At 47.5% G+C, this 288,358-nt stretch overlaps 1 protein-coding gene across 1 annotated transcript; it reads right to left on the reverse strand.

Annotated features, from left to right (window-relative positions):
- Positions 1-61,912: 61,912 nt before the first annotated feature.
- Positions 61,913-203,075, reverse strand: LOC146808848 (ly6/PLAUR domain-containing protein 5-like). Its single transcript, XM_085615673.1, has 5 exons — positions 202,850-203,075; positions 91,354-91,485; positions 71,723-71,902; positions 63,207-63,344; positions 61,913-62,631 (listed from the first exon to the last, which is right to left on the reverse strand). Exons 1-5 carry the CDS (start codon positions 203,046-203,048, stop codon positions 62,378-62,380), a joined length of 903 nt encoding a protein of 300 aa, XP_085471799.1. The 5' UTR covers positions 203,049-203,075; the 3' UTR covers positions 61,913-62,377.
- Positions 203,076-288,358: the final 85,283 nt, after the last annotated feature.

Below are 288,358 nucleotides of genomic sequence, written 5' to 3' on the forward strand. Positions count from 1 at the left end.
TGGGAGTAGTGGGAGGAGTAATCCCCTGACTCTGAATAGGACTGCGCCCAGCCTGGACAATGCTGGCTTCGCCCCCAGTGGTGCGTCAGATCACCTTACCCCCCACCTGACAAAGGGGAAGAGGAGCTTGGAACAAAGTTCTCCAATTTCCCCCTGAACCAGTTGCATCTGGTTCCCTATGCCCTGTACTGCAGACAAAGAGATGGTGTAATATAAATATAGGGGCTGTGACCCCATGAAAATGTTCTTGTTCTTGCTCTGGGCTGTTCCTGACCTTGCTGGGGCATGCTGCTGCTGGGGCCAGGAGGAATCACCATGAGGGCTTACCTCCCTGGGCCCAGCATTGCCACCTTGATCCCTAAGGACTTGACGGGACATCTTGCGCCCTGTGAGCGCTTTGCATTTTATACTCCAGGAACTTGAGGACTTTGACTGCATCTAGCGCCTCATGTGCGCTATATTTTTATTCCCCCAGGAGAAGACAGGAGCGTGGGCTGTGCAGCGCTGAGCTGCAACCGTCTGGGAGGGAAACCCCATCGAGGGATTCCCCCGTGTTTTTCTTTAATCGCGGGTGCCCACACCGCATTTGGATTCCTTTATGGCCTTTATGGTTGGAGAGCGGGTGCCCACCCCGCTCTCATGTTATTTTTATCGCGGGTGCCCACCTCGCATTGGTTCCCTTAATGGGAGCTCACCCCGCTTTCTTTTTATGGAGAGTCACCGCTGCGGCCCGGGGAAGGCAGTCCAGCCGGCCCAGAAGCCAGGCACACTGCCTGACTGGAGGCGGGGCCGGCCGCGCATTACCCGGAAGCTGCATGTGGAGGCTGAAGTCTGGTGGCCCGAGCGGGGCTCCTGAGCAACAGAGAGAGCCCCGCGTGTGCAGGATCTGAAGTCTGGCTGCAGAGGGAAGGCAGGCCCATGGCGTTCGCGAGAGCACCAGTGAAGTGAGGAAGATCCCCGAGGAGCGCCTGCAGAGTCCCGGTGAGTGGGGGCACCAAGAGAGCCTTTGCGGCACATTCTAAGGCACATTGTTGGTGCCTGAGCGGTCCCGCCATTAGGGGCCACTCCAACATTGGGCATGTTGTTTTAAGAGCCCGAGGGGGCTAGGGGGTCCCCAGGGGCCCGTGCCCCTTTCAGTTTTGGCCATGTTTACATCTGCACCGACGGGGGCCATTTGAGTTGAGAGCCCCAGAGCAGGACCTCATGGTTATTTCCCTCAGTTGCGCCGTAGCGGGCAACTGCAACATTTGGGCCTATTATTTTATAGAGTCCCTGAGTGGGCAAGAGGGCACAGTGGTGCCAGGCCTTCTTTGATTCACAGCTGCACGGCAATTAGCGTCAGCTGCAACGTTTAGGCTATAGTTCTCTGGGGGCATTTTGAGTGAGACAGGAGTGAGATACACTCCTCTGCCCCAGTGCAATTGCGCACTCGTGGATTCTGCTGCATTGACAGCCAGTTCTGACATTTGGGACAAAGGACATTTGAGCCCCTTTGAGAAGGCGAGTTGGCCAGGTGGACTGGTAGGTTGATAGGGCGCCAGGGCCTAATGTGATTTATGTGGTGCGCAGGAAATGTGATTCATGTGCTGTGATTTATGCACCCTGTTTTATGCCTCTAAATGTGGTTTATGTATGAGGTTTATGCTTGTGAGGTTATCCTCTACTGTGAGTTATGCCCCTATTGTGAGTTATGGTTAGGAGATTATGGTCTAATGTGTTTAGGCTTATGAGGTTGGCGCATAATGTATTTTGCGCCTAATGTGATACTGTGCATAAAATGGTTTATGTTGCAGGATAATGTACAGTGTTTGCCAGTAATTACTGGTTGTGTTCTACGCTTATGATATGTTCTACATTTACGAAGTTCACTTTGTGATGGTTCTGACAGTGGTCAAAGTGGCCCTGTCATGTGTATATAATCCCCTGTAAATATTGCGCAGTACCAGGTGGCACAGTGTATATTGTGTGATTACTATTCTAATGAGTTTTATGATAATACAAAGGCGATTTTTGATATAACCTTGTATGGAGTTCCTTTTGTGGTGTGCCTAGTATGTTGTTGCTGTGTGTGTGTTGCGCAAACGCTTTACACATTGCCTCCGGGATAAGCCTGACTGCTCGTGCCAAGCTACCAAGGGGGTGAGCAGGGGTTATCTTTGGCGTGTAACTCCCTTGCCCTGAATAGAGTGGTGGTTTCTGCCTGGCTTTGGCGGAAGCCTTAACCAACCAGAAATCCCATTTCTAACAGTGACAACTTGCTGTTCAGTGGTGACACAGAGAAACGTGATCAGGAACTTGAACAGCAAAGTGGAACTGATAGTGAAATGAATTTGGTTATTGTGAATATCTCCTAACAAAAAAGGGTTGTAGGACCACCAAAGAAATTGGAGGATTATGTTTGAAATAATTTTCCTTTTTTTTTCCTTTCAACATTTAGCACCCTTTCTTTTTAACTTAAAGTATGTACTTTGTCTTTTCATCTTATGCTTTGTATTTTGCTCATTTTTTCTATTCATTTTATTGTTATTCGGTTTTGTTATTCTGTTATGATGTATATGTAGAAAAAAAGGGGCATGTGGTATGGTTTTTAGATAATGGGGTTGTTGTACGATGTCATTCTGAGAATGGGAGCTATGTCATGCATATGTCAGTATTGCAATGGGGGCTATGTCATGCATATGTCAGTATTGCAATGGGGGCTATGTCATGCATAAATCAGTATTGCAATGGGGGCTATGTCATGCATAAATCAGTATTGCAATGGGGGCTATGTCATGCATGTCAGTATGGCAATGGGAGCTATGTCATGCATATGTCAGTATTGCAATGGGGGCTATGTCATGCATAAATCAGTATTGCAAAGGGGGCTATGTCATGCATATGTCAGTATTGCAATGGGGGCTATGTCATGCATATATCAGTATTGCAATGGGGGCTATGTCATGCATATGTCAGTATGGCAATGGGAGCTATGTCATGTTCGATGTCATATGGAAAGCAGACAGTGAAACTGTTGGATCTGGTGACGGCTGGACGTGTTTCTTTCCTCCTAACTAGTGGGCCCTTATATTAGCACATAATAAACGTAGAATATTTGTACTCGTATGACTCTATTGCTTCATTACATTAGATTTTGCTCTGAGCTAAAAGTGCAAGGAAATCCACAATTTACATGTGGAGTAAGAAATACTTCTGCCACCCCAACTGGCCTTTTTGATTCCGGCGGTGGATACAGTAGATCAAATCTTGTGATTGGGATTAAACCAATGAAAGAGCTTTCTGAAGTGTTCGGGGCTGGCATTGTGAAAGGCTTTATGTGGCAAGCAGTTGACCTGTTCGCGAATTGGAAGCCACTGAATGTTGATGATGGCTTGAGAAACAGCTAAATGTTGGGATTTTCATAAGCAGACTGGCAGCCGCATTTTGGAGAGTCTGGAGTTTATTCAACAGACGTTGTTGGATACCAACATAAAGAGAATTGCAATAGTCAATCCTAGAGATGACTAAAACAATAATACCGTTATTTTTTAGCTCTGGGGAGATTAAAGGATTTATTTTTTCAGAATTCTTAACAAAAATAAACAAGATGAAGTGGTCTGATTGATTTAGTCAGAGAAAGAGAATTTCTCATCGAAGAGGACACCTAGGTCCTTGGCTTTTTAGGTCTTGCGCCTAGCGTTGCAGTGCGCAGAACTGCTCGTGCAGCGAGAGACCTCATGTAGGGGGTCTGAAAACAGACGTAGGAATCGCACATGCTCGTGCGTGTGCTTTTCCTTTTGGCCAACGCTATTGGCCTTTGCGTGCGTCTTTTTATTAAAGACAACACGCAATTGGCCATAGGCGGGCGCATTGCTCCGCCCATGGCCTATTGGTGTCTATTACGCGCACCGCTGCCATGTGGTTTTAATTATCGTGCCCAGACACGGGCGCGATAATAGAAACCACATGGCTCGCTGTGGCGCGCGCGCGTGCACCACTCGTTTGTTTCCTGCCTCGGCTTGTTACATTTATGACGAGCTCCTTTAAATGGAAGGGGAAAAAAGGCAAATCAATAAATTATGTTACTGGACAATTCACATTTGCGGAAACTAGATTGTGCTGAACCGGATACTGATGCTGCATATGATATATGCCCAATGAATAAGAATGCGTTTCAAGGAACATTTCCTGGTTCTCCCATTCGAACTTCAGGATCAATTTAGCGTGATACTGTGCACGCAGGCCAGGCTGCTTTCTGATAGCAAGCATTGAACAGCTGCCAGCGCTCTACAAAGTTCTTCATGAGTTGCCAAATACGACAATTTGTCGTGAAGGTTAGCTAGTGCTTGTGCGGTTTGTACAGTTGCGTTCAGGATACCTGCCGTGAATTACGCGCGGATAACTTTATGGACCACTTCCTCCTGCACTGGGGCGCTCAATCCTTGCAGCAGCCATATGGAAGTCATTTCACTCTCGTCTGTGTGTGCTGTGAAGAGTTCTACACATTAAAGGCAAGCTCTGCTTTTCAGCTGGTTCTATAAGGGTCTTTCTGCCAAGATTTATATAGGAAAACATTTGATAGAGCAGGTCGGTAGGGTGAGGTTATTTAAGTATTTATTATTTAACTTCAGGTCCTTGATGTTGAACCCAAACATATCCGTTTGGTTGAAGGAAAGGGACGGGAGTTAATAAGAAGATGGAGAATAGATACGGATGGTCAGTTTTGCAGAGTCGCAGTTAGGCCTGGCCAAGAAGTCTAGAACCGGTGCTTTGCGATATTTTCCTGTATGGAAAATGCTTTTTTTTCCATTAACATGAGAGCTGTAAAAACATTAAATTTGGGCCCATATGTACTAATCTTTGCACAGCATCACATGAAAAACTGCCAGGCCGTGTTGAGTGAGCATGAAAAAGATAGTCGGGCGTCAAATATATAATACGTCATGCGGTAAAGTTGGCGTCGCTCACACAGAAACTAAAACAATAATGCAATGCACTGTTTAAACATGCAAAGTATAAATATCTCTGCACGATTGCAAGTGAAAAGAAAAATGACATACACCCCGTCCACAGTGCACATTGGTACTATAACATTATTTATGAATGATCACATACCATGGCTAATGTGTAGGACACATATTAAAATCAAGTCATGTCAGTGTAAGGTGCACACCAGCAACTCAGCTCTCAGAAGGTGTCCACAGCGTTGTCAAACGTGTGACGGCATGAATAGTAATAACACCAATCGAAATAATCCTAGCCGATCACGTCACAAACAGGTGTGCCATGTAAATTGGCCCCTTTCCTTGCAATATCAATTATTGTCAATACTACAAGTCTTAGAAGGTCCAATAGTCATTGCCACTGATCACTTACAGGTACACCATGCGCGTGTCTGAATCTTTAATACTTGTAGAGGCAGAACAACCCTAGATGTGCTGTGATATCAACATGCTGTCTTCCATCGAGTAACCATAGATCACTTTGTCAAATGTTTCCTTGTCTAGGTGCAGCCGCCTCTGATGAAGATGCCCCCCCCCCCCCAATTACTGTATGTTGACAATACAACTAATAACCCAACTCCTTATTTGAATGGTGGGGGTCATCACGCGCCTGTTGGAGGTTGGGACACGGGCACAAGAACATGAAAACAGAATGGCAGATGTGTTTGTCTCAAGCAGGCACTATTCCACCCTTCGCCTTAAAGGCATGTAAGATGACATTACAGGAAGTGATGCTTCTGCTCAAGAAGCATGATTCGAAGCTCCAGTTCATCAGAGCATCAGATGCCACCAGACACACATACTCAAGGTAGTGGAAGATGGCAACACTATAGATATCAATGAGGACCTTCAGACATTTCCCAGTAGGGCATTCAAGAGATGCTAGGGGGCATCTCTGCATTAGTCCTGGGCATAATTTTAATTACTCAAGAGTAATTGAAGTAATTCGGTAATTCTGCGTTTCTCTTGCGACATGGAATTGCCGATTGTATTGCCAGGATGCCACTGTGCATAACCAATTTTCTCATTAAAGGAAAATCGGTCCGGGAGAAACACTGGAACGATGCCAGAGCGTGAACACTCCCACTTGTCTTTTCTTGAACGCGATCAGACCCTCCAGCGGTCATTTCCAATGCGAGCAGCAGTACTTCAATGTCGGCAGTCACAGGTCAGCAGTTCAAGTAGATTTTTTACTCAGGCTGCTGAAAACCAACTCAAAAAGCATATGTGTGTTCATATTTTATCCAGACGGAAGATTACGATATATTTTAGCACAGAATTCCCTTTTTATTTATTTATTAACTTTTTGAAACATGAAGGAACTGCTATAGAGAGTGTGGGGGGCTGGAGGTGGCTAATGTCCATACAGTAGCAACTTCCTCTTCCTCTCTTTCTGTCCTGAAGACTCCTGCCTCTGCTTTGTCCAGCCCTTGGTCACTTTGGATTTGAAGGAAAAGCATAAGTCTCCATTTGTTTCCTATCTCTGCTGTAGCCACACCATTGGAATCTTAACTTTTTGGGAGAAACCAAGTTCGAAGCAGCACTTTGGAAAACATTTCTTGTTTGAGGGCAGGCATGCAACAGCATTTCATGTTCCTTTTTAGGTCTTGCCTAGGTAGCGCGCATGCGCTGTCTCTCTGAGACATCAAGTAATCTGTATGTTGGGTGAAACTCCGGGTAATTTCTCCTGCCGCTTGCCATTCGTTTAACGTTGCCATTGGTCTTGTTAGCTGGCTTTTTACCCTGCTGTTTATCCGATACTCACTTCCATTTAGTCCGGAAGCAGCAGCGCCTAACTACTGTTTTCGTCCCCTTTTGTGTTTTACGTGTTTTTGAGTGGAACCTTCTTTGTTGTTTTTTGCAGCCCAGCATGTGCGCAGCATCTCCACCCCTCCGCACTTAAGTTTATTTTTTTTAAATAGTTTCTTTCTCGTTGCAGCGCTGCCCTCTACCTCTGTGGAATTTTTTTTTCAAGTAGCCCGTCACCCCGTGCTGCAGTGGCGGCCGCACACACTACTCGCAGGACTCTGCGCATGACCAATGGTGGCCTCTTTTTAATATTGCTAGTTAGTACTGGAGCTTACCCTTTTGCCTGTTTGGTAGTACTTTGTATTTTAGCAGTGAAGGAAATCCAAGGACAGAAATGTTAAATTTGCCAAGAATCAAAGTGTTATAAGTGTAACAAGTGTGTTTATGGCAAGAGATGCGGATTGACGTTGGTTATGGGGTAACTGGTGAGTTGTGGTTGCATATGTGGCAGTTTGCTAACTCATGGTGTCCAAGAGGGCACTGCTCATCCTCGCCAAGTGGGCACTAGGGGATCTCATGCGCCGCAAACATAAGTTCAAGCCTTCTAGTTTATTATCCTGGGTTGAAACGAAGTTGATGTATAAACATGTACACCAGTTGTTTGACTCGGTTGTTTTGTGTTTGCAACAAAGACATCACTGTAGCACAAAATAGGATATTTGTGTGTATAGGGTCATGTGATTTAATCTTTTGCTCACATCCATTCATTTGAATGCTTGTGTGGAACAACTTTGAGCACCGACCACGTCTCGCCTTCCTGCCTTCTATCTCTAATTTACCCTTGTTGGCCTTAAGTTTTGTGTAGCAAGCATTCTGCTATTGGTAAGGTCTAGTAGCGCTAGTGGAGTCTGTACACGGCTCCATCGCAGTCGTGAGAATCTGATTGGTTTTGAAAGTTCTGTCATGAAGTGTGGCAGAGGGTGCCATGTACTGGCCTCTTTGAGTCGTGTTGGCTGAGTGTTAGAAGTTTTGTTGTTTTTTGTATGTGGCTTGTGCAAGAGTCTTGTCGTGCAGTGTATGGTCTGTACATAAACAAGTTTTGTTGACATATTTTATGGTATTAAAGGTTAAATTAATGTATTATGTTATAAAGTGAATCTATTCAAAAGTAAGGAGTCATTCTATACATCAAAAGAGAAGAGTAGCGCTTGATGAAGTCCTTTGCGTGTTGCATTACATTGGCGCTGTTGTTTTTACAGTAATGTTTTTAATGTTGTTAATATTGAATTGTTTACAATTGTTTAGCTTGAAGAAGTCCCCAGTGGATGAAACACGTTGGCCTTTGCTCCAATTGGATTTTAAACATTGATGAGAAGATTGAACAAGCATTTGCAATGCAATAGGTCTTGCATTTACGCAAGTTTGAGCTATTGGCATTGTGAATTACAATACTTTTTATTTTGGTTTTTAAAACATAAATAAAAGGCATTGTCATTTACAATATAAATAGCTTAAACTCCCACAAATGCGAGACCTATTGCATTGCAAATGCTTGTTTACTGGAGAGGGAAGCAGGCCAAGCTTTTGGGGGAGGTAGTCCAAAGGACGTTTCCTTGCCAAATAGAAATGCCTCAATATTATCTAATTTGAGGCATTTATTCCTCATCCATGCAACACTTTGCTCCATGCAGTTATTAAACTGTTTGACCACCTCTTCGACGTCACACCAGACTGAAACTACAATCTGTGTGTTGTCGGCATAGGAGATCACATGAAAACCACAAGACAGGATCAGGTTCAGTACGCATCTGCCAAGAATGAGCTTAAAAGGGAGAGGGCAGAGTCTGTGATGCCAATGAACTCCAACCAGTAGATGAGCAGGGAGTGGTTAACGGTTTTGAACGTGGTTGATACGTCCAAAATAATCAGAGCTGCCTTACTTCCCTTGTCAACGAAGGACCTGATTTCTTTCATAGCAGCCACGAGGGCTGATTCAGTATAACTGTACTGGGAACAATCTAGGAGATGGTGGTCTTCAAGGAAAGACATGAGATCAGTATTTATGGCTTCCTCAAGAATCTTGGCCGGCAAAGGAAGGCGTGAGATGGCTGATAATTTTAAACGTCTAAGGGGTCAAGGGAGGGCTTCTTGAGCAAGCAAAGTACTAATGTCTTCTTCTAAGCTCAAGAAAAGTACCCTGAAATCATAATCTTGTTGAGCAGTTTTAAAAGATGTACTGATGCAGTACGTGAGATGCCGTAAAGGACAATAGGAGGGCATGTGTTCGTAAGGGCACCAGATTTGGTGGCCTCGATAAGTTTGGCAACCTTTTTACCAGTGAGAGGGGTGAAAGCAGTAAAAACATTGGATGTTACACTAGATCAAGCATTCATAGACTCAATGGGGTTGTCGTTTAGATTGGAGGTAAATTCTTTCAAAATTAAACTAACTTTTGATTGGAAGATTTCAACCAACTTATTGCAAATAATTTGATCGGGTTCTATGGAGTTGTTAATGCTGCAGTTGGCCAAAGTTTTCACTGTTTAAAATAACTCTTTAGAACAGTTTTTTTGTGATATTCATTTTATGCCGAAAATATCTGGATTTTTCTGCTGTAGTCAAGAACTTGTAATTGCAGATAAGTTGTTTGTATTTATGTTTTTTAATCCCGGCAATAGTTTATTCTCCATTTTTGTTCTTGACGTCTACACTTGTGTTTTAGTAATTTTGAATCTTGTGAATACCACGGAGCAGATGGCTTCCTTCTGTGGCTTTTAATCATCTTTACAAGACCAGTGCTAGCTGGGAGACTGCAGAGTCAATCCAATCTGTAGCATTTGTAGTAGCTGTGATCCAGCGAAAGGCCAGGATGAACATTTCACAATCAACAAGTTTGTCAATCTGGGCCCACATACACATTCAAGTTTCCTGACTGTTTCGCTGGGGGTCAAGTTTTATTTTCACCTTGATCTGGATTAGCCAATGCCTAGCTAACCTACACAGATCAACACTCTTCCTTTGGTCAATGGACCATTAGTCAAGTAGTTGATGGTGATACTAACAAATTCATTAACTTATCTTAATAATTTTTAATAAAATAAACACAGACTCCGGGTAAGATTCAATGAATTTTATCTAATAACGCAGTCAAAACAATAATGCAAAGTGCTACTTGTTCAGTCTGGTCATTGTGCATTTTATGTCTATATGAACTATACCTTACCATGACGGTACCTAGACTTACTAAACCTGAAGGAAGAGGTGTGGTGCCGTGGCAAGGGCGACTGACTCGGGGATCACGGTTCAATCCCCAGCGCTGGCGGCAGATTAGCCCAGCACCATGTGACTCTGGGCAAGAGCTTGCTTAATCTTCTCGACGGCCCCAGCGCCTAGAGACCCTTACGGGTGATTGTTCGCTCTTTACAAATGTGGATATTATTATTACACGAGGAGTAACAGAACACCGCACAAACTCATGCATGAGTAGGTATTGGTGATATCCTCCCTGTCATGCAAAATATGAACACAGGTCATGTGATCTTTGGAAGGAAAAATGTAGTTCCTCATTTTCTGGTGACAAGTAATGGACGGCTCGATCAGTGCATCTCTACTCATGTTTCTACTGCACTTGCCACAGATGTGTCCTGTGTTTGGGAGAGAAAACTCAAAAAAGTTTAAAGTCACAAACAATGTGATACAAGTATAATTGATATCACAGAGGTGACATCCCCAACAACAGATAATCCCATCCATGACACATACATTAGACAGGTTTAAATTCTGGGTACTCCATCCAATCATCTAACAAATAAAAGCCCTCACTCCCCACCCGACACCCCTACCATCAGTTAGAAGTGAAGTGCTGTAGAGAGGTTGGTCGGCTCTGGTTGTGTGTGCCCGGGAAGGGTACAATACAGGGATAGAGCAGTGCTGTGCAGTGTGTGCATGGTGAGTGTATGTGCTGGGCGTATGTGTACCCATGAAGGGTGCAGTACAGGAAGGATGTGTTGCTGTGCAGTGCATGCATGGTGATTGCATGCACTGGGTGTATGTGTCTATCTGCCAGGAGTACAGCAGTGGAAGGATGTAGTGCTGTGCAGTGAGTCCATGGTGATTGCATGCACTGGGTGTATGTGTGCCTATGAGGAGTACAGTACTGGAAGGATGTAGTGCTGTGCAGTGAGTGCATAGCTATTGCATGCACTGGATGTATGTGTACCTGCAAGGAGTACAGCACTGGAAGGATGTAGTGCTGTGCAATGAGTGCATAGTGATTGCATGCATTGGGTATGTCTGTACCTGCGAGGAGTACAGTACTGTAAGGATGTAGTGGTGTGCAGTGAGTCTATAGTGATTGCACTCACTGGTGATGTGTGTACCTGTGAGGAGTACAGTACTGGAAGGATGTGGTGCTGTGCAGTGAGTGCACAGTGATTGCATGCACTGGGCGTATGTGTACCTGCGAGGAGTACAGTACATGAAAGATGTATTGGCCTGCAGCATGCGCATGGTGAGCATGTGGCACAATACAGAAAGGCTACAGAGCTGTGCAGCGCACGCAAAGGGAATGTGTGTGCTGAGTGTATGTAGTATATGGAGGTTACAGTTTGTTTGCTGTGTACATGTACTGAGTGCAAGCGTGCCTATAATGGTGCTTTGCATGGAGGGCCGCGGGCTCCATCTTGGGAGACCCAGGCCTGTACGGTAAAGAAGACTCAATCAGACAGATTTGTTTATTGCTGCATTCCTGTGAGCTGGGTGGGACACACTGGGGCTGGGAAAGCAAAGCTCCACCTGCACACTTCAAGGATGCTCTTTCATTCAGTGAGAGACCACCCAATGAAGGGGCCTGGACACATCTGAGGAAGGAGATAGGAGTAATAGGGGAAAAATAAAGAGTAGAGCTGGGAGCCCGGGATTGACCTTTTGATGTCTATATCACTGTGGCCAACATCCTAGCGTGATTTCTAGTCACTCCCATGGCCTGTGTTGTGGGACTATCAGCTTCGGAGTCTCTCCTGCTGTGACAGACTGCCTTTCAAGAGTAAGAAGAAGTGGAGGAGTATGTACTTCACATTTGGTTTCCGGAAATGGACTATAAGAAGTGGCCTTTGGGACCCTGACAATTCTCATCTCCCAAGCAGTCAGATGGTCAGATGGGCTGTATGAGAAGCTCTACAATACTCCTACCTGTGACCATGACTGGGGGGCAAGGCCGCTAGTCTCCCTGCTGGGTGATGTCCTCTCACACTGAGAAACCAAGACCACCTGCTCTGGAGCCTGGAGCACCAGCACCTGCCTGCTTGCCAAGACCAGTCTGCTCTGTGAGCAGTGATGGTCGGAATGTTTAGGAGGGAGGGGTGGACGGGACACATGCGCACACATACACACACACTCACACCCATGCATTCACACACATGCACACCCACACATCCATTTACAACACTCACTACCAAATATTCATACATATACGCACATAGTAAACAATACTAATTAAAAAAATCACACTTACCTGCAGCTCTGCCTCGGAGGTCCCAGGAGGGCTGGGACTGCTGCCTTCTTTCACCTAAGGTCAGCCAATCAGGGGAGACAGCAGTCTCTTCTTCGTCACAGAGTGGGATGGGATCAGTGAGAATTGCTGACCACATCCCACTCTGTGATGAGGTGTCACTGATTGACACTTGGACCAGGGCCTTTCAGGGCTTAATTCTGAAGTGTCCAGTTCCAAGGCAATCGGTGTGAGTCCCCCTCGTCATGAAGGGGAGGGCTTCAAGGACCTTTGCTGAGCTGAGGAGGTCACGTCCACAGGAGCTGTGACATCCTCAGCCCACCACATTTCAGCCCAAGCAGCCAGAAGCCTGCACATTTAGCACATATCAAGATCCTTACTGAACTGACCTGTGTACAAATAGGTTGGTTCGGAAGATTCATTTTTGGGGTGGGTTGCAATTAGACCTACCTCTTTAATATTCATGATGTAGGTCACAAATTCTGACTGACTACGATAGAAGGCCATCAGAGGAATGATAGCCTGCTGGGGTAGCAGACTACCATGTCTGTGGTTGACTTTCAATAAAGTAAACTTTCTACTTTTTTTTTTAATGGAGCCCGTTTTCCTTAAATGAAATGGGTCTGTGTTTTGAAAGAAAAGTTGATTTTTTTTAGTTTAAGTGTTGGCTGTCATCTAGGTGGTCCACCGCCTAATTCCCCCAAAACGTTTTTTTAAATTCACAAAGGGGAAGGAGTCCCAAAGAGAAATGGGATACCACTCCAACATGGGGGTCTGTAAAATTTCAATGTTCTGTGACTGGATGTCGGTTACAAAACATTGATGCACAGTATACCGATTCTGTATTTGGAAGGGACGCCTACAACACGCCCTTTCCGGATACAGAATCGGTATCCACTCACGATTCCATTTTAGGAGCTGGAAAAACTTTTCTGACTCCTAAAATTGGAATAGTACATCTGAAAAAAGCCTTTTTATGGGTACAAATGGCAAATCGTTGCAACTGTAAAAATGCTTAGTACACCTGACCTTTAACTCCGTGTTCCATTCCAACCAGGTCTGCCAAGAGATGTTGGTCAACATTATAAGGTGTGTGGAACAAACGCTGCATAAACTGCTGAAACATGCAAAAAAATGTGCGCACACCAAAAAATACACCAGACAGAATCATATGCAGTGTCAATGCAGAGCAACATAGTGAGCTGCCTCAAATAATGCCTTGTGAGTGATGAGAAGTCAACAGTGGGCAATGTCCACTCCCCGCAGCACAGCATTGTGCTTTTGTCCGCAAAGCAGCACAGGAGCTTTATTGTGGTCTGAAACCTCTAGACAGCACCCTTACACACACTCTAAGCACCTTTTAAGCCCAGTTCAACAACTGTTGTGAGCCTGGAAAGCTTTCGAAAAACCTCAGCTGGTTTCCCAAACATGGGTCAGGATGGGAGGCACGGTACGTGACGCTCCCCCCCCCCCCCCCAGCACAATCTCATCAGTTCCTAATAAATTCCATGAAAGCCAGAGGTGCCTATGCCATCTGAATGTTTAATGGGGAGAGAAACCTGAGTCCTGTGTCACAATAAGAAAATTGAGAGATGTACCTGAGGACGACCGGTAAGGCTAGGGTGGAATCAATGGCTTTAGCCAAAATGTCAGCCGGGTACGTCTCAGAGGGTGTTAGGGAATGATGTAGGGTCACTTCTCATAGTACTGAACCTCTGAAACAACTCAACTGTGACAAACGTCAAAAAAACGACGGTGACTGAAAACCAACCCGAAGGAAGAGAAAAATAGCTGTCCAACTGCCAGAAAGACAAAGGCAGAGGAGAGATGGGTAATATAGTGTTACTAAGCACTTTAAGCGTGCTCTATGATTTCATAATGTGAGCTTCTCTGGAGTTCTGGAAATGGCAGATAAAGTTATTGTTGGAGAGAAGAGTACAGCTGCCCCAGGGTCTATCATCAATACATTTGTTCAACAAGTGTTGAACGCTTCCTACAAATTGGCGATGTGCGTCGAACGCCCCACGTTGTACCACGTCATCTTGCCACATCGTCCATCACAGACTGTGAGATGGGTCCAATATTGTTCTGCTGATTCTGCTCTTCAAGGCAACCAGCAAGTAAAGGACTGTCAGCAAATCTTGAGGAACTGTGCTGATGGTAAGGTAATTAGATGTTATTGCACTCAACTGTGAATCCACAAAATTGATTTGAAGTCGTACCCTCCAGAGATGCCGAATGCGCACAGCACTGAGAACTTGTGGCACTGTTGCCATGCTTGTGCGCTTCATGAGTCCGCTCTCTATGCTCATCACTAAGGACTCATGCTGCTGCCGTTCCCGCCATTGTGACACAACCGCATCAGCGTCACTAGCTCATGCAACATGCTGCCATATGTTTGAAGGCGAACTACTCTTTTGGATCACAATTCTATTGATACAACAAAATGCATACAACTGTGCAACAAATACATTTTAAACTACTACACCCAAACATTAACAGGTGTTATGCTATGAACCATCTTGGATTGGACATGCAATGCCATCGAGTTATATTCAATGAAGACAACCATACGTGCTGCTTTCCTCCACATGCTTTACATTTTTCAGTATATAATATTACTGTAGCACACGTGCATTGTATTTATATTATAGCTTCAACCTAAACAAAAGTATCTGTTCAAGTGGTTGTTCAGTATTTAACAGCTGTACTGAATACATTCAGGATTTTTTTCGTGTATATTAAATATTGAATCATGACTCAAAATGTGTGTTTCTCAACCATGTTCCCTGACTCCGGCGTGATAATTTCTACCGGCATCAGGAGACCTGGGCATGAAATGGCAAGAGTGGAGAGATGAAAAACAAGAAGAGTTTACTTCTATAAGGAAAAGTAATATTACTACACACTTTAGGAGCTGAAGGCTTATGGCTCTAAAATAAAATGGAAAAGAAGGACTGGAGAGTCTGATGGGCACAACATGTTCTGCAAGACTTGGATATATATTTCTCTCCTATGATGATTTGTGTAGCTATCAATAGATGCAATTTGTTTTCCAGAGGAAACACAACAGATGTGAATCAGTGGAGGATTATGTGTCATATGGAGGAAACTGGCCATTTCATGCAAATGTGTGACTCTCCATGATGAACTAATTAGAGCCCGAATCTTAATGTGCTTGCACAAATCTCGCATATAGGAAAGTCTTTGGATTTTGTTGATTCACCACTGAAGGATATAATTTAAGATATCAAGAAGCGAGAACTTTCAAGAAGTTGTGCGAAAGCAGCCAGTGAAAACAGTGAAGACATGGAGAATATTTGTGGTGTAAGTGTTAGAAGAACAATTTTCTTTCATTAAAAAGGAGGAAAGGAATGTTAACAATGAAGTAATAATATATAATGAGGAAAACCTCCAAAATCCCAAATCTAAGTTCAACACCAGCAAATCTTACTACTTTGACAGCAAAGAACATTTTGTGACATAATTGGTTATAAGCCAAAGTATGTAGGAAAAATAAATTTTCAGCCAAGGTGAAATGAATCCAAGAAAATTCAGGATCCAAGTCTTTTACAGAATACAACAAGAATATTCATGGTTGTGTTTTGAGTGTTGGAACTAATGTGTTAGAAAGGAATCCTCGATCCAGGAGCAAACCTGTATGTGAAATGAACTTTGGGGGATTATTAACATCGTTGCTGATTCTGGTTCACCGTATACTATTGTCAAAAAACAGGTTTGGGAAGAAAGATTTGCTATTACTTTAGGCAAAGCGCTACTTCCCACAGACATCCACCGTAAACGTTTTACAGATAAATCTACTCCAATTGTTGGTTACAGACTTTTGTGATTTGAATTTAATAGGAGGAAAGCCTTTGGTAAACTTTACATAGCTGAAAGTAGCCCATCTGTCTTAGGATGAAAGTAGTCCATAGGTTTTAGGGTGGATTGATCAAAGGGATCTCAGTATAACATTTGATCCGAATAGTTCAGAGCTGGTTTTAGTGGTTGATCAAAAAGACCAATTCATTTCTTAAGGTTTCTGATGTTAATGTGGGTGGAATCAAAGGTTTTTCAGATAAAATTATGCCTAACAACACTCAGAACCAGTATAGCACAAAGCTAAGAATATTCCCATAACAGTAAAAAAACAGAAGTGGAATCTAAATGGAATAAATTAGAGAAAGCTAAAATAATAGAAGCTAAGAAGCTATGGAAGCTCCTTAGTGGATGGCACCCTTGGTTTTAGCCAGGTGTCTAGATTGAACAATCAGACTTTGAAATAATTTACGAGATTTACTCAATAATTGATACATCTCAATTGCCCAGAATTTGTGAGCTACTCACTATAATCATAGCTGTTAAGTGGTTCAGGTTTAGACCTAACATACACTTAGCATTAGGTATTGCTTCGTCATGAAAGTAAAGGCCTCTATAACACTGTACGGATGTTACCAGTTTTGCCACATATCATGTGGCTTAGCCTCTGCAGCATCTTATGTATAATATCTTCAGAGGCATGAAGGGCTGAGTCTTCCAAGACGGGAAACAAAAAAAGTCCCTAAACCTATTATCCGGATCATGTGTTAAGCCCCAACAATTGCATGAATTTATAATTAAACAAATTCAAATATGTACACACACAATATAAATGAACAAATGACAAAGAAGATATAATCAATAAAAATCCAGTTTCTAATTTATTGCAATAGATAAAAAATGTGATTTAGTTTCATTATTTTGCAAAGGACTGAAGGGACCGGAGCAACTATACCTGCAAAATGCGATGCAGCGCGCGCTACGAAATTCGTTTTAATTATTTATTTGTTTACTTACCTGTAATTATCCATATTCCGGATTTTAGAACCCCCCACCCCTACTCCGCCACGCCTTACCGCCCCACGGAACTCCCTCCACGGGCCGCGACTGCTCTCAGCATGTCAATCTACAATGTGTCCAGGACCCCCTTCTCCACCATCACAGGCGCACACAACCTCATCATCAACTCGTATGCCATTGACAGCCAGGTGCTCCTCACCCTCACCAAGGACGCAGACATTGCCAGTTCCAATATTCTAGATTGCATGAGATCCATTGATGAATAGCAGAACAGCAGCCACCTGAGGCTGGACTTGTACAGGACTGAGGTCAACATCTGAGGATTGTCCCCTTACAGCTGGGTCAACTGCTTGTGTCGCACCCGCAGAAGCACCGCACAAGCACCCAGTGTCCATGCACACAAGATGGTGTGCATCATGGATTGCTTGCTCACATTTGCCATGGTAATCACCAGCATCTGTGCCTCAGACTGCAACACCCTCTGCATTATGCACATGATCTCCAGATAGATTCACTCCAAGGAAAGACGGACCATCCCCCAGGTCCACGACAACATCCGTGTCAAATACTGCCCTGCCCTCTACGGGGCAGCCACATCCAAACTCCCAGGACACTTGTCCACATCCAGGCTGCATCTGCACACCTCAGCTGCAACATCCCGCACCCCAGCCACATCACCGTCCAGCAGAGATAGCTGCAATGGATCACTGTGTGCTGCAGGATGACCTTCAGACTCCCCACCCACACTCAGGAGGCAGGCAATAACCCCGACCCAACACCAACCTTGTACCACTGTCATCCGAGAACCTGTAGTGCCATCTCCGTGCATCCAACCTTGACCTGGCCACCATTCTTCAGATCCACCGTACTCCAGCATGCAGGACATAGTTCTCCCACCTGGGAACACATACCTGGGACTCCCTCCCCGGGAACCTCCAAATGAGGCATGACCTCTATGCCTTAATGATACTCTTCCAAATAGATCTGTCCGCACAGTATTGCAAGCAACCCCTCAGCAGCTTGAGGCCATCACAGGTGAGTATTGTGCTCCATGTCTGCATTGACTGATAAATTGTGACCCATGTGTGTCCTGTACCAGACTCAGATCCCAGGGTATGGATGGCTGGAGTTAGTTCAACACTCAGGCATAGTTTGATATCTACACACACATATGTTGTGGACTAATGCCAAATGACAGCAACATCTCATGAAAATTTGTATTTTTTATTTTTGGTGGGGTAAGTCTTTTGGTAGATGTACTAAGGTGATCTACCGGGTACATAGAATCCAAAGTTCACAGGGGGAAATGGCATCCTTGTCAGTTGGAGTCATCAGAGTCCAGACCACAGTGTTGGTCATCATTGGTCAGACTGTGACCAGCAAGTCCATGTGGCAGAGAATGTCATTGGATGAGGTGCTGCTGTTGCGCCAGAGGGTCAGGTGCCAGGCCAGGTGACCTGGGAGATGTGGATGGTCCGCTGACTCTCATGGTCTTTTCTGTGGACGACCCACCTTCCTGGGGGGACCCTCAGATGCAGGCCTTGACAATGCTTGTGATGCTCCGTCGGACGAATCCTCCTCCTCCTCCCTCCCTGTGGCTGGTGGTGGTCTTCGCCTGGTGGCACAGGAAGGGTTGCCCATGTTGTCGGCGATCCGACGGAGTGAACGGCTCATGTCCGTTTGCACCGCCAGGAGCTCAGCCAGTCTTGCCTCCATCCGTCCTTGGTGTTGTTGTTGACTGGCATGTTGCTCGGCCTGCAGGTTCTTCATCTCGTCGAGGGTCCCCTTCATCTCTGTGAGGCTCGACACTACCTGGCTGATGCCCCTGGTGTCACGCCGGTATGTGTCCAGGATGTGGCGTATGTGTGACATACCGGTTCCCTCATCTGGCTGGTCAGGTTCGCGCCTCCGCCTGCCTCCACTCCCACCACCCCTGCCCACACAAGCCTGGCCTGCCGTTGTGGGCACATCGGGTCTACGGGACCCCTGAGGGATGGCATTTGCGGGGTTGTCTGCCTTCTCCTGGGTGCCCGGAGAACCTTGTCCCTCCTGGTCAGACTGGCTCTGTTGTTCAGTGCAAGCAGGGCTCCTGGGTGTCTCCTGGGATGTAGCAGGAATGGGGTTGGGGGTTGGCACAGATGTACCTGACGCAGGTGCTGCAGGGGCTTGGGCAGCAGAGGGGCCAGGTTGGTCGGGGTCATCCACGGAGTGGTGAGAGTCGTCGCTGCCGATGGGATCATCTTCACGCTGAGCCTGGGACTGTGATTGTTCCCCCCCATTGTTGGGGGGAGGTCGATAACGTTGCCCTGTGAGTGAGAGAGTGACAATGTTAATGCTGTTTCATGCCACATCCATGTTTCATACATATTCAAGTTGTCACAGATCCTCCAGGTAGTTGGATGTGCCTAGCATTCCTCTCAATGTCCACTTGGGGATGGGTATGTTGCGGGGGACAGATTGGTATGTTCTCCTGAGTGTTTGACCAGTAGAATTTTGGATCGGATGCTTATTTGGCGATGGATTGGTCTTGTTGTGTCACATGTCCATTGTGAGAGTGGGTAAATCCGTTGCCTGCCCCGGGGGTGTGTGCTTGTGTGAGGGGGGGGTGTGTGACCGGGCCTGCTGTTGGGTGTAGTGTGATTTGTCATTGGGTCTCCCAGGTGATGTGTCTGTCTCCTCATGGTGCATGCTGGCATGACAGTGAGTATGAGTGCCTGTGCTAGATATCTGAGCTTGTGTAGTTGGTGTTTGAGTGTACAGTGGTCACAGGAGGGCCTTGTGCTGCATACAGCAGGGCCAAGTGTCAGCTACCTTGTCAGTACTTTGCCAGTCCCTGTGCATTGGGCATGGTGCATGGGTATGTACCTAGGCCATATGGGCTGAGGGCATTGGTGTCTGCTTCGGAGTTGCACAATGTGTTGTGTGAGCCCCACCCTCCCAGCATCCCGGACATCCAGTCTTGGGTTTGTGGTTGGTGTGGCCTGGGACATGGCAATGCCTTTATTTGTGAATGGGGCATGGAGACGTTAGTGGCATGAGCATGGTTTTTGAGTGTGGTTGTGTGCGGTGAGGGCTTGGGGGAAGTTGCATGCATTTTGTGTATTTGTGGTGTGGATGGCATTCCCCCCATGTTACGTGAGTTGTTTGTGTACTCACCAGGCTCTGCGACTCCTTCGACTCCGTGTACTCCCACCGGCGGAAGCATGGCCATTACCTTCTCTTCCCAGGGATGGTAATGTACGGGTCAGCAGGGCAGCCCGCCTCCAGTGATGTTACTCTGGGCGTATTCCTCATTCATTTTCCTCTTGACTGCCCTGCGCAGATCGTACCACCTGGCTTGGCATTCATGCCTGGTCCTTCGGATGGGCGCAACAGCATTCACCTTATCGACAATCCTCTGCCACAGGCTTGTTTTTTGGGCTATGCTGGTCTGTCTGACCAATGTTCCAAACAGCTGTGGCTCGACTCTGATGACTTCGTTGACGAGGAGGTCCAGCTCCGCCCTTGTGAACTTTGGATTCTTGTCTGTGGGCATGGTGTGGGGTGTGGGTGTGGATGGTTGTGGGTGTGTGGGTGTGAATGTGACGGTGTGTGTGTGAATGTGAAGAGGGGGTGTTTGTGAATGAGGTTGTGTGAAGGTGTGTAAGTTAAGGTGTAGTTAAGGTGTAAGTAAGGTGCAGTTGTTTGTCTGTGGGGTCTGTCAGCAGTGGGTCTGTTGCAAAGGCTCATGGGTTGTGTGTGTGGGCCCTTTTTATTGGTCCATTTGTGGGTGTGGCTGGGTTTGAATTTGTGGTAGGTGTGTTATAAGAGGTGGTTGTGATTTAGGGCCTCTGTTTGCCTGTTTGGATGTGCCAGGTCAGTCATAGAGATGTATTTTGTCATGTTGACGTGTTTTGTGGTGTTGTGCGAGTCGAATTGACCCTCCTTGTGCTGTTTTACAGTGTCCTGGTTCTGTACGAGTATTTTTCGTGTAGGTAAGGTCCGTACATACGCGATGCTGGGTGAGGGTGCTGGGGTACGGTGTTGGGGTACGGTGCGTACAGGTACGGGGCTGGGGTACGAGCCTGGGGTGCGTCGCGTACAGGTGGGGGGGCTGTGCTACGGTGTTGGGTTACGGTGCGTACAGGTGCGGGGCTGTGCTACGGTGTTGGGGTACGGTGCGTACAGGTGCGGGGCTGTGCTACGGTGTTGGGGTACGGTGCGTACTGGTGCGGGGATGTGCTATGGTGTTGGGGTATGGTGCGTACCGGTGCGGGGATGTGCTAGGGTGTTGGGGTACGGTGTGTACAGGTGCGGGGCTGTGCTATGGTGTTGGGGTATGGTGCGTACAGGTGCGGGGCTGTGCTACGGTGTTGGGGTATGGTGCGTACAGGTACGGGGCTGGGCTAAAGTGTTGGGGTACGGTGCGTACAGGTACGGGGCTGGGCTACGGTGTTGGGGTACAGTGCGTACAGGTACGGGGCTGGGAGACGGGCCTGGGGTGCGGCGCGTACAGGTGGGGGGTTGGGGTGCGGTCCTGGGGTACGGGGCATACAGGTGCAGGACTGGGAGACGGGCCTGGGGTGCAGCGCGTACAGGTGTGGGGCTGTGCTACGGTGTTGGCGTACGGTGCGGAGGGGGGGTACGGTGCTGACATACGGGGGTACGGTGCTGACATGTGCGGGGTGAGGGGGGCTGTATGACTCATATCCGGGCACAAGTTTACCCGTGTACATGTGTGCTTCAGCGTTCGCTCCTTACGGGCCTTTTACATGCGGTTGTGTATTCGGACGGGCGGTACGGATCGTACTTGCGCTCTCGGACTTCTGTTTTACGATTTGCACGTAAAAATGTCCGGCTCCCTATCGGACACTTTTCCCGACACTATTCGGACGTAAACATTTATGGCTCCCTCTCGGACCATTTTCCCGACGCAATTCGTATGTATTTTTCACGTACGAATCGTACTTCGCAGTTTGTACGGTACTTGTACGATTCGTACGTGAAAATATACGGATACGAGTCGTACGCAATTTTTTTTACCCGGATCGGAATCGGCACCATAGCTGTATTTTTTCTAACATATTGTTAACATTATTTCAGAATTTAATCAAGTTTCACCGAAACACTGCGTCGACTTTTTAAATTGTAGTTTTCTTTATGTTTTCTTTATGCTTTGTATAATTGATGTATGGTGTATTTTATATTGATTCCCAGTCCTTTTCAAAATAATGAAACTAAATCAAATTTTTTATCTATTGTAATAAATTAGAAACTGGATTTTTATTGATTATATCTTCTTTATCATTTGTTAATCTATATTGTGTGTGTACATATTTGAATTTGTTTAATTATAAATTTGTGCAATTGTTGGGGCTTAACACATGATCCGGATAATGGATCACTGATGAAATATCAAGAAGGAGAATATCGAATTGCCAAAATATCGAGGTAAAAATATAGAATGCCAAAATATCGAAGCCCTATCTCCAAACAGGTAAGTACAAAAATATAGAATCCAAAATATCGTTGTAAAAAATATAGTTAGTCAAAATATCGAATTTTTTAAATGTCTTAAAAGTAATGTAAAATTTATGAAATAATACATATAATTAACTGAAACATACTTAAAAATACTTAAATAACTTTAAAATTAATAAATAATTAATGTAAGTAAAAAAAAGAAAAATTATACATATATATATTAATGTAATATTCATTAAAAATATTCAATATTTTTTGCGTAGGATAGCGGGCGGGTAAAATTTACTATTACCACTCCAGTAAGTGCAATAGTAGGGAAAGCGTTGGATAGCGGGAGGGTAAAAATTACTATTCCCACCCCAGAGAGTGCAACAGTAGGGAAAGCGTTGGATAGCGGGAGGGTAAAAATTAGTATTCCCACTCCAGACAGTGCAATAATAGGGAAAGCAGTGGATAGCGTAGGGGTAAAAACTACTATTCCCACTCCAGAGAGTGCAACAGTAGGGAAAGCGTTGGATAGCGGGAGGGTAACATTTACTATTCCCACTCCAGTGAGTGCAACAGTAGGGAAAGCGTTGGATAGCGTAGGGGTAAAAATTACTATTCCCACTCCAAAGAGTGCAACAGTAGGGAAATCATTGGATAGAGTAGGGCTAAAAATTACAATTCCCACTCCAGAGAGTGCAACAGTAGGGAAAGCGTTGGATAGCGTAGGGGTAAAAATTACTATTCCCACTCCAGAGAGTGCAACAGTAGGGAAAGCATTGGATAGCGGAAGGGCAAAATTTACTATTCCCACTCCAGTTAGTGCAACAGTAGGGAAAACGTCAGATGGCGTAGGGGTAAAAATTATTATTCCCACTCCAGTGAGTGCAATAGTAGGGAAAGCGTTGGATAGCGTAGGGGTAAAAATTACTATTCCCACTCCAGTGAGTGCAATAGTAGGGAAAATAATAATTTAATATTTTATTAAAAATAAATAAATTATTAATACCAAAAAGAAAAGTATTAAAATTAATTACCAATCACACAATATTTAATAATTAATTAATCATAAATACCCTTTTTTTATTAATTACATAATAATAATTAATTAACAACCAATTAATTTTCAATACTAAAAATGTATAAATAAAATTAATACCAAGTAATAATTAATTAATAATAAATTAATTTGCAATATACAAAAATTATTTCAATAATTAATTATTTACAATTAAATTAATTCCCACTATATTCCCCTATAAACCCACAACCCGCTACAAATAATAAATTAATTCAATTAACATAATTATCAATTAAACAATTAATACAAATTAATTACCAATTAATACAAATTATTTACCAATTAATAATTAATCAACAACCTATTAATTTTCAATACCAATTAATAATGACCTAATAACAATTAAATTACTTCCCACCCTATTTCCCTATAAACCCACAACCCGCTACAGAAGTAAAACGCAAAATTAAATGAAAAATAATTAATAATTCCTAAAAATTAATATTTAATGTACTATAATTAAATTACTTCCCACCCTAGTCCCCTATAAACCCACAACCCGCTACGGAATTAAATTACACAAAAATTAAATAACATAAAATTCATTACTTTAAAAATATTCAAACATACAATCCAAAATTAATACATACTTTTAACACATATACTAACACTTAAAACACTATAAAAAAATTGATATTTGTAACAACTATATTATGACTGTCGATATTACTTACTTCTATATTATTTAAATTGATATTTCTTACCTGATTTACGATATTCTTCACCACTATATTTTGGCAATTCGATATTCTGTCCATTCTATATTAAAAACTCGATATTCTGTCCTGTCGATATTTTTTATTCGATATTATGTCTGTTTACCCCGGAGGATAGGTTTAGGGACTTTTTTTGTTTCCCGTTAGAACCCCCGTCCCGAATATCACACAAATAGGGTTTCTCACTTTCTTCTACCTTGAGTCTTCCAAGTCGACATCCTAGTCGTGGACTATAAGAGGGGCAAACCACGCATGAGATTGAACAATGTTTTGAGAGTACTAGAAAGGAACAGGTTAAAAGCAGAGTTCTACAAATGCAGGTTTGCTGTGAAGCCTGTTACCTAATTAGGACACCTTGTGTGGGACAAAGGAATTTTGCCAAAACCTGAATTGGTAGGAGCTATTATTAACTTTCCAAAACCTTCCAAAAAGGGAAAAAGTAGATCATGTTTTGGTCTAGGAGAAGATTTATTCTCTGGTAGTTTGTATAACTTTGAGATTTATTAGCATAATAGTCCTATTCAGCCTTCATTGGATAACAGTGAAAAATGTATGTTCAGAAGAAGGGGTGGTGTTATGAGCAATTTTGTGAATGGTGAGGATAAACTGAGGTCTAGGTGTGTGTCAAGGAATGCTTGTACTGCTGTTCTCTGAAGCAAGTTTGAAGATTTTTGAATTGAGTAAATTATTCTGTTTTTCTTAATAATATACCAAATTATTTGTTCAGAGTTATAGTATTGTTTGACTTTTTCTGTCAATGTTCTGTGTGCAAGATAGCATAGTTTTTATAATTTAAAGGTTGAAGATAGCTAGTGTTGTCAAGCACTTTAAGAGTATTCTAAGTTCAGAAAATATGAGTGTCTCTGGAGTTCCGAAGACAAAAGTTAAACTTACTGTTGAACTGGAAGAGTGTAGCTCCTCCACGGATGACAAATCTCCCTCTGCTGAAAAAACATGTAGGGTAGACTGTGTGAATTGTGAAGTGCTCGCATGTCCTTGGGCAAGGTTTGAGATATGTAAAAATACTAAAAATAAAATGTGGATTCTGCCTGTCACCCATGCTCTAATCCCATTCTTCTAACAATTAAGGACAAAGCATTACCTTTTGTTGTCAGCAAGAAATCCCCCATCTAGTGGTCGAATTGCACAGTATGAAACTTGAAAATCTGGGATAATTCCAGCTTCCCTGCTTGTCTAAAGTGTGTGGTCCTAGGCAAACATTTTATTTCACAGAGCCTCTCTTTTGTTCGTCATCACATATGAGAGCACCTATAAATATGTGCGTTTATGATGTTCATATATAGAAACCTCTCCTTAGTTTATTTAATCCCATTTAATGTTATTTCACCTATATACATATATATATGTGCACATACTGGGTGCACATATATGACATGCTCCTTATTTCACTATTACCATTGTCATCACGGAGGGGGCAGAAATATGTTGGACTAGTGCTTCTCTGCAGGGTCACCCCCAAACCTTTTTTCTTCAACCCCTCCTGTTTTTCTTCTTTCATTTTTGCTGGCCTTAAGACTTTGTGCACTTTACCACTGCTAACCAGTGTTAAAGTGCTTGTGCTTACTCCCTAAAATAAGGTCAAATTGACATATACCTGAATGGCATACTTAATTTACTTATAAATCCCTTGTACTACATGTGCCCAGGGCCTGTAAATTAAATGCTACTAGAGTGAGAGGGAGGCCAGGGAGACACAGACAGATCACAGAATAAGGTGGGGGGAGAGGGCTCTGATGCTCCCTATTGGACTTGGCCCTTTTGGCAGGTTCACCCCATAACATTTGCCTGTCCTGTGACCTGGTATTGGTGGTCCAGTGTAAAGTGTGTGCACTCTCTGAGTGCGTGTGGTGACATTGGCCTGCCCTCCCATAGGAATGCATGGGGGATATGTGTGTCCATGGTAATTCCTGGTGTGAGAGGAGTGCAGGGTCGAGTTTAGTATGTATGAGTTTGTGAGAATAAATGCTGCACAACGGTGTGCACAGATTTATGGTACTGGTGGAGAAGTGCCACTTTTAGAAGTTGGCCTTTCTGTGTGCTATGTGTCAGCCTGCCTGGTGTGGAGTGCATGCCTGGCTTGTGAGTGACAGGAGCTGAGGGGTGTGGGTGGCTCCAGGAGACAGGGTGAGTCAGCCCAGTGGTGAATAGAAAGATCTGCATGCAGATGGGAGGGAGGAGTTGCACCAGGGACCTGAATAGGGTTGTGCCTTCCCTCCACAAGGCTGGCTCCGCCCCCTGTGGTGCCTCTGATCCCTGAGCCCCCACCTGACAAAGGAGAGAGGAGCTGAGCAAAACAAAGTTCTCCAAAGCTCCCCCAAACCAGTTGTATCTGGTTTCCCAAGCCCTGTGCTGTGACACAAAGGAAAAGGGTGTATAAAAGAAGGGGCTGTGACCCCATGAAATTGTTCTCTGCTCTACTGGTCCTGACTCTGGGCGTTGCTGCTGCTGGGCTCCAGGAGGAACTGCCACAAGGGACTGCCTTCCTGCTGGAAGGCCCTACGTGCTGGCTTGCTTGTGCCCCCTGAACTTTGCATTTTATTTGGAAGAGCGCTTTCCTCTTTATTGCTGGGAAGAGCGCTCCATTTTTGACCCTGGACTTTGATTCTAGCACCTTGGGAGCGCTTTATTTTTAATTTATGATGAGTGCTTTGCTGTCCTGAGGAGCGCGTGGGCTTTTGTGGCCCTCTTCTCCTCATTGTGCTCACGTTCCCATTAATCCTTTTGCCATTGGATCAGGTTTTCCCAAAGTTTTGACGGGGTGTCTGACCCACTCACTGCCATGTCTCTCTCCTCACAGAACTCCACCAACTCCCACATACTGTATCTAAACAGACCACAAAAATTAAAAGCAGACTCCATTTTGGCAGGACGTTTAGGGACACATGCAATACAGGAGACCTATGTGTCTGAGCTGAAGCAAGAGTACACAATCTACAAATGACACTTTTTAGGAGAAGAATTAAAATGAAACTCAGAAACAATAATCCCCAAACACGTGATTATCTAAATGCAGATGTGTAGTGCAACCAGTTGTCGCTGTGGTACTGCGCAAACGCAAGTCCTAACCCCACCGCTGCCACCAATGTTAGAAATAGGATCTCTGGTTGGCTAAGGCTTGCGCCAAATCCAGGCAGAGACCACCACTCTAGTCAGGGCAAGGGAGTTACACGCCGACGATAACCCCTGCTCACCTCCTTGGTAGCTTGGCATGAGCAGTCAGGCTTATCCCGGAGGCAATGTGTAAAGCGTTTGCGCAACACACACACAGCAGCAACACACTAGGCACACCACAAAGGAACTCCACACAAGGTTATATCAAAAATAGCCTTTGTATTATCATAATACACATTAGATGGTAATCACACAATATACACTGTGCCAACTGGCATTGGGCAATATTTACAGGGGATTATATACACATGACAGGGCCATATGGACCACTGTCAGAATCCTCACTTAGTAGAGATAGTAAAAGTAAGATTTATCATAAACGTGGACCACAACCAGTAATTGTAGCACAAATAGTAAGTGTAGCACAACCAGTAAATACTGGCAAAATTAGGAACGTAGCATCAGATCCTGCAACATAAACCATAGAATGCACAAATCATATTACGCAGGAATCTCCTCAGGCATAAAAACTCATTAGGCGCCAACCTCATAAACATAAATCACCTGAGGTATCAAATCACAAGATGCAATGGGCATCGCAAACCTAACCACCTTAGGCAATAATTAGCATGAACACAGAGTGCCCCAAACGGGGACACAACACTGAAACTGGCCCTAGAACAACTGGCCTCTCTCACAGGGCTCAAATGCCCAACGTCCAGAATGTCCAAGCTGGCTGCAAAAGCAGCAATGTAAAAATGTGCAAAAGCCCAGCCTAAACATGGCAGCTGCCCACTAATTGCTGGGCAGCTGTGCAAATGAGCATGGGCACCACTGTGCACCCTGAGCCCCTCTCTGGGACTCTAAATGAAAATGCCCCCAATGAAATATGGGGCTGGCACTGCGGTGCCTCCGGGGTCCCCACTGGGACTTCTCAAGCAGTCATGCCCAATGTTGCAGCTGCCCACAACAGCGGTGCAGCTGTGGCGAAATTAGTCCGGGCACCCTGAGCTAACTGCCCTCCAAAAGAAATGCCCCCAAAAGAAATCAGTGCGGGCACCACTCTGCCTGGGGGAGCCCCACTCGGGGGACTCCTAGAAACAAATGCCCCCAACGTTGGAGCCACACGGGCTCTAAAAACAAATAAGCCACCGTTGGAGCAGCCCACTGTCAGGTGCGGGATCGCTCAGACAGCAAGAAGAGAAGCCCTTACTCACCGGGCTCCTTTGGTCTCCGTGTGCAGCAGTCGTGTACTTAAGGCGGAGGGGGCCCGAGGCACATTGCCAGTGCCTGCCCCTGCCGCGGTTGAAAGAGATGCGCTACACATGGAGACCAAAGGAGCCCGGGGAGTAGGGGCTTCTCTTCTTGCTGTCTGAGCGGTCCTGCATCTGACAGAGGGCCGCTCCAACGATGGCATATTTGTTTATAGAGCCTGTGTGGCTCGAACGTTGGGGGCATGTGTTTCTAGGAGTCCCCCGAGTGGGGCTCCCCCAGGCACAGTGGTGCCCGTGCTGATTTCTTTTGGGGGCATTTCTTTTGGAGGGCAGTTAGCCCAGGGTGCCCGTACTAATTTCGCCACAGCTGCACCGCTGTTGCGGGCAGCTGCAACACTGGGCATTACTGCTTGAGAAGTCCCAGTGGGGACCTCGAAGGCACCGCAGTGCCAGCCCCATATTTGCCCGTGCTCATTTGCACAGCTGCCCAGCAATTAGTGGGAAGCTGCCATGTTTAGGCTGGGCTTTTGCGCACTTTTACTTTGCTGCTTTAGCAGCCAGCCCGGACATTCTGGACGTTGGGCATTTGAGCCCTGTGAGAGAGGCCAGTTGGTCTAGGACCAGTTTCAGTGCTGTGCCCCCGTTTGAGGCACACTGTGTTCATGCTAATTATTGCCTAAGGTGGTTAGGTTTGCGATGCCCATTGCATCTTGTGATTTGATACCTCAGGTGATTTCTGTTTATGAGGTTGGCGCCTAATGAGTTTTTATGCCTGAGGAGATTCCTGCGTAATATGATTTGTGCATTCTATGGTTTATGTTGCAGGATCTGATACTACGTTCCTAATTTTGCCAGTAGTTACTGGTTGTGCTACACTTACTATTTGTGCTACAATTACTGGTTGTGGCCCACGTTTATGATCAATCTTACTTTTACTATTTCTACTAAGTGATGTTTCTGACAGTGGTCCATGTGGCCCTGTCATGTGTATATAATCCCCTGTAAATATTTCCCACTGCCAGTTGGCACAGTGTATATTGTGTGATTACAATCTAATGTGTTTTATGATAATACAAAGGCTATTTTGTATATACCCTTGTGTGGAGTTCCTTTTGTGGTGTGCCTAATGTGTTGCTGCTGTGTGTGTGTTGCGCAAACGCTTTACACATTGCCTCCGGGATAAGCCTGACTGCTCTTGCCAAGCTACCAAGGGGGTGAGCAGGGGTTAGCGTCGGCGTGTAACTCCCTTGCCCTGACTAGAGTGGTGGTCTCTGCCTGGCTTTGGTGCAAGCCTTGGCCAACCTGAGATCCCATTTCTAACACTCCCTTTGAAAGACAAGGGGGAGGTTCTGGTGGGCGGGACCCAGGGTGCCCCATTTACAGCCCCATTGCTTTGAGTGTTCCCAGTTAGGACAAGAGCAGGGGGACTCTGACCTAAGAAACCACCGATAGATGGCATCTCTACAAGGGTGGAAAATTTGGCATTAGGGAAAAGTAGTCCCTTAGTAGTGAGATACACTCAGAAGGTGAGCTTGTGATACCTGAGGGTGGCAGTCCTCACTTACATCAGATCACAGTGATAGAGATCTCTGTTAGTGATCATAAAGATACCAATGCCGGCCAGAGGAAGTAGTGGAAAGGTTGGTTTCTCCAGATCAGTACACCGGAAGCGTGTGTAGGTTAACTCAGGCCCATGGGCAGGACTTCTTACGCCTTATGGCACTGGTGTACCTGGATGGGCTGAGGAGGAGGGTCATAGTCAATCCCCATTCGCCCATTATCTACAACCTGGGAAATGAGTTGTCACTGGAATTGAAAGAGCTCGAAGGGGCGGATGCCCTGGGTGTCCTGAAAGCTGGAGTGCCTCTTCCAAACGGTGAGTACCGGGCCGAGATGGAGGGACTGGGGGTGGAAAGGCTCACGCTTGACTTCGGTTCAGCCTCAGGGTAAAGACCCTTGACTTGAGAACCAGTCTCAGGCTGACAACCCTGAACTTGCTGCAGGGAGAGAGGAATTAGGAACACCCAAGGCAGTTGCCCACACCCTGGGAAGCCCAGAGCTCAGAGATCCCTCAGGTGCAAGTAGGGAGCCCCTTGCCAGCCCCAAGGGTGGAAGTGGGGTGTCCCCAAGGCTCCGGCTTGGAGCCTCCACCTGACAGTGGATGGCCCTAGGTATTGGAACTTGATACTGACAGCTGTCAGTGGCCTCTGTTGGCTGCTGTCCTTATGGGCAGAGTTTCCCTTGAGATCTGGACAGAAGCATGATCATGGGGCAGAAGGGGCCACATCACTTTGTTGACTATAGTGGTACTGTCAGCCTACTGGGATGCAAGTGTGAGCAAGTTAAGGTTAAGTGATTCACAGCTGGGGTTCAAAAGTGAGAAGAATCGTTCCCCATGGATCAGTCCAGTGGCTCAGGGGAGTGTTGACAGAGGGATCCAACTGAGTTCAGTGGGGCATCAACCTTACTGACAAGTGACATTGAAGAAGAGGTCCATCATCCATGATCTATCACCTACGTAGGGAAGCCTTTCAAGGTATTGAATAGTCTTCCCTAGCGTTTGACTGGAGGGGGGTCATGTTGGACTTGACCCTCTCTACAAGGTTAAGACCAAACTTTTTGCCTTCATCCATCCTGTTTTTTTTATTTGTTTTTGTTGGCACTAGGACTCTGTGCACTTTACCACTGCTAACCGTTGCTAAAGAGCTTGTGCTCTCGCCCTAAACATGGTAAAAGCGACCTAAACTGTTGTTCCTAGGAGTCCCCCAGGACCTGCATGTTTTGGATGACCTAAACTGAGGGCCTGGTGTGCAGACAGACTCTGGACACCCCCACAGGTTTTGTCAGCCTGTTGTGTTTCGATTTAGATACCCGTATATAGGTTTCCATAAATCATGTCCTTATATAGGCACAACTCGCATTGCCCTTATTTAGGCATAGAATCCCAGCCCTTATTTAGGCATTAGCCATGCTAACCAAATATATGCATGGTCACCTACATCCGTCCATCCCACGTCACAACGAGTTCTTAGAAACCAGACCATTAAGCCCGACCGGACTTTTCCTAGCTAGGATTATTGATTTCTCCAAGAACTCATCTATTATGCATGAACTACTATTCCTTAGGGGTTCGTCCATGACGTCTTCCTCTGCCCGACTTTGCGTCAATGCTAGCATTCCTAAATACCTTCCAGGTATAAATATACCTTCCTTTACCATGGCAAACCACGGCATGGCATGGCGGTTACACTGCATGAGCTGACTGCACGGTTCGCCACGACAAGTTCGGAAGAGACCAGATCCCGGCCTGACACACTGACCAGACGCTGTCATCCCTGCTCGCAGAGTATCCAGCTTCCAGTGTTCTGACTTCCTTCGCGGGGTGTTAGAGTTTGAGACCCAGACAGAGATTCCTACTTCGCTCATTCTAAAGGTATGGCGCCGACTAGAACCTAGAGGGTCTCTTTGGCATACTGAACTCATACCAAACTATAGCATAGCATACTATAGAAAGCAGCACCTACATTTACCTCGCACCACACTTAGGTTAGGTACACCGGGGTTGGACTATTTAGAAGCATCAGACAAGTATTCATATTTTAGTCTGTGTTATTTATGTATGTATATGTAAATATGTGTAATAGCTAAAAGACAATGCTATTGCAATATTATTTCTTCTTACTGCTTACGCTGTGCGTATTATATATTGGTTTCTGTCTAATAATCGTAACAGCTCATAGCTGTTACATCAGAAACAAGACTGTTCAATAAACCTTTTTTATTGAAACACCCGTCTTTCTATTTTCTGTGTAACTCTGGAGAAACGAAGCATGCACGATTGACTGAGTGAAACTGTTATCTATTGTTTCCACGATTCTGAGACGCGTTCCGATTCTAAGGGACAAAGTTGTCATGTTTATGCGGTTGTCAGAAACGAATCCTTCTTGTTCATTCGAGAAGTTTCTAGTGACCTCTGAGTTAGCTGCCACACACAAGCAATTAAGTTTAATGTACTCGATAGGAGCAGACTGACCTTAGTCCTATGCAAAAACTATATTGTATATTATTCCAATGCGCTGAGCCTATAAGGGAAATAGGAACTACACTACATGCCGTTAGACCAGCTATCTCTACAGTGCCAATAACACCCCCCTGTATCTTACAGTGGTGTGGGTAGTTTCAGGCAACCACTGAACATGACAACCCTGATTCCTCAGGGATCGTGGAAAACAGTACAGTCCATTTCGCTCAGACACTCAAGCTTGCTTACTCTCAGAAAATACACAGGATGGCGATTAGGACGTTTCAATAAATATTTATTGGTCCAGTGACAGCCTGGTATAAAACATGTGTGTTGCGACAATTAGGAGACAGAAGCATACAAAAGAGATTGCTAGTACCAATATAGTAAATAGTAGATACATTTCTACCATAGTGCTAATAAGATAAACATAAGCAGCTCAGATAAAAACAGTAGCACTTGCATAATCTAAAATGCACGCCCTAAGTAATTTGCCTAAAATGTACCAGCCTAACCTGGATGTGCAGGTGTGTGTGTATCCGTAGCCAAGAAACCCTAAGGGATGAACCAGCCCCTCACCTGATGGTTTAGAATGAAGGACCCAGTCTCTGCTTCGAGGATGACAGCCCGCAAGGGATGTCAGACCACTGCTTGTCGAAGATTCAGCATGCAGGACCCCTGGCTCAGCTTGGAAGGAATTCTCCTCTGATTTGTAGGGGGGAGTGAGGGTCTTTTATACTAAAGTGGTCACTCCAGGGTTTTTTCTAGAGTCAATATGTTTTTAAAACACTCATGGGTGTTTTGAAAACTATCATAAATGTTTTGAAAACAATCACCGATGCTTTTCCAAACAAGTGCGATCATGCATAGCCGGCTGTTGGCTAAGGGCGAAAAAAAGTGGTGACCCTTATACAGAATAATTCTGCGGTGCCTGGGGACATGTTTATGTACGTCAGGTGCAGGGATTGTGATTGAGTACCAAGAGCCTGGTGTCCATGAGACAGGAGCATGCTACTAGGTAAAAGGTCACCTGTTTAGAATTGTTATTGTCGTGTGGATGGTACAAATGAATGTAATAGGGGTATACATGACAGGACTAGCCTAAAAGACATGACAATACCTGATTGGCCCATTTAATTTCTTTATACGTCCATGGTATATGGTACGGCATGCACTCAGTGAAGTACTGGGTTTTTCGGAACCCAGCGGTGCCAGGGACACACCCGAAGACTTCGAGTTCTTCCTGTTTCAGACTACAGAAACACAGAGTCTTCTTGGTGAAGTCAAAGATCGTATTTATTGGCTGCAGCCTGTAACAGGTATCCGAGAAGTACAACACGGTGTATATTCTCAGGAGACTGCTCGCTAACAAAAACCAGTCTTCTCCTTATATACAAAATATTATGCTTTAGGCAAACATTCCTTAATTTACAGCTTGATCATTCACATATTTCTACTACAAAGAAAAAGGCAGAGTCATGACGGTAAGCACATATTTCAGTTCGTTCAACCCTTAATAAATTACCCGGCCAAGCTTAGTATTTCCATCAGATATCTACGGACCCTCAATAAAAACGGGCACCTCCTCCTCATAAAGCGAGTCATAAAGTAGGAAACAGGGACAGGTGTGTAGATGATTAGGCATGGTGTGCGTGTGATGAAAAGGTTTCGTGAGCGTTGAGCCTTGATACCAATCTCATTCGGCCGCAAAAGAACGTACCGGCCGAACAGGTTTGACCCCAGGCAATGCGGTCAGTTCGCCCAGGTCACAGAGGAGTCAGCGAAAGAGTACGTGTCCTTCAGACCCGTGTATGGCCTTAATGCTTAGCCCATGTGAGGGCAATCACTAAAATGGCTGTCGCTCCAAAATGGAACCCGAGGGTTCAAGACGGAGACTCTGGTTTCAGGCGAGTTCGTTACTTGAATATGCCGTAAATGCTTGTGCATTGCATTCTAATCTTTTACGGTCTGCTGATATCAAATTCGTTATGATAGAACCATCCAAAACTACGTGGTTCTAAAATTTCCAGTACCACATCAGGGCCTATAAATTGAATGCTATTAGTGGGCCTGCAGCACTCATTGTGCCACCCACTGCAGTAACCCTTTACAACATGTCCTAGGCCTGCCATTGCAGCCTGTAGTGCAGTTTTAAACGGCCAATTCGACCAGGCAAAATTAACCCTTTGGCAGGCCTGACCTTCCTTTTTATGGTCTGGCGCAGCTGTCGCCAGACAATTATGTGAGCAACACTAGAGAGGGGCCTTGGCTCCGGCCACATGTTGGGAGCCTGTAGTACATGTTTTGAATAGGCATAAGTTATGTGCTTCTCTCCAAGCAGCTGTGATCATTAGTTTATTTATCCAACTGCCTAAGCTTGAACTTTCAGGGGCAAACACATGACATTAGAATGCTATTAAAGTGCCTTAGATAACTTGATAATATATATTGTTTTTGTCTGACAGCAGCACAGGTGGGAGGAGGGCAGTCATTAACCTACATGGATGTTTAGGTCTGGCTTGACAGAGCAACTCCCACCTGGCCTTTTAACCCACACCAACAATATTCTACAGCTCTTTGCTTTCACACAAATACATATCTATTTGTGTGCTATGTATCTTCAATGCTTTACATTACCATGCAACAGACCTATTGGCATTGCCAGTGCTTGTTAATGCACTTTAAAGCCAGACCCATTGGCATTGACAATGCTTATTAATACATTTAAGTAACCTTTAAAGTAGGCTCTAAACAGTCTATAGGGCAGGGTGAATTATATTTAAAAAGTAGGACAAGTAGTTTTAAGTGTTATACTCCTAAATTTGTTTTTCACTACTATAAGTGTATCTCTCCTATAGGCAAACATTGGATTCCCCTATTATATGTAATAAGGACTCTAATGATTTCTAAATTAAAATCCTCTTTAACTTTAAAGTTCTATTTTAAATTGTTGGTATTTTCCTTCCCAAAAGTTTCTAAGACCCTCTAGATGTTTATACCTACCTGGGCCTCTTAATGGTTCCCCCATAGGAATGCATATCGGGCCCTGACACTGAACAATAGTGGACTAGGTTTAGGCAAGATGGGCCATCCTGCCAGGAAGGTGGGGTGAAGCTGTTCCCTGCCCTATTTACATTTTAAAGGGCCTGCCTCCAGCACGCACAAAGGAACTCGAGACTAATCTTTTGCCACCTCAGACTTCTTGGATTGTTGGCAGAAGGGAAGATCTTTCCAGAACCAGATGTGGGGGTAGCCTAGAAAATTCCTCATTGTAAAAGATGGCACCAGGCGGTGGCGGCTGGTCTTAATGGGCAAAAGGGGCGTTGCCCTACTAGCATCCAGGAGAAGAGAGAGAATGTGCACACCATCTGGAGCAGCTTTAAATTAGCCCCTTGCCTGCTCATGACAGAACCACTCCGTCATGAGCCACGGGCGCCGTGTGCTCATGACGGAGTGGTTCTGTCATGCTGCGGCCGCTCCGCCCACGCGGCACTGATTCCCCGCCTGTGCGGGCGAATAATGCGAGTGGGTGGAGTCGTGAAGGGACCACTCCGTCATGAGCACAGCGTGCCCGTGGCTCATGACGGAGTGGTTCCGTCACGAGCATGGCGGCGCCGCGCTCACCCCGAACCCCCACAGCGCCGCGGCGGAATTTGTGCCGCGGCGAAGGAGTTAAGCACTCACTGCTTCGTTCTAATTCCAAAACAAATTCTATTTTTTTTGTTTAAAGGAAGGGGTGAGGTCAGAGACAAGTCCTCCTGCGCATGTGCTGGCCGGGGGCGAGGGCTATTGCTCGCCCTCGAGGCACACACGAGGAGAGTGATGTCAGCATGATGGGAGTGGCCGGAGGAACGGCAATAATTAGCTTTTAAATAGGGCGCTTATGCTGTAGCCCAGGCATTTTCAGCAGAGCGCCATTGAACTAAATGGTAAGGGGCAGGCAGGGGCGGCCTTAGGCATGTGCAAGCTGTGCACCTGCACAGGGCCGCCAAACCCCAGGGGCCGCCACGAGGAATCGGATACAATACATATTCGTGGCGGCCCCTGGCAGGGATTTGGCAGCCTTCCTGAGCTCCGCCCCGCCCGGACCCCCTCTGCCGGGGCCCTCTATGAACGCTCCCTGCACAGGGCCACCATGAGCCTAGAGCCGCCCCTGGGGCAGGGCTGGCCTACATCACAAAGTGAAGTGGGTGGCTACAACTGAAGCACTCACTTCATGTGTGCACTACTGTTTAAGCCTCCTGATTGGACAATGGAAGCTGGGGAAGTGGGCTGTTGAAGAGTTTGTCTACGCAGCTCCGATTTCATGTGCGTGGTAATCAGCCCGCAGCAGGCTGTTTGTCCGTCAGGAGGGAAACTAGCACTGGCGCGCAAAGGATTTACTGCAGTAGTCTCACAGTGAAAGGCTCGGGTAAGAGACCAGAACACTTCCGTTTTATTATACATACAACTACGCGGTGCACCTGTGCCATCTTCGTCAGCTTCTCACAAGTGTTTCGTAGTTCACATTACGTCATCCTGGCTTGCAGAGGGCCACGTGAGTTTAGCAAACCAATTACTAAATCTGATACTGATGATCTGGTGATATCTGTCGTTTTCTTAGTGTCATAGCCTGAGGCTGTTGCGCAGGAATCGCCAGCACCCCCCTATTGGAACTACCGGCCGCCGCCAGGCGGCAAACTCAATGACCGCCACGGGCGGCACAATGTCTAGCTACGTACGCCACTCAGGATAGTGCGGAGAAAAGCTGCAAGCACCACGAGAAAAGCTGCATAATACCAGTAAAGAAGGGTGTGACGTCATGCACTTTCAGAAATATATGCGACTGCTGTGAAGTCTTGTACATCTTTCCATAGTTTTCTCCTCCCCTGTGTTCCTCTTTTGAAAGCCTCCGCTGATCTCTTACAGCGCCTAGAAGCAGCGGCTTTTGCTATGCTTTTAAGAAGTGGTACCTCTGCGCGCCATAAAATCCTGAGCAAAACAAACAGAAATTAAGTGCTGTGGCTTGCGGCGCTGTGTGAGAGCCACGAGCTAAATGAATATCAGCCAATCTGGGTGGTAAAGGGGTGAACTGGGGTTGCAAGTCCTCCTCTCTGGCCAGGACATCCACTCCTCGCCTTCAAACGTTACTGTAACTTCCCCCTCCAACTTCTCTTGTGCCTCATCGATCCCACACTGGCGAATAACTATCCCTCTTCTTGCTTCCTTTCGCTGCAGCGTCTCTTTGACCTATCCTCCCCTCTGTCTCTCCTTCCTCTGCACACTGCCTGCTGTCGGTGGGCCCCTCTCATTCTGCAGCGTCATCCCTTTCTTCCTCCAACGCCCTTTTTGCTTCTTTTGACTTCCCGTGGGTTGGATGGCTCAGCGAACTAATGCGGGTAGTCATTGCAGGGATCTGTTTGACCCCAAGGTCAATGGCTCGAATCTGTGTGGCCCACCATCAGCCTCCCAATGTCGATAAAATCCTCTGTAATTCATGAACTGCACTCGGCTGCGCTGCACAGCTGGACGCAGTAATGTGGTTTCCAGTGACATGTGATCTTTGTGTTGGTTGGATGCACTTGACGCTTAGGGGCAAAGGATATAGGAGAGGGGCTTAGAGTAAAACGCTTTCACTGTAACTGCCCAAAGGCACCGCCCATTGTATCCTACTATGCGCTGCAATAAGGATCGCTCAGTGTGTCATGGTGTATGCACCGTAAAGCTGTGTTTTACATGTCATATCCTCCAAAAAAATCTTCTTTCCAGGATCGAAGACACTTTTATAGGAAAACCAGTGCTGCTCTGAAAGAGTAGACATAAAACAGGAACTGAATTGTTATAAAATGAGCATCCAGGAGACAGGCTGAGTTGAGTTTCCAGGCATGTAAATTCAGTTTCAGTGCAGGATGGCTCCAGAGGTGATCGCAGTACAGGGTTCCATCCCTTTATTGATTTTATACCTACACTTTCAGAATTGCTTTATTCATTTTCTTGATTCCTCAAAACTGCTTAAAAATGCTCCATTTGCCCACTTTTACGCCTTACCGCTTTCAGATGTCATGAGCCGCCACTGGCACCAGCTATAAATATTGGACCTCCTGGGCCACTCTTAACTATACTCCTGGACCAGCAGACTTTACAGAAGACGGACTGTCTTGTTCCCCAGAGTATTGCCCTGATGCTTGAGGCCTGCCTTGTTTCCCAGAGGACTGTCCTGCTGCTTGTGGCTTGCCTTGTTTCCCCAGAGGGCTTCCCTGTTGCTTGAGGCTTGCCTTGTTCCCCAAGAGGACTGCCTGCTGCTAGAGACCTGCCTTGTTCTCCCAGAGGACTGCCCTGCTGCTTTAGGCCTGCCTTGTTCCCCAGAGGATTGCCCTGCTGCTTGTGTCTTGCCTTGTTTCCCCAGATGGCTGCCCTGCTTCTTGAGGTCTGCCTTGTTTCCCAGAGGACTGCCCTGCTGCTTGAGGCCTGTCCTTCTCTGTGAGAAGGAAGACAGGACCTTCGAGAAGGTAACTTTTTCAACTGCACTAAACTTGTCCCTGTGACGGGCCCGAGCTTCATTGCGGTCAGCCTGAACTTGTGCCTTCCCTCGGTCTAGCACAACCAGATGACCTGGTGTTGGGGGTCCCCTACACAACAGGGCCCATTGGGGCCTATGTCACACCCCTTCTATATTCTGCAAATCTGTCAAATTATCATCCAGTCTCTTAACTATCATTTTTGGCAAATCTTCTAGAGAGAGCAGTTCTCCTCAAGAGAATGTGTACCGGCGACCCTGTTGGACCTATCAGAGGCCTTCGATAGAGTAAAGCATCCCATCCTCTAAGACCTAGGACTGGACACGTGATTGTCTATCAAACAGCTGCTTTGTGGAAACCATAAGAGCATGCTGATAATCAAACCAGCAAATACATTCAGGAGTTCTTCGGCAGTCAATATTATCCCCTCTGGTGGGGTAGATTCGATCCCATGGGTTTGATTGGGACGCGTATGCAGATTATGCACAAATAGTATTTCAAGGGACCTCAAGGACACAGCCCTTCAGTTGTTCAATTGTCTATCTCAAGTGGAACAGTGGATGCATTCCCATGATTTGAAACTAAACAGTGACAAATTGAGATCCTATGCCCATAAAATCTCCGCGCTTGATGCATAAATGTTTGTGCTCCTCAAAGCTTCTGCTAGGGTCTCCCGATCCCACCATGTACTTTGGGTAGTCTAGATTATTCAATTTAGATTTCCAAAAAGATGGAACCTTCTACCTGAATATCTTAAGAAATATGTCACTCTTCTAAGGTTCAGGAAAAGTTTGAAGACCTAGCCCTTCCCCAAAATTAGATAGACATGATCTGCTAACCTAAAAAATGCGCACATTTCAATAATTTTAGCTCTTACAGTTGAACTCTTAAAATAGCTCAAACACACCTGATTAAGCACAGGTCCCCAAAAACTTGTGAAAATTGACAGAGATGTTTCTAAAGTCATTATTGGATGTTTAGAAGATATTGCTCTGTGGGTTCAGATCCCCACAGTGCAATAAAGTCCCACGGCATGAATGTCACGCCTGCGTCTGCCCACGGTTTGCCTTTCGGGCCTTGGACGTCTCTGTGAGGAGACCGTGTTGTGTGTGTGTAGGGCTTTTGGTGGTGGCAGGGACGGGTGCACTACCCTGCTCTACATACTTCAACATTCCTGGAACCTGGGCGCATTCCTCCCCGTTGGTCCTTGGTGCCTCAGGGTGCCTGCAGCGATTCTTCGTGGGGGTGCCGCGCTCCAGCATGATGCTCCTTCCAGGTGGTGGTGAGAGGTACAGGAGTTCTTCTACCTCTCTATAGTCCGAGAGGGCCAAGTCTGCCTCGGTGTAATACAACTATTACGTTCTCCTTCTTTCTCTCAGTAGTATGAGGGTGAGTGGATCCTCAGATCCCGTAGTCAGGTGTTGTTGCCTTTCTGATGGTCTTCCTTCTGCAGGACCAGTGAGTCAAAAACCAATTGTCTCCAGACAGAACTCTAATTCTGTGGACATTTCACACCTACTCCCAGGCTCAAATTAACAACAATAAAAAACACTGATGGAATAAGCTTCAATTTGCTTTTCTGTGAGGAGGAGAGGATGGTGGTGGAGAGATGCCCGTGAACCCGCACTGGGAATTATTTGCACTGTATCCTGGGAATAAAAAGGAAACAGCCTCATCCACTATGCATTACTGAGTACCAGAAGAAGGCTGGTGAGCCTGGGCTTGGGGGATGGACTCACAGACCCTGGAGCGCCCGCCTTAAAACCTGTTGTGTTGTGTAATAGAAGGTGAAGGAGCATAGCTGGTGACTCTTTATAGAAATCAGGGGCAGGTTTACTATGAGTTTGCGTAAAATCATTTTTGATTTTTACTAAGCCATACATAGCTACATTGCATGGCTGTGCGTGGTTTAGTGAATACAAGTAACGGAATGCAGCGCATAGGGCTGCGTTGCATTACTTTGAGTTGGGAAGGCGTTCCATGAGTTCAGCATGGGTGTTTTCATGCCTCCACCTATGGATTTTGGGGCAATCCCAATTTTAGTAAAACTTGTAAATCTGGGGATGTGTCAAAAAGCTTTGCCTCTCTGATGCTGGCTTAATGAGGAGAAATATCTTAGGGGCATATCAACAAGCAGGCGATAAAAAATTATTGCCGCTTTTGCGGCCGTTTTCGGCCGAAAAGCGGCGATAATTCTATCGCCTAATCAGCAAGGTCACGCTAACGTGTGAAACCTTGCTTTAGCGTCAGGATTTCTAACACCCAGCTTTGCATCTCTAATAAGATGCAAAGTGGGCGTTCCTGACCTGACAGGAGAAATATCGCTAAGTGACATTTCTCCTATCATCAAGCCACACGCTATAAAGCATAGCGTCAGGAAAAGTAGCGATAAAACCTGTTATCGCTACTTTCCTAACGCCTGCTTCAGGACTGACTTAGCCATGATATCCTATGGAAGGTGGATATCATGGCTAAGTTTGTGAGTCCCTATCAACAAGCTAACGTGAGATTATCGCCGGGTTTCCAGCGATAATCCCACGTTAGCCAGTTAGCGCCAGGATTTTTATCGCTGATGAGATAAGCGTTGCTAATGGCACGCTATCTCAGCGATAAAAATCGGCGCTAGCCGGCGATAATTATCCTGGCGCTAAGTGCGCTAAGCGATAATTATCGCCGGTTGTTGTTGATATGCCCCTTAGTTTCTCCTTGTTACTTCTTCTTTCTCCGCATGTACTTTCTGAAGCATTGCATAGAAAGAGGAAAATGCCTCCAAGGATTGTTTTGTGCAGGAATGTATTTCTTCCTGCCTGGAGCACAAACACCATTGCCCTCTGGAGCAAGGGTGCCTGCGTTGGCGCTAGGCAGCACACAGTGCACCAGCATTAATATACAGCAGAAGTGCCCCGTATCTTAGTAGATGTGGTGCATTTCCACTAGCTCCCTTGCAACTTTGCTTGCTGCCTTGCGTCGCGTGAAATGTAAGTGAATATGCCCCTTAACATCTGCCTCCGACGCGATGTAAGATAAGGAAACGGGAGCATGCACAGCGTTTAACCAAAGTGCACGCTCACCCCATCCTCTCTCAAAAACTGGGGCATGTTTTTATTTTAGTGAGTGCATCGGTATGCGAGGACCGTCCTCAAATACCAGGAGCATCCTGGGTAACCGGGACTGCCTGGTCACCTGGTAGTGAAAGTGACCTGATGACAGCACAAGGTTGGACCCTTGTTCTGCTCTTAGCCAACCTTTGAGTGCAAACTGCAGAAAGAATACAGGCCTCATAGTTTGTCTTCATGCTGCAAAGATCATAAATATTTTGACTTGTGGGCTGCAAGGGCAGGGATGCGAAGGAGTAGCCACCGCAAGCAACCCTTCATTGACGTCCACGGTGGATGATTCAGGGCTGAGCCTGTGGATTTTGGAGGTCACAGGAAGAATGGCATGTGTGTGGGAAACAACAATGAAGCGCTCGTTCTTTTTTAACTAGAAATGTAGCTTGTTGTCTGCCGCCATCTGCTGGACAATGATAGATAAGCAACGACAAAATACTGAAGCTCCAAATCCCCCCATTTTAAAGTTAGAGAAAAGACAATCTAATATGGCCAAGGGCACCTAGATTCCAGTTGTTAATCAGTGGGCTCTGCAGAATTCAAAAGGTTAAGAACCACTTCACTAGGTGTTTCAAAAACAAGTACCTATTGTAATTCCTGGCAAAGTGGTAAAGTGGTTTGAACTTGGCTCAGTGGCTTACTCCCTGCAATAGATGCAGTAGAGATATAAGACATGAGGACACATTAAATAAAGTTGGAGTTGCTTAACCGGTCTTTGTAGGGGGCTGGGTTTCTGTTGTAGTAACCCCTCCACTTGATCTGCCCTGTGTCCCTGCCAATCAGGTTCCCAAGGCCTGTGCTCTTTCGCCAAAACAGTACCTTGTACCCCCAATTGGCACCTCTCTGACCACGTCAGTCCCTTGTAGAAGGTACCATGGGTACCAAGGGCACTCTGGCCAGGGAAGGCCTCTAAGGGCTGCAGCACTTATTGTGCCACACTTAGAGGCCCTGTATCTTTACACACACACACACACACACACACACACACACACACACACACACACGCACGTTGACACACTGCCATTGCAAACTGCGTGTTTTGGTGCAGAACAAAGTGAAGAGTCGACATGGTCACACCTCCCCCAGACCAGGAAGAGACATCTGTGGCAGGGGAGCTTCAAAGGCTTGGCAGCCTTTGTAATGCGACCCCTAGCCTCTCCTGCTATCAGGAGCAGGCCCCCTTCCTGTTGTGTGTAGATTTAGATGCCATATACAAGTTTCCCGATTTATGCCCTTATATAGGTACAATTCATATTGCCCTTATTTAGGCTTGGAAAATCCAGCCCTTATTTAGGCATTATCCATGCTGACCAAATACAGGCATGGTCACTTACATCCATCCATCCACGTCACAACGAGTTCTTGGAAAACCAGACTCTTAAGCCTTTAGGAATTTCCCTTGCTTGGATATTGATTTCTCCAAGAACTCATTTAGTATGCATGAACATCTATTCCTTAGGGGTTCATTCATGACGTTGCGATGCCTGACTTTTACGTCAATGCAGGCATTCCTAAACACCTGCAAGGTATAAATATACCTGCACTTGCCCTGGCAAACCATGGTTCCGGTACGGTCCAACTAGACTGCCTATTTGCGGTTTGCCACGGCAAGTTCGGAAGGAGCTCAAGTCCCAGCCTGATGCACTGACCAGATGCAGTCATCCTCCTCACAGAGAATCCAGCTCAGTGTTTCTGACTCCCCTTGCGGGGTGTTAGATAACGAGTCCCGCAAAAGAGATTCCAACCTCGCACATTCTAAGGTATGGAGCAGACTAGAACTTAGAGAAACCTTTGACAACTCTTGGCAAATCTATAGCTAGCTATACTTTAGAAAACAGCACCTACTTCTTACCTCGTACTACACTTAGGTTAGGTACACTGGGGTAGAACTATTTAGAAGCATCAGATGAGTATTCACATTTTAGCCTGTGTTATTTATGTATGTATTTTATGAATATATATCATAGCTACAAACAATGCTATTGCAGTATTATTCTATCTTACTGCTAACTCTGTGCATATTGTACTTCGCAGCCTGTCTTACGATTGTAGCAGTTCATATCTCTTGCTTGAGAAATAAGACTGTTCAATAAACCCTTTTTATTGAAATGCCCATCTCTCTATTTCTGTGCAACTCGGTAGAAACAAAGCATGCACGATTGACTGAGTGAAACTGTTATCTATTGTTTCCACGGATCTGAGATTGTTCCGACTCTAAGGGAAACAAAGTTGTCATGTTTATGCGGTTGTCAGAAACAAATCCCTTCTTGTATATTCGAGAAGTTTCTAGTGACCTCTGAGTTAGCTGGCACACAGAAGTAATTAAGTTTAATGTTCTCGATAGAAACATACTGACCTCAGTCCTATGTCAAATCTATAGTGTATATTATTCCAATGCGCAGAGCCTATCAGGGATATAGGAACTACACTACATGGCACCCAACGTTTGGTAAGGCACTAAGTTAACGCTAGATGCTGGAATAACTCAGTCGTGCTTTTCTCAGAGACCCCTACTCATAATACTCCATAAGACGTCTGGAGTGGGTAGGGATAATATCTCCCATAGCTGAGTAGGACAAAAATCCTATGTATTAGCTGTTTGGTTTTGTTCAACGTTGAAGGATACAGTGTTCCAAAATATTGTGCACCTTATCTTTGTTCCCTTGAAACTTGCTCTGAAACTTTCATTAAACAAGCACCGAGAACGGCACAAACACCGATACTGGTGGAGCTGCGGCTGACCAAGTCACAGCAGCTTTTAATCGTACAGGTTGTCAAGAAATTGACGAGAATACTATAATCATCCATCAAAATTTAAGGAAAGTCATCACTCTAAAACTTATAAAACATGGCCTAACACCAAGAGGTGGTAGAGCAGTTTTTGTGATAGAGGTATTCTATTCATGGATAGTATTCCCAGAATCAAATTCAGTAACACACTTATTTCACTACTACAAAGAAGATGATCCACCTGAGGAATATATTCCTTTCGAGGATATTGAAATTCCACTCACATACCAGGAGCATGAGCTCTGGATTAAAGGCACCCTAAAACATTACAATCACATTACCAGGCTCGGTCCACTAGGTAGACCAGGAGCAACATGGCCGATTTTAGCCAGCTACACACCTCATCCTGATATTGAAGAAATGACAGGTGTAGAATTACTAGCTCAACTCAAGGAGCTAATCAAAATTTGTAGCCAATTGGTTCAATAAGTCATGCGGACTGTCACGGTCCACAGAAGCGAAGGACTAGGGTATGAGGTAGGTAGGCTTTTATTGGCCCTATACAAGGAAGTAACACCAGGATGATTGTCCTCCTGTGGGTCAGAGTCGCTCCTTGTTGCCGTCGGTTTCTCCTCTGGGTCCTTGGGACTTCTAGCGTCTGCTCGGGTCTCTTCGCGGGGCTGGTTTCGCCGGACGTCCCCTCGGAAATAGAAAAGGACAGGTGGTTAGTTAACCCGCGTCAATGGGCTATGCTGGCCCTACACTGCCTGGCTTTACACAGGGATTCCTCTCCCTAGGTTGCGCTGCATTCATGTGATCCCCAGGGGCCCACTCCCCTTTTTCACATCCCTGGGCCCTTTCTTCAGGGAACTCCCAATGGGGTTTTAAGTGGTATATCCCCCCTCTTTTGCTCTGCGGTTTTCTCTCTGGTCTGGACGGGTATTGGATGTGGGTGTGGGGACTCTGGTCCCTCTTTTACCCATCCTGGCTGCCGTAGCCCACCTCCATTAAACACCTGAGAAACCCGCCTCCCTCTGCCACCACCCGAACAAGGACCGCCCTGTATTCCCCACCACTCGCTTGAAACCGGAGCCCGCTGACAGGGACCCGGTCGCCTCGTCCAGAGCGTCCCCCTCGGGGTTCGCCTGGGTCCTCGCTTCCGCCTCTTCATTGCTTCCACGAGCTGCCGCCCAGCAAGGACTCCTCCGTGCTCGTTCCTGTCGCCTTGCTTCTGCTTCCTTTGTCTCCTTCGCGTCCCTCCAACTCCTCGCCTCCTTCGCGTCTCTCCAACTCCTCGCCTCCTTCGCGTCTCTCTTCCATGGCGTCTGCCTCCGGGTTTACGTCCGCTTCTCGGCTCCGCCCCCCTCCTGTCGTCTGCACCAGTCGAGCCGTCGGAGTGCCCCCGGGGCACTCTTGTTGTGTATCCTCCGCTGGGCCGTCACACAGACTTTCACAGTCCAACCACCATTCACCATTCAAAATCCAGCCCCTCGTAAGGGGAATACACTAAAAATCACTCCACAGACTTTACACGCAGTCATGGGAAAAATGCCCACAAAACGTGAACAAATTCCATTCTGGATAGCTCAAAAAATTACTCAAATCGAAGCAGCATTTCCTAATACTAGCCCTTATGAGAAACAGCGAGTTCTAACAATCTGTTTACCGATGGGGATCACACCACATCTGAAGACTGCACCATTTGGGGCACAGTCTTTGCTGCCATCTACACTAAAACACATGGTGTTCCGTCCATGGCAGTAATACCTGATGTCCTGAAACAAATTCAAAACGAATATGGGGCAGAACCTGCTCTGAATTGAGGTATGAAGTTACTTAAAAATTTTGACCAGGTCTCAACAATAATATTATCTAATATTAAAGGAGAAGCAGCATCAGTGGCAATCCGCCAGAAATTAACAGAATTTGATGTAACAGAACAACCACAAGAACAAGGCAGAATAATTGAAAAATCCTATGAAGAATTAGGCCGAGACAGTTTGGGAGGGAAACCAGTTAAACCACAACTGTCTGAAAGTCCTGAAAAGGCCTTTACTCAAAACAATCCTACCTCTTCTGAAAAGAAGTGGGAAAATAACAAACAACATTTAAAAGAGAAAGATTCTCAATCCAGAGGTAGGTCTCCTCAAAAGGAGCCCTCTGAAAGGAGGTATAACCTCAGGAATAGGGATAATTTGAGAAAACCTGACAGATATCAAGATACTGATACACGTTCCTCTCGTACCTTTCAGATATCGTCACAGACATCCAAAAGAATAGGACGGTCAGATCAAAAAGATGAACGCGTGAAGTCCAAAGACGATCAACACCTTCAGAAAAACAAACCAAAACCTCAATTCTCCCAAAAGAAGGTAGCAGGTCTGAAGATCAGACATGCCGAGGATTCTGAGAACACAACTCAAGAACAGAGAATGGGCTCAGACAATGTTGGACAGCGCAGCAGAAGTTACAGTAGCTCGCCAGAACCTGAAGGAGCTTCTGGAGACAGTGGACTTGAATGAGGACATTCAAGTTGAAACTGCAGACACCAGGGTTAGTTTTCCGCATAGGTTATATGAAATAACACTCCGGATGGAGGGAGACATACCAAGAAAAGTGAAAGGACTCTTTTGGGAGCCTCTTTCAAGGGGTTATGATATACTTCTAGCAGAACGAGACTGGCCACCAGAATTTGTCAGGGAGTGCCCACATGGCGAAGACATCATTATGCCAGCCTTCTTCAACAATGTTCCAATACATTTTAAATATACTTATGCCAGGAAATGGGCAGTGGCCCAAGCCCCAGCATTATACAAGAATCATGTAGAATGGGATGAGGAATCACCTCACCACAAAATCCAGTTAAAAATCAACCAACTGCACAAAGGCAGAACCCAGTTAAGCAAGAAGCTAAAAAACAAGTCAGGGAGATATTAGGTCAACTTGAATACCAGGGGGTGATTGAAACATGCACCTCATCAAAGAACAATCCTTTGTTTCCTGTTTCCAAACCAGACAATACATATTGTCTAGTTTTGGATTACAGACACCTAAACTCATGTTGTAAAACATTTGCAGGGCAAAATGCACACAGTACAGCATTAATGAATAACATTGTGCGTAAAAAGTACAGAACCACATTAGATATTTCAAATGGCTTCTTTTGGCAAAATATTGCATCTGAAAGTAGATATTTGACCGCTTTCTCAATAATGGCCACCCAGCGTCAATTTTGTCGACTCCCACAGGGGTTCAAGAACAGCCTGGGGTTATTCACAGCAAGAGTAACAGAGTTACTACAAATTTAGGATGACGAGGCATTGTCATATGTCGATGATATATATCTGACAAACGATGACCTGGACAGACACTTGAACAGGGTGAACACCATTATATTGGGCTTCGCCTCTGAGGGTTAAAAATTCAACTTTAAAAAGTACAGAATTGCCCATCACAATGTCCTTTTTCTGTGATATGAACTATCAAGTGAAGGCAAAAGCCTGGCAGCCAACTTTTTAGAAAAGTGTGCGCAGCTCCAACCTCCAAAAACGCTGAAGAGCTTACAGTCGATTCTAGGTTTCCTGAATTTTGGAAGAACATACATTCTAAACTACGCAGAGAGGGTTAAACCTCTCTACGAATTAATCAAATCTGGTTTCAAAACCACAACATGGACACAAGGACACACAGAAATTCTGCGTTCACTTCAAACAGACATGTTAGCAACAAAACACTTGCAAACACGCGTAAACGTATGCAACTTAGTGATCCGAATCATTCCGGGTCAATGCGGATTCACCTACTTAACTTTTAACGAAGGTGAAAAAGTACCAATTGCATTCAAATCACATTTGTATACGCAAGCAGAAATGAAATTCACTTCTACAGAAAGGATTCTGACAGCAGTTCAAACCGCTGTAGCAAAAGAAAGAGCCCTGGCACAGGGGAAACGCATAATGGTTGTGACTCCTGTATCAGTTTTAGAGGCAGTTACTAAAGCTAGCATTCCGAATGCCAGAGCTTTACATCCGAGATGGATACAATGGGTTAATTCTCTTGCTGCAACTGATGTTGAATATGTTTTTGATCCTAATTTGAAAACACAAGCATTCCTGCAATACGAACACAAATGTCCTCTGCCTACTGAAATTCTCCCTCTTGATCAGATACGAATTTATAATTTATACTGACAGATCTGCACAACCCGCTATGGGGAGTGAGCAAGCTTACAGTGCAGCATGCGCGATCGTTAAAGGTCGTATGCGCAATGGCAAATTCAGACCAATGGTCACAAAAACGCAATCTCTAGGAGATTGGGCAGCTCAGCGAGCTGAACTACAAGCATTCAAGATGGCACTCGAAAACACGGATCACGAATTCCCCACACTCATAGTGTGCGATTCTTTTTACTGTTTCCAATCTTATAATGAATATTTACAGAATTGGCTTCAAAATGGTCTCAAGGATGCAAAAGGTGGCACAATCAAGCATAAAACGCTTTGGGAACAAGTAATTCAGTTGCGAAACAGACTACAAAACACTCACGTGATACACACGCTGAGTCATCAAACTGATGGCGTTCATGTTGAAGGGAATTCATTGGCTGATGAAGCCACGAAGGGGGCTGTGCAAACGGCTTCCGTAGCTGCAATCACTTGTTCAAAAACGAGAATAGACAGTGAAATAATGCTGGCTGTCAATGCTTCAAGCAAAGGCAGTGGTGCAGCGTTACCTAAAAAGTTTCCACTCATATATTATTGATGCGAACAATGTTCCGTTTGCTCGAATCCCTAGAGTGGGGGATAGGGTAATACCAAACATGGCACACAGATTAGGACTAATCCTAGCAGCACATGAAGGGATAGCCTCTGCTCATGCAGGTGTTTCCGCCACAGTATCGTTATTAAAACAGAGATACTGGTGGCCAGGCATTAGGAAACAGACCAGGAATTATGTTTTGGACTGAGAAATATGCCAGAAGATGAAAGTCTCTACTGAGAAACATCCTGCGCAGACGCCCCTGTTAATTTCAGATCAACCATTAGCATGTGTTTACCTGGACCCCTGCAGTCCCTTACAAAGGGATGGTAACTATAAATATATCATGGTCGCAGTGGATTAGTGTTCTAGGTTCCTATGAATGTGGCCTCAGCGCTCGGCTGATGCTCGGACTGTTATAAAGATTTGTGAGTCTTTATCGACACATACGCAATTGGCACACTACATTCTGACCAGGGTCCTGCGTTTAGCTCTCAAGCTTAGAAAGAAGCCATGGCCAGTTTGGGAGTAGCATTGTGGTATTCTTCTCCATTCCATCCTGAGGGAAATTCTGTTGTGGAAAGAAAAAAACCGGGACATAAAGCAGTCTATAACAGCTAGGGTATTCTGTTCGGGTGATGGGTGGGTCAAACATCTTTATGGGGTTCAACGCGCACTTAATAACTTGCCAAGAAGTTCTCTAGGGTGTGTCACTACATACGAAGTTCTATTTGGAACTAGAATGTTGGTACCGGACCTTGATATGCAAGGCACAGTGATGGAAAATAAGAAATTTGATATCAAAGATCGTTTGGCTGTTTTACAGGACTTAAATGAACTAAGAACGAAACAAAGCAACGTGATCCTGAAGCCAACCATCACTGAGGAAAAAACGGCCGTCCCAGCAAGGCCTGTCTGGATCCCAAAGCTTGGTGATCTAGTCAGAGAAAAGATCGCGGACAAGAAGGAATTTGAGCCTTCTTACAGACAACCAGTACCTGTCCGAGCAATCCACGGATCAAGAACAGTACTTTTGCCACCCCTTGCTGGTAAAAAGGAGACAAGATTTGTGTCCATCGACCTGACTATGTGGCCGATACTAAGCAGTATGCCAAGTGGACTCTGCCAATGTAGCAGATACACTCCTCTAGCTACAATCCAAGAGGTTCAAACTGAAAGACTCATCACCTTTGAAGATTCTACAGTGAGAAATAAAGGACTAAGCAACACAGCTATGGAACTTGTCCCTCTTGAAAGCCAAATAACAGTTTGTCCTGATACACCTGTCTACAACGAAGTAACAAGTGATCACCTGGTTCCAGCGAATTCAACAAATCCTGATGCAATTCCAACCATTGACGGAACTGCCTCTGGCTATTTCATGAACTTTGATACGTTTTCTGAGGATCTCAGTGAACCTGAAACGATGCCAGCCAAAAAAAACTTTCAAAGCACAAGCAACAGACTTTTTTCATTTCCTGAGAAAGACTTATCTGGTTTCACCATGGATTGAACTATGGATTGTTTTGGGAATATTCTTCTTTCTACTTTGGCTAGCTCTGGTATTAACTCTGGGTATGCTGATTAATGGAATATATATTCAAATGGACACAGCAAGTAAAAGAGTGAACTTACTTCTCCAGCCACACAAATCATCCCATCGTGAGGCAAGAGACTTGTCAGCAGTGAACATCACAGCCTTTCCTATACATGATGGTATAGTTTGGGACTAAACTGAATAAGACATTATTGGCCCGTCAGAGCTTTTTAAGATTTCACATTTATTTAAGGTATCATTAAGTGACTTAATTATCTCTAATACCTTTTCTGATGATTGGGACTTCGAGACTGTTAATAACATGATGTTTGATCTAGAGATGTCTACTGTATTCACAAATCATGAATATTTAGAGGGTTCATCAGACTATGAACAAATGTATTGTTATAACCACTATGGTCATCATTTCCTGCATAAATCTGCAACACCTAGAAATGTATTTATGTATGACCAATGGGAACATTGTCCTACACCTCCAAAGGGTAGTTCGAAAACGTTTACAATTAAATTTCCATATTTTTCAGGCTACAGTTTGTCTAATCCAGAAATGTTTTACTTTAAAAATGTGAACAAGACAGGAACGAAAAATATGTTAACCAATACGAAACAGATTTATTCTGCAGCCTTTATTGCCCAACTGTCTAGACAGGGTTTCGACTTTTGGAAAGACAACGTTGAGACAAAAACTGTCTGGGGCACAAAAAATTGGCAAGTACAGGGGGTAGAAGCTTTGTTTAGAGCCTGTATCCTGCCTGAGCAAATTATGTTTTTGAATGACACTGTCCAGCAAACGTCCTGCCTTGGATTAGCCAGGATCAAAGACATGAACACACCCACCATACCTATACCTGCAAGTAATAGCACTACACAGGGGGGAGGTCGACGTACATAATAATTTGCATCACAACAGATCAGATCCAGAATGGAATAAATGGTTGCTCTGGCCCACAGACACAAACAACTGTCAAGATCGATTCCTGAACAAAACACTGGGATTTACCTTACACACATAGATGTTGGAGTGGGGAACATGAAGAGTTTCTTAGCGGTGAAAACTGTGAACACACACTAAGCGTGTTCTCTCCTTTGTCAGGGTATTAACTTACACAGGGCCTGTGATGGTTCCACTACAAACTTATCCTGTCACCTGCAAGGTTCACTGGCTGCAGTGATTAATCCAATTTTTGGCCAACTTTCTAATGGGAGTTACATTATGTTGAATGATCACAGCTGCTGTGGCATGTGGCCAGGTATTCCATTTCTAGTTACGGTTACATCCAGGGTCACTTGCTGTATGCAAGTCTTGTTTCCGCAAATAGACACAGTCAGGGATTCGCCTTTATGACCTTCACTGAACATCTCTTATATACAAATTGATACTCTAAGCAGAATGAAAGCCATTCTTTTACAAAAAACAGTGCCACTGACCTCGACCAAAGAAACCTATGATCTCCAAGTCGCAAGGACTTCTGCGGAGATACATACCCTTTTGTATACAAACTGCCCTGTACATTTCTCAGAAATGTTAGGTCGTATCTTAAACATGTCTGATACGAGCGCTATTATACATGTATTTAAGAACATATGTGCAGGACTGTTAGCACCTTTTCAAGCAGTCCTCTGAATTTTTCCAAACTTCGTGCACTCTGTGTTTGGTGGACTGCTGCTCCTTTTAGCACTCGTTGCAGGGATCCTATTTTTGCTTCTACTGCTACGATATGACTAGCCTCATCACCAGTCTCACTCCAGGCACCATAGAGAGAGCTCTGTTGGAGATGAAGTGTCGTGAGCGCATCGTCCAAATTTTGGGTTTACCTCATCTACGATAATTAAACACCACATGGTTTCTGTCATTCAGACCAATCTGGCAAGATTGCATCTTACCTGTTCTACGCTGCCTGCTCTGCGGTGAAGAATGTGTGCTAGACATCTGTCTAACACTCCCATCAGTCATGCCTACGGATATCGATACTCTTCTGGACCCGGTAACGGCCCATGCTCCGTGTTGTCCCCAGCGGCTACCAATCCTGATGACGGCATTCATTGAGATCTCACAGACGCAAATTGCTACTGCTGAGGTATGAGAGGACACAACAGGCACGCAGGTAACATCCGATTCGAACATTGCTGATGGAACCAATGCTGAAGGCGATAGTTCACATCTATTTGCAGTTAATCTTCTAAATGAGGTATTCCAACTTTCTCCTACAACGGTAGACGACTTTTTGTCTACAGGATTAAAAGATTTCATATTTTCTCCAGGCCCACACACTGACTTTTGATTCAGGCAGACAGTGTTCCGATGAGACTCGAATTTTGGCCTTCGTTCTTTTTAGACAAGGGACTAACTTTGGAACTTTTTCCTATGATTAAATTTTTTTCTCCAAATTTGTATTTTTTCATTTTTGGCACAAGTAATCTGCTTATAGTAGAACTATTCATAGAGAACAGAATTCTTTGAAAATCTTCCAGGGACATTTTGCCACCTTGTCACATCAACAATTGATTTGTGTTAACCTGATATGAAATGGTTTCGGCCCTTTTTCTTCTGTACTAACGAGCCATTTCATCATATGTATATATTTATGGTTCATTCTTGTTGGCATTTTCAATGCACGCATATACTTAGAATGAAACATTGCTTTTAATATGTACAGCACCTTATGCATAACAATGGTTTTTGTAATGCATTTTTAGGACATATGGTTTTAGATATGTTTTAGCATGTTTTAGTTCATCATGCGATACTCTTTTTTAGACATGTTTAGTATGTTTAGGATTTAGTAATTTAATTCATACGAAACTGGAGTGGGTGTTGTGTGTAGATTTAGATTCCGTATATAGGTTTCCCGATTTATGACCTTATATAGGTACAATTCATATTGCCCTTATTTAGGCATAGAAAATCCAGCCCTTATTTAGGCATTGTCCATGCTAACCAAATACAGGCATGGTCTCCTACATCCGTCCATCAACGTCGCAATGAGTACTTGGAAAACCAGACTCTTAAGCCTTTAGGAATTTCCCTTGCTTGGATATTGATTTCTCCAAGAACTCATTTAGTATGCATGAACAACTATTCCTTAGGGGTTCATTCATGACGTTCCGATGCCCGACTTTTACATCAATACAGGCATTCCTAAACACCTTCAAGGTAGAAATATACCTGCACTTGCCCTGGCAAACCACGGTTCCGGTACGGTCCAGCTCGACTGCCTACTTGCTGTTTGCCACTGCACCGCAAGTCCCCGTCCCGTGGCAGGGTGCCTGTGCCGGCCGCTGTGCATCCGGGGCCACTAACTCTGTGCAGCTCACGTCAGGGACCCTGTCTGATTGAATATTGGATGACCTCTGTGACGGTGGTCCTGGGGTCATCGATGCCATGTGCATTTGGCCCTGCACTGTCCGCTGACTCCGGCCTCAACTGCGGACCACCAGGGCTCACACATCAAATCGAGTCCTGAGTGGCCCGGACATCGCATCACCGCAGGAGGCACACAACTCCTCTGCCAGGACAACAGCCATCTGCCAGAGTCGAAACCGTGGTCCTGACAAACCTACGGAGTTGGAAAACACCTGTTGTGGATGCCATTATCTGACTGATACCCGGCTCAGCACTCCAGGTGCCACTGACTCAGTGCCCCGCAAGCCATCGTCCGTTACTGATTGTGTTTTGTGCTGTGGAGAGGCTGCACAGCAATCTCATCTCAAGCAGTGTGGGACTCCTGGGACATTGTTGAGGAAGCTGATGCAGGTCTCACACACTGCACTGCATCTGTATCAGGAATACCTCAAAGGGACTCAATCCGAGACTTTTTCTTCACATGAGCACGCTCATCTCTAGTGCCCCAACCACAGTGCACTGCAACTCATGGACACTTCTGTTTGCATGTTGTGTGTCGTCTGGACTTACTCCATCTCCCTCCATGTTGCTCAGCAGTTTACTCCGTTATGCAGGTGTTATCATTTCCCGTTGCACTGGTGTCCACTGTTCAAGTGGTTGCCAGCACCAAGCACTCCGTGCAGGCTGTCATACACTCACCCCACACACATCCAGCACAGGCGTCACTGTACATGTGGCCCTGCCGATAAAGTGACCAGGCGCACTTGCCCGTAGCCAGTTCAACATGATATCTACATGTGTCCCTGTGGTCTTGTTGTATGCATGAGGGCCCTGGGCCCTATGACATTACATTGTGCTGTGTACAGTGGATGCAGAAATGTCACCGCAGGCAGTGGGTTGGAGCTTGGCCATGTAGTTTTGTCATCACCCACTCAATTAGTAAGGAGATTGGGCTGGGCTGTCGTAGGCAGAGCCAACGTGGGTGTGTGACTGCTATTTGCGTGCCCCTGGGTGTGGTTCTGTACTGTGAATGTGCACCTGCATGTGTCTCTATGGCTGTGTGGGTCTCCTTTGTGGGGTGTGGGTGGTCCCTGAAGTGTGATGGACACCAACGTATGTGATCTAGTTCGCCTTCCATGGGTTCAGACCCCGACCGCGCCTGTTTGGCCACCTCCTTTTGGCATGCTGACACATGGCAACGGGGTGCCATGTGTAGGTGGGTGAAGTGTCATGAGCCAGCTGTGCTTGCGGGTGCTTCCTGCTGTGTTGTTTGTTGTAGGCTCTGTGTCCTTCTCTGAGTAGCTTGTCTGCCCGGGTCCTGGTGGTGGGTTGCGTGAGATGTCCATGGGCTGTCGGTGTCAAAGGTGTGGTGGTCCTCCTCGGCATCACAGATGTGTTGTCTTGTGTGCTCTGCTGGAGGTGTTGTGTGCCCCTCTGCAATGTGTAGGGGAGATGCTTGTTGACATTGTGTTGACATGTATGTTTGTGCATTGTTCTGGTCTTCATGCAACTGTATGACAATGTACATTGTGACTGTTCGTGAGGTGCTGAATCCTGCTGCGGGACAGTGTACATTTGGACTACATGACGGAGGTGAGTTTGTACGCGAACATTTCCATTGCACAGTTTCCTGCTCTGTCAGATGTAGGAGGCATGTTTCTGTGCATGTGCGGAGCCAGTTGTGTCCTCTGTTCTGCAGGGTCCCCAAGAACCCGAGGAACCCAAAGCCAATAACTGAGCAGCATCTTGCAATGTTTTTTTATTGTGTACCGGGTGTATAGCAACTCATTTGTGAAAATATAATCAAGGAAAAATCGGTATGAAAGTCACCTAAATATTCATGAAATGGGAACAAAATATAGAGTTTAGAAACAGTAGCTATGTGCACATCTCTGAAATTGTGGGTACCCATATCAGCCTGTGAATTATAGGTCATTTTTCAAAGAGACTTCTTTTTTACACATTGTCTTAAATTTGGAGGCTGAAATGCATTGAAAGTCAATAGGTAAAAACAGTTTGTCTACAATTTTGTATTTCCCTAAGTCTCCCGATAAAAATGGTACCTTACTTGTGTGGGTAGAAGTAGTGCCTGCGACAGGAAATGGCCCAAAACACAACGTGGACACACCACATTTTCACAGTGATTCTTTTTTTGTAAAGTGCCTAGCTGTAGATTTTGAACCCTAGCTCTGCCGGCACCTTGGGAAACCTAGGAAACCTATACTTTTTTGAAAACTAGACACACAGGGAAATCCAGGATGGGGTGAATTGTCTAGCTCTCACCAGGTTCGGTTACCCAGAATCCCTTGCAAACCTCAAAATTTGTCCAAAAAAACACATTTTCCTCACATTTCTGAGGTGGAAAGTTCTGGAATCTGCGTGGATCCATAAAATTCCACCCACCCGGCATTTCCCAAAGTCTTTAGAGAAAAATGGTACCTCATTTGTGTGGGTAGGCCTAGTGCTCGTGACAGGAAACAGCCCAAAACGCAACATGGACTCACCTCATTTTCACAGTGAAAACGGACCCTTTTTTTGCAAAGTGCCTAGCTGTAGATTTTGAACCCAGGCCTAGCCGGCCCCTAGGGAAACCTAGCAAACCTATACTAGACGCAGGGAGTGAGCAGAGTCAACAACCCGAGAGTGAGTGCTCAATGTAATGCTGCTGCTTCAGGGAGTGAGCACAGTCAACAAGCTGGAAGTGAGTGTGCAATGCCATGCTGCTGCTACAAGGAGTGAGTACAGCCAACAAGCTGGGGGTGAATACACAGTGTAATTCTGCTTTAGGGAGTGGTCATAGTCAACAAGCTGAGAGTGAGTGCACAATGCCATGCTGCTATATCAGGGGGTGAGCACAGTCAAAAAGCTTAGAGTGAGTGCTCAATGTCATGCTGTTGCTTCAGGGAGGGAGCACAGTCAACAAGCTGGGAGTGAGTGCACAATGTCATTCTGCTTCAGGGAGTGGTCATGGTCAACAAGCTGGGAGTGAGTGCTCAATGCCATGCTGCTGCTTCAGGGAGTGAGCACAGTCAACAAGCCGGGAGTGAGTGCACAATTCCATGCTGCTGCTTCAGGTACTGAGCACAGTCAACAAGCCGGGAGTCAGTGCACAATGTAATGCTGCTGCTCCAGGGAGTGAGCACAGTCTACAAGCTGCAAGTGAGTGTGCAATGTAATTCTGCTTCGGGGAGTGAGCACAGTCAACAAGCTGAGAGTGAGTGCACAATGTCGTTCTGCTTCAGGGAGTGGTCATGGTCAACAAGCTGGGAGTGAGTGCTCAATGCCATGCTGCTATATCAGGGGGTGAGCACAGTCATAAAGCTTAGAGTGAGTGCTCAATAGCATGCTGTTGCTTCAGGGAGTGAGCACAGTCAACAAGCTGGGAGTGAGTGCACAATGTCATTCTGCTTCAGGGAGTGGTCATGGTCAACAAGCTGGGAGTGAGTGCTCAATGCCATGCTGCTGCTTCAGGGAGTGAGCACAGTCAACAAGCTGGAAGTGAGTGCTCAATGCCATGCTGCTGCTTCAGGGCGTGAACAGGTAGGTAGGTGCCTTCAAGGGATTTGTTTAGCAATTAGTTTGTGTAATTCCAACAATTAATGAAATGTAGGTTGATTAAATTCCTACAGTTATTATTTCTTAGCATGTTTTATATTCTTTAATAGGTTCAATGTAACTGGAAAAGAGTTTCAGATAATGCGAATGTATCACCACATATCAACCTAAGTACAATGAATGAATAAAAAGGAGGAGAAAGAAAAAAATGAAGTCAGGTGTATACGTAAAAATTGAATTTATATTCAAAATACAAAAAAGGGTACTTCAAATAGCAACAAGTATTCATACAAAGGAAGGAAATTAATCAATTCTTCATGCCTTCACTTTCACATTTATCAAACACTTTTTCACCAAAATAAAATAATTTTTCGATGGAAAACAGTGTGAGAGTCGACGTTTCGGTCTCTAAATTTTCTTTAACAAGACCATCCTCAGGACAAAATTATTTAAAAGGTTGACCCCTTTATATCTTGACTCTAAGCCAAATCGCTCAGATGAGCCGATGGCTTCAATAATCCACAAATGTTGTGATGTCAGTCTTAAAGGGCTGTGTTGAGTCTTTAAGCAGTAGGTATTACTTCATTAGATCGTAGTTAAAGAGTCAGGAGTTTAAGCGGTTGTATAGACACTCACGAACAAATCTGTGGTCTATTATCCGGGATTATGCTTCACCTGTGGACAGATTTGTTCGTGGGTGTCTATACAACCGCTTAAACTCCTGACTCCTTAACTACGATCTAATGAAGTAATACCTACTGCTTAAAGACTCGACACAGCCCTTTAAGACTGACATCACAACATTTGTGGATTATTGAAGCCATCGGCTCATCTGAGCGATTTGGCTTAGAGTCAAGATATAAAGGGGTCAACCTTTTAAATAATTTTGTCCTGAGGATGGTCTTGTTAAAGAAAATTTAGAGACCGAAACGTCGACTCTCACACTGTTTTCCATCGAAAAATTCTTTTATTTTGGTGAAAAAGTGTTTGATAAATGTGAAAGTGAAGGCATGAAGAATTGATTAATTTCCTTCCTTTGTATGAATACTTGTTGCTATTTGAAGTACCCTTTTTTGTATTTTGAATATAAATTCAATTTTTACGTATACATGTGACCATCTTTTTCTTTCTCCTTTTTATTCATTCATTGTACTTAGGTTGATATGTGGTGATACATTCGCATTACCTGTAACTCTTTTCCAGTTACATTGAACCTCTTAAAGAATATAAAACGTGCTAAGAAATAATAACTGTAGGAATTTAATCAACCTACATTTCATTCATTGTTGGAATTACACAAACTAATTGCTAAACAAATCCCTTGAAGGCACCTACCTACCTGTTTATTCATATTTGCCCGAGCCCTCAAGGGTATATTGGGTTGTCCACCGTGTTTACTCTGCTTCAGGGAGTGAGCACAGTCAACAAGCTGCAAGTGAGTGTGCAATGCCATGCTGCTGCTACAGGGAGTGAGCACCGGCAACAAGCTGGGAGTGAATGCACAATGTCATGCTGCTGCACTAGGGAGTGAGCTTAAACACCGTGATAGCAGTGAGTGCACAATGTCATTCTTCTGCCTCAGGGAGTGAGCTTAGTCAACAAGCTAGCAGTGAGTGCACAATGTAATTCTGCTTTGGGGAGTGAGCACAGTCAACAAGCTGGCAGTGAGTGCACAATGTCATGCTGCTGCTTCAGGGAGTGAGCACGGTCAACAAGCTGGCAGCGAGTGCTCAGTGTCATACTGCTGCTTCAGTCAGTGAGCACAGTCAACAAGCTGGGAGTGAGTGTGCAATGCCATGCTGCAGCTACAGGGAGTGAGTACATCCAACAAGCTGGGAGTGAATGCACAATGTCATTCTGCTTCAGGGAGTGGTCATAGTCAACAAGCTTGGAGTGTTTGCACAATGCCATGCTGCTATAGCAGGGAGTGAGCACAGTCAACAAGCTAGCAGTGAGTGCTCAATGTCATGCTGCTGCTTCAGGGAGTAAGCAGAGTCAACAACCCGAGAGTGAGTGCACAAAGCCATGCTGCTGCTTCAGGGAGTGAGTACAGCCAACAAGCTGCAAGTGAGTGTGCAATGCCATGCTGCTGCTACAGGGAGGGAGCACGGTCAACAAGCGGGGAGTGAATGCACAATGTCATGCTGCTGCACTAGGGAGTGAGCTTAAACACCGTGATAGCAGTGAGTGCACAATGTCATTCTTCTGCCTCAGGGAGTGAGCTTAGTCAACAAGCTAGCAGTGAGTGCACAATGTAATTCTGCTGTAGGGAGCGAGTATGGTCAACAAGCTGGAACTGAGTGCACGATGTCATGCTGCTGCTTCAGGGAGTGAGCACGGTCAACAAGCTGGGGATGAGTGCACAATACCATTGTACTTCAGGGAGTGAGCATGGTCAGCAAGCTGGCAATGATTTCAACAGGTTGCCAGTGAATGCACAATGCCATGCTGCTGTTTCAGGGAGTGGTCATAGTCAACAAGATGGCAGTGTGTGCACAATGTTGTGCTGCTGCAGCTTTGTGTGATTGGCCATCCGCCGTGCTTATGTAAGAGTGGACATTTGTTTTTAGGGTTCAGTTGGTTACCACCTCTTGGCTTCGGTACCAATAATTGTGGGATTCTGCGTAAATCTCTGTATCTCACCGTCCTTATGTACAACACAAACAAATGAATCTTATGGAAAAAAATGAACTGCTGTTTAGCACTTCCACACTTGTTTGTGCCCCTTGCTGGCCCATCCTGTTTTTGCTTATTTTGTAGTCTGGTTTCAACCAGTTTCTTGTGTCCACACCTCTCTGTGTACAACACCTCCTGTTTGAAGTGTCACTACTCCAATTTAAATATTCTCTGTAATGGGCCACAATGCTCAATGTGATAGGATCATGCTACATAAAATGCCTAAAATAAATTCTCTCTCCAAATGTATTTGAAATACTAAACATAAAGTGAGAAATACATTTGCATTTGAATGAAAACCTAAAACAACAGATATGAACAAAATATCTGAAATAAAGAAGAAATAGCAGGAACAGAGATGTATCTAAATAACCTATAGTGAGTTTTACTGCTTCTGGTGAGCCGGACGCTTCTTTTTCCCTGGCATATGTATTGGAATACCTAGGATACAGGATATGCATCCGTAGCTCTTGTCAGACAGCGGAAGTCTCATCACACTTTGGGGCAGATTTACAAGTCCCTTGCGTCATTTATGCGCCGCTGTTGCGTCAGTTTTCACAACGTGACGCGTCTAGCGAGATGTGTCTCTTGATGTAAAGCCCTGCGTCACATTATACCTGCGTCATGTATAATGTATGCAGGGTGGGCGTTACCACGCAAAAAAGCCTCGTATAAGAGACGCACTGAAATCTACAAGGTTTTACTGTGCCACTTCTAGGACACCACTGCATCAAAACCTTACGCTTGCTTGGAGCAGGCATAATGAATGACGTAGCACAATGAGGATAGGGCTCATCATGCTTGCGACACGATTCCAGCAATGCGTGACTTTTGCGCAAACAGATGAGTCAGAATTTTTTATGCATCTGTCAATCCTTGCACCCTGGTGCACCGCAAGGGTTTCTCAGGGTGGCACAGGGAAAGTGACGCATCTCTGCAGATAAATCAGCCCCCTAGTTTTCAAGTTTTTTTTTTCATTTCTTGACAACTTCATGAAGTTGATGTTTTTTATTCAAACTTTATAAAAAAATCATGCATTGAATTTGTCAGATAAAAAGCTGAAAATTCTATGTTTTGCGGCATAATTCTGGAACAAATGTTGGAAAAGTGTATATACATGCAAACTAGTTGGCAATCCAAAATTTTGTGAAGTTTAAAGAGGTCACCTGGGGAATGATGCAACAATACTTAAAACCCTTGTAGACGTCATCAAAAAAACTTCACGCTTTGGATACTTATTGAACAATGCAGGAGTGAAAAACAACGTTCAGAGTCATTCATAGCTGTCATCAAACCTCCCATTTTCCTAGAGGCTTTCTAACTCCAGATATGTAAATATTAGCTTTTTCAAATTATTAATAATTCGCAATAGCTCCTCGAATAGAAGCAAAGAAAGTAAGGTATTTCTGTGTCCACTTTCCAAAGTCTGACTGCAGTTTGTTCATTGGCTGTAAGCTTCTCACACCAAGATGGCCGCCAGCAGCAGTCCCAGCAGCAGGGGCGTGTTGGCGAAGTCCATAGGGCCACCACTAATTGGAGGACGTGTGATTGTGGGTGCTGTAGTGGGCGGGGGAACCCTGTTGCACAACTCCCCAGAACAGATGACGCGTTTGAGGTTGTACCGCACTCCCACGCGGCCAACAATTACCAGCGTCTCGAAGGGGCCCCAGCGGCCGCAATCTTTGAAGAAAAGGGTCAGGAACTCTTCGTCACCTTGGGTCAAAACAGAAACAGCCATAAGGGATTCTGGACATGAAAGGTTGGCAGTGTACTGGCACCTCCTGGAGGCGGAGAAATCATAGGGCACTGATTCTGCCTTACAGAACTGTTGCATAGCTTTTCGATACATTAAAGTGAACAGTGAGGCGAAACGCCTCACTAGCACCCTGCAAAGAGAGACACCAGTTTATCTTGAAACAATGTGTTCAGTGAAGTTGGGATTAAAAATATAAAAGTCTACACTGTTGTTGTTACTTCCTCACTTGCCCACAATCTCTGGGTTACACAATACATGTCTTGGGAGTCTGGCGTATGAATGGGTGTTCCCAATACCCACAAATATTTTAGAGATACAGGCCTGTTGGAAAAAACTCTACTTGTGCTTTGACAGGAGAACGACATGTGTTACTCACACAGTTCTAGAGAAGCCACTGATGTGTAAATATGTGATGGAATGCGAAGGGGAGTTTTAGTGGAGCGTGGAATGTGAAGGGAAGCTAGAGCTAGAATACACATTTGTCAGTCGATGGAGTTACATTCAGAAGCAAATATCGCACAGTGGTACTCACGCATCTGTATGACCAGGTATCCCTCAGCACACTGGTCCCCGGAGCAGTTCATTAGGGGCGCGCGGTGGTTGGCGCACTGGTCGGCTGTGATGCCAAGACAGCTGTAGCACTGCACAGAGGTGTTCAGCGGGGAGGAATCTGTAACACACACACATACTCCCGTTAGACCCTATCGCAGGGAGAGTCCTGGTTGAGTAGAGCTTGAAATTAAAGTTTTGGCTCTGTAACTTGGTGCACAATGTTCTCCCCCCCTTTATGGTACCTGTCCAGGTAAATTCTCTTCATTCATATATTCTCTTGCACTGACTCTTTACACCAAATTTCCTAATTGTGAAGTTGAGTAATAAAAGACGTGTAACCTACCTTGTTTATAATAAACGTTAAATAAACCAGTAATCAGTCAGTCTTTTGGCAGTGCTAAGCATTTAGAATAAAAATAACGTTCACAATCACAATAGACAACCAGAATTTTCTTCAGAAAGAGACCAATTGCTGATTCTCAGGAAAAAACAATGAGTTGAAATGAAATAAAGGACGCGAGAAACTGGATTTGCACAGCTTGGTCAGCATAACCACAGGAGTTTCACGAATACAAAGTGACGCCTCTTCATTTCGCTTCCTGTGAGTTGCCAGGCAGTGTGCCACCGTAGCAGCCTGAGGGAATCAAGACACTGTACCCACAGCATGTTTAATTTTGCAGGAAACAGTTCATTACCTACACGTCCCCCGTCCCAGGCATTACTAAGGGGATGATTTATACTTTGACAGATTAAATTTACTCTGTCAGGGTGATTAAGTAAATTACTGCATCGCCCTCACGGAGTAACCGCCCGGCAAATTTAGAAATGTCCCTCAGTGATTACTGAAGCATGGGCAGGAACCGCCATCACAGCATTTCCTGTCAATGTTTTTTTTCAAGTTTGATGCACAGCCCCAACAACATGACAGAGCAGATGATCAAACATATGTGTTTTTATTTTCAAAAAGAAAACCCATAAAAAATACAATAAAAATGCCCTCCGGCCCCATTTTTAGCTTTTTACTGTTCCTTACCACCACAGTTTTCCTGGTGGTGATAGGCAGTAAAAAATGGATATATGTCTGCCCATCTATATTGGGCCGGCAGACATATAGGCAATTCTATATCGGTGATATCCATTGGACATATTTTTCTCACTAAATTGGCAAAGGAATGCTGCCTTTTGAGCACCGTGCAAGTGTGAGAGAGTGTATATGTATTTAAGGTTCTCTAGACATGAGTGTAACTTCCCTTTCTCATAGGCTTTTAGTGGGTGCATAAGCAGTGTAAAGAATTCTACGTCAGGAAGACATTCCTTTTAGTATGAAGGCTTGGTGGCATGCGCGGTAGTAGGAAACCTTGCGGCTGATCATATTTTAATTTTTGGAAATTTCTCTGGCTTGTTTGGCTCTCTTCTCTATGTTAAGGTGGTTGTTTCTTGTTCTGAATGACTTGGTGTGTGCCTCATGGTGGACGCAGTGAGTCCTAACATTGGCAAACATTCCAGTAAGAGGAGTCACCGGTATCGTTTACCGTTTTCCCCTTCAAGACGTCCCCCACCCCTTTGAAAAGATTAAGAGAGCCCAAAGGGGAGGAAGAAAAATAAAGCATTAGAAGAATTGTTGTGGAGACTGTTGCTGCTTGAAAATAGAAGAAAGGAGATTCAGCTAACAACGAGTGTGTAGACCAGAGTAATTTATATTCTGACTTGTCTAGGTCAGAGAATAGTGAGGACTCCTTATTTCCCTGTGGATCAGAAGGGGGAATATGTTTCAAGGGATCTACTGCCCAATCTTCTGGCTCATGTGAAGGAAAGCTTGGGTTTCCCTTTAGAAGAGGCTCCTGGTTCATCTCAAGAGACTTAGGTAAGGCAACTCAATAAATCACTCAATTTTGATGTGCCTATTCACCCATATGATTTGGATGTTATTTTAATTGAAAGGAACTATCCAGATAGGATAAATCTTCCAAGATTGATGACAAGACTTTATCTTTTAGATGTAATGGAGAACAAGGTTCGCTTTGTGTGGACTCTCCAGTGCAAGCTAGGTAGGAAGATTGCCCATAGCAGAAGACAATATTTTAAAGAACCAGCAGAAAAGAAGGTAGATTTCACCTTTAATAATAATTATTCTGGCTTCCATCTGTACCTTCAAGCAGGAATTGTTAGAAGCTTACACACTCAGTTTTTGTTAACTGATTTTAAGGCATTTGTCAGAGGTGTTCAGGATGGTCAGAAGTGTTTTGAATTATTGGAGGGTGTTGGACTTGGCCCTCTCTGTAGGGTCATTCCCAAACTTTTTTCCTTTAACCTCCCTTGTTTGCCGATCTAGTTTTTATTGGCATTAGGACTCTGTGCTTATTTGTGAACTTAACCACTGCTGACCGGTGCTAATGTGCTTGCACTCTCTCATTTAAACTATGCCTGGGCAGAGTTGGTAGAGTTCTGCTATGAGGAACTCCATGAAGTGACAAAAAACCCCGCTTGGCTCCACTGTGTTCCGCAAGTGTTGTAGTGAGGTAAGTTGCACTGCTAGGGCTGATTTTTAGCGCTGGGCGTTTGTCCCGCTGTAAAAAGCACATAAAGCACTGCGCACAGCGCAAGAGGATGCAGGTTCTTTCTGTCGCTCGAGTAGATGTTCTACTCGAGTGGAAGCTTCCACAACGCGAGGGGCAAGTTTTTCAAAGCGAGCGGTAGCGACCGCTTTGTAAAAACTCACCAGGAGGTGCTCTAGCATGGGAATATCCTCGCTCACAAACTTAACATAGGCAAGCTGTGACAGAGGAAAAACTCGGCTCTGCGTTGCTGCACAGAGCTTTTCAGAACCCTACTTTGCTGCACTGTCCAGCACCAAAACCTCTGAAATGAGGCCGCAGGTGCTTGCACCAATTTTAAGACCAGCTATTTTCTGGTCTTAAAAAAAGGGCCTCTAACTGAACTTAGAGGCAGTTTTTTGGGTTTTGCACCATACAAGGAATTCCTTGTAAATATCGTAAAGTGGGGGCAGTGGCAGTTGTTTCACAGGAACGCCCACGTTGGATCTCATTTTCGTTAACTCTTGCTAACAAGAGTGGCCATCTTTAAAATTCATGTTTTCGCTGGTAATGTGCGCTAACTTAAGTTAGCCGCAACTTGTAAATAAGGCAATAGAAAAATAGCTGCCATCACGTAAAAAAATTGACGCTACGACGGCGTTTAGTCCTTGTACATATGCCCCAGAGTTTGTGTCTCCTCCTGTGGAGTTAGGAATGATATCTGTGCCTTCTCTGAATTGCAAGATAAAGAAGGTTGGCCTGGAAAAAGGTCCTCAGGACTTAGCGACCAAAAGAGCGATTGTCCCGGTGCCAGAGAAGGAAAGAGGTCACAGGCTGTATTTAATTGTTTTTTTCTGGTCCCCAAGATGAAGGGAGATTTTTGTATTTTATAGTAGACTTGAAGAAGCTGAACATTTTTTTATGAACATTCATTTAAAAAAGAGGCTATCCAGAGGGTTATCCAGTTAGTTCTGAAAGACTAATTTATGGCAACAATAGATTAATGGATGTATGTTGTAAACATTCCAAAGAGAAAAGAGCACCCAAAGTTCCTGAAGTTTGGCATTCAAGATCACCACTGGAAGTTCAGGCTCCTCTCCTTGAGACTGGGGCTGGTGCCACGCGGATTCACGAAGGCATTTGCCCCTCGAGTAGCTCATCTTCAATTGCAAGGGCTGTCCGTCTTCACTTACCTCGAGGACATACTGATTCATGCATTGATGCAACCCATTAGGTTAACGTTGAATCATCATGGATTTCTGTTGAGTCATCTAAAATGTCAACTAACTCCATAATAGAACATGTCGTTCATTGGTGCTAGATTCAGAACAGTTCTGAGCAACTCTGGGCATTTCTGCCACAATAAAGAGACAGCATCTACTGACTGCGCTGTTTATTCTTCAAGAAGGGGCTCTGCACAGACTGAAGGAGCTGCAGGGGCATATGGCAGAAACTGTCCCTACTGTTCAGTGGGTGAGACTGCAACGGCGTCCTTTACTTTGGTACCTTCAAGGGCAACCGAACCCATGGGGGCGTTAACACTGGTGAAAGAGGAGACCCCGTCAGACTTGCAAGGGGTCTTGTTGAGTCCATGGAGCCTGTGCAAAGGAAGCTTGATGCATCCAGGTCCGCCAAAGGTTTTGACCACAGACACCGTGGCTAAGGTTGTGGTGCTCTTTCAGTCCAAGCAAGATGGTCCCCATCAGAGACTTACGGATGCTTGAACTGGAAGGAGCTGACAGCAGTTTATCGCACTCTCTTTTACTTCCATCGACAAGTTCAACATGTTAGTGAGATCACACAACACGGAGACAACGGCATCCAAAAAGTATCACTCATTGGAGACCCTTGAGCAAGGCGGGGTTTGGCTGGGATTATGGGTAGAGAAGCACATGGTGATTTCAGCAAACCATCTCAAAGGCCTGGACAACTCAAGAGAGGATCCGCTCCACTGTGCAGAGGGTTTACAGTGTCTCCGCCCATATCCCTGTCCAAGGCGACCTTTCATAAGGTGTGCTGAACGTCTGGCACCCACTACACGGATCTGTTGCTTCCAGGAACAGCTCCCTTCGTCCAAGATGATGCTCCTGTTCCCCGGAACAGAGACGTGGATGCACTGCCATGGAAGTGGCCACTGGCATCTAAAGATACAGGAGGTGGACGTGCAGGTGGCAGCGAGTTCTCAGTTGACCACGTAACTCATGGTTCTCACTTCTCAATTCCATGGTTGTTCTTTCTTCACTGAATCCTCTTCTTTATTAGTTTGCTCTAAATTTTTTCAATCTTTCTCTTACGCTTTCGATATCGGGTTGAAAGTTGAAAGGTTAAATTTGCCGGAAAAGCATCCTCCTACCCATGTGGCTGAAGCAATTCAGCATTCTAGAAGGCTTTCGACTCTAACATCACATTCCACACATTTAGGATGTATTTTAGAAGTGTGTCCTTCACGTGCTGCGCCTCCTATTTCTTGTACGCTGTCATGTACACTGCAATGTCTATGGTGTGAGTTTCACATGAATGTATCTCTCTCCACCCTTAAAGCACAGTGGTTTGTAGCTCTTTTCAGGAAGCAGATGTACAGACGGGAAGATTGATTTTATGGTTTTCAGTTTTCAATTTTGAGACCGATCTCTTTCTTGTCCTTCTGCTCCATTTTGGGGTCTTCCTTTAGTCTTGAAGTCGCTTCAATCTATTCCATTTGAGCCTTTACCTACAGCAGATTTGAAGTTTCTATCTTACAGCAGGGAGGATTGGAGAATGAGCTGGTCTTTTGTGTAGGTCTACTTTTCTAAAATTCTTGGAGGATGAGGGATTCTTAAAACCTGATCTTCACTTTCTACCTGATGCCAACTTTTCTTTCCATTCTTCTGAAGAAATCCTTCTTCCGCCTTCCTTTCTCCTTCTTCTGACGGGAAAGGTTAGTGCATTGTCTGGATGTTAAACGTGCATTGTCAATTTATCTTGATAAATCTATAGGTTACAGAAATCAGACAGCTTGTTTGTAACATTTGGTCTGGCTGGAAAAGTTAATCAGGCATCTAAATTGACATTAAGCTGATGTATTACAAAGGCTACTTTGTTTGCCAATTTGGGGCAGAATTTTTTTTAAGGAAGGTCAACAAGCGGATTTTAAACTTGAACTAAGGGGCATCATGGCCTCTTCATGAGATCTGTGAAGCTGGACCCTGGTCCTCTGAGAACACCTTCATTCGATACCATCGGCGGCAGAATATTCTCAGTATTTTCAATTTTTCATTTTCAAAATACTTTATTCGGTATATAAAAATACCATAAAGGTGCAAATAAAATAGATCATAATAAAATCAGGCCACATGAGTCCATCTCAGTATACGAGAGAACTCTGGTTCAGGGGTGTTGCACTCTGCAAGAGTATAATACGTTTTATTCTTAGTGCCAATTACCCATCTGCCAGTGATTTCCAGGCCTTTGCATATGCTTGCGAATAAAGGGAAAAAAAGGAATAAAGGAAGGGGTTGGACATGCTACTCCCATCATGAGCCCATCTGCAGTTGAGCGGGGTTTACTATTCAAGTAGCCCTCTTTTGTTTCCTGTCTCTGGAGGTGGGGTTCACCTCATGTTGGGCATCATGTACTAAAATGATATCTGTAAAAGCGGTCACAATTTGCGGACCAACTTTGTATATGTCTTTTGCGATCCAACCTATGTACTTATAGGACAGTTCAGAAAATAGCGAATCGTAGTGGGTCGCAATTCGACCTACCTCATAAATAATAATTGGTTAAGTCACAGATTGAGACCCACTATGATTGGGTAAAATCACAGACATGGTGGCCTGCTGGGGTCATCACCGTGTCTGCGATTGCTTTTGAGTGTTTAAGTGAAGCAATGTTGTTTTTAATGCACATGAGGCCATAAATAAAGACAGGGACGAGGATGAGTTGGATTAAGAGTAATGAAGATTTCCTGCAAGTAGTCGGACCATTAGGTACCGCTCATAAGCACACACGTCTTTCAGGAGAGCCGGCAGTGCTGTCCTCCTTTTAGCAGTGACTGAGCTGACACCAGGGAAGAATAAAACTTGATTTCCCTGGAGTTCACCGCTTATTTCTCCAGATGCACAGTGAGTTCCCTGTGACTCTCATCTTGCGGTGTTTCGAGCTGTGTATCCATGTTGTGCTTTTCCTTCTCGAGGACAGGGATTCAGCTCTTTTACTATTACATTGTACTGTAATTGCATTTATATAGCGCTTACTACCACTGACAAGACTCTGAAGTGCTTCATTGCAGGTGACACACTACTCATTAAATCAAAGTCGTTGGCTAACCCAGTGGTCATTGATTATTGTGGTAAAAATGTTGGTTATTGAGTGAGTCTTGTGCTCTGTGAAAGCTGAAACATTTCCTCTAGTTTCTGGCAGTGGATTAAGTCACTTGAAGTTAGATGTAATATTATGGGGTTCATGCAAGAAAATAAAATAAAAAGCATTTGGGGCATGCACACTCTTCTGAGCCATCCCTTCCCTTAAAGTGGACAATGTACACAAACCAGTCTTTCTTACCATCAGAGTGATGCCAGCCTATCATCCTCAGGAGAAGAGTTCTCTTACTGTTGTCCAACCTTTGCATCCTACCTTCCAAGAAGCAGTGAAGGCAGAGGGTTATACCTGCTGCTCAGCCAGTGTGACTGGGTGTGGAATGTTGGTGTGTGAGGTGGCTGTGGAATGTTGGTGAGTGAGAGAGTCAGTTGGAGGATGGTCTGAGCAGCAGGAAGGTTGCTCCTGGTGGGGCTCTTCATAATATGTTACCTAATAAACCTACTTATCTATTTGTCACGAGGCCGCTTGGACCCTGGGGTATTTGAGAACAGAGGGGGTCTGGTGGTGTGTGACCTCTACCAATAGCCCTCTTATCTCCCCACAGCAGGACGAATGGATCATGCCCTCGAGTAAGCCATTGGACGCAGTCACTGGAAATGAGTGTGCCTCCTTTAATTAGAACGTGTCCCTGGAGGACCCGCCCCCTAGTAGCGATGCTCCTTCCCCTTGGCCAATAAGAGAAAGCCGACCCAGGAAGCCCACTTGAGCCTTCACCCTTAGGACCAACAGATGGCTCCATGTCACCATTGACACAATACTCCAACGCCTGGCCTTCTCCTATACCAACAAAGGGGTGATGTGTAGAATGCTCGCAGAATCTTTCCTTAGACACACCTTGCATTCTGGTCCATTTATCCAACGGGCTCAATTCTAGTGACCCAAATCTACACCGGCCAGAAAACATGAGGCTGTTGAATGGAAGCCAAGACCTGGAAACATGGCCTCCACATGAACCCCACCTCTATCCTCTCGTTGGCAGTATTTCTGAATCACTTTTTTAATTGAAGCATCTGTTGTTTGGTTCTGATGTGTTTGATTTGCATGTTGTGAACTGGAGCTATCTTAGCCCACGAGCCTTCCTGGACACCACTCTCTTGGTGATCTTCCTACAGGCCAGAGAGTGAAAGCTTCAGTCCTTTGGCCAGAACCCCAATCACTAGCTTTTGCATCTGATTTTGGCAGTCCACGCAAACATTCAAGTCCACGCTCTTCCTGCATAACCCTCAGGTCTCGTCAGCAAGTCCTAGAGTGGATTGTTTTTTCTGTAACAGATACAGAATCTCGCTTTGAAACCTCTTATTCTCAAAGAGCACAATTTATGATAGAGTTTCCTGAGGAGGTCAGTTCTTATCCAGTCCAGCCAGCCCTTTCCCAGAAGTCCTCATGGGTGAGACTAAAGGGGTTTGAGGTAAAGTAAAGGTGTTCAAACAAAAAATAAAATTCCTGGATATCCCACACTATGGATTTAATTGGGGCCATTGAGTCAAGCTAAGAGTGGGACTGTGCAGCAAGGTGTGAGAATGGACCCAATAACCCCTAGATTTGGTGCCTGACACCCGCTTCACGCCTCCTCCCACCATCACCGCCGCGATAGGATACTTACCAAAACTAATGTTTGCCAGTGGGAACGGCGTGTTCTCGAACTGGCGGCTGTTGCAGAGGTTGGTGTCGCAAGCCTCGATATCCGTCACCGTCGTGAGTGCCTGGCGCGTTGTCTCAAGGGGGGACGCGCTGGTGGAATTGAAGCCACACCCCTTGGTGAGGAATCTCAAGGATGTGAAACCTGAAAAAAACACAAAGGAGACCCAAATCACCAGAGCGCCATCATCAGCATTCGTTTTTGTCTGGGCGCCGACTGGACTGAAAGCCGAAAGGCCTGATTTAGATCGTGGTGGAAGGGTTACTCCATCACAATGAGAGAGATGTCTGCCAAAATATAAATCCCATAGGATGTAATGGGATTTATATTTCGGCAGACGGGATATCCGCGGCAGACGGGATATCCGTCACCGCAGAGATGGAGCAACCCATCCTAAGTGACTGACTTCGATCTCGGCAGATGGGTTACTCCATCACAACGGTGACATATATCTGTCCACCGAAGTATAAATCCCTTAGGATATAATGGGGTTTATATTTCAGTGGACGGGATTTCCATCATCGTCGTGACCAGGCGCGCAACACCCATTGGACTCACAGGGCTTCAGCCCCCCCCCCCTCTCGCGTGTGGCAGCCCGGGATCAGACAGCTTCCCGGCGCGCACACAGCCGCACCTGAGCACTTCACAGGTCTTTAAAAGACCATTTGCATGTGAATGAGGCCTCCCTGTTGTTTCGCCCCTGCAGCTCCACTCTGCCTATGGCTTAAAAGACTCAGCCCCCCCCCCCCCGAAATTTTTTCTTAGCCCCCCCCGAAATTTGGCTCTAGTTGCGCCTCTGGTTGTCACGTAGTAACCCGTCCGCCGAGATCTCAATCATCCCTAAATCTTCACAGAGCGCTACAACCACCTCCCTACTCAAGTGGCTCGTGTGTGTTTTCCTTTAAAGGGACAAAGGCTTTTGCTCAAAAGGAAAATAATGTTTTTATTAATCGTTATGTATTTATTAGGTGTTCCCCAATCTTAGACTATTTCTGTCTAAATTAATTTCATTTAAATAGTAACAGTAGGCCAAGACGGTGGCTGCAGAATGGTTACCAGGAAAGCCAAAATGAAAAGCAACATTCAGTAAAGACCATGCTGCAATGCAGCTGCAAACTGTGTGATGGGCAGCACAGAGCTGTGATGAGCCGGGCAGCACAGAGCTGTGATGAGCCGGGCAGTACAGAGCTGTGATGAGCCGGGCAGTACAGAGCTGTGATGAGCCGGGCAGTACAGAGCTGTGCTGAGCCGGGCAGTACAGAGCTGTGATGAGCCGGGCAGTACAGAGCTGTGATGAGCCGGGCAGTACAGAGCTGTGATGAGCCGGGCAGTACAGAGCAGTGATGGACAGGGCAGTACAGATCTGAGATGGGCCGGGCAGTACAGATCTGTGATGGGCAGGGCAGTACAGATCTGTGATGGACAAGGCAGTACAGATGTGTGATAGACAGGGCAGTACAGATCTGTGATGGGCCAGGCAGTGTAGATCTGTGATGGGCCGGGCAGTGTAGATCTGTGATGGGCCGGGCACTGTAGATCTGTGATGGGCCGGGCAGTACAGAGCTGTGATGAGCAGGACAGCAGACATCTATGATGGACAGGGCAGTACAGATGTGTGATGGACAGGGCAGTACAGATCTGTGATGGGCCGGGCAATACAAAGCTGTGATGAGCAGGACAGCAGACATCTATGATGGACAGGGCAGTACAGATTAGTGATGGGCCAGGCAGTACAGATCTGTGATGAGCAGGACAGCACAGATCTGTGATGAGCAGGGCAGTACAGATCTGTGATGGGCCGGGCAGTGTAGATCTGTGATGGGCCGGGCAGTACAGATCTGAGATGGACAGGGCAGTACAGGTGTATCCGCCGACGCTGACCTTCAGGGACCATTTTCATTGGGGGAACACGCCTGGTAGGTGTAGCAGTGTGTGACCAATCTGGTTTAACTTTATATTCAGGCTCCCTTGAGCCGGTGGAGTCGATGGACTCATGGTTACGCACCTGCGCGCTACGAGAGGTACTAGACCTGATAACGATTTTAGCAGCTTACACAGCAACCCCACACATTTTCCTACTCCCTGCTGACGAGAGGCAACTACCTCGAAACACGTGTCCAGGGATGGCACACGCCACGCATACTTGCATTCACACTCGACCATAGGTGTATCCGCCGACGCTGACCTTCAGGGACCATTTTCATTGGAGGAACACGCCTGGTAGGTGTAGCAGTGTGCGACCAATCTGGTTTAACTTTATATTCAGGCTCCCTTGAGCCGGTGGAGTCGACGGACTCATGGTTACGCACCTGCGCGCTACGAGAGGTACTAGACCTGATAACGATTTTAGCAGCTTACACAGCAACCCCACACATTTTCCTACTCCCTGCTGACGAGAGGCAACTACCTCGAAACACGTGTCCAGGGATGGCACACGCCACGCATACTTGCATTCACACTCGAGCATAGTTGTATCCGCCGACGCTGACCTTCAGGGACCATTTTCATTGGGGGAACACGCCTGGTAGGTGTAGCAGTGTGCGACCAATCTGGTTTAACTTTATATTCAGGCTCCCTTGAGCCGGTGGAGTCGACGGACTCATGGTTACGCACCTGCGCGCTACGAGAGGTACTAGACCTGATAACGATTTTAGCAGCTTACACAGCAACCCCACACATTTTCCTACTCCCTGCTGACGAGAGGCAACTACCTCGAAACACGTGTCCAGGGATGGCACACGCCACGCATACTTGCATTCACACTCGAGCATAGGTGTATCCGCCGACGCTGACCTTCAGGGACCATTTTCATTGGGGGAACACGCCTGGTAGGTGTAGCAGTGTGCGACCAATCTGGTTTAACTTTATATTCAGGCTCCCTTGAGCCGGTGGAGTCGACGGACTCATGGTTACGCACCTGCGCGCTACGAGAGGTACTAGACCTGATAACGATTTTAGCAGCTTACACAGCAACCCCACACATTTTCCTACTCCCTGCTGACGAGAGGCAACTACCTCGAAACACGTGTCCAGGGATGGCACACGCCACGCATACTTGCATTCACACTCGAGCATAGGTGTATCCGCCGACGCTGACCTTCAGGGACCATTTTCATTGGGGGAACACGCCTGGTAGGTGTAGCAGTGTGCGACCAATCTGGTTTAACTTTATATTCAGGCTCCCTTGAGCCGGTGGAGTCGACGGACTCATGGTTACGCACCTGCGCGCTACGAGAGGTACTAGACCTGATAACGATTTTAGCAGCTTACACAGCAACCCCACACATTTTCCTACTCCCTGCTGACGAGAGGCAACTACCTCGAAACACGTGTCCAGGGATGGCACACGCCACGCATACTTGCATTCACACTCGAGCATAGGTGTATCCGCCGACGCTGACCTTCAGGGACCATTTTCATTGGGGGAACACGCCTGGTAGGTGTAGCAGTGTGCGACCAATCTGGTTTAACTTTATATTCAGGCTCATTGAGCCGGTGGAGTCGACGGACTCATGGTTACGCACCTGTGCGCTACGAGAGGTACTAGACCTGATAACGATTTTAGCAGCTTACACAGCAACCCCACACATTTTCCTACTCCCTGCTGACGAGAGGCAACTACCTCGAAACACGTGTCCAGGGATGGCACACGCCACGCATACTTGCATTCACACTCGAGCATAGGTGTATCCGCCGACGCTGACCTTCAGGGACCATTTTCATTGGGGGAACACGCCTGGTAGGTGTAGCAGTGTGCGACCAATCTGGTTTAACTTTATATTCAGGCTCCCTTGAGCCGGTGGAGTCGACGGACTCATGGTTACGCACCTGCGCGCTACGAGAGGTACTAGACCTGATAACGATTTTAGCAGCTTACACAGCAACCCAACACACATTTTCCTACACCCTGCTGACGAGAGGCAACTACCTCGAAACACGTGTCCAGGGATGGCACACGCCACGCATACTTGCATTCACACTCGAGCATAGGTGTATCCGCCGACGCTGACCTTCAGGGACCATTTTCATTGGGGGAACACGCCTGGTAGGTGTAGCAGTGTGCGACCAATCTGGTTTAACTTTATATTCAGGCTCCCTTGAGCCGGTGAAGTCGACGGACTCATGGTTACGCACCTGCGCGCTACGAGAGGTACTAGACCTGATAACGATTTTAGCAGCTTACACAGCAACCCCACACATTTTCCTACTCCCTGCTGACGAGAGGCAACTACCTCGAAACACGTGTCCAGGGATGGCACACGCCACGCATACTTGCATTCACACTCGAGCATAGGTGTATCCGCCGACGCTGACCTTCAGGGACCATTTTCATTGGGGGAACACGCCTGGTAGGTGTAGCAGTGTGCGAACAATCTGGTTTAACTTTATATTCAGGCTCCCTTGAGCCGGTGGAGTCGACGGACTCATGGTTACGCACCTGCGCGCTACGTGAGGTACTAGACCTGATAACGATTTTAGCAGCTTACACAGCAACCCCACACATTTTCCTACTCCCTGCTGACGAGAGGCAACTACCTCGAAACACGTGTCCAGGGATGGCACACGCCACGCATACTTGCATTCACACTCAAGCATAGGTGTATCCGCCGACGCTGACCTTCAGGGACCATTTTCATTGGGGGAACACGCCTGGTAGGTGTAGCAGTGTGCGACCAATCTGGTTTAACTTTATATTCAGGCTCCCTTGAGCCGGTGGAGTCGACGGACTCATGGTTACGCACCTGCGCGCTACGAGAGGTACTAGACCTGATAACGATTTTAGCAGCTTACACAGCAACCCCACACATTTTCCTACTCCCTGCTGACGGGAGGCAACTACCTCGAAACACGTGTCCAGGGATGGCACACGCCACGCATACTTGCATTCACACTCGAGCATAGGTGTATCCGCCGACGCTGACCTTCAGGGACCATTTTCATTGGGGGAACACGCCTGGTAGGTGTAGCAGTGTGCGACCAATCTGGTTTAACTTTATATTCAGGCTCCCTTGAGCTGGTGGAGTCGACGGACTCATGGTTACGCACCTGCGCGCTACGAGAGGTACTAGACCTGATAACGATTTTAGCAGCTTACACAGCAACCCCACATATTTTCCTACTCCCTGCTGACGAGAGGCAACTACCTCGAAACACGTGTCCAGGGATGGCACACGCCACGCATACTTGCATTCACACTCGAGCATAGGTGTATCCGCTGACGCTGACCTTCAGGGACCATTTTCATTGGGGGAACACGCCTGGTAGGTGTAGCAGTGTGCGACCAATCTGGTTTAACTTTATATTCAGGCTCCCTTGAGCCGGTGGAGTCGACGGACTCATGGTTACGCACCTGCGCGCTACGAGAGGTACTAGACCTGATAACGATTTTAGCAGCTTACACAGCAACCCCACACATTTTCCTACTCCCTGCTGACGAGAGGCAACTACCTCAAAACACGTGTCCAGGGATGGCACACGCCACGCATACTTGCATTCACACTCGAGCATCGGTGTATCCGCCGACGCTGACCTTCAGGGACCATTTTCATTGGGGGAACACGCCTGGTAGGTGTAGCAGTGTGCGACCAATCTGGTTTAACTTTATATTCAGGCTCCCTTGAGCCGGTGGAGTCGACGGACTCATGGTTACGCACCTGCGCGCTATGAGAGGTACTAGACCTGATAACGATTTTAGCAGCTTACACAGCAACCCCACACATTTTCCTACTCCCTGCTGACGAGAGGCAACTACCTCGAAACACGTGTCCAGGGATGGCACACGCCACGCATACTTGCATTCACACTCGAGCATAGGTGTATCCGCCGACGCTGACCTTCAGGGACCATTTTCATTGGGGGAACACGCCTGGTAGGTGTAGCAGTGTGCGACCAATCTGGTTTAACTTTATATTCAGGCTCCCTTGAGCCGGTGGAGTCGACGGACTCATGGTTACGCACCTGCGCGCTACGAGAGGTACTAGACCTGATAACGATTTTAGCAGCTTACACAGCAACCCCACACATTTTCCTACTCCCTGCTGACGAGAGGCAACTACCTCGAAACACGTGTCCAGGGATGGCACACGCCACGCATACTTGCATTCACACTCGAGCATAGGTGTATCCGCCGACGCTGACCTTCAGGGACCATTTTCATTGGGGGAACACGCCTGGTAGGTGTAGCAGTGTGCGACCAATCTGGTTTAACTTTATATTCAGGCTCCCTTGAGCCGGTGGAGTCGACGGACTCATGGTTACGCACCTGCGCGCTACGAGAGGTACTAGACCTGATAACGATTTTAGCAGCATACACAGCAACCCCACACATTTTCCTACTCCCTGCTGACGAGAGGCAACTACCTCGAAACACGTGTCCAGGGATGGCACACGCCACGCATACTTGCATTCACACTCGAGCATAGGTGTATCCGCCGACGCTGACCTTCAGGGACCATTTTCATTGGGGGAACACGCCTGGTAGGTGTAGCAGTGTGCGACCAATCTGGTTTAACTTTATATTCAGGCTCCCTTGAGCCGGTGGAGTCGACGGACTCATGGTTACGCACCTGCGCGCTACGAGAGGTACTAGACCTGATAACGATTTTAGCAGCTTACACAGCAACCCCACACATTTTCCTACTCCCTGCTGACGAGAGGCAACTACCTCGAAACACGTGTCCAGGGATGGCACACGCCACGCATACTTGCATTCACACTCGAGCATAGGTGTATCCGCCGACGCTGACCTTCAGGGACCATTTTCATTGGGGGAACACGCCTGGTAGGTGTAGCAGTGTGCGACCAATCTGGTTTAACTTTATATTCAGGCTCCCTTGAGCCGGTGGAGTCGACGGACTCATGGTTACGCACCTGCGCGCTACGAGAGGTACTAGACCTGATAACGATTTTAGCAGCTTACACAGCAACCCCACACATTTTCCTACTCCCTGCTGACGAGAGGCAACTACCTCGAAACACGTGTGCAGGGATGGCACACGCCACGCATACTTGCATTCACACTCGAGCATAGGTGTATCCGCCGACGCTGACCTTCAGGGACCATTTTCATTGGGGGAACACGCCTGGTAGGTGTAGCAGTGTGCGACCAATCTGGTTTAACTTTATATTCAGGCTCCCTTGAGCCGGTGGAGTCGACGGACTCATGGTTACGCACCTGCGCGCTACGAGAGGTACTAGACCTGATAACGATTTTAGCAGCTTACACAGCAACCCCACACATTTTCCTACTCCCTGCTGACGAGAGGCAACTCCTTCGAAACACGTGTCCAGGGATGGCACACGCCACGCATACTTGCATTCACACTCGAGCATAGGTGTATCCGCCGACGCTGACCTTCAGGGACCATTTTCATTGGGGGAACACGCCTGGTAGGTGTAGCAGTGTGCGACCAATTTGGTTTAACTTTATATTCAGGCTCCCTTGAGCCGGTGGAGTCGACGGACTCATGGTTACGCACCTGCGCGCTACGAGAGGTACTAGACCTGATAACGATTTTAGCAGCTTACACAGCAACCCCACACATTTTCCTACTCCCTGCTGACGAGAGGCAACTACCTCGAAACACGTGTCCAGGGATGGCACACGCCACGCATACTTGCATTCACACTCGAGCATAGGTGTATCCGCCGACGCTGACCTTCAGGGACCATTTTCATTGGGGGAACACGCCTGGTAGGTGTAGCAGTGTGCGACCAATCTGGTTTAACTTTATATTCAGGCTCCCTTGAGCCGGTGGAGTCGACGGACTCATGGTTACGCACCTGCGCGCTACGAGAGGTACTAGACCTGATAACTATTTTAGCAGCTTACACAGCAACCCCACACATTTTCCTACTCCCTGCTGACGAGAGGCAACTACCTCGAAACACGTGTCCAGGGATGGCACACGCCACGCATACTTGCATTCACACTCGAGCATAGGTGTATCCGCCGACGCTGACCTTCAGGGACCATTTTCATTGGGGGAACACGCCTGGTAGGTGTAGCAGTGTGCGACCAATCTGGTTTAACTTTATATTCAGGCTCCCTTGAGCCGGTGGAGTCGACGGACTCATGGTTACGCACCTGCGCGCTACGAGAGGTACTAGACCTGATAACGATTTTAGCAGCTTACACAGCAACCCCACACATTTTCCTACTCCCTGCTGACGAGAGGCAACTACCTCGAAACACGTGTGCAGGGATGGCACACGCCACGCATACTTGCATTCACACTCGAGCATAGGTGTATCCGCCGACGCTGACCTTCAGGGACCATTTTCATTGGGGGAACACGCCTGGTAGGTGTAGCAGTGTGCGACCAATCTGGTTTAACTTTATATTCAGGCTCCCTTGAGCCGGTGGAGTCGACGGACTCATGGTTACGCACCTGCGCGCTACGAGAGGTACTAGACCTGATAACGATTTTAGCAGCTTACACAGCAACCCCACACATTTTCCTACTCCCTGCTGACGAGAGGCAACTACCTCGAAACACGTGTCCAGGGATGGCACACGCCACGCATACTTGCATTCACACTCGAGCATAGGTGTATCCGCCGACGCTGACCTTCAGGGACCATTTTCATTGGGGGAACACGCCTGGTAGGTGTAGCAGTGTGCGACCAATCTGGTTTAACTTTATATTCAGGCTCCCTTGAGCCGGTGGAGTCGACGGACTCATGGTTACGCACCTGCGCGCTACGAGAGGTACTAGACCTGATAACGATTTTAGCAGCTTACACAGCAACCCCACACATTTTCCTACTCCCTGCTGACGAGAGGCAACTACCTCGAAACACGTGTCCAGGGATGGCACACGCCACGCATACTTGCATTCACACTCGAGCATAGGTGTATCCGCCGACGCTGACCTTCAGGGACCATTTTCATTGGGGGAACACGCCTGGTAGGTGTAGCAGTGTGCGACCAATCTGGTTTAACTTTATATTCAGGCTCCCTTGAGCCGGTGGAGTCGACGGACTCATGGTTACGCACCTGCGCGCTACGAGAGGTACTAGACCTGATAACGATTTTAGCAGCTTACACAGCAACCCCACACATTTTCCTACTCCCTGCTGACGAGAGGCAACTACCTCGAAACACGTGTCCAGGGATGGCACACGCCACGCATACTTGCATTCACACTCAAGCATAGGTGTATCCGCCGACGCTGACCTTCAGGGACCATTTTCATTGGGGGAACACGCCTGGTAGGTGTAGCAGTGTGCGACCAATCTGGTTTAACTTTATATTCAGGCTCCCTTGAGCCGGTGGAGTCGACGGACTCATGGTTACGCACCTGCGCGCTACGAGAGGTACTAGACCTGATAACGATTTTAGCAGCTTACACAGCAACCCCACACATTTTCCTACTCCCTGCTGACGAGAGGCAACTACCTCGAAACACGTGTCCAGGGATGGCACACGCCACGCATACTTGCATTCACACTCAAGCATAGGTGTATCCGCCGACGCTGACCTTCAGGGACCATTTTCATTGGGGGAACACGCCTGGTAGGTGTAGCAGTGTGCGACCAATCTGGTTTAACTTTATATTCAGGCTCCCTTGAGCCGGTGGAGTCGACGGACTCATGGTTACGCACCTGCGCGCTACGAGAGGTACTAGACCTGATAACGATTTTAGCAGCTTACACAGCAACCCCACACATTTTCCTACTCCCTGCTGACGGGAGGCAACTACCTCGAAACACGTGTCCAGGGATGGCACACGCCACGCATACTTGCATTCACACTCGAGCATAGGTGTATCCGCCGACGCTGACCTTCAGGGACCATTTTCATTGGGGGAACACGCCTGGTAGGTGTAGCAGTGTGCGACCAATCTGGTTTAACTTTATATTCAGGCTCCCTTGAGCTGGTGGAGTCGACGGACTCATGGTTACGCACCTGCGCGCTACGAGAGGTACTAGACCTGATAACGATTTTAGCAGCTTACACAGCAACCCCACACATTTTCCTACTCCCTGCTGACGAGAGGCCACTACCTCGAAACACGTGTCCAGGGATGGCACACGCCACGCATACTTGCATTCACACTCGAGCATAGGTGTATCCGCCGACGCTAACCTTCAGGGACCATTTTCATTGGGGGAACACGCCTGGTAGGTGTAGCAGTGTGCGACCAATCTGGTTTAACTTTATATTCAGGCTCCCTTGAGCCGGTGGAGTCGACGGACTCATGGTTACGCACCTGCGCGCTACGAGAGGTACGAGACCTGATAACGATTTTAGCAGCTTACACAGCAACCCCACACATTTTCCTACTCCCTGCTGACGAGAGGCAACTACCTCGAAACACGTGTCCAGGGATGGCACACGCCACGCATACTTGCATTCACACTCGAGCATAGGTGTATCCGCCGACGCTGACCTTCAGGGACCATTTTCATTGGGGGAACACGCCTGGTAGGTGTAGCAGTGTGCGACCAATCTGGTTTAACTTTATATTCAGGCTCCCTTGAGCCGGTGGAGTCGACGGACTCATGGTTACGCACCTGCGCGCTATGAGAGGTACTAGACCTGATAACGATTTTAGCAGCTTACACAGCAACCCCACACATTTTCCTACTCCCTGCTGACGAGAGGCAATTACCTCGAAACACGTGTCCAGGGATGGCACACGCCACGCATACTTGCATTCACACTCGAGCATAGGTGTATCCGCCGACGCTGACCTTCAGGGACCATTTTCATTGGGGGAACACGCCTGGTAGGTGTAGCAGTGTGCGACCAATCTGCTTTAACTTTATATTCAGGCTCCCTTGAGCCGGTGGAGTCGACGGACTCATGGTTACGCACCTGTGCGCTACGAGAGGTACTAGACCTGATAAGGATTTTAGCAGCTTACACAGCAACCCCACACATTTTCCTACTCCCTGCTGACGAGAGGCAACTACCTCGAAACACGTGTCCAGGGATGGCAAACGCCACGCATACTTGCATTCACACTCGAGCATAGGTGTATCCGCCGACGCTGACCTTCAGGGACCATTTTCATTGGGGGAACACGCCTGGTAGGTGTAGCAGTGTGCGACCAATCTGGTTTAACTTTATATTCAGGCTCCCTTGAGCCGGTGGAGTCGACGGACTCATGGTTACGCACCTAGCGCTACGAGAGGTACTAGACCTGATAACGATTTTAGCAGCTTACACAGCAACCCCACACATTTTCCTACTCCCTGCTGACGAGAGGCAACTACCTCGAAACACGTGTCCAGGGATGGCACACGCCACGCATACTTGCATTCACACTCGAGCATAGGTGTATCCGCCGACGCTGACCTTCAGGGACCATTTTCATTGGGGGAACACGCCTGGTAGGTGTAGCAGTGTGCGACCAATCTGGTTTAACTTTATATTCAGGCTCCCTTGAGCCGGTGGAGTCGACGGACTCATGGTTACGCACCTGCGCGCTACGAGAGGTACTAGACCTGATAACGATTTTAGCAGCTAACACAGCAACCCCACACATTTTCCTACTCCCTGCTGACGAGAGGCAACTACCTCGAAACACGTGTCCAGGGATGGCACACGCCACGCATACTTGCATTCACACTCGAGCATAGGTGTATCCGCCGACGCTGACCTTCAGGGACCATTTTCATTGGGGGAACACGCCTGGTAGGTGTAGCAGTGTGCGACCAATCTGGTTTAGCAGTACAGACCTGTGATGGGCCGGGCAGTACAGAGATGTGATGAGCAGGACAGCAGACATCTATGATGGACAGGGCAGTATAGATTAGTGATGGGCCACGCAGTGTAGAGATGTGATGGACAGGGAAGTACACATCTGTGATAGACAGGGCAGTACAGATCTGTGATGGGCCGGCAGTACAGATCTGAGATGGACAGGGCAGTACAGATCTGTGAAGGGCTGGGCAGTACAGATCTGTGATGAGCACAAGAGTATATGGTGCATTTTGCACCACTGTAGATTGTAGGTAGGTTGGATCTTGTACGGTGCAACGTGCTGCCGTGCAAGTAATTTAGAGTAGTTTTCAACAGCGTCGAAACGCATGCTTTGAAAGATAGTGCTTTTTGATCCTACAGTGCCATCTAGCGGTGAACATCTAAACATACAGACTCGCTGAATGTTGCAGATAGCTTGTAAGTAAATAAGGAATGGTCGGCGGACGGCAGCTGAGGAAAGGAAAGAGAGGAAGGGAGGAGCTAGAAAAATAAAACTAGCCACACTTTAACCCATGTCCCAAGTATCTCTGAGCGAGCGGAGGAAGCAAGTGAGCCCAGCAGTCGTTCGGATCCCACTGGAGAATTGTTGAATTTTCTTCCTTCCTTCTCACCATTCCTTCCTTCAGTCTTTTGTCATTCTCTATTTTTCTTTTTGTCTTTTCCCATCATGCTTTTCTTCCTCCAGTCCTTGCTGCCCTTTAATTAATCCATCCGTTCATCTTTTTTATCCATTCTTCCTTCTCACATCCTTCCCTTTTTCCTTCCTTTTCATCCATCATTCCTACCACATCCATCCTTCCTTTCTTCCTTCCATCCGTTCTCCTCCCTTTCCACTCATCACTCTTATCTTTTCTCTCCATCCATCCTTCTCTCCTTTCACCCTTTTTCCAATCCAGCAATCATCCATCCATCTATCCATCCATCCATCTCTACATCCGTTCACCCATTTATCGATCCTCCCTCCAACCTTCTCCCCCCTATCCCTGCGTTCATCCATCCATCCATCCATGCATCCATCCAACCATCTTTACATTACTTCATCCATTTATTTATCCTCCCTCCATCCTCCTCCCCCTCCATCCCTGCATCCATCCATCCAACTCTCATCCATCCATCCGTCACTACACCAATTCATCCATTCTCTCTTCATCCTTCTCTCATCCATCCATTCATCCGTATTTACATCAATTCATCCATTTATCTTTCCTCCCTCCAAACTCCTCTCCCTCCATCCCTACATTCATCTAACCATCCTTCTCTCATCCATCCATCCATCTCTACATCAATTCATCCATTTGTCTATCCTCCCTCCGTCCTTCTCTTCATCCTCCTCCCTGTCCATCCCGCCACTTATACACCCATCATTCCCTCATCCATCCATGCATGCATTGATCCATCCATTCCGACATCAATTCATCCATTAATATTTCCTCCCTTCATCATCCTCCCCCTCCATCTCGGCATTCATCCATCCATTCTTCTCTCATCCATCTCTTCATCAATTCTCTCTTCATGCTCCTCTCCTTCCTCCTCTCCATCCATCGCTGCATTCATCCATCTGTCTCTACATCAATGCATCCATTTTTCTATCCTCCTCCTTCTTCCTCCCCCTCCATCCCTGCATTCATTCATCCATCCATCCATCCATCTTTACATCAATTCATCCATTCTCTTCATCCTTCGCTCCATCCAGCTCCTCATTCATCCCTGCATCCATCCATCCACCCTTCACTTTATCCTCCCTTCTCCCCAGCCCTTCTCCCTCCCTTTCTTCCACTGCAAGAATATATTTATGACCTTAAGTCATAGAAGCCTTTTGCAGCTTAAATGTTTCACGTTACACAGAACTGAGTGCCCAGTGATGATGCCCCTATCCCAACCCCTGCGCCCCCAAACTGCTAAAGTGGTGGGTGATTGACGCTCCTGTTACAGAAGGAACCGTGGGGCTTCGACAACGATACGAGCGCCCAAGGAGGGGGGGAGAGGGGGGGAAGGAGTAGCGGACATAGGGATGGGGCAGTGGAAATGCTGCTGTCCGCGGCCGGCGCCTTAGTGCCCCCGGGGCACCGGTCACCCCTCCCCACCCCCTCCCACAGGGGGGGGGGCGGGGACGCCGGCCGGAGCCCCCCTCCTCGGGCTGGCCGGAAGTGATGCGCAATGCGTGTCACTTCCTGGCCCTGGTGTGAGGGGGAGGCTATTTAGCCTTCCCCCACCCTCCTGGCGACCTCTTTGTCGCCCACCTCGCCATTTGATCGGTCGTCCTATCCAGCAGCATCGGTCGTTGTCCTCTCCTCGTTGCTGCGATCCCGGCCCCACCGTCATCTTACTGAATCACAGGAACAACGGTGAGTCTTGCTGCACCCACCCCGCCCCGGCCCTGTCCCTGGGCGGTACCAGTTCGACGGGGCCCTGTGGCTCGGATGGCCACGGGTGGGGAGGGGCGCAAGATGGGCCATGGCGGCTGGATAGGACGATGCTGCGGTCCGTCGTAATGAGCGTTAGTAGCGGTGTAGCAGGGGCGTAGCGTCATTAGGGGGCCCTGGGGGTACGCGGAAAATGGCGCGATAGAGTTGCGGGATTTAAATGGTCTAGACCTGCCCATGCGTCGGGCACAGCGAGATAAAGGTTGGCGGTCGCATCGAACTAGGGTTCGGGGGGTTTCGCGGGCAAGGTCTGAACCTTCCCCTGCCCAAGCGTCGCTGCAGCGAGATTCAGTGTAGGGTAAAGCGCTCTATTACACACTGTATCGATCGGGTGTCCGTCGGCCTTCCGCCCGCGGGGCATACTTCTCAATGGCGGCGGCTCTCGCGAGCAAAGTAAATGAATGGGGGTGCGGCCGGACAAGAAGCCGCATACCCTGTGCCGGGGGAGCCGTTATGAGATTAGCGTGAGTTCACGGCCTCAATACACCAGCACTGCAAGGCTGGGAGCTGCCTGGGTCCCCGCTGATCGCGGGCGGTGCAACCCCCGTGGCGCTCCCTGGATAAGGTTATCGCCCCCCCTCCCGTCGGCCACGCTGCCGTTGAGGGCAGGGGAGGGGGCATGCAGTGGTCTGCGTGCGGTAGGCGTTGTGACCTGCAGAGGTGGAGTAGTCCGACGACTGCAAGTTGGACGCTGTTTAGGGAACTCAGGTTCCGCCCCTTAAGGTCGCGTCCGCATTATGCGATTACGGGCATTACTAAACCCTGCACCTCAATGGATAATCTGGTGCAGTGCTCGCGTGATCTGGTACCGTGTAGTATGGTACGAATCTTTTAAGCTCCCCGTGCTTGAATGTGTAATGTAAATAAGTTGCTCATGTGAAGCGCTCCAATACCTTCGGGTCGAGTTTGCGCTATATAATTATGCAACATGTATTGCTGGCTTCCTATAAGGCAGATACATGATACAAGTGCATGCATTGTTCACAAGAATTTGCTCGTGCCCACATTTGCGCGCATTATGTGATTCTGGGCATTACGGCACCCCTTGCACCTGAATGGGTTATTTGGTCGGTGCTCGTGTCCGGCGCTCTAATACTTTCGCGCGCATTACGGTTTAAAGGAATTTCGACATTCCACGCGCATGAATGTGTGACACGTTGCTCGTGTCCGGCGCTCCAAGGCACGCGCGCTCTTTACGTGATCCCGGGCATGACTACATCTCCCGCACCTGAACTGATTAATGTGGTACGGTGTTCGTGTCCGGTGCTCAGTTACTCTGGCGCACAGTTGTGCTATGGACAGATGCTTCTTCCCCCCTCAACCGGTGTCTCAAGAAGGCATCGCCGGTGTGTGCACACGGGTTCCCGAGGGTCGCGGACCTGGCGGCTCATGATCTCACTCCCGTGCCCGAATATGTGTGTAAATATGGTGCTCATGCACAGCGCTGCTATACCTTCGGGTCGAGTTCGCGCGATATAGAAGTGCTATTCACAGCAATGGTCGCGCTGTCCGATCCTGACCACACGTGACACTTTGTAACCTGCATCCCGATCCTCCCCCCACCGCAGGAACTGCACGCGGTGAGTGTGTGCATGTATAGTTTCTGCCTTTTCAGCTCATGCAACATACAACCATTGACAATCCAATAGTGCTAATTGACGTAGGTCCGACGTTACGTTGTTCATATGGCTGGATGCAATGTCAGAAACAGCATTATGCAAGGCGGCCGGCCCCCTATCGTTGGGCCTAATGGGGTAGTGGGAAAAGCGCGTAGGCATGTTACTGGTTCTATCCGGAGGTCGGAAGGAACAGCGACATACAGGTCAGGAGGCCCACCACTCTAAACTAAGTAAGCAAGCACACGTGTTAAGCCTCGTCCTTATTTATTTTGCCCTCGCCCCCCCCTCGGTCACTCGACTCGAGGCCCGGGGCGGCGCACCTGCTTGTCTCCACGTGTGGCATGTCCAGGCAGAGCCCGAGGATGCTTGGCGGCCGGGAGATAATTGTGTGGGAGTAATTGAACTGGTGCTTATGCGGAATATCCCGGCCGATTGTGCGCCAAGAAAATAACAAATATATATTCATTATATATTCACGCCACCGCCACATCTTTGCCTAGCAAGCGCGGCTTTGGTGCTGGTAACCAGGGTAGAGCCTCGGGGTTGCGTCCGGTGATTTTGAGAAAATCGCTTAACCTCCCCGTGTCTGGATAGGAAATGAAATTACTGACCATGTGCAGTCGCCGACTTTAGTGCAGGAAACCAGGGTTAGGGCCCCGAGGTCGCGTCCTGTGATCCTGGGGAAATCTCTTATCTTCCCGTGCCTGCATATGTATTATAAATACGGTACTCATGTGCAGCCATCTACTCTGGCGCAGGAAACCAGGGTTCAAGCCTCGAGGTCGAGTCCTGTGAATTTGGGCAAATCACTTAATCCCCCCTGTGCCTGAGTATGCAATGTAAAGGCAGTTCTCATGTACAGCTCTCGAAATACCTTTGGGTCGAGTCCGCATGCTTTGCGGACTGAATGTCGAATCTAGAAGGTGTCGCTCCTAGTACACATGACAGACACTAGTTTCAGGATTGCCCATGTTGCAAATGGTACGCCACCGGTTGGCACTGTGGCGATGCTGTACCAGCACTAAGCCCGAAATTAGTGGTATAGGGAGGAGATAGGATGGAATTAATTTTCGTTGCCACGTGCGGCACGGTTGACTAACATTAATGCATAGATGAGCATGTCTAGTTAACAACAGTCCCACAAGATTGTTTTCAGCACATTTTACTGCATGTGTTGAGCAGCCACGACAGGATTCAGGCTTCGCAGATGCCCCCACAAATGCCAAGGGGAGGTGCGTCCCAATTAGGGAGTTAACTGTTGGAGCCATCGAGAGAATTCGAACTATACTGACAGATTGCATCACGTGTCCCTCGTCCCCAACCTTTTGCTGAAAGGGGGCTTGTGTCATTTGTCATTGTTGTTGTTGTCTTGACACCCACCCCCATTGCTTACGGCCTCGCGCTCCCAAGTGCATCAGTCCTTGGGCAGGGCAGAACAGAGTGGGGATAGTCCTAACGTAGAACGGTCATTGCCATGTAAGTAACGGTTAAACACAGGTCGCTGCCGACAGTCTAAAAGAGGTATGCTTATGCCCGCAAGTCTGCCCCGCCAACATGCTTATGTAGGCCGCCTTCACCTGTCACTCATAGTGGCACAGATATGGGGGAAATCACACATATCTAACTGTAACCTAGCCACCCAGGTGGGTGCCTAGTCGGGAAGGGCAACGCAACCGAGATAGAATGGTAGTTATCATCACTGAGGGATCTGTAGGGGCATAATTCCCATAAGGGATGCTGGGCAGGGGCAAGAGTCGCCCCTTGCCCTTGGTCACGCGCAGGCAGCTAGGAGCGCTCCAGGTTTAGCGATCAGAGGGGACTGGCCAAAGGTTAAGTAAAACCCTTCTCGCCTTGATAGCCAAAGAGGGCAGGCCCAGAATTGTGAAGAGGTGTAACCTTCCCGCAGGGGGGCGAATAGTTCTTGGCACAGCTTCGCAGTCCCAACGGGTCCTTTATTTCAGCAGACCCTATCCGATTAGGATGGCGTCTCGGGCTTTGGGGACATAGATGGGGCCATCCACAACACCAGGAGCTATAGCTCACTGGTAAGTCTTGGGCCTGTGGATATAAGGGATCTCACAGGGTTTGAGTCCCGCTAGCGCTGTCACACTGTCATGAGGTGGCAGAATTTCTAACTCTTCTTTCTGCTAGGATGGTTCCCTTCCAGCTAGTTGCAGGAAGCCCTAGTTAGGAGAGGTTGCAGGTAAGACTATAGCGGGTTGGTGGGGGGCCCTGGCTGCGACGGTGAGCCGCCTCCAGGGCTGTGGCGGAGTTACAGGGCGATCTGAAAGCAGGCCGGTACAAAGGGTACCTCTGCGCGGCACCATAGGGGGTGCCTGAGCCAAAACTGAGGAGCCTCAGGGGAGGGTCCCGGAAGCCGTGTCGGCGCCCCGCTAGTCCTGCGGGCGGTTGTGGGCCTGAACATCCGGGGGCTTGCTAAGCCGACCGGAGCCCCCCTCCTCGGGCTGGCCGGAAGTGACGCGCAATGCGTGTCACTTCCTGGCCCTGGTGTGAGGGGGAGGCTATTTAGCCTTCCCCCACCCTCCTGGCGACCTCTTTGTTGCCCACCTCGCCATTTCCCTCCCTTACCCGGCGTAGGCGTTGGGTGGGGGGGTTTCTGAGCGTTGTAATGTTTTCTTTTTTCGTTGCAGGCGGAGTTACAGGGCGATCTGGAAGCAGGCCGGTACAAAGGGTACCTCTGTGCAGCACCATAGGGGGTGCCTGAGCCAAAACCGAGGAGCCTCAGGGGAGGGTCCCGGAAGCCGTGTCGGCGCCCCGCTAGTCCTGCGGGCGGTTGTGGGCCTGAACAACCGGGGGCTTGCTAAGCGACGCTCCGCCCCGAGAGGGGGGGGCGTGAGTAGAAGTTACCAACGGCACGTGATCGTAGAAAGAATCACCTGGATGGCAGCAACGGCGGGCATCTCCCGCACTGCCTGGCTCATCAGGCGGGCAGGCGACCCAGTTGGTTGCCTGCCCTTGGATGGCCCGTAAGATAACCCACCCATTACATATTCTGGAATTATGTAATAAACCTGCAGCATTGTTACCCAACACCAACTGTCTTGTGTGTGTCATTTGGGTAACCTACTATGGGGGAGGGGGGACAGCGGGGTGCCCCTGGGGGTATTAAGAGGGACAGGCAGCTGAGAAGGCGGGGGAAGGATGAAGGGCCTAGGGATCAGGCAGTGTGAGAGGAGAGGGGAAGTGAAAGCAAAGGAGGACAAGGCAATGTGGACAGGTAAAGTGAAAACAAGGGGGTGGCAGAGATGACAAGAAAGTGGTAAAGAAGCAAACACAAATAAGTGGGAAGCGAGAGAGATGGGAGTGAGAGGGGACAACTTCTGGAACGCAGAGGAGCAATAACGGGGCAGTGCAACCATCCACGAAATGACATGGTCTTGATGGGCAGCCCGCCCAACCAATAGCAGATGATGGAAAACTCATGAAAGCCAGTAGCTGAAGGGGCTGACCCCAAACCCACTTTTCACATGCTTCTGCTTGAACTTTTTAAAGTATTCACGGCAAGAGGTACCCAACAGGCAAGGCTGCCAGTAGCAAGCGCTAAACATAGATCCTGAAATAGTGGGAAAAGGAGGAAGGTCTCCAGTTGTTCTCGCCCATCTCTGCAGTTGTCCCCTCCCATCTCCCCATTTGTCCCCGCCCATCTCCCCAGTTGTCCCCGCCCATCTCCCCAGTTGTCCCTGCCCATCTCTCCAGTTGTCCCCGCCCAACCCCCAGTTGTCCCCGCCCATCTCTCCAGTTGTCCCCGCCCAACCCCCAGTTGTCCCCGCCCATCTCTCCAGTTGTCCCAGCCCCTCTCCTCCCAGTAGAGTGGCTTACTTATGTTAAAGGTGGTGAGGGTTTGAAGACACACATCGTTGGTGTAGGGGCATGTGATGACTTCAGCCCTGCCTGGGTTGCAGCCCCCGTCCCCAGTGTCTTTGCAGCGGAAGCACTGCAGGCCGTGAGTACCTGGAAAGGGATAACAAGAGCAAGCGTCAGCACACGTCAGTGAACATTCTTGCAATGTAACCAGGGCACAAGTCCTAAAACAAGCATTTGCAATGCAATCGGTCTCGCATTTGTGAGTTTGAGCTGTTGGCATTGTATATGGCAATGCCTTTTACTAATGTGTTTTGAAAGCCTGCAAGCAGCGCGTAAACACGCACTTTGTACTTATAGTTGTTGCTTACCGGTACCAAAGCTGGCAGTAACTGCGCCTCTTCTACTTCTCGTAAGCAATGACTACAAGCACAAAGTACGTGTTTAGGTACCGCTTGCAGGTTTTCAAAACACATTAAGAAAAGGTATTGTCATTGGAAAAAGCTAAACCAAACAAAACCCCTATGTTTCAACTACAAAGCAGGCTAGAGAGGAGCCAGCGGAGGAGGCAAGGAGGGAGCAACACAGTCGTAGTTGGCGTCCCGGTTGGCAGGGGGTGGTGATAAGCGATAAGAAAGCATTGTCAGGATAAGGGGAGCCCATCCGGGAAGATGGGGGCAACCAAAATGGTGTTGAAAGAGGAGCCCCAAGGGCTCCGAGACTGCCTAGGTATGGAAAGTGGAGCTGCACAGACACCGTAGGGTGATAAAAAGGAACTCAGGAGACAGGGAGGAGCCACAGCAGAAATCAGTGCTCCTGTGAATTGTTGTAGGGGAGCGACAAATATTTGAGTACCTCTCTGAATTATCGGTTACCTCATCCAGACATATCACACAATAAAAATAAAATAAGCCAGACAAATTGGTGTTGCAAATGCTTGCTAGCAGTGATGCAAGATCTAAAAATAAAAAAAATGATCTTGTTGTGAATAAACAGAATAGAAAATGTTCCAATTATTAGAATTTGAGTTAAGTTTGGAAGACATGTTGGTCTTCAGATTGCCTCAAAAAATCCGCTTAAAGCACCCATTAACCTGTTATCTATAACTCTGACACTTGTCTCCCAACATCTCTCAGAAATCATCTTTATGCAGATCTTACACATGTTATTGCTCTTTAACACTGTCTTTTTACTCTCCCCTTTTGCATGCATCACATTGCTCGCATCAACCACGTCACTGTTCTCTCTCTCTTTCTCCCTCCAGCCCTCTAAATATGCAATGATGTGCTGTTAGTACTACGACAACTTGTATACTGTAATTACAACTGCACATGTGTGACAACTTATCTATGCACATTGCCCTGAGGCTACAGTTTGAATGAACATGTGGTGAAATAATTTTATGACCCAGCGATAGGCAATGTGCGAAACTCTTACTGACTTCAGTGAAAGTAAAGTAAACTACTTAGCTCGGCCCAAGCACGATTTTCTTGGCAATGAGACACCGCGCCTTACCAAAGACCATACGCCAGGCTTTTAAGAACTGCGTGGGGCTATACATCAAGTGCTGGCTACTGGTTTGCATAACCCCACAGAGACACAGCACACAGTTGCACATAGAGGAGCTATTATTATGTTAGCATTTCGGTGTTGTTATGCAGACAGCAGCACTAAAATGCATTCATTACTCGAACCCCTGATACTTTGTAGGGCAATAGTTCTTGTTACAGAGGGATGAAAATGGGTCCAAAGTGAGTTGGGGGTCAGATCTACATTTTCTGAATAGCCTACTCTGTTCTTTTAGTTATATGCTTGGTCTAGCTTGCCCCCTCTTAGATGTCCTACAAATCTTTCACCTTCGTCTGCCACATACTATGATAACTCAAGACACCATTGTGCAGTCAGTCATCCACATTCATTCACCCATTCATTCTTCATCCACAAGTCTAAGTACAACTCATTCACACTCAAGTATCCATTCATCCATGCACTCGCACACATGCATACCTCATCTACTTTGGCAGTCACTCAACTATCCATTACACCATCCATCCATGAACTCTCTCCTCTATTCATCTATGCGCACCCATTAATACATTCACAGAAACGTTCGCACGCCACCCCCAAAGATGCTCACATGTAAAACTTGTGAATCAATAAAAAAAAAAAACTTAGATTTAAACGGCAGGCTAATATGGTGTTTGTTAATACTTCCATTATTTTAATTGTTAATTTGAATATCACCACCATCAATCACCCTTTGGGCTTGTATTGAAGTGCAGCTGTGCTTTTTGTTTAGTCAAAGACCTGTTGTCGGCATCTAGCATGTCCTATTTTGGAAAGCGGCGACTAAGCAGAATACGCACCACTTGGTCACGGCCATAATTTTTGCCAAAGTTTTCACAGGATTTACACGGAATGGAGAGCAGGGGTAGGAGACAAAGCCTAAAACCGACCGACCCTTCTCTCGGAGAGGGGCATTCTGAGCACAAAGAAAGCTTTTCAGGAAAGGAGCTCAAAGTACTATTGCATCCTATCTGTGAACGGCTTCTTTTTAATCAATCCGGGTGCCTAAGCAGCCCCTCAATGTACAAGATGGAATACAGATTTTAGTGAGAGCGTTTTAGACACTTAACTGTTTTTATACGAGTGCTCCAGTTGCTTCAAGCCGAGTATACGCTAAATATGAAACAGGAGAAGAAATGGACGAACACTGTGCATGCATCAGGATGGTAACCCGAGGACAGCCAATTAAAGGCACCACCCCCAGCAAGCTCCACACTGTCTGCCAGGTTCAGAATTGATCGCGTGGTATACTTGGCTTGATAGCAATCATTCCTGACCGTGCGGCACCTACAGAGTTTGTTGCAGTGTGAAGTCTTACTAAACAAGCATTTGCCACCCGCTCCCGGACTCGTATCTACACAGCGCGGCTGGAAGCTTTTACCTGGGGGCTGCTCTAGCGGCTGACGCCTCCCTCGAGGCGGAACTCCGATGGGAGCTCTCCTCCTGCAGCGCGGCTTCGGCAGAGATGGGACTTGCTTCCTCCGCTCTGCGTCTCAATGACGTGGCTACGGGAGTCCCAGTTGCTAGGCAACCCTCTGGCTTTGTTCTCACTGCAACGCGGCTCCTCTCCGATCACGGACCCGGCCTCGGGCAGGCAGCACAAGTAGCGGCGGTGATTTAAAAGTGAACACGCAGCAGTCCTGGAGATCGGGGGCCGGTGGTGATAAAATACCGGCCCTCAGTACTTCACTTCGGTCACGGGCCGGCGGCGGTGATGCACGCAGTGCTCTCGGTGCTCCTGGAGAGTTGATAGGCATGTAAGCCAGGCAGGTTGCACGACAGCACCAGCGACGTCCTGGGGGGCACATAATTACCCCCAGAGACAGCAGCGGAGCATGGAGGCATGAGGGGGGCAGCGAGATTCATCAGACTGTGGGAGGAGGGTTAGGGAGGGATGGGAAGAAAGTAGTCTGCAGTGAAGGGGCCAGTAGCCATGGAAGGATACAAATGACTGACATGGCTGTCATGGGGCGGGACTAACATTAAAGTGAATCGGAAGGCAGCATTTGTAACCTAAGCCAATAGAGAAGATGGGCTGGAAAGTGAGCGGAGCTTCCAGGAAGCTTCCACACTATAGTGTATACTGCATGCCTCGCAAAGCGATGGCAGCACATTCGTGCTGCAACGCTAGGCGAGACCTAAAAAGAAGTGGGGGGACTGAGCTAGTTTGGCAGTATGCAAGTGACATCAGTGCACGTGACATCACGGCACATGACATCACACATGGCATCACAGGAATTGACATCATAGAAAGTGGCATCACAAGCCACGACTTTATAGGAAGTGGCATCACAAAAGTGACATCAGATCGAAAACCCTCACATATATGTTTAGCAGGTCTATCATGTGTACGTTTGTGTGCATTGCGAGGACAATAGCACAATGAGATGATATGTGACTTGTACACTTTGCAATCCACCAGTTTTATGTAACACATCCTGTACATTCATTTACAAACATATAATTTGGTGTACATATAATATGCACGTGTTGATGTAAAGCCCTCTGACACCCTGCATTGGAATGAGTACGGCTATACAAGAAAAACTCGTAGTACTAAAATTATTTCAATGCCTCCTCAGGGGAAGTAAGCTCTAAATAAAAACAATTTGCTCTGTGTGAATACTGGGAAAGACTAACACATCTGATATTCTTACCAGGCGCGCAACACCCATTGGGCTCACCGGGCTTCAGCCCCCCCCGTCATCTGTGTCAGCCCAGCTGAGACAGCCTCGCGGGCTGGCGTCCGTCTAATTGCAGCCGCACCCGAGTACTTCACAGGTCTTTAAAAGACCATTTACTCGTTAATGAGGCTTTTGTTGTGTTTTCACCCCTTCTTACAGCCACTCTGCCTATGGCTGGAAGACTTAGCCCCCCCCAAAATCTTTTTCAGCCCCCCCCCCGAAATTTGGCTCTAGTTGCCCGCCTGATTCTTACAGTGCATGCATATCTCCTAAACAGGGACTGAACAATGTGAAAAGCTGCCTCTCTTAAGTATGTGTGAAGTGCTAACAAGGTGTGAGCCTTTGTTTACCCGCCGCTCATTTGCATCAGGTGTGAAGCTCTTGACTGCTCCCAGCCAGGAGACTGAACAAAAGGAGGCCTGATGACCCTTCAAATTTGGCCTTTGTTATGGGCCCAGCAGGAGTCTTAAATAGGAAAGCCCCGTCCCCGCCTGCACATTGTTGGTTGTTGCAGCTGGAAAGCAGACAACGTGCAGGCGCTGCTGAAAGTGTTCCAGTGTTTGCAAATTACACCGGGACGAGTTCAGCATATTATTCAGTGGGGCACAAATTCTTGGCAGGGTGAACAGCGTTCACCCTGTGAAAAAAGTGGGTGGACACCGTCCACCCGCGTTTACCCACGACTCGTGCCCTGAATGGAGCGTTAGAAGGTAAAAGAATTTTTAAGTGCTTTACAACATGTTTCCAAAATGGGGCATGCTGGTCCAGAGAAATCTGTAAATATCCATCTCCATATCTACTGCCCAACAAGGCTACTCTGCAAAAACAACACAGCACGCCAACTCACTCTCAGAAACCATCTCCACCATCTGCACACGCAGACCCATCAAAATGCCTTCTTAACCTGCTGGATGAGGAACACGATACAGAAAAGCTACACAATTTCTATCCTCTTACGGCTAATACCAGCACTAAGGACATGATGGAGCAGGGTTTTTACTTTAAAACCGAATACCTGTTTCATTTTCGCATGTTATAATTAAAAGCACTACTGATTAATTATTAATTATTAAAAGTTTGTCAAAGTCTTGTCTAACCAACCTTATTAACAAAAGAATTACACGTGGGAATGCTATTGCATGGCTAAAATAATAAGTGAACTAAGTTGGTGAGCAAACTGACAGAAATAGATGTTGCTTATGTAATGTTATTGTGTTTTGCGCTTATAATTAATATGCATTAATGGCTTCTGATGTCGCAAATGGCTAGATAAATACACACACATAAGGGTATTAGCAGGGGAATAACACTGTATAATCATTACCGTGCAGTAATTCTGTTTTATGTCTATTTTCACTTAAGTTGACTAATGTGGCCTACCAGAAAATGGCTACCACCCGCAGCCTGCATTCGAGTAGATGGAAATTTTGCAAAGAGGCTTCGCGCTGCCTGTGACCTTGTCCACTCGACAAAACTGAAAAGCCATGATCATGATGACAAATCCAGGAAGTCTGCCAAGTGCCCCTGGAAATGGAGTTTGTTACAATCTCGAAATACTCAATTTATGAACTTGTAATGATCTCAGAATTGGATACAAATTTATCCAGTAGAGACATCCGTAAAAGTAACGAATTAGCTATGGACTAATAATTTCTATTCAGAATTTGAAGTTTACAATACATGAGAAAATGTCTTAATGTAACAAGACGACATCTTTTCCTGCTAAACGGATGAGGATTGTAACATTTCGTGATGTAATGTTGGTATAAATATTAGTAGACTAGAGAGGTCTAGCGCCACTTCTTCCCGAACTGATGATCCGAGGTCCCTATGCTGACGGAGAGGACGGTGACTCTACATGATGGCAGGAAACTCTAATTGTTCTACAGAGGACCGGTTCTGACTTAGGATCTGACATTTAGACAGAATAGGTAAATATGAGAGAAATGAATTTGCATTTAATTGGCTTTTCCTACAATTTTAGATAAATGAACATTCTGTTTAAATCTCTGTGTCGGGTGGTTATTTCTTGTCATGATTATTGAATTTATTTGCATATTGTGTGAAATGTTTTGCTAGATTATAAGCAACTAGTAGATGCCATTGACCTCAAAGTACATGCAGATTGGATAGGTATCAGAAAGTGTTTCTCCTTATACATGGCACGGATAAGAGTGGTAGGATGAATGTTGGTGTAATGGGCCCCACCAGCGTGTGATGTGTGTGTGCGTGTGTGACTGTGAGATCACTCCGTCCGTGGAAGTAGAGGGGATTTGGAAGCTCCGATCTGCACCAGTTTCTTGGTAGCAGAATGATGGTTTACTATTGTCTTGGTCTGGCAAAATTGCGTGTATATAGGCTTGTTGATTATGGATTGATATTTGTACTAACACTATATGTTGGAGTCGTGTTGAGTTTTATGTATTGTGAACGGCTTCTGGGACGTAGGAAGTCGGTGACAGTTCCGTAGTAGAGCAGAGGGAGTGTTGCTCTCGGAAAAAGGCGGGATTGTTGGCCCTGTATGCAGACAGGGGAAAACGTATGACAATTGAAGTTGCGCATCGCATTGTCTGGGTTCGATGAGGTAGCATCGCCGTGTGTTGCCATTAAAAACGTATTTTCGGTGTGGGAGAGGTGTGTATGATAGCGAAGGTTATCTGTGAAGCTCTGGTCTTAGGTCTCAGGGATCCGTATGGCATTCCGTTAAAGCTTACCACTAGAGAGGTAATAGGTATTCTCGGAGCTTGTTAGAAGGACAGGGCAGAGGTAAGCGCTGCTTTGTTAACGTGTGATATAATTCTGTAGTAGGACAGACTGTTCACTGTTCTCGGGAAAGACAGAATTCTGTGTGAATGAACTACATTTTCTGGTATGAAAGTGCGTGAATGAGAAGGCATTCTGGTTAATTGTGAAACTCTTAGGAGCATTCCGGAGAAGACAGTTAATTGGTGCTTGTTAGAAGGGTAAAGTAGAGGGATGTGCTACTTTATCAACGGAAGTAACGATTCTGTAGTAGGGCAGAGGTAAGCGCTGCTCTCGGGAAAGGCAGAATTCTCGTGGGAAAGGTCTTTTGCTGTTCTGTGGCTAGTGAAGCAGACAATGGAGATGTTTGTATGTTGTAACTAACAGACTCGTAGAAGTTGAAACAAAGTCTACCAAGTAGTCTTGTAAAGGAGGGGTAGACGCGAGAGACAGGAGACAGGAGCAGAAGCTGCTGCAGTGATTGCTGACGTCAGGGAGACCGCGCTGTGATTGGACAGTGGGTTGGAACGGTGGAAAGTACGGTGATTGGTGCGTTAGTGTACGCCGCGCTAGGATTGGGAGACATACAGGGCGACGTAGATGCTCCAGGATTGGTGCGTTGGTGTGAGTCGTGCTGGGATTTGTGGACTGAGACAGTGACGTAGACGCTCCAGGATTGGTGCGTTAGTGTGAGTCGCGCTGCAATTGGACAGAAGACCGTACAGTTGTAGAAAGGATAAACAGCTTGTGGAGAATAAGAGAATGTATTACCACGCTGAAGAAAAAGAAAAAGAAATCCTTGTTCAGTAAGGTTAAAACCTGGTTTGACAAGGATAAGGACATTGTAACTAGGGAAGGACAGTTATTGCCCCCGATAAGAACCCCGGCATCCTTCATGGTTGCGAAGTATGGGTATCATACCTGTATTTGGCTAGATAACTGGGTGAAGTATACCAAGGAAGATGGAGTTTTAGCTTTCCCGGAACATGGCTCATTTAATCTGGCCATACTGAGGAACTTACGGGAACAGATGATGAATCTAGAGCCTCGGCCTAGGCCGACGCAGTTTGAGGCATTGACTGAATGGGAAGATGAAATGCATGAACGAGAAAAGCAGAGGTACATGTTTGGGCGAAAGTATGATCGCGAAACCCATCATGACCGGATGAGAAGGTGGCGTGATGCCAGTATGACCGAGGGATTATATCCTGTAAGAATGGCAGAGGAATCAGGAGGGAGAAAGTGTACAGAGAAAGAACATAATATAGAACCCAGGAGATATGGGACAAACGAGTCTGATGATGATGTCTTGGAGGACATGCTCTATAAAAGACCACCTCCGTATAGACGAGAACCGGAGGTAGGAACAGCAGTGACCCCGATGAGAGACGCCCTGCGGATTATTAAGACAGAGGGTACCACCCCTGGGTTGAAAAGCAGTTGTTCTCTGGCGGAAAGAGAAAGAGAGAGAGATAGAGAAAGAGATAGAGAGAGAGAAAGAGAGAGAGAGAGAGAGGGAGAGAGAGAGAGAGAGAGAGAGAGAGAGAGAGAAAGAGAGAGAGATAGAGAGAGAAAGAGAGATAGAAAAGGAGAATGAACTTGAGGATGAAAAGACCAGAGAACTAGCAAGAACTACCTTTGAACTGACAGAGAAAATCAGAGAACTGACTAAAAATCTTGAGGCAGTTACAGTGCCTGTGACAATAGGCCCGGTTATGCCAATTTTTGACAAGCAGAGGACGGGTGAGAATGGTTTGACAGTACCATATGTGGGCAATAGATTGATTGTTCCTCCGGAGCAGGCAGAAATGAGAGCAGGAGAAACACAGTGGAAAACAGGAGAAAATCAGTGGAGACATACCATATGTGGAGGAGAATTGAGTGTGCAGACTAACTCAAGTTTGAATTCTGGATGTGTGGAAGGGAACAGAGGATCAATTTTAGAACCGCAAAGAGTAACAGAACCAGGGGGTGCAGAAAAATCCGTGATAACTGCTGAAGATTTGAATGATTGGCTGAAAACTTTACAAAGAAAAGAAAAGGAATCACAGGGAATTGATGTAGCTAGGCTACGTATGGAAATGGAAGAGATGATAGTAGGAACAATCCCTACAGAAACACTGAAAAATTATCAGGAAGGGGAGATCCTCTTCCTGTGCAAAAGTATTACATGGAGAGCAAAGAATATACATGACAGATTGAAAGGAATAGCCAGTGAATTGGGAATTGACATGGACAAGGTAAAAGCTTTACAAAAGCCTTACCGAGTGGATTTTACAGATAAGGACATTGAGAATCTGAACAATGCAGGCCGAACAGGACAGATTAAGGAAATTATTGCTTTGCTGAAGAAATGGGGAGATGTAGAAAGATGGAAAGACAGATGGTACCGAAAGCGAGAGGATGGGGCAGATATAACTTACTCGGCATTCCCCCTGAAAGAAAAAGAGAAGGCAGTGACAGCTTACCCCATGAGAGAGATTCCAGGAGGTGGGTACGTACATGTCCCATGGACCAGACAGGATATTTTATCATTTACAAATGATTTCCCTCGACCAAGGGAAAAGCCCGTTGAGTGGTACAGAGAGGTCGACAGATTTGTAAAGCTGTCAAAAGTGCTGTGGATTGACCTGAATAGTCTGTTTGATATTATTGTACCAGCAGACCTGTGGGCAGAATGTAAAATAGTCATAGACTGGCCCACTAAGGAATACCCGAGAGATCCAAAGACAGGAGCTCCAGACCCGGAGGTAATGAAGAAGTATGAGCAGGTTATGGCCTTCTTGAAAAATAAGGTACCTCCCAAGGAAACCGATTGGGTTAAAATAGATTGAACACATCAAGAATTGAAGGAATCGGTCCATGCATATTATGAAAGATTAATATTAGCTTTCAAACAGTTCAGTGGAGATGAACATCTGGGTGACAAGGACCTGAGCCATTTTGTATATAGATTTGTGTACGGTTTGCGGCCGGAAATCAGTGAAATGATAAGGCAGCATACCGTAGACTGGCAGAGCAAGAAGATTGATGAGATTCTGAGACATGCAAAATACTTCAGTGATGAGATTGAGGCAAAGCAGAGGAAGCTAAAAGAAAAGTTAATGAGGGCGCAGGTGAAAGTTGCAGAAAGACAGGAAGCTCAGTTGGTTGAACAGGCAAATAACCCAGGAAATAAACCCAGGTTTGGTCCAGGAAAAGGAAAAGGGAACATCGAGGAAGCCAAGAAAAAGGTCCCATGCCACAACTGTGGAAAATTGGGGCACTGGAAATCCGAGTGTAAGAATCCACCGTCTACCAATGATGATAATCCATCATTGAATTCACAGGTGCAGAGTGAGGGGTGTGGTCAGCATCGGCAACAGCAGAAGGCTGATAAGCAGCAGAATCAGGTGCCAAAACCACCCTTGACACAGAGAAGAGGATCTCAGAAGTACAGCCAAGAGTCGGGATTCTACGATGAAGAGCAGGTAATCAAACCAAAACGCGCAAGCGCAGTTTCTCAGTACTGGCTGAAAAATGAGGGAAGCGACTCCGAGGGAGACTTCTGACGTTGCCGAAGAGAGGAAGAGGAGTGCGTACTTGGCGTAACTCTAGAAATAGACCAGGCAGGGCCTTTTGTAGATGGGAAAATTAATGGTGAAAGTGTCACTTTTCTAGTTGACACAGGGGCCACGAGATCAACTGTCAGGTCAGCTGATATAAAGAATCTTCCTCTCTCGGACGAAGCAATCCAAGTGGTTGGTGTGTCCAACACACAGATTAAAACTCTACTTACTGAACCAGTAAGGGTTAGAATAGGGAAATTTTCAGACATGCACCGATTTGTGGTGTGTGACACAAGTCCTGTGAACTTGCTAGGCAGGGATCTGCTATGCAAGATGAATTGCACTATTTTCTGTACTCCAGATGGAATAACCTTTGAAACACCAGATGAGGATGTCCTATACAGAATGACCATGGATAACAGGGAATGTGAGGCTTTGGGAACATATGCAATATTTAATCCAGATGAATTACCCCCAGAATTGAAACAGACAGTGAAAGCAGCAGTTTGGGATTTTACTGGAGAAGATGTGGGTCTGATGAGAAATGTAGATCCAGTAAAGATTACTGTAAAAGAGGGAGTGGCTTACCCAAACATACCGCAGTACAAACTGACACCTGAAATAATTGAAGGAATAACACCCATAATTGAAAAGATGATTCAGCAGGGGGTGTTAAGAGAAATATTCAGCAGCCCATGTAATTCACCAATAAGGGGACTGAAGAAACCTAATGGAAAGTTCAGAATAGTACAGGATTTGAGAAAAATTAACAAGATTGTTGTGTCATGTTGTCCTATTGTGCCAAATCCATCAGTGATTTTGTATCAGATTCCCCATGATGCAGAATGGTATACTGTAATTGATTTGTGTCATGCTTTCTTTTCAATCCCATTGCATCATGACAGCCAGCCAATATTTTCGTTTAGATTTGGAGAGCGGATTTTGGCATGGTGCCGAATTCCACAGGGTTATACAGAGAGCCCTTCAATATTTAATCAATTGCTGAAGAAATCTCTGGAAAGTTTAACAATGCCTGAAAATTCAGTCTTGGTCCAGTATATCGATGACCTGCTTGTGGCATCAAAAACCCGTGAAGCCTGTGAAGTAGACACCATAGCTTCACTAAATCACTTGGCAGATGGAGGATTAAAAGTATCTCCAGCCAAATTGCAATTCTGCAAGAAAGAAGTCCAGTACTTGGGACATAACATTGAAAAAGGCCTGAGAAAAGTGACCATTGACAGGATCAAAATCATTAGAGGAATGAGAGCCCCAGTGACACAAAGAGAGGTGAGAATGTTCCTGGGAATGGTGGGTTACTGTCGTCAGTGGATAAGTAACTTTTCCCTGATTGCGAAACCATTGATTAAATTGACCAAAAGTGAGGTAAAAGACCCATTGGAACTAAAACCAGAAGAAATGGCTGCATTCAGAGAGTTAAAAGACAGACTATGTGAAGCTCCTGCCCTCGGAATGCCTGATTATGAAAAGGAATTTGAGCTGTATTGTAGTGAGAGAAATGGATGTGCACTTTCAGTGTTAATCCAGAAACATGGATGTCTGAGGAGGCCAATTGCCTATTTTTCAGCAACTCTTGACCCAGTAGCTGTGGGTTTACCAGGTTGCCTGAAAGCAGTAGCTGCTACTTGTAAAAGTTTGGAACAAAGTGAGGGAATCATAATGGGATATCCTGTAAGGGTATTTGTACCTCATGATGTGGCAATCCTTTTAACAAGGAGCCGGACACAGTTCATGTCTCATAGTCGGCTGACTAAATATGAGAAAGTCATCCTTGGTGCAACCAATGTAAGCCTGGAGAGATGTGTGAATGTAAATCCAGCGACACTGTTGCCTGATGCTGAATGTGTGGGAGTGAGAAATGACGTTGATCATGACTGCCTGGATGTACTTGATTACTGTACAAAGCCAAGGCCAGACATAAGAGATCTGCCACTGCCTGAAAGTGATCATGTGTTGTTTGTGGATGGATCTTGTCTGAGAACAGATGAAGGAGTGTTGAGTGCTGCATATGCTTTGTGTAAAGTCTCGGAAGTTGTGGAAGCATCACCCTTGAAAGGAGTTAAATCTGCTCAGGTGGCAGAATTGGTGGCACTGACAAAAGCATGCAAGATTGGCAGAAGTGTGAGAGTGACTGTGATGACTGACAGCCAGTATGGCTTCGGAGTTGTCCATGATTTTGGCCAGCTATGGCTATAAAGAGGTTTCCTGACCTCAAGTGGAACTCCCATAAAGAATGCTGAAGTGGTTGTAAAACTGCTAGAGGCGATACAGCTGCCTAAAGAACTAGCAGTTGTAAAATGTGCTGCTCATGGTCATGGTGATGATTTTGTTACTGTGGGAAATAAATTTGCTAATGACATAGCACAATACTGTGCAAGAAACAATCATTCCATTAACCGGAGTAAAGAGAGAGAAATATCTTCTTGTTCCTTAATGTTTACTAATGAGGTGGGAACATGGGAGGAAGTAAAACAGCTACAGGATGAGGCAGGAGATGAAGAAATGAGAGATTGGGTGAAAGCAGGTTGTGCACCTAGAGAGAAAGATCATGTGTGGGTCTATAGGGATGGAAGACCAGTCATGCCAAACAGCATGCTATCAACAATGGCAAGGATGTATCATGGCCAAGGACACCTGGGGAGGGATGCTATGATAAGAGCCTTTAAGCAAACCTGGTACAGTCCAAAGTTCAGACTGATAGCAGAAAGTCTCTGCCAGAGATGTCTGATATGTCAGCAATTAAATCCTGGAAAGAAAACAGTGGTGAGCCTAGGAACAATAGGCAGGGAGGGAGGACCCTTCACAAGAATGCAGATAGACTTCATTGAAATGCCCCCAGTCAACAGATTGAGGTATGTCCTGGTGGTGGTCTGTTTGTTCTCCAGGTGGGTGGAGGCATATCCAACAAGAAGAAATGATGGGATAACAGTGGCCAAATTACTGTTAAGAGAGTTCATCCCAAGGTACGGGTTCTCAGTAACCATTGAATTAGACAGAGGAGGACATTTTTATAATTAAATCATGGGTCTAATTTGTGAAGCATTGAGTGTACAGCAGAAGCTACATTGTGCTTACCGACCAGAGGCTTCTGGTGTGGTTGAACAAATGAATGGTACCATCAAAAACAGAATTGGCAAAATGTACTTAGCCACAGGAATGAAATGGCCCGATGTCTTGCCTCTAGTCCTGATGACCATTAGGTCTACTCCAGACAGAACGACAGGTTTGAGTCCACATGAAATTATCATGGGACGTGCAATGAGACATGCATTTGTACCAGTCAACAAGTTGATGACAATAACTGATGACATGATTTTGGATTACTGTAAAGGCCTGGCTGACGCAGTTCCTTCTGTGTTTCACCAGGTTGGAGAAGACGCCACCACACTTGAAAAGAAACCAGCCCATGATCTGAGCCCAGGGGACTGGGTAAGGATAAAAGTCCACAGAAGAAGTAATTGCCCGGTTCCAAGGTGGGGAAGGCCAAGACAAGTCATCTTGACCACAACGACTGCTGTGAAGTGTGCTGGAGTGAAAAATTGGATACATGCAAGTCACACACTGAGAGTTCCAAATCCAAGAGATGGCACTGGAAAAGAATACTTTGAAGAAACAGATTCCAGTGATGATGCAGACAGTGAGACAGTAAGAAGGAAAAAGAATCCTGAAAGTGGGGAAAGTGAGTCAAGGGAAATTTTCATCCCACCAGAAGAGGTTCTGAAGAGAACAGTGCAAACTGCAGAAGCAAGTTCAGACTCAGAAGAATTACCTGAGGTTCCAATTGACAGTGACCAACACAAAAAGAAAGAAAGAAAAGAAAAGAACATTCCAACAGAAGAGACACCTGAATCACATGGGGAAATTGGACAAGTTCCACCTGAGATAAATATTGAAGAAAAAGGGACAGACAAAGACAGTGAGGGACAGATTGCGGAAAAACCCCGAGGAGGTGTAGGGAACATCAACAACAAGATAGGTGAAGGGAAAAGTAGACAGCAAGAAATTGCGTATCGGAGACCCGAGGAGGGACAGAAGTAGGGAAATCTCAATTGGTGGAAAAAGAGACTGTTGGAGAAAAGGAAGTTGTTGGGGAAAAGAAAATTGTTAATGAACAAGAGGCAACTGAGACAGAGTCTGATGAAAGTGACAATGAGATACATGGAGGACGAGTTCTGAGAAAGAGAACTTGGCTTGGAGAAAGAAACAATACAGAGGGAAAACAGAAGAGAAATGCTAAAGGTGATCTCTGGCCAAATAAGATAAAGAGACTGAGGTACAGACTGACACGAGTTAACTCTTCGAAAGCTGAACAAGTGAACGAAGTGTCAAGTCAAAATCCAACTAAAGAAGAAGAAACAAAGATACCTGAGAGAACTAAAAGAATAAGGAAACCAAACCAGAGGTACAAGTCACCGGAATGGACGTATGTGGCACTGCCTGAACAAGGAGAAGAGGCGGACAGCCAAGGAAGTCCAGAGGAGGCTTTACTGAAGGAGGTTGCTGAAGAAGAAGCTGTGGGAATCCTGAGAGTTATCTTGTCCGACATTGGAGAAGAGACGGATGTTCAGGACCTGATACAGTTTGATGATGATGAAGAGACAGTGAAAAGTTATGAAAATCCAAATTGAGTAAATCCAAGGAAAAATCGCTTGGAGGGCAGAAGAAAAGAAGTAATATTAAAACTAATAGATTGTAAAAATCTGTTGGGTACTTGCTGCCCTTAAAAGTTCGGTAGAGGAGTAGAAGAGGCTAAGTCAAAAGACACGGTCAAATTAAAAAAATGGCTAACACTTAGAATAATAAAAGTAGATGTACCTTTCTGAAAAGATGGTGCAAAATGTGCTGCTGCTGTACAGGTTTATTAATGCTGCTTTGGAGCGTGCTTGCTCTACTGATTTCGTTTAGAGTCACTATAGACACTTTAGAAGGTCATACTGAGAACAAAACTAATATAGGGAAAAGTTTACAGAAAATAGTACCAACTAGAACTAGTAATATACATATACATAAGGATAGGTCAATTAATGATTTTTCTAGCAATGTTTTTTCTAAATTGTTGAGTACATAAAGACAATGGAAGTAAGGGATTGCTACGTTTGCATGCAATTACCTGCCTCTGTTTCGGAAGGAGTGACTTATCATCATCTTCCGGCTAAGTATGGAATTTCTTGTAGTGTGTTGATTAGTATATTTTACCAGTTAGGGAAATTAGATTATAATATGTCTAATGTAGATAATATTCTTGGGCAACTGCCTATGAATAAAGCACTGAATCCTGCAAAAGAAGCTAACACTTTAGGAGAGATTTTTTTAGAAACCAAAGAATTAACCGTAGAATATGTTTTTAGAAATAATTTAACTTGCAGTTTGAAGGGAGAAGAGAAGAATTTTCTAGACATGGTTGAGAGAAGAAGATTTAACATGCACAAGAAAGCAGAAGGGCATAAAATGAGTGACACAATATGGGATATTGAGAAAGAAAAGGAGTTGAAAAATGGAGCCAGTCCAACTATGGCTATAGATGCCCCACAGAAAGGCAAACTGTGCATTACCAGGAAGAGATCCCAGTATGATTATTATTTCATAGGGACTAGTGAGTGCCATGATACATACTTTATTACAACCGGATGGGGATTTAGAGGAGGAGAAGATCCAGTTTTCCCGGGAGTGTATTATATTTGTGGGAACAAGGCTTATTACCGTTTGCCTGACCATTGGTTTGGTATATGTTATGTTGGCCTGGTCTTTCCAAAGATTTTTCACATGGACAGAGTAGATGATGCTGAACAAACTAATCTATTAACACGCTATAGAAGAGAAACATGGACAGAAATTGTAGGAGATATTTTTGGAGCTTTAATTCCAGCAGTGGGAATTTCTTTAAATGCATTTGGCATTCGGAAGCTGTCAACTGTGGTGGATCGCTTGTCAACAAGCACCGCTGGAGGCTTTCTTTTGGTTAATACAGAAATGGTTGCTTTGCGTGCTATGGCGATGCAAAATCGACTTGCCCTTGACATTCTTTTGGCAAAAGAGGGTGGAGTCTGTGGAATGCTGAAAGTTCAACATTGTTGCACTTACATTCCTGACGAAAGTAAAGATCTAAAGGTTTATATCAAAAATATTACTGATTTGCATGAAGAATTAGTACCACTGGAAGCTGAAAGTATCTGGACTAGAATGGCTAATAAGATGATTGCTATTAAGAATTTTATAGCTAAAATAGGTAGTACCATTTTTGGTAAGATATTATTTCCATTAACCTGTGTAATTGTTGCATTATTGATCCTTAGATTAGGGTGTATGTGTTGTAGATATAGAAGAAATAAAAAGAACATCACAAAAGAAAATGTTAAAAGGAGACAAAAGAAACCAGAAAGAGATCCACAAGAAATAGAATTAGAAGAGCTAAGAGAAAGCATGTATATAGAAACTAAAAAGGAAGATGAGATGGAAACAAGGGTTTAAAAAATGAACAAGAAGATATTTTGAATAGTTCCAAAAGGGGAAACTAAATTGATTTTGGGGTTTTGATTTTTGTGGTGATTAGATATCACCAAAGGGGGGATTGATGGAGCAGGGTTTTTACTTTAAAACCGAATACCTGTTTCATTTTCGCATGTTATAATTAAAAGTACTACTGATTAATTATTAATTATTAAAAGTTTGTCAAAGTCTTGTCTAACCAACCTTATTAACAAAAGAATTATACGTGGGAATGCTATTGTATGGCTAAAATAATAAGTGAACTAAGTTGGTGAGCAAACTGACAGAAATAGATGTTGCTTATGTAATGTTATTGTGTTTTGCGCTTATAATTAATATGCATTAATGGCTTCTGATGTCGCAAATGGCTAGATAAATACACACACATAAGGGTATTAGCAGGGGAATAACACTGTATAATCATTACCGTGCAGTAATTCTGTTTTATGTCTATTTTCACTTAAGTTGACTAATGTGGCCTACCAGAAAATGGCTACCACCCGCAGCCTGCATTCGAGTAGATGGAAATTTTGCAAAGAGGCTTCGCGCTGCCTGTGACCTTGCACTTCTGATGAACTGAAAAGCCATGATCATAATGACAAGTCCAGGAAGTCTGCCAAGTGCCCCTGGAAATGGAGTTTGTTACAATCTCGAAATACTCAATTTATGAACTTGTAATGATCCTACAATTGGATACAAATTTATCCAGTAGAGACATCCGTAAAAGTAACGAATTAGCTATGGACTAATAATTTCTATTCAGAATTTGAAGTTTACAATACATGAGAAAATTTCTTAATGTAACAAGACGACATCTTTTCCTACTAAACGGATGAGGATTGTAACATTTTGTGATGTAATATTGGTATAAATATTAGTAGACTAGAGAGGTCTAGCGCCACTTCTTCCTGAACTGATGATCCGAGGTCCCTATGCTGACGGAGAAGACGGTGACTCTACATGACGGCAGGAAACTCTAATTCTTCTACAGAGGACCGGTTCTGACTTAGGATCTGACATTTAGACAGAATAGGTAAATATGAGAGAAATGAATTTGCATTTAATTGGCTTTTCCTACAATTTTAGATAAATGAACATTCTGTTTAAATCTCTGTGTCGGGTGGTTATTTCTTGTCATGATTATTGAATTTATTTGCACATTATGTGAAATGTTTTGCTAGATTATAAGCAACTAGTAGATGCCATTGACCTCAAAGTACATGCAGATTGGATAGGTATCAGAAAGTGTTTCTCCTTATACATGGCACGGATAAGAGTGGTAGGATGAATGTTGGTGTAATGGGCCCCACCAGCGTGTGATGTGTGTGTGCGTGTGTGACTGTGAGATCACTCCGTCGGTGGAAGTAGAGGGGATTTGGAAGCTCCGATCTGCACCAGACACACCTTCTACAAATCCACAAAATACTGCTCTCTCTTCTACAAAATAAAGTCCCACATTTACCAAAGCACTTTCTCTAAACTGCCTATGAATAAATGCTCAATCACTCTCTAAAACCAAGCATCACATTTAGGACCGTCTCACTGACACACGACTTGACATAATCTTCATAACTGAATCCTGCTTGGGAGATGAAACGGCTCCAGTCCTGCATGAAGCCATTCCTATAAGCTATTAAACTATGACACAAAATCGTAAAGGCAAAAGAGGTGGTCGCCTAGCTGTTGTATACAAGCAAACATTAAATATCACTAAAACTGTAGACATCTCCATACTAGGTTGTGAGGCTCTCTTCACCAGATGCAACCCTACAACAGCTTCCTTCTATAACTTCCTACTTCTTTACAGACCTCCACCTAGCAATGCAACATTCCCAGACACACTTCTAGACACAGTTTTAAACCTGATAACACTACACTCCAACCTGTGCATTCTTGGTGACCCAAACCTTTGGTTTGACAAATGCAATATAATCCATCTGAAGAAAACCATCACTGGCCTAGATGCACTAAACCAATATAAGATCGTCCACAAACCCATACACATTGCTGGACACATCCTAGATGCAATTTTTGGAATGACGACTCCAGTCACATGGTCAGACCACCATGTGCTTGCTTTCCAACATACAATAACACAAAGCAACACACCTAAAACCACCTTACATGCATCCACCTACCGACGATGGAACAACCTCAATTGTGAACACTTAGAAACACAACTAACATACAATAAAGATCTCGGCACAATAAATGCTGTTCAACAACTACATGAGTGGTTACAGGAAGCTTTTTATATACTGATACCACTAAGGAAATCAAAAACGGACAAAGGAAAACAGGCACCGTGGAGAAATACCGAGCTAAAAGAGATAAAACAGTAAATTAGAAAGCTGCAACGCACCTGGCTCAAAACAAACACCAATCAAGACAAACTTCACCCACAGGAATTTAACAGATTATACAAGTCAGAAATCAAAAAAGCTAAAACAAAATACTATTCAGACAGAATTCAAATTGCTAAATGTGTAAATAAAGAATTCTATAAAATTCTCAACTAATTTAAAAAAAACAAATTGCTTAGAAGGAACTCATCCCATTACACAAGATTTTGCAGACAAACTGGCAAATCATTACACAACTAAGGCAGAAATGATGGACTCCTATTTAAAACAAAGTGAAACCACCAGCACTGACCCTTTTCCAAAAAAACCCTCCAAGAGTAGGCTAACCCACCCTTTGCATTCCTTCCAACAAATATCACACAATAAATTCATAGATCTGGTCAAAGCAAGCAGGCCTGCCGGCAGCCCTTCCACACCATTTCCACCACAAACCTTCAAAAATTCTTGTAACTACCTCTGCTGCCACACCAGTAAGAAGAAGAATCAACAATTCCTTAACAATGGGAATATTTCCCGAAGACCTAAAAAAGTCATATCTACGCCCATTACTAAAGAAAACAAACCTTGACCTGCTTAACCCTGACAACTACAGAACAATTACAAATGGACCTTGCCCGGGCAAACTGATAGAAAGAGCAGCATTCTCCCAGATTTCACAATTCATTGAAGATAATTCCATACGTTCAGACTTCCAAACAAGATTACGTCCAGGTTAAGGCACAGAATCTGCCCTCGTTGCTATCTGGGATGACCTTAAGAACACAGTTGACCGGAACGGGGTTGCTGCGCTACTTCTCTTGGACCTCTCTGCTGCTTTTGGCAAGGTTCACCATGACACTCTAACACAAGGACTACGAAGCCGGAATAGAGGGGACTGCCCTAGGCTGGATCCCATCCTACCTTCAAAACAGAACAGGTGTCATCCATACCCCCTTTCTCATCCAAAGCATACTTCACAAAAGCAGGGGTCCCTCAAGGCTCTATCATCTCGCCCATGCTTCTCAACATCTACATGAAGTCATTGCTGGCAATAATCAATGAATTTCACCTCACGTGCTATAACTATGCAAATGACACAAATACTCACAAATTTTCAGTTGCCTCAAAGCCGTGGATCAGTGGATGACATGGAGTCATCTCAGATTGAATGCCTCCATAATGGAAAAACTCACATGTGATGATTGGAAAAATTATGACCCACTCGCTGCGTAGCTTGACGATCTGGGAACACATCCTAAAGTATCTAAGGAAGTAAGAAACCTCGGAATGACCATGGATTCCAAGCTATCAATGAATGCCCAAGTGGACAAACTAGCAAGATCAAGCTTCATTACTATGAAAACTCTGTGACGCATCTTCCCTCACCTGGGGTTTCCACACATGCTTCAAGCTACTATCTCTCTTGTTCTGTCTAAACTCGATTACGCCAATACCCTCTACCACAGATCATCTTTAAGAACTATGAAAAAACTACAACGGATTCAGAACTCTGCTGCCAGACTACTCCTACATGTAAAGCCACAAGCCCACATATCCCCTGCCTTGAAGGCCCTACATTGTTCACCGGTGGCCAGAAGATCCACATTCACCCTGCTTTGTATCACCCACAAAGCAATACATGGAACAAGCCTGCTCTTCATCAGGAGTAAAACCACCAAATACATTCAACAAAGGAACCTCCGCTCTAAATTGGTACCTCGCTTCAAAATCGCAACATACAGGAAAAAAAGATAGGTGGCACATCCTTCTATGTTCAAGCAGCCAAACTATGGAACTCTCTACCCCTAAACATCCACAGATAACTATCTTATCTTCAGAAGAATACTCAAGAGTTCGCTTTTCTCTACGTAACCACCATACTCAGATAAATATAAAGCACATCCATGTGTATATAAGCATGTATTTGGATTATATGTATGTATCTAGATATGTCTATACCTTTGTATAAATGTGTATAATAATTATGTTTATAAATATATAGATATTTATTGGGTCTGCTTAACACATGTACATATTTATGGTTATATTATTCTATGTATAACATGTATATAGGTCACTTCATATATAAGTACATTTTTATCATAACTATTTATCTACAATTGCTTCACTACTGAATTATTAAAACAAACAAAATGGAACAAAAATGCAAAAGCAAATTAATGATCTTAAAGCACAGCAACACCTAAAAGTCTGAGTATATTAAATACAACTTAACCCCTTCGCCGTGGCACGAATTTTGCCGCGGCGCTGGGGGGGGTTCAGGGTGAGCGTGGCGCTGCCATGCTCTTGACGGAACCACTCCGTCATGAGCCACGGGCGCGCTGTGCTCATGACGGAGTGGTTCCGTCACGACTCCGCCCACTTGCATTGTTCGCCCGCACAGGCGGGGAATCAGTGCCGCGTGGGCGGAGCGGCCGCAACGGCCGCAGCATGACGGAGCCACTCCGTCATGAGCACACGGCGCCCGTGGCTCATGACGGAGTGGTTCCGTCATGAGCAGGCAAGGGGTTAAATCTAGATATATTACATTCCTTATACATAAATACCTTCCATGTACTTATGTATCTTTATACTTATTACTTTACTCCTAATTTAGCATCTCCAATGCACTACCTTATATCTCACCCTATACCTCTCTGGATATATCCTCTACCTCCACTCTCTGACTCATCCCAAATCCCATATTATTACTATGATCCCTAAAATTACCCTTTCTAGACTACTCCCTCCTCTACCTCTCCTTGCATCATCTCAAGCCTTTTACCATTCAGATGTCCCAAAACAAGCCTTTCTAAACCCTTCCCTCATGTATCATGATTCATCCAATACCTCATCTCGCTCCCTAATCCACTTCTAGAGACTCTTTCCTCCTCCAGCGCTCCTTTACTCATCCCAAACCTCCTCCTACTGCTATGATCTCCAGATAAACACTTTCTCGACCCTTTCCTCTTCTTTCCCTCCACTATCCTTCTCAGTCCAACCAACAGACACATATCCTCCATTCAAATTAATTTCATATTTCCCTATACTATTTCCCCACTAATACTTTTTGGGTTGCAGAGTGGCGTGCTACTAACCGAAAAGCGCTTTGACGCCTCTTTGGGGGTTGTAAGCACTATATAAATTCAATTACAATTGCAATTATAATTACAACTCATGTGGTTCTGCAGAGTGTGCCTGCTGCTGTACCTCATGCAATAGTGCACATTGGTGTAAGTTTGGCACACTGACCCTTTTTATACAGATCAATGCTAGGCCCTTCTTCCTAGCAGGAGGAATAGAAGCACACATTCCAGCCCAGTCCATTTTCCATCTCTTTACTACTTCTGTTCTTGTTTTCAACCTAAAATGAATAATTTGTCTACTTTGTCCACTGTTACGTGTGAGATGTCAGTGTTGTGCGATCTGATATAAAGATGTTGTGACTGGTTCCCAAATCTATCTGCCTACTCCGGCTGGTGCCATGTAGGGCCATTGTGACAGAGCTTCTCTGGTGGCTGCCATCTTTCCTCTTGGTCATAGTGTCTCACTTGCTTCCCTGGACAGTTCAGCCCTGGTGTCTCCCTTCAGCTAGCGCGTTGCCTATGCTGCACTGGAAGCTCTTCTGGCTTCTCACCCTCCCTGCAGCAGTTATGGCCCCTTCATTCTGCTGCAGGGGGTGACTTTGGCAACCTCCAGGTTTCAGACTCGTCTGGAGGATAGCATAGATCATAGGTACTTACAAACATTTGCCATGGGGCCACAAAGTATGGTCTGTGGTGAGTCTGTGTGGGTGAGGGATTGTGTAAGGAGTTCTAAAAAAATGTTAAATAAACTAGCAATCATTTATTTGCAGGTGAATAAATGCTGGCCGGTTTAGCTTAAAAAAAAATCTGAATGTTAGAGCTCAGCAACTAAACAGCAGCTCTTGCTGCTGTTCACTGCTGTGGGGGGGTTATAGTGAGGGCGTAGGTCAAGGTCAAGAGGGCCGCCAGCGACCCCAGGGCCGTACTTCGAGTATCACTGGCTTAGATGGTTCCCTTTACACCTGATTAATGTCCATGTTCATCATCTTGAGAGTTACCAATTGCCATTCTGTTTAACCAAACTGAAGATCCTGCTTCATTCAGGGTTGGAATGACCTAATTGGTCACCTGCTCAGTCTGTCGTCTGCATCAGGACCACCAGCACCGCCCTCTGCCCCGATGAATAAAGGCCGCTTCAATGGAATTTCCACAAGAAGTGATAAAGTGTCACAGTACTGATTCACCAACATGACCTTAGGAAAAACACAGCTCTACGTGTATATGTGTGTGGGTTTGTATGTGTGCGCATGAACTTTTGTGTGTATAGTTGCACTGCTGCTGTCCATGCTGTCCCTCTTCTATGTTTGTGAGGGGTAGATATAGAGAAAGATTTGAGAGCCCGATTTGAAAAATATAATGAATAATCCTGCCACCCCACAAGATCAATTCCACAATTTGTGATAAGCTACAACTTTGTAGCACAACAAGAACAAATGTTGGCCACCACAATTCTCAGTCTGTGGCTGGTTGAAACAGTGGCCTCGGCTGCAAACCTCAAGAGCTACTAACATCTTTACTGTGGTGCAGTCCATTGTGGATGAGGATGGGCCCATTACTTGAATGCAAACTATCTTCTAGGCACTTTATGTGAATCTTGAGAAACAATTTACTATACAAAGGGAAAATATACTGGACTAGTCTATACGGGACTATTGAAAAAAATGTTTTACAATACAAATGGAAAAAGTCTGGATTTTTCTACTGTTGCGCGCATCTGAGGCAGCCATGTTTGAAAAGGATTTTGAAAAATATAATATAATACTTTCAAAATGGCTCCAATTGATGTGAGGGCATCCCTTGTGGCTATATTTGAATGGGATTTGTAAAAGTAAAATCTAATCCTATCAAAGATGGCTACTGTGAATGCACGCACTTCTGTGGTAGCCATCTTTGAATGCAGCTTATTTTATTTCTAAAAATCATGTTTGAAGATTGCCACTGTGTAAGCATGCATGTTCTTGGAAGCCATAAACCTTAAAACAAAAAGCATTAGCAAATTCAGTACATTTCATAGACCAGACCTATGCCTTTGCCTTTGCCAATATTTAGGTTTTCGAAGTTGGGCTAAGTTATCAGCATACACATTTTGAAGCCTGAACTATTGATGGAGCAGGGTTTTTTCTCTAAAACCAAATATCTGTTTCATTTTCGCATGTTATAACTAAAAGTACTACTGACTAATTATTAATGATTTAAAAGTTTGTCGAATGTTGACTAATCAACCTTATTAACAAGAGAATTACACGTGGGAATGCTATTGCATGGCTAAATAATAAGTGAACTAAGTTGGTGAGCAGACTGACAGAAAACGATGTTGCTTATGTGATGTTATAGTGTTTTGCGCTTATAATTAAAATGCATTAGTAGTTTCTGATGTCGCAAATGGCTAGATAAATACATACACATAAGGGTATTAGCTGGGAATTAACACTGTATAATCATTTCTATGCAGTAATTATGTTTTGTGTTTCTTTACTCTTAAGTTGACAATTGTGGCCTACTGAAAGATGGCCACCTCCTGCAGCCTGCAGTCGAGTAAATGACATAATGGAAAATTTTGCAAGAAGGCTTCACGTTGCCTGTAACCTTGCACCTCTGATGAAATAAAAGGCCATGACCATGACGACAAATCTGGGAGAACTGCCAGAAAAGCCCCTGATTGAAAAAACGTTTCAAAGAAAAGAATATTGAACTCTTGAACTGTCAATCCCACAACTGGGATACATTTAGTCTGGGAAAACATCCGTGAAAGTATCGAATAAATGATGGACATTATATTTTCTATTCATCGTTTAAGACAGACAATAGCTGAGAACTTTTGCTCATGTTGCAAGACAACATTATTTCCGCAATTCATCCGTTCTGAATAAAGAAATGATACTTTTAGAATGTAATTTTTAGTATAAAAGTAAGTGGACTAGAGAGGTCTAGCGCCACTTCTTCCCGAGCTAATGATGCGAGGTCCCTATGCTGACGGAGAGGACGATGACATGACGACAGAAGAATCTAAATCTTCCACAGAGGACCGGTTCTGACTTAGGATCTGACATTTAGACAGAATAGGTAATTATGAGAGAAATGAATTTTGCATTTAATTGGCTTTTCATGAAAAATTTAGATAAATGAACAATCTGTTTGAATTCCTGTCTCGGGTGATTATTTCTGGTCATGTTTATTGATTTTACTGTATATTCTTTGATATGTATTTTGCTAGATCCACAGCAATCAGCTGGTCGCATTGACCCCAAAGTATAGGCAGATTAGACAGAGCATATGCGAAAGGTGTTTCTCCTTTACAGGGCACGGATAGTGTGATTTAGGGTGAATGTTGGTGTAATGGGCCCCACCAGCGTGTGATGTGTGTATGCATGTGTGACTGTGAAATCATTCCGTCCGTGGAAGTAGAGGGGATTCGGAGGCTCTGATCTGCACCAGTTTCTTGGTAGCAGAATGATGGTTAGCTATTGTCTTGATCTGGCGAAATTGCGTGTATATAGGCTTGTTGATTATTGATTGATATTTGTACTAACACTATATGTTGAAGTCGTGTTGAGTTCTATGTATTGTGAACGGCTTCTGGGATGTAGGAAGTCGGTGACAGTTCCGTAGTAGAGCAGAGGGAGTGTTGCTCTCGGAAAAAGGCGGGATTGTTGGCCCTGTATGCAGACAGGGGAAAACGTGTGACAATTGAAGTTGCGGGTCGCATTGTCTGGGTTCGATAAGGTAGCATCGCCGTGTGTTGCCATTAGAAACGTTTTCTGTGTGAGAGAAGTGTATATGATAGCAAAGGTTATCTGTGAAACTCTGGTCTTAAGTCCCAGGGATCCGTAAGGTATTCCGTTAAAGCTTACCGCTGGAGAAGTAATAGGTATTCTCGGAGCTTGTTAGAAGGACAGGGCAGAGGTAAGCGCTGCTTTGTTAACGTGTGATATAATTCTGTAGTAGGACAGACTGTTCGCTGTTCTCGGGAAAGACAGAATTCTGTGTGAATGTACTACATTTTCTGGTGTGTAAGTGCGTGAATGAGAAGGCATTCTGGTTAATTGTGAAACTCTTAGGAGCATTCCGGAGGGAAATAGTTAATTGATGCTTGTTAGAAGGGTAGAGTAGAGGGATGTGCTACTTTATCAACGGAAGTAACGATTGTGTAGTAGAGCAGAGGTAAGCGCTGCTCTCGGGAAAGGCAGAATTCTCGTGGGAAAGGTCTTTTTGCTGTTCTGTGGTTAGCGAAGCAGACAATGGAGATGTTTGTACGTTGTAACTAACAGACTCGTAGAAATTGAAACAAAGTCTACCGAGTAGTTTTGTAAAGGAGGGTAGACGGAAGAGACAGGAGACAGGAGCAGAAGCTGCTGCAGCGACTGCTGACGTCAGGAAGACCGCGCTGTGATTGGACAGTGGGTTAGAACAGTGGAAGCACGGTGATTGGCGTGCTAGTGAACGCTGCGCTAGGATTGGGAGACATACAGGGTGACGTAGACGCTCCAGGATTGGTACGTTGGTATGAGTCGCGCTAGGATTCACGGACTGAGTCAGTGACGTAGACGCCCCAGGATTGGTGCGTTGGTGTGAGTCGCGCTGCAATTGGACAAAAGATCGTACAGCTGTAGTAAGTGTAAACAGCTTGGAAAAAATAAGAAAATGTATTACCATGCTGAGGAAAAGAAAAAGAAGTCCTTGTTCAGTAAGGTTAAGACCTGGTTCGACAAGGATAAGGATATCATAACTAGGGAAGGAGAGTTACTTCCTCCGACCAGAACCCCGGCATCCTTCATGGTTGCGATGTATGGGTACCATACCTGTATTTGGTTAGACAACTGGGTGAAATACACTAAAAATGATGGAATATTAGCATTCCCAGAACATGGTTCATTTAATCTGGCCATACTGAGGAACTTACGAGAGCAGATGATGAATTTAGAGCCTAGGCCGACACAATTTGAGGCATTAGTGGAATGGGAAGACGAAGTACATGAACGAGAAAAGCAGAGGAGTGGAAGTAACTACTGATATATGTTCGGTAGAAAATATGATCGCGAGACCCATCATGACAGAATGAGAAGGTGGTGAGATACCAGTATGACCGATGGGTTATATCCTGTAAGAACAGCAGAGGAAACAGAAGGGAGAAAATGTACAGAGAAAACACATAATGTAGAGACCAGAAGGTATGGGGCAAATGAGTCTGATGATGATATATTAGAGGACATGCTCTACAAAAGACAACCCCCGTATAGAAGAGAACCAGAGTTAGGGACAGCAGTTACCCCAATGAGAAACACCCTGCGGATTATAAAGACAGAGGCTACAGCCCCTGAGCTGAAAAGCAGTTGTTCTCTGGCGGAGAAGGAAAGAGAGAGAGAGAGAAAAAGAGAAAGAGAGAGATAGGAAAAGAGAAAGAGAGAGAGCGAGAGAGAGAGAGAGAGAGAGAGAGAGAGAGAGAAAGAGAGTTAGAGAGAGAGAGAGAGAGAGAGAGAAAGAGAGATAGAGAGAGAGAATGAACTTGAAAATGAAAAGACCAGAGAATTAGCAAGAACTACATCTGAACTAACAGAGAAAATCAGGGAGCTGACTAAGAATCTTGAGGCTGTTACAGTGCCTGTGACAATAGGCCCGGTTATGCCGATTTTTGACAAGCAGAGGACGGGTGAAAATGGTTTGACGGTGCCATATGTGGGCAATAGGTTGATTATACCTCCGGAGCAGGCAGAAATGAGAGCGGGAGAAAATCAGTGGAGACATACTGTATGTGGAGGGGAAATGAGTGTGCAGACTAACTCAAGTTTGAATTCTGGATGTATGGAAGGGAACAGAGGATCAATGCTGGAACCGCAGAGGGTGGCAGAATCAGGGGGTGCGGAAAAATCTGTGATAACTGCTGAAGATTTGAATGACTGGCTGAAAACATTACAGAAAAAGGAGAAAGAGTCATAGGGGATGGATGTAGCTAGGCTACGTATGGAAATAGAAGAATTGATAGTAGGAACCATACCTACAGAAACACTGAAGAATTATGAGGAAGGGGAGATTCTCTTTTTATGTAAGAGTATCACATGGAGAGCAAAGAACATACATGACAGGTTGAAAGGGATAGCCAGTGGAGTGGGAATTGACATGGATAAGATGAAAGCTTTACAGAAAACCAAGTGGATTTTTCAGATAAGGATATTGAGAATCTAAACAATGCAGGCCGAACAGGACAGATTAAGGAAATGATTGCCTTATTAAGGAAATGGGGAGATGTAGAAAGATGGAAAGACAGATGGTATCGAAAGCGAGAGGATGGAGTGGATAGAACCTACTCAGCATTTCCCCTGACAGAAAAAGAGAAGGCAGTGACAGCTTACCCCATGAGAGAAATTCCAGGAGGTGGGTATGTACATGTCCAATGGACCAGACAGGATATTTTATCATTTACGAATGATTTCCCTCGATTAAGGGAAAAACCAGTGGAGTGGTACAGACAAGTCGACAGATTTGTAAAGCTGTCAAAAGTACTGTGGATTGACCTGAATAGTCTGTTTGATATAATTGTACCAGCAGACCTGTGGGCAGAATGTAAAATAGTCATAGACTGGCCCACTAAGGAATACCCAAGAGATCAAAAAATAGGAGCTCCAGACCCGGAGGTCATGAAAAAGTATGAGCAGGTTATGGCCTTCTTGAAAAATAAAGTACCCCCCAAAGAGACAGACTGGGTTAAAATAGACCGAACACATCAGGAATTGAAAGAATCAGTCCATGCTTACTATGAAAGACTGATACTAGCTTTTAAGCAGTTCAGTGGAGATGAACACCTGGGGGACAAGGATCTGAGTCATTTTGTGTACAGATTTGTGTACGGTTTGCGGCCTGAGATCAGTGAAATGATACGGCAGCATACCGTGGACTGGCAGAGTAAGAAGATTGACGAGATTTTGAGACATGCAAAATACTTCAGTGATGAGATTGAGGCAAAGCAGAGAAAACTAAAAGAAAAGGCAATGTGGGCACAGGTGAAAGTTGCAGAAAGACAGGAAGCTCAGTTGGTTGAACAGGCAAATAACCCAGGAAATAAACCTAGGTTTGGGCCAGGAAAAGGAAAAGGGAATATAGAGGAAGCAAAGAAAAAGTTCCACTGCCACAACTGTGGAAAATTGGGGCACTGGAAATCCGAGTGTAAGAATCCACCGTCCACTAACGATGATAATTCATCATTGAATTCGCAGGTGCAGAGCGAGGGGTGGTCAGCATCGGCAACAGCAGAAGGCTGATAAGCAGCAGAATCAGGTGCCAAAGCCACCCTTGCCACAGAGAAAAGGATCCCAGAAGTACAGCCAAGAATCGGGGTTCTACGATGAAGAGCAGGTATTCAAACCAAAACGCGCAAGCGCTGTACCACAGTACTGGATGAAAAATGAGGGAAGTGACTCTGAGGGAGACTTCTCACGGTGCCGAAGAGAGGAGGAGGAGTGCGTACTTGGCGCAACTCTAGAAATAGACCAGGCAGGGCCTTTTGTAGATGGGAAAATTAATGGTGAAACTATCACTTTCCTAGTGGACACTGGGGCCACGAGATCAACTGTCTGGTCAGCTGATATAAAGAATCTTCCTCTCTCGGACGAAGCAATCCAAGTGGTTGGTATGTCCAACACACAGATTAAGACTCTACTTACTGAACCAGTAAAGGTTAGAATAGGGAAATTTTCAGATATGCACCGATTCGTGGTGTGTGACACAAGTCCTGTGAATTTGCTAGGCAGGGATCTGCTGTGCAAAATGAATTGCACTATTTTCTGTACTCCAGATGGAATAACCTTTGAGACACCTGATGAGGATGTGCTATACAGAATGACCATGGATAACAGAGAATGTGAGGCTTTGGGGACATATGCAATATTTAATCCTGATGCATTACCCCCAGAATTGAAACAGACAGTGAAAGCAGCAGTCTGGGATTTTACTGGAGAAGATGTGGGCCTGAAGAGAAATGTAGATCCAGTTAAGATTACTGTAAAAGAGGGAGTGGTTTACCCAAATATACCGCAATACAGATTGACACCTGAAATAATTGAAGGAATAACACCCTTAATTGAAAAGATGATCCAGCAAGGGGTGTTAAGAGAAATATTGAGCAGCCCATGTAACTCACCGATAATGGGACTGAAGAAACCTAATGGAAAGTTCAGAATAGTACAAGATTTGAGAAAAATTAACAAGATTGTTGTGCCATGTTGTCCTATTGTGCCAAATCCATCAGTAATTTTGTATCAGATTCCCCATGATGCAGAGTGGTACACGGTAATTGATTTGTGTCATGCTTTCTTTTCAATCCCATTGCATCATGACAGACAGCCGATATTTTCATTTAGATTTGGAGAACGGATTTTGGCATGGTGCCGAATCCCACAGGGGTATACAGAGAGCCCCTCAATATTTAATCAATTGCTAAAGAAATCTCTGGAAAGTCTGACAATGCCTGAAAATTCAGTCTTGGTCCAATATATTGATGACCTACTTGTGGCATCAAAACACGTGAAGCTTGTGAAGTAGACACCATTGCATTACTGAATCACTTGGCAGATGGAGGATTGAAGGTATCCCCAGCCAAATTGCAGTTCTGTAAGAAAGAAGTCCAGTATCTGGGACACAATATTGAGAAAGGCCTTAGAAAAGTGACCATTGACAGAATCAAAATCATTAGAGGAATGAGAGCCCCAATGACACAAAGAGAGGTGAGAATGTTCCTGGGAATGGTAGGTTACTGTCGTCAGTGGATAAGTAATTTATCCCTGATTGCCAAACCATTGATTAAATTGACCAAAAGTGAGGTGAAAGACTCATTAGAACTAAACCCAGAAGAAATGGCTGCAGTCAGAGAGCTGAAAGACAGACTTTGTGAAGCTCCTGCCCTAGGGATGCCTGATTATGAAAAAGAATTTGAGCTGTACTGTAGTGAGAGAAATGGATGTGCACTTTCAGTGTTAATCCAGAAACACGGACGTCTGAGAAGGCCAATTGCCTATTTCTCAGCAACTCTTGACCCAGTAGCTGTGGGTTTGCCAGGTTGCCTAAAAGCAGTAGCTGCTACCTGTAGAAGTCTGGAACAAAGTGAGGGAATCATAATGGGGTATCCTGTACGGGTATTCGTACCTCATGATGTGGCAATCCTTTTAACAAGGAGCCGGACACAGTTCATGTCTCATAGTCGGCTGACTAAATATGAGAAAGTCATTCTTGGTGCAACCAATGTGAGCCTTGAGAGATGTGTGAATGTGAATCCAGCGACACTGTTGCCTGATGCTGAATGTGTGGGAGTGAGAAATGATGTTGATCATGATTGCCTGGATGTACTTGATTACTGTACAAAACCAAGGCCAGACATAAGAGATCTGCCATTGCCTGAGAATGATCATGTGTTGTTTGTTGATGGATCTTGTCTGAGAACAGATGAAGGAGTGTTGAGTGCTGCATATGCTGTGTGCAAAGTCTCGGAAGTTGTGGAGGCATCACCCTTGAAAGGAGTTAAATCCGCTCAGGTGGCAGAACTGGTGGCACTGACAAAGGCATGCAAGATTGGGAGAAGTGTGAGACTGACTGTGATGACTGACAGCCAGTATGGCTTCGGAGTTGTCCATGATTTTGGCCAGCTATGGCTACAAAGAGGTTTCCTGACCTCAAGTGGAACTCCCATAAAGAATGCTGAAGTGGTTGGAAAACTGCTAGAGGCGATACAGCTGCCTAAAGAACTAGCAGTTGTAAAATGTGCTGCTCATGGTCATGGTGACGATTTTGTAACAGTTGGTAATAAGTTTGCCAATGACATAGCACAATATTGTGCAAGGAACAATCACTCAATTAACAGGAGTAAAGAACGGGAAATGTCTTCTTGTTCATTAATGTTTACTAATGAAGTGGGGACATGGGAGGAAGTAAAACAGCTGCAGGATAAGGCAGAAGATGATGAAATGAGAGATTGGGTGAAGGCAGGTTGTGCACCTAGAGAAAAGGATCATGTGTGGGTCTACAGGGATGGAAGACCAGTCATGCCAAACAGCATGCTATCAACAATGGCAAGAATGTATCATGGCCAGGGACACCTGGGGAGGGATGCTATGATAAGAGCATTTAAGCAAACCTGGTACAGTCCAAAGTTCAGACTGATAGCAGAAAGTCTCTGCCAGAGATGTCTAATATGTCAGCAATTCAATCCTGGAAAGAAAACAGTGGTGAGCCTAGGAACAATAGGCAGCGAGGGAGGACCCTTCACAAGAATGCAGATAGATTTCATTGAAATGCCCCCAGTCAACAGGTTGAGGTATGTCCTGGTGGTGGTCTGTTTGTTTTCAAGGTGGGTGGAGGCGTACCCAACAAGAAGAAATGATGGGATAACAGTGGCCAAATTACTGTTAAGAGAGTTCATCCCAAGGTATGGGTTCCCAGTAACCATTGAATCAGACAGAGGAGGATATTTTTATAATGAAATCATGGGTCTAATTTGTGAAGCATTGAGTGTACAGCAGAAGTTGCATTGTGCCTACCGACCAGAGGCTTCTGGGGTTGTTGAGCAGATGAATGGTACTATCAAAAACCGAATTGGAAAAATGTGCTTAGCCACAGGAATGAAATGGCCCGATGTCTTGCCTCTAGTCCTGATGACCATTAGGTCTACTCCAGACAGAACAACAGGTTTGAGTCCACATGAAATTATCATGGGACGTGCTATGAGGCATGCATATGTACCAGTTAACAAGCTGATGACTATAACTGATGACATGATTTTGGATTACTGCAAAGGCCTGGCTGACGCAGTTCATTCTGTGTTTCACCAGGTTGGAGAAGACGCCACCACACTTGAAAAGAAACCAGCCCATGATCTGAGCCCAGGGGACTGGGTAAGGATAAAAGTCCGCAGAAGAAGGAATTGCCTGGTTCCAAGGTGGGGAAGGCCAAGACAAGTCCTCTTGACCACAACGACTGCTGTGAAGTGCGCTGGTGTGAAAAATTGGATACATGCAAGTCACACACAGAGTTCCAAACCCAAGAGATGGTACTGGAAAAGAATACTTTGAAGAATCAGATTCCAGTGATGATGCAGACAGTGAGGCAGTAAGAAGGAAAAAGAATCCTGAAAGTGGGGAAAGTGAGTCAAGAGAAGCTTTCATCCCACCAGAAGAGGTTCTGAAGGGAACAGTGCAAACTGCAGAGGCGAGTTCAGACTCCGAAGAATTGCCTGAGGTTCCAATTGACAGTGAACAACACAAAAAGAAAGAAAGAAAAGAAAAGAACATTCCAACAGAAGAGACACCTGGATCCCATGAAGGAATTGGACAAGTTCCACCTGAGATAAATACTATAGAAAAAGGGACAGACAAAGACAGAGAGGGACAGATTGCAGAAAAACCCCGAGGAGGTGTAGGGAACATCCACAACAAGCTAGGTGAAGGGACAAGCAGACAGCAAGAAGATTGCGTGTCGGAGACCTGAGGAGGGACAGAAGTAGGAAAATCTCAAGTGGTGGAAAAAGAGACTGTTGGAGAAAAGGAAGTTGTTGGAGAAAAGAAAGCTGTTAACGAACCAGAAGCAACTGAAACAGAGTCTGATGAAAGTGACAATGAGATTCTTGGAGGGCGAGTTCTGAGAAAGAGAACTTGGCTTGGAATAAGAAACAATAAAGAAGGAAAGCAAAAGAGAAATGCTAATGGAGATCTTTGGCCTAATAAGATAAAGAGACTGAGGTACAGACTGACACGAGTTAACTCTTCGAGAGCTGAGCAAGTGAACGAAGTGTCAAGTCAAAACCCAACGAAAGAAGAAGAAACAAAGATACCTGAAAGAGCAAAGAGAATAAGAAAACCAAACCAGAGGTACAAGTCACCGGAATGGACGTATGTGGCACTGCCTGAAGAAGGAGAAGAGGCGGACAGCCAAGAAAGTCCAGAGGAGGCTTTACTGAAGGAGGTTGCTGAAGAAGAAGCTGTGGGAATCCTGAGAGTTATCTTGTCCGACATTGGAGAAGAGACGGATGTTCAGGACCTGATACAGTTTGATGATGATGAAGAGACAGTGAAAAGTGATGAAAATCCAAATTGAGTAAATCGAAGGAAAATCACTTGGAGAAGAGAAGAAGAAGTAAAGCTAAAATTAGTAGATTTCAATAATCTGGTGGGTACTTGCTGCCCTTAAAAGTTCGGTAGAGGAGTAGAAGAGGCTAAGTCAAAAGACACGGTCAAATTAACAAAATGGCTAACACTGAGAATAAAAGTAGATGTACCTTTCTGAAAAGATGGTGCAAAATGTGCTGCTGCTGTACAGGTTTATTAATGCTGCTTTGGAGCGTGCTAGCTCTACAGATTTCATTTAGAGTCACTATAGACACTTTAGAAGGTCATACTGAGAACAAGACTAATATAGGGAAAAGTTCATTAAAAGTAGTTCCAACTAGAACTAGTAATGTACATATACATAAAGATAGGTCAATTAATGATTTTTCTAGCAATGTTTTTTCTAAATTGTTGTATGAGTACGTAAAGACAATGGAAGTAAGGGATTGCTACGTTTGCATGCAGTTACCTGCCTCTGTTTCGGAAGGAGTGACTTATCTTCATCTTCCGGCTACGTATGGAATTACCTGTAGTGTATTGATTAGTATATTTTATCAGTTAGGGAAATTAGATTATAATATGTCTAATGTAGATAATATTCTTGGGCAGTTGCCTATGAATAAAGAATTGAATCCTGCAAAGGAAGCTAACACTTTAGGTGAGATTTTTTTGAAACCAAAGAACTAACCTTAGACTATGTTTTTAGAAACAATTTAACTTGCAAATTGAAAGGAGAAGAGAAGAATTTTCTAGACATGGTTGAGAGAAGAAGGTTGAACATGCACAAGAAAGCAGAAGGGCATAAAATGAGTGATACAATGTGGGATATTGAAAAGGAAAAGGAGTTGAAAGATGGAGCCAGTCCAACTATGGCTATAGATGCCCCACAGAAAAGGAAACTGTGCATTACCAGGAAGAAATCCCAGTATGATTATTATTTCATAGGGACTAGTGAGTGCCATGATACATACTTTATTGCAACCGGATGGGGATTTAGAGGAGGAGAAGATCCAGTTTTCCCGGGAGTGTATTATATTTGTGGGAACAAGGCTTATCACCGTTTGCCTGACCATTGGTTTGGTACATGTTATGTTGGCCTGGTCTTTCCAAAGATTTTTCACATGGATAGAGTAGATGATGCTGAACATTCTAACACATTAACACGCTATAGAAGAGAAACATGGACAGAAATTGTAGGTGATATTTTTGGAGCTTTAATTCCAGCAGTGGGAATTTCTTTGAATGCATTTGGCATTTGGAAGCTGTCAACAGTGGTAGATCGCTTGTCAACAAGCACCGCTGGAGGCTTTCTTTTGGTTAATACAGAAATGGTTGCTTTGCGTGCTATGGCGATGCAAAATCAACTTGCCCTTGACATTCTTTTGGCAAAAGAGGGTGGAGTCTGTGGAATGCTGAAAGTTCAACATTGTTGCACTTACATTCCTGACGAAAGTAAAGATCTAAAAGTTTACATCAAAAATATTACTGATTTGCATGAAGAATTAGTACCACTGGAAGCTGAAAGTATCTGGACTAAAATGGCTAACAAGATGATTGCTATTAAGAATTTTGTAGCTAAGATAGGTAGTACCATATTTGGTAAGATATTATTTCCAGTAACTTGTGTAATAGTTACATTATTGATCCTTAGATTAGGATGTATGTGTTGTAGATATAGAAGAAATAAAAAGAAAATCATAAAAGATAATGTTAAAAAGAGACAAAAGAAATCAGAAAGAGGTCCACAAGAAATAGAACTAGAAGAACTGAGAGAAAGCATGTATATAGAAACTAAAAAGGAAGATGAGATGGAAACTAGGGTCTAAATGAAAGAACAAGAAGACATTTCAAATTCTTCTAAAAGGGGAAACTTAATTGATTTTTGGGGTTTTGATTTTTGTGGTGATTATATATCACCAAAGGGGGGATTGATGGAGCAGGGTTTTTTCTCTAAAACCAAATATCTGTTTCATTTTCGCATGTTATAACTAAAAGTACTACTGACTAATTATTAATGATTTAAAAGTTTGTCGAATGTTGACTAATCAACCTTATTAACAAGAGAATTACACGTGGGAATGCTATTGCATGGCTAAATAACAAGTGAACTAAGTTGGTGAGCAGACTGACAGAAAACGATGTTGCTTATGTGATGTTATGGTGTTTTGCGCTTATAATTAAAATGCATTAATAGATTCTGATGTCGCAAATGGCTAGATAAATACATACACATAAGGGTATTAGCTGGGAATTAACACTGTATAATCATTTCTATGCAGTAATTATGTTTTGTGTTTCTTTACTCTTAAGTTGACAATTGTGGCCTACTGAAAGATGGCCACCTCCTGCAGCCTGCAGTCGAGTAAATGACATAATGGAAAATTTTGCAAGAAGGCTTCGCGTTGCCTGTAACCTTGCACCTCTGATGAAATGAAAAGCCATGACCATGACGACAAATCTGGGAGAACTGCCAGAAAAGCCCCTGATTGAGAAAATGTTTCAAAGAAAAGAATATTGAACTCTTGAACTGTCAATCCCACAACTGGGATACATTTAATCTGGGAAAACATCCGTGAAAGTATCGAATAAATTATGGACATTATATTTTCTATTCATCGTTTAAGACAGACAATAGCTGTGAACTTTTGCTCATGTTGCAAGACGACATTATTTCCGCCATTCATACGTTCTGAATAAAGAAATGATACTTTTAGAATGTAATTTTTAGTATAAAAGTAAGTGGACTAGAGAGGTCTAGCGCCACTTCTTCCCGAGCTAATGATGCGAGGTCCCTATGCTGACGGAGAGGACGATGACATGACGACAGAAGAATCTAAATCTTCCACAGAGGACCGGTTCTGACTTAGGATCTGACATTTAGACAGAATAGGTAATTATGAGAGAAATGAATTTTGCATTTAATTGGCTTTTCATGAAAAATTTAGATAAATGAACAATCTGTTTGAATTCCTGTCTCGGGTGATTATTTCTGGTCATGTTTATTGATTTTACTGTATATTCTTTGATATGTATTTTGCTAGATCCACAGCAATCAGCTGGTCGCATTGACCCCAAAGTATAGGCAGATTAGACAGAGCATATGCGAAAGGTGTTTCTCCTTTACAGGGCACGGACAGTGTGATTTAGGGTGAATGTTGGTGTAATGGGCCCCACCAGCGTGTGATGTGTGTATGCGTGTGTGACTGTGAAATCATTCCGTCCGTGGAAGTAGAGGGGATTCGGAGGCTCTGATCTGCACCACTATCACCATAGAGTATTAACCATTTTAGCTGAATCAAAAACATTTTTTAATAGCGCCATTTCATGTCCATGCTGGTCCTGAAGAATGCCTCACACATCCTTAAAAGGTAACAATTAGGTAGAAACATGTTGATCCCTGACCGATTGGTTTGTACGTTCTCCACCTCTTTTTCTTTCACTACCATCCCTAGGAGACAGAATAAAGTTATTTTCTCCACCAAGCGGTAGTTTTACTTATAGCTGCTTCACACCTGCACTCCACACCACCCACACACACCCGCAGCTCACATAAGGACCCCTAGGATGACACTTTGAAGTGCTGCTTTGTCCAAGGGGAAGTTGCAGCCCACAGCACGATCGTCTCCATGTGGTGTGAGGAGGAAACCTATGGTGAAGCATGCCACCCTCGAGTCGGTGGGGTTTTTTGTCCTTAACCCAGGAATGTGCCCAAAGGAACAGAGACAGAAACACAGACAATCCATAGGGCGAGATTGGCCATCGTACTCATAGTTCACGTGCTCCTTTGTGAGTTGTGATGTTTAATCTTTAGCATATTGTACATGAGGCTTTATTTTACTGTCTGTCTGTGCCCCGAGATCTCAATGAACAGCTTCTGCTCTTCCCTTCTGCACCTTTTCCTCTCTAACTGAAAAGAGCACTCTGCCCACATGGGGCGGGGGAAGGGGGCTGACAGCTGCAACCAGACCTAGTGAAGGTCTTTCATTCTACCCATTCTCTCTCTCTCTCACTCTCGCTCCTTTTCTCTCTCTCGTTATTTCTCTCTCTGGGCCTCATTTAGGAAAAATGACGCATACCTGCATGAAAACAGCGATGCGTCACTTTTCATTGCGCCCTCCTTGCGACATGCTGGATGCGTCATATTTACAGTATGACGCATCATGTCACAAGGAGTTACAGATACGTCAGTATTTCTGACGTATCTGTAGGCGCAAAAATGACGCATTACTGGAGTGTGTCACGAAAGTGACGCAACTCCATCAATGAGTCATTTCACTTGGCAAGTCCCATTTCAAATGTTCCTGCATCAGTCTTACGCCTGCTGTGAGGCAGGCATAAGATACTGACGCATTTGCGTCCTAGGAGTGACGCAGTGAAATCTTATAGATTTCACTGCGTCACTTCTACGAGGCTTACTTGCGTCAGAACGCCCCCCCCCCTGCATACATGATACCGGACGCAGGTATAATGTGGCGCAGGGGCTTACAAAATGAAGCATCCACCAAGATGCGTCACTTTGTAAATATGACGCAACATGGCACACTTTTTTACGCTGCTGGTGCGTCACAAAAAGTGACGCAACAGCGGCGCAAAAGTGACGAAATCGCTCATAAATAAGCCCCTCTGTCGCTTGCTCTTTCTCTCCATCTCTCTCTCTCTCCCCCCCCCAGGTTGGTCTGTCCACACAGGATTGACAGCTGCAACCAAATCTAATGAAGGTATTTCATTCTACCCATTCTCTCTCTTCCTCTCTCCCGCTCTCTCTCTCCCTTTCTCTCCCCCTCTCTCTCTTTCTCACTCTCTCTACCTTTCTCTCCCTCTTTCTGTCTCTCTTGCTCTCTCTCTTTCTCTCTCCCTCACTCTCTCTCTTTCTCTATCTCTCCCTTTCTCTCCCTCTCTCTTGCTCTCTCTCTCTTTCTCTCTATGTCTATTCCTCTCTTTCTCTATGTCACTCTTTCTCCCTCCCTCTGTCTCTCTCTGACTGCACAGGTCACTGCCCACTTAGGGCTGACAGCTGCAACCTAACCAAGTGAAGGTCTGTCATTCTACCCATATTCTCGCTTTCTCTGGTGTCAGCGGGCACACTGATGCTGGGTCTGGGAGTTGCCCCCTTGCCAAGAGCAGGCAGGTATAGGCTGTGCGTCCCCTCAACACGATGGCTCAGCGTGTTAACCTGCAGCTTTCTCTTCCAACCCTACCAACAGGTGCAGCTCACAACAGCCCCTGTGGGATGCCACCCAGTCCCACAAAAACCTCCAGTCAGATAACACTGACGTCAGAACCAGGCACAAGATGATTCTGAGAGATGTGTGGGTAAGGAACTCGACTGGCATCCAACAGGTACTGGATCGAGGTTAAAGTCCTGATAGGTACACGGCCCGTTGTGCCACCCTAACTTGAGCTCTGTGCCCAGTCAGAAGTAATTCAGGAAACTTCGAGAAAAAGGGGGGAATATTTACCAGAATGGTGGCACAGGGCAGCGCAGTGCCACCCTTCTGCGCTGCGCTGCATCACAGGGAAAGGGTAGGAGTGCACCACATCCATCCAATACAGCGCATTCCTGTCTGTTACCCCTGCACTGGCACCGCTTCAGCAGCCTAGCGTCAACGCAGGCGGCGCTTGCATTGCAGGCAGGATTGATTTTTGTGCAGGAATAAGCACCTTCCTGCGCCAAAGCAATCCATCGAGGCATGTTCCTCTTTCTGCAGCTCACATGGGAAGAGGAAAATCAAGGAGAAATAAACATATTTCTCCGCCTTACGCTTCACCTGGGGAGGCATAAGATCTGATGCAGTCCTTGTAAATCTGGGAATGCGTCAAAAACCAAGAGAATTGCGTTGGAACACCCACCACAACACCCACGGAACACTGCACTTGCGCAGAGTAAGGCAACGGAGCGATTTTCACTGCGTTGCCTCACTCCATAAATGTGCAGCCATTCAAAACCACCTAAAGTGGCCTTGCGTGGCTTCATAAATATAACTTGTGGTTTTGCGTGACACATTCACCACGTTGCGTGGTGCAAGCATGACGCAAGGCCCTCGCAAGTATGCTCCGGAGTTTTTCAGGATGGGTGCAGAACAAAGACCCCGATTGACGCACATTACTCCCCTCTCCAGCTGGACACGAACCTGCCCCGCTCCCTTAATAGCATCAGCGTGAGCGCCCCAAAGACATCCAAAAAGCAATGCTGTACAAGGACAAGTCAAACATCATTTCCTTCTGTTATCCGCCGCTTCCGCCCCACCCGACCACCCGTGCTGCACAGCGCGCTCTGTCAGCACGTGGCGGCGCTGCGCGCTGATCAGTTACAGATCTCTCATTCTATCACTGGCGCTCAGTCTTAAGTGCACTCGTGTTCCGTGCTCTGATGTCTCAGAGCCGCGCCCTCCCCGGCACCCCCCCCCCCTCCCCCTCGCCCCTGGGACCGCAGTTGGCAACAGCAAGTCAGATCATAGGGGTTTTACAGGATGGGGGCGGTTCTGATGTCAAAGAGGACATATTTAAGTGGGGCGTGCTACTTTCAACCCCACAAGAAAAGCAAACAAAGCGTGTATTGTGGTGACACACAGACAGACTCAGGGCGCACACAACAGGGGTGAGATCACGCAGGCTTTAGTTGTAGATCGCAAAGCTGTCCCTCGGGTTACACAAACCGTAGTAAACACATTTTTCCTTCTGGGGCCAGAATTATAAGATCCTCGACCAATACAACTGTTCCTCAGTTAACTCAGAACAGAGCTGCCCCTCCTTCCGGTAACAGAAATGTCTAACTATCGGGGAACGCGGACCCTACGGGCGCTTCCTGTTTACATCGGGTCTGTGGTTCTGGTCCCACGAACCCTACAGGTGTTTACTTAGAACAGACGCCTGGTCTGCAGTTCTGGGCCCACGGACCCTACAGGTGTTTACTTAGAACAGACGCCTGTTCTGTAGTTCTGGTCCCAGGGACCCTACCGGTTCAGGATGTGGGCCTGGACGGCAGGGTTCTCGCTCCTTGCGGATTATTTAAAGCCCCAGAGAGCAGCGCCTGCTCACAGGCTCGGCCTGAGTCGGCGGATCAGAGTCTAGAACCTATAGGTGCACAGATTTGAAAATATGAGGCCCTGGCATCATTTGGCTCATGATTTTGAACTCAAATAGATCTATCTCCAAGATTACACCTGTGCTAAACTGAGGCTTTGGACAGCAGACCTATCCCGCGAGGTACACTGCTCTTATCATGGGAGCCATTAAACACAACACAGACTAACCAAGAGAGTCGCCCAGGATCACACGGAGAGTCAGCCAGGAGCCCAGGCCTTGCACTGGAGGCTCAGCCCCTGCGATACACCTCATTGACTCCACCCAGGATCAAGGAGAGTCAGCCAGGAGCCCAGGCCTTAGTTCTGGAGGCTCAACCCCTGCGACACACCTCATTGACTCCACCCAGGATCACACGGAGAGTCAGCCAGGAGCCCAGGCCTTGCACTGGAGGCTCAGCCCCTGCGATACACCTCATTGACTCCACCCAGGATCAAGGAGAGTCAGCCAGGAGCCCAGGCCTTAGTTCTGGAGGCTCAACCCCTGCGACACACCTCATTGACTCCACCCAGGATCACACGGAGAGTCAGCCAGGAGCCCAGGCCTTGCACTGGAGGCTCAGCCCCTGCGATACACCTCATTGACTCCACCCAGGATCAAGGAGAGTCAGCCAGGAGCCCAGGCCTTAGTTCTGGAGGCTCAACCCCTGCGACACACCTCATTGACTCCACCCAGGATCACACGGAGAGTCAGCCAGGAGCCCAGGCCTTGCACTGGAGGCTCAGCCCCTGCGATACACCTCATTGACTCCACCCAGGATCAAGGAGAGTCAGCCAGGAGCCCAGGCCTTAGTTCTGGAGGCTCAACCCCTGCGACACACCTCATTGACTCCACCCAGGATCACACGGAGAGTCAGCCAGGAGCCCAGGCCTTGCACTGGAGGCTCAGCCCCTGCGATACACCTCATTGACTCCACCCAGGATCAAGGAGAGTCAGCCAGGAGCCCAGGCCTTAGTTATGGAGGCTCAACCCCTGCGACACACCTCATTGACTGCACCCAGGATCACACGGAGAGTCAGCCAGGAGCCCAGGCCTTGCACTGGAGGCTCAGCCCCTGCGATACACGTCATTGACTCCGCCCAGGATCACAAGGAGAGTCAGCCAGGAGCCCGGGCCTTAGTTCTGGAGGCTCAGCCCCTGCGATACACCTCATTGACTCCACCCAGGATCACACGGAGAGTCAGCCAGGAGCCCAGGCCTTGCACTGGAGGCTCAGCCCCTGCGATACACGTCATTGACTCCGCCCAGGATCACAAGGAGAGTCAGCCAGGAGCCCGGGCCTTGCACTGGAGGCTCAGCCCCTGCGATACACCTCATTGACTCCGCCCAGGATCACACGAAGAGTCAGCCAGGAGCCCAGGCCGTGCACTGGAGGATCAGCCCCAGCGATACACCTCATTGACTCTGCCCAGGATCACACGGAGAGTCAGCCAGGAGCCCAGGCCTTGCACTGGAGGCTCAGCCCCTGCGATACACGTCATTGACTCTGCCCAGGATCACACGGAGAGTCAGCCAGGAGCCCAGGCCTTGCACTGGAGGCTCAGCCCCTGCGATACACGTCATTGATTCCACCCAGGATCAAGGAGAGTCAGCCAGGAGCCCAGGCCGTGCACTGGAGGCTCAGCCCCTGCGATACACGTCATTGACTCCGCCCAGGATCACACGGAGAGTCAGCCAGGAGCCCAGGCCTTGCACTGGAGGCTCAGCCCCTGCGATACACGTCATTGATTCCGCCCAGGATCACACGGAGAGTCAGCCAGGAGCCCAGGCCTTGCACTGGAGGCTCAGCCCCTGCGATACACCTCATTGACTCCGCCCAGGATCACACGGAGAGTCAGCCAGGAGCCCAGGCCGTGCACTGGAGGATCAGCCCCTGCGATACACCTCATTGACTCTGCCCAGGATCACACGGAGAGTCAGCCAGGAGCCCAGGCCTTGCACTGGAGGCTCAGCCCCTGCGATACACGTCATTGACTCTGCCCAGGATCACACGGAGAGTCAGCCAGGAGCCCAGGCCTTAGTTCTGGAGGCTCAACCCCTGCGACACACCTCATTGATTCCACCCAGGATCACACGGAGAGTCAGCCAGGAGCCCAGGCCTTAGTTCTGGAGGCTCAGCCCCTGCGATACACCTCATTGACTCCACCCAGGATCACACGGAGAGTCAGCCAGGAGCCCAGGCCTTGCACTGGAGGCTCAGCCCCTGCGATACACCTCATTGACTCCGCCCAGGATCACACGGAGAGTCAGCCAGGAGCCCAGGCCTTGCACTGGAGGCTCAGCCCCTGCGATACACCTCATTGACTCCGCCCAGGATCACACGGAGAGTCAGCCAGGAGCCCAGGCCTTGCACTGGAGGCTCAGCCCCTGCGATACACCTCATTGACTCCGCCCAGGATCACACGGAGAGTCAGCCAGGAGCCCAGGTCTTGCACTGGAAGCTCAGCCCCTGCAGTGGCGTAGCTAGTGGGGGGGGGGGGGGCGGTGGGGGCGGTCCGCCCCAGGCAGCACTATTTTGGGGGCGGATAAAGACATTTCAGATAAGGCTCGGCTTGCTTTCGTGGACGTTCGGGGACAGGCAGAGAAGGAATAGGACTCGGGCAATGTCCTCTTCTTGTTTGTGCTGGCAGCTGCCCCCCCCTATCTTCCTATTATTCTCTCTCTTTCTGTCTTGCTCCTCACTTACTGAAAACCGTTACTTGAAGAAACGGTTCACAACCTCTTTCCTTCTTTCATTTAGTTGCTTCCCTGTGAAATGGATCCAAAAAAGAAAAATACTCTTGCGAGAAATGCCCCTTTTCTGGCATTTTTCTATTCCAAAGTGCAACGGGTTGGAGAGAAATAGAAGGTTTTAAATATGAAAAATAAATACATAACTAAAGCAAGACAGAGTGGTTGCAAAGTGGCCAAATTGGTTTTATTTACATCCAAACACATCAGCCTCACCTTACAGACTTTGCAGTGAAGCGCTACTTTTGTTTTCTAGTCTTTCTTTGAACAGTATTGTTGTCCCCAAGTGGGAAAGTGCACCATTCCTGGAGGTACTGCAGTACCTGGTTGATGGGAGGATCGGAAAACAAAATGTGTACCATGGCTCTGTGTTTATGGATGTGGTCTTTTTAAACCATACTGCTCACGTTTATTAAGGATATAAGCAATGGACATTGAAACGGTTCCCTTCAGGTCCCTGTAGTCATGTCCTTAACTTTTCAGGTAAAACCACTTGCTGATTTCTGAATAGTGAGTGAGAGATCGTTAAGGTAACCATATTGTTTCAGATTACATTTCACATGCTTTACTTAATCTTGCATTCCCTATGAGTGTTTGCTTTTACTTTTTTTTTCTTAGGCAGCATATTACTCTTATCAAGTGCATAATATAAATTGAGCCACATACAAGTGTTTATAGCGGGCAGAATTATGTTGTAGCTGAAGGCAGTGCGAGTTTCTCTCAGTGGGGCAGAATGGTGTTCAGTGGGGGAGAGGATATGGCACCATAGCTGTCGAATTTGGAACTGGGGAACTGGGTTCAGCCTTCATGACCAGTCCACCGGACCACTCTACTGAGGGAGCATATTCCCATGCTAGACCTTACAAGGCCCCACTAGACCTTAGAAGGCTTGATGTCTTAGCACAAGCAGGTGTACCCTAGTGATGTCAATAGTGAGTTAACCTTGAAGGCCTGTCCACCACAATCCATACTGAAGTTCATCTCCAGTCTTGCGGGCAGGCCTACTAAGCAGCACACCCTAGAGCAACAGTGATCCAGTCACTGTGACTCTGTCACTGAGGTCACATGAACCTTGAGCAGGTTAGGGCGGTGCGAACGGTGTGACCGCACTGGGTACCTATTTTGGGTGGGTGCGTAGTGTTTGCAAGTATATTATGGTTTTAAAAAACTTGCTGCCTCCTTCCTGGCCTCCAGCAATGTTCAGAAACAATAAAAATGTCATGATAACTTCGGTGATTAATGTTCTTCCTAGAGAGAGATCGAGTTCTGTCTAGTGGAAGGGTTGACTCCTGGAAAGGTAGCACAGAGGGTTAATGTGCCTGCTGCAAAGAACATGTACCATGCAGATCACAAAGTGCACTGCTTTATTGGGGGGACCATGATGAATGGTCATTTAATGTCAGCTGTAGATGATGGATCCCTGAACAGTGTCATGTATGTGCATGTTTGCATTGTGCTGAGGGGATTACCAGGTAATTGTTCATGCAGCTCTCTGATGGATGTCACATGTGGTTTTTCTGAGTCCCCAGATAGATCATGCAGTCTGTGTGTTCTCTTTTGTACTGCCAGTCACTGCCAGTCACCGGTGTATTCAACTGTGTAGCCTTGGACCGTGTCATGTATGTGCATGTAACTTGCATGATCGAGGTAACTATTAGCGGCGATTCTACGTGTCTCTCGGTCCTCTTTCAAGTGCTTGTCGTCCTTTTTCCCCAGCAACCCCCTCCCCTCCCCAGGGGCAGCAATCTGAGGGATAGCCCCGGGCGCCACAAGCTCTAGCTACGCCTCTGAGCCCCTGCGATACACCTCATTGACTCCGCCCAGGATCACACGGAGAGTCAGCAAGGAGCCTAGGCCTTGCACTGGAGGCTCAGCCCCTGCGATACACGTCATTGACTCCGCCCAGGATCACAAGGAGAGTCAGCCAGGAGCCCGGGCCTTGCACTGGAGGCTCAGCCCCTGCGATACACCTCATTGACTCCGCCCAGGATCACACGGAGAGTCAGCCAGGAGCCCAGGCCGTGCACTGGAGGATCAGCCCCTGCGATACATCTCATTGACTCCGCCCAGGATCACACGGAGAGTCAGCCAGGAGCCCAGGCCTTGCACTGGAGGCTCAACCCCTGCGACACACCTCATTGACTCCACCCAGGATCACACGGAGAGTCAGCCAGGAGCCCAGGCCTTGCACTGGAGGCTCAGCCCCTGCGATACACCTCATTGACTCCACCCAGGATCAAGGAGAGTCAGCCAGGAGCCCAGGCCTTAGTTCTGGAGGCTCAACCCCTGCGACACACCTCATTGACTCCACCCAGGATCACACGGAGAGTCAGCCAGGAGCCCAGGCCTTGCACTGGAGGCTCAGCCCCTGCGATACACCTCATTGACTCCACCCAGGATCAAGGAGAGTCAGCCAGGAGCCCAGGCCTTAGTTATGGAGGCTCAACCCCTGCGACACACCTCATTGACTGCACCCAGGATCACACGGAGAGTCAGCCAGGAGCCCAGGCCTTGCACTGGAGGCTCAGCCCCTGCGACACACGTCATTGACTCCGCCCAGGATCACAAGGAGAGTCAGCCAGGAGCCCGGGCCTTAGTTCTGGAGGCTCAGCCCCTGCGATACACCTCATTGACTCCACCCAGGATCACACGGAGAGTCAGCCAGGAGCCCAGGCCTTGCACTGGAGGCTCAGCCCCTGCGATACACGTCATTGACTCCGCCCAGGATCACAAGGAGAGTCAGCCAGGAGCCCGGGCCTTGCACTGGAGGCTCAGCCCCTGCGATACACCTCATTGACTCCGCCCAGGATCACACGGAGAGTCAGCCAGGAGCCCAGGCCGTGCACTGGAGGATCAGCCCCAGCGATACACCTCATTGACTCTGCCCAGGATCACACGGAGAGTCAGCCAGGAGCCCAGGCCTTGCACTGGAGGCTCAGCCCCTGCGATACACGTCATTGACTCTGCCCAGGATCACACGGAGAGTCAGCCAGGAGCCCAGGCCTTGCACTGGAGGCTCAGCCCCTGCGATACACGTCATTGATTCCACCCAGGATCAAGGAGAGTCAGCCAGGAGCCCAGGCCGTGCACTGGAGGCTCAGCCCCTGCGATACACGTCATTGACTCCGCCCAGGATCACACGGAGAGTCAGCCAGGAGCCCAGGCCTTGCACTGGAGGCTCAGCCCCTGCGATACACGTCATTGATTCCGCCCAGGATCACACGGAGAGTCAGCCAGGAGCCCAGGCCTTGCACTGGAGGCTCAGCCCCTGCGATACACCTCATTGACTCCGCCCAGGATCACACGGAGAGTCGGCCAGGAGCCCAGGCCGTGCACTGGAGGATCAGCCCCTGCGATACACCTCATTGACTCTGCCCAGGATCACACGGAGAGTCAGCCAGGAGCCCAGGCCTTGCACTGGAGGCTCAGCCCCTGCGATACACGTCATTGACTCTGCCCAGGATCACACGGAGAGTCAGCCAGGAGCCCAGGCCTTAGTTCTGGAGGCTCAACCCCTGCGACACACCTCATTGATTCCACCCAGGATCACACGGAGAGTCAGCCAGGAGCCCAGGCCTTAGTTCTGGAGGCTCAGCCCCTGCGATACACCTCATTGACTCCACCCAGGATCACACGGAGAGTCAGCCAGGAGCCCAGGCCTTGCACTGGAGGCTCAGCCCCTGCGATACACCTCATTGACTCCGCCCAGGATCACACGGAGAGTCAGCCAGGAGCCCAGGCCTTGCACTGGAGGCTCAGCCCCTGCGATACACCTCATTGACTCCGCCCAGGATCACACGGAGAGTCAGCCAGGAGCCCAGGCCTTGCACTGGAGGCTCAGCCCCTGCGATACACCTCATTGACTCCGCCCAGGATCACACGGAGAGTCAGCCAGGAGCCCAGGTCTTGCACTGGAAGCTCAGCCCCTGCAGTGGCGTAGCTAGTGGGGGGGGGGGGGCGGTGGGGGCGGTCCGCCCCAGGCAGCACTATTTTGGGGGCGGACAAAGACATTTCAGATAAGGCTCGGCTTGCTTTCGTGGACGTTCGGGGACAGGCAGAGAAGGAATAGGACTCGGGCAATGTCCTCTTCTTGTTTGTGCTGGCAGCTGCCCCCCCCTATCTTCCTATTATTCTCTCTCTTTCTGTCTTGCTCCTCACTTACTGAAAACCGTTACTTGAAGAAACGGTTCACAACCTCTTTCCTTCTTTCATTTAGTTGCTTCCCTGTGAAATGGATCCAAAAAAGAAAAATACTCTTGCGAGAAATGCCCCTTTTCTGGCATTTTTCTATTCCAAAGTGCAACGGGTTGGAGAGAAATAGAAGGTTTTAAATATGAAAAATAAATACATAACTAAAGCAAGACAGAGTGGTTGCAAAGTGGCCAAATTGGTTTTATTTACATCCAAACACATCAGCCTCACCTTACAGACTTTGCAGTGAAGCGCTACTTTTGTTTTCTAGTCTTTCTTTGAACAGTATTGTTGTCCCCAAGTGGGAAAGTGCACCATTCCTGGAGGTACTGCAGTACCTGGTTGATGGGAGGATCGGAAAACAAAATGTGTACCATGGCTCTGTGTTTATGGATGTGGTCTTTTTAAACCATACTGCTCACGTTTATTAAGGATATAAGCAATGGACATTGAAACGGTTCCCTTCAGGTCCCTGTAGTCATGTCCTTAACTTTTCAGGTAAAACCACTTGCTGATTTCTGAATAGTGAGTGAGAGATCGTTAAGGTAACCATATTGTTTCAGATTACATTTCACATGCTTTACTTAATCTTGCATTCCCTATGAGTGTTTGCTTTTACTTTTTTTTTCTTAGGCAGCATATTACTCTTATCAAGTGCATAATATAAATTGAGCCACATACAAGTGTTTATAGCGGGCAGAATTATGTTGTAGCTGAAGGCAGTGCGAGTTTCTCTCAGTGGGGCAGAATGGTGTTCAGTGGGGGAGAGGATATGGCACCATAGCTGTCGAATTTGGAACTGGGGAACTGGGTTCAGCCTTCATGACCAGTCCACCGGACCACTCTACTGAGGGAGCATATTCCCATGCTAGACCTTACAAGGCCCCACTAGACCTTAGAAGGCTTGATGTCTTAGCACAAGCAGGTGTACCCTAGTGATGTCAATAGTGAGTTAACCTTGAAGGCCTGTCCACCACAATCCATACTGAAGTTCATCTCCAGTCTTGCGGGCAGGCCTACTAAGCAGCACACCCTAGAGCAACAGTGATCCAGTCACTGTGACTCTGTCACTGAGGTCACATGAACCTTGAGCAGGTTAGGGCGGTGCGAACGGTGTGACCGCACTGGGTACCTATTTTGGGTGGGTGCGTAGTGTTTGCAAGTATATTATGGTTTAAAAAAACTTGCTGCCTCCTTCCTGGCCTCCAGCAATGTTCAGAAACAATAAAAATGTCATGATAACTTCGGTGATTAATGTTCTTCCTAGAGAGAGATCGAGTTCTGTCTAGTGGAAGGGTTGACTCCTGGAAAGGTAGCACAGAGGGTTAATGTGCCTGCTGCAAAGAACATGTACCATGCAGATCACAAAGTGCACTGCTTTATTGGGGGGACCATGATGAATGGTCATTTAATGTCAGCTGTAGATGATGGATCCCTGAACAGTGTCATGTATGTGCATGTTTGCATTGTGCTGAGGGGATTACCAGGTAATTGTTCATGCAGCTCTCTGATGGATGTCACATGTGGTTTTTCTGAGTCCCCAGATAGATCATGCAGTCTGTGTGTTCTCTTTTGTACTGCCAGTCACTGCCAGTCACCGGTGTATTCAACTGTGTAGCCTTGGACCGTGTCATGTATGTGCATGTAACTTGCATGATCGAGGTAACTATTAGCGGCGATTCTACGTGTCTCTCGGTCCTCTTTCAAGTGCTTGTCGTCCTTTTTCCCTAGCAACCCCCTCCCCTCCCCAGGGGCAGCAATCTGAGGGATAGCCCCGGGCGCCACAAGCTCTAGCTACGCCTCTGAGCCCCTGCGATACACCTCATTGACTCCGCCCAGGATCACACGGAGAGTCAGCAAGGAGCCTAGGCCTTGCACTGGAGGCTCAGCCCCTGCGATACACGTCATTGACTCCGCCCAGGATCACAAGGAGAGTCAGCCAGGAGCCCGGGCCTTGCACTGGAGGCTCAGCCCCTGCGATACACCTCATTGACTCCGCCCAGGATCACACGGAGAGTCAGCCAGGAGCCCAGGCCGTGCACTGGAGGATCAGCCCCTGCGATACATCTCATTGACTCCGCCCAGGATCACACGGAGAGTCAGCCAGGAGCCCAGGCCTTGCACTGGAGGCTCAGCCCCTGCGATACACCTCATTGACTCTGCCCAGGATCACACGGAGAGTCAGCCAGGAGCCCAGGCCTTGCACTGGAGGCTCAGCCCCTGCGATACACCTCATTGACTCCGCCCAGGATCACACGGAGAGTCAGCCAGGAGCCCAGGCCTTGCACTGGAGGCTCAGCCCCTGCGATACACCTCATTGACTCCGCCCAGGATCACACGGAGAGTCAGCCAGGAGCCCAGGCCTTGCACTGGAGGCTCAGCCCCTGCGATACACGTCATTGACTCCGCCCAGGATCACACGGAGAGTCAGCCAGGAGCCCAGGTCTTGCACTGGAAGCTCAGCCCCTGCAGTGGCGTAGCTAGTGGGGGGGGGGCGGTGGGGGCGGTCCGCCCCAGGCAGCACTATTTTGGGGGCGGACAAAGACATTTCAGATAAGGCTCGGCTTGCTTTCGTGGACGTTCGGGGACAGGCAGAGAAGGAATAGGACTCGGGCAATGTCCTCTTCTTGTTTGTGCTGGCAGCTGCCCCCCCCTATCTTCCTATTATTCTCTCTCTTTCTGTCTTGCTCCTCACTTACTGAAAACCGTTACTTGAAGAAACGGTTCACAACCTCTTTCCTTCTTTCATTTACTTGCTTCCCTGTGAAATGGATCCAAAAAAGAAAAATACTCTTGCGAGAAATGCCCCTTTTCTGGCATTTTTCTATTCCAAAGTGCAACGGGTTGGAGAGAAATAGAAGGTTTTAAATATGAAAAATAAATACATAACTAAAGCAAGACAGAGTGGTTGCAAAGTGGCCAAATTGGTTTTATTTACATCCAAACACATCAGCCTCACTTTACAGACTTTGCAGTGAAGCGCTACTTTTGTTTTCTAGTCTTTCTTTGAACAGCATTGTCGTCCCCAAGTGGGAAAGTGCACCATTCCTGGAGGTACTGCAGTACCTGGTTGATGGGAGGATCGGAAAACAAAATGTGTACCATGGCTCTGTGTTTATGGATGTGGTCTTTTTAAACCATACTGCTTACGTTTATTAAGGATATAAGCAATGGACATTGAAACGGTTCCCTTCAGGGCCCTGTAGTCATGTCCTTAACTTTTCAGGTAAAACCACTTGCTGATTTCTGAATAGTGAGTGAGAGATCGTTAAGGTAACCATATTGTTTCAGATTACATTTCACATGCTTTAATTAATCTTGCATTCCCTATGAGTGTTTGCTTTTACTTTTTTTTTCTTAGGCAGCATATTACTCTTATCAAGTGCATAATATAAATTGAGCCACATACAAGTGTTTATAGCAAGGCACAATTAGGTTGTAGCTGAAGGCAGTGCGAGTTTCTCTCAGTGGGGCAGAATGGTGTTCAGTGGGGGAGAGGATATGGCACCATAGCTGTCGAATTTGGAACTGGGGAACTGGGTTCAGCCTTCATGACCAGTCCACCGGACCACTCTACTGAGGGAGCATATTCCCATGCTAGACCTTACAAGGCTCCACTAGACCTTAGAAGGCTTGATGTCTTAGCACAAGCAGGTGTACCCTAGTGATGTCAATAGTGAGTTAACCTTGAAGGCCTGTCCACCACAATCCATACTGAAGTTCATCTCCAGTCTTGCGGGCAGGCCTACGAAGCAGCACACCCTAGAGCAACAGTGATCCAGTCACTGTGACTCTGTCACTGAGGTCACATGAACCTTGAGCAGGTTAGGGCGGTGCGAACGGTGTGACCGCACTGGGTACCTATTTTGGGTGGGTGCGTAGTGGTTGCAAGTATATTATGGTTTAAAAAAAACTTGCTGCCTCCTTCCTGGCCTCCAGCAATGTTCAGAAACAATAAAAATGTCATGATAACTTCGGGGATTAATGTTCTTCCTAGAGAGAGATCGAGTTCTGTCTAGTGGAAGGGTTGACTCCTGGAAAGGTAGCACAGAGGGTTAATGTGCCTGCTGCAAAGAACATGTACCATGCAGATCACAAAGTGCACTGCTTTATTGGGGGGACCATGATGAATGGTCATTTAATGTCAGCTGTAGATGATGGATCCCTGAACAGTGTCATGTATGTGCATGTTTGCATTGTGCTGAGGGGATTTACAGGTAATTGTTCACGCAGCTCTCTGATGGATGTCACATGTGGTTTTTCTGAGTCCCCAGATAGATCATGCAGTCTGTGTGTTCTCTTTTGTACTGCCAGTCACTGCCAGTCACCGGTGTATTCAACTGTGTAGCCTTGGACCGTGTCATGTATGTGCATGTAACTTGCATGATCGAGGTAACTATTAGCGGCGATGCTACGTGTCTCTCGGTCCTCTTTCAAGTGCTTGTCGTCCTTTTTCCCCAGCAACCCCCTCCCCTCCCCAGGGGCAGCAATCTGAGGGATAGCCCCGGGCGCCACAAGCTCTAGCTACGCCTCTGAGCCCCTGCGATACACCTCATTGACTCCGCCCAGGATCACACGGAGAGTCAGCAAGGAGCCCAGGCCTTGCACTGGAGGCTCAGCCCCTGCGATACACGTCATTGACTCCGCCCAGGATCACAAGGAGAGTCAGCCAGGAGCCCGGGCCTTGCACTGGAGGCTCAGCCCCTGCGATACACCTCATTGACTCCGCCCAGGATCACACGGAGAGTCAGCCAGGAGCCCAGGCCGTGCACTGGAGGATCAGCCCCTGCGATACACCTCATTGACTCCGCCCAGGATCACACGGAGAGTCAGCCAGGAGCCCAGGCCTTGCACTGGAGGCTCAGCCCCTGCGATACACCTCATTGACTCTGCCCAGGATCACACGGAGAGTCAGCCAGGAGCCCAGGCCTTGCACTGGAGGCTCAGCCCCTGCGATACACGTCATTGACTCTGCCCAGGATCACACGGAGAGTCAGCCAGGAGCCCAGGCCTTGCACTGGAGGCTCAGCCCCTGCGATACACGTCATTGATTCCGCCCAGGATCACACGGAGAGTCAGCCAGGAGCCCAGGCCTTGCACTGGAGGCTCAGCCCCTGCGATACACCTCATTGATTCCACCCAGGATCACACCGAGAGTCAGCCAGGAGCCCAGGTCTTAGCACTGGAGGCTCAGCCCCTGCGATACACGTCATTGACTTCGCCCAGGATCACACAGAGAGTCAGCCAGGAGCCCAGGCCTTAGCACTGGAGGCTTAGCCCCTGCGATACACGTCATTGACTCTGCCCAGGATCACACGGAGAGTCAGCCAGGAGCCCAGGCCTTGCACTGGAGGCTCAGTCTCTGCGATACACCTCATTGACTCCGCCCAGGATCACATGGAGAGTCAGCCAGGAGCCCAGGCCTTAGCACTGGAGGCTCAGCCCCTGCGATACACGTCATTGACTCCGCCCAGGATCACACGGAGAGTCAGCCAGGAGCCCAGGCCTTGCACTGGAGGCTCAGCCCCTGCGATACACCTCATTGACTCCGCCCAGGATCACACGGAGAGTCAGCCAGGAGCCCAGGCCTTGCACTGGAGGCTCAGCCCCTGCGATACACTTCATTGACTCCGCCCAGGATCACACGGAGAGTCAGCCAGGAGCCCAGGCCTTGCACTGGAGGCTCAGCCCCTGCGATACACGTCATTGACTCCGCCCAGGATCACACAGAGAGTCAGCCAGGAGCCCAGGCCTTGCACTGGAGGCTCAGCCCCTGCGATACACGTCATTGATTCCGCCCAGGATCACACGGAGAGTCAGCCAGGAGCCCAGGCCTTGCACTGGAGGCTGAGACCCTGCGATACACCTCATTGACTCCGCCTGTAGTGAAGATCGTTATCTACCTATGTACAACGCTAAATTAGCATATCCGCGTTAAATGTTAGAATGCCATCTTGCCGCTTTTGTTGCTTTGCACACGACACTGTAGTCACATGTTATTAAATTGAGAAATGCTTACTCGACTTTGCTTCACATGAGAACTGCCTGTTGTTAACATCCTAAACAGTGAACAGCGACCTTGGTCTGTACACAGTGTAACAGAAACAGTCTGGGTCGCTAGATGGTGCATGTTGTTGAGTTCAGGTTGATCGGCCCACTAGTTTAGCCATAACACGCACGCAGCTGCAAATACCTGAAAGTCAAATGCTTTTAATATTGCAGTGTTACATGTTTTCAACACATTCGGAAGAAGAGCGTTCCTAGGAGCAGAGCATAGCTGATCCTGTGATGTGAACTCTCTGAGCTAATCTATACGGTATGGGGTTCCCCATTCAAGCCTAGAGACCTTTTATTAGTCTAATAATACTATTAGTGTGTTAGAGAAAGGAAGGTGGCCTAGAGCCACTGTCATTTTAGTATGAATACTCCTTTCATTGTCTATGGTATTGTAACTATGCTGATGGTTTTGATTTTAATCGTTTGTCTGCTAATGTTAGCCAAACTGCTGCATATTAGGACATGAGGTTTATAAAATAAACTCTTTAAACTTTTCCCGTGTCTCTGTTTATTCTGTTGTGGACTGGTACGAGAATAATTACGAAAAGGTGTTTCTGATTCCCACCATTCCTGAGAAATATACTAAGTCGCTTGTTCTGGGTTGTCTATACATTGGGACCGCCGAGCGAAACCTCGGATAACGAATGGGACACTGATGCTGGCCGGATAGGGGGTTCTGGGTTCTGAGGTGAGTTTTTGGTACACCGCAATTCACTGAGGGCCTGGGTTCCTGCGCATAGTTCTGCGCATAAGCAGAATCCCTGCAACATGGCGCCCCTAACGTTTGGTCTATTGATTTGAGACGCCTTAGTAGTGCTTGTATTAGTCCACAACACCCTCACTCTGGTTTCCGGATAACGGGAGTGACGGTTAAACCTACCTATTGTAGGAGAGTAGGGTCTGCTATCCTATGGTCACCCCAAATTTTTGCTTTTTGCTTCACTGGTTTTTGACATATTGAGGCTGTGGGCCTGCCGATCAGACCCCCAGCCTGCTGTTCTCTCTACTAAATTTACACTATGCACCCTAGGTGCATAACCAATTGGAAGTGGATCACCCTGTGAGCCCCTGTACCAGTGTACACTAGGTACCCAGGGCATTGGTGTATCTAAGGCCTACCAGGGGCTGAAGCATGTATTGTGCCACCCCTGGCCTGGCCTAACAAATTTGACACAACTGGCTGATCACTCAGCTGGGGTAAGTTGGTGTAACCACCTCTTACTTAGGTGTAGTATACCTATACCTAACCTTAAATGGGACACATGTTAACCTATAAGTCACTCCTATGGCAGGCCTTAACAATCCTGAAGGCAGAGTGCTTGGTTCCATGTGAGATGGTGCTCTGGCATGAGCTGAGCCTGTCTGCAGTGGTCGGAACAACTTCCTTCTACTGTTTCCAGGTATCGTCATACCATATACTCTTAAGTGCATTATGAACCTCGCGGTTAAATGCTATCTTTGGTTTGGCTTTATCAAAACATGTCGAGTAAGGTGTCATACGAATTGGAATACTAACCCCTCGCCAATTCTGGCGACAGGGTTAGCATTCCACCCTTCTAGAGGGACACGGCATGTACAGTACCTGAAACCCGGGTAAAATCAGACATAGCCTCAGCTCCACAAAATGGATGCTGCCACCACAGACACAAGTCTGCCCTCCTGCTGCTGGGAGTCCTTCCAGCTTGGGAGGTGTGGACAAAGAGTTTCCTGCCATGGGAAGGTGCATGCACCACCCCAGACAGGATTTTGTGTATTGGTCAGGTAGGGCTTGAAAGAAACCAGACATGCCTGAGGCTCACAAGGAGCCTCGGTGCATATGCCAGTTCAAACCGGTCCTGGGACACACCAGTCCCGGGCCTGGGGCGAGCTGGACAAAGGATTGGGGTGTAACCACCCCCCTTCCTGGTCCCACCCTTAGGGAGGGACCTAGCAGGTAGTCCGGCCCCTAGAATCCGCTTAAAGGTAGGAGCTGTGTCCTAAGACTTCAGACATCCTGGAATCAACTTGAAACTAAGAAGAAGACGGGAACTTCGACATTCTGCTGCACAGAAGACTGAAGGAAATCTCCCCTGTGGTCAGGGAGTGACCACCTTGCTAACGCAAGCACCATCCAGCGAATCAACGTCTGCTTTGCCGCCGCCTCCCGCCGGAGCCCGAGCCCAGAGACTGACAAGACCTGGACCTCCAGACCTCTCACCGCCCGATCCACAGTCCCTGAAAGGAGGAGACCCGTGGAGGCAACGAGACACGTGGAGCCAGCCATCTTGAAACGACCACGACAAGCTGCAAGTGCAACAACCGAGGCTCCCTCCAAGTTGTGCTTTGGGATCTGAGAAGCCCAATCCTCGAGCAGCATCTGCACCAAAGGTGAGCCCTCCAGCATCTCCACGATCTGCGTGGGGCCCTTCTGCATTTTGCCACTCGACGCGCCTAACCGGTTGCTGGCCCGTTGGCTAGTGGCCATCTTGGCGACGAACTTCAAGAGCTACACCACTGGTCTGGTTGCTCCAGACTGGCCCTTGCTCCCCTCCAAAGGAGCAGTCCCTCTGACCTTGCTGGTCAGAACCATCAGCTTATTTTGTTTTCCACAACAATTGCTTTTGCCAAGGCTTGTTTGCTTCGATCAAGTCGCCAACACCGCCGACAGCGAGAGCCTGCGTGGGACAGCTCATGAACCGACTCCTGGACGTCGTCGACCTTCAGGGACCACGTGGCTGCAGAGACAAGCTACACCTTTCTTCCTGTTTGCACCCGACATCGCCTGGTACCCACCTGGTGCCACGCTGGTCACTGGCTAGTGACTGTGAACACTGTCCCCTCTGCTTACAGGTCTTCTACAACTCCGATCCACTCTTGGATCCACCGCATCTCTTCCGGACCGACCGCCTGCAGCATCTTTGTCCACAGGCTCCACTGAACAGATAGAAGAAACCCGACGCACTTCGAGGCCTATGCACCCGCTTCCTGTGGGTGAGGTAAAGCTGGCACTCCGGTGCCCAAGTGTAGAGAATCCTCTCTAGTGTCTGTGTTTCCAATCTTGAGTTCATAGTCCATCCGGAAGAGCCTTTTTGCAGTAACTTTGTACTTTTTACGCACCCATTGAAAACCTATGGGAGCACGCGTGTGACTATTTGCTCTGCACACGCACCCCGTGGACCTCCTGGTCACTAACTGAAGTTAGCTCCTTGTAGGCCCAGCGACTCTAGAGGCCCTAGGCCTTTTCCCTTTTCTGTTCGTGGTACTTATACCACTATTTTAGTATATGGTTTGAGCGGGCACCAGGGCCTATCCATATAAAGTGCAACTTCTGTGTATTCTACTGTAATCTTGTTTGACGATTTGTGCTCCTGTGCTCATAAAGAGACTAGGGGTTACTTTGAGAAATAAATACATATATATTTTGAATATATATCTGTGTGGTGTCCTTTCATTGGTATAAAAGGGGGTTGCATTTGGTAAAACAGCTGGCTTAACACGCTTCACGAGTTTAGCCTCAAAGACTGCTTAGCCTACGCTACCACTAGGGCAGCTAGTCCGAAAAGGTTGACTTACAACCACACCATAAGGGTTGCTTGGCATGGTACAAGGTGGTCACTTTAACTAGTGAACATCATATACCAGGCCAACTTCTCACATTGGTGAGCAGCGGTTGGATTTGAGCTTGCTGTGTTTTACCATTGTAATCTCTTGGTTACCAATTGAAAGATCACATAGGTACCTATAGGTACATATAAAACAAGATTAGATATACATAAGTTCTACTGAACTTAGTTGTTGTAGAGCAAAGGGAGTAGCACACCCTGACAACAACTACTAGATAGGTTTAGTAGGTAAACCCAAGTGTAGGTAGATTGCAACACATCCACCCACACTTAAGAGCAATGGCTTGGGCAGAGGGGTCTACTGTACCCATCTCTGTTGAGAGTGACCCCCAGAGGGCACCATCCATCTTTGCTACCCTTAATCAAAATGAGCTCAGGCAGTTGGCAAATATCAGGGGCCTTAAACAGCCCAAGAATCCTACTTCTGCTGAACTCAGGGAGCTTTTACAGGCTGATGAAGATCTGAAAGCTCTCAGGAAAGCCTCCCAGTTAGGCCCCTTAGGGACAGGAACAGGAGGTCCCCCTTCTGAAGATGCTACTGAAGTACCCCTTTCCAATAGCCAACCCTTAGATGAGAATCATACTACAGAGGAGGAAAGTGGGGAGGATACAGAAAGTAGTGAGGATGAAGGGAGAACTAGCCCAGTGCCAAGTGTTATACTTGGCCCAGCTAAACTAAGGCTATTGCGGACTGACAATGGGATCATCCCATTGGATCTCCCCAGTGGACTTAACCAGGGGTCTGGGAGGCAAATTAATCACTCAGGTGAATCTAATGCTTCCCATGCCTCTAGAGGCTCTCAAGGTCACTCCAGGAGAAGGATGACCACCCCTCAGAGGAGGGAACATGAGGCCAGAATGCAGGAAGCCCAGCTGAGGATCAGGAAGCAGGAGCTAGAGGTTGTCCTGATGGAAGAGAAACTGAACAAGGCTAGGCAACCTAGAGAGAGTGGGTCTATTCCCACTGGTGGCAGCATTGTCCCTAAGGACAAAGATAGGGTCTTTGATAATAGGAACCTGTCTAAGGTTGTGACCCCTACAAAAGTGGGGATGACATCCACAAATGGATGACTGCTCTTGAGAGAGCCTGCAAAGTGCAGCAGGTTCCTGAAGACCAGTGGGCAGCAGTCCTCTGGCTCTCCTTTGAAGGAAGAGGCAGAGACAGACTCCTCACTGTTAGGGAGGAGGATGTCAGAAATTACAGAGCCCTGAAGAGTGTCCTAGTTGATGGGTTAGGCTTAACCACTGAACAGTACAGGTTAATGTTCAGAGACACCCAGAAGACACAGACTCAGTACTGGTCTGAATACATTGAATGTGCCACTAAGGCGTTGGAGGGTTGGTTGCTGGGAAGTAAGGTATCTGATTATACAGGATTGTACAATTTGATGATGAGAGAACAGATTTTAAATAACTGTCAAAACCAGCAACTGCATCAACACTTGGTTGACTCTGATCTGACCTCTCCCCAAGAATTGAGAAAGAAGGCAGACAAATGGGTCAGAACCAGGGTTAAGCAAAAGAACCAGAACCAGGGCCAGGGGGGTGATCAGAAGAAAACAGACCAAAAGGGTGGAGATCAGAAATCTAAAGACCAGAAGTCTTCAACAGGGCCCCAAACTAATGCTAAAGAGGGTGGGTCCCAGCCTAAAGGGAAGAAGAAAGAAGGTCAAAAGAAACCCTGGTGCAACTCTTGCAAGAATACAACTCACTGGACTAGTGATTGTAAAAAGGGTGGAGCCCCCAACACTGTTGCCCCTAAGGCACCTGCTCCCAGTACTACTGTTAACAGTGTTGGTCCCCAGACAAAGGGTGTAGTGGGAATCACTATGGGAACTGAAGGAGATTCTGACTTAGACAGAACCCTGACACAGGCAGTCTTGATCTGTGATGGGGACATTGGTTTGTCCCTGACTGTGAGCCCCAGTAACCTGGGCAAGTACAGACAGACTCCTTTAATTAATGAAAAAGTGGCTCAAGCCTACAGGGACACATGTGCCAGTGTCACTATGGTGACACCAGGCTTTGTGGACCCTGGACAGTACATACCAGGTGAGAATTACCTGGTGACCAATGCCAGCAATGCCACTACTTCACATAGTGTGGCAGTTGTTAACTTCTCATGGGGAGGGGTAACTGGCCTCAAAAGGGTTGTGGTTAGTGTAGACCTCCCAGTAGAATGTTTGTTGGGCAATGACCTAGAGAGTTCTCTATGGTCAGAAGTGGAGTACAGGACTCATGCAGAGATGTTAGGTATATCATCAATTGTCCTTGCTGTGACCAGGTCACAGGCCAAAAAGTGCCTCACTGAACCTCAGGTCTTGGATTCTGGAACAATGGACCAAGCACCTACCAAGAAGAAGAACAGGAGGGTCAAGGCTGTGCCTTCCCCCCTGCCTCAGAGTGATGATCAACCTTCCCAGGAAGCTGATCTAGAGGACCCTGAAGGAACTGTCCCTGAAGAGCTTGAACCTGATCAGGTTGAGTTTCTGGGGACAGGGGGACCTTCAAGGGCTGACTTGAGGCAGGCTCAGTTATCCTGTCCCTCTCTTGAACCCCTCAGACAGCTGGCTGCTGCTGAGGCTGCTGGGAATGCTCAAGGTACCCATAAAGTGTATTGGGATGAAGGGCTCCTTTATTCAGAGGCTAGAGACCCCAAGCCTGGTGCTACCAGGAGGTTGGTTATATCTCTGCAATTTAGGGGCTTCCTTCTTACCTTGGCCCATGATATTCCTTTAGCAGGACACTTAGGCCAGAACAAGACTTGGGACAGGCTTGTCCCTCACTTTCACTGGCCTCACATGAATGAAGATACAAAGGAGTTTTGTCGCTCCTGTGTGACCTGCCAAGCCAGTGGCAAATCAGGTGGCACAACAAACGCCCCCCTAATACCACTACCTGTGGTGGGGGTCCCCTTTGAAAGAGTGGGAATAGACATAGTGGGTCCCATGGATCCTCCCACTGCATCTGGGCACAGATTTATACTGGTGGTAGTGGATCATGCCACCAGTTATCCAGAGGCAATTCCCCTTAGGACCACTACAGCTCCTGTTGTGGCCAGGGCCCTGCTGGGAGTATTCTCCAGAGTGGGGTTTCCTAAGGAGGTAGTTTCTGACAGAGGTACCAACTTCATGTCAGGATACTTGACAGCTATGTGGAAGGAATGTGGTGTCAACTACAAGTTCACCACCCCTTATCACCCACAATGCAATGGGCTTGTTGAGAGATTCAACAAGACCCTAAAGGGTATGATCAAAGGATTACCTGAAAAGCTCAGGCGAAGATGGGACATCCTTCTACCCTGCCTTCTGTTTGCTTACAGAGAGGTCCCAAAAAAAGGAGTTGGTTACAGCCCCTTTGAATTGTTGTTTGGGCACCCTGTAAGAGGCCCACTGTGTTTGGTGAAGGAAGGATGGGAGTTACCTCTCAAAAAGCCTAAGCAAGACATAGTGGACTATGTACTTGGTCTCCGCTCCAGGATGGCTGAGTATATGGAGAAGGCATCCAAAAACCTTGAGGCAAGCCAGGCCTTACAGAAAGCTTGGCATGACCAAAAGGCTGTCTTGGTTGAGTTTCAGCCAGGACAGAAGGTATGGGTGTTGGAGCCAGTGGCCCCAGCAGCACTTCAAGACAAATGGTCTGGACCCCATACAATCCTGGAAAAGAAGGGAAAGGTCACCTACTTGGTGGACCTAGGAACTCCCAGGAGTCCCCACAGGGTACTCCATGTTAACAGGTTAAAAGCATATGTTGACAGGGCAGACATGGGCTTGCTCATGGCTACAGATGAGGGACAGGAGGAAGAGAGTGACCCTCTCCCAGACCTGTTGTCTCAGAACCCTGAAGATGGCTCAGTTGAAGGAGTGACCCTTGGAGGCAACCTCACTGCCCATCAGCAGACTGAATGTAGACAAGTTCTACAATCATTTCAACATCTGTTTTCCCTAATACCTAGCCAAACTGACTGGTGTACCCATGTGGTGGACACTGGTGACAGTCTGCCTGTAAAGAACAAGCTTTACAGACAACCTGACCACGTCAGGGACTGTATAAAGGCTGAGGTACATAAAATGCTGGAATTAGGTGTCATTGAACCCTCAGAGAGCCCCTGGGCTAGCCCAGTGGTTCTGGTCCCCAAACCTCACACCAAAGATGGCAAGAGAGAGATGAGGTTCTGTGTGGACTACAGGGGTCTCAATGCTGTCACCAGGACAGATGCACACCCTATTCCAAGGGCAGATGAGCTCATAGACAAATTTGCTTCTGCTAAGTTTTTGAGCACATTTGACTTGACAGCTGGCTATTGGCAAATCAGATTAGCTGAGGAGTCTAAGGCCAAAAGAGCATTCTCAACCCCAGGTGGGCACTACCAATTTGTGGTGATGCCCTTTGGTCTGAAGAATGCACCTGCCACCTTCCAAAGGTTGGTGAATCAAGTCCTTACTGGGTTGGATGACTTTTGCGCAGCATATCTTGATGACATTGCTGTCTTTAGCTCCACCTGGGAGGATCACCTGATCCACCGGAAGAAGGCTCTTGAGGCTCTGCAAAGGGCAGGCCTCACTATCAAGGCCACTAAGTGCCAGATAGGGCAGAGTAAGGTTGTGTATTTGGGCCACCTTGTAGGTGGAGGCCAAGTTCAACCACTGGAGAGTAAGATACAATCCATCAAGGACTGGTCTCCTCCAACCACCCAGACTCAAGTTCGAGCTTTCTTGGGCTTGACTGGGTACTACAGGAAGTTTGTTAAGAACTATGGGTCCATTGTGACTCCTCTTAATGATCTGACATCCAAGAAGATGCCCAAAAAGGTTCAGTGGACAGTAAGCTGTCAAAAGGCATTTGATGACCTGAAGGAGGCCATGTGCTCTGCACCTATCCTGAAAAGTCCTGACTACTCCAAAGAGTTTATTGTCCAAACAGATGCTTCTGAGTTGGGTGTGGGAGCTGTGCTGTCACAACTTAATGTAGATGGTCAAGACCAACCCATTGCTTTTATTAGCAGAAGGTTGACCCCCAGAGAGAAGAATTGGTCAGCTATTGAGAGGGAGGCCTTTGCTGTGGTGTGGGCCCTGAAGAAGCTGAGGCCATACTTGTTTGGCACTCACTTCAAGATTCAGACCGACCATAAGCCCCTCTTGTGGCTAAATCAGATGAAGGGTGAAAACCCCAAACTGCTTAGGTGGTCCATTTCCCTACAGGGGATGGACTTTACAGTGGAGCACCGGCCAGGTACTGACCATGGGAATGCAGATGGTCTCTCCAGGTACTTCCACTTAGGACATGAAGACGAGACTGGTCAAGGCTAGTTTAATGTCCCTGCGTTTGGGGGGGGGGGGTTGTGTAGGAGAGTAGGGTCTGCTATCCTATGGTCACCCCAAATTTTTGCTTTTTGCTTCACTGGTTTTTGACATATTGAGGCTGTGGGCCTGCCAATCAGACCCCCAGCCTGCTGTTCTCTCTACTAAATTTACACTATGCACCCTAGGTGCATAACCAATTGGAAGTGGATCACCCTGTGAGCCCCTGTACCAGTGTACACTAGGTACCCAGGGCATTGGTGTATCTAAGGCCTACCAGGGGCTGAAGCATGTATTGTGCCACCCCTGGCCTGGCCTAACAAATTTGACACAACTGGCTGATCACTCAGCTGGGGTAAGTTGGTGTAACCACCTCTTACTTAGGTGTAGTATACCTATACCTAACCTTAAATGGGACACATGTTAACCTATAAGTCACTCCTATGGCAGGCCTTAACAATCCTGAAGGCAGAGTGCTTGGTTCCATGTGAGATGGTGCTCTGGCATGAGCTGAGCCTGTCTGCAGTGGTCGGAACAACTTCCTTCTACTGTTTCCAGGTATCGGGTATAAAAGGGGGTTGCATTTGGTAAAACAGCTGGCTTAACACGCTTCACGAGTTTAGCCTCAAAGACTGCTTAGCCTACGCTACCACTAGGGCAGCTAGTCCGAAAAGGTTGACTTACAACCACACCATAAGGGTTGCTTGGCATGGTACAAGGTGGTCACTTTAACTAGTGAACATCATATACCAGGCCAACTTCTCACACCTATGTTTCGACTAAATAGGTTCATTCAAGCTTGATCATTAAAAAGGTTATTTAATCTGAACCCTAGTGGTACTGATTTATTGTAGATTTACTGTTAGTGTCCTAATGGCGGTCGATATTCCGGCTCATAGTCGTGCACCTCTGAAACGTCATCTGGCGCAGTATGGGGTGTCAGACGATGGTATGGCTGTGATTTTTGTAGTAAGTGCCGATGCGTTGTTCCCGTTTGAGTTGTTCTACTCTTGGGTTACTTTGCCGGCGGTGAGTGATGACGATGATACATTCCACACTTATACTGCCACGGCGCTACCAGCCAACTATACGCCATATGGGACTCAAGAAATTCCTATTTATGCCTGGCAGCATAACATTTCGTTTAATGGCGCCCTTCCCCATGCCGTTATACCGGCGAGAATGGGCCCTTTGTCAATCGCAGGGGCCACATGGCTGGTGTTAGCCGGATATACGCCTCATCCCCGCTACCTGCAGGTGACGGTGGCTGAGTTGCGTGTACTGCACACTGCCCTTATTACAGTACATAGGGCTCTGGTGCAGTACGTGTCGCGCAATGTGCAGGTGGTCACTACTGCTGTTGCGGGACAACCGACGGACCACCACGTGGTGGTTATTAGTCCTGTTATGGTCAACTCGGTAGTGGGCAAGCGACCCCAAAATAGGGATGATTTCCCTTATTGGCTTGCTGAGAAATTTGATCAAATAGAAGCGGTTTATCTGCGTACATCTCCTGTGGAGAAGCACAGGATCCTTACCATTGCTTTGCCTAAAGACTTAGTCCCAGATATGGCAGATTGTGAAAACTGGGGTAAGGTCTTTGCAGCAACATACTCGAAGTGCTATGGCACTCCGTCTCTGTCGGTACTGCCCTCCGTGATTAAACGTGTTCAAGAGAATCATGGTGCAGAGGCTGCTATTGAATTGGGAATGCGGCTTGTCGGTGTGTTCGATGTGGTTGCTACCATGATCATGGGCAACCTCAAAGGAGATGCTATGCAATTCCAAGTGCTTAATAAATTAGAGACAGTGAACGAAGACGACAAGCCGAGGGAATTCACGAAAATTATCGCGAACGCCTTTAGACAAGTTGGTCGTAGCGCCTTAGGTGTTAAACCAACTGTGAAGAATTCTGATTTGATTCAGCAGACGAAGGCAAACTCGTCTGGTAAGGACGAACGCCCTCATTTTCCAAAACAAAGTTGGAGGGCGAAAAAACAGGAGAAGCAGCAACAGAAACAGGGGTCACGTCCTGCCTCTCCAGTTCAGTCAAGTAGTGAGCGCACTTATGATCTGCGTGACCATGCTACTATTAAGTCACCTGATCGATTTCAGGTTTCTGACCAACGTTCTCCTCGTTCTTCACAGGAAACATCGGCTTCACAGTCCGGTGGCGGAGGCGGTGGCAAAAGTCGGGGTGCACCAAAACCACGTGAGCAATCCCGACAGACTGACGGCAAAGGCAAGCAAGAAGACTCTGCACGTCAAAGACCCCCGTTTCAGAAGAAGAAGGTTGCTGCACTGACAGCGAGGTATGCCTCAGATGGTACGGACACAGCTTCAGAACCTGACATGGGCGCTAACGCTGCTAGACAGCGCGGCGGAAGTTACAGTAGTGCGACAAGCACTGCGTCCATATCTGGTGGCGACAGCAACTGATATATTTGTGAATATTGAAACTGCTGACACTCGGGTGTCTTCCCCTTATAGACTGTATAATATAGTCATTCACATTGAAGGTGACATACAACGTACAATTCAAGGTTTTTTGGGGGATAATCTAACCACTACCTATGATACTCTGTTGGCGGAGGCAGATTGGCCCCCGGTTTTCGTTTTAGCTGCTCCTAGAGGAGAGGAAGTAATCCTCCCGTCCTTTGCGCACACAGTGCCCAAGGTCCTAGCTGATAAGTATGCCGGGGAATGGGCTCAGGTGCAAGCACCTGCGTTATATCGAACTCAAGTTGGCTGGGATAAATTGTCCCCCGGCCATGAGATTCCGTTGCGGACAACGCCCCAACCACAACCCCAATACCCCATGCGTCGTGAAGCTAGATCTCACGTAGCATCGATCCTTGAACAATTGGAATATCAGAGAGTAATCGAAACATGTGTGTCACCTATGAATAATCCCTTATTTACTGTGACGAAGCCTGACGGGTCGTACCGCTTAGTTTTGGATTACCGGCACCTTAACTCACACTGCCGGACCTGTGCAGTACAGAACACCCACAGTTCGGCTCTCGTCGATAGTCTCGTGAGAAAAAGGTTTAAAACCACACTTGACATTTCCAATGGCTTTTACAGCCATAACCTGTCCTCTCTTAGTAATGAGTGGACGGCGTTCACCTCTGGTGGCAAGCAAAAACAATTCAAAAGATTACCAATGGGCTATAAGAACAGCCCGGGAGTCTTTGCCGCTCGCATGGTCTCCCTCTTAGAGGGGATAGACCCAGATGCGTACTCGTACGTGGATGACATTTATCTCACGGATGACGAGTTAGACCCGCATCTTTGGCGCGTTGATCGCATTATTGTTTTGTTTGCAGACTTCGGTTACAAATTCAATTTTGCGAAGTCACACATAGCGGAATATACAGTGTTGTTCTTGGGGTACGAACTCAACAATGAAGGTCGAGGATTGGCTCCGCACTTTCTGGAAAAGTGCGCATGCCTCTGTGCTCCTACTTCACTGAAGAAATTACAATCCCTGCTGGGTTTTCTGAATTGCGGTTGAACTTACATCCCGGATTATGCCCAGCGTATCAAGCCGCTTTACGCCTTGGTACAACCTACTTTTTCAAAATCCTGTTGGCTGCCTGAGCATTCGGCTATATTGCAGTTATTGCAAGCTGATCGTCTTGCTTCTAAGTACTTACTGACACGTGATAACCACACTAACCTGGTCATAAGAATAGTGCGCGGCGCAGTTGGTTTCACATACTTAACGTTCAATGAGGGCGACACCGTCCCCATTGCTTACAAATCTCACTTGTACACTTCAGCTGAACTGCGTTTTTCCGCTGTCGAGAAAGTTCTGACAGCAGTGCAGATGGCGATTCTGAAAGAACGAGCGCTGTCGCAAGGGAAACGCATGTTGGTGGTGACACCCTATCCTGCCCTAGAGGCAGTGACGAAAGCGAGTGTACCGAATTCTAAAGCTTTGCATCCAAGGTGGATACAATGGGCCACTTCCTTGACCTCGCCGGACGTCACTTTTATCTTTGACGCGGCACTTCAAACTCAGGAGTTTTTGCAGTATGAATTCGTTCATCCGGCTCCTCTGTCCCTGCGCCCGCTTGAGGATTACCATTGTGTCATATACACTGACGGGTCTGAAAAACCCGCAACTGGATCTAAGCACGCCTATTCAGCGGCTTGCGCAATTGTAGTCGGTACTTTCGTAAATGGTGAATTCCAATCCGATGTCGTGCATACGCAGTCATTGGGTGATTGTACCGCTCAGTTGGCGGAGCTTCGTGCTCTGGTGCTTGCACTGGAGTTTGCTGATCCCAGAGTCACTACACTTATAGTGAGTGACTCCTTTTATTGTGATCAATCTTACAACGACAATCTACATTTTTGGTCTCAGAATGACTACCATGATTCCAAAGGTAGCACTATTAAGCATAAACTGCTTTGGGTTTGAGTGGCAGATCTTAAAGACCGTCTGCCTCTCGTGAATGTAATTCACACTCTTGGTCACCAACGCATTGGTGTCCATGCTGTCGGCAACAGCTTAGCTGACGAGGCAGCGAAAACAGCAGTGGCAACATACTTAGTAGCAGCAGTTACAAGCTCCAAAAGTAAGATCGATGATGACATCTTGGCAGCTATTGCTGCTACAGAGCAGGGCACGAAGCCACCAAAAGGTTTCCCTGCTCGTTACCATTATCGCTTAAGTCCTGATAAAGTCCCATTAGTGAGGATTAATGACGTTGGTGACAGATTGATTCCCAACGCGGACTGCAGACCTTCTTTGATATTAGCAGCCCACGAGGGCATGGCGTCCGTGCATGCCGGCGTTGCGGCTACTGTATCTTTGCTACAACAACGTTACTGGTGGTGCGGTTTGTACAAACAGGCCAGAGCTTATGTCCTTAATTGTGACATTTGCCAGCAGATTAAACCTTCAACTGCGGCGCGCCCACCACAAACTCAGTTGTACATATCTAGTAAACCATTGAGTTGTGTTTATTTAGATCACTGCGGTCCTTTTACCTCTGATACTGCATACAAATACATCTTGGTTGCAGTGGATTCGTGCACACATTTTCTGTGGGTGTGGCCACAAAGGAGTGCTGATTCTCGCTCTGTCATAAAAGATTTGCGTGTCTTTGTTGGAAGTTTTGCTTGTGGTACCTTTCATTCTGATCAGGGCCCGGCGTTCGCCTCTAAGGCGTACAAAGAGGCCATGAGAAATTTGGGGGTCCAAGTCAAATTTTCGTCTCCATACCGGCCTGAGGGCAATAGTGTAGTGGAGCGAATGAACGGTGACTTAAAGCAATCTTTGACAGCCAGAGTTTCGGGTACTGGCCGGAACTGGCTTGCCCACTTGTATGACGTGCAACGTGCACTTAATAATCTCCCTAGAAGGTCTCTGGGTGGGCAGACCCCATACATGATGCTCTTTGGTGTTCGAATGTTTGTTCCAGACCTTGATGGTCTAGACATGGCGGCGTCAGCCGCACCCTTTGACGTAGATGAACACTGTGCTGTATTGCAGACTCTTCAAGAAGCCAGAAACAGTCTAGCGAAGGAACATGTACCCTCCTCAACCCGGCTACCCCGGGTTGGTGATCTGGTCCGTGAGAAGGTGGAGAACAAGAAGGAGTTCGGCCCCTCTTATCGTGCACCGGTTCCAGTGCTTGGAGTGCAGGGTACTAGAACAGTCATTTTACCTCCACTTCCTGGTCGAAAGGATAACAGGTACATTTCGATTGACAATGTCAAACTACAACGAGTGGCCGATTCTTCTTAGTATGGCTCCTGCGGTTTCCTGCCCTTCGATGCTGAGAAATTCTGTTGTGGCCCGAGCTTCTGACACAGTGCCTGATGTTGCCGTCGAGATGCATGCCGTTACTGGTCCCTTGTTGCCACGAACACCTAGTGGTGTGCTTGAAGAAGTTGAGTATGCTTATCCTGCGGATGTTACCGTGCCTGTTTTACAATCCACCAGAGTTGCCCTCTCACAAGACTCTTCTGATTCTCATTCAGTGACTTCCATTGCCCCGTCCAAGGTTTCAATTTTTGTGGCTTGGTTCAAAAGACATTTTTTAATTCCCCCTTGGACTTACATTTGGCTGGTGCTCATATGTGTTTTTTTGTTTATGTCCATTGGCTTTGTGGTAGTGTTTTTTAGACTTATCAATGGACACTACCTGAATGAACGGTCTACAATTCGACTAATTAATGGAACTTTGACCCCCCACTCCTCATCACACATTATGAAGAGGGGCCAGACTTTTGTGACCATTACTGCCTGGCCTGTGCGTGATGGGATCGCTTGGGATGCCGTTAAATTTCAAATTCATGGCCCCACTGAAGTGATTAATGTGCCAAATGTATTTCGTGTTTCTATGGGTGATGTCGTTAAGCAGAACATTCACTCAGATGATTGGGATGTTCAAGCCATAGAAGCACTGTTTTCTGATTTGAAATTTTATGTTGCAGTTGATGCTGAGGATTTGTATTTAGATACTGCTAATTATGATGAACAGTTTTGTTATCAACATTATGGCACGCATTTCCTACACAAAGCAAATACGTTTAGAAATTTTGTAAATTTTACACAATGGGAACACTGCCCCGCCCCTAGCATGGGCAGCTCTGCCAAGTTGGTGGAAAAATTCCCTTATTTTTCTGATTTTAGTGTAGCCCATCCGGCCTCCTTTTATTTTAAGGTTGCGCCTGAGGCTGCTTCTAAAGTTAGACTGACACACACCAAATTGTTGTATTCCAAGTCCTTTATGGACGAGTTGGCAATTGGCGGGTATGATCTGTGGAAAGCTACAGTCGATCTTAAATCGGCTTGGGGCTCCAAACGATGGCAAGTACAGGGAACATAAGCTTTGCATCCTGCCTGTCTTATCCCAAATCATATGTTATTTTTGAATTCCTCGATTTTTCAGACATCCTGTTTTGGATTGGCTACGTCTAAAAAATTTAATTCTCCCTCCATGCCGGATCTGGGTGCTTATCCCAATTGGGGTAATCATACGGATCTATCCCTTGATATGTTGCAGACACAGGTTTCCAACACGTCCTTCAATATTTCTGAATTGAATCCGGAAGGGTGGTTGGTGTGGCAAACGAGTTTGGATTCCTGTCAATATAGGTTTCTGTATTTAAAGCAGGGGTATACACAAGTTCCTGTGGACCCCCGTTTTGAATCTTCTCACACTGTAACTACCTAATCAGTAGGAAAGTTATGCCAGTCTTGGCTGCAACATTCCACTTTAGCGTCTGTTAAACTCCATTTAGCACGATTAAATGACAAAATAGATTTGAATGATTTTGTTAAGGGTCCTGCAGTCGGCAGGCCCAAACGATGGGTGTATGCTGTTTATAACGAAGTTTGGAAGTTGTCACAAATTGAGGCTGCATCCAGATTACGTGCTATTGATCAAGCCAATATGGAAAAGGTATTGGCTGTAATAGATAATAGCATTAACACCCTGTCTTCCAGAATCTATACCTTAGATAATATTGTTTCATCTGTGGTAGACATTGTGCAGGATGATTTGTCTGTTTTGTATCATGGTCAAAATCAATTGCGTTCTATTATGCAGGTTGTATGGACGTTGCAAACGTTAAAGGCAGGGAAGTCCCTTGGGATTCCATGAATACTTCATCTTTATTCCTTCCCTTTAATTTGACTGCGAAACAGCAATTCATGTCCATGAAAGATGCTACATATTCATTGCTACACATTGGAAAGTTGGAACCTTTGCCTTTCTCTGTTGCCGAATTGAATTCTGCCGTGTGGCTAGTACATGGGTTGATCACGTTACCGTTTCCCCTGATTAAGTTTAGTTCGTACATGAAACATTATGCTCTAGGCAGATACGAACAATTGGGTACTGCCTTCCTGCATGAAGTCTGGTCGCTCCCTTTCACATACAGATGTGTGAGGGACGGCAAGGAGGTTTACTTGAAAGGTGAAGAGTGCACTTCCACTCCGGATCACTCTGTTGTGTGTAGGCACATTCAATTGCATGGTGCATGTAATGTGCATGCCCCCAATTTAGCTTGCGTCCTGAAAGGGATTCCTGTGCCGGTTATTACTCCATCTTTTACGCTGCTTGCCAACGGTAGTTATTTGCTGTTACAAAATGAAGCTTGCTGTGGGATGTTAGTGGGAATTCCCTACATAGTGACTGTATCACAGAGGGTAGTTTGCTGTAATAACGTCCTTTTCCCACCCCCGCATGGCCGGCTGGATGTATCCATCTGGCCTTCAATTCCAACCTTGAAAGCAGAGTTCAACAAGATGAGCAGAATAAGAGCTCTATTGTCTCAGAAAGAAGTCGCTTTAACTTCGTCCCGGGAAACATTTGTCCTTCACGTAGCAAACACGCGCAGGCGCTTTTAAATACTGATTTACCGCTTCATTTTGGGACCTTGATACAGACTATCTTTAATGCCTCATCCACAAGTGGCATAGCTCATTTTTTTTAAATCGTGGGCTCCGGCCTCGTGACCTCTTTTCAAACTATTTTTTGAGTGATCCCGGCCTTTTTTCATTCCATTTTTTCCAGTGTCTTCGGAGGTCTCCCTTTACTTCTCGCCCTCGTAGCTGGAATACTGTTGTTGCTCTGTGCCTTGCGCTATGGATGCACAACTTGCGTCGCACGACAACATGTCCCGGCTGCTCCATCTTCGTAACCAGATGCTTGAATTCTATGGCGCTTTACCACTGGCGACTCTGAGCGTAGCCTATGGATTGTCCTTCCGGTTTGCCTACTTTACTTGTGTGCAGCCAGTCTTTCATTGCCTAGATTGTCCGTTCCAATGGGCTCTGGATTTGTGTCTGTCAAACTCGGTGTCTCCTGATCCGGATTATGATCGGCTTATGAGCCCCTTAGTGGCTCACAAGTTGGACTGTTCTGGTGTCGGGATTATGGCCTGTGCTGCAGCGCATGGAGTTCTTGGAAATTGGGACATCGGAAAGGCGGCGATTGACTTCCTAGCGAACAGTTATCTTGAGGTACACGCCGGTTGTCCTCGCCAGGTGCTGGAAGCTCCGGTGGTTGAGGAGCATGTATGTTCCTTCCCCGTTCTGAACTGGATGGCAGATAGTTTTGCGGAACGTTCCAATGATTTCCTCTTGGAAGCTGTTGCAACCTATTGTGCCTATACATTGATGGATTGACTTTTTACTTTCATTTCGTCCTACGTCTGTCGATGATGTTTTTTTATCCAGATCTACTTGGTTTTTTTACTCCGTTTTAATTTTTTCTTTTTTTCCCTCTTCAAACTTTTTCACTTCCCTCATATGGACTTATAGTTCATGCCCTTGATTCCGTTCTATCAAACTTGAACTCTGCGTTCTTGCAAGTGCGCCCCTACTGGTTAGTGGTCCGATCATGGGGGGGGTGTAGTGAAGATCGTTATCTACCTATGTACAACGCTAAGTTAGCATAACTGCGTTAAATGTTAGAATGCCATCTTGCCGCTTTTGCTGCTTTTGCACCCGACACTGTAGTCACATGTTATTAAATTGAGAAATGCTTACTCGACTTTGCTTCACATGAGAACTGCCTGTTGTTAACATCCCAAACAGTGAACAGCGACCTTGGTCTGTACACAGTGTAACAGAAACAGCCTGGGTCGCTAGACGGTGCATGTTGTTGAGTTCAGGTTGATCGTCCCACTAGTTTAGCCATAACACGCACGCAGCTGCAAATACCTGAAAGTCGAGTGCTTTTAATATTGCAGTGTTACATGTTTTCAACACATTCGGAAGAAGAGCGTTCCTAGGAGCAGAGCATAGCTGATCCTGTGATGTGAACTCTCTGAGCTGATCTATACGGTATGGGGTTCCCCATTCAAGCCTAGAGATCTTTTATTAGTCTAATAATACTATTAGTGTGTTAGAGAAAGGAAGGTGGCCTAGAGCCACTGTCATTTTAGTATGATTACTCCTTTCATTTTCTATGGTATTGTAACTATGCTGATGGTTTTGATTTTAATCATTTGTCTGCTAATGTTAGCCAAACTGCTGCATATTAGGACACGAGGTTTATAAAATAAACTCTTTAAACTTTTCCAGTGTCTCTGTTTATTCTGTTGTGGACTGGTACGAGAATAATTACGAAAAGGTGTTTCTGATTCCCACCATTCCTGAGAAATATACTAAGTCGCTTGTTCTGGGTTGTCTATACATTGGGACCGCCGAGCTAAACCTCGGATAACGAATGGGACACTGATGCTGGCCGGATAGGGGGTTCTGGGTTCTGAGGTGAGTTTTTGGTACACCGCAATTCACTGAGGGCCTGGGTTCCTGCGCATAGTTCTGCGCATAAGCAGAATCCCTGCAACACACCCAGGATCACACGGAGAGTCAGCCAGGAGCCCAGGCCTTAGCACTGGAGACTCAGCCCCTGCGATACACCTCATTGACTCCACCCAGGATCACACGGAGAGTCAGCCAGGAGCCGAGGCCTTGCACTGGAGGCTCAGCCCCTGCGATACACGTCATTGATTCCACCCAGGATCACACGGAGTGTCAGCCAGGAGCCCAGGCCTTGCACTGGAGGATCTGCCCCTGCGATGCCGCCTGTTCTACACCCCATTGCCTTTGTGCCCGTTGCTGCAGCGCGTGACATCAGTGTTCAGGGTCACCGGGTGTTATTTAAATCCACTTCGCTTCAGTGGTCGAAATGGGCGGGATCGGCAGGGCACAGCGTGCCCCTACTTCTTTAATTCTATAGATTCCATTCCCCTACTTTTTAGGTCTCGCTCAGCCCAGCGCCTGCGCTGGCTTGGAGAGACATTTTGTATGTGAGTTTTCAAAGTGCTGCTGGCTGGCCTAGCGCTTGCGTTCACACGATCGTGCACGCGCAAACTGACAGCCTTCAGCAGCACTTTGAAAACTGTGCTTTAGAGCGTCATCGCGATCGCGATCACTTTCGCTTTCAGAGCAATCGCGATGACTTTCGCTTTTATGGCCGCGCGGCGTTACTTTTACTGCCGTGCAGCCAATGCTTGTTTTATTTAGGAGTTTTGCATACCACAAGGATATGTCGCCTAACGGATAGCGGTATTGAAGGAAAGCTAACGATGTTTCTTCTGCATCACAGTTCTCCATGTCTCTATATTTCCTTGAAGGGTATGTTCCAAAAATGATCCTTTTAGATGTCTGTATGTTGTGAAAATAAGGGTGCCCAAAGTTGGGCTTCACTAATTTAGTGAAGAATTATTTTAATCTGTTCCAATACTAAAAATTGTAATAATAGGTTATTTTTATACAGCTATCCATAACGTGCGTTTGCGTTTCTAGCACTGCAATCAGCAGAAGTTAAAAACCGCGAATAGTGGATATTTTTTTTTTCTATGGTGTTCGTGAAAGAGTCTAAAAAATGGAGTTTGTGGAAGAAAAACACTGCAAACACTCAAGCTTTTCAAATAAAATATTTTTGCAGGACATTTGATCCACAGGCAAACGTATGCGAAGGCTAAAATATAATTTTGTATGCAGCTAATTGACAGCTGAAACTGCTGCTCATTAAAGTTCCCCCGGATGTACAGATGAGACTCAAAGAGGTTTGGGTTCACTCAGAGGTGTAGCTAGAGCTTGTGGCGCCCGGGGCTATCCCTCAGATTGCCGCCCCTGGGGGAGAGGTTGCTGGGGAAAAAGGACGGCAAGCACTTGAAAGAGGACCGAGAGACACGTAGTATCGCCGCTAATAGTTACCTCGATCATGCAAGTTACATGCACATACATGACACGGTCCAAGGCTACACAGCTGAATACACCGTTGACTGGCAGTACAAAAGAGAACACACCGACTGCATGATCTATCTGGGACGTCAGAAAAAACGCATGTGACATCCATCAGAGAGCTGCGTGAACAATTACCTGGTAATCCCCCTCGGAACAATGCAAACATGCACATACATGACACTGTTCAGTGATCCATCATCTACAGCTGACATTAAATGACCATTCATCATGGTCCCTCCATTAAAGCAGTGCACGTTGTGATCTGCATGGTACCATAATATACTTGCAAACACTACGCACCCACCCGAAATGGGTACCCAGTGCGGTCACACTGTTTGCACCGCCCTAACCTGCTCAAGGTTCATGTGACCTCAGTGACAGAGTCACAGTGACTGGATCACTGTTGCTCTAGGGTGTGCTGCTTCGTAGGCCTGCCCGCAAGACTGGAGATGAACTTCAGTATGGATTGTGGTGGACAGGCCTTCAAGGTTAACTCACTATTGACACCACTAGGGTACACCTGCTTGTGCTAAGACATCAAGCCTTCTAAGGTCTAGTGGGGCCTTGTAAGGTCTAGCAGGGGAATATGCTCCCTCAGTAGAGTGGTCTGGTGGACTGGTCATGAAGGCTGAACCCAGTTCCCCAGTTCCAAATTCGAAATCTCTGGCCATAGTGCCACATCCTCTCCCCCACTGAACACCATACTGCCCCTCTGAGAGAAACCCGCACTGCCTTCAGCTACAACCTAATTGTGCCTGCTATAAACACTTGGATGTGGCTGAATTCAAATTATGCACTTGATAAGTGTAATATGCTGCCTAAGAAAAAAAAAAAGTAAAAGCAAACACTCATAGGGAATGCAAGATTAAGTAAGGAATGTGAAATGTGAGCAGAAACAACATGGTTACCTTAACGATCTCTCACTCACTATTTAGAAATCAGCGAGTGGTTTTACCTGAAAAGTTAAGGACATGACTACAGGGCCCTGAAGGGAACCGTTTCAATGTCCATTGCTTATATCTTTACAAAACGTAAGCAGTATGGTATAAAAAGACCACATCCATAAATAGAGCCATGGTACACATTTTGTTTTCCAATCCACCCATCAACCAGGTATTACAGTCCCTCCAGGAATGGTGCACTTTCCCACTTGGAGACAACAATGCTGTTTAAAGAAAGACGAGAAAACAAGAGTGGCGCTTCACTGGCAAACTCTGTAAAGTGATGCTGATGTATCTGGATGTGAATAAAACCAATCTGGCCACTTTGCACCCACTCTGTCTTGCTTTATTTAGTTATGTATTTATTTTTCATATTTAAAACCTTCTATTTATCTCCATCCCGCTGCACTTTGGAATAGAAAAATGTCAGACCGCCCTCCCCCCCCTAGCTACGCCACTGGGTTCACTCTGATGTAGCGTTTAAAAGTTTGAGAATTGTAGGGGTGCGTTATATTCACTGTTAGTCGGCACCCGTATATAACCAAATGTGTACTCAGGGATTTCGTGTGCAATGTATTACAACTGTATAACCTATATCGATTTTTAGTAGAAGTGCTAGCTATGTACAAGCACATGGTAAACGTATTAGAGAAATGTATAGTGTTTAGCTACGGGAAATGCAATGTGGTGTTAGAAATGTGTACCCCAGACTTCGTGTCTGTAGGTTGTTTAGGTTGACCACACATGAAAGAAAGACGTAAATGTCAATACTGTGATTGAAACCTGCTTGTGTAACCGAAGTAGTGGCCAGAATTCGCATATATCGTTGAGGCGAAAGGCCTGGTATTTTCTTATGTTAGCCAAGGGCAATAGGCCAAAAGGGATTTATTCCAGTAGAGGTTTTAGGCTGTAGTAAATTGCAACTTAAAAGATGTGAAGAATGTCTGCTTTGCATGATCTCACCCCAGGTGCAAGGACAGTTGCTCGTTAGTAGAGAAGCTCTTTGTTCGTAATTTGAATTATGTAGAGAAAGCCAGACATGGGAGTGTATTGGAATGTGCCAATCGTAACTCCTAGTGCGGATGGCGTCTGGGACTCAAGGCCAAGCGATGGACGATGGAACTGGACAGCGCTCTGTGGAAAAGTACTGAAAGACGACCCCGGAAGGAGAGGAGGCGCAAAGGGCGTGTTCGGAGACTTGGGGTACTGTATTAGGGACAGCGCCCCGAGGGTGGAGGCAGAGCAGAGCGGGGCAGCCCAAAGCAGAGGACGGCTAGGCGAAGGGTAGAGGGGGCAACTTAGACCAAGCTCTCTAAGTGAGGACTTCTTAGGAAGTTTCGATCTGACACCTTTTATTTTGATGAGGGTCTCAAGGGATTGCTATGTAGGGATGTCACCTAGTACAGAGTAGGGACAGAGATGGTATGGTTCAGTGTCCCTAGTATCGACATTTGCTTGGTAGTGTTCTACCTCATGCTTTTAGAGATTGTACTTTTAGTTATTTTTAGCCGTATGCGGATTCTTCGTAGAGTAGCATTTGTTTTAGTGCCTATGTACTTGTTGTGCCTCGTGTTGAGGACTTTGTATCTCCAAATCTTTATGTTGATAATAAAAACCAGAGAGCCAAGAGATTAAGTTTCGAGTCCTTGATTATGGCAAATTGCAGACTGTAATTGTGATAACGGTAATTTTCCCTCCATGCTATCAGGCAAGTAAAAAGTTCCATCTGACCAGAGTGGGTTCCAGTAGATAATTGCGAGATACTAAAATAGGCCGGAGCAGTTGGTAGCAAACGAGGATGGTTCCTTACTGATAGCGAGGGAAGATTAGATAAGGATAAGTGACCCTTGAGGCCCAAGAGACGATAAGTGATGCTGAATCATCAGATGGCGAGCAGCAGACGGCGGCAGATGAGCATCGACGGCGAGTAGCAGCGCGGCAGAAAGCAGCAGTTCCAGGAGTGAGTATGAACATAATGAGTGGTTGTAGATTGCGGTGTTGATTTGTTGTGTGATGTCTTGCGGAGTTGTTGTGTATGTCGTGTGATTGTGAGATCAGGCTGTGAGCGCGCGCAGCCCGGGAATTGTGGTGTAGAAGACACCTGAGATAGATTTTGTTGACCACCCAAAGGAGATCGTGAGGTACCATCGATCACCTGGACCGAGATAGGGGGAGCGAATGCGTGTGTGTATGGCAACTTAACGCTGGTCGTGGGTTGTGGTGAGCAGATCGGAGTGTTAGTAACCTATCAGAGGCGTTTTTTGTCTGGCCGGACGGGGGCAGACGGGCGCCAATCGAGGTCAACAAGGTCGAGAGACTGTGGACGGACAGTCAGAGGCTGTGGACGGACAGCCAGAGAAATAACTTAATTGGTTATTTCAGTGTATGAATGGGACGTGAGTAAGCGTGAAACGAGTTTGGAGAAGGGAACTGCTGCGAACGAAGGAAGGTGACGTCAGAGGGTGTCGCGCTGTGATAGGCCGGTTGGTGTGAGTCGCGCTGTTATTGGAGGATTTGAGAACAAGAAGTAAATAGAGCGCGAGATCGAATTTGCTCATTATGAAGTGCCTTAGGGCTTTGCGAGAGTTGTGTAGAGGTGATAGGCATGTGGTTGTCCGCGGGGGAGAAGAAGCTCCTCCCGAGGATACACCGGCACATTACATGGCACAGAATGTGGGGTTACATACTATCGTTTGGATCGAGAATTGGCACAAGGTTACACAAGGTGAAGGGGAATTAGCTTTCCCGAGGTACGGCTCATTTAGATTAGCGGTGCTGTACCAACTGAAGACGGTGATGGGGTCCTTAAAACCCTTGCCAAGACCAGCACAGTTTGAAGCATTACATGCGTGGATCCGAGCAGCGCATGATAAGGAAAAGGGAAGAAGTCAGGAGAGGATGAGGAAGTCGATTAGGGCGTTTCAGGATGCCAAATGGGACGCAGCGGAGAAAAGATGGAGAGTGCAGACAATCGAGGAAGCGAAACTGTATCCCGCGATAATGGAGGAGACGGGGATAAGGAATGGGAAAGCACAGAAAGAGGATAGTGATTCTGATGATGATGTATTGCAAAGATTGCTAGACGAGAGACCACCCCCTTATAACCCGGATGAGGCAGATGATAGGTGGAGCGAGAGAGAGGAAACTAGAAGGGTAACGATCCAGCCCGAGACCCGAGTGGAAGGGTTGGTCTCGTTTGAAACAGCGAGTTCACAGGGTCAGTCGGGGACCAGCCGAAGGATGGAAGGAGAGATGAGGTTACCGGATGCATTGAGGGTACCGGTCACCATTGGACCGATTGTGTCTATATACAGCCCGGAATCAGAGGCGAGAGAGAGGTCCGAACGAGAGGCAGAGAGAACTAGGCGAGAAAGTGGGGAAAGTGAGTTGGAAGGGGCAACGGCCCGACCTCCAAGCCCTGTACAATGGAGTACACCATTAGCAGCGGTGTCGGACACATCTAGGGGCGAAGAGGACGAGAGACCGGTGAGGCCGAGGACTCTGATGGAGTCGAGACCAGATTTAGGATCATGGGTACCGCCAAAGAAGCAAATGAGCTGGAATATGGGCCGAGCGGGGACAACCCCAGTTGCCTTTACGAGCCACTCTGCTCCCATAGAACTACCAGAGGAAAGGAGAGAGCAGGAATCGGAATGCGAGTATGATGAGGGACGTGGAGCAAGTTGTCAGGTGTTGAAAGGAGCCTTGAAGGCAGGAATGATAGATGTAGTAAGACTTAAAGCAGAGGCGGATGAAATAATATATGGGAATCTACCTCTGGAGAGAGTATTGACCTATACTCCCGATGAATTGCTTTTTGTGGCAAAGGATGTGACTCGTAAAGCACGAGTGGCACATGAGAAACTGGCGGGTTTGGCTAGAGAATATGGGGTGGATCTATCCAAGACTAGAGCATTGCAAGGGAGCCATAGGATGCATTGTACCGAGCGGGAATTGGAAGAGAAAAGGGTTGTTGGTCTAAGGTCACATACCAAGGAATTGATTGTAGCTATGAGAATATGGCTGATGCTCGACAAATGGCAAGAGAAATGGGCTAGGAAAAGGAATTCTAGGGGAGCGAAAGGAGGGAGCTCTGAAGGAGATTTGCAGGAGGTAAAGATCCTTCCTTTGAGAGAGGTGGCGAATGGAGGATATGTGCATGTACCATGGAGCAGGGGGGATTTGGCATCATTTACGAATGATTTTCCCAGGCTCAGGGAGAAGCCTGCAGAGTGGTACAAGCAAGTTGAGCGTTTCGTTAAGATTTCGAAGGTGTTGTGGATAGATCTGAACACCTTATTCGATATCGTAGTTCCGGGAGATCTGTGGAACGCATGTAAAATTGCTGTTGATTGGCCGGACTATGAGCCTGATAGGAACATAGTTACAAATGGTCCGTCGCCCGTGGTAATGAGGCTGTACGATAAGGTAATTACGTGGTTGAAATCGAAGGTTTCACCCCAGGACATCGATTGGGTGAAGATAGACAGGACGGTGCAGGAGCCAAAGGAGACAGTACATGAATTTTATGAGAGACTTTTGAAGGCTTTTAAGCAGTACAGTGGTTTAGATGAGCTGGAAACGAAGGACATGGGACAGTTTGTGTCTAAGTTTGTGCTGGGTTTGAAACCCGAAGTCAGTCTCATGATACAGCAGCATTTGATCTGTTGGCAGAATAAGCCTGTAGATGAGATCTTGCGGTATGCTAGATACTGCACGGATGAGATTGAGTCCAAGCACAAGAAGATGAAGGATAACTTATTGCTCATTCAGATGCAAGCTGCTCAGGGACCGCCGAATGGGGGTCCAGTGGGGCGAAGACAGGGAAATTATCAGACAGGGAATCAGAATATGCAGGGTCAGGGAAGGCCGAGACCCGTAGACCCTAGGACAGGAATAGATGTAGCGATCTTGAAGAAGACGACTGCTTGTCACCAGTGTCACCAGGTGGGACACTGGAGGCGCGAGTGTCCCTTGAACCCCTATAATCAGCCGCAGATGGAGGGAGGAATGGGTCAGGTCCCTGGGGCGGAACAGGTACAGACGGTGACTGTACCGAGAACGATGCAAGGGGGGACAGGCGTCTCGCAGGTGCAGGTTCCCCAGCCACCCAGGATGCAGAACATACAGCAGGGAGCTCGGACTTATTTGCAGATGCCCATGTTCGAAGTGGAAGAGGAGAGGGATGCAGATTTGCTGGCGCAGTTAAGTTTGGGTCAGGACGATGATTGCCTGCTCAGGGCCATACTAGAGGTAGATCAGAAGGGACCCTTTGTGGAAGCCGAACTCGATGGACGCCCTACTACCTTTTTGGTAGATACGGGGGCTACCAGGTCAACCATAAGATCAGCAGTAGTTCCGGGGGTAGCCCTCTCGGGAGAAAGTATACAAGTGGTTGGAGTGGCGAACAAGAGACTAGTTAGCCCCTTGACGGAACCGATTCCCGTCAGGATAGGAAACTTTAGGGATCGACATCAGTTTGTGGTGTGCGATTCTAGTCCTGTTTGTCTGTTGGGAAGAGATTTATTGTGTAAGCTCAATTGCACAATTTACTGTACCCCGAGGGGAGTAGAGGTACAGACCAGAGATGACGACGCGACCTTTAAGGTTGCAAATCAGCAGGGGTGCGTGGAAGTGTACCCGGCTCTGACAGTGGAGGAGCTTCCACAGGACTTGAGGGAGTCAGTTGCGACCGATGTGTGGGATCTAAGCGGAGAGGAGATCGGCTTAGTCAGGGGAGTGGAACCAGTGAAGATACAGGTTAAGCCAAACGCGGAATTCCCGAGAACCCCTCAGTATAAACTGTCGCCTGAGACGATTGCTGGGATCAAACCTGTGATTGAGTCTATGATTAGGCAGGGAATACTGGTGGAGATCATGGGTAGTCCATGTAATTCACCCATTATGGGACTGCAGAAACCGAGTGGGAAGTTCAGGATAGTGCAAGACCTGCGGAAAATAAACGACATAGTTGTTCCATGTTGTCCAGTGGTACCGAATCCATCTGTGATACTGTTCCAGATCCCATGCGAAGCTGGATGGTTCACAGTGATTGACTTGTGTCAGGCATTCTTTTCGATTCCCCTACATGAAGAGAGTAGATTTCTTTTTGCCTTTAGGCTAGAAAATCGTATATTAACGTGGTGCCGTATCCCACAGGGGTATACGGAGAGCCCATCGATTTTCAATCAGCTGTTAAAGAAGAATCTGGAAGGTCTTGTGTTGCCGAAAAACTCTGTTCTGGTGCAGTACATTGACGACCTGCTTGTCGCGTCAGAGACAGAAGACGCTTGCAGGATCGATACCATTGCGTTGTTGAATTTCCTGGGAGAGAACGGTCACAAGGTGTCTCCAAACAAGCTGCAATACTGTTTACCTGAGGTACAGTATTTGGGGCACAGAATTGAAAAGGGTAAAAGGAAGGTGTCTCCAGATCGCATTGATGCGATTTTGAGAATGCCAGTTCCCTCGACGCAGAGGGAAGTTAGAATGTTTTTGGGAATGGTGGGCTATTGCCGCCAGTGGATCCCAAACTTTTCCTTTGAAGCGAAGCCTTTGCAGCGGCTGACGCGAAAGGATGTAAGTGATCCGGTACCATGGGACGACGACTGTTTGAAATCATTTCTGAGGCTGAGAGAAGCCTTATGTAGCGCTCCTGCGTTGGGAATGCCGGATTATAACAAGGCATTTGCATTGTTCTGCTGCGAAAGAGAAGGTTGCGCATTAGCAGTGTTAACCCAGAATCATGGAGGTGTCCGTAGACCAGTTGCTTATTTCTCAGCTACTCTAGATCCAGTAGCTTCTGCGTTGCCCGGATGTCTCAGATCCGTTGCGGCAACAGGTGTCAGCATTGAGAGATGTGAGAGCATTGTGATGGGTCATCCACTTACTGTACATGTGCCACATTCTGTTGAATTGTTGATGACTAGGACTAAAACGCAGCACCTCACGAATAATAGGCTGACTCGTTATGAGCAAGTTATTCTTGCAGCCGATAATGTGACATTGAAGAGGTGTGCTGTTTTAAATCCTGCTACACTGTTACCTGTTCTAAAAATAGATGATAATGAAGATTGTGAGGACCATGATTGTCTCGATGTGACTGAACTATGCACCAAACCGAGACCCGACATTGTCGACGAACCGCTCCCGGTGTCAGATGAGATTTTCTTCGTGGACGGTTCATGTTTAAGAGACAGTGTCGGTCGATTGAGAGCAGCGTTTGCTGTATGCACCATTACGGGTGTGGTTGAAGCCGCTTGTTTAGAAGGAGTACACTCCGCGCAGGTGGCTGAGCTCATTGCCCTGACTCGTGCCTGTTTGGCAGCCGACAAGATCCGTGTAACTATTTACACGGACAGCCAGTACGGGTTTGGTGTGGTTCATGACTTCGGACAGCTATGGTCCCAGAGAGGGTTTATGACGTCTTCAGGTTCTCCTATAAGAAATGGTGATTATGTGCGGAAATTGTTAAAAGCATTGCAAGGTCCTGATGAAATTGCTGTTGTTAAATGTGCAGCCCACACGAAGGGAAGCGACTTTGTCTCGTTGGGAAATAACTATGCAGACGAAGTAGCTCGATTTTGTGCAGAGCAGGGATGCAACTTTACTGAGATCCACATTGAGGAAACCGGGGAAGAGGTGGTGTATGGTCAGATGTTAGCAGTGGCTGACACATGGGAGGAACTGAAGCAGCTTCAGGAAGGGGTCTCAGATCAAGAACGGGACAGCTGGATACGAGCTGGATGTGAGAAGGGAGATGTGGATATATGGGTTTCGAATGATGGACGAGCAGTGTTGCCAGAAGGTTTGTTGAATCCCATGGCGAGGTTGATACATGGTGCTGTACATCTGGGTAGGGATGCCATGATGAGAGTGTTTCGTCAGACTTGGTACAATCCGAAGTTTCGTGCCGTGGCTGAAACTGTGTGCCAGAGATGTGTCACTTGCCAACAGATGAATGTAGGGAAAAGAACTGCTGTGACATTGAGCCACATAGGGAGGTCAGGGGGACCTTTCAATAGGATGCAGTTGGATTTTGTCGAAATGCCGAAGTGTAATGGGTTGAGGTACATATTAGTGATAGTATGTGTCTTTTCCAGGTGGGTGGAGGCGTACCCTACACGCAGATGTGACACACTCACAGTAGCGAAACTCTTATTGAGAGAACTCATTCCAAGGTACGGGTTCCCGACGTCCTTTGAATCGGACAGAGGAACTCATTTTCACAGCGAAGTTATGAAATTGCTTTGTGCTGCTTTGAATATAGATCAGAAGTTACACTGTAGCTATAGACCAGAGGCTTCAGGGATAGTGGAACAGGTGAATGGAACTCTGAAGGCTCGGATGGCGAAAGTGTGTTCGTCTACGTCTCTGAAATGGCCTGACGCATTACCTTTGGTCCTTATGAGCCTTCGAAGTGTGCCTGATAGAAGAACTGGGTTGTCACCCCATGAAATCCTCATGGGAAGAGCGATGCGTTTGCCTGCAATACCTGCCACTGCTCTGATAAATATCACTGATGATATGATCCTGGACTATTGTAAAGGCCTTGCTGACGTGGTCCGTTCTGTGTCTCAGCAGGTGCAGACAGCAACGGTTCCAGCTGCGAGTGACAGGTGCCACGACTTGGACCCAGGCGATTGGGTCCTAGTCCGAAAGCACGTGAGGAAGAGTTGTTTGGATGCTAGGTGGCGTGGCCCTTTCCAAGTAATCCTTGTTACGAACACTGCTGTCAAGTGCGGAGGGTTACCGAACTGGGTGCATGCTTCTCATACCCGCAGAGTTCCAGCACCCTTGGAAGATACAGCCCCTCTCGAGAACCAAGATCCCAGTGAGCCGACAGAATCGCCAGAGAGGGCCAGTCAAGCTGTAAGGGTTGCTGAAGCGGCTGATGGTGCACTGAATCGAGTTGGGGGAGGACGTGAAGAAAGTACTGACCCAGAAACCGGCGAAGGAGCGAGAGGTGCAGTGGGTAGTACAGAATTGAGTTCTGCCGAAGAAGAGGAAGTCAGTGCACAGGGTATCGGAGAGAAGACGGGGGGAGCCACCGAAGCGGAAAGGGTTTGGCCCGCAAAGCAGAACCGGGTAAACCTGAGGTTGGCCCCAGACACCGACCTTGCACCAGTTTCGGAAGAACCAGAAGAAGAATCGGGAGACGAGGAAAATCCTCAAGGTGGTGTGAGAAGGTCCAAGAGAACTCGAGTGCCAAGTCGGAAGTACGCTTCCCCGGAGTGGGCATACCAAGTGACTGATGCCAGGGTTACCGAGCACGGGAAGATTGAGGTCGATGACATTGGTCAACAGTGTCCCGCTCCAGAGGGTGGAAGTGTTGCTGAAAGTTCCGGGATTGGAGATCGAAGGGATTCTGACGATTCATATCCCAAGTCCGCCATTCCTGAGTACCATTCGAGGTATGATCTTGGACAATTTAGAGTTCCCGACGTTCACAACTGTGCCAGACCCACAAGAACTGATCATTCTTAAGCTCGAAATATTGCAGGGAGTCTTGGAGCTGTTGGGACCAGCGCTTATGTTAGATTGATTTGAGAAGGTTGCAAGCAGAGAAGAAGATAACCTAGAGCCGAGCGGAAGAAGAACAAAATTAGGGATTTTTCCGTTGTAGAACGAAGAAAGTTAGGGAGGGTTGCCTAAGTTCACGAAAGAGACATTAATGAGAAAGAGACTTATCCTTTCAGAGACTGCATTGGACATTGAGCATATTCCGAAGATGGCAGATCCTGTAAACCCACATCGTAGGGCTAAACTGATAATAGGCACATTGATAGGAGTTGTAGTAGTCACCATATTTGCGGTAGTGATCAGTTCCTACATGGTGGCTCACAGGCAAGAGGGGAAGGTTCAGGGAGCACCCACACCTATTACCCCAGGACAGAGTGGTGTTAGTATTAGCGAACAGGAATCATCGGAGTTGAGAGATGTTCGCAGACTTCACATGGATTTGTCAAAGGGTGATTTTAAGCTTAACGCGTATGCAAGGTTGCTGTATGAGTATGTTGATGCGATGGATGTGAAGGATTGTTATGTGTGCATGCAGTTGCCTGCTTCAGTGGATGAGGGTATCAAGTATCATCATCTCCCATTGACTTATGGGATTTCTTGTAGCATATGGCTCAGTTTATTTTATGACAGGAGACAGTTCGAGTATTTCTTCTCAAATTTTGACACGGTACTTCCCGAGGTGCCAGCAATCAAGCATTTGAATAGATATGATCTGGATAAGAAAGAGGACAGGCTCCTGAAATATTTTAGACCGACTGTGAAACTGGATACGGCGCATGCTCACAGGAATAACCTGACATGTGCGTTATCAGAGATAGAGAAGAAATTCATAGACCAAGTAGAGGACAGGTATAGAAAGTTGACCGAGACACGACACACCGGAGATAGCCCAGTAGATTGGACGGACGAGGAGAGAGCTCACAGATCTAAGGGAAGTTATGGACCAATAGCATTGGATGAGGCACAGAGAGGGAATTTGTGTATTGCACGGCCTCAATCCAAGACGGAGAAGGTCGCAGTAGGACATAGCATTTGTTCTCAGACTTTTACAATGGAAGCTTATGCTAAGAATTTTATGCAAGGTCCAGTAGAGGTAATCCCGACAGTGTATTATGTTTGTGGGACGAATGCTTATGTCAGACTACCCGACAATTGGTATGGAGTATGCTATTTGGCTATCATATTCCCGAAGATTTATCACACAAGGGACTTGGAGTTGTTAGAGACGAAGCGACCGCCCAGGAAACGTAGGGCTACAAATGCCGGTGCAGTGATTGGGGACATATACGGAGCAATGATACCTAGTATGGGTGTGGTGTTGAATGATGTGAAGATCCGAAGGTTGGCGACTGTAGTTGATGAGTTGTCTATGAACACGGCGAGATCTTTGATATTGGTGGCTGGAGAGATGTTGTCGATCCGGAATATGGTTTTGCAGAATCGCCTTGCTTTAGATGTGTTGTTAGCAAAAGAAGGCGGAGTCTGCAAATTATTGAAAGTTCAGGAATGTTGCACGTATATTCCAGACAACTCGAAGGAGATAGGGAAGTACATAGACAACATAACGACTATTCACAAGGAGATTACGGATCTGACGGAGGTGAATGTGTGGGAGAAGATTGGATTAGGATTTGGAAGAGTGGGAACTTGGTTTGCGAATCTGGGAAGGGGATTTCTAGGTTCAGTGTTGAAACCAATTATTATTGCCGTGGTTTGTGTGATCTGTTTGTGGGGATGTGTGAAGGCATGGAAGTGGTATCAAGGAGGCAAGGTTGAACGAGCTCTAAAGGCAAACGAGAGGAGGTTGGCAAAGCTCCAGGAGCAGCAATATGAGAGTCTTAAGAAACTGGAGGGAGTCCGACATGGAAATGTTATGACTAGCACGGTTTAAATCAGTTCTGAAGAAGGAAATGTAATGGTGTGATGACGGATGTCATCAAAGGGGGGAACTGATGTAGCGTTTAAAAGTTTGAGAATTGTAGGGGTGCGTTATATTCACTGTTAGTCGGCACCCGTATATAACCAAATGTGTACTCAGGGATTTCGTGTGCAATGTATTACAACTGTATAACCTATATCGATTTTTAGTAGAAGTGCTAGCTATGTACAAGCACATGGTAAACGTATTAGAGAAATGTATAGTGTTTAGCTACGGGAAATGCAATGTGGTGTTAGAAATGTGTACCCCAGACTTCGTGTCTGTAGGTTGTTTAGGTTGACCACACATGAAAGAAAGACGTAAATGTCAATACTGTGATTGAAACCTGCTTGTGTAACCGAAGTAGTGGCCAGAATTCGCATATATCGTTGAGGCGAAAGGCCTGGTATTTTCTTATGTTAGCCAAGGGCAATAGGCCAAAAGGGATTTATTCCAGTAGAGGTTTTAGGCTGTAGTAAATTGCAACTTAAAAGATGTGAAGAATGTCTGCTTTGCATGATCTCACCCCAGGTGCAAGGACAGTTGCTCGTTAGTAGAGAAGCTCTTTGTTCGTAATTTGAATTATGTAGAGAAAGCCAGACATGGGAGTGTATTGGAATGTGCCAATCGTAACTCCTAGTGCGGATGGCGTCTGGGACTCAAGGCCAAGCGATGGACGATGGAACTGGACAGCGCTCTGTGGAAAAGTACTGAAAGACGACCCCGGAAGGAGAGGAGGCGCAAAGGGCGTGTTCGGAGACTTGGGGTACTGTATTAGGGACAGCGCCCCGAGGGTGGAGGCAGAGCAGAGCGGGGCAGCCCAAAGCAGAGGACGGCTAGGCGAAGGGTAGAGGGGGCAACTTAGACCAAGCTCTCTAAGTGAGGACTTCTTAGGAAGTTTCGATCTGACACCTTTTATTCTGATGAGGGTCTCAAGGGATTGCTATGTAGGGATGTCACCTAGTACAGAGTAGGGACAGAGATGGTATGGTTCAGTGTCCCTAGTATCGACATTTGCTTGGTAGTGTTCTACCTCATGCTTTTAGAGATTGTACTTTTAGTTATTTTTAGCCGTATGCGGATTCTTCGTAGAGTAGCATTTGTTTTAGTGCCTATGTACTTGTTGTGCCTCGTGTTGAGGACTTTGTATCTCCAAATCTTTATGTTGATAATAAAAACCAGAGAGCCAAGAGATTAAGTTTCGAGTCCTTGATTATGGCAAATTGCAGACTGTAATTGTGATAACGGTAATTTTCCCTCCATGCTATCAGGCAAGTAAAAAGTTCCATCTGACCAGAGTGGGTTCCAGTAGATAATTGCGAGATACTAAAATAGGCCGGAGCAACTCCTTCCATCTCTTTTTAATTGCAAGACTGGCAGTGGTACTTTTCAGATGATGTCATCTGTTGTTTAAAGTAGTGCAGGCTGGAGCTGCGCGCAATCCGAGGTCTGTAAAGAGATGTGACTGAATATAAACCTGCTGCAGCGGCTGGGATGTGCCCGCCTCCGCTGACGTGGTGACGTGGGGCCGTCGCATGGGTTTCTGCTTTACTTTGGTGAAGACCCATAAATGGCGTTCTTCCAAATACCACTTTGACGAACTCGGCTTTACAGTTTTCTCACATCTTGTGCTCTGAGCGTTCACTCTAGATAGTTAACAACACAAAGGCAGCCATGATGAAGGCGGCAGATCTTACTTCCTTTCACCTGGGCCTTCGCCTCCAGGCTTCTGCACCCTCAGGCAGTGTTAAAAGCCAGTATATCTGCTCATGTGTTAAACATAATATTCCACAGTCTACCAGCGCCTAGAAACGCTGTCGTCATTACGGGGCTCTGGCTGATCGGATATTGTTTAAGTCTTATGTTTTTTCTTCCCCTTTGCGCGCCTATTTCCGCTTTATTACCCAGTAAATGCCTATTGTCTGATCCTCGCGCAGGTTCGCCCCTGTATGAATGCCTACCACTAACATCCCATACTCTGCTCTCATTCCCTGCTCTCCGGTGCTTGCAGTTTCCATCCTCTGCAAAGTTCATTAAAATTGCTTAGCGCTAGTTTTGCCGGATGTTCCATTCCGCCTGATGCTGTGGGGCAGATTTATGTTCCCTGGAGCATCCCTGCAAATCAGCATGGATGCGCCAGGGAAGATGCATCACGCAAGTTTACCCATGCGCCACAATAGATGCGCCGCATTTACAATGCTGCGCATCGTGGCGCAAGGATAAACAGATGCGTGACGCATCTGATGGCGGAAGGTTGGCGCATTGCTGGAGTTGCGTCGCAAGCGCGACGCAGCTCCAGCAAGGCTTGGGGGTGCCCTATCGTTATAATGCTGTGTCAATTCTTTCGCCTGCTTCAAGCAGGCGCAGGGTTTTGACGCAGCATGGCCGGAAAAGTGACTGAGTGAAATCTTGTAGATTTCACTCAGCCACTTTTCGGAGGCGTTCCTGCGCCGGAACGCCCCCCCCTGTGCAGGTACGCCCACATGTGGCGCAAGCTTTACAACGTGACGCATCTCCCTAGATGCGTCACGTTGTAAATGGAGCGCAACATGGTGCAGCGTTTACGCCGCCGCTGCGTCACAAAAGTGACGCAACGGCAGCGTAAAAGTGGCGCAAGTCCGTTATAAATCTGCCCCCATGTTTTTTTATTTTCTTGTGATGCTATAATTGTAATCGCAGACATATTCACTGATAGCCCCCCTGAGCTACAGCGGTTATTGTGTTATAGAAATGTTCGCACTGACTTTCAGTCAGTGAGTGAGGGCCCTGTCGGTGCAGCATTCACCCAGCGCCATCTCGGCGCTAGAACAGGGAACCCCAAGGAAGAGAAAGGATCACGAACAGAAGTATGAATGACTCGACCTGTAATTTTATCTTAATATCACAAACTAGATATCAAGGTTTCACCCATTTGAACTGATATGTTTCCACTGTCAGCTGTTCCCAAACAAATTTTAGGGAGCTGTTTGAATGATCATGAAAGCATACTTGGAAAAGTGATTTGCATTTTCAATCAATCAATCAATCAGGGATTTGTAAAGCGCGGCTACTCAACCATGAGCTACAGTGCATGTGCGCGGGAGCGTGCGCCGCGCTAGATCGCGATTACTTTCACTTTCGTGGCCGCACCCGCTTTGATGTTCTCCGTGAGCCATTCTGTTTATTACTTCTATGTAGTAATGGGGGCGCCCGTGCTTTAGCTTAAACATCTTAGGCTAAAGTGGATGCTGAGATTGCTTCAAAAGTAAAGAAATAGACAATTCTTTACTTTTGAAGCAATCTCGGCACCCGACTTTAGCTTAAGATGTTTAAGCTAAAGCACGGGTGCCACCAGTACTACAGAGCAGTAATCAACAGAAACAAGTATTGGCATAGCCAATAGGTCTCGCTTTTGGGGCCTTATAAGTATTTAGTTATGAAACTGTTGCATGGATAAACACTGATAACGTCCCAAAGGCTAGACCTATTGGCTATCCAAATGCTTGTTTATTTTGAACATGTGTCCCTGGACGTAAGACATATCCAAGGCCTGCAGAGAGTGTTCGGCATTAGTGGCTGTTCGGGGACGGGCGGGGAGCAGGGAAGCAAAAGGTCTCCGTCTCCTGCTTCCTGCCCAGACAAGACAAGGAAGGTGTCCGCTTCTGCTCTGCCGCTGGCAGCTACCCCCCTTCCCCCCCCCTTTCTTACTCCTATTCCCTCTCTGTCTCTAACTCCTCCTCACTTACCGAAAACCGTGACTCAAGAAATGGTTCTCACCCTCTTTCTTCCTGTCGTTCATTTGTTCCCCTGTGAAATGGATACAGAAAAGAAAACCACTTTTGCTGGACATGCCGTTTTGACATTTTTCTATTCCAAAGTGCAGCCTCGGAAATAAAAGGTTCAAAATATGAAAAATCAATAACTAAATAAAGCAAGACGGAATGTTCCTAAAGTGGTCAGATTGGTTTTATTCAAACCCCAAAAACATTAGCGTCACTTTACCGAGTTTGCCAGTGAAGCCCTGTTTCCCCGGTGGTGGGGAGTGCGCCAAACCTGAAGGTACAGCAATACCTGATTGATGGATTGATTGGAAAACAAAGTGTGTACGGGGGCTTTGTGTGCACGAATGTGGTCTTTTTAAACCATACTGCTTACGTTTTGTAAGAACATAAGCAGTGGACATTGAAATGGGTCCTTTCTGGGCCCTGTAGTTTTCAGGCAGAAGCGCTCACTGATTTCTGAATAGTGAGTGTAAAAGCGTTACGTTCACCATGTTGTTCCTGCTTACATTTCGCAAGCTTTATTTAATCTTTCATTTCCTATGAGTGTTTGCTTTTTCCAGGATGTTGTTACTTTTTCCTTTAGGGAGCATATTGCTCTTGCCAGTGCTTAATTTGAATTGAGTGGCATCCAGTTGTTTATAGCAGGTCGAATTGGATTGTAGTTGAAGGCAGTGTGAATTTCTCTCAGTGGGGCAGTATGGTGTTCAGTGAAGGAGCGGATGTAGCACTGGGGGCAGAGCTGCCGAATTTAGAACTGAGGAACCAGGTTCAGCCTTCATGAGCAGTCCCCCAGACCACTCTCCTGAGGGAGCACATACCCACCTTAGAAGGCCCCGCAAGTCTGGAAAAGCCCTGGTGTCTTAGCACCAGCAAGTGGACCCTAGCAGTGGCAAGTGTGGGTTCACCATGAAGGCCTGTCCACCGCAATCCATACTGAAGTTCACCTCCAGTCTTGCGGGCAGGCCTACTAAGTGGCAGACCCTAGATCAACAATGACTGTCACTGAGGTCACAGGACCCCTGAGAAGAGCTGGCACTAGGGTGATGCGACCGGTGTGACCGCAACGGGTGCTGACTTTGAGTGGGGGCGTTGTATATTATGGTTTTAAAAGCACTTGCTGCCTCCTTCCTGGCCTACAGCAATTTTCGGCAATAATAAAAATGTCATGATAACTCCGGAGAATAAACGTCTTCCTAGAGCGAGATCGGAGTTTTGTCTAGTGGAAGTTTTGACTCATGGAAAGATAGCGCAGAGGGTTAATGTGCCTGCTGCAAAGACAATGTACCATGCCCATCACAAAGTGCACATAATTAAAATAGGTCAGTGGGTTACTGTGTGGAAATTTAGCTTGCAAACTGAACATTATCTGCGCCATCTTGCCACTCCCCAGCGCCACGCACAGCGAATGCACGGCCGCCATTTTAAGCACCCCACTCTCTCCCCGCTCATTCTCGATCGCCAGCGCTTTCCCCTGGCGCTGCGAGCATCCCCCGCGCGCCGGCCGCCCCCGCTCTCTCATACACGGGCCATAAACCCTCTCATTCAGCACGACCCTGCCATGGAACCATATCCCACACCTGACCGACATCCCATACATGGTCATGCCTCTCTTTGATAAACCCCCCCTTCCTCTGCGCCCCATTGTCCGAACCGATCCCAGGCCATCACCTAGCCCTGCGGATGCAGTTTATTGCTCCTACTGTAAGGGAAACACCCCACATCAAAGGGATTACGGTGGATCAAAAGCCCCTACCCCCTGAGACCCGGCCGGTTGCACACACCCCCGGGAATTGGCGGAATATCCAGCTGCGTGATAGCCATCTCCTACTGTGGGTGGGGTGGGGACTTCTACTGTAGATATGTGTGGGAACGAGCTTGAAGTGGGGGTTCCAAGGAATGTCTTCCCGTACATCAAAGCCTCAACAACAATGTACCATATGTAATAAAGCAATAAACCTGTGTATAAGAGACCAGGTCTCAGAGATGCAGTTAGAGCACCTCGTGACGATACCTTGCTGTCTGATCTGATGTGTTCTGCTCCGACGGAATAAAACTTTGTTTCCTGCCTTCCAGTCTCCGGCGCCTGCCTCTTTCATTGGTAAATTATCGAGTGGTATGAGAGGCGATTACCGCCGGGCAAATACTTGAAAGGTTATCGATTGAAACTGCCCCTACCATTTAACAATTGGCGTCCCAAACGTGGGGCCCATCAGCGACACGTGGATCCAGTGGGAGAGGTCCCGACGACAGAGTGAACGACTGCAACGATCGGGAGAGCTCCTGCCCAATAGACCCTCGTCTGGCAGCCGATCATCCGAACTTCACTGGTTCCGAGCAGACCTCTCTCGAGTGATCTACGGTCCTGACTGGGAACCATCAGGAGTGCCGTGGCAAATACGGAGAGTAGAGGACGATCGGGCGCTGGAGGCGGAAGACGAGAAACTGTCCACGCGGTCCGGGTAAGGTCGTGATACACGACAAATTGCGAAATAATTGATTGATTGTTTGAAGTTTTGGAAATACTAGTATTGCTCATTGATTGTTCTCTTTGAGATATTCGCTGTCTACAAACGGGGAGGAGTAGAAATACTCTCTCTCTCTCTCCCTTTGCAGATAGTGAAGGGTAGGTAACGCAGACTTTTGTCCCCGTTGTAACCCGTCGTGCCTATCTTTATCTCCCCACTGATTGATTGTCCGAACATTGATTGTTTTGAAGAATAGTGCTCTTTGAGATATTCTCTGTTTGCAAATAACGTAGAATAGAAATATTCTGTCTAGTCTTTGCAAATAGTGAAGGGTAGGTAACACAGACTTTTGTCCCCGTTGAAACCCGTCGTGCCTATCTTTATCTCCCCATTGATTGATTGATTGATTGTCCGAACACTAGTTGTTCGATATTGGTTCTTTGGAGGTATTCTCTGCTTACAAATAACGAGGAATAGAGATATTCTGTCTAGTCTTTGCAAGCAGTGAAAAGATAGGTAGTGCTGACTTTTGTCCCCGTTGAAACCCGTCATGCCTATCTTCTCCCCACTGATTGGTAGTTGGTTCTGCCCGGACCGCTTATTAGAGGTGAACCATCCGGCTCCACTGGAGGGCACCCCTAATAAGGACATGTTCACTAAATATGGACTAGTCGCCGTAGCTTATAGCAAGCTGTGGCATAAATATACCAAGAAGGACCCCGAGAGTCAGTGGCCACTGATGGGATCCTTCGACGACCATAAGATAGAAGTGCTAGAAATAGCTCTGCGTAGCAATAAGACGACGCCTACTATGCTTGACAGTATCGGCATGTGGCGCAAAGAAGCAACACAACGGAAAAAGAGGGAAGAAGTAAAAGCAGAAAAGGAATTACGAAAAGCAGCTCACCTTGCCGCTAGAAAGTTAGAAGAAGAAATAAAGGAGAGAAGGGAAACTAAACTAAGACAGGAGCCCGAAACATCAGGCCAGTACGCAGTTAGGACCCCTTCTTTGCTCTACCCTGAGTTATCCTCTAAACAGCGAACGAATGATGAATTACTATTAGGTCCCCCGATCATTTACATGCCCCCTCCATACGCACCCTCCCAATCAATAGTGCAACACCCACAACCCCCAAACACGAACAAAAGCAGTACAGGGGCCTCGGTCCTCACGGCCTCCGCGCCGGCCGAGCCTCCTGTACTGAACACAACGTCGGCAATAACGTTGGATGACCCTGAGATGAGAAAGAAAGATTCCACCAGAATGAATCGACTAACAAAGGATGAACGAACAGGAATCGACAAAATAGTAAAGGCACTGGTGGGATCCTTTTTGACCTTACAAAAACTAAAGTAACGCTAGGAGTTAGCCCTTTGTGGGACATATGAAACCAAGGGAAGGAGCCAAGCTCACGGTCGAGACGGCCACGAGGTAGCCCGACTCCATTACTCTCGCTACCTAAACATGTCTGCCCTACTGCCCACCCCGCCCAATAAGCATGACAAAATCCTGCACAAACGGAAGCCTGCTGACACCCACCATCGACGTCACCAAACTAGGGCTAGATCGCGCACAATTGGGCTATGTTATTTTTCCGATTGCACAGTAACCTCCTTGTGCTCGTCATCAGATTACAAATATGTACAAACACTCCAACGAAGTAGTATAGTTATAACATTTTAATAACTTATAAGATATAACAAACACACCAACAGGGTAAACAGGTTAAAACACGTTTTAAAACAACTATTTACATGACAGTCTGCTGCAACCTCCATCCCAAAGCCTTAACGTCCACGTGACACCGTCCTCGCCTCTCCTTCCTCGAAATTGCAACATTGGCCTGTTTTGGGCGGTTCTTTTAGTCGGCTTTGGGCTATAAAAGCCATGCAAAAATCCATTGACATCAGTGGCGGACGACTGTGCGAATAAGCCGGAGGCTACACGAAGTGCCAAAACTCTGACAGCGCCAAGGCGGAGTCTGCCACGCTAGGCGGATCTTCCTATTCTCTTCTTCTTTCTTCAATAACGGCTAGGGTGCCCTGGCAGGGGGGAGGCGACGCGGACGGGCCTCCCCCGCCTCCCCAGGTGGAGGCTCACCAGCAGATGAGGACGCCCCAGCCGTCTTTTTCATCGGTCTGCTGAGTCGCACCCTGCCACGTCGTGTGGATCCTCCCATTCTCTTCTTCCTTCAATAACGGCTAGGGTGCCCTGACAGGGGGGAGGCGACGCGGACGGGCCTCCCCCGCCTCCCCAGGTGGAGGCTCGCCAGCAGATGAGGGCACCCCAACCGTCTTTGACTCGCCGGCCAGCTAAGCTGCACCCCAACCGTCTTTGACTCACCGGCCAGCTGAGCTGCACCCTGCCGCTGCACGCGACCACCGGACGACCGCCCAAGCACGGGTTCACCAGGATCGCCACTAGCGCCCGACGCGAGGAGTGGGCCCCCGCAGCCAAGTAATCGGGGACCCACCCCGGTGGGGATACCATCCAAACTGCTGTCGTCGCTGCTACTGGAATCACCCCGGTGGCAGTACCATCCGAACTGCCGTTGTTACTGCTGTTGGCTCCCCTCCGGTGGCTGTACCGAAGAGCTGCTGCTACTGCTGCCCTTGAACTCCGGCGGTCGGCTCCTCCGGATCCAGGCCTAAAGCCCACCGTGAGACAATTCTGGACTCGAAAGCTTGTCTGCTTGGGCGTGGGCCCCACCCTTGACAAAATGCTCCCCTCAGCCTTGCAGAATCGGCTGGAGTCATTTGACACTCGACTCCCGTGGACTTCCGGTAAGGACAAAACCGCCGCCATTGCTCTTTGCCCCGGGCGGCAGCCACCTTGCCTCCGCTTGGTGCAGTGAGAAAGACTGGTTCAAAGCGTCGGCGGAAGAACCCGCCTGCTGCCCCGCCCCAAGAACGAACCATGGCATTGCTACGAGGTCGCAGTGACGCCATGCTGACGCAAAGTTGACGCTAACGAAAGTTCTCGAACTACTGAAAGGAATTCTGGTCCAACAGCTAATTCATGGAAAGACTTAGACTGTACTCTGGCCCGACCTCGCCCCAAGATGGCGCCGATGTAGGAGAGGCCTACAAACCCTTGTGGCGTCCCAGTCACGTGACATTTGTGTTAAAAAGAGATATATATATATATATATGCGATGCTTCCACACATGATGGTCGGGGAGGGGCGGGAAGGGAACCGATTTTATGCCGTAGTAGCGTTGCTCATGACACTTGACGCCTCCCACCCCGTGGCCGGCCTGAACGGTTGTAGGCCCGTATCTTGTATACTGACATTGTTTTAAATAAAGGGCCTCTTGAAAGAATTACGGAATCAGTGTCATGACTAATCACATAGGTTGATAAAGATTTCTTCTTTTTGAATAAATGATTGTTACTCCCAAGCAATAGAAAACAGATAATGCAGTCCCCATTCGCCTGAATCTTTTTTGATTAACGGAATTTGTACCCATCACACCTATCTTTTTCCAAGAGTTGTTAAACAATGGTCAACCGTAGCTCAGGGTATATGCCGCACGCAAGGTATGGTATCTTGCACCTTAATACACGACCGATTGGGAAATGCATGTATGACAAGGGAACCCGAATTTAGGAAATGAAATAAATTAGAGCATCTTTGTCTCGGACAAAAAGAATAATAGGTCTGTGGTATTACCCACTCCTGCGGCTAGCCTGGTACATGGTAGGTAGAACTTTTTCGTGTCTGCGCGCGCTAGGGTATTTTGAATACTGCACCTCCCCTCTTTTTCCCCTCTATAGGTCACGACGAAGCTCCGACTGAAGAATGAAGTGGACATGGACCGCACCGAGTTCAATATCAGGGAAAATTTAGACAAACGTTGTGAGATAGTGCGTGAAGTGCAGACCACCATTGAGAACATGAGAAACTGTATGGCATGATTGTGCGTGTGTGCTATGATTACACGGTATGAATGTGTGTGCATCTCATGCTTAGGTCACTTGAAGAGAGCGTCACTGTATGATTGAAGTGCTCGCCCATCGATCTAAGGGAGGAGAATAAAGGGTCCGACACCCCCTAGGATAAACTACAAAATACTGAAAGTACGCAGCATGCATAGGAAAGGAGGACAGGAAAGGAGAGGTCCCGATACTCAACGTAGCCCTGAGTCTCCGTCTTAAGTTTCTGCGCTTGATGCATGTACTGTCACACCCTATCCGGCATTTGTGTGTACGTGATCACCGAATTTATGTCTTTTCCCCGCTTGTGTTTTCTTACATGGAACAGACCCATGCTACTCCATGTTGTGTGTGCACCAAGTGGCCTATTATCTTACCCATGTCTCTCTCGTTTTGTGTCGTATGTATGCCAAATAGCCTACTTGATGCACACCTCTCTCTCTCTCTCTCTCTCTCTCTCTCTCTCTCTCTCTCTCCCTCCCTCTCTCTCTCTCTTTTTCTCTCTCTCTCTCTCTCTCTCTCTCTCTCTCTCTCTCACCCCCTCCCTCACTAAAAAGCCTTCTTACCCTCTTTTCTTTTTGAATAAATTAACGACACATACCTCCTCGGTAAGTGTATAATTGGCCTGGAGCACTGTGGTGTTCGAACAAATTGACTGAAACAAAACGACCGTACTCTGCCACGTTACTACCTCTCCTTTCTACAAATATTGAGCTTAATTGGCTGAGAAAAGAAAGGACAGGTAAGACGACTGATGTCTCCCAATTTGGCCCTCATCACGGGGACTATATGTCAGTGGTTTCCGTTTTTCAGAGCTTTAACAACACCATCTCCACCGCCCAGAATTACCCCCCGCCCAATTACCCCGAAATAGAATGTCTAAAGCACCCCGTTCTCCCAAGATAACCCCAGCCCTATACTAGCCGCCTCAGAGTATTTCGAACGAAACAGCTGATGACCTTATTCACTAATAATACCTCGCCTAAACTGATAAAGGGTTACCTATTGTCGCCAGCAAAAATAATGCTTAGCTTATGTTCCTCCCCGAAATGGATACTCGTGAACCCGTGACAGTAGCACCTCGCACTTTCTTTTCATAAACTTAGCAGTTCTCGGAAGGAAATATGTATTAACAAAACTTGTGTTGAGACGAACGAGCCTCTGCCGGAGAAGCCGGTTCGAATTTTTAATAGACTAGAAGGTTGACAGATGTCAGGCTTCCTGCAACCAGTATCGGGCGCAGGAATCGGCACCTAGAGGGCCAGACGATGGGCAGGGACACCCACAGAAACTTGCACCACAGCAATGATTAATAGATTAGTAACGCACACACTAACATCAGAGTTAATAGACACCAATCATACAGCAACCGATAAAAGCATGTCCGCAACCACTCGGTGGTTGGGAGAGAGGATGAAGTATGTAAATGTCTTCCCTGCCAACTCTCTAAGATTTTTGTTTCTTGTACCCATTTAAAGATAACGTGCTGCCATCGGAAGGGAGGGGTCGGACGTGACGCACAGCCTGGCTGCAGACCATGGAACATCTATGACATCGACCAAGGGGGAAGCTACGAAGCAAAAAGGGCGTGAGACGAGACACCATTTTCAGGATGATAAGCGCGAAGGGCTACATCGAGGCCCCCCTGCTCACTGACCAGCGTGCCTGAAGTCTCAACCCGTCGGGCCCGATTGATGGGCCCAGTGCTGGAAGATTCTGCTCCCCTTGGTCCACGTTTTTTTGATCCGATCCCACTCCACCCCCTCTTCCCTCGGCATCCCGAAGCACGTCACACCCTTCTCTCTCTCACCCTCTTTTATATGGATTATGAATCTGACTTACCTATAGAAGAACAAAAAGCAGGTACCCTGTCTCAAAGTACCTATGGTGAACTGTGTTAAGGAACGGGGCTGTGATCGGAGAACAGTGAATGGTCACACCCTGCAACGTGAGAAATTGGATTTGAGCTGGACCTTAGCTCCAACGCCGGTGCTCAACAGTGCCAACGAAAGAAGAACAACAATAAGAGCATACCAGTGATGGCTCTTTATAAAAAAAAAAAGGACACTGGAAAGAAGAACCCATGTCAAAGTTGAAAATCCTCTCCCAACCACCTTTTTATATTAACTATCTTCCTATCAAGTTTTCATGATGTTGCATCAATCACTTCCGACTGTACACTGAGAAGTTAAGAAAATGTAACTTTGTATAGTGACATTCATACAACACCAGCCATGTACACGACTATACTGACTATTTTCGATCCACACAAAGTCTAGGCCTTAAGTAATGTATGAAATATCCCTTGTTTTGCCAGAAACATCCTGTTTGCTTTACAGTATCCTATTTGTGCTCAAACAAACTCCCCTCCTCCTGTCCCTGGGCCTGACATGCGGCACAGCTGATGTAACTCTGTATGTACTACCTCCTCGCCTACTTTATCACCTGTATGTAACTATAAGCAAATGTGTCAGATTACTCCTGCCTGCCCTAAAAACTCTGTATCTTTAAGGAATGTACGAAAGACATTAACGATATTATAGCTGAAGGTTAACGAAGATAAATGACGGCCAGGCAAGCTGGCGAGATATGTTAAAAGGGAGGACTGTGGAAATTTAGCTTGCAAACTGAACATTTTCTGCGCCATCTTGCCACTCCCCAGCGCCACGCACAGCGAATGCACTGCCGCCATTTTAAGCACCCCACTCTCTCCCCGCTCATTCTCGATCGCCAGCGCTTTCCCCTGGCGCTGCGAGCATCCCCCGCGCGCCGGCCGCCCCCGCTCTCTCATACACGGGCCATAAACCCTCTCATTCAGCACGACCCTGCCATGGAACCACATCCCACACCTGACCGACATCCCATACATGGTCATGCCTCTCTTTGATAAACCCCCCCTTCCTCTGCGCCCCATTGTCCGAACCGATCCCAGGCCATCACCTAGCCCTGCGGATGCAGTTTATTGCTCCTACTGTTAGGGAAACACCCCACATCAAAGGGATTACGGTGGATCAAAAGCCCCTACCCCCTGAGACCCGGCCGGTTGCACACACCCCCGGGAATTGGCGGAATATCCAGCTGCGTGATAGCCATCTCCTACTGTGGGTGGGGTGGGGACTTCTACTGTAGATATGTGTGGGAACGAGCTTGAAGTGGGGGTTCCAAGAAATGTCTTCCCGTACATCAAAGCCTCAACAAGAATGTACCATATGTAATAAAGCAATAAACCTGTGTATAAGAGACCAGGTCTCAGAGATGCAGTTAGAGCACCTCGTGACGATACCTTGCTGTCTGATCTGATGTGTTCTGCTCCGACGGAATAAAACTTTGTTTCCTGCCTTCCAGTCTCCGGCGCCTGCCTCTTTCATTGGTAAATTATCGAGTGGTATGAGAGGCGATTACCGCCGGGCAAATACTTGAAAGGTTATCGATTGAAACTGCCCCTACCATTTAACAACTGCTTTTGTCAGTAAGATCCTTTTGTTACTTGCCGTTAATAAGTTAAAATCCTAACAAAGAACAGTAAGATATTATCTTTCATCTAATAGCTGCATACAAACTGCAAGGTATAAACTAGAGCTTTATGTGTTTTCCCCCTAAGCCTTTGATTATCCTAATGTTGCAATAGCTTGCTTAATCTTCCCGACGGCCCCCAGCGCCTAGAGACCCTTACGGCGCTTTACAAATGTGGATTATTATTTGCGGAACTGGGGCAGGTGTGAGGGCTGGGTGCATAGAAACAAGATCATACGAGTGGTATGCATGAACCTGCAGAGAGAAAAGCGAATCGTGGGTAAAAACTGCATTTATATAGCGCTTAAAACCTCTGGCAGACTGTGCAGCGCTGGACATGTGGACAATGCGAAAGGACAGCTCCGAGATAGGGAGTCATTGGGAAGTCTGCACCCACAGGTCCCCCAGTGACACCCCACCGGGGGGAGGGGGGGTTGGGGAGAGAAGGCTTTTCATTCATACCTTTACCTCACTGAACCGTCTGCACACACTGTCCCCTATGTGACACCCCTTACGCACTGGGGTGTGGGGGGCTGTTCATCTATCAGTCTACCTCACCGGGCAGTCTGCGCAGGCAGGCAGGTCCCTATGTAGCACCCTTCTCGGGGTGGCTGGGTGAGGAGGGCGCGCTGTTCATTTTCCACTTCACCCCACGGGCCAGTCTCCGCAAACACAGTCCTCAAGTGACTCACTGCCCGGAGGGAGCTGTTTCTTTACCACTTCACCTCACGGGGCAGTCTGCGCACACACTGTCCCTAAGTGACTCACTACCCGGAGGGAGCTGCTTCTTTACCGCATCAACACCTCACCGGGCAGTCTCCGCACACACTGTCCCTAAGTGACTCACTGCCCGGAGGGAGCTGTTTCTTTACCACTTCACCTCACGGGGCAGTCTGCGCACACACTGTCCCTAAGTGACTCACTGCCCGGAGGGAGCTGTTTCTTTACCACTTCACCTCACGGGGCAGTCTGCGCAGGCAGGCAGGTCCCTATGTAGCACCCTTCTCGGGGTGGCTGGGTGAGGAGGGCGCGCTGTTCATTTTCCACTTCACCCCACGGGGCAGTCTCCGCAAACACAGTCCTCAGGTGACTCTGCCCGGAGGGAGCTGCTTCTTTACCACATCAACACCTCACCGGGCAGTCTCCGCACACACTGTCCCTAAGTGACTCACTGTCCGGAGGGAGCTGTTTCTTTACCACTTCACCTCACGGGGCAGTCTCCGCACACACTGTCCCTAAGTGACTCACTGCCCGGAGGGAGCTGTTTCTTTACCACTTCACCTCACGGGGCAGTCTGCGCACACACTGTCCCTAAGTGACTCACTGCCCGGAGGGAGCTGTTTCTTTACCACTTCACCTCACGGGGCAGTCTGCGCACACACTGTCCCTAAGTGACTCACTGCCCGGAGGGAGCTGTTTCTTTACCACTTCACCTCACGGGGCAGTCTGCGCACACACTGTCCCTAAGTGACTCACTGTCCGGAGGGAGCTGTTTCTACCACTTCTGCTCTCGGACCGCTCTCCACAGACCCCATTGATACCAGGAGCACATATCCGCCCATCTTTCACCACAGACCACCGTGGCCAGAAGACGTCATCTGAACTTTACCACTAACCAGATGTAAACTTAAACTCTAGACCAAAGTTCAGCCTAGCCACGGTACTGCGTCTAATGGAAGGCACTACACCGCATCGGATCTTAGCACTACACCGCATCGGACCTTAGCTACTACACCGCATCGGATCGTAGGCACACTTCACCGCATCGGATTTTAGCCACTACACCGCATCGGATCTTAGCTACTACACCGCATCGGATTTTAGCTACTACACCGCATCGGATCTTAGCACTACACCGCATCGGACCTTAGCTACTACACCGCATCGGATCGTAGGCACACTTCACCGCATCGGATTTTAGCCACTACACCGCATCGGATCTTAGCTACTACACCGCATCGGATTTTAGCTACTACACCGCATCGGATCTTAGCTACTACACCGCATCGGATCTTAGCTACTTCACCGCATCGGATTTTAGCCATTACACCGCATCGGATCTTAGCTACTACACCGCATCGGATCTTAGCCACTACACCGCATAGGATCTTCATAGCTACTACGCCACATCTGATCTGACCTGCTACAACGCAACAGACCTTAGCTACTCCACTGCATTGGATTGTATCCACCATACAACATCTAATGTCAACCACTACACCGCATCTAATCCCAGCCATTACACCGCATCTAATACCAGCCACTACACTGCATCTAATCCCAGCCACTACACTGCATCTAATCCCAGCCACTACACCGCATCTAATACCAGCCACTACACTGCATCTAATCCCAGCCACTACACCGCATCTAATACCAGCCACTACACTGCATCTAATCCCAGCCACTACACCGCATCTAATACCAGCCACTACACCGCATCTAATACCAGCCACTACACCACACACAATATTGGCCTCTACACCTCATATAATCGTAACCACTACATCACTTCTCACTATATCTATTCGACCACACCTACATTTAACAACTGCACAGCTTCCCAGTTTAGCCACAGGACTTCATTCATTTCATAAGGCTTTATTCGGAGCTTAAAACCCAAGTCCATAAAAGCAAAAACAAATACACAACAAGTACAATAAACATTTCATAATAAAAATGTAGACAGGTTACATGATTTAAGATATTTAAATAATTAAAAAAGCATACCAGGCCTTACTTTGATAGCTGATAGGAGGAAGGTTGCAGTAAAAAAGCACACATCCGGGTAAGGTTTAAAAAGCAGCTTCATGGCATCTTGTCTATTCCTAACTCCATATTTTAAGAGGATAGGTTTAAGATAGGCTTGACGGTAATTATCGTAAAGGTTACATGACAAAAGAAAGTGCATGGTGCTTTGAGCTGATACATTATCACATGGGCAAGGGCCTACCGGGTGTTTTTTAATACACGGGTAGGCCACCAAATGATGAACTATCCCAAACCTTAATCTAGTAATAACATACCTATGGGAGGGTCGAGTAACTAAACTCAAATATGGCTGAAAACCCTCGTTTTCACAAAATCTGCTGTAAAACATACATGTACTTAAATTACTACTAGTCCTATCCCTTTGCTCTAACTTAAAATTCATAAAGGCCGATTTCATCACTTCTTTAGACAGACTGGAGGAGGCGTTACAATCATTTTTAAGGCTAATACCATAAATCTCGAAGTAACAGTTTATAACATATTTAATCCAAGGAATTTTTAGGTGGCCGTCAATGGAGAGACAATCTCCAATAATTGCTCTGCTTAGGGAGGTCTCTTCTTTTAACCATACAGAACGCCACAACATTAGAGGCCTTAGTGCCAATAGATCGGAGAGGTGGGAGATACCTAGTTCTCTGTGGGCCAAATCATTGGTAGCAGATTTAGGCAAACTCGGCAACCTTTTTAGGAAGAGATTTTCCTCAACTTGCAGGTTCCCTGTCTTGGTATGCCCCCACACTCCGGCTCCATAAAGGGCCACAGATAAACATCTCATTTGAAAGATCGTCAGCATATCTTTAATCCGTTTATCACCAATGTTTGTAGCGAATTTAAACACCCCATGCGAGCTTTTTGCCATCCGTGCCTGGACATTATTAATCTCGCTAGTCCAGCTGCCTGATTTAGAGAAGGTAATGCCAAGGTAATTAAAAGATTCCACTGTTGATACCTTGTGGCCTTCTAAAAAGTAGGCATGAGGTTTTTTACATACCACACCGCATTCCATGATAAAGGTTTTAGTCTTGTTAATTAACAGCTTTCTGTCATTAATAAACAGCAGGAACCTATCCATCAGGCGCTGTAGGCCAATTGGGGTCCTAGACAAGATTACAGCGTCATCCGCGTAGAGAAGTACGGGCACGCTGAAATCATTAATTTTTGGTGCGTCAGCCACAATCTCTTTTAAAACTGTATCCACTTTGTTAATAAAAAGAATAAAAAGTAGAGGGGCAAGCACACACCCTTGTCTAATTCCCCGTCTAACACTGAACTTAGGGGTACACTCCCCGGCCTGACCATAGCGAACACTAGAGTTTAATTTGGCATATAGTCTCGCTAAAAAGTAAACAATAGCCTCTGGTGCCCCCATTTCCAACAGCGTGGTCCATAAAATGCTGTGATCCACCATATCAAAGGCGCTACTCAAATCTGCAAAGCAGAGATAGAGAGATCCCTTTTTGGCCTTGGTATATTTACCTATGATTAAATCAAGGTTGAGGCATTGTTCTAATGTTCCTCTGCCCCGCCTGAAGCCGTATTGGGAGTCAGCCAGGATATTATTGGACTCAGCCCATTCTTCTAACCTTACCATAAGTACCCGGCTCATGACTTTCACCGAGGAGTCCAGGAGGGAAATTGGGCGGTAATTCTTTGCATCCCCCTGTCTCCTTTCTTGTAGATCGGAACGATGATGGATTCTTCCCAAGAGTGTGGAACCCCGGCGCGTACGGCAGTATTAAAAACCTTTGTAAGCAGTGGGCCCCATACTTCTGGTGCAGTTTTGTATACATCGATAGGGACCCCGTCAGGTCCCTGGGCTTTCCCACCCTTGCTGGATTTAATACTATCCCACACTTCGGTGGTGGTAATATCGAAGGGTATAACAGGCCACCTGTCGTCATAGAATTCTCCAATTCTGGTCGAATCAAAAATCTGGGAGAAATGGGTGACCCAACTCTCCAAACTGACATTTGCTGTTAGTTCTGGGATCTTATCGTCCTTCAAAAAGGGACTGTTGCCCAAAATAAAGAAGAATCCGCTGTAGAGGCTGCTTGATCCAATTTATCCCAAGCCTCTTGTCTTAATTCATTTTTCCTTGACTTAATAGCGGCCTGGTAAATCCCTCGTAACTGCCTGATGGTTCCAATATCTCTCTTCTCAGCTGACAGTGCTATTTTGAGCCTTTTAAGTGCATTAGTGCAGGTATGGTCAAACCATCCCTTAAGCTGGTGTTTCCTACCCTTATGAGGTATAGTGAAGTTGCTGTCTATAATTAAGTTAAGATTAGTAAAAGTATGCATAATTCCAGCGTTTCCCTCCTCACCTTCTAATATTGCAACTATTTCTGTAAGACATTTTGACACAATGGCATTAGACTGAATGTCCGCTTTGTTGCCTTTCCATCTAATACGAATACCGTTAGGGCGATAGGGCTCGATATTGGTAATAATGCATGGAGTAAACACAGGTCGTTCCTTCCATAAGGTTATCTCAGCAGTGATACAATTATGATCGCTAATTATGTTGTCCACAACCACGGGGGTAGAACACCTTGGGCCAATACTAGATGATATACAGATAAAATCAATCACTGTATTGGCGTTCCTTCCCGTGTAGGTGGGGACAACTTCACCTGAGTTATTAGTCTGATTAACCAATATTTCCATGTCGTATGTTGTTAAAACTTTGTTCAGTGAGTTACCATAAGGGTTGTGAGGGAAGTGAAAGGCACCATCCCCCCAACAATCAATAAAGCCACATACCCTTTGGGTGGCAAGAGGACACACCACTGTATTAAAGTCTCCCACCCAGATGATATCAAAAACAATATCAAATTTAGTTACAATATCCTCCATAGCGGATTCCAATGCAAGTACGACCTGGTACCTTAAGTTGTCAAAGACATTGTTATAAAAATTAATTAAAAGGATATTCCTGTCCTGCTCCTGTTGAAGCCATAAGATCTGGGAATGTGTACCAACCAGAACATGTTTTTTGACTTTGATAGGTATATCTACCGCAATCAAAACCAATAACCCACCCTTAGCTCTATCCGATGATGAGCTCACGGCTGGTAGGTTATAAGAAACAAAACCATTGTAATTGATTGGGTCAACACACCAGGTTTCCTGAAAACATAAAATGTTAAAAGTTTAAATAAATTCTACCCATCCCGGACAGTTGATCTTAGAGGAATGTCCAGCAATATTCCAGCTAGCAATTGAACAAACCCTTTGCCTCCGGGGTCTAGGACAGGGAAAGGGGCTAGTAAAATCAGAAGATATGGGACTGCGCGGCTGGTCACCAGACAAGGGGACACAATTCTCTCCTACACAGTAGCCACTCTTACCACTGGTAGTAACAATCCCATTGGCATCCACTGTGTCAGGTAGCCTTGCTGCAACGATCCCTCCCTTACTTCCCACAATATTAACCACAGTAGTTGACTTTGACAAATCTGACCCCAGTCAATCATTCCCATCTAGTCCGCTCAATGCTTCAAAACGGTTAGCCGTAGTGAAGATAGGACCAGGGGAAACATGCTTAACTCTTTCTCTTGCCCCAGTATATACAATGTTTGGGCGGGTATTATGATGCCTATAGAAATACCCTAGAGGTCGGAGGGATATCCCTTGGTCCAATGAGGAGGAGGATTGTGCTCTTAACAAAGCTGTGGAAGCGAGGTGGGGGTTACGAAAATTAACTATAATACAGTCACCCCCACAAGTCTTACGCGAGCTCCCGATCCAATTGACTCTTCTAGTACTTATGATATCCTTTGCCAAAACTACTGGAAAGCCGCATTCCCGGTGCAACCAATCCACGGTTTTATTTTTCAAAGAAACATGGGTTTCGCTATGGTTACGGCCAGTTTCTTTAACTTGTGAAACATTGGTAAGAACCGCCACAAACGGAGCACAAGCAGGGGGCAGGTCGGGTCTAGGGGTACCAGTATTTATTACACCTGGGCCAGATTGATTCTCGACAGTAGGGGTATATGGCAATCTTTGTTGATCTAAGGTCTGCATGGAGTCAATAGCATTTCTACTCTCATTGCCTTGTGCGCCATATGTTGTCTTAAGGGGGATGGCCATTGGTTTAACTAACTCAGAAGCCTGTTGGAGAGCATGGCTATTTGCTGTGGTTTCAACACTCGCTTTGGTACCAGTGCTCGTATTAAGATGGGATTCTAACAGACCTCCTAATCTGGCCACCTCGGAAATTGCCATATCTAATTTATTCATTAAAGGTTTGATTAATAAATCAAACTTGGCATCAATTATACTAATTAGGAAATCCAACTGACCACTTTCGATAGTGACCGGGTTACTATCCTGTGCTGCTGTAGGGGTTTGGGCAGAACTCAAGATTAAAGGATCAGTTCTTTTAGGTAATGCTCGCCCCCCCCCCCCTTTTAGAATGCACAATCTTATTATGTGTCTTATTATATGTCCAGCTGGAGCGTAATATTCTTTGCGATGTGGTAGCCGCTGGAACAGCAGTCGGAGGGTCTGTAGTACATATTAAATCCTCAGAAGGGGGGACATCTAAGTTATTATCATCTACGGGGGCAACCACAATAAGGTCAACCGTATCATGAATCCGATCATTAATCTCATGATTAACAACAACATTATCTTTAGCAGGTGAATGGGTAGGGGGGTTGATGTTTAAGGAAATAGGATCGATAACCTCCATCCGCCCCAATGATTTTCTCCGCTCTTGATTTATTTTATCAACCATCTTCACCAGATAATTGTCCATGGTTGATTTAGCCGAGGAAGGTTTAACTTTAGACATGGGGCGCTCTAATACCACACTACTACAGTTCAAAGATAAATGAAAAACAGTTATCTACCCTTACAATCCTCTCGTGTTATCCTCAGACCACGATATCCAGATCCCAGTTAGTGCCACGGTAAGTCTGTGCACAGCTTGCAACAAAATACCAAAGTCCCACCGCTTGCAATAGTCACAATACCTTCAAACGGTGTCCGTGTCGCAGCACTTAAGGGGGGTGGCCCAGCCCAGCCTCTGTCTGCCCCTGACGGCCACAGACGGCCCGCCCTCTGCCCGGGCTCAGCCCGGCGACGCCCGCGCGCGTCCCGCGACGCGGGGGGAGCCTCGGCTGAAGTAGCGCCTCCGGGCGTGCTTTCCGCCGGATGTGGGCGGGTCTCAGAGTGGCTGCTGGGGGCTGTAGTCCTCCACCGCGACAGCCTTGGAACTGCGGGAGGCGGCGAGGGAGGGAAACTGCCGGTGTCTCTGCTCCCAAGCCCCGGAACCAGGTAAGGGCTGCTGCGTGGCGCTATGCTCCTTGTAGCGCGAAGAACGGTTCCCACAGGACTTAATTTCAATAAAACCACTGTCGTTCACCCGGAGGCAACCACTGGAGCACAGGTACACACCTTGGCAACCCCCCCCACCCCCCCAATGCTGCCACTAGTCCACGCTGCCACTCAGCCACTGAACATCTCTCATCTGGGCCACTAAAGAACATCTGTACACCTCAACATAACCACTGCAGCACCTCCCGGTCAGACCACACGTTATCCTGGGCACCGGGCCACATCACACTTTAACCACTGGAGCGCATTTCAACCTAACACTGGCACACATCTCATCCTAGACAATGGGCATCATCACTGGCACACATCTCAACCTAGACCCTGGGCATCATCACTGGCACACATCTCAACCTAGACCCTGGGCATCATCCCTGCAACGCACACATCTCAAATTAACCACTGGAGCGCATTTCAACCTAACACTGGCACACATCTCAACCTAGACCCTGGGCATCATCCCTGCAACGCACCGCATCTCAAATGAACTACTGGAGCGCATTTCAACCTTACACTGGCACACATCTCAACCTAGACCCTGGGCATCATCCCTGCAACACACACATCTCAAATTAACTACTGGAGCGCATTTCAACCTTACACTGGCACACATCTAAACCTAGACCCTGGGCATCATCCCTGCAACGCACCGCATCTCAAATTAACTACTGGAGCGCATTTCAAGCTAACACTGGCACACATCTAAACCTGGACCCTGGGCATCATCCCTGCAACGCACCGCATCTCAAATTAACTACTGGAGCGCATTTCAACCTAACACTGACACACATCTCAACCTGGACCCTGGGCATCATCCCTGCAACGCACACATCTCAAATTAACTACTGGAGCGCATTTCAACCTAACACTGGCACACATCTCAACCTGGTCCCTGGGCATCATCCCTGCAACGCACCGCATCTCAAATTAACTACTGGAGCGCATTTCAAGCTAACACTGGCACACATCTCAACCTGGACCCTGGGCATCATCCCTGCAACGCACCGCATCTCAAATTAACTACTGGAGCGCATTTCAACCTAACACTGGCACACATCTCAACCTGGACCCTGGGCATCATCCCTGCAACGCACCGCATCTCAAATTAACTACTGGAGCGCATTTCACCTAACACTGACACACATCTCAACCTAGACCCTGGGCATCATCCCTGCAACGCACCACATCTCAAATTAACTACTGGAGCGCATTTCAACCTAACACGGACACACATCTCATCCTAGGCCCTGGGCATCATCCCTGCAACGCACCGCATCTCAAATTAACTACTGGAGCGCATTTCAACCTAACACTGACACACATCTCAACCTGGACCCTGGGCATCATCCCTGCAACGCACCACATCTCAAATTAACTACTGGAGCGCATTTCAACCTTACACTGGCACACATCTCAACCTAGACCCTGGGCATCATCCCTGCAACGCACCGCATCTCAAATTAACTACTGGAGCGCATTTCAACCTAACACTGGCACACATCTCAACCTGGACCCTGGGCATCATCCCTGCAACGCACCGCATCTCAAATTAACTACTGGAGCGCATTTCAACCTAACACTGGCACACATCTCAACCTGGACCCTGGGCATCATCCCTGCAACGCACCGCATCTCAAATTAACTACTGGAGCGCATTTCAACCTAACACTGGCACATATCTCAACCTGGACCCTGGGCATCATCCCTGCAACGCACCGCATCTCAAATTAACTACTGGAGCGCATTTCACCTAACACTGACACACATCTCAACCTAGACCCTGGGCATCATCCCTGCAACGCACCGCATCTCAAATTAACTACTGGAGCGCATTTCAACCTTACATGCACACTTGCACTGCACTACTCATTTTACCATCCTCAGAAGGATGAAAGGCTGAGGGGTCCGAAACGGCAACTAAACTGTAAAAATAATGTCAAATACAGATCCGTGCACTGGATGCCCAGGTCCACTGAACGCCCAGCCTAGCCAGGCGTTCCTTTAGCTGGATCTGAACGTAGCCACTGGAGGGCATATCTGCTTTCCTGGGCACTGGTCAACGCCCTTATTTCACCGATAGAAGTAAACCTCTTACCTTGGATGGCAAAGGCGCAGGTGGCGAGTAGCAGGGCCAGCTGGCGAGGCGTGGCACCGGCGGTGAGCATGACTAGCTGTGCACAAGATGGCGTCCCTGGTGACTGCGCGTGCACTCTGGATAAAAAATGCTTCCTGCACATATATATACACTCTCCACGTTTACGTAACTGCCGACGCGGAGCTGTGGAACTGGACATGCTTGCCTCATAAAATATTACAAAGTTGTTTACAACACAACACGGTCTCTTGCCGGTTATTGCAGAATATGCGCAAGACCCCTCCCTTCCCGGTGTCAGAGACCTTTAAATTGCCATCAGATTGCAAACTGCAGCGGGCCATCCGGATTAATTCACCCCATGGCATGCTAGGGCAAGTGCATGCACCATACTCGAATAGGAACGGTTAGCATCTAGGCAGGGCCACTGGAATTGTGGGATTATGAGACTGCGGCGATTTATGCATAATCTGAACATTTTACCCCCCCCCCCTCTCCCCCCAGTTTTTATATTCTAGCTCAAACGGTTCAAAAGTTGCTAACAATGCAGCGACAAGTGCTGCCACGCGCTGGAAGGCACTTCACAAAACTGGACTATTCACCTTTCTATTGTTTGTTGCCATATTTGGGTGTTAAAATGGTACTAATGAGGTGCAGCCAATTCCCAAACATGCTTAAATAATGAAGTGATTGTTTTAAAAAATGTGCCGCATTATGCCGCATAATTGGTCTTTTTGTAACCACATAATTTATTCAAACCGGCCGCATAGTTTGGCCTTCTCTTGTCGCATAATTCCAGGTGATAAGCAATATTAAGTCATGCCGAGGTAGGGAAAGTAATGTTGGGTCGGGTCATCTCATTATACGTCATGCAGAGTAGTGTACTTTTATAACATGTGACATTTTATGAAGCGTTCAATTGGCAATATTAATGTCGCCCTAAACGGACTGCACACTGTAAATCTGTTGAGGAATTGGCGTCCCTCTCTACTCAACCTGACATTGTCTGACCCGCCCTCGTAATGGCAATTCCATCCTTTATCGGATTGAGCACCTTAGTCCCATGAGGGATAGCTCTGCTGTCCCGGCTGCCCCCAGCTGGGTGCTCTGCCGTCTGCTATCACGCGTGCCACACTCTTCCTGGCGCTGGAGGCGGAAGTCAGGCGAGGGTGAGATCTGGAGATTACCAGACAGGCTGGACCCTGAGGCCTTGTGGGCGCGACCCCTCCTGGGCAGGCTCACAGGTGCCTGACCCTTCCACCTAGGAGTACTCAGGCAGTGAGGTGGGCCTTGGAGGATTGTGTACACAAACTCAAGGGGAACTTAAGGCTAAGCAGAGGGGGCAGAGACCCTCCCAACCAGCAGTGCCCTGTGTACACCCACCGTGTGAATTTGAGACCCTCGGGCAACCGTATGACTCAGAGACCAAGGGGCCACCGTGCAGTAGCGGTCTGTGGAGGGAGTTCGGTGGGGCGGGGGAGGGGCAGGGTGGGGAAATGTAAACACCGGAATATGGATGAACGGAGGTAAGTACACATTTAAATAAATAAAACGAATTTCGTTGCACGCGCTGCATCGCGTTTAGCGATACAGCGCGCACAAAGGAATTCGTTTTATTTATTTAAATGTGTACTTACCTCCGTTCATCCATATTCCGGTGTTTACATTTCCCCACCCTGCCCCGCCTCACCGGCCCACCGAACTCCCTCCATGGACCGCTACTGCCACCGTGTGAGTCTTAGACGTCACTATGTTTAGCTAGTAGAGTGCTTTAATCATCTATTCTTTAATACCCCTCACCGACTGTGCGAGAATATATCCAGGTCACATCCAATCTGGTGACCCATAGGGTTCCGAATTTTGATCCTTTGTCCCACATCTGAGGCCACAGATTTCTGAACTCTGAGGGTTGAGCCCTCACTCATCAGAGTAGGATAGTCTCCATCGGTGAGCAGGCTATGGGCATGCTTTGCCAGGTCGTTACCGGATCTGTCACCATCCAGGTGCTCGCCAGGGTAGAGCATGCCTAGGGCTGTGCAAAGGTCTGGTCCAACTCAGCAGAGCGGTTACACACTGGTTCTGGAGCCATGCTACTGGGCTTCTGTTGTATCTTTCTTCCCTGCCCGGTCAGCTTTAATCTCAGAACAACACAGGACCTCGAGAATGAGAATTCGAGGGGGATCTTATATTATTTGCAGTAATATTAGTAAGTGGCTGCCGAGTTCCTGTGGTGGGATTGTTGAAAGTAGGTTACTCTCCCATGAGTGAGATTGGATTTAACATCATAGTTAACGCTACCAGGGTACGTTAACCCCTTCAGTGCCACGCCCTTTCCCCGCCCTGTGCCGGCCGTTACATTAGCGGGCGGAGTTTATGACGAGCTGGACTGGTCATGGGCACAGCGCAACCGCGGCCCATGACGAGTCCAGCTTGTCATGGGCACTGAAGAGGTTAATAAACGGTATTGACGACTAATCATGAATTGGCGTACTAGGGAGGTTTAGGTTCAGAGAAAGATATGGCCAGGGATGATCAGAAAGGGCAGGGTATTCAGGACCGGTTTCAACTGGACACAAATAGAGTACTGGCAGGACTATCTTGTCGGGGGTATCTGCAAGAGGGAACTGCTAAAACAGCTTGGGCCTCATATGTTATACGATGCATGTGCCTGTGCGCACCCAGAAGTTTTCCAGCTGTGGGACGCACCACACCTTTCCTGGTTATTGGAACAGTTAGGACCGGGGCAACTAAGTTCAAGTTAAATAAGGGGTTTTAACTCTGTAGTAACTTGCCACGCTTGTTGCGCTTCGAAGACAGAGGCTGAATGTCTCCTGACAAGTTCTGCTTGCATTTGAGTCGTTTGGCAATGGGACGGGGGCTTACAATCTTCTTTCTTTTTGCAGTCAGAGAGAGAAATGGTAAAGAAAGAGCAGTGCACGAACTGGGCACACTTAGCAGTACAGCCAGCAATAATGAAGCACATAGATCGTATTCCACTAGTGGGATGCAGAGGTTTCAGTTCAGGGCCAGGTGGAAGCAGATTTTGGGGTCTGCTTGGTTTACCTCCAAGGGGCTGTTTTTTCAGATCTGATGGTGCTTTTAACCTCGAGGTCTGCTTGTGGCATCAGAAGTCTCTGGCTTTTGCCTGTCTGGGGTCGTCCAATGGCTTCACATCAGAGACATTAGGTATGTCTATGGTTCATTGCGGGGCTCATTATGTTTTCATGACTTAAGACCTCCATAGCTCTTTGCCACTTGCTCCGTATTGCAGCAGAAGTGGGGCAGGCACGTAGGATAGTGTGGACAGTCACCAACTTATTTATGGTGTTTTGGTTTCAAGAGACACATACGCACCCTGTATGCCCCCTGCAGTCATTCTCTCTGACTAGGATGATGCGGGGGACAGGTTGCAAGCACCCGATGAGGGCTGGGTGCTTTGACTTCATCCATATGTGAACATGGGTAACTTGAGGCCAAGGAGCGACTGCATGACCCCCGGGTGCCGGGGAGGGTTTTTCTGGGTGGCAACCTTCCCGAATATTGCACAGGTTGTTGTTTCCACAGAGTGGGGGCAGGTTAGCAGGCTTCCTCTTGTCAGGGCATGAATGTAAATGTAAATGTTGTATACTTGTAAAGCGCACAGCTGCCCCAGCAACGGGGCGTCCCGGCGCTGTATACCGCTGGGGAACCCATCCTGGCTTTCCCTGTGAGATGGTCCCTACTGGGCATCTCAAAGGTGAAGACCAAGCATCCCCGGCGCTGATGGGGCCGTAAGTGGAGATTAAGCAAGCTGTTGCCCAGAGTTGCTGAGTGGGATCCATGGTTAGAGTAGGCACCGAGGCGAGAATTGTCGAGTCCGCTGACCTTGGCCCGAGACCCTGCCGCGTCGGGAATCGAACCCTGGTCCCGGGCCGACCTCTGCTTCCGGGTCTGCCGCCTCTAACCAGTGAGCCACACCACTCCACAGGCATGAGGTGTCGGTCGGGTCTTTTAGACCGGGTACGAATAGGCTCTATCCTGTCAGCTGAGGCATGAGGGGCCATTCCCAATAGGGTGCTGGTACCCTAATATTGTTGGGATAGAGGGTTAGGTTCACAAGGTAGGACTACTATCAGAGCTCATTTTGCTTTTATAGTAAAGAGGGTATAGGTACTGACCATAGGTTTACTCCATGTCCTCCAATCCACAGCGGCATGATACAGGTTGCTTCAGTTAAGCAATAATTCCTTGGGAGTAGTCAGCCACCAAGGGGACTAATGTCCCAATTTTGGCTTAGGAAGACGGGCGGGTGTGGTGCTCCCTTACAAGGAGTAGGGAGAAGGGCACTTTCAGACCAGGTTTGGCTGAAGGGTATTCTGTTACACCCAGCTGGAAGATAGATGTATGGCCCAGTGGGTTGGGTCGCCACTTACCTGGCCCTTTGGGAGAGGGGTACTCTCTGATTCATACGGACAGCATGCCCCTACCAGTTTCAGGCTGAACGGGTAATACATGCATGATTATTATGGCAGGCAATGCGGGTCCTGACAGGTGCTTTGCAGTCATTCCTTTTGCAGGGGCAGCAAACACAGCTTTCTGGGCGGGCTTGGCAGCGGAGCGCACCATGCAGGTGGGAGGATGGGAATCCCAAGGTTTTATAGGTACAACTGTCTGTAGCCACCCAAGGGAGTGGCCGGATTGAGAGGTTAAGTGTATCATGTACAGGCAAACTTTGAGTTGTCCAAAGGCACCCTGTGAGGGACCTGAGGTGAGGGGGTGCAGTGTTTTTGTGCAGCTAGGTGCAAGCTGGAGTAGTTGTACATTATGGTGTGCAGTGCTCATTAACAACAGAGCATTTCTTTATTTTGCCAGGATCTAAGGTCTGGGCTAGGGACGTCCAGGCGTCCAGTGTGTGGCGTGACGGGCGGAATCCAATAAATGAAGGCACAGGGTTTCCACCACTGCCTTAACGTGGTTGGGGGGCCCAGGCATGTGTGAGCACAGCTTGGGGTAGAAGCAGCGGCACACTACTGGAATAATTTGGTTGGGTCTCAGGCATGCGCTAGAACAGCCTGCTGTAGAAGCTGCAACTGTTTTGGAGGGGGTTGTTCTCCCCTCCCATCATTTTGGTCATCACTGGGGAGTTATAGGGGTCAGGGATAACCCCTCGTTGAGTGTGGCGAGGAGCCCGGTCAGGGGAGGCCAGGAATCCTCGCGCAGGAAGGTTAACAGTGCCATGCGTAAAATTCACTGAACGGAGGTGGTTTAGCTTCATCAGGCATGGGTTTTAGCATGCCAAGTACACAGGGTGTTTTGATTAAGAGGGGGTTCACCTATCAAGAGTGAACAGGTACCTTGTACCTGGGAGAGGCCTGGGATTCAGCAGGATGTAGGTAAAGATGCCTACCTTGGTGAGGGGCCCTGGGGTGATGGTGGCCACACCCAGTGCTGTGGCGGAGTTACAGGGCAATCCAGAGGATGTAAGGTACAGAAGGGTACCCTCTGCAGGAGCACAATAAGGGTGCTAATGCCAAATATCCCCACGGCGGTCCTCGCGTTGGACCCTGGAGGAGCGACGGCGCCCCGTTAGTCCTACGGGCGGTTGTGGACCTGAGCAACCGGGGGTTGCCTGCAACGCTCCGCCCCCCTTAGCTGGGGGAGTGTGAGTAAGTGGGTAGACTGGCGGTCCACTGGTGGGAGGGGCTAACCCCTCCCCCAAATTTACGAAACACCGGTTGGCTAGCGCCACAGTGTAATCTGGGTCATCAGGCGGGCAGGCGGCGAGGGGCTGCCTGCCCTAGGATCGCCGGTAAGATAACCCACCATGTTGGCATATTTGTTATGCAAATAAACCTGCAGCAATTTTCTCCACTAAGAATGTGTCTTGTCTGATTATTTCTCCATATTGTTGCTGTGGGAGGGTTGGGGATTGTTGCCGATATTGGCACAATGCAGGGCTACGCCGGGCCCACGAAGGGGGCCCTCCTAAGAGGGCGGCCCCCCTTACTGCCACAGGATAGCACACAAGTCAGCCTCCCAGTGCTGGGGACCCTCGAGGGTCCCCCATGCCCGTGTCACTTCCGGGCAGGAGGGGGCGGGGGGAGGTACTTATACCTCTCCTGCCCACTGCCCACCCTCTTTTCCAGGCTGCCTGATGCCGTTTCCCTCCCCACCGCTTACCCGGCGTACAGGAAGGGGGGGGGGATTGATCTAACTTATTATTTTGTGTTGCAGGCGGAGTTACAGGGCGGTCCAGAGGTTGTAAGGTACAGAAGGGTACCCTATGCAGGAGCACAGTAAGGGTGCTAAAGCCAAATATCCCCAGGGAGGTCCTCGTGTTAGACCCTGGAGGAGCAACGGCGCCCCGTTAGTCCTACGGGCGGTTGTGGACCTGAGCAACCAGGGGTTGCCTGCAACGCTCCGCCCCCCTTAGCTCGGGGGGGCTCGAGTAAGTGGGTGGACTGGCGATCCACCTGTGGGAGGGGCTTACCCCTCCCCCAAATTTACCAAACACCGGTTGGCTAGGGCCACGGTGTAATCTGGCTCATCAGGCGGGCAGGCGGCGAGGGGCTGCCTGCCCTAGGATCACCCGTAAGATAACCCACCATGTTGGCATATTTGTTATGCAAATAAACCTGCAGCAATTTTCTCCACTAAGAATGTGTCTTGTCTGATTATTTCTCCATATTGTTGCTGTGGGAGGGTTGGGGAGTGTTGCCGATATTGGCACTATGCGCTTGTCCCTGCGGACCCTGCAGGAGCTTTCCTGGTTCTGCGGGTGAGTGCTGTGGTGTGCCCCACTCCTAGTTCGTGCTGCTGACATGGGTGGGTGTCAAGGTACCCTTTACTGCCACCCCTCCCATATCTTTCTCTGGAGACGTGCATGTGTCTTTCTTGGTCCCTTCAAAAACATATCCAGTGACTTGTGATGAAAATTAACCATGAAACTATCAAATGTGAATCAGCCCTCGGCACAGCTTGAAAAGCGCGTGAGCAGAGACTCTCTAACCGCATCTTGGCAGAGAGGGGCATCTTACGAGACATATGTTTTTCACATTGTGGCTTTCCCTGATGGTGCGCTGTGGGGTGATCCAAATGTCTGACTGAATACAGATGTCGTGTGTGCACGGGGTGGGAGCGCCTGGCCTGATGGGCAGGCGCTAAAAGCACTATCAGGCAGGACTGATGATGGAAACAGCACCTCCAGTCCCAGAAGTTCTTTCAGCAACGTAAACAGGCAGCAATGGCGGGAGAAGGTGGCTCCAAAAATGTAAAGCAGGCAGGGAAGCAGGCATCGCAATCACCAGCAATGCAATGCAGTCAGAGAAGCAGGCAGTTCCAGCAATGTAAAGCTGGCAGAGAAGTAGGCAGCTATAGCAATAGAAAACAGGCAGTGAAGCAGGCATCTCCAGAAACAAAACAGGCAGGAAAGCAGGCATTGCCATCCCCAGCAGTGTAAACCAGGCAGGGAAGCAGGCAGATCAAGCAAAGTAAATAGGGACGGGGGAAGCAGGCAGCTCCAGCAATGTAAAGTAGGCAGTGAAGCAGGCAGCTCCGGCAACATACACAGGGATGGGAGGAAACAGGCATCTCCAGCAATGGAAACAGGGTTGGGGGAAGCAGGCAGCTCCAGGAAGAATACACAGTGACGGGTGTAGTAGGCAGCTCCAGCGACTTAAACAGGGACGGGCGAAGCATGCAGCTCCAGCAACGTAAACAGGGACGGGGGAAGCAAGCAGCTCTAGCAATGCAAAAAGGAACGGGGGAAGCAGGCACTTCCAGCAATGGAAACAGGGATGGGGGAAGCAGGCAGCTCTAGAAACAATACACAGTGATGGGGGAAGCAGGCAGCTCCAGCAATGGAAACAGGGATGGGGGAAGCAGGCAGCTCCAGGAAGAATACACAGTGTTGGGTGAAGCAGGCAGCTCTAGCAACGTAAACAGGGATGGGGGGAGCAGGCAGCTCTAGAAACAATACACAGTGACAGGGGAAGCAGGCAGCTCCAGTAACATAAACAGGAATGGGGAAGCAGACAGATCCAGTAACATAAACAGGGGCGGGGGATGTAGGCCGCTCCAGCTCTGTAAACAGGGATGGGGAAGCAGGCAGCTTCAGCCAGGTAAACAGGGACGGGGGAAGCAAGCAGTTCCAGCAATCAGTGGAAAGAAGGAGGCAGCTCCAGCACTGTAAACAGGGATGGGGGAAGCAGGCAGCTCCAGCAATGTAAACAGTGGCAGAGAGGAGGCAGCTCTGACAGTGTAAACAGTGGCGGGGAGGAGGCAGCTCCAGTAGTGTAAAGAGTGGCAGGGAGGAGGCAGCTGCGGCAGTGTAAGGAGTGGCGGGGAGGAGGCAGCTCCGGTAGTGTAAACAGTGGTGGGGAAGACAGGGCCGGTTCTAAGATTTTTGGGGCCCTGAGCAGAAGAGGAATGTGTGAGGCCCTTTTAATTTGCACAGATGTGACACATTCAGGGCTGTCTGCATCTCAATAGATGCCCCTGCTCCTGAAGCTGCAGCCCCTCCCTCTCAGCCACCTTCAAGCACCTCTTAACAGCTCATCAAGGGCTGAAGGTGTGAGGTTTGCTTATCCCCAGAGAGGGTCAAGACTGTGGGCTGACCGACGACGTCCCCACAGGGGACCCTCATAAGAGGGCGGCCCCTTTAGTGCCACAGGATGGCACACTGGACAGCCTAGTGTCCGGAGACCCCTTCGGGATCCAGTTCGTCACTTCCAGCCGAGGTGGGGGAAGGGGAGAGGTATAAGGTCCTACCCCACCTACCTGGCGGCTTCTTTGTCCCTCACCCTGATGCCGTTTGGTCGTGTCCGGGAGCTGCGGATCTGTTTGCACGGTGAGTGCATATACCCCCTCCCCCCCCCCCCCCGCTCTTGCCCTGTTCCTCCCTCTAAGGGGGTTGTACCAGGGCTGGGTGGCCTGCATGGGTGCGGGCCGCTTTGGGGGGGTTTCGGCAGCTCCCGCTTGGCCACGGGCACCTCCGCTGGGCTGCCCCGGGCCTGAGTGGGCTCTGTGGGTGCTGGGAATGGAACTCGCGGGGGGCAGCTGTGACTGCGCATCCCGCTTTCATTCACCCATCCTGGTTGGAGGACTTGGAGAGGTTCCCGCCTGCGAGCCAGTCGTGGCCTGTGGGATCTCAACCCACGTGGTCAGTGGCCTGGGCCCGATTGGGATGCCCACAGGGGAGGGAGGTAGCAGGCATTTTGGAGGCACCCTCCCCCGACATGTTTAAGTAGCTGCAGCAGAGAAAGTGGCACATAGCCGTGTCCGCATGGGGCATCAAGCTTTTCCGGCGACCTGGGGGGGGTGGAGCTTTGAGGGCTACTGCAGATTCTACACTGAAGGGCCCGGGTCATCTCCCGTGTCTTTGCGTTGGTGGTGGTGCCAGGGGGAGGGCAGAGTGCAGCGCAGGCTTCCCCCACCTAGGGTGCATCTCACGGGGGCAGCGTGTTCCACCCAGGTGGCAAGCTCCGGCAGGCATTAGGCCCGGGGCGGGCAGCCTGCTGGCAGTTCTGGCAGACCGGGCACTGGGGCTTCGGTCCGTGGGGGGCTAGTTGTGAGTCCCACATTACAAGCCCCCTGGGGGGGTGCAGCAAACTCAAGGAGAGCCCCACAAAACGCGGGCCAATAGGTTTCAGAGTCCCGGCCCGCAGGAGTAAGATGATAGTGTTAGTAGATTGCGCCGCATTCTCCGATGCTCAATATCTCCCCCTGTGCTCCTGGTAATACGGCGGAGCAGGCTCCTGTAATGCTCCCTGTGCTCCCAAGACCGCATTGCTTGTGTTCAACCATAACAGCCCAAGTGAAGAAAGGATCCATCTCCCAGAATGCATCAGGTCAAGAGTGGATCATAAGGTCTGGGGGGACGTCTGGTAACTCTGAGACTGGTACTGCGGAGAGAGTAGGGCTGCCGCCTAGTTTACGCCTCAGGCAGTGGGGGGTGCCTCCCACCATGCTTGGTTATTGCAGTGTAGCATTTAAACTAAGAAACAGATGCCTGAGTTCCCCAAAGTTGGGGACGACCAGCGTCAAGGGTCCTAGCGAGCACCCCCCGCCCCCTCACTGTATCAGTTTATGGCCAGAGGCTCGTACAACAATAACGGGGGCCATCGCCCACGTGGGCTTAGGCCTGAGTGGTCCGTTCGCGTAAGGGGCAGGGGGAAGCAGCTAGCGCTATTATGGCCTCTGCTGCCGACGCTGCACCTGAGGGACAGGGTTCAGTTCCCAGCAGTCAGTTCCCAGCAACCAGCGCAGGTTTCTTACTCCTCTCCGTTTCCATCCGGGTGTCTGGGCGCGAGGTATGCCTGCCCCTAGCTGTGTCTTGGACTCTGGTGCCTGCGGCGGGGGCCGCGGTGTCTTGCGGGCTGCGCTTGTCCACTGTGCAGATTTTTGCCCCTTGATAATTATTCGCCGGCTTCACCGCACTCTTGGGGACCTGGGTTTCGAGTCGCGGCAACGACCCTCAAAGTCCTGTGATCCTGGACAAATCTTTAATCTTCCTATGTAAACTCTGGGGCAGATTTATGTTGCCTGGCGCATCCCTGCAAATCAGCAAGGATGCGCCAGGAATGATGCGTCACGCAAGTTTACCCTTGCGCCACACATGATGCGCCGCATTTATAATGCGGCGCATCATGGCGCAGGAATAAACAGATGCGTGACGCATCCAATGGCGTACGGTTGGCGCAATGCTTCAGTTGCGTCGCAAGCGCGACGCAACTCCAGCACTGTTCCAACCAACCCTATCCCTAACATGGTGCGTCAAGCCTTACGCCTGCTTCAAGCAGGCGCAGGGTTTTGGCGCATCAGCGTTGGGAAAGTGACTCAGTCAAATATTATAGATTTGACTGAGTCACTTTTCAGGGGCGTTCCTGCGACGGAACGCCCCCCCTATGTCGACACGCCCACGTGAAACCTGACGCAGGTTTTACGTGGCGCAGGGCTTTACATCGTGACGCATCTCCATAGATGCGTCACGATGTAAATATGGCGCAACGTGGCGCACGGTTTACACCGCCGCTGCGTCACAAAAGTGACGCAACGGCGGCGTAAAAGTGGCGCATCTCCGACATAGATCTGCCCCTCTGTCTTTAAGCCAAGTGCCCTCCCTGATTGCTTTATGACTATATTTTGGGCCGAGCAGGGGGGCTCCGCACACCGTGGGATTGTCAGCTTTGCCGGTGGCGGGTTCAAGGGGAGCGGCGCAGGCATAGAGCCCGCGGCATGGTGAGCCCAGGCTCCAATGGGAGGCGAGGAGGGCGGTTGTGAAAAACAACACCGCTCCCCTGACGCCGTTCGGTCGTGCTCTGTGTGCTGCTGCGTGACATTTGTCACAGTGTGAGACAGGGGAGGGTAGTTGTTAGAGGTCAACTTTCGTTCCTGGTGTTCCCTGACCTGCACGTCGCATTATGCCTTCTCTCGCCATAATGCTAATGGAGTAGTAAGCGGTGCAGGCCAAGAAGTTTATCCTTGCTCAAGCAAATGCTAGCGGTGTATCAGCCGGGGTTGTCCTGGCCACCAGGCGGCACTGCTAAGAGCGAAGTACGAATAACCGCTGTGACAGGGTGAGGTAACAAGTAGGGGGGTCTGTTGTTCTACGGTTAGTGTTGAATGTTTGATCAGCTAACATATAGGGTGTTGAGGTTATGTCTGTCATCTTGCTGCCAAGCCCAGATTAATTCGATGTGGTGTGCGTTTCATAAATGTGCAGGGTGCCATTGCTGAAATTGTCATCCGTGTTCTCTGGGCAGCACAGCGTGATTAGATTGGCTGTGCAACCCTCACAGGTGAGGCGAGAGGTTTAATCTGCTTGGGTCAGCACCCGTCTTGGGGGAATTTTGACATATTTTAGTGTCAGCAAAGATGTGGGCTCATTGTTTTTTAAACGGTTTATCTTGCGTAAGGAGCTTGGTGCCCGTGTTCGGGGGCCTTTTTGCGCTACAGAAACGAGCATGCATAATTAAGTTACCGTCGCGTCGCCCAGACCCTTTTTCTCATTTCCAGTCTGCACGGGTTAATCCATTCTCTCGCGGTGTTTTCAGGTCAGAGGGCTCTGCGACAAATTAGGGCACATCAACAATTCACAGGACCGCAGGCAGTTTGCTTGGCTTCTACTCGTGCTTGGACAATGGTCGTGTCCCCCTCAGTGCTATGGTTGGTGTCACCATGGTCATACTTCCCGCACGCGCGGGTCATTGGCCGTCGGACGCAAGCTGTCACAAGCCTGTGGGTGAAAGGAGTTTCTGTGCAACTCATTGCCAACCAGTAGGTTGAACAAACATCTCCATACGCACAACCGTTACTGGCCCTGCTTTAGTATATTGAAGACTGCAGGGGAAGGGGCGGGTAATAGGTTCACCCCCGCCAACAAAGCCGCAGTGATACGCACTTTCCTTTTGGACCTGGCATCCTGGACTTTCAAACAGTTCGGTATGGCCGACCATGGCTATATTCTCAGCATCAAGTTACCATGTCCGGAGGGCCCTGGTGGTCCTGGTGGGAGGGGAAGACCAGTGGCGGCTGGTTATAACGGGCGAAAGGGGCGTTGCCCTCCCTAGCATCCGAGAGAAAAGAGAGAATTAATGTACAACACGAAGCAGCTTTAAATAAAGTGCTCTCTGCTTCGTGTTAACTAACTCTGTAACACAGATTATGTTGCTTACTTGCTTATTTGCTTTAAAAATAAAAATGAAAGTACTGAGGAGCGAGCCGAGAGTGACGTCCTCGTCCACATGTTCTGGCTGGGGCGACGGCTTTCGCTCGCCCTTGAGGCACACACGAGGAGAGAGTGACGTAGCATGGTAGGAGTGGCCGGTAGAAGCGGAATGGTTAACCTGTGTATGGGGCGCTTATGCTGTGGCCCAGGCATTTTCAGCAGAGTGCCATTGAAATAAATGGTTAGGGGCAGGGCTAGCCTACATCGAGGAAGCGAAGTGGGTGGCAACAACTGAAGGAATCCCTTCATGTTTGTACTGCCGTTTAAACATCCTGATTGGATGTTGGAAGCGGGGGGAGTGGGCTGTGGAGGAGTTCGTCTAGGCAGCTTCGGTTTCATTTCAGGGTCAGGATAATCAGAATGCAGCAGGTGAGCGTCGTGTATCGTGTTGGCGCCGGCGGTTTATTTAGGAGGGACACCGGCCAGACGAGATGGAACCTAAGGCACAAGCTTTAGAGGTAAGTGAACGACTATAATGTGGAACATAATATACTCTTCCGGTCAAGTGTTAATTGGGCTTTTGTTGTGTCAGCTTAAATAAAACGGTCTGTTTTTTCCCTCGCTATCAGTTCAAGCACAGTTAATTGAAAAAAAAACCCGAGATATTTATTTGTGGGGCACTTACAGCGCGCTAAACAGAATAATCGTTCTCTGAGACATTTTGAGAATCGCGCCGAGATGGATCCCCTCCGCATGGTGCTCTTAACATACTAGCTAGCTGTTGGTTTAAGGAGGTACTCGCACTACTCCGGCTTTTGTGTCCTGTGGAGACTAAAATTAAACTGCTCTTATGGTCTCGGAGTAAGTGGAGGACAGGTATAGGGCACATTTAAACTGGAAATAAACCGAGGAAGTGCAGAGGTGCGTTTCATGCCAGTTTAAGAGCTGTATCTTCCCAGCAAGGTGGGGAAATGGGCTTTAAAAACTTTCGAATGATGGTTCAACCGATCCATTCTCCGCAGCAGGTGCCTTGACCCCCGTCGCCTCCTCCCCGCGCGATCTTAAGAGAACGTGAAGTTCTTCAAACTGACATTAAAGAGTGCATCCAGCAAACGGCATTTAAAGAATGTATTGAGAGCCTCGGTGGTGAGATGAAAGAGCACCTCGAGTCAGGACAGAGGCGCTTTGTCACAGTTCCGTGTTTGTCTCAGCGCTGAGATTCCAAGTCCACACTGGATCAAGCTTGAGGCGCACTGGAAGAGCGCTTTCAATATCTCAGTACTGGGGAGTTCTATAGGGTGCAGGTCAGATTAGAGGTGCTTTGTGCGAGCCCTGGGCAGCACAGTCCTCAGATACTGATATATTCCCAGAGCCCCTCCTGCACCCCAGCATTGGTTTACCAGTGCACGCTGCAAAAAAGCAGTGCTTAGTTTGTAAAAAAAAAAAGTGCTAGAACCCTTGCACCATCATGCCTGCGCTGCCAATGACAATATCAACACAACTACGGACAATCACGCTCCTACAAAGTGTGACAATTTTGACTATTCCAGGTGCCCAACACTATAAGAATAGCTTGGGCGGCAGGTTTAAGTCACTATTAATGTATAATGAATTAATGTACTACTGTTGTGCTCATTTCTGAATTGGACTCACAAAGCCGCCACGTGGCAGACTGTCATAAGTGCTGGTGTGGAAAATTTGGTGCCGGTGCTGAGCACCGGAAACCACCGGCTCAAATTAAGCATTGCAAACAAGGATAGAGAAGTTTTTTGAAAGTGCTTTGAAGTCTCTGTACTGGGATAGTGCTACGCGGTGCAGGTCAGGATGGATGTGCATTGTGGGAGCTTTGGGCTCTTCGGTACTCAGATAGTTTTCTTTTTGGGAGATCCTCCGTTAGGCACAGCACTGGATCACATGTCCGTACTGGAAAGAAGGATAGAGTGGTGTTATGAGAGCCCTGTGGATGTCTCAGGGCTAGGACTGAACTGCAAGCTGCAGGCCGGGATACAGGTGCATTGTACATGTAAATGTTTTAGTACTGGATACCAGAGCATGATGCAAGTAAGGACAGAGGTGCTGGAGTCTTTTTATTCCCAATGACAGACCAGGGAGTAGGGACTCTTCTTGAAGCACAGCACACTCCGGAGTAGCTCTGCCTCCACACAGGTCCTCTAGGGATCAGGGCTTAATTTCTGCCGAGATGTCAGGCGCGCGGGAAGATTCTGCATTAGGCCTTAATTTAGTGTTTTACCACGGGCTGCTGTGCTGACCGCATGACACCAGACAAATGTGAGCAAGGGTGCAGTCAGTAGAAGCCAAGGCCCATACACCAGCACCAAATGTATCAGTTTTTCATGCACGCACTCTAGTCTACACATCTCGTCAGAGCAGAGGCCGCAGGGGCCTGCTTTACACCTCTGAAGACCCTAACTATCATCACACAGCACAGAAAAGGAAATTTGTCGTCATTATGAGTTTAAATAATGCTTGACATCTTAGCAAAGATGCCCTCTATCTTTCACATGAATGCCAAACAATTTAAAAATTGATGGAGAACGAAGGACTGTGTAATGTGTGTATGACAAAATTAACTGCGGCACATTAACAATTTATGGGCACAGTTTGCGGCTGGAAATGCTTACGGTATATTACATCAGTCAAAGGCTGTTTTAGAATTTCACGCACAGAGCCTGTCTCAAAGCCTCTGGAATTGGTTCGAAACTGCAGTATTGAAGCCCGTGCTTGGATAAATACACAATACTGCACGGTGTTAGTTGGAAGGTTAGCAGATTAACTCTATTTGCCTAATCCGAGTGGGAGGTATTCACAAGTAATCTTGCTACGTGGCTAACTGGGGGATGAGGTAATCAAAACGATTCCAAAGGGAAGATAGATTATGAAGTGTGCCATTGTTGCCAGTCGTGCTTTACTCAGAGTGTGTGCATGAAAAACAAAGTCATTTGGTGAAGTTTTTCTCCATAATACACCACCAAATGTTGTAGTTTTCATGGAAGATGTCTAGTCTGAACAGCTCGTAGTCTCAACATTAGGTGGTATATTGCAGCAATTGCTTCGATTCAACCCCCCCCCGAAGTGTGTAATTCAAAAACGGATGACTGTTTTTTTTCAAAACCAAACAGACTGAGTTTAATTATTTCCTCCCCATTTTATACATCATCTTTTTTGTAAAAGTGAGCAAATTTCTCGTCAAAACTCTTCTCTCCCCCCCTCCCCCCATATACCCCTATTATGACAGACTGGGACGCTCGCTGCGTTCGATCGCAACATGCTGCTCATCCCAAACTTTTACGCTCACCACTTTCAAATGTCACCAGCCGCCCCTGGGGAAGACAGCAGATTGCGTCCTCCCCTTTCTCTCTAGGCTGAGTATCGAGGAACACATGATCCAGTAATTAAGTTATGCTTGGCCGGCTCGGTTTCTCGTCATGGCGGGCGAAGTTGTGCAGTAACGGCCAGCGCTCCAAGACCTTAGTGGTGTAAGGAAGGTCTGTGCTTCAGGGGCTCCTAGGCAAAGAGGGGGCTGTTAGCGGGAGCCGGCTAGAAGATGGTCTGTTTCACCACCAGCGTAAGGATTGTACATTGTCAGTCCGGCTTCAAAATGGCCATTGCTTTCCAGTTTGGGCCCACGGCACGCGCGCATGTGACCGAGCTGGCTGTTGCGGGAGTATGGAGGGCTAGGCAGGACACCGGGTGGTCACTGCAGTGTCCCTGTTTTAATCCGCTTCTATTGGTTCAGCTGGTACAGATGGGGTTTTGCATACATTTATCGGCTTCCCAGGGCAGCACTGTTGATTTCTGTTTATTTGGGGTGCGGTTTAGTGGTAATGCCCTCATTTGCTGTAGAACTTGCCTTTCATTTGAATTAAGTCATTTGATTCAATGTTAAACATAAACGCAACAGTCTCACCATGTAGAATTGAAGCTTTTTAGGTGTCGCCTAGCTATCGCGCAAGCGAGCGCTAGGCGAGACTTATGTAGGGGCTTCAGAGAATGCTCCCAAAGGCTTCCCAGGCGGATCGGGTGGCGGTAACGCGCACAACCACGTGCATTCCATTTGCCACCAGCTACTTCCTACGCGTGTGCCGCCTCACGCATTCAGAGAGATTTAGTAAGGGGCACAAGACCTTAGGAATGCTGTTTATGGCCAGTGCATGTGAGGCATTCAAGCGCGAAGCTGGCATCTGGCATCGGACTTGAAAGCAGCAGACTGCTTTCGCCAGCGCGTGCTCGGCCTCACTTCCTGCATCCCCTCTTACAACAATTAACTTTCGTTATAACTCACACCCCATATGCTTGTTCCCTCCCATCCTTCCTTTGATGTCCGCTTTTCTTGTTGTTTACAAACCACGCCACACACTGCTGCACACCACACACTGCTGCACGCCACACACTGCTGCACGCCGCACATTGCTGCACGCCACACACTGCTGCGCACACTGCTGCATTACATACTGCTGCATTACATACTGCTGCACGCCGCACACTGCTGCACGCCGCACACTGCTGCACGCCTCACACTGCTACACGAAACACTGCTACACGAAACACTGCTGCACGCTTCACACTGCTGCACGCCTCACACTGCTGCATGCCACACACTGCTGCATGCCACACACTGCTGCATGCCACACACTGCTGCACGTCACACACTGCTGCACGTCACACACTGCTGCACACCTCACACTGCTGCATGCCTCACACTGCTGCACGCCGCACACTGCTGCACGCCTCACACTGCTGCACGCCTCACACTGCTGCATGCCACACACTGCTACACGCCACACACTGCTGCACGCCTCACACTGCTGCACGCCGCACACTGCTGCATGCCACACACTGCTGCACACCGTACACTGCTGCACGCCACACACTGCTGCACACTGCTGCATTACTCACTGCTGCATGCTGCACGACACTGCTGCACGCCGCACACTGCTGCACGCCACACACTGCTGCATGCCGCACACTGCTGCACACCTCACACTGCTGCACACCTCACACTGCTGCACGCCTCACACTGCTGCACGCCGCACACTGCTGCACGCCACACACTGCTGCATGCTGCACACTGCTGCACACCGCACACTGTTGCACGCTGCACACTGCTGCACGCCACACACTGCTGCACGCCACACACTGCTGCACGCCACACACTGCTGCACGCAGCACACTCCTGCACGCTGCATGCCGCACACTGCTGCATGCCGCACACTGCTGCACGCCGCACACTGCTGCACGCCATACACTGCTGCACACCACACACTGCTGCATGCCACACACTGCTGCACGCCGCGCAATGCTACACGAAACACTGCTGCACGCCACACACTGCTGCACGCCACACACTGCTGCACGCCACACACTGCTGCACACTGCTGCATTACTCACTGCTGCATGCTGCACATCACTGCTGCACGCAGCACATTGCTGCACGCAGCATACTGCTGCACGCCGCACACTGCTGCACGCCACTGCACGCCGCTGCACGCCACACAGTGCTGCATGCCTCACACTGCTACATGAAACACTGCTGCACGCCACACACTGCTGCACGCCGCACACTGCTGCACTCCACACACTGCTTTTATGCGAGTTTATACTACTGACATTGTAAATGACAATGCCTTTTATTTGTTTTAAAACCAAAACATAAATAAAAGGCATTGTAATTTTACAATGCCAATAGCTCAAACTCTTATAAATGCGAGACCTATTGCATTGCAAATGCTCGTTCAATATGTGATGCAACAAAGCCATTATGGTGGCTTGTGTATAGTATGCAGCTAAGAAGCATTGACAAAGCCTAAAAATAATTGCTAGTTGGAGGCGGAGTGTAGTATTTGTAGGATATATCTGGAGGCAATGACAAATGCCGCAAATACCGGCCGGCGGCTCACCAAGCTAAGCACCATAAGGATATGGGAAGGAATGCTTTAGACCTCCATTTTAACTTCACATACAGCACACTGTCGAGCCTTATGAAGTTTGCCATTTGCCTCCTGCAGGAAGAATGACTGCAGAGCTATAAGGGGTGGCAAGTTGGAGTGAACTGCTAAAACAGCGTGGGCCTCACAGGTTAAACGATACAGGTGTCTGGGGGCACCCACACGTTACCAGCGGGGGAAGCACGACACTTTTCCAGGTAATAGGACCAGCAGTCCAGTGCATCTAAGTTCAGGGTAAATAGTGGGTCTTTCTAACTCTGTCTTGGACGGGCCACGTTGCTTCTCTTCAAAGACAGAGGTTGAATGTCTCCTGACAAGTTCTGCTTGCATTTTCGTTGTTTCAACATTGGAACTGGGGCCTACAATCTCCTCGCAATTTTCGGCTATAGAAAAAAAATAACTGTAAAGGAATAGCAGTGTATGAACTGGGCGTGCTTGGCAGTAAAGTCAGCAACTATGAAGAATTGGGGGTGTCGGATATTATTTGCAGTAATATCAGGGACCTGCGGTTATGGTCCAACAATGTGAGGTACGTGGAGGACTGTCTTGCTTTATCCACAGAGTAGTATACGTGTTATACAATAAGGTTTTGAACCTGCAGGGGGGAAGGACTCAATCTACTTTCACCCTCCCAATAGAGTCACAGTGATACACACTTTACAATCGAACTACACAGGCGCTTGAACTATGTATATGGACGCAAACACAATTAGAACACAGGGGCCAGCAGGAGGGGAAGATTTCGGCAATAGGAGGAGCAGGCTTGTTAACCTATACTTTGATGGATCTGAAGTATTACATGTACTTGAAAATGAACTGTCGGTTTTAATACTGCACACATTTACATAAGTTGTATCACAGCATCGCCAGTTTCTTATACTCAGGCCCATTGGCATTATGGTGATGCATCAGCAATTTACACAGATATATGGGCCTGCATTAGCCACACATACCTCCTCCAGTCTGACCCACACTAAGACCATTCAGCTCTGGCTCCACTTCAGGTCTGGCGGATACAATAAAGCCTCTAACTTGTTTAATCTCATTGGACACATGTTGGCACGTTAATGGCCATGTAGGTTGTGTCTTGGCAGGAGGGCCTGCAATTGGTTTGGCTGGTTTACTTGAAGGGTCTGGATGTGGGCAGGCAAAATCAAGTCTAAAACACAACAACAGGGGTTCACACACAGTGGAGGGCCCTTGGCTAGGGGCACTGGTAATCTTTTACCTTAGACAGTATTTATTTAGTGGTTATTCAGGTACTAAGGTGGGGGATACCTTTTGCAGTATTTACATGCCAGGAAGTACATAGTGAGGAAGTAATTGTGTCCTAAGTTGCGCAACATGTATATACATTTGTATAGGGTGCATGTTAAAAGCTTCCTTGGGTCCAACGAGTGCCAGACAATCGGGGACGATTTGTACAAGAGATAAACATGAGTAGTTACACAACACGGTGTGTTAGAAGGGATGTTGCCTAAGCAGAACTCAAACTGGCCTTAAACACATGATGGAGACAATTAGTGACATGCGTAAAGAGGTAAAACCTGTGTTAAAGGGATGGTATGCCAAGGGAGACAGCTTGCATATTTCACGGAATCCCCTCAATACAACATGCCTAAAGTAAGCGGGGAATGCCCGAGGGATTGGTTGGACCTGTTATTAGTTTTATTAAAACACACCAAGTACTGCGAACTACTGACATTTGAACTCATATCAATGGTACTTCCAGGACACATCTCCTTCAGTACACACACCGCTAGACAGAGCTACTCTCCCCTGGAGCAAAGGGAAGCTAAACACCATATACGGCATAACACCAACGTTGGGAAGCAAGAAAGATGGTGATGGAGTGAGGAGCGATGAATCTTGGTCTGCTCGCACAGGCAGGTGATTTCCGCAGGGGCTTAGCTAAGCTTGCGGCCAGGCAGTGGTCTTGTCCAACGAATGTGATAATGTTAAGGGTTGCAAGCATGCACCAAGAGATGGATCATCGAGACCATCCACGACAGACAAAAACACCCGCTCTATAGCCAGAGAGCCATGCATTTGCAGAAGCTGCCAGCTAACTAGAGGGTTGAGGTGCAATAAGCTGGGGGGAACATGGGGTCAGAGCATAATTTGGCTACAATGATTGAAGAAGGATTGTTTTGGCGTTCCCACTGCTCAAGAAGGGACAAGTATTTGTTCATGTTGTTCCCCCTCTTACATGGCAGGTACACGAGGACACACGTGCTTAATGTCACATATCCCATGACAGGATAGTCACCAAGCGGGGGAAAGGCCATGGACATGTCATGCAAGGACAGGGATAGCCACTCACACTAACTGTATGCTCTAAGGAAGATAAATGTTGGACACACAGACTGGGCCCAAAACCCCTCACCAAAGCTGGGTGGGGGGCATCCGCTGTCAGGTGTCTTTGAGGGACGGCCAAAGGCATTAAAGGGCCGTAATGTGTGACGCAGTATTTGCAGGGATGCAGAAGGGTCCCAGCGGATCCACCAAATGGACTACAGCGAAACATGTGACACAGAATCTTGTAGTCCGACACCATTACTGGTGTAAGTAGCAAAGGTCACAGGTGGATAGCAGGGACCGGGCATCTGTGACCGGTCGAAGGATCAGCAAGCAGGGTAGGCTGCGTAAGTTGTCACTTCACAAAAGGGTGCAGTGTCTAATAAACGGGCACCATACACCTATTCCCTCAAACATGTTTTGATACCATTCTATGTTCGCCAGGGATCAATCGAAAAGAACTGTGAAATTGTCTGGTCAATGTGGCGAAGTAATGCACCATAGAAGAAGACCACGAAGACCACAAGGTGCAAATTAGCAACCAGTTGGGGACAGGTGAACTTTAGTGGTCTGAATTCACCCCCCCCGGCTCCCATGGCATGGAGCTCTAGAAGGGGAGGCGATGGAGCCTGCGCACAGGAGGTTCATCTGCGCTATGCGTAAATTTACTGAGCAGTGGGGATTTGGCTTCATTAGACATGGGTGCTACACGCCAAATTCACAGGGTGTTTTGAGGACGATGGGGCACATCTGTCCAGTATAAGCATGGACCTGTTCTTGCTGGATTGGGGAGAGGCCCTAGAAATAGCAGGATGTAAGTAGGAATGTCAGCCTTGGTGGGGGGCCCTGGCTGTGACGGTCGCTACACCCAGGGCTGTGGCGGAGTTACAGGGCGATCCAGAGGCGGAAAGGTACTCAGGGGTACCCTCTTCAGGAGCAAAAAGGGTGCTGAGGCCTAATGTCCCCAGGAAGTATTTGCGGTGGACCCTGAGGTGCGACAGCACCCCGTCTGTCCTACGCAAAAGACACACAATTGATGGACGGAATGCAGAACAAATCAAAACATTCTCCCCCAGTCAAGAGATCTGGGTTAAATCCATCATTCTTTTGCTCACCATGCCACCCCAGTTTAGACCTGGATATATGCAAATCAGTCTTGACCCTGTGCCTCATGGGAACAGTCCAGCCCGAGCTGCCAAGCCAGGTCCTCCCTGGACCGGAAACAAGCATCCTAGGACCGGTTTCGGGGTTTCATCCCTCTTCAGGCAGGATAGCTTGATTCCAGTGGCACAGTGAGCCCAGGACTCATGTCTGAGCATACCTGGCGCACTTAGGGCGAGAAAGCAAAAGACACACAATTGATGGACGGAATGCAGAACAAATCAAATCATTCTCCCCCAGTCAAGAGATCTGGGTTAAGTCCATCATTCTTTTGCTCACCATGCCACCCCAGTTTAGACCTGGATATATGCAAATCAGTCTTGACCCTGTGCCTCATGGGAACAGTCCAGCCCGAACTGCCAAGCCAGGTCCACCCTGAGTCCGTCTGTCCTACGGGCTGTTGGAAACCTGTACAACCGGGGGTCGCTTGAACGCTCCGCACCTCGTAGGGGGGGTGTGAGTAAGGAGGTGGACCGACGGTTCACCGGAAGTGGGAAGGGCTATCCCCACACCACAAACGCTAAGCACCGATTGGTGCTTAGCGTTTAGGTGGTAGGCCGCAAGGGGTGGCTTGCCTTTGGATCGCCTCTAAGATAACCCACCATGTTGGCATATTTGGTATGCTAATAAACCTGCAGCAATTATCTCCACCAAAAAATTGTCTTGTCTGATTATTTATATTAGCTGTATGTTGCTGCATGAGGGCTGGTGAGTGTGGCCGATATTGGCACTATGTGGGCTGACCGACGACATCCCCACAGGGGACCCTCAGAAGAGGGCGGCCCCTTTAGTGCCACAGGATGGCACACTGGACAGCCTAGTGTCCGTAGACCCCTTTGGGGTCCCGGTCGTCACTTCCGGCCGAGATGGGGGAAGGGGAGAGGTATAAGTTCCTCCCCCGCCCACCTGGCGTCCTCTTTGTCCCTCACCTTGATGCCATTTCCCTCCCTACCGCTTACCCGGCTTAATCAGGGTGGGGGAAAGGAATTTCTAATCTTTTTATTTGTGTTGCAGGTGGAGTTACAGGGTGATCCAGAGGCTGAAAGGTACTCAGGGGTACCCTCTTCAGGAGCACAAAGGGTGCTGAGGCCTAATATCCCCAGGAAGTCTTTGCGGTGGACCCTGAGGTGCGATGGTGCACCGTCTGTCCTGCGGGCGGTTGGAAACCTGTACAACCGGGGGTTGCTGTGGTACTGAAAATTCTGCACCCGTGTTATAAACACCGTCGTATCATGACGATTTTGGTATCAGCAGACCGAGAATGACTAGAATACTATGCACAAGCATTTTAGTCATATTCGAGTGACGAAATCACCCTGAAATCAGAATTTCCGTCCTGAACCCTCGGGTTCCACTTGAACGGCAGCCATTTTGTGATTGCCCTCACATAGGCCAATGACTAAGGCCAAAAACGAGTCTGAAGGACACATACACCTTTGCTGACTCCTCTGTGACCTGGGCAAGCTGACTCCACTGCCTGAAGCCAAACCTGTTCGGCCAGTTCCTTTCCCAGTGGCCGAATGAGATTAGTATCAAGGCACAACATATCATAAAACCTTTCATCACACACAAACCATGCCTAATCTTACACACACCTGTCCCTGTTTCTTTCTTTATGACTTGCTTTACAAGGAGGAGGTGCCCGTTTTTATTGGGGTCCGTCGATATCTGACTGAGCCGTGCCGGGTAATTGATTGAGGGCTGGACAAACTGAAATATGGGCTTGTCATCATGACTCTGCTTTTTCTCTGTAGTGAAAATATGTGAATGGTCAACTGTAAAATAAGGAATGTTTGCCTAAAGCATAATATTTTGTATAAAAAGAGAAGGCTGGCTTTGTAAGGGAGCAGTCTCCTGAGAATATACACCGTGTTGTACTTCTAGGATACCTGTTACTGGCTGCAGCCAATAAATACGATCTTTGACTTCACCAAGAAGACTCTGTGTTTCTGTAGTCTGGAACAGGAAGGACTCGAAGTCTTAGGGTGTGTTCCCTGGCACCGCTGGGTTCTGAAAAACCCAGTACTTCAGTTGGCGCCCAATGTGGGGCGATTTCAGCGGTACCGGTCCAAGCCAGAGGTTTGTGAGGAGCTTCATGTGAAAATTCTGGAGGAAGGCCGCCACTTCATCGACCCCTGTATGTCGACGTGGTCCGAAAGTCTTTGCTGCAAGGTTTCCCGCTTTCCGACGGCTACGAAGGACTGCTGCCCTGACTATTGCCCTGTTTTGGACCCTTGATGATTGGTAGAGTGAAACGATAGACGAGTCTTCTGGTGACGTCATCGATACCTCAGTTAAGTATAAGTGGAGCGTCTCCCAGTCCTTAGTTTGGTATCCCCTTGGGATCTTTGATTTGGAACTTGCAAGTACCAAAGCCGAGGGACTCGTGTATTCACGAGACTATCGTATTCGATAATCCTTTGAAGTTTGAAGCTAGACTAGAGAGCGAAGATGCCTGGTCTTAGCAGACTTGGAAATTTGTTTTGTCTTGGTTGTAATAGGGATTCCCGATTGGAGGACTCGTATCCGGTTCCTCCGATTGGAACTCCAACCGATGAACTATATGTAAAACATGGCATAGGCCCCCTCACATATAATGAAGTATGGATCCGATACACCAGGAAAGATGGTGTTTTAAAATGGCCCCAATATGGTAGTTTTGACACAGAGATTCTGGATAATCTGGAGGTTAAACTTTTTAAGAAGAAAGCCCGGCCGGCGATGTTTGACTCTTTCCGCCTATGGCGTAAGGAAGCCAAACAGAAGGAAATTATATTAGAAAAGAGAAATAAGAGAGAAAAGGGTATCTCGATAATGCAAGCTGCTATGCAGTTTAAAGATAATGAAGAAGAACAGATGAGTGAGCAGTTGCACAGGCAACGTGAAATGGTGATCGATAGATGTTATCCTGTTTTGCCGCTTCTTCAGCAAGATGCAGCAAAAGAACTTGAGAAAGATCCTTTAATGTCACACTTGTTGAGTTCGCCACCCCCTTATGCGCAGAGTGCTACAGCACCTCCGCAACCTTTAGCTGTGCAACCTCCGGTTATTGTGCCTCAGGTTCTTCCACAGCCGCCAGCTCCTCTTCAGTTGGCTCCTACTCCTATGGCGCAGCCCCCTCAAGGGCCGCCGACTTTGCTACCTGCTCCATCTGTACTTCCTACGACTTTGTCTACTACATCGACTGCCTCTTCTGGTGTTCTTCCTGATACTGCCTCTGCGTCTGCATCTGCGTCTGCCTTGCCTCCCTCTGTTTTTCCTCCTGTTCTTTCGTCAACTTCTCCTTCTGTCCGACAGAGAATGACTGATACTGTTGCTAGCCTTATATTTCCTCTCTTTGGGTCATCTGGTGTGACCCCTGATTCGGAGCGTAAGCAGTCGCGTAGCCAACTGCCTGATTCTCGAGAGAGAGAAACGTTTGACCATATGGCGCGTAATTGGGTTACTCACCCTTTAAGATATGATGTGGAGTCTGTTATGGATGTCTTCCGTCAATGGGAAGCACCGAAACAAAGATACGTTTTTGAGAAAATGTGTGCTTTTCTTTGTGAGGAATTGGAGGATAATGATTTGGAAACAAATCCACCTGATTTGTGCCGTGTACGGTTTGAATTTTCAAAGGGCACGATTGTGGGTTCCGATGTTGAGAAAGCAGTTGCGACGTTGTTGTCCTTTAGGAATAAGGATCCTTCTCAGTCACTGTTTGAACATGACTCCTCTGTTAGAAAAAAGGTGCAACAGTACCCAACGAGAGAAGTCCCTCCGGTATGGAAGGACGCCGTTGCGGTTGATGCCGCTAATCAAATTGATGCTGTTCCAGCTCATTTTCAGCGTGTTTGGGTACATGTTCCTTGGAAGCGAGCTGAAGTTTTAGCCCTTAAGCAGACTTTGCCTGACCCCCGTAAAAACTCTGCAGGGTATTATAAGGAATTATCACAGACTGCAGACTCATGCATTATGAATTTAGCCGACATAGACATGTTATTTGGGAATGTTGTTCCACAGCCTTTGTGGGAATTGATTCGCCATACAGATCATGCGCAAGAGTTAGGTGACTCATGGGCTAATATTAGTACTGCAAATTATAGACAAGTTGGTGGTGTCAAGCCTGAGCCTTTGGTAGCAGAACTTCCTGCTAGGATCATTACTTACATGAAGACTTTAATGCCTGCGATGCGTGTGAATTGGGATAAATTGTCTGCGTGTAAGCAGAAGAAAGATGAAACAGTGTCTGATTTCTTCACCAGGTTTGAGGAAACGTTTATCGACCACAGTGGTCAAGATATGAGTACAGAAGGTGGTCAACGGTTGTTCGTTGACAAGTTTGTGCACAATTTGCTTCCCGAGCTGTGTAAGAAATTGAAAGATTCAGAGAGTTCTTGGGCCATTTCCTCTTCAGCACCAATATTGGCTACTGCACAGTACTACGAAAATAGGGATAAAGATGAGAAGGATAGAGCAGAAAAGAAAACTAAAGAATTAAAGACGAAGGTTCTTTTACAACAGGCGTATCCGCCACGTGGTGGTCAGAGTAACTATCAGCAACCTCAACAGTTTCAGAGAAACTCGCAAAGGTTCGAGTTTTCTCAACCACGTGTTCCTGTATGTCCCAATCAGTGTTCATATTGTAAAGAAGAGGGTCATTTCAAGTATAGTTGTCCTATTTTGTTACAGCGTACGAATGGTGCTTCTGGCGCAAGAGGTCGAGGTGTTCAACAAGCTCCTAGAGGTAGAGGACGTGGAAGTCTCCCCCAGAACGCGCGTTCCCTTCCGTCTCAGAATTCAATTAATAGTTTTGACCAGCAAAATAACTCGTCTGGTAGGACGGCTCAGTACTATGCTGACGACTACTATGCGGAAGATGAGAAAATGGAAGGTAATGATTGCTAGGACAGCCATAGACAAAGAGAGGGAGTTGTTTCAGTTCCAGTAGACCAGAGTGGACCTTATGTTGAGGTGATTACATCAGGTGTGTCAGAGCCTTTTCTGTTGGATACTGGTGCTACAAAGAGTTCTATTATGCACTCAAAACTCCCTGGCGCACCTTTGTCTGGCAAGATGAACGTTTCAGTAGGTTTTTCTGGCGCCCCGGTTTGGAACCCGATTTCTAGTCCTATGTCCCTTTCTGTTGGACCTTGTGAATTGGAAGCACCCCTTATTCTGACGACAGGTTGTGGTGAAAACTTGTTAGGATTGGATTTGTTGAAAAGATTGTATGCAACATTATATTGTTCTCCTTCGGGAGTACAACTTACACTGGGTAAGAAAGTGATCTCTCCAATGTATTTGTCGAAGGATAAACTTCTGACCGAATTGTCGTTTCTTCCTGATATTCTTTGGGCTACTGGTCCTAATGATGTGGGTCTTTTGGAAATACCGCCATATGTTGTGACATTAAAAGCCAATGTTAAATTGCCACGCATTCCCCAATACAAGATCTCTAGTGAAGGTGAAAAGGCGTTGTTAGCGATCATTTATGATTTGATTGACAAAGATGTAATTGAAGAGACAAGAGGCAACGTTTGTAATAGTCCTGTTCTGCCTGTTTTGAAACATACTGACCCTTCTCAGCCACCTGTTTACAGGTTCGTGATTGATCTTAGAGAGGTCAATAAAATAGTTGTGCCACAGTTTCCAGTTGTTCCTGATATCACTGCCATATTGACTATGATTCCAGCTTCCGCCACCTGGTTCTCGGTGATTGACTTGAAGAATGCTTTCTTCAGCATCCCGATTGCCGAGGAGAGCAGGGATATTTTTGGCTTCAGTTTAGGAGGACGAAGCTTCCGCTTCAAACGCGCTCCTCAAGGCTACTGTGAAAGTCCATCAATATATAGTCAGGCTTTAAAAACACAGCTTGATGCAATTGTTTTACCTGATGGCGCTACCCTTATTCAGTACGTCAATGATTTGCTAATCGCGGCAGATACTGAGGAGATTTGTAAAGAAGCCACCTTGTGGTTGTTGCGTCATTTGTCTGATTTACATCACAAAGTGTCTCTTTCAAAACTGCAATATTGTCGACAAGAAGTGACCTACTTAGGTCATCTCTTATCGAAGGAGGGAAGGAAACTGACCCCAGAAAGAGTTCAGGCAATTGCAAAATTGAGTGTGCCAAGGACACAGAGAGAAGTACGTGCTTTCTTTGGCATTACATCATACTGCAGACAATGGATACCGACTTTTTCTTTGCTGGCTAAACCTTTGGTAGCATTGACCTGTAAAGATACACCGAATCCCGTTCCGTGGTCTGAAGATTGTCAGAAAAGTTTTTCCGAATTGCGTAATGCATTGTGTTCGGCTCCTGTGTTGGGTACCCCCGACTACAGTAAGCCCTTTACACTGTATGTCCATGAGAAAGAGGGTTGTACATTGTCAGAGCTGACACAGTCTTTTGGAGACAAGCAGCGTCCATGCGCGTATTTTTCCTCGACTTTGGATCCGGTAGCTAAAGCATTGCCGAGTTGCTTGAGAGCCACAGCGGCAGCAGCTGTTTCTATTCGACAGTCTGCTGGGTTAGTGATGAATAATATGTTGATTGTGATGGTTCCACATGCAGTGGACACGTTGTTAAACAGGACCAAGACACAGCACTTAACTAGTGCTCGATTGTCAGGTTACGAGTTGACACTGTTAGCGAGTCATGTGCACATAAAGAGGTGCAATACGTTGAATCCAGCCACGTTATTGCCGATTTCAGTAGAGACAGTTGATGTTGAACAGCATGATTGTTTTCTCAGGACAGAAGAAGAAACGAAAGGGAGAGTAGATCTTAAAGATACTCCTCTTGTAAAGTGTGATGGTACCTTATGGGTGGATGGTTCATGCTTCAAGCTTCCGAATGGTGATACGACTGCAGCATATGCTGTCACGACTTTGCATACGATTGTTGAAGCTGCACGTATACCACATAATTCAGCTCAAGCAGCAGAGTTGATTGCACTTACGAGAGCGTGTGTGTTATCGAAAGGAATGAAAGTGACCATATATACCGACAGCCAGTATGCGTTTGGTGTGGCTCATAGTTTTGGACGATTGTGGAAAGAACGTGGGTTCCTGACTTCGCATGGAGCTAAGATTCAGCATGGTCAGTTGGTGAATGAGCTTCTTGAGTCACTGACCTTGCCGTTACAAGTTGCGATTGTGAAATGCAGTGCACACAAGAAGGTTACTGATGATGTTGGTCGTGGCAAAGCATTTGCTGACGAAATCACAAAAGAAACAGCAAAAGATGTGATGAATCGAATGTATGTTGCAGGCCCTGCAAGATGGGTTGGTGACGTTGGAATGTGTGAAGATACGATAGAGAGTGTGAAGTTCCTTCAAGCTGAAGCTTCAGAGAAAGAGTTGAGTGTGTGGAGAGAAAGTACGGGTAAATTGGATGAAAATGATTGTTGGATTGACTTGTCAGAACATCAGCGATGGTTGTTACCCGATGCGTATGTGCTTGCAGTGGTGACAATGGCTCATGGAATGGCCCATGTCAGTGTGAAAGGGATTTGTAAGTTGTTGGCTCCAGTATGGCAAAATGCTGGAATTCCTAAATGTGCAGAGAATGTGGTCAAGAATTGCATGGTGTGTCTGAAATACAATCCTGGTAGGGGAACCCCAACTCCAGCTGGTCATTTTGCGCCTCCAACGTATCCGTTCGAGGTTTTGCAGCTAGATTTCATCCACATGGAAAGGTGCAACAATTTGAAATACGTACTCGTTGTTGTTTGTGCCTTTTCAAGATGGGTAGAAGCATATCCTTTAAAAGACAACACTGTCTTATCCACAGCTAAAGCCCTTGCCAAATAATTCTTCCCTAGGTTTGGAATGCCGAGAATGGTCTGGAGTGATAATGGGAGTGAATTTGTGGGTCGAGTGATGAAAAAAGTATATGAGGGGCTAGGTATCCAGCAAAAATTCCACGCTGCAAATCACCCCCAATCAGCTGGATTAGTAGAGTGCTATAATGGCACGCTAAAACTAAAATTGGCAAAGATACAAGCGAGCTCTGGTCTTAAATGGCCTGACGCTCTGCCTTTAGCACTCCTATCAACAAGAATGACTGTGCATTCGCGAGTGGGAATTAGTCCCTATGAAATTGTGTTCGGCCGTCCGGCCAACATATGGGGAGTGCCAAGGCCGACAAAATTCAGTGAGATCGAACACCCTGTACTGCTTGATTATTTGCATGAATTGACGGCTAAATTGCGTGTTTTACACCAACAGGTTCACGATACTCTGACTCAGGTCTCTGAAGCTCCAGGACATCTTATCGATCCTGGATCATGGGTGCTGGTCAAGAACTTCCAGCGGACAAAGAATGACCAGCCCCGTTGGACAGGCCCCCACCTTGTTCTTCTCTCAACCAGATCAGCTGTTCGAGTGGAAGGGAAAAAGAACTGAATCCACGGCGTACACTGCAAGAGGGTCCCTTTGCCTCTACCGTACGACCGGTGGGTCCAGGAGGGGATCGCTGACTCTGAGACTGAGACTGTGCCTCGTTTTCTGCCTTTTAGTGATGCACGTGTAAAAGGAACACTTTCTGAACGAGAAAGTGACAATATTTTGCAAGAAGCTGTGCCACCGTCAATTCGATTGAACACTACAGAGCCTGAACTCTTGTTCCAGAACTAGACAGTACCTGGAAAAAGCCGTTATAATTTGAGGCCGAGAACTATGGACAAATAAAAAATTCTTTTTCTTTGCTATTTTTGAAAGTGCAGCTCTCTCATCTGAGAAACTATCTTATTTTTGTTTTTCGAACCGCCATCTGGGTTCAGCTGTAGGGTCGTGGTTGCCCAAGTCTTTGGAGTGCAGCTGAAGACGTTAGGTCGACAGTTCTGGTCGGTCTAAGGGAGTTTCCCTGGACTGACAGAAGCATTCCTTAGCATAGAACACCCTACCACCGCGAGCAGCAATTAGAGAGAATGGAGTTTTTCGAGAATGAGAGACCTGCCAAACAGATGGACTTTAAAGCCAGAGTGTGTATAATGATGACAAAGAAACGATTTTTGATATTATGTATTTTCATGTTGCTTAGTGTAATGACGTTTTTAATAGGACATGTTTTATTCTCTTTTCAAGTGACATTTGCACCCACTACACAGCCCATACCTCCTTCTACTGTTTCCTCGCATTCTTTTCACCCTCTGCCTGAACACGAGTCCGCTAGAAGATTAGAATTTGTCAATAATTCATTCATTCAGCTTCTACACCAACACCAATTAGTAATGAACACAACTAACTGTTGGGTGTGTGGTCTTATGCCTCATACTACTGATAAAGGTATCCCTAATCTGGTCCTGCCTTTCAGCCATAATGGTTCTGTGTGGGCATATAGAACGATGTTCATATACGCTCATGAAGCCAACCCGCTACGTTCTGTGAAAGATAATCCTAAGAATAGAGCTCTAGTTAAGGGTATAGTAGATATGATTAGGGAAGATATTTCCTATGAGACTATCCTGAGAGATGAGACACTAGCATATATTGGATGGAACATAACAGGATATGGAGTTACTCTGAGTGAGAACCAGCGAGCAAAGAGATCCTCCCCGATTTGGATTGTACCCCATCAGGGTCACCTATGTCTGCAAGGTAATGGCAAGAATCCCAGAGCTCAGTTAGGGAAAAGTATCTGCACTAAAACATATGTTTTTGTGTCTCAGACTTCCCCTTCGTTCCTAGCAGCTAAGGGTACCTATTTCATCTGCCATAATAGAGCCTATACATGGTTGCCCCCTGACTTCTCAGGCACATGTTTTGTTTCGTTCCTGTTGCCTCCCACCTACACGGCCGCGGCAGATTACCATAAAACAAGGATAGTTAGAGGTGTCATCAGTAAAGAAGACACTACAGGACAAGAATTTGGAGATTTTGTAAAGGGTTTTCTGCCGTTTTGGGGGCCTATGGTTAACAGCAGGAACATAAGGCAATTGACAAGGGTGGTTGAATCCACGGTAGATGAAACCGCCGGTGCCCTTAGTAATTTGACTGCTGAGCTCCAGTCGGATCGCCTTATGACTCTTCAGAACAGGGTCGCATTAGACGTCATACTTGCAGACCGAGGTGGGGTATGTAAAGTGATCCAATCAAGTTGCTGTGTTTTCATTCCAGATAACGCTCCGACAGTTTACCAGGCCATTTCCAAACTGCATAAGATCTCCGAATCTATTCACGTGGATAAAGGAGATTGGTCATTGATGGGGTGGTTCTGGGAACTGATATCCGCCTGGGGATGGAAGATTCTGATAGTCATTGGGATGATCTTAGCCATTCTTTTCCTGTTCTGTCTGTGTGTACAGTGTGCTCCTGCAATATGTGGCCTCTGTGCTACATCGTGTGTAAGGAAACCTGTATCAAGAGACGAACTAAGTAATAGGATGATGCTACAGCAACATCTCAACGACTTTATGAATATAGACCTGGACTCAGATTAACGTGAGTATAGGTTATTGCCTATGTAAGGGCAAAAGGAGGGTCTGTGGTACTGAAAATTCTGGACCCGTGTTATAAACATCGTCGTATCATGACGATTTTGGTATCAGCAGACCGAGAATGACTAGAATACTATGCACAAGCATTTTAGTCATATTCGGGTGATGAAATCACCCTGAAATCAGAATTTCCATCCTGAACCCTCGGGTTCCATTTGAACGGCAGCCATTTTGTGATTGCCCTCACATAGGCCAATGACTAAGGCCAAAAACGAGTCTGAAGGACACATACACCTTTGCTGACTCCTCTGTGACCTGGGCAAGCTGACTCCACTGCCTGAAGCCAAACCTGTTCGGCCAGTTCCTTTCCCAGTGGCCGAATGAGATTAGTATCAAGGCATAACATATCATAAAACCTTTCATCACACACAAACCATGCCTAATCTTACACACACCTGTCCCTGTTTCTTTCTTTATGACTTGCTTTACGAGGAGGAGGTGCCCGTTTTTATTGGGGTCCGTCGATATCTGACTGAGCCTTGCCGGGTAATTGATTGAGGGCTGGACAAACTGAAATATGGGCTTGTCATCATGACTCTGCTTTTTCTCTGTAGTGAAAATATGTGAATGGTCAACTGTAAAATAAGGAATGTTTGCCTAAAGCATAATATTTTGTATAAAAAGAGAAGGCTGGCTTTGTAAGGGAGCAGTCTCCTGAGAATATACACCGTGTTGTACTTCTAGGATACCTGTTACTGGCTGCAGCCAATAAATACGATCTTTGACTTCACCAAGAAGACTCTGTGTTTCTATAGTCTGGAACAGGAAGGACTCGAAGTCTTAGGGTGTGTTCCCTGGCACCGCTGGGTTCTGAAAAACCCAGTACTTCATTGCTTGAACGCTCTGCCCCTCGTAGGGGGGGCGTGAGTAAGGAGGTGGACCGACGGTTCAATGGAAGTGGGAGGGGCTATCCCCTCACCACAACCACTAAGCACCGATAGGCTAAGGCCATGATGCAATTTGGCGCATCAGGTGGTAGGCCGCGAGGGGCGGCTTGCCTTTGGATCGCCTGTAAGATAACCCACCATGTTGACATATTTGGTATGCTAATAAACCTGCTGCAATTTTCTCCACCAAAAAGTTGTCTTATCTGGGTATTTATGTTACCTGTATGTTGCTGCGTGAGGGCTGGTGAGTGTGGCCGATATTGGCACTATGTCAGGGAGCTAAACAGCAGGACAATAGTCATCCCACTGTGCCTCTGCATGGGTGGGGGGAGGAGGCCTAATTGCATGACAAAACTGAGGAATGTGCCTTCTTGCAACTGGGGCTGCCCCCCACCCCTGGGTTCGCCTCGCTACACCATAGCAGTGAGGCCAGGGAAGGGGGTCCCCAAAGGTGAAGCAAATGTAAGGTGGCACCTCTCATGCCGTGGCCTGACTGTGTCGCATTGTTGCGACGCCCCAAGTTGGAGGGCTGACTGTGGGGCCCAGGGCAGAGGCCCACACTGCCCATGCCCAGCACCAGCCATGGAGGGGAGGAGACAGCTCCAGCAGTGTAAGCAGTGGCGGGGAAGGAGACAGCTCCAGCAGCGTAAACAGTGGCAGCTTCAGCACTGTAAACAATGGTGGGGAGGAGGCAGCTCCTGTAGTGTTAACAGTGGCGGGAGAGGAGGCAGCTCCAGCAGTGTAAACCGTGGTGGGAAGGAGGCAGCTCTGGAAATGTAAACAGGGCTGGGGAGCAGGAGCCAGAGGGAGATCACAAGCTCTACAACAGTGTAAACCAAGGTGGAAGACGAGGCAGCTCCAGAAGTGTAAGGGGTGGCAGTGAGGTGTCTAGGCAGCTCCAACAGTGTAAACAGTGGCGGGGGAGGAGGCAGCTCTAGGAGTGTAAACAGTTGCGTGGAGGTGTTCAGACAGCTCCAGCAGTGTAAACAGTGGCAGGGAGGAGGCAGCTCCAGCGGTGTGCACAGTGGTGTTGAGGAGGCAGATCCAGCAGTGTAAACTGTGGTGGGGAGGAGACCGCCATGGAAATGTAAACAGGGGTGGGGAGCAGGAGCCAGGGGGAGATCACAGGCTCTACAGCAGTGTAAATTGTGGCGGGGAGGAGGCAGCTCCAACAGTGTAAACAGTGGCGAGGAGGTGTTCAGACAGCTCCAGCAGTGTAAACAGTGGCTGGGGGGGAGACAGCTCCAGCGATGTACACAGTGGCAAGGAGGAGGCAGCGCCAGCAGTATAAACAGTGGCGGGGAGGAGACAGCTCAAGCAGTGTAAACAGTGGCAGGGAGGAGGCAGCTCTAGCAGTGTAAACAGTGCGGGGGAGGAGGCAGCTCCAGAAGTGTAAACAGTGACAGGGAGGAGGCATTGTAGTGAAGACAGGGTTTTGCCTGCGCACATTGCTATGTTCGCATAAGCGTTTTAGATGTTAACGCCATCTTGCCACTTTGCTGCTTTTGCACACGACACTACAGGTAGCTGTTATTATAAGTAAAACTGCTTGCTTGCTTTTTCTTCACATGAGAACAGTCTGTTTTTCACATCCCTAGATGTGCACCGCGACCTTAGTCTGAACACTGTGTGCAGAAGCCGTCAAGGTCAAATAACAATGTATGCTGTTGAATTCAGGTTGATCGGCCCACGCTCTAGACACAACAAGCACACAGCTGCAAATACCTGAAACTCGGGTGCCTTTAATATTGCATTGCATGCATGAGGCTGACACACCGGGAGAAAACCTTTCCAGATACAGAGAGCAGTGCTGATCCTGTGATGTAATTCACCTAAGCTGATCTTTGAGGTATGGGATTCCCCATTCAAACCTAGAGACCTTCTATTATTATAAAACTAGCTTACTAGCCAGGGTAGGGTGGAACACAAGGTATTATATTACCTGTTTCCACTATCATTGTAATATGATTTCTCCCTTTGTTTTTTATGGTATTGTAAAAATGCTGATGGTTTTATTTCTAATCATTTGTTTGCTTATGTTAGCCAAAGTACTGCACCTTAGAGCACGTAGAAAAAAATAAACATTTTAAACTTTTCCTTGTCTCTGATTACTCACGTTGTGGACTGATATGAGAACAATAACGAAAAGGTGTTCTTGATTCATTGGTAGCTTTGATATGATACGGAGAACGAATGAAACACTGATGCTAGTCGGATAGGGTTTCTAGGTACTGAGGTGAGTTTTTTGGTACACCAAAATTCACTGAAGTCCTGGTTTCCTGCGCATAGTTCTGTGCATGAGCAGAATCCCCGCAACAGCAGCTCCAGCACTGTAAACAGTGGCAGGGAGGTGTTCAGGCAGCTGCAGCAGTTTAAACAGTCACGGGGAAGAGGCAGCTCCAGCAGTGTAAACAGTGGCGGGGAGGAGGCAGGTCCAGCAGTGTAAACAGTGGCTGGAGAGGAGGCAGCTCCAGAAGTGTCAACAGTGGCAGAGAAGATGCAGCTCCTCAGTATAAACGGTGGTGGGGAGGAGACCAGGCAGCTCCAGCAGTGTAAACAGTGGCAGGGAGGCGGCAGCTCTAGCAGTGTAGCTCAAGCAGTGTAAACAGTGACGGGAGGTATTCAGGTAGCAGCTCCAGCAGTGTAAACAGTGAGGGGGAGGTATTCTGGTAGCAGCTCCAGCAGTGTAAAAGGTGGAGGGGAGGTATCCAGGCAGCTCCAGCAGCATCAATAGTGGCGTGGAGGAGGCAGCTCCAGCAGTGTAAACAGTGGCAGGGAGGAAGCAGCTCCAGCAGTGTACACAGTGGCGGGGAGGAGGCAGCTCTAGCAGTATAAACAATGCCTGGGAAGAGGAAGCTCCATTTGTGTAAACAGTGCCCGGGAGGTGTTCAGGCAGCTCCAGCAGTGTAAACAGTGGTGGGGAGGAGGCAGCTCCAGCAGGGTAAACAGTGGCGGGGGAGGAGGCAGCTCCAGCAGGGTAAACAGTGGCAGGGAGGTATTCAGGCAGCTCCAACAGTGTAAGAAGTCACAGGGAGGAGGCAGCTCCAGCAGTGTAAACAGTGGCAGGGAGGAGGCATGTCCAGCAGTGTAAACAGTGGCGGGGGAGGAGGCAGCTCCATCAGTGTCACAGTGACGGGGAAGATGCAGCTCCAGCAGGATAAACAGTGGCTGGAAGGAGGCTGCTTCAGCAGAGTATACAGTGGTGGGAGGTATTCAGGCAGCCACAGCAGTGTAAACAGTGGCGGGGAGGAGGCAACTACAGCAGTGTAAACAATGGTGGTGGGAAGACAACTCTATCAGTGTGAACAGTGGAGTGGAGGAGGCAGCACAAGTAGTATAAACAGTGGCAGGGAGGAGGCAGTTCCAGCAGTGTAAAGAGTGGCCAGGAGGGGGTAGCTCCAGCTGTGTAAGCAGTGATGGGGAGGTATTCAGGCAGAAGCTCCAGCAGTGTAAAAAGTGGAGGGGAGGTATCCAGGCAGCTCCAGCAGCGTTAACAGTGGCAGGGAGGAGGCAGCTCTAGCAGTGTAAACAGTGCGGGGGAGGAGGCAGCTCCAGAAGTGTAGACAGTGACAGGGAGGAGGCATTGTAGTGAAGACAGGGTTTTGCCTGCGCACATTGCTATGTTAGCATAAGCGTTTTAGATGTTAACGCCATCTTGCCACTTTGCTGCTTTTGCACACGACACTACAGGTAGCTGTTATTATAAGTAAAACTGCTTGCTTGCTTTTTCTTCACATGAGAACAGTCTGTTTTTCACATCCCTAGATGTGCACCGCGACCTTAGTCTGAACACTGTGTGCAGAAGCCGTCAAGGTCAAATAACAATGTATGCTGTTGAATTCAGGTTGATCGGCCCACGCTCTAGACACAACAAGCACACAGCTGCAAATACCTGAAACTCGGGTGCCTTTAATATTGCATTGCATGCATGAGGCTGACACACCGGGAGAAAACCTTTCCAGATACAGAGAGCAGTGCTGATCCTGTGATGTAATTCACCTAAGCTGATCTTTGAGGTATAGGGTTCCCCATTCAAACCTAGAGACCTTCTATTATTATAAAACTAGCTTACTAGCCAGGGTAGGGTGGAACACAAGGTATTATATTACCTGTTTCCACTATCATTGTAATATGATTTCTCCCTTTGTTTTTTATGGTATTGTAAAAATGCTGATGGTTTTATTTCTAATCATTTGTTTGCTTATGTTAGCCAAAGTACTGCACCTTAGAGCACGTAGAAAAAAATAAACATTTTAAACTTTTCCATGTCTCTGATTACTCACGTTGTGGACTGATATGAGAACAATAACGAAAAGGTGTTCTTGATTCATTGGTAGCTTTGATATGATACGGAGAAGGAATGAAACACTGATGCTAGTCGGATAGGGTTTCTATGTACTGAGGTGAGTTTTTTGGTACACCAAAATTCACTGAGGTCCTGGTTTCCTGCGCATAGTTCTGTGCATGAGCAGAATCCCCGCAACAGCAGCTCCAGCACTGTAAACAGTGGCAGGGAGGTGTTCAGGCAGCTGCAGCAGTTCAAACAGTCACGGGGAAGAGGCAGCTCCAGCAGTGTAAACAGTGGCAGGGAGGAGGCAGGTCCAGCAGTGTAAACAGTGGCTGGAGAGGAGGCAGCTCCAGAAGTGTCAACAGTGGCAGAGAAGATGCAGCTCCTCAGTATAAACGGTGGTGGGGAGGAGACCAGGCAGCTCCAGCAGTGTAAACAGTGGCAGGGAGGCGGCAGCTCTAGCAGTGTAGCTCAAGCAGTGTAAACAGTGACGGGAGGTATTCAGGTAGCAGCTCCAGCAGTGTAAACAGTGAGGGGGAGGTATTCTGGTAGCAGCTCCAGCAGTGTAAAAGGTGGAGGGGAGGTATCCAGGCAGCTCCAGCAGCATCAATAGTGGCGTGGAGGAGGCAGCTCCAGCAGTGTAAACAGTGGCAGGGAGGAAGCAGCTCCAGCAGTGTACACAGTGGCGGGGAGGAGGCAGCTCTAGCAGTATAAACAATGCCTGGGAAGAGGAAGCTCCATTTGTGTAAACAGTGCCCGGGAGGTGTTCAGGCAGCTCCAGCAGTGTAAACAGTGGTGGGGAGGAGGCAGCTCCAGCAGGGTAAACAGTGGCGGGGGAGGAGGCAGCTCCAGCAGGGTAAACAGTGGCAGGGAGGTATTCAGGCAGCTCCAACAGTGTAAGAAGTCACAGGGAGGAGGCAGCTCCAGCAGTGTAAACAGTGGCAGGGAGGAGGCATGTCCAGCAGTGTAAACAGTGGCGGGGGAGGAGGCAGCTCCATCAGTATCACAGTGACGGGGAAGATGCAGCTCCAGCAGGATAAACAGTGGCTGGAAGGAGGCTGCTTCAGCAGAGTATACAGTGGTGGGAGGTATTCAGGCAGCCACAGCAGTGTAAACAGTGGCAGGGAGGAGGCAACTACAGCAGTGTAAACAATGGTGGTGGGAAGACAACTCTATCAGTGTGAACAGTGGAGTGGAGGAGGCAGCACAAGTAGTATAAACAGTGGCAGGGAGGAGGCAGTTCCAGCAGTGTAAAGAGTGGCCAGGAGGGGGTAGCTCCAGCTGTGTAAGCAGTGATGGGGAGGTATTCAGGCAGAAGCTCCAGCAGTGTAAAAAGTGGAGGGGAGGTATCCAGGCAGCTCCAGCAGCGTTAACAGTGGCAGGGAGGAGGCAGCTCTAGCAGTGTAAACAGTGCGGGGGAGGAGGCAGCTCCAGAAGTGTAAACAGTGACAGGGAGGAGGCATTGTAGTGAAGACAGGGTTTTGCCTGCGCACATTGCTATGTTAGCATAAGCGTTTTAGATGTTAACGCCATCTTGCCACTTTGCTGCTTTTGCACACGACACTACAGGTAGCTGTTATTATGAGTAAAACTGCTTGCTTGCTTTTTCTTCACATGAGAACAGTCTGTTTTTCACATCCCTAGATGTGCACCGCGACCTTAGTCTGAACACTGTGTGCAGAAGCCGTCAAGGTCAAATAACAATGTATGCTGTTGAATTCAGGTTGATCGGCCCACGCTCTAGACACAACAAGCACACAGCTGCAAATACCTGAAACTCGGGTGCCTTTAATATTGCATTGCATGCATGAGGCTGACACACCGGGAGAAAACCTTTCCAGACACAGAGAGCAGTGCTGATCCTGTGATGTAATTCACCTAAGCTGATCTTTGAGGTATGGGGTTCCCCATTCAAACCTAGAGACCTTCTATTATTATAAAACTAGCTTACTAGCCAGGGTAGGGTGGAACACAAGGTATTATATTACCTGTTTCCACTATCATTGTAATATGATTTCTCCCTTTGTTTTTTATGGTATTGTAAAAATGCTGATGGTTTTATTTCTAATCATTTGTTTGCTTATGTTAGCCAAAGTACTGCACCTTAGAGCACGTAGAAAAAAATAACATTTTTAAACTTTTCCATGTCTCTGATTACTCACGTTGTGGACTGATATGAGAACAATAACGAAAAGGTGTTCTTGATTCATTGGTAGCTTTGATATGATACGGAGAACGAATGAAACACTGATGCTAGTCGGATAGGGTTTCTAGGTACTGAGGTGAGTTTTTTGGTACACCAAAATTCACTGAGGTCCTGGTTTCCTGCGCATAGTTCTGTGCATGAGCAGAATCCCCGCAACAGCAGCTCCAGCACTGTAAACAGTGGCAGGGAGGTGTTCAGGCAGCTGCAGCAGTTCAAACAGTCACGGGGAAGAGGCAGCTCCAGCAGTGTAAACAGTGGCAGGGAGGAGGCAGGTCCAGCAGTGTAAACAGTGGCTGGAGAGGAGGCAGCTCCAGAAGTGTCAACAGTGGCAGAGAAGATGCAGCTCCTCAGTATAAACGGTGGTGGGGAGGAGACCAGGCAGCTCCAGCAGTGTAAACAGTGGCAGGGAGGCGGCAGCTCTAGCAGTGTAGCTCAAGCAGTGTAAACAGTGACGGGAGGTATTCAGGTAGCAGCTCCAGCAGTGTAAACAGTGAGGGGGAGGTATTCTGGTAGCAGCTCCAGCAGTGTAAAAGGTGGAGGGGAGGTATCCAGGCAGCTCCAGCAGCATCAATAGTGGCGTGGAGGAGGCAGCTCCAGCAGTGTAAACAGTGGCAGGGAGGAAGCAGCTCCAGCAGTGTACACAGTGGCGGGGAGGAGGCAGCTCTAGCAGTATAAACAATGCCTGGGAAGAGGAAGCTCCATTTGTGTAAACAGTGCCCGGGAGGTGTTCAGGCAGCTCCAGCAGTGTAAACAGTGGTGGGGAGGAGGCAGCTCCAGCAGGGTAAACAGTGGCGGGGGAGGAGGCAGCTCCAGCAGGGTAAACAGTGGCAGGGAGGTATTCAGGCAGCTCCAACAGTGTAAGAAGTCACAGGGAGGAGGCAGCTCCAGCAGTGTAAACAGTGGCAGGGAGGAGGCATGTCCAGCAGTGTAAACAGTGGCGGGGGAGGAGGCAGCTCCATCAGTGTCACAGTGACGGGGAAGATGCAGCTCCAGCAGGATAAACAGTGGCTGGAAGGAGGCTGCTTTAGCAGAGTATACAGTGGTGGGAGGTATTCAGGCAGCCACAGCAGTGTAAACAGTGGCGGGGAGGAGGCAACTACAGCAGTGTAAACAATGGTGGTGGGAAGACAACTCTATCAGTGTGAACAGTGGAGTGGAGGAGGCAGCACAAGTAGTATAAACAGTGGCAGGGAGGAGGCAGTTCCAGCAGTGTAAAGAGTGGCCAGGAGGGGGTAGCTCCAGCTGTGTAAGCAGTGATGGGGAGGTATTCAGGCAGAAGCTCCAGCAGTGTAAAAAGTGGAGGGGAGGTATCCAGGCAGCTCCAGCAGCGTTAACAGTGGTGTGGAGGAGGCAGCTCCAGCAGTGTAAACAGTGGCATGGAGTGGGTAGCTCAGCAGTGTAAACAGTGTAAACGGTGGTAGGGGGGTGCTCAGACAGCTCCAGCAATGTAAACAGGGCCGGAAAGGAGGCAGCCCCATCAGTGCACAAAGTGACGGGGAGGAGGCAGCTCCAGCAGTATAAACAGTGGCTGGGAAGAGGCAGCTCTAACTGTGTAAACAGTGGTGGGGAGGTGTCCAGACAGCTTCAGCAGTGTAAACAGTGGCAAGAGAGGAGGCGGCTCCAGTAGTGTAAGTAGTGGCGGCTAGTTGTTCAGGCAGTTCCAGAAATATGGGCTATAAGGGAGGTTGCATGAGACAGCTCCAATGTAAATGGTGTGGGGGAGGCAACCCCAGAAATGAAAACATGGGCAGTTCAGAGGAGGCAGCTCCAATGTAAATAGGCACAAGGGGATAGTTCCAGCAAAGTAAACATGAGCCGGGGGAAGCAGAGGTGCTCCAGCAAAAAATACAGGGGTGGGGGTGAGGAGGCAGTTCCAGCATGGTAAACTGGGGCAGGGTTCGGGGAGTTTGCGGCAGGAAATAAACAGGAGCCAGGAGGAAGCAGAGGTACAGGGCAGGTGCAGCAATGTAAACAGGGATAAGATGGGCAGCTCCAGCAATGTAGACATGGGGGTGGGAGGCAGAAGCTCTATCAATGGGGTCCCAGGATGAGGAGGAGGCAGAGGCGAAGGGTAGCTGCAGCAATGCAAACAGGGGTAACAATGCAGCTCCAGCAGTGTAAACAGGGGCACTGGGGAGGAGGCAGATCAAACAATGTAAACATACGTGGTGGGATGGGGGAGGCAACTCTAGCAATGTCAACTGGATGGGTGGGGGAGGCAGCTCCCGAAATGTGAACAGAGGAAGTGGGCACCTCCAGCAATGTGAACAGGGGCAGGGGGCAGCTCCAGCAATGTAGGGAGGGGGTCACAGGAGGGGGAGGAGGCAGCTTCAGTAAAATAAACTTGCACAGAGGTGGGAAGCATCTTCAGCTATGTAAACAAAGGCAGAGTGTGAGAGAGGCCAGCTCCAGTCATGTAAACATGGGGGGAAGAGGCAGCTCTGGCAGTGTAAAGGCTCTGGTGTGGTAAGTGTGAAACACCAAGTTCCATGGCCAAACGACATAGATAGTATTGTTCAGGATTCAAAACCACCAATTGCATTGGGTGTAGCAAAGTTGTCATGATTTCGAGTGCAAATTATGCCAATATACCCCATGACTGTTAGTTGGACAGGAAACTAAGACAATCTTGAGGGATGATTGGGACCACTGCACACGCTGCACTATTGATAGCTATGACTATGATCACTTACTGATGACAGCAAAAGAAATAAAACCACATGACTAGAGGCATGTTAATGACATTGCAGGGACTTACATTACATGAAACTGGACCAAGATTGAAGCTAATGACCTGGGATGTTGTAATTCATAAACTATGCATCACCCATGGAATGCCTTCCCAGCACAAGGTTATTATAAGCAGCACCAAGCGCTGTCTTACGTTACTTTGTATTTACTAAACCAGGCAAGACCAAGGAAAGGGGATTTTTGTGGCTTAGTAAAACCCAGATAAGGACTTGTGTTACCTTGCAACACCTTGCGTCATACAAGGACAACACAACTCTTTAGCAAATCTGGTCGGAAGTATCATAATCATAATCACCTCTTTCCTCCAAAATAGATCCCAAAGATTTAAGGTCACTCAATCCTTATCCATGGCCATCCCAGTCACATTAGGAGTCCCGCAGGGCTCGTCCCTGTCACCAACACTTTTCAACCTAGTCATGGAATTGCTCACCGAAATTCGCAGCTCCTCGAACATCCACTATAACATGTACGCAGATGATACACAACTATACTTAAAGGTCACTTCTCTCAACTTAACTCTACAAAAAACTCAGATTTGGCTGGTGGAAAACCACCTGAAACTAAACACCCTCGAGACTGAATTCCTCCTAATCGCTCCACCCAACCAAACAGCCATCATCGAAGAATGTCTTAAAGACCCACAGAGCTCAACTGCCAACCTCATATTATCGACTCATTGAAATTGCTGGGATTAACACTTGACAGAAATATAAACATGCAAAAACATATCAGAGCCGCAACAAAAGGAGCAAACATTCATATGAACACTATGAGAAAATTAAAACCTTTCCTTCCTGCAAATGACTTAAAACTGGCAGTTCAAGCACTAGTAATCCCAAGACTAGACTATGGGAGTGCAACTCTGTGCGAACTTCCCAGATCTACAAGGGCTCCTCTAAGAGCCACAATCAATTCAGCGGCCAGGCTCATCATGGACACAAAAGAAACTGCCACATTTACCCTGACGTTAGAGCTCTTAAATGGCTACCATTCAAAACAAGAATTCACCTAAAAATCACCTGCATGACTCACAAAGCCCTACATCACAGCACTCCGAGGTATCTGGCCCAGAAACTGGTGCTCTCATGTGGCAACAGATTCTCCAGAAGTTCCAGCAATCTTCTTCTGAAACCACAACGATTTGTCAAAAACAAAACATACAAATGTGCCTTCTCTGGAATTGCTCCTAGGATATGGAAAGCAGTGCTCCCAGAAACCAGACTGAATCCCTGTACTGCCTCTTTCAAGAAAGAAGTAAAATCTCTACTCATGAGTAAATTCACATGATCAATGTATCTTACTCTCAGAACGGATGCTTATATAGCAAGACATAATTATGGCTTACAGTGTTCCTTTGTTCATCTTTTTCCCTTGTGAAGCGTTCTGATACCCGCAAGGTTCATGTTTGTGCTATATAAAACCTTCAAAATGTATAAAATAAATGAATAAATAAAATTAGGTACTATGAACAAATCTCAATTACAGCACATTATAATTGCAGAAAAATGCTCTTTGAAGTTTCAAATAAAATCAAGATATATTAGATATCTAGTGGAGAAGGCAGTGCATAGCTTCTTTGAAGCAGGGGCAATGGAAAACAATGGCTGTATGACTGAATAACGAAAACACGCACTACTGTACCAACCACAGGTTCATGCGTACTGATCATTAGATGTCAACACCTTCATTCACCATTTCTTTGCATTATCCTAGATTCGCTGTTTCTTTATATGTTCTTGCATCTATCATTTCTTTACAAGCTCTTGCATTTATCATTTCTTTACAAGTTCTTGCATCTATCATTTCTTTACAAGTTCTTGCATTCATCATTTCTTTACAAGTTCTTGCACTTATCATTTCTTTACAAGTTCTTGCATTTGTCATTTCTTTATAAGTTTGTGCATCTATCATGTCTTTACAAGGTATTGCATCTATCATTTCTTTACAAGTTCTTGCATCTATCATCTCTTTACAAGTTCTTGCATTCATCATTTATTTACATGTTATTGCACTTATCATTTCTTTACAAGTTCTTGCATTCATCATTTCTTTACAAGTTCTTGCACTTATCATTTCGTTACAAGTTCTTGCATTTGTCATTTCTTTACAAGTTCTTGCAATTATCATTTATTTACAAGTTCTTGCACCTATCATGTCTTTACAAGGTCTTGCATCTATCATTTCTTTACAAGTTCTTGCATCTATCATTTCTTTACAAGTTCTTGCATCTATCATTTCTTTACAAGTTCTTGCATCTATCATTTCTTTACAAGTTCTTGCATTCATCATTTATTTACATGTTATTGCACTTATCATTTCTTTACAAGTTCTTGCATTCATCATTTCTTTACAAATTCTTGCACTTATTATTTATTTACAAGTTTATGCATTTTTCATTTCTTTACAAGTTCTTGCATTCATCATTTCTTTACAAGATATTGCATTTATCATTTATTTACAAGTTCTTGCATTCATAATGCATTTATATGTTCCTGCATCTACCATTTCTTTCTTTACAAGTTCTTGCATTTATCTACAAGTTCTTGCAATCATCATGCCTTTATATGTTCCTGCGTCTATCATTTCCTTACAAGTTCTTGCATTCACCATTTCTTTACAAGTTCTTGCATTCATCATTTCTTTACAAGTTCTTGCATTTATCATTTTACAACTTCTTGCATTCATCATGTCTTTATATGTTCCTGCATCTATCATTTCTTTACAAGTTCTTGCATTTATCATTTATTTACAAGTTCTTGCATTCATCATGCCTTTATATGTCCCTGCATCTATCATTTCTTTACAAGTTCTTTCATTCATCATTTCTTCACAAGTTCTTGCATTTATCATTTTACAAGTTCTTGCATTCATCATTTCTTTATATCTTCCTGTGTCTATCATTTCTTTACAAGTTATTGGATTCATCATTTCTTTACAAGTTCTTACATTTATCATTTTACAAGTTCTTCTATTCATCATGTCTTTATATCTTCCTGCGTCTATCATTTCTTTACAAGTTCTTGGATTCATCATTTCTTTACAAGTTCTTGCATCTATCATTTCTTTATAAGTTCTTGCATTCATCATTTCTTTATATGTTTCTGCATCCATCATTTCTTTACAAGTTCTTGCATTCATCATTTCTTTATATGTTCCTGCATCTATCATTTATTTCCAAGTTCTTGCATTTATCATTTCTTCACAAGTTCTTTCATTCACCATTTCTTCACAAGTTCTTGCATCTATTATTTCTTTAGAAGTTCTTGCATTCATCATTTCTTAACAAGTTCTTGCATTAGTCATGTCTTTATATGTTCCTGCATCTATCATTTCTTTATGAATTCCTGGATTCATTATTTCTTTACAAGTTCTTGCATTTATCATTTCTTTACAAGTTCTTGCATTTATCATTTCTTTACAAGTTCTTGTATTCATCGTGTCTTTATATGTTCCTGCATCTATCATTTCTTTACGAATTCCTGGATTCATTATTTCTTTACAAGTTCTTGCATTTATCATTTCTTTACAAGTTCATGCATTTATCATTTCTTTACAAGTTCTTTCATCTATCATTTCTTTACAAGTTCTTGCATTCATTATTTCTTTACATTATTTCGTGGATGCCACGTTTGCCTGGGATGCCCACCACTACTCTTGGGCTGTCCACAATAATACCAAGGATGCTGAAATCAGACCAGGGGCAGACACTCATCACCACTGTGTCAGTGATAGCCCCTAGGATGCCTATGATGTTTGTAGTAGGTGAAATAGTCTTTTGTCTTCATACATTTTCTTCTTTTCTACTTTTATCATTCATTCTCTTTCGTTCTTTTCTATTTTGCTTGTTCTTTCATTCTTCATTATTTTTGTGCTTTGTTTTTTCATCTCTTTTGTTCTTTTTATTCTATCCACATTCATTTATTCATTCCCATTTTCTCATGTTTTCTTTTATTTCTTTCTTTATAACATCTCATGCCCTTTTCTTCTTACTTTGTCTTTAACCCACTCTTTCTTTGTCAGCTTCGATTCTATCTTCCTCTTTTCATCATGCTAGGTTATGCCTGCGTACATCCTTCTCTTGCTTTCACCATCATGCTGCATAATTTTTCTTATTTCCTTTGCGTCTCTCTTCCTTTCTTTCTTTCTTTTTTCTTTCTTTCTTTCTTTTTTTACTTCTTTCCTTCCTTCTTACTTTCTATCTTTCTTTTTTCCTTCTCACTTTCTTTCTGTCTTTCTTCCTCTCATTACCATCTTTCATTCTGTCTTCATTTCCTGGTTTTAATCTCATGAATTCTTCTCATATTTCCTTCCTTCTTGTCTTGCATTGGTATTTCCTTGCTCACATCTTATTTCAATATTTTTTCTTTATTCATTTATCTTACCTTCTTTGCTTCTTTCATCTTTACTTCTTTCTTCAGTCCTTTGTTTGTCTGCTTCTTTCATTCATCTTTGTGCTTTTCAAGCTTATGCATACCTTCTTCTTTGAATTCATCCTTTCTACCTTGTTTCCTTTTTCTTCTTTCTACCTTTTTTGTTTCTTTCATGTATTAAGTTCTTTCTTGCTTTCTTGCTTTCATCCTTTCTTTTTTCTTTTCTTTCTATGTTTCAGCATTTTTCTTTACGGAATTCATCCTAAATCTTTCCTTTATTTCATTATTTGAGTCTTTCTTTCATACTTATCCATTCCTTAATGTTCCTGTTGAATACATTCATCCATTCTATTTTCTTTAATTGATTTAATTCTCTCTTTAACCCTCCCTTTCTTTCATCAATCTTCCTATCCCTGTATAAATTCATTATTATACTCTGGTTTACTTTTGTGCATTCTTTCTCCTTATCCTTCGTCTTATCCTTTCTCTACACTCCTTTTGTCTATCAGCTTTGCTCTTCAGGTCCAAGATATCCTCCTTAAGGTAATTGTGTGCACTTTGCAAATGTAATAAATAAAGAAAATTATTTCAGATGAGTCAAACGTTAAAACTTTTATTGAGGCTTCTTGTATTTTATTCGCAAGATTTTTAGATCATGTCCTTGACACATAAATTCATCATGACTCTAGCCAACACATTCCGTCGCTGGTCATATTTCCAATCGACTTCCTCAGGCCTAGAAAATGACCATAAAATAGTGAAACTCCATGGTAATACTAGTACTTTGGAACACCACCAGAGGCTCATCAACCAAGAGGGAAAAATTTCAACATATATGGAGATTTTGGTGCATATTTACAACGAAGTGGCAGAGCACTGCGTTAGCCTCCTTGTCTTAATGCTGCGCTCTGCCACTTCAGAAGCACAGGGCTGCACCATATTTACAACAATATGGTGCAGCACTGCGTTTCCCCCTGTTTATCAACCTAGCACCAACGCAGGCACCCTTGCACCATAGTGCAAAGGAATGTCTCCGAAATACACGCTGGCCCCAGTGTCTAAGACTGGCACGGTGGCCCCAGGGTCTCACTCACACAGTAGCCCCAGTGTCTCAGACACACACTATGGCCCCAGGGCATTAGACTCACATGGTGGCCCCAGTGTCTCAGACTCACACTCACTCGAGGGCCCCAGTGTCTCAGACTGAAACGGTGGCCCCAGTGTCTCAGAAATACACAGGGGCCTCAGTGTTTCAGGCTCACGCGGTGGCCCTAGTGTCTCAGAAATACACGGTCGCCCCAGGGTCATAGACTCACATGGTGGCCCCAGTGTCTCAGGATCACACGGAGGCCCCAGTGTCTCAGACTCACACGGTGGTCCCATGGTCTCAGATGTACACAGTGGCCACAGTGTCTCAGACTCGTGAGGTGTACCCAGTGTCTCAGACAGGGGCAGTTGCCCTAGTGTCTAAGACTCATGCGGTCACCCCAGTGTCTCGAACTCACACTGTGGCCCCAGGTTCTCACCCACAAGGAGGCCCCAGTGTCTCATTCACACACTGTGACCCCAGGGTCTTAGACTCACACGGTGGCCCCAGTTTCTCAGACTCACACGGTGGCCCCTGGGTCTCAGAGTCACCTGGTGGTTCCAGTGTCTCAGACTCACAGGGTGGGCCCAGCGTCTCAGACTCCCACGGTGGCCCCAGGGTCTCAGACTCACACGGTGGCCCCAGTGTCTCAGACTCACATGGTGGTCCCAGTGTCTCTGACTCACACGGTGGCCCCGGTGTCTCAGACTCACACGGTTCTCCAGTGTCTCAGAATCACATGGTGGCCACAGGGTCGCAGACTCACACGGTGGCCTCAGTGTCTCAGACTCACACGGTGGCTCCAGTGTCTCAGACTCACACGATAGGCCCAGAGTCTCAGAATCACATGGTGGCCTCAGTGTCTCAGACCCACACTGTGGCCTCAGTGTCTCAGACTCACACAGTGGCCTCAGTGTCTCAGACTCACACAGTGGCCCCAGGACTCAGAATCACACGGTGGCCCAGTGTCTCAGACTCGCACGGTGGTTCCAGGATCTCAGAGTCACACGGTGGCCCCGGGGTTTCAGACTCACACGGTGGCCCCAGGGTCTCAGAGTCACAAGGTGGCCCCAGGGTCTCAGAATCACACCGTGGCTTCAGTGTCTCAGACTCACACTGTGGCCCCAGTGTCTCAGACTCACACGGTGGCCCCAGTGTCTCAGACTCACACGGTGGCCCCAGTGTCTCAGACTCACACGGTGGCCCCAGTGTCTCAGACTCACACGGTGGCCCCAGTGTCTCAGACTCACACAGTGGCCCCAGGGTCTCAGACTCACACAGTGGCCCCAGGGTCTCAGAGGCATATGGTGGCCCCAGGGTCTCAGAGTCACACCGTGGCCCTAGTGTCTCAGACTCACACACTGGCCCCAGTGTCTTAGACTCACAAGGTGACCCCAGGGTCTCAGACTCACACGGTGGCCCCAGTGTCTCAGACTCACACGGTGGCCCCAATGTTAGAAATGGGATTTCTGGTTGGCTAAGGCTTGCGCCAAAGCCAGACGGAAACCACCACTCTAGTCAGGGCAAGGAAGTTACACCCCAAAGATAACCCCTGCTCACCCCCTTGGTAGCTTGGCACGAGTAGTCAGGCTTATCCCGGAGGCAATGTGTAAAGCATTTGCGCACGCACACAGCAACAACATCCCAGGCACACCACAAAAGCATCTCCACACAAGGTTATATATAAAAATAGCCTTTGTATTATCATAACACATTAGAATAGTAAGCACATATGATACACTGTGCCAACTGGCACTGGGCAATATTTACAAGGGATTATTTACACCTGACAGGGCCAACTGGACCACTGGCAGTACCATCACAAAGTGAACTTAGTAAATGTAGACCTTATCATAAATAGAGAACACAACCAGTAACTACTGGTAACCACTGTACTTAGCATCAGCCTGTAACATAAACCACATTATGCACAGTATCATCTTAGGCGCCAAACGCATTGTACGCCAACCTCATCAGCATAAAACATTATGCATTATGCATCCCAAAAGCACAAAACAGCAGTCCGCCGTCCCTAACAACAAACTGGGAGGCCCATGACAATGCACAAAACGCTGGCTAACACATCCCCTACTCTCACTCCAAATAGGCTTGATAAATTCCCAACTGAAAACGCTGTAAATGTATTTTCGCTTCCAATCTCAGGTTGCATTCAATCGCAGACAATGCAATAAAGGTTATGATAAACTGCTTAAAACATGTATGCTAAAATTCTGTGCTTAGCATAGTGTGAACCCAATGAATCTGTCCGCGAACTAATCTATCCAGAAACCACTCATAATGTGAGATGTTTAATTCAGCCAAATACCTATGAAGTTGTTTTAGTTTGCTGGATATTGACCAGCGTGAGGGTCGTTTGTTTGGCTGTTTGTGGGCAGTGAAACGAACAGCGGGGGGGAGCAGCACAATCCCAAGCCCTCCTCACTTGTGGGATCTGCACATTTCACGTCCTCTGGCTCCGGGAGCCGGTCTAGCGCACGGACTGTACCTAAGAAAAAGGGCAGCGGAGGGGAAGCCCCTGTGGCGCCCACTGTTCTCCCCCAACCACTCTTCATCCGGCCCACGCGGGCCGATGCCCTAGTCCAACTCACCAAGGATATGACCATGAAGAGAGGGCCACGTGACGCTCACCGCCCCCTCCCCACCGCACAGCAACAAGACCCCGGGAGTCCGGATTGAGCTCGCCTCGGAGCAAGTGGAGAAAAGCTCTACACCCTCCACGGGGAGACCTGACACCCGCGAAAAGCAGAGGTGATACCCACACCCGCCAGCCCCCTGAAGCAGACACTCGGCAGCCGAGATACCGACTACCGTAGTACCTTATGGAGTGGTCTGAGTCAGGACAGAACCCCATCCGCGCTCTGCACCGAGACGGGTAGAGTAACACCCCCTAACAGGTATTATATAAACACCCATGGAGGCTCGCAATAACTCTCCCCCTAATGTGCCCGAAGCACCCGTGGGCGCCCTTGAACCCTGACTGGCCCGTGTCGGGGTAGGCGCTCGACCCCCTCATGCCTCGGGCAGGGTCCCCACACTAATGTGGCCAACCCCGCATGCCTCCTGCGCAGAGGCATAGCCAAACTACCCAGGTCCGGAGGAGGCCGCCCCCGTATGGGAATCCACCAGGGTTGTGACCAGCTCCGTGACCAGGCTGCGCTTGGTCGGGGGGGGAAGGTCATCATGTCCCACACAGGGTTAGCGGGGAGCTGGGGCCAAACTCACCGCAAATTGCTGCAGCGGCTCCGGACCCGCCACGACAGGTACGCCAAACGGCATCAGGCAGCCTGAAAAAGAGGGCGAGCAGTGAGCGGGAGAGGTATAAGTACCTCCACCCGCCCCCTCCTGTCCAGAATTGACATGGGCATGGGGGACCCTCGAGGGTCCCCAGCACTGGGAGGATGACTTGTGTGCCATCCTTTGTGGGCCTGGGGCAGACTTGCAGTGTTTGCAGGAGCACCATCGTCACCACCACACCACGGAACACTGGACCCTAATGTGCAGCCACAAAGAGTGCAGGGTCCAGAGCGCCTTCGTCACCACCACACCATGGAACTCAGAACCCTAGCGTGCAGCCACAAAGAGTGCAGGGTCCGGAGCGCCTTCGTCACCACCACACCATGGAACTCAGAACCCTAGCTTGCAGCCACAAAGAGTGCAGGGTCCGAAGTGCCTTTGTCACCACCACACCATGCAACTCAGAACCCTAGGTTGCAGCCACAAAGAGTGCTGGGTACGGAGCGCCTTCGTCACCACCACACCACGGAACTCAGAACCCTAGCTTGCAGCCACAAAGAGTGCAGGGTCCGAAGCGCCTTCGTCACCACCACACCACGGAACAGTGGGCCCCAGCGTGCAGCCAAAAAGAGTGCAGGGTCCAGAGCGCCTTCGTCACCACCACACCATGGAACACTGGACCCTAGCTTGCAGCCACAAACAGTGCAGGGTCTGAAGGGACACGCGCAGTGTGTGCAGGAGCACCTTCGTCACCACCACACCACGGAACTCTGAGCCCCAGCATGCAGCCACAAAGAGTGGAGGGTCCGGAGCGCCTTCATCACCACCACATCACGGAATTCAGAACCCTGGCGTGCAGCTACAAAGAGTGCAGGGTACGGAGCGCCTTTGTCACCACCACACCACGGAACTCAGAACCCTAGCGTGCAGCAACAAAGAGTGCAGGGTCCGAAGCGCCTTCGTCACCACCACACCACACCACGGAACTCAGAACCCTGGCATGCAGTTTTAAGACGAACAGACCAAGTAGGTTTGAGGAGTCTTTATTCAAGTAGTAGGAACAACCCCCAGATACTTCCTCTCCCTGCAACCGCCAGTACTTCTCCCTGCTATTCCAACAATTCCATTCACCATGGTAGGTTGTAAGATGTAAGAATATAACACATCCCCCTTCTTTACAACACAATAAGATTAACAAAATACTATATATACAATTGATTAAAACTATTAAATACTATATACAATTGATTAAAACTATAACAGAAACACTTATAATATGCATTCTTAATAACACAAAAAATGCTCAATAAGTTACATAATCGCTAAACCATCTTGGAGTCATCCGGACACGTTTGTCCTTGCTTGTATCCCCTTGCTCTTTGCCTGTCTTATGATCAGTATTGCTTGGTGAACAGGTTTTTTTCTTCCCACTTGTTACATAATGTGACAATACGTGTGTTCCACACCCTGCCATCACTTAACCACACACTGGTACCTTTAATCTTGGTAATTTGTTTGGGTACTGACCATTTTGACAAACCCCTCTTTTGTGATCCTACACTGCATGTTCTTACCCAATCACCAATGGTGAAACTACGTACATTCCTTTTCAATTTTTCATTGTGTCTTTGTACATACTTGTTCTGTTGTTGCTTAACACGGCATTCTAAATCCTTAGTGCACACGGGTCATGAGAACCCTTTAAACATCCATCCTGGAGTAGCTTTTGTACCTGGTTGTCTTCCTTTCAAGAGTTTGAAAGGTAACTCATTAGTTATCGAGTGGGGTGTGGTACGGTAGCTCCATAACATATCCTTCACCACTTCCTTACAGTCACCACCACTTTCTTCCGCTAATTGTATGCAATCCTTCAACACTCTATTAAATCTTTCTACCAGATCATTTTCTCTTGGATTGTACACTGCAGTAGTATGATGATTGATACCCATGCTGTCAAGATATGTGTTGAATTCATTAGAAATAAACTGTGGACCATTGTCTGTGATTAATCTATCTGGACAGCCTTCTCTGCGAAATATTTGATCACAGAACTCTATTATATTGCATGCCTTAATATCACTCGTAAATGCTACTTCTGGCCATTTAGAGTAGTAGTCTATCAGTACTAAGGCATATTTATTTATGATACCCTTGGATGAGAATGGACCACAAATGTCCATCGCAACTTTTTCCCATGGTCTGCTGGGAAATTGGGTTGAGGAAATAGGAGACTCTTGTACTCTGTGGGTGTTATCACTATACATACATTCCATACAATCTCGTACATGTTCCTCTATATTCTTGTCCATACCTGGCCACCAAAATGTTTCTCTAGCTCTTCTCTTCATTCCTGACATCCCTGAGTGTCCTTCATGTAGTAATCTAAGTAATCTATTATACAAGCTTCCAGGCACAACTAATCTGCCATTTCTTCGTAACACTCCTTCCACTACAGAAAGTTCGTTCCAAACTGTCCAGAACTCCCCAAATTTTTTTTTGAGAATGGCATGAGAAACAGATGGTTTTGATAGTTCAACCATTAACTCTATGAAGGTGTTATCATTGTTTATGGCTGCTTTCCATTCTTCACATGAAATAGCACCTTTACATGATCCTTCAACTTCTGCTACTACACAATCATCATTGGAATCTACATCATTTTCATCACATTCTAATGGTAAAATCGTGAAAGGCAGTCAGCATTGACATTTCGGTTCCCTGGTACATACTTTAATGAGAGATCATACCCTTGCAGTCTATACAACCACTTGGCTATTCTGGGAGTAGCTCTGGCTGCTCCCTTGGTGGTAAACAATTCTATAAGTGGTTTGTGATCTGATCTGATTTCAAAGCGTGTACCCCATATGTAATTCTTAAAATATGTTACCCCCCACCAACAAGCAAGTGCCTCCTTCTCAATTACAGAGTAGGTTGATTCTGCCCCTTTCAAAGTGCATGATGCGAATGCTACTACTCGTTCTTGGTCCAAATGCTTTTGCATTAGGACAGCACCAAGATCATAAGCACTCGCATCAACTACTATTATGCTTTGGTGTGAGGGATTAAATGGTTTCAAGTGTACTGCTTGAACAATTTGCTCTTTGATGAATGTGAAGTCACTTTGACATTCATCTGTCCAAATGAATTTTGAACCCTTCTTCATTAACAATCTAAGTCTGTGAACTTTATCGGCAAATTGACGAACAAATTTCGAATAGAATTCTGCAAGACCTAAAAAGGAGCGCAATTGATCCTTGTCTTGCGGTGGTGGTGCATTTGTGATTGCCTCTAGTAATTTTTTCTTTGGCTTAACCCCATCTTTAGATAATGTATGTCCCAAATACTCAATTTCTTGCACACCCAATTTGCACTTTTTAATTCCTACCGTAAGGCCTGCTTGTTGTAACTTCTCTAAGGTCTTAGTTAACGTCATATCATGTTCTTGATGATTAGCACCCCAGACTAGTACGTCGTCTTGAAACACTAATACTCTCTGTAATCCTGTCAAAATTTCCGACATTACCCTCTGAAAAACTGCTGCCGCGGAAGCTAATCCAAATGGCATTCTTATAAATTGGAAAGCTCCTTCTGGTGTGATAAACGAAGTGAGATGTTTAGATGCAGGATTTAATTTGATTTGGTGATATGCATTGGATAAGTCGATTAATGAAAAATATGCTGCATTGTTCACAGAAGATATCATCTCATTTATGTGAGGTAGTGGGTGTCGGTCTATGAGAATATTGCGATTTAAGTCCCTCAAGTCAACACACATGCGTAAATTTCCGTCCGGTTTTTGCGCTAAAACTATCGGACTAAGCCATTCTGATGATTCAATGGGTTCTATTACTTGGGCTTCACATAATCTTTGTAATTCAGCTTTTAATTTGTCTCTCAGGGTGAATGGTACACTTCTTACTTTATGAATGCATGGGACGTTGTGTGCTTTAAGTACAATGCGGTGTTCAAATTTTTATTGTAAGCAACCTAAGCTCTTACTGAATAATTTAGGAAATTTAGTTGACCATTTGACGGTTTCAGTATCTTCAGTGGCCAAAACTTGTTGTGGGTGGTTGGGATTTAATGTAATTCCCAATTTCTTTTGCTCACACCACCCCAACAATGCTCTTCCCTTTTCCACCACATATACTTTGCTGACCGCTGTGTTATTTTTATGAGATAAAGTACATTCAAAATATCCTAACAGTGGCAGTTTAACTCCACAATAACCTACTGGTTCGACATCAGGGATCTTTAGTTTATGATCCCCCACCTTTTCCCAAGCATGTTTGTCTATAATAGTGTATGGGGAGCACGAATCAGCACAAATGACCATTATTTCTATTTCCCCTTCGTTTTCAGAACTGTCATTCTCTACATATTCATTTATAGCATTCACGGGTTGTTTCCATTTTGGATTGAAAACAGATCCCGCTTAACACATGCGTGCCAAATGACCTATTTTTTTGCATTTGTAGCACTTTTCTTTGATCGCATAGCATCTTTCAGAATCTGCGGTATGTCTCGTGCTGCCGCACCTGTAACATATTTTGTTAGTTTTTTGATTGGTATATGTGGTGCTAGTGTTGTTTTCCTTTTTATTAGTTTGTTGTTGAATTTTCTTTTTGTCAATCACACAAACTTTTGTTGTAACTCCTTTATCTGAACTTAATTCTTTGACATATTTGGACGTATTTTCAATTCTTCTTGCTGTCTCTATAGTTTTTTTTAGGGTAGGATTATTCATATCTAATAATCTCTCTTGGATTTTCGTGTTACTCGTTCTGTTTATGAATTGATCTCTAATGATCTCTTCATGAAGATCTCTAAACTTGCACGTAGCTGCAACTGTCCTCAAAACAGAAATATATTGTTCAACCGTTTCACCCGGTTGTTGGGATCGTGAAAAAAACTTGTGTCTTTCTACAACTATGCTAGTTTTTTTTCCCAAAATTTTCCTCTAATGCATTTTTTACACTAAGATATTCATCTCTGAGATCTGTTTCTTGGTATTGTAATTCTGTTTCCTCGCTATCATCTTTATTGTCATCATCATTGTTTTTCTCATCTATAACAATTTGTCTTTGAATGGCGCCAATAGGTAATGTTTTTAATACTTTTCTGCCTTCTATACCTAAATTGTGCTTTAATATGGCTACCTTCCGGGACGCAAGGAAATCTTCACCCCCAATAGCTTCCAAATAAGTTTCAAATGATTCTATCCAATCTTCCCAAGGTAAGGTGGGTTCTCCAGGATTTTGTAGAAATTTAGGTGGAGCTACAATAGATGACATATCCATGTTGTCAGTGTTATAGCAGGTAACTGATAAATTATACTCTATGTTTCACAACTGTGTGATATTCTTGGAAATTTTGCTTAACTTTGAATACAGTTACTACATATTATATTTACTAATTTGATAGCATAATTAGTTGGAAACTAACATGCTAAAGAAAATAACAAACTAACATAATTAATGTAGTCACCGTTGTCTTAAACGCTTCCACAGTTTCTTCCAGGTTGTAATTTGGATAGTTTGGAATATTTATGTAGTCCACAACGTTTTAAATGCTTCTCTAATGTTTCTTTCCCCCAGATTGTGATGATACTCTTGTTTATTGTCCTTGTTTTTCTTCCTGTTGTGGAATGACAAATAAAGTTTTTCTTTTCTTTCTGCTTGTCTTTTCTCCGTGAACGCGTTCTAGCGCGTATGATGGTTGTTATGGCAACCTTGTGTTATTTCTAGCGATCGGGTGACATTCGGGACATGATGACGTATTGCCGCTCTCATACTGCGTTGCGCACGCTGAGTGCGAGAAGGAAAAGACACTGCGTGCGAGTCGCGAGTCTCAATGGTCGGGTGACACCATTCAAAGGTAAACACGAGTGTTGTTTACCACCGTTTTTTGTCCATATCGGCCTGCAACGCTGACAAAAATCCTAACGGACGTTGACAATGGTGCACTCTTTTCCCACACAGCTTTTCAATGTACACGCAACGCTCACCTCGATCTTCCTAAGACCAACTGTGCTCGTCTTTTTTTCCAATTCAGTCATGCATCCAGCACTTAGTCTCATCAAATTTACACGGCTTTGCTTCCACACATGTGTTTCTCTGCGCAATCCATCGAATTTGCCAAAACTATGCTTCTACTTTATATATATATATATATATTCCTTTATGTTACTCACGCAGCCGTTGCTTCACACTAACTCTGTATGGTTGTCGCGTACTTCTTCCACTGCCTCTATGATGTTGACGATTGCAGATCATTAAATCATGTAATTATAGCAGTTCCATTCTCATATGAAGACACTTGTTCATCTTATATTTCTGTAGCAGGAAACCGCAGCGCTGATATTGTCTGGGGGTTGATGGTTCATGAATTCCGTTTTTCTATTACGGTCTGTTTTGCAGTGAAGATTTCTTCCTTGTTTAATCTGAGATATACATGTATCCCTCGCTCGTCGCCACTTTTAAGACGAACAGACCAAGTAGGTTTGAGGAGTCTTTATTCAAGTAGTAGGAACAACCCCCAGATACTTCCTCTCCCTGCAACCGCCAGTACTTCTCCCTGCTATTCCAACAATTCCATTCACCATGGAACCTCTTGCAGAATGCAGAGTCAGTTGCTAAGACACATGGTAGGTTGTAAGATGTAAGAATATAACATGCAGCCACAAAGAATGCAGGGTCCGGAGCACCTTTGTCACCACCACACCACGGAACTCAGAACCCTAGCATGCAGCAACAAAGAGTGCAGGGTCCGAAGCCCCTTTGTCCCCACCACACCACTGAACAGTGGGCCCCAGCGTGCAGCCAAAAAGAGTGCAGAGTCTGGAGCGCCTTCGTCACCACCACACCATGGAACACTGGACCCTAGCGTGCAGCCACAAACAGTGCAGGGTCCGAAGGGACACGCGCAGTGTGTTCAGGAGCACCTTCGTCACCACCACACCACGGAACTCTGGGCCCCAGCGTGCAGCCACAAAGAGTGCAGGGTCCAAAGCTCCTTCGTCACCACCACACCACAGAACAGTGGGCCTCAGCGTGCAGCCACAAAGAGTGCAGGGTCTGAAGCTCCTTCGTCACCACCACACCACGGAACTCAGACCCTTGGCGTGCAGCCACAAAGTGTGCAGGGTCCGGAGCTCCTTTGTCACCACCACACCACGGAATTCAGAACCCTGGCGTGCAGCCACAAAGAGTGCTGGGTCCGAAGCGCCTTCATCACCACCACACAACGGAACTCAGAACCCTGGCGTGCAGCCACAAAGAGTGCAGGGTCCGAAGCGCCTTCGTCACCACCACACCACAGAACTCAGAACCCTAGTGTGCAGCCACAAAGAGTGCAGGGTCCGGAGCGCCTTCGTCACCACCACACCATGGAACAGTGGGCCCCAGCCTGCAGCCACAAAGAGTGCAGGGTCCGGAGTGCCTTCGTCACCACCACAACATGGAACTCAGAACCCTGGCTTGCAGCCACAAAGAATGCAGGGTCCGGAGCGCCTTCGTCACCACCACTCCATGGAACTCAGAACCCTAACGTGCAGCAACAAAGAGTGCAGGGTCCAGAGAGCCTTCGTCACCACCACACACGGAACAGTGGGCCCCAGCATGCAGCCAAAAAGAGTGCAGGGTCCGGAGCGCCTTCGTCACCACCACACCATGGAACACTGGACCCTAGCGGGCAGCCACAAACAGTGCAGGGTCCGAAGGGACACGCACAGTGTGTGCAGGGTCACCTTCGTCACCACCACACCACGGAACTCTGGGCCCCAGCGTGCTGCCACAAAGAGTGCAGGGTCCGAAGCGCCTTGGTCACCACCATACTACGGAACAGTGCTCCCCAGCGTGCAGCCACAAAGAGTGCAGGGTCTGGAGCGCCTTCGTCACCACCACAACACGGAACTCAGAACCCTGGCGTGCAGCCACAAAGAGTGCAGGGTCCGGAGCGCCTTCATCACCACCACACCACGGAACTCAGAACCCTAGCGTGCAACCACAAAGAGTGCAGGGTCCGAAGCGCCTTCGTCACCACCACACCACGGAACAGTGGGCCCCAGCGTGCAGCCAAAAACAGTGCAGGGTCCGGAGCGCGTTCGTCACCACCACACCACGGAACACTGGACCTTGGTGTGCAGCCGCAAACAGTGCAGGATCTGAAGGGACACGCACATTGTGTGCAGGAACACTTTTGTCACCACCACACCATGGAACTCTGGGCCCCAGCATGCAGCCACAAAGAGTGCAGGGTCCAAAGCGCCTTCGTCACCACCACACCACGGAACAGTGGGCCCCAGCATGTAGCCGCAAAGAGTGCAGGGTCCGAAGCACCTTCGTCACCACCACACCACAGAACTCAGAACCCTGCTGTGCAGCCACAAAGAGTGCATGGTCTGGAGCACCGTCGTCACCACCACACCACGGAAGTCAGAACCCTGGCGTGCAGCCGCAAAGAGTGCAGGTCTAAAGCGCCTTCATCACCATCACACCACGGAACTCAGAACCCTGGCGTGCAACCACAAAGAGTGCAGGGTCCGAAGCGCCTTCGTCACCACCACACCACGGTACTCAGAACACTAGCTTGCAGCCACAAAGAGTGCAGGGTCTGGAGCGCCTTCGTCACCACCACACCACGGAACAGTGGGCCCCAGCGTGCAGCCACAAAGAGTGCAGGGTCCAGAGCGTCTTCGTCACCACCACACCACGGAACTCAGAACCCTGGCATGCAGCCACAAAGAGTGCAGGGTCCGGAGCGCCTTCGTCACCACCACACCACGGAACTCAGGACCCTGGCATGCAGCCACAAAGAGTGCAGTGTCTGAAGCATCTTCGTCACCACGACACCACGGAACTCAGAACCCTGGCGTGCAGCCACAAAAAGTGCAGGGTCCGGAGCGCCTTCGTCACCACCACACCACGGAACTCAGAACCCTAGCGTCGGCCACAAAGATTGCAGGGTCCGGAGCACCTTCGTCACCACCACACCACGAAACAGTGGGCCCCAACGTGCAGCCACAAAGAGTGCAGGGTCCGGAGCGCCTTTGTCACCACCACACCACGGAACAGTGGGCCCCAGCGTGCAGCCACAAAGAGTGCAGGGTCCGAAGAGCATTCGTCACCACCACACCATGGAACAGTGGGCCCCAGTGTGCAGCCACAAAGAGTGCAGGGTCCGGAGCGCCTTCGTCACCACCACACCACAGAACTCAGAACCCTAGCGTGCAGCCAAAAAGAGTGCTGGGTCCGAAGCGTCTTCGTCACCACTACACCACGGAACTCTGGGCCCTAGCGTGCAGCCACAAACAGTGCTGGGTCCAAAACGCTTTGATCACCTAACACCATGGAACTCTGGGCCCTAGCATGCAGCCACAAAAAATGCAGGCTCCAAAGCGCCTTTGTCACCACCAGACCACAGAACTCAGGACCCTAACGTGCAGCCACAAACAGTGCTGGGTCTGAAGCGCCTTGAACACCATCACACCTCGGAACTCTGGGTCCTAGTGTGCAGCCACAAACAGTGTTGTGTCCAAAGCACCTTGATCATCATCACACCACAGAACACTGAGCCCCAGCGTACAGCCACAAACAGTGCTGGGCCCGAAGCGCCTTGATCACTATCACACCACGGAACTCTTGGCCCCAGAGTGCAGCCAAAAACAGTGCTGGGTCCAAAGCACCTTAAACACCATCACACCACGGAACTCTGGGCCCTAGCGTGCAGCCACAAAGAGTACACGGTCCAAAGTGCCTTGATCACCATCACACCACGGAACTCTGAGCCATAGCGTGCAGCCACAAACAGTGCAGGGTCCGAAGCGCCTTGATCACGTTCACACCATGGAACTCTGAGCCCTAGCGAGCAGCCACAAACAGTGCAGGGACCGTAGCTCCTTGATCACCTAACACCACGGAATTCTGGGCCCTAGTGTGCAGCCACAAACATTGCTGGGTCCGAAGCGCCTTTGTCACAACCACACCATGGAACTCAGGACCCTAGCGTGCAGCCACAAACAGTGCAGGGTCCGAAGCGCCTTGATCACCATCACACCATGGAACTCTGAGCTCTAGCGTGCAGCCACAAACTGTGCTGGGTCCAAAGCTCCTTGATCACCATCACACCATGGAACTCTGGGCCCCAGCGTGCAGCCACAAACAGCACTGGGTCCGAAGCACCTTGATCACCGTCATACCATGGAACTCTGGGCCCCAGCATGCAGCCACAAACAGTGCAGGGTCCGAAGCGCCTTGATCAACATTACACCACGGAACTCTTGGCCCTAGCATGCAGCCACATACAGTGCAGGGTGCAAAGCATCTTTGTCACCACCACAACACGGAACTCAAGACCCTAACGTGCAGCCACAAACAGTGCTGAGTCTGAAGCGCCTTAATCACCATTCACCACTGAATTCTGGGCCCTAGCGTGCAGCCACAAAGACTGCAGGGTCTGAAGCACCTCTGTCACCACCACACCATGGAACTCTGGGCCCTAGCGTGCAGCCACAAACAGTGCTGGGTCCAAAGCGCCTTGATCACCATCACACCACGGAACTCTGGGCCCTAGCGTGCTGCTACAAAGAGTGCAGGGTCTGAAGCACATTGATCACCACCATACCACAGAACTCTGTGCCCTAGCGTGCAGCCACAAAAAGTGCTGGGTCCAAAGTGCCTTGATCACCATCACACCACGGAACTCTGGGCCCTAGCGTGCAGCCACAAACAATGTTGGGTCCAAAGCGCCTTGATCACCATCACAGCACAGAACACTGAGCCCAGCGTACAGCCACAAACAGTGCTGAGTCCGAAGTGCCTTGTTCACTATCACACCATGGAACTCTGGGCCCCAGCATACAACCACAAACAGTGCTAGGTCCGAAGCGCCTTGAACACCATCACACCACAGAACTCTGGGTCCTAGCGTGCAGCCACAAATAGTGCTGGGTCCAAAGCGCGTTGATCACCTAACACCGCAGAACTCTGGGCCCTAGCATGCAGCCACAAACAGTGCCGGGTCCAAAGTGCCTTGATCACCATTACACCATGGAACTCTTGGCCCCAGCATACAACCACAAACAGTGCTGGGTCCGAAGCTCCTTGATCACCTAACACCGCAAACTCTGGGCCCTAGAGTGCAGCCACAAACAGTGCTTGGTCCAAAGCGCCTTGATCACCATCACACCATGGAACTCTGGGCCCCAGCATACAACCACAAACAGTGCTAGGTCCGAAGCGCCTTGAACACCATCACACCACAGAACTCTGGGTCCTAGCGTGCAGCCACAAATAGTGCTGGGTCCAAAGCGCGTTGATCACCTAACACCGCAGAACTCTGGGCCCTAGCATGCAGCCACAAACAGTGCAGGGTCCAAAGTGCCTTGATCATCATCACACCATGGAACTCTTGGCCCCAGCATACAACCACAAACAGTGCTGGGTCCGAAGCTCCTTGATCACCTAACACCGCAAACTCTGGGCCCTAGAGTGCAGCCACAAACAGTGCTGGGTCCAAAGCGCCTTGATCACCATCACACCATGGAACTCTGGGCCCCAGCATGCAACCACAAACAGTGCTGGGTCCGAAGCTCCTTGATCACCTAACACCGCAAACTCTGGGCCCTAGCGTGCAGCCACAAACAGTGCAGGGTCCAAAGCGCCTTGATCACCTAACACCGCAGAACTCTGGCCAACAGCGTGCAGACACAAACAGTGCTGGGTCCAAAATGCCTTGATCACCTAACACCGTGGAACTCTGGGCCCTAGAGCGCAGCCACAAAAATTGCTGGGTCCAAAGTGCCTTGATCACCATCACACCACGGAACTCTGGGCCCTAGTGTGCAGCCACAAACAATGTTGGGTCCAAAGCGCCTTGATCACCATCACAGCACGGAACACTGAGCCCAGCGTACACCCACAAACAGTGCTGGGTCCGAAGTGCCTTGATCACTATCACACCATGGAACTCTGGGCCCCAGCATGCAGCCACAAACAGTGCTAGGTCCGAAGCGCCTTGAACACCATCACACCACAGAACTCTGGGTCCTAACGTGCAGCCACAAACAGTGCTGGGTCCAAAGCGCGTTGATCACCTAACACCGTGGAACTCTGGGCCCTAGCGTGCAGCCACAAACAGTGCATGGTCCAAAGCGCCTTGATCACCATCACACCATGGAACTCTGGGCCCTAGCGTGCAGCCACAAACAATGTTGGGTCCAAAGCGCCTTGATCACCATCACAGCACAGAACACTGAGCCCAGCGTACAGCCACAAACAGTGCTGAGTCCGAAGTGCCTTGTTCACTATCACACCATGGAACTCTGGGCCCCAGCATACAACCACAAACAGTGCTAGGTCCGAAGCGCCTTGAACACCATCACATCACAGAACTCTGGGCCCTAGCGTGCAGCCACAAATAGTGCTGGGTCCAAAGCGCGTTGATCACCTAACACCGCAGAACTCTGGGCCCTAGCATGCAGCCACAAACAGTGCAGGGTCCAAAGTGCCTTGATCATCATCACACCATGGAACTCTTGGCCCCAGCATACAACCACAAACAGTGCTGGGTCCGAAGCTCCTTGATCACCTAACACCGCAAACTCTGGGCCCTAGAGTGCAGCCACAAACAGTGCTTGGTCCAAAGCGCCTTGATCACCATCACACCATGGAACTCTGGGCCCCAGCATACAACCACAAACAGTGCTAGGTCCGAAGCGCCTTGAACACCATCACACCACAGAACTCTGGGCCCTAGCGTGCAGCCACAAATAGTGCTGGGTCCAAAGCGCGTTGATCACCTAACACCGCAGAACTCTGGGCCCTAGCATGCAGCCACAAACAGTGCAGGGTCCAAAGTGCCTTGATCATCATCACACCATGGAACTCTTGGCCCCAGCATACAACCACAAACAGTGCTGGGTCCGAAGCTCCTTGATCACCTAACACCGCAAACTCTGGGCCCTAGAGTGCAGCCACAAACAGTGCTGGGTCCAAAGCGCCTTGATCACCATCACACCATGGAACTCTGGGCCCCAGCATGCAACCACAAACAGTGCTGGGTCCGAAGCTCCTTGATCACCTAACACCGCAAACTCTGGGCCCTAGCGTGCAGCCACAAACAGTGCAGGGTCCAAAGCGCCTTGATCACCTAACACCGCAGAACTCTGGGCAATAGCGTGCAGACACAAACAGTGCTGGGTCCAAAATGCCTTGATCACCTAACACCGTGGAACTCTGGGCCCTAGAGCGCAGCCACAAAAATTGCTGGGTCCAAAGTGCCTTGATCACCATCACACCACGGAACTCTGGGCCCTAGTGTGCAGCCACAAACAATGTTGGGTCCAAAGCGCCTTGATCACCATCACAGCACAGAACACTGAGCCCAGCGTACACCCACAAACAGTGCTGGGTCCGAAGTGCCTTGATCACTATCACACCATGGAACTCTGGGCCCCAGCATGCAGCCACAAACAGTGCTAGGTCCGAAGCGCCTTGAACACCATCACACCACAGAACTCTGGGTCCTAACGTGCAGCCACAAACAGTGCTGGGTCCAAAGCGCGTTGATCACCTAACACCGTGGAACTCTGGGCCCTAGCGTGCAGCCACAAACAGTGCATGGTCCAAAGCGCCTTGATCACCATCACACCATGGAACTCTGGGCCCCAGCATTCAACCACAAACAGTGCTGGGTCCGAAGCTCCTTGATCACCTAACACCGCAAACTCTGGGCCCTAGTTTGCAGCCACAAACAGTGCAGGGTCCAAAGCGCCTTGATCATCTAACACCGCAGAACTCTGGGCAATAGCGTGCAGCCACAAACAGTGCTGGGTCCAAAGCGCCTTGATCACCTAACACCACGGATCTCTAGTCTCTAGTGTGCAGCCACAAACAGTGCAGGGTCCAAAGCGCCTTGATCATCTAACACCGCAGAACTCTGGGCAATAGCGTGCAGCCACAAACAGTGCTGGGTCCAAAGCGCCTTGATCACCTAACACTGCGGAACTCTAGTCCCTAGTGTGCAGCCACAAACAGTGCAGGGTCCAAAGCGCCTTGATCACCTAACACCGCAGAACTCTAGTCCCTAGCATGCAGCCACAAACAGTGCTGGGTCCAAAGCGCCTTGATCACCTAACACCGCGGAACTCTAGCCCCTAGTGTGCAGCCACAAACAGTGCAGGGTGCAAAGCGCCTTGATCACCTAACACCATGGAACTCTAGTCCCTAGTGTGCAGCCACAAACAGTGCAGGATCCAAAGCGCCTTGATCCCCTAACACCACAGAACTCTAGTCCCTAGCGTGTAGTCACAACTAGTGCTGTGTCCAAAGCACCTTGATCACCTAACACCGTGGAACTCTGGGCCCTAGCGTGCAGCCACAAACAGTGCAGGGTCCAAAGCGCCTTGATCGCCATCACACCATGGAACTCTGGGCCCCAGCGTGCAGTCACAAACAGTGCAGGGTCCAAAGCGCCTTGATCACCTAACACCGCAGAACTCTAGTCCCTAGCGTGCAGCTACAAACAGTGCAGGGTCTAAAGCGCCTTGATCACCTAACACCGCAGAACTCTAGTCCCTAGCGTGTAGTGACAAATAGTGCTGGGTCCAAAGCGCCTTGATCACCATCACACCATGGAACTCTGTGCCCCAGCGTGCAGCCACAAACAGTGCAGGGTCCAAAGCGCCTTGATCACCTAACACCGCAGAACTCTAGTCCCTAGCGTGTAGTCACAAACAGTGCAGGGTCCAAAGCACCTTGATCACCTAACACCGCAGAACTCTAGTCCCTAGCGTGCAGCCACAAAAAGTGCTGGGTCCAAAGTGCCTTGATCACCATCACACCACGGAACTCTGGGCCCTAGCGTGCAGCCACAAACAATGTTGGGTCCTAAGCGCCTTGATCACCATCACAGCACAGAACACTGAGCCCAGCGTACAGCCACAAACAGTGCTGAGTCCGAAGTGCCTTGTTCACTATCACACCATGGAACTCTGGGCCCCAGGATACAACCACAAACAGTGCTAGGTCCGAAGCGCCTTGAACACCATCACACCACAGAACTCTGGGTCCTAGCGTGCAGCCACAAATAGTGCTGGGTCCAAAGCGCGTTGATCACCTAACACCGCAGAACTCTGGGCCCTAGCATGCAGCCACAAACAGTGCAGGGTCCAAAGTGCCTTGATCACCATCACACCATGGAACTCTGGGCCCCAGCATACAACCACAAACAGTGCTGGGTCCGAAGCTCCTTGATCACCTAACACCGCAAACTCTGGGCCCTAGCGTGCAGCCACAAACAGTGCTTGGTCCAAAGCGCCTTGATCACCAAAACACCATGGAACTCTGGGCCCCAGCATACAACCACAAACAGTGCTAGGTCCGAAGCGCCTTGAACACCATCACACCACAGAACTCTGGGTCCTAGCGTGCAGCCACAAATAGTGCTGGGTCCAAAGCGCGTTGATCACCTAACACCGCAGAACTCTGGGCCCTAGCATGCAGCCACAAACAGTGCAGGGTCCAAAGTGCCTTGATCACCATCACACCATGGAACTCTGGGCCCCAGCATGCAACCACAAACAGTGCTGGGTCCGAAGCTCCTTGATCACCTAACACCGCAAACTCTGGGCCCTAGAGTGCAGCCACAAACAGTGCTGGGTCCAAAGCGCCTTGATCACCATCACACCATGGAACTCTGGGCCCCAGCATGCAACCACAAACAGTGCTGGGTCCGAAGCTCCTTGATCACCTAACACCGCAAACTCTGGGCCCTAGCGTGCAGCCACAAACAGTGCAGGGTCCAAAGCGCCTTGATCACCTAACACCGCAGAACTCTGGGCAATAGCGTGCAGACACAAACAGTGCTGGGTCCAAAATGCCTTGATCACCTAACACCGTGGAACTCTGGGCCCTAGAGCGCAGCCACAAAAATTGCTGGGTCCAAAGTGCCTTGATCACCATCACACCACGGAACTCTGGGCCCTAGTGTGCAGCCACAAACAATGTTGGGTCCAAAGCGCCTTGATCACCATCACAGCACAGAACACTGAGCCCAGCGTACACCCACAAACAGTGCTGGGTCCGAAGTGCCTTGATCACTATCACACCATGGAACTCTGGGCCCCAGCATGCAGCCACAAACAGTGCTAGGTCCGAAGCGCCTTGAACACCATCACACCACAGAACTCTGGGTCCTAACGTGCAGCCACAAACAGTGCTGGGTCCAAAGCGCGTTGATCACCTAACACCGTGGAACTCTGGGGCCTAGCGTGCAGCCACAAACAGTGCATGGTCCAAAGCGCCTTGATCACCATCACACCATGGAACTCTGGGCCCCAGCATACAACCACAAACAGTGCTGGGTCCGAAGCTCCTTGATCACCTAACACCGCAAACTCTGGGCCCTAGTTTGCAGCCACAAACAGTGCAGGGTCCAAAGCGCCTTGATCACCTAACACCGCAGAACTCTGGGCAATAGCGTGCAGCCACAAACAGTGCTGGGTCCAAAGCGCCTTGATCACCTAACACCACGGATCTCTAGTCCCTAGTGTGCAGCCACAAACAGTGCAGGGTCCAAAGCGCCTTGATCATCTAACACCGCAGAACTCTGGGCAATAGCGTGCAGCCACAAACAGTGCTGGGTCCAAAGCGCCTTGATCACCTAACACTGCGGAACTCTAGTCCCTAGTGTGCAGCCACAAACAGTGCAGGGTCCAAAGCGCCTTGATCACCTAACACCGCAGAACTCTAGTCCCTAGCATGCAGCCACAAACAGTGCTGGGTCCAAAGCGCCTTGATCACCTAACACCGCGGAACTCTAGCCCCTAGTGTGCAGCCACAAACAGTGCAGGGTGCAAAGCGCCTTGATCACCTAACACCATGGAACTCTAGTCCCTAGTGTGCAGCCACAAACAGTGCAGGATCCAAAGCGCCTTGATCCCCTAACACCACAGAACTCTAGTCCCTAGCGTGTAGTCACAAATAGTGCTGTGTCCAAAGCACCTTGATCACCTAACACCGTGGAACTCTGGGCCCTAGCGTGCAGCCACAAACAGTGCAGGGTCCAAAGCGCCTTGATTGCCATCACACCATGGAACTCTGGGCCCCAGCGTGCAGTCACAAACAGTGCAGGGTCCAAAGCGCCTTGATCACCTAACACCGCAGAACTCTAGTCCCTAGCGTGCAGCCACAAACAGTGCAGGGTCTAAAGCGCCTTGATCACCTAACACCGCAGAACTCTAGTCCCTAGCGTGTAGTGACAAATAGTGCTGGGTCCAAAGCGCCTTGATCACCATCACACCATGGAACTCTGTGCCCCAGCGTGCAGCCACAAACAGTGCAGGGTCCAAAGCGCCTTGATCACCTAACACCGCAGAACTCTAGTCCCTAGCGTGTAGTCACAAACAGTGCAGGGTCCAAAGCGCCTTTATCGCCATCACACCATGGAACTCTGGGCCCCAGCGTGCAGCCACAAACAGTGCAGGGTCCGAAGCGCCTTGATCACCTAACACCGCAGAACTCTAGTCCCTAGCGTGCAGCCACAAACAGTGCAGGGTCCGAAGCGCCTTGATCACCTAACACCGCAGAACTCTAGTCCCTAGCGTGTAGTGACAAATAGTGCTGGGTCCAAAGCGCCTTGATCACTTAACACCGCAGAACTCTAGTCCCTCGCATGTAGTCACAAACAGTGCAGGGTCCGAAGCGCCTTGATCACCTGACACCGCAGAACTCTAGTCCCTAGCGTGTAGTGACAAATAGTGCTGGGTCCGAAGCGCCTTGATCACCTAACACCGCAGAACTCTAGTCCCTAGCGTGTAGTGACAAATAGTGCTGGATCCAAAGCGCCTTGATCACCTAACACCGCAGAACTCTAGTCCCTAGCGTGCAGCCGCAAACAGTGCAGGGTCCAAAGCGCCTTGATCACCTAACACCGCAGAACTCTAGTCCCTAGCGTGTAGTCACAAATAATGTAGGGTTTGAAGTGACAAACGCAGTGTGTAAACAAACCGTGCAGGGTCCTAGCTTGGAAAGAAACCCCTCAGAGGGGACTGTTGTTTGCAGTGGATGACCGTGACTCCAGCCTCCAGTGCTCGATGGTTGCACACTGACATTGCCCCATCCCCCACCTCCTGGTGTTATGGTGCACCCAGGGCCCCTCTTGGTGTGGTGCACCCGGGGGCCCTCCTGGTGTTGTGGTGTACCTGGGACCCCTCCTAGTAACGGGGTCATATGGAGTTGGACTCTCGTGCTCGGTGGCTGCACACAGACATTGCCCCATTCCCTCCTCCTGGTGCTGTGCTGCACCCGGGCCCGTGCTGGTGAGGTGGCGCACATGGGGCCTCTCCTGGTTTTGTGTTGTACCCGGGGCCCCTCTTGGTGCTGCAGAGTCCCAAGGTGGTGTTCCCCCTAGTAGCAGGTCATGTGGAGTCGGATAGACTGACATTGCCCCCCCCCCACCTCCTGGTGTTGAGGTGCACCCAGGGCCCCTCTTGGTGTGGTGCACCCGGGGGCCCTCCTGGTGTTGTGGTGTACCTGGGACCCCTCCTAGTAACGGGGTCATATGGAGTTGGACTCTCGTGCTCGGTGGCTGCACACAGACATTGCCCCATCCCCTTCTCATGGTGCTGTGGTGCACATGGGGCCCCTCCTGGTTTTGTGGTGCACCCAGGGCCCCTCTTGGTGCTGCGGAGTACCCAGGTGGTGTCCCTCCTAGTAACAGGTCATGTGAAGTTAGATACACTGACATTGCCCCATTCCCTCCTCCTGGTGCTGTGCTGCACCCGGGCCCGTGCTGGTGAGGTGGAGCACATGGGGCCCCTCCTGGTTTTGTGGTGTACCCGGGGCCCCTCTTGGTGCTGCAGAGTCCCAAGGTGGTCTCCCCCCTAATAACAGGTCATGTGGAGTCGGATAGACTGACATTGCCCCATCCCCTCCTCCTGGTGCTGTGGTTCACCCGGGGCCCCTCCTAGGAACGAGGTCACGTGGAGTGTCTCCCTGGGCTGGGGTGGGGAGGGCGCTCTCCCTGTCCCCTTTGACGCTGGACTTACAGAGGACATGCGATTTCCCGGAGTGTCAATAACGGGAAGAGGCTCTGCAGGGACATTGAGAAACTTACAAACGATGCACGACCGGTGGGGCTGGGGTGGAATGAGTCATACCAGCCATTTGAAAGAGCTGCTGGGCAGATCTGTGACTTTCATGGTGCGAGAAAGAGAGGTGTCCCTCAAGCTTCTGCAGGATAGGACATATCAGACAGACCGTGAAAGGCTGGTAAGGCTGGGGTGGGGTCAGTCGCTAGTCATAGTCAAGATCGGCTTGTGCCGGAGAGTGGTTCAGCTTTGGTAGAAATAGTTACTGTTAAGCTTAGATGATGTATGGACGTATGTAGAGCTTTAAAGTTTGGACAACGCACACAAACTCGAATGTACTCCAAGCCCGCACCACCGTGCTGAGACTCCTGCAGTGAGGCAGGCTTTCAAACACACCACAAACCCACAGCACTGTCCTAAACATGCACTGGCAAAGTCAAAATCTCACTTTTGGAACCTTTTCGATTTCTTATTTGTTTATAGAGATTTTGAACATCATGGCCAAAGAAAACGATGCGTCATTTGGTAGGCGTGTCGTGTGCATAACCTCAAAGTCAAATGGACACCCCTCTTCTTATTTTTATTTACTAAACGGAGGAGCGGGGCGACTGAAGCAAAACGAAGGGTGGGAGAAGCCCATGCGTGAGAACAACACGGGGGGGGGGGGGGGGAGGGGGTCAGAGGGAAGCACTTGGGCGAGAGAGAGATACACAGAGGGGTCAGAGAACCACACAGGTGAGAGAGAGAATAACACTAGCACGCACGGGTGGGGGAGGGGGGCACACATGCGGAAGAGAGGCACATGGACCATGGGTAGGGGAAGTAAAGCAGCATGGGGGGGGGGGGGGGGGGGCAGAGAAGCACGCAGGCGAGAGAAGGAACACACGTGTGGGTGGAGGGAAAAAATAATATGGAGCAGCAGCTGGAGAAAAGCACACCAGAGGATACCTGGGAAACACATGCGGTCCCATGGAGCATTTAAGCTAAAAGAAAAAACAAGTCCAGTAAAAGCTAGCAGTACAAAGTATAAAAATCAGCCAATCAGAGACATGATAAAGAAGCTATGGCCCAAGGGAGGTGCACACAGAAGATTAACAAGCTGCAACACAGAATGTCAGCCAATTAGAAGCATGCATGTGAGAGTGACAATAAAGCAAACCAGTGGTAAGCAATGGGTGGACTCTAAGCCCAAGTGAGCCCTCCCTCAGCCCACAATAGATCTTTTGCAAAAAGACACTTGTGCTGTCTGATAGGTTGGACCCAAAAACGTGAGGTGGAGATCAATAAGAATGCCCCGGTTACTTACCGGTAATCTTCATTACTCCGATTGTAGTCTTTATTACTGTGATGAGGAAGTCTTGTGAGGAGGTAATGACTATGATCCTGGACTAAGTGGCCTGTGGTGTGTTTCTTTCTTCCTGGCTGGTAAAAATGAATGAGGGACAACAGCAGAGATGAACGGCAAATGTAAGGAAGGTGGAGAGAGCAGCCCCCATTCTTGCACCTGGCAAGTATATGGTTACTCCTACATGGGGTTTAACACCACCGTAATAAAACGAAGAACTCCATTGTGAGTTTATTTTGGTGGTACTTTGAGACCCACAAATTGAGATTTTGAAAAGCAGTTCTGTTTATAGACTCCAAGCAGTGCAGGAGGCACTGTCGATCTTAAAATAAAAGTAGGACAGTCGTACTGTGGAAAGGACGACGCATTTGCACAAAAAACATGGATTATGTCAATCGTGTATACCATTTTTAAAAGCTCAGTTTGGAAGAAACTGCTTTCTAATATTTGTAGAAGTGAATTTTTTTTGTTTTAAAACAGCCGTCACAATCAAAGTACTTTCAAAAAGTAAAACGTACGTGGAGAAGATGGCCCATTTGGGTTCCTTAAAACAAAAGTAATGGTGCAGCCAGCGTGTCATGTGCCCAGATGTGGGGAAGCAAATTAGCACTCTGGCTGCTGTTTGAATTGCAAAAAAATGTAAATTATCATGGATCAGTGGCCCCTTCAGGGACATCTTAAGGATTTTGGGGACCCTGGGCCAAACATTTTTTGGGGGCCGTTCGGAACAGCTATGAATGTATGATCCAATTTCTGCTTTTTCAAGCCCTCTTTAGCCAGGGCATTGGCAGTGCCCAGGTACACTGGTACACATCCTAAATGCGTTTACATCTAGTAACACAGCAGCAGCTCACTTAAATTACTGCAAATAATCTCTGTGACTTGAATATCTGAGGTCCTGTTTTGATCTAGAAGAAACGTTTTTATGGGTGTTGCATGAAAACAGTATTTAAAACAATATATTTAAGAATTATTAAGGGCCACCAGGACAAGACTCTCCGCAGAATAGAGTTGGCTCTATGCATCCCACATAAACATTTCTATTCATGTGGGAATAAAATGCCACCACCACTTACAAAAATAAATACATTATTGTGTTCATTGGCAATAACCAGGAATGCTAGCATAGGGTTTTGGCCCTGAAAAACATTAAAAAAAAACATTGTTTGTAGTACGAACCTCTGCCAATGGTAATGTCACTCATTGCAGGTGTAATGAGGTCTATGAACAAAGAACAGCGGAGCAGGCCCCGCAGAGCTGAGCATTCATTGCAAAGCAACAAAAACACAGATCCAGGCACCCAACCCAAAGCTGGGGGAGGAGGGGTGCAGCCCCAGCAGGGAGGAAGCCACACCCTCCAGCTTCAGGCCTATTGCAGGCACCTAACAGCATGCACTCAGCAGTGGCTGGGGGTTAGTAAAGGGACACTTATGGGATATTTTCTTTAAGTTATTTATAATCACACAGGAGCGTTGCGTGCAGCCACACTGCTGGACAGATTGAAGAACACACTGCCAGCATCTGCCATGCTCAATCTGTGTGTGAGAACCATAAGTATGTATACGTTCAGAACCCCTTTCAGAGGTCCACGGGGCACACAGGGGCTATGGGGCCCAGCCGTGGCAGTTGAGGCCTTTTAATCCTGATGTTCTGGGGCCCGACCTACTATGTATCCTGAGCAACGGGGCCAAGTACCCCCTCTGCACTTGACTCTCAGTGGTAGATGTGAACGAGCAGTCTGAGGCTCCCTCGGGGGGAGGTGTGGACACAGGTTAGTGATCACGGCTCACAGCTCAAAGTGTGCGCAGCAGCAATAATAAATCAATGTCCAGCCAAATTCATATTTTTATAACAAAAAGAAGCATTTTTTAAATTCGATTCATGCAACGAAAAGTTATAGCGTTCACAGACAACACCACATTTCCCTTGTGCGGTCGACTCTAGTGTTTCATTGGCAAGTCTCTGTCCCACCCATTCCTCACAGTGTGATCAGGGTTATTCCCCATTCAGGGGTGGCTGTATCCATGTAATGCTCACTAGCAGGTCTTTCACTCAAGAGTACACTCTGACTCTTCCATTACAGTCACGAGAGTCTTGGCACCACAGCACCCTTAGCAGCGAGTCCCCTGGCACCCGTTAGGTCCTTCACCAGTCTTACCCGACTGGCAGAGAGGAAGCATGCAGAGTCTTGGAGGGTGCCCCATCCGCGGGCCCGCTCGACATCTCCAGTCCTTTTCAGGTGAGTCGGTTGGATGGAAGCGTGGCAGCAGAGCGCAGCAGGCGCAGGCACTCCTCTGAGTCTATGCAGTCCTGCTCCAGTAGTGGTCAGAGGTTTTTCCATGCTTCTCCTGCTGGGTGAGTGTCCACGCTCCCCAAGGGAGAGTGGGGTGAATGCTCCTGATCTCTATCCTGTTGAGGCGGCAATACTTCCACGGCATCTTCACTTGATACCTGGGGTTGGATCGGGTGTAGTCCTCGTTGATGCTGGTGACTTGCGGGTCACTGCTGCTCACAGCTCGGCAGCTCCTGCCTGGGTCCACACGGCACAATGATTCCCAACAGCCCCTCCTGGCATATGGGGTTGCTGCACCACTGCCACACAAGGCTCAGCTCTTACTTCATGGCTGTCCTCCTGCAGTGGCCCCTCCTGGCATATGGGGTCGCATCTACAGTGTCACACACGCTTTGGCCCTTCTCCACAGGGTAGTCTCTTCCACCGCAGCCCTTCCTGGCACACTGAGTCACCGAACAGGCTTTCACCCTTACTGTATGGCAATCTTTACATGGATATCTTCACAGCAGCCCTCGCCTGGCATATGGGGGGGGCAACAACTCAAGTCTGCACACAGGCAACAACCTGATCAGTGCAGCAGCCACCACCTAGCACCAGGAGTCTACTCAACCGGACTCACCACTAGACCTCGCTCCCTCCAACTCTCTCCTCTTCCTCACACGGCACACAGGTCTTGGCAAGCAGGCAGGCACTAGTGCTGTATGCTCTGGAGCAGGTGGTCTTGGTTTCCATGGGTGATGTGTCCTCATCCAGCCGGGAGATTAGCAGGCAGAAGTGTTGCTGAGCTTCCACTTCCGACCACAACCCGTTTGGCTGCTTGGCAGATGTCCATTTTTGCGATCTCAACCTCCCCCTTTTATAGTCCATTTCCAGACACCAAATATGATTTATGGTCTGGGTCTTTGAAGCTTTATGTTGGGGTTCTGCTTCTTTTGAAATGTATACTTCTTCTCTCCCACTTTGCCTTAAAATTCCATATGCCACAGCAGGAGAGACTCCTCAGTTGGTAATCTCAAACAACACAGGCCATGGCAGTGCCTATACATCAGCTACAGTCATATGTGCATCAAAAGGCGAATCCCAGACTCCCATCCACTCTTTATGATTCTCTTATCTGCTTCCTGAGATGAGTCCAGGTCCTTCCTCGTGATCTCTCAATGAGTTAACCTTTGAGGAGTGCAGGGGAAGCCTCCAACTCCCTCCTCCAGCGTGTCCCATCTAGTTTGTAGGAATGTAGCAACGCATAAATATGTCGGGTGGGGATTCCTTTACCTCCTCATGTCTACACCTTGCACCCAGGGTCTTCATGTAAGGTACCATTACAGGCACACTTGCACTCACTGTACACAGTGCATGTATTATCCAGCACTGTTACCCCCATGTATTGGCCCACCACAAACACACATACATTCAGCACAAACATTCACTCTGCACTGCCTGCTACGTATTAAAGCCTTTTGTGTGGACCCTGCAGCCAGCACACACATTCATCATGCACACACTGCACAACACTTTACCCTTCATGTACTGTACATCTCACAGGTACACCTGAATCCAGTGCATGCACTCACCATGCACGCTTTGCACAGTACATCTTTCATGTACTGTACTCCTCGCAGGTAAACATATACCCACTACCGGCATGAACTGCACAGCACAACATCTTCCATGTACTGTACTCCAAGCAGGCGCACATATACCCAGTACTTGCACTTACCATGCAAGCATTGATCAGCACTGCTCTATCCCTGCATTGTACCCTTCCCAGGCACACACAACCAGTGCTGAGCCACCACTCCTGCACTGCAGAGCACTTCACTTCTAACTGATGTAGGCCAAGGGTGAATGAAGCCCACAGCAATGGAACTTTAAAAAGGAGTGAGCCTGTAGGCCTCACTCCAGTGACACAGGTTAAAAAGGGCCTATTCACTCCTACTGATCACTACAGGGTGTGCTGCCACTAACGTGCTTGTGCTGTTTAACTCATGGTAAAGGCGGTAGCCTTCCACCACTGTGCGGGTAGCACTTTGGGAGCCCCTATTGGTCTAATAAGACTGCAATCTGTGAGGAAGGCCTACGTCATGACGCACACACATGATCCGTGTTTGCCTATGACAACAAAAACCACCATTTGTGATCAAGACATCAATACAGTTGGGTGCTCAGGGCAAGGGTACACGTTCATTACAATGAAGAGGACATTTTCCATCCCCACATACATTTAAGACTTTCCTGCAAAATAAGACAGCTAGGGGCATACGCAAGCTCGTCACATTGCTGTCTGCCAGGTTGTCCTAAGAATTGGGGGTGCGGGGGAAGCCACAAGGGAAACTTGCCACTGGGCGTTTTGAGCAAGTGGAGCACATCAGGGACTGTAAAAGGGTTCCATTGGTCAGTGGGCTTAGGAATATGAAAGTGGGGTGGCACGCATGAAATGTCAGTAGATGAGGAAGTTAGCCCTCTCTTGAGGTTTGACAGAGCGCCAGTAAACTCCGGTGGATCAGGCAGGTGGTGTGAAGTCAGTGTAGTGAGGGATTATGGAAGAGGTGACTCCTTGTAAGATGGCTGGTGCACATTTGGTGCTTAAGGTAAGTAGGAAAGACCTGCTCAAGCCAGGTAATTTGGGTCAGGCCTGTTTTCTGCATCAAGAGCATTCAGTAAGGAGGCCATTGAAGACAGCAGCAGTAGCTGTTTTGCCCTCTTCCCCTCTGCAGAGTAAGGTTAAAAAGGTAGAAGCTGAGACCTGGCTTAAGGACAAGAGAAGTGGAGAGGAGGCCTCCTCAGGTGTGTGGGCTATGGGGCCGGGCTGCTGCGGATATGCAGTGAGGGCAGTCGGAGGTGCTGGGGGCAAGTAGAGGCAAGGACAACCCGCTGTGCTTCATCATGGCTTAAGCAAGGCAGTCATGGTAGGGGAGAAAGCTCAAGAGGCAGGCAGAGGCATGAAGGGCAGCACAGCTATACCAGTGCCATCAGGCTGGGCTGCAGTGGCGAGGCCCCTGCCGTTTGCAGAGGGTGTGGAGCAGCCACTATTTAAGTGGCCACCTGGGCAGAGGTGGTACTACAGTGGGTGGGCAGGTCACATCCCAAGTGATGTGGAGAGTCATCTTCCATGCATTAGACCACATTAGACCGGCTGATGTCAGGGAGGGGCAGGGAGGGAGCACAGACAGGGAAAAGAGGCTGTGCAGGTGGTGTAATGTTTGTGGTTTCCAAGGAGTGGCACTGGTAGTTGGAAAGCCTGAAAGCCTGAGATGGGCAAAGGGTTAACAAGGTGGAGTGGGTGTTTTACAAGAGGGGGGGTGCCCACCTTAAGGAAGAGAACAGGATGTAGGAGGAGGTTAACAGTGGGATGGCAGGCTTTGGCACAGACTCAATAATTCCAGTTCGCAAGATGGAAAAGAAATCAGAATGATCTGTTGGTGGGGAGGAAGAGATTTCAGTCTCTGAAGCCAGGCTGTGTAAAAGGAAGTATGTCATGGACCAGGCCACAGAGATGGAGGAAGAAGTGAAACTAGTGGGAGGTGTTAAGCCAGTGGAGAAGGGGGGAGAAAAACCTGAAGTGGTGAAGTAGGGTGAAGGCAAATAGAATAAAGAGATCAAGCATAAGAAGCTTCCCTACATGAGCCTTACCAAGGGGCTGGAGGGCCCTAATGGAGTGCTATGAAGGAAAAGAATTGTGAAGGAGAACACATCAGTGTGATTTTGTTGTTGCACCACAAGGAAGTTAAGGATGTTGAGGGATCAAATGAAGAAGAGTATGAGTCACCCGTAAGGTTGAAAGCACAAGTAATGATTGAGAATTGGACATCGACTTTCTAATTATACACCAGTGTTTATTGCAAAAAATCCTACAACATTCTGTAGCCGTGTTTAAGTATAGTGATGTAAAACGCAAGACGCAGGTGACATTTTGTGGTCTAGCCTGGCGGAGGATGCAGAAGGTAGATGGGGCGAATTGACAAAGATTTGTGGCTTCATTGGATGGCATCAACACAGCCAGTGCCCACCGTGTATACAGGTGGTAGGTCCCTTTCCAGGGAGAGCCTACCCAGGATGGGATAGGCGCACCAGGATGAGGGCAAGGAGGGTAGGTCAGAGCATACTGGGCATCTAGCAAAGGCTTCTGCAATCATGAGTAGTGCCATTTTTTACATGATTGCTTCAGGTGTGGAGGGAAACATCTCCGTACGCAGTGTCTTTAACAATTTAGGAAAGTGCCAAGGGTGACAGAGTGGAGCTAAGCACGGATAATTGGGGAGGGGATAGAGTGGGCAAGGGCACTTGGGCAAGGGCTTATACGCCAATGGAGTTGGCAGGTTAGAATATTGGCTACAATTTTATGGCACAAGGTAGGAGGGCTGTCTAGGTTTATGTTTGGTTACAGGTTGAACTGTGTGGGTTCTTGGGAGAGACGATGGGCAGGGAATTTACATTCAGTGAATCCACATCCAAATGTGGTGTAGAAGAAATTGATGAAGAAGCTGAGGAAATGGAGGAAGGATGGCAGGACCATTTACAGAATAGACATTGGAAAGATTGATCATTTCACTAACAGGAGTAGTCACCAAATAAAGAGTTGGGCAAGTTTCGACATCAAGGATCTTCTGTGAATTACTTCAAAGAGGAAGAGATTTCATCAGTCAGATGCACTAGTGTGGAGGATGTGGTGGAGCTTGTGAAAGTATTGAGGTTAGGAGCGCTGCTGGCTAACAGTGATATTAAGTCAGCAACACGTCTGTTGCTGGTACACCTGGAGGATTTTCAGTTGTTGGGCATTAGTTTCAAGGGAAGGTCTTTGTTCATAAGGCATTGCGGATGGCTGCTCTACCTCCTGTGCTTTGTTTGAGAACGTTAGCTCCTTCTTGCAGTGTTTGTATTGTTTTCCCTTGTTTCTGGAGTTGAGTCTGTGCTTCATTACCTAAGTGACTTATTTCTTGTTGGGCCTGCAGAGACTAAGAGTTGTAGGGAACAGTTGGGGGTTGTGCTTCTGTTGATGGAGACTGTTGCCACAGAAGATAGTCTGCCTGGCTATGGTGTTGACATCCTTAGGGAGTGAGTTTGATTCGGATGCAATAGAGGCGTGGTTGCCAGGGGAAAAGAAGAGGGAAATGTTGGAATTACTCCAGGTGATGTTGGGAAAAGTGAAAGTGTGGTTACGAGAGGTGAAAGTGTTACTGAGCCACTTAAACTTTGCTTGTAGGGTGGCGAGAGCAGGGCAGAATTACTTTAGACAGCTGGGTCCATCATTGGCGGGATTTTCGCTTGCGCACCAAAAGGTGCATCTGTCTGCTGGGTTTAAGGCAGATTTGAGAATGTAGACAGCCTTCTTGACCAGGTTAAATGGTGTGTCAGTGCAAGGGTTGGGAGAAGAAGCAGAGTTGTCTATACTTATATTTTTGGACACCCCTGGCAGTTTTGGACTGTATTTGTTTGGGCAAGGGAGATGGTGTGCTGAACCGTGGACTGCCTCTAGGAAGACTGAAGGAAGGAGCTTTCCATTCTCTCATTCTTTCCCCTGGTGACTGAGCTAGCTCTGTGGTGGAGATCTTTCGGGAACAAGAAGATGGGCTTCAATATAGGCAACATGGCAACATGAACAATAGGCAATCTGTCCGGGATGTGGAAGTACTGAGACTGTTGTGAGTGTTTGTGTTGGGTTGTTTGAACTACAACATCATTTTTAGAGCTAGGCATGTACCAGGAGTGGCCAGTGACAGTGCAGATGCATTGTTTCATTCACAAGGAGATTCCATGGGCTTTCACTGGGAGCACAGCAGAGGAAGATGGAAAGCTGTAGGACTTGTGGCAACCAGGAGATTTAGCATGCTTCAGTCATAGAAGGTTACTCGGAACCTTCTACTTGCATGCCAGTGTGGGTGGAATTTGTAGCGTCAGGAAAAGGAGAAGTTTGGTTGGTGAGGAGTGGAGTAGGAGGCATCAGGAACATCTGCTAAACATTATTATGATGAAAATTAAGAAGAATTTGTCCCCTGTGATGAATGCAGGCAAGTTGGTAGGGGTAGCTTTTTGGTAAGTTTCATTGGGGTTCTGAACCTTCGGTGGGGGAGTTGGTCAAACAATTCTAAAGGGTTGGGTGAGAGACACGGGGAAGTAGTGTATAAGGTGGCCAATAACTATTGCATTGCTGCATAGAATTGCCCTGGGATTCAACTCGTTTGCTTTAATGGGAATAACCCACTGTTTCTTTTTGCTGCTGATGGTACGGTCATTATTTGGGGTATTTCAAGCTCCTGAGTTGGTTGTTACTGGTATGAATGGAGGAAGTAAAGGACACAAGATAGGGACTGCGGTTCCATTGAGAAAATGTAAGAAAAATTAAAGGGGAAGGAGTAAGAGAGTTTGTTGAAGGAATGCCCAAGACATGGCGTATGACTGTTCTAGTGGGGGAGATATTTTGTGAGTTTGGATTAGGGGGTGAGTATTGTTTGTTCATGAAGGAGGTCAAAAGGTATGAAGTTCACCGTTATTGCTTGTGTTGTGTAATCGTAATAGTATTTATCAGCAGCGGTCCATGCAGGTAAGCTTGGTGGGGTGGGGTGGGGGTAAGGGATGTCGATAGACGACGGAATAGGAATCATTTATTTATTTAATTTTCCCTATTCCGTCATCTGCCGACTTCCCATCCCTTCCACCCCATCTTGCCCCACCGCACATACCTGCTGCTGGTATTTCTACAGCGCTTACTACCACTGATGAGTCGAAGCGTTTTTTGGTGTGTAGCATGCTAATAAGATGTTGTAGTTGTTGTACATAGCAGAGAAAGAGTTTTGAAAACTCTCTTTTCGGTTGGGAGGTGAGTGTGCCTAGAAGCTCAGTTGCAGCCATGAAAGCTTTGGGGAGGAGAAGGTCAGACAGTTTTAGGAGATATGACCACCCATAGCAGTTATTGATGTAGAGTGTAAGTAGCATCTGCCTGATGTTGTTTGTTCACCGGTTGAGTTCCTGGCCCGGCGCATCACAATATCAGTTTTGGGATTCGCAGCTATTCTTTTGTGAAGTGGGCAGCCCGGTGAGTGGATTAGAGTACCTCTCGCAGACGGCTGAGCTTTGAGGATCTTAAGGTCCAAATTGAACGTTGCGTTAAAAAGTTCATGAAATTGGATTTCAAAGAGTTGAAAAGTCTGTGGTCAGGGCAGGCACAGCCTTGTTAGCGATGGCTTTGATTCCTAGAAGAGAATGAAGAAGTGCCAGGATCCCGCAGCAGTAGACAGAGCAAGAAGGAAGGCTAACAGGGATACATTTTTCTATGGAGGAAGGAGCATTTTAGAATCTTGACAGAGTTTGAAGGACATTGTTTTTTTCACAATGAGGGTGTACATCTCTCAGAGGTGGTTCCTCAGCATTGGCGGAGGAGCGTCGCCCCACTGGCTCAGAGCCAGCAGCAAAAAAATAGAACAATATTTAATTATCATTTTCTTTGCAGGGAGGGGCGGGGCCCAGGGATGGTGGGGGCGGGGAGGAGTGCTACGTGCACTCCCTAAGTGCTAATGTGTGTTTGGCCGGCCATCCCAAGCCGACCAAACCACACATGCACACTTTGATTACTCTAACCAAGCTGTATTGAACAGCCGGGTTAAAGAAACCCCACAGACTCCCTGACCTGAGCGAAGCAACTTTCCAGCCTGCTCAGGACAATCCCTGTGCTACTCTGCAGTGCAGGGATTGGACAGGGAGTCACATAGTTCCAGTGTCTGCTGGGACAAGGAAGTCCCAGCACCGAGGCGTGATGCAGGAGGTGGCCTAAAGCATATAAGTTCTATGCAACTTAAAAAAACTTATTATAGACATTCCCTCGTGAGCCCACCTACCCAATGCCCCCTTCCGCGCTCCAACCGCCCCACCACATTTTATATGTGGCAGCCGCCACTGCCATCTCTCCTTCACGGGAAGGCAGTTGCTATTGTTGCAGATGAGGGACACGTTCGCACGGCTGCTTGGTGAGGGGTTATAGTGGGGAGAATGCCTCTAGAAAGGGTTTTTCTCTGTTGCCGGTATGGTGATTACTTACAAGACACAATAAGGTTGGTTACACTCATGTGCGGGCAGGGTTGCTCTGGAGAGGGGGCAGGGATAAGGGGCTGGGAGTTTCTTATGAGTTGAGTTACACAAGAAATAGAGGTTGTTGTAGTGATTGTGAGGAGATTACAGGCAAAGAGTTGTTGGGGAGATGGTTGACAATGTTGAAGGGTGGGCTTTAGGAGTGGGTCTGTATTGTTTAGGAGTTCATTTTTAAGGTGAGACATACTGTTGATATGTAAGGCCAAGGCAGGGGTTTATTCACTACAATAAGCCCCTGTCACATGAAAGTGGCCTTTTTCACATCTATCAGCGTAGTGCAGTTACTGCCGTCTCGCCCAATAGCACACACTGAGAACTATACACAGCATTTGTATGAAATTCATAAAAAATGAGGACCTGGAGTATAGGGAAGGAGCCCTTCCTCATTGCAAGTAAAGCAGGCACAGATACTATGCATTTCAGGCAGATGTGCCCTAACACCCTTCAAATAGTCACAGGGAGAACTGCTAGGACATGCTTCCAAGGTGAGTCCATTTCAGGTATTACCTGCAGCATCTCACTGATGAAGACTGCACACTTCCACCTCTTTCTATAATGCACTCAAGATGGTTTACAAGTTCTTATGATTGACTCACTTTTTTCTGTGTCAAGTCAAATGTCTTATCTCATAAAAATAGAAGGCTTCATAGGAGCACACATCCAAGAGAGAGGATGTGGCCTTACGGCCAGAGCGGACAACTTTGGTACTGGAGCATCAAGTTCCGGCGTCAGTTCAACATCCTGTGTTTCTGGGCACATCATTAAATCACTCTGTGCCTCAAAAGTATTAAATAATTAAAATGACTTTGTGTTTTGTAATTGGTAAAATGAGGGAGAGAAAACAGGGGTGAGGGAGATATGCTGGAAAGGGAGATTGGGGCAAATGGAGATACTGGCGATGGAAGAGAGCAACACGGGTGGGGGAAGAAAAGCTCACAAGGGAGACAGCTGGATAACACATGCACTCTTGTGGAGTGCCTAAACAACGCCACCAAAAAATATTTCCCTAAAAGCGAGCGATGGCGGCACAGATATCGGCCAATCAGAGAGCTGGTAAAGAGGCTATGCTCCATGGGAGTAACAAGCAAAGATTGATAAGCTAGGATAGGAAAGCTACTAATAGGAAGCAGCCTAAAGAGAGTGGCAGCAAAGCCAACCAATGGTATGCAATGGCTGCAATCTCCTGTAGGTTCTTGGTAAGCCCTCTACATGCCTTTCACAACTAAACAGCTTGCATTAGGCCCAAACTAAAAACAGATTCTCAAATGCTTGCCAGGCCATAAAGATCACAGCTTCACAATACTGTCCTGGTTGAATAAATGGAGATTATATACCTTGAGAACACCTTCCAGGGCACCAGAAACCCACACAACCAAACTAAGCAAATACATCTAGATTCCTGCACTCAGGAAGGGCCTTTTACACACCAAAGTGCTGTGTAAGAAAATGTAGGTTCTTGTGTTCAGGTAGGACCTACTAGACACTGTTAACCCCCAAAATATGTGGAGGTCCTTCACTTAGACAGGACCTCCTAGATACCGTTAACCCCCAAAATATGTGGAGGTCCTACACTTAGACAGGACCTCCTAGATATCGTTAACCCCCAAAATATGTGGAGGTCCTTCACTTAGACAGGACCTCCTGGATACCATTAACCCCCAAAATATGTGGAGGTCCTACACTTAGACAGGACCTCCTAGATACCGTTAACCCCCAAAATATGTGGAGGTCCTTCACTTAGACAGGAATTCCTAGATATCGTTAACCCCCAAAATATGTGGCGGTCCTTGACTTAGACAGGACCTCCTAGACACAATTAACCCCCAAAATATGTGGAGGTCCTTCACTTAGACAGGAATTCCTAGATACCGTTAACCCCCAAAATATGTGGCGGTCCTTGACTTAGGCAGGACCTCCTAGACACAGTTACCCTCAAAATATATGGAGGTCCTTGACTTAAACAGGACCTCCTAGATACCGTTAACCCCCTAAATATGTGGAGGTCCATCACTTAGACAGGACCACCACATAGCTTCATTCTAATCAGAAGTACTTGGGGAATCTGCTTATGTGAGGAGAGGAAGCAGTAGTAGTCATTTCCAGAACTGTGGGCGACACCTACTACGCCACTCCATGAGTTTGAGCTAAATATGTCGCTATCTCCGCTATAATCGAGGTGGTGCAAGCTGCCCCATCTACTAAGCGGTAGTGACTGGAGGAAATTGCATGGCAGTAAAGCGGTCCTTCTCGCCTGGTTTGATGACAAGCAGATACATACACCTTCCCTGCCATTACCGAAATGTGCTATTAATGACTGCAGGGCCCTAGTGGCAACACTTATGCTCACTTCGGTCTTGCACTAAGCGTAGACAGACTGTACGATTAATGTATGTATGAGCCTCCTAAACATGTGAGATGAATACACACCAGCCAACTTAAAAATAAATGTCACCGGGGAATAAGGAGGAGATGTGACCTCACGGCCAGTGTTGCAGACTTTAATAACTGGGGAACCGGGTTTGCGTCCCAGCGGCAGCTCAAAATGTAACTCTGGGCAAATGCCTTACCCTCTCTGTGCCTGAAAAATAGATCTGTCATTTTCTAAAGTAATCTGGTGTTCATGTAAAGCAGTCTGGTGGCTTTGAATCTATATAAAACTGCAAAAGAAACAAGGCAATACATGTAGCATTTTGTTAGGGGAAGTGTTTGGTAACAGTTTGGTAACTCTGTGAGTGCTGCCCCCTGATAAAAAAGAAAGGAACTTCCATAAACAATAGGCACAAGAATATGAAAGCTGAGAGTAAGGTCCCTTTCCTGAACACACTGAATCAGCAGAGAAGAGTGTTATGGAAAGGAGTGGTGAATGTAAAAAGCATATACAGCAAAGTACCACACAATAGTTACTTATGACAAATGGGCAGCATCTTTAGTTGCATCTTTAATAAAGCCCATGAGTGCATGGTTTTACTTTGCAACCAAAACAAGCTGTGAATCATTTCAACAATCAGCTAACATGAAGGCAAAGTAAAACAAATGAACGTGCAATGGTGAACAGTGGTAAGTGCTGTGTCTTTACTACAGGCTAAGGAAACCAACCAGCAAGAACTTCCTAAACAAAAAAGTAAAAAATCATCAATTAAATTGTTGTTGAATCAGCAAAGTAAAGATATCAAAGATCATGCCCTGGCACACGACTAACACAATGACTTCTTGATAGGCCTAAAACTAAAGGAAACACAAATGGGACAAGTAACCATCCTCAGAATGCCATGGACGTCACGAGCCGCCCATTCATGCAGGGAA

The sequence above is a fragment of the Triturus cristatus genome, chromosome 7 (genome assembly GCF_964204655.1).
Source record: "Triturus cristatus chromosome 7, aTriCri1.1, whole genome shotgun sequence".
Lineage (NCBI taxonomy): Eukaryota > Metazoa > Chordata > Amphibia > Caudata > Salamandridae > Triturus > Triturus cristatus.

What these genes read in the sequence shown, in the direction of transcription:
- LOC146808848 (XM_085615673.1), bottom strand. Translation starts at nt 203,048, where the DNA reads ATGTCCAGTTCCACAGCTCCGCGTCGGCAGTTACGTAAACGTGGAGAG. An exon ending in CTGCGCCTTTGCCATCCAAG is followed by an intron (nt 91,486 to 202,849) that starts GTAAGAGGTTTA and finishes ATCCCTTTCCAG; the next exon opens with GTACTCACGGCCTGCAGTGC. An exon ending in ACTGGCAAACATTAGTTTTG is followed by an intron (nt 63,345 to 71,722) that starts GTAAGTATCCTA and finishes TGTGTGTTACAG; the next exon opens with ATTCCTCCCCGCTGAACACC.